This window comes from Aquarana catesbeiana, linkage group LG12, assembly GCF_042186555.1.
Source record: "Aquarana catesbeiana isolate 2022-GZ linkage group LG12, ASM4218655v1, whole genome shotgun sequence".
Classification (NCBI taxonomy): domain Eukaryota; kingdom Metazoa; phylum Chordata; class Amphibia; order Anura; family Ranidae; genus Aquarana; species Aquarana catesbeiana.
In genome coordinates this window covers 46455629-46686419 of record NC_133335.1, presented here as the reverse complement: position 1 = coordinate 46686419, position 230791 = coordinate 46455629, and the positions used below count along the sequence as shown (strand labels likewise).

General features: G+C 44.1%; 1 protein-coding gene across 1 annotated transcript; it reads left to right on the top strand.

Annotated features, from left to right (window-relative positions):
• Positions 1-79619: 79619 nt before the first annotated feature.
• On the top strand, positions 79620-229937 carry MYO1D (myosin ID). The gene is made up of 23 exons (XM_073607686.1): positions 79620-79836; positions 79962-80433; positions 152695-152903; positions 154859-154952; positions 159424-159589; positions 160079-160132; positions 163010-163105; positions 164586-164702; positions 170297-170500; positions 170627-170772; positions 172670-172784; positions 172930-173100; positions 177309-177379; positions 177539-177613; positions 187561-187693; positions 189273-189439; positions 192041-192248; positions 194574-194797; positions 194882-195026; positions 195110-195214; positions 196894-197007; positions 215827-215984; positions 229489-229937. Exons 2-23 carry the CDS (start codon positions 80339-80341, stop codon positions 229643-229645), a joined length of 3024 nt encoding a protein of 1007 aa, XP_073463787.1. The 5' UTR covers positions 79620-79836; positions 79962-80338; the 3' UTR covers positions 229646-229937.
• Positions 229938-230791: the final 854 nt, after the last annotated feature.

Below are 230791 nucleotides of genomic sequence, written 5' to 3'. Positions count from 1 at the left end.
GCTTAGCAATTATTTCACAAAACAAATGTATAATGCCTAGTTCTAATTGTAGAGATCATGCCTAATGCAGATCAGTTTACTAAAGCTAAACTTCAAGAAAACAGTTGAGCTGCATATATGGAAGGTGGTTTATCTATCAAAAAAAAAAAAAAAAAATCTGTCCATCCAGTCCTGAGACATATACAGCCCTGCCCTTTCTCTTCTCAAGTTAAGTAACTCAGCCTGGTCGCTTCCTCATCCTTAGCCTCCTACTGGACACTGAAGGAGAAGCAGCAGACTGATGAGCCAACACTCTCCTCCTGTTAGCATGTTCTGTGTGATCCCATGTACACTACAGCACAACGAATTGGTCCCCAGTGCCGCCTCTCCTTTTCCCAGTCTGAGTGTGCTGGAGGGTCTATTGATGCTGGCTGCTGGGGGATCTATTGTCACTGGCGAGGATCTCTTTTTCTGTGAGGGTCTATTGTTGCTGGTAGGGGGATCTATTGTTGCTGGTAGGGGGATCTATTGTTGCTGGTAGGGATGTACTATTGAGGGAGAGGTCTATGGTTGCTGGCTGCTGGAAGATCTGTTGTTGCTGCTGGGGGGTCTAATGTTGCTGGGGCGGGTCTTTTGTTGCTGGGGGTGATATTTTGTCCCGTTTTTCAGGGGTTGGGCTTGGCTCCTTAGTTCCAGTAAACAGAACCCTTAAAGGGGTTGTAAACCCCCCGTGTTTTTCACCTCAATGCATTAGGGTGAAAAAACTTCTGACACTGACCGGCAACCCTAGCCCCCCCCCCCCCGTTTTACTCACCTGAGCCAGTTCGCTCTCTCGGCGGAGACGCGCTCTAGCTCTCTGCCCGGGTTCTCGGCTCTTGATTGGATATATTGATAGCAGTGCAGCCATTGGCTCCCACTGCTCTCAATCAAATCCAATGACACGGGCACCAGGGGGCGGGGCCGAATCCGGCATTCTGTGTCTATGCATGCAAATGCTGGATTCAGGAGCGCGCCCACATGGTAACCCCCAGGGAAAGCGCTTCTCCCAGGGGCTTTACCGATGCGAGGAGGAACCGCGAGCACCGCGGGGGGACCCCAGAAGACGAGGATCGGGGCCACTCTGTGCACAACGCACTGCACAGTGGAGGTAAGTATGATATGTTTGTTATTTTAAAAAATAACAAAAACGAGGGTTTACAACCCCTTTAAGGTGTCAGCATACCAAGACATTTTGGACAATTTCATGCTCCCAACTTTGTGGGAACAGTTTGGGGATGGCCCCTTCCTGTTCCAACATGACTGCACACCAGTGCACAAAGCAAGGCCCATAAAGATATGGATGTGTGAGTTTGGGGGTGGAGGAACTTGACTGGCCTGCACAAAGTCCTGACCTCAACCCGACAGAATACCTTTGGGATGAATTAGAGTGGAGACTGCAAGCCAGCTGCTGGGGAGGGAGGGGGGGGGGCGTTTCTAATGTTGCTGGGGTGGGTCTTTTGTTGCTGGGGGTGGTAATTTTGTTGTGGCTGGTCCATTGTTGCTATGTGGGAGGAGATCTATTGTTGTGTGGGGGAACCATTGTTGCTTGGGGGGACCTATTGTTGTTGAGGTGGTGTTCATTGTTGCTGGGGGAGTCTATTGCTGAGGGATCTATTGTTGCTTGGGAGGATCTATTGTTACTGCCTTCAAGGGATCTTTGTTACTGCTTTTCTTGTTACTAGACAAGTCCATACAAATTATTTAGCACCACAAAATGATCCTTGGGGCAGTATTGGGAGATGGGTAGGGGGTGAAACCAAGGGACGGTGCTTGGAGGTGGGAAGGGTGCAGAGACAAGGGGGGACTCAGGAGAGGGGGGGGGTTCCTGTACCTATTATCGGAGAAAAAAACCCTGCTTGTACTAGTTGCATTTCCATTAATGATACCTTAAAATCCACTGCAGCTCATCAGTTTATAGTTAACCATGAAAATTGGGTGAAGAATTATTGCTCTTACTCCGGTGTGCACGTCGATATGTAACAGATGTAAAGCAATTGACGGCTTTATGCGTACTGCCCCTATCACATGTGTTTGCATTCATGTGTATGTCTCAGGGAAGGGTATGGGCCTAGGTGCTGGTATGCAACTTTGTTTCTTTAAACTTTTTTTTTTTCAACAAACAAAAATTCCCTATGTGACACTTTTTGTGACAGGTTCTCTTTAATGAGACCCCTGATGTTTCCCCTGCCCTCCACTGAAGCTAATGGAGTACAGATCATGCTCCATTAGCTTATTCCAGGGCCACAGTGGCCGGGAAAAGTGACAGTTGGCCTCGGAAGCGACCTGTCCTCTGGCCTCTGGGTACTATGTAGGCGGGGGGAGATCAGCGAATGGATGTTTGCTGGTCTCCCTCCCCTCTATCCTGTGGCACCTGCCATGCTGGTCTATTGATGGGATTGTGGAGCCTGGAAACATGGAAGAAGGGTTTAGAGCAAGTGTACTGGAGTGCTTGGAAGTGATCCATCGTACAGCCAACAGACAACTTGTCAGATGTGTGTAAAACACCTCGCTGCTGCCGACTTATGACATAAGTTGAAAAAAAAACTTTCTAGAAGGATCACAGGTAATGCAATGTAGCACCCTCTAGTTATTGAGGTGCTAGAGTGAGGTTTTCTCTGGCAGTATGGGTACATTTAGGCAGGCCAAGCTGGCTGCTAGGCCTATTTTCATTCTGCGCTGGGGGTGACCCTGGGCTAGGCTTGGGTGCATCCAGGAGGAGTGTCTAGATCCTGGAAGGAGATGCACATGAGAGAGCAAGTTGAGGACAGCGGGAGAGAACACTTCTAAGAGTCTCCATGGAGGACTACTGGTTGCAGCCAGGAGGGCTGGTGAGTGAGCATACCCGGGAGGACTGGGGGGGGGGGAGGGCACGCCTGAGAGAACTGGGAGATTGCAGTTTGAGAGATGGGTGCAGAGAGGACTGTGGGAAGGGCACATACTTACCAACTGTCCCGGATTTCCCAGGACATTCCCGGGATTTGGACTCTTTTCCCGATTTTATTGTTTCCCAGGAAATGTCCAGAGAAATCCGTTTTTTTCACAATCTTTCCCTGCCGCCGCTAGAGGTCCATGGCGGCCTCCATTTTTAAGAAAGCCAGGAACATGGCTAGGTGGCTAGACGAAGCTCCTGCGTCGCCGCCCACCCTCTGCCCCGCTCCACCTCGCCCCGCCTATCCCCCCGCCCTGCTGCAGGTCTGTTATGGAAAGGGGCGGGGGTTCTATTATAACCACGCGGCCGGAGACACTATTTTGTATACCCCCTCTGTCCTGCAATGGCGGCGGAGAACTACTAGGACACCTGAGGTAAGGGGGGTGCACCGCTAAGGACATCTGATGTAAGGGGGGGCTCCGCTGGGGACACCTGATGTACGGGGGGCTCCGCTGGGGACATCTGATGTAAGGGGGGGCTCCGCTGGGGACACCTGATGTAAGGGGGGGCTCCGCTGGGGACATCTGATGTAAGGGGGGCTCCGCTGGGGACATCTGATCTAAGGGGGGACTCCGCTGGGGACACCTTATGTAATGGGGGGTCTCCGCTGGGGACACTTGATGTAAGGGGAGGGCTTCGCTTGTGACACCTGATGTAAGGGGGGGTCCGCTGGGGACATCTGATGTAAGGGGGGGCTCCGCTGGTGACACCGGATGTAAGGGGGGGCTCCACTGGGGACATCTGATGTAAGGGGGGCTCCGCTGGGGACACCTGATGTAAGGGGGGGCTCCGCTGGGGACACCTGATGTAAGGGGGGCTCTGCTGGGGACACCTGATGTAAGGGGGGGCTCCGCTGGGGACATCTGATGTAAGGGGGGCTCCGCTGGGGACATCTGATCTAAGGGGGGACTCCGCTGGGGACACCTTATGTAATGGGGGGTCTCCGCTGGGGACACTTGATGTAAGGGGAGGGCTTCGCTTGTGACACCTGATGTAAGGGGGGGTCCGCTGGGGACATCTGATGTAAGGGGGGGCTCCGCTGGTGACACCGGATGTAAGGGGGGGCTCCACTGGGGACATCTGATGTAAGGGGGGCTCCGCTGGGGACACCTGATGTAAGGGGGGGCTCCGCTGGGGACACCTGATGTAAGGGGGGCTCTGCTGGGGACATGTGATGTAAGGGGGGGCTCTGCTGGTGACACCTGATGTAAGGGAGGCTCCGCTGGGGACATCTGATGTAAGGGGGGCTCCGCTGGGGACACCTGATGTAAGGGAGGGCTCCGCTGGGGACACCTGATGTAAGGGGGGCTTCGCTGGGGACATCTGATGTAAGGGGTGGCTCCGCTGGAGACACCTAATGTAAGGGGGGCACCGCTGGGGACATCTGATGTAAGGGGGGGCTCCGCTAGGGACATCTGATCTGATGTAAGAAGGGCACCGCTGGGGACATCTGATGTAAGGGGGGCACCGCTGGGGACATCTGATGTAAGGGGGGCTCCGCTGGGGACACCTGATGTAAGGGGGGCTCCACTGGCGACACCTGATGTAAGGGGGGGCTCTGCTGGGGACATCTGATGTATGGGGGGCTGCGCCGTGGACATCTGATATAAGGGGAGGGGCTCTGCTAGGGACACCTGATGCAAGGACGGACTCTGCTGGGACACCTGATGGAAGAACGGACTCTGCTAGGGGCACCTGATGCAAGGACGGACTCTGCTGGGACACCTGATGCAAGGACGGACGGCTGGTGGCAGGCAACGGGGCAGGTGACATGCTCAGGGATCCCACTGATTCGGCATTATGGGGAGTTGAATGATTTAATTTTATATTACAATGTAATAATAGAAATAATGCACTTCAATCATCCTGACACCATAACAACCATGGTGCCGGGATGATTGAAGTGCTAACACCAGGTGTTTGGAGTATCTTTTTCTGCTGATTGTTAAACTTTCTAGAATACACATATTTTCATTGTTGTGTAGGATCTGGGGCTGCTGTCCATCCATCCCTCTCCCCCCCTTTCCCTCTCCATCCCTCATTCATCTCAGACTCTAACCACACCCCCTTTGAGCCACGCCCACTTAAGACACGCCCACTATGTTGTGCAAACCACGCCCATTTTCCGCTGCAGTGCGCTTTTACTTTCCCTCTGTGCTACACCTACAAACGCATGCCCCCACCCCATAATAATAATAAGACTCCGCCTACAGCCAAAAAAGTGTTTTTCAATGTTGGCAACTATGAGGGCAGTGGAAATGGGTCTTTGCAGCCAGGCTGGCTGCCAGGGCCTGAAGAAAGCTATCTGGGAGTGGTAGCCACATAGAGGACAGCTACCTCCTGGGCTATTCTACACCACAGAGGCCCGAGGTCCCTGCCCTCAAAAGGCAGTTCCTGAGGCCTGGCTGAAGTAGTGTCAGGCCTCCCCATGCGGTGCTAGCTAGTCTGGAGGCGTGACAGTCTGCAGGAAGGGAAGTGTTGGTGGAGATACAGTCTGCAGCAAGGGAAGTGCTGGAGGAGAAACAGTAAGCAGCAAGTGTTTGTGCTGGAGAGAGAAGAGTGAAGTGTATATACAGGAGTGTATATAGGAGTCCTAAGCAACTTTGTACTAAATTTTCCTGGGTATCCCATAATTCCCAAATCCCCATCCAAGTTTAATCCCCTAAAATAAACAAAACAAAACAATGAAAAAAAATTGGTTTCTGTCTCTGAGTGTCTGGGATGGATGTCTGGCTGGACAGGGTGACGGGTGAACCACTACACACAGCAACCCCTAAGGGGGCATGGCTACACAATTATGATACAATAGGGGACAAAGGGGTAAAACAAGGAGGCCTGTTATAATGCTAGTAACAGACGGTAGCATATACAGTTTGTCTATGTTTTTTATTTTGCCCAGTGTTTTACTTTAAAAATACACCCAATAAGGTTGGTAATGAATTCATAACTAAATGGGGTTTATTAAATTGTACATCTGTCTGGAGTATTGACCACATGCATTATTTCTGCTGTTGACCACAACCATTATGTCCAGCGGTAACCACAAGTATCATGCCTGGCACTAACAACAAGCACTCTGTGTGGTGGTATCCCAAGCACATTGCCCAGCAATGAATATAATAATAATTTCCAAGCATATTCTTATGCATTGTGCCCAGTAGCCCGGTGACAAAGTTAAAAGTGGGACTCTGGGAGCTATGTTTCCTTGCATTCATTCTAAGAAACCAAGATATAACACCAATCCCTGTCATCTTTAAAAAAGTACTTATGCTAAATGAGCCTACTTAAACCAAACCCCAGCAAAACAGTTATTACACAGCTAAAATAAACAGTATATGTATATTTCAACTTTCTTGCCTGTCTAAAGATTTATTTTACTTGACCACTTCAGCTCCGGGAAGGTTTACTCTCCTTCATGACCCGGGCCATTTTTTGCGATACGGCACATACGGCGTTACTTTAGCTGACAATTGTGCACTCTTGCGACGTTGTACCCAAACAAAACATAAATGGGGACATTTATTAATTTATTAATTGTTGCCAAACAGGAGCAGAAAGACAGGTTGTGTGATAGATTTATTAACCACTTAAGAACTGGAAGGATTTGCCCCCTTAATGACCAGGCCATTTTTTGCAATATGGCACTGCGTCGCTTTAACTGACAATTGCACGCTCATGCGACGTTGTATCCAAACAAAATTGATGTCCTTCTTTTGCCCACAAATAGAGCTTTCATCTCTGTGGTTTTTATTTTTTGCCCTTGAAATAAATATTGAAATAAATATTACCCTGGTGGTTATGGATTCCCTCTATTTATTCCATATACGTATTAACTTGTCTATTCCTATAGTTAGCTAGTCTATTAAAACTCTGATAATGTTACTGTTGGTAGTACAATGATATAAGGTTAGCTATGAAATTAACCACACTGCTCAATACGTCTTATTTCCCAAGAAAATAGGAAATGCTAACATAAAAACACTAAAGGAAAATATTACAGAGCATATAAAATACAAAAACATCAATGATACATTACGTAAGGTTGTCCTCTAGATATTGTCTCGTCAGCTGGGCTCAAAATGGCAAGAGAGAGCGATGAAGCTAATAGAAGCAAGATAGCCAGAGAGGCACGAGAGCCAAGAGATCGATTTCCCTTTGATGAGCACTTTTAAACTCTGTCCAGACCCAACCCCATTGCCAGCCCATCTAGGTTTCTGACAAATCGAAATAGGCAGTCCTTCTTTTTGGCCTCTAGGGGCAGTATTCTTTAATGGATCATCACTATGAGACCTGGGTCATCTTCAGTGATAGCTAGCCCATTGAAGCCTGTCCGCAGATGTGGTAATTAAGGATTTCAATCTTATCACACCAGTTGGTCAGGAGTCAAGCTTTTGTTCCCATCCTTGCTAGGGGGCACGACTTCTTATTTCAGATGAAGGTTCTGATATGCTACAAAGCTTTGATGTGCTTGACCTTTGTCAAAGACATCTCTAAAATCGCAGTACTCTGCCAGCAGGGAGGAGAGTGAAGAGGTGCACAGGACCTTGGCTACCTTCTGGAAGCATGTCTCACTGCATTGTGGTTACCAGGAGAGAACCTCAGCATGGAGCCAATCAAAAGAAGGTTTGTGCCTCTGTAACCAAGGATAACCAATAACCAGTGGAAATTTAGGTGAGGAAATCACTTGGAATTGGATTATCTCATGGTGAAGAGCCCCTATGGCCATGGACAACGGAACCGTCTCATGAGTTACATGGGCAGGCTGTAGAGGTCTCCCGTCAAGAGCCTCAATGGCAAGTGGAGTGTCAGGCAGCTGCAGCGGAATCGAGTGCTTTGATACAAAGGCAGCATCAATGAATAGGCCTGCAGCCCCAGAGTCGATTAGAGCCTGTATCTCGACAGACGACTCAGCCCAAGAAAGGGGCTTGTCCTTCTGGATAACTGGGGATGAAACAACGCCACCTAAGGTCTGTCCATGACAGACCCTTTAAGGTTTGGGTGTTCCTTGGACGGGTAGGACAAGACTTCAAAAAGTGCCCTGCCTGGCCACAATAAAGGCACAATCTCTCCCTCCTCCTAAAGGTTCCATCATCCGCAGAGAGATGTGTGAAACTCAAGTGCATGGGTTCACCTCCACTGACAGACTCGGTACCAGGAGGCATGGGAGGTGAGGGAGGCATGGGTGGGACTGCAAAACTTGGAGACAAACATACAGGAGGCTTCCGCAAGTGCTCCTTAAAAGAGAGTCTGGAGTCAATGAGGATGGCAAACGTGATCAAACTCTCCAGCTCAGTGGGTATATCTCGGCTGCTATTTCATCCTTGATTGTATCCAAGAGACCATGAGAAAAAGCAGCCACGAGGGCCTCATTGTTCCACGCATCCTCTGCTGCCAGAGTACGGAATTCAATGGCGTAGTCGGCAACAGTTCTCGTACTGTGATCGATGGACATGAGGCACTTGGCAACAGAAGCGGAGCGTGCGGGAACATCAAATACCCTTTTAATCAAAGCCGCAAAGTGAGGAAAGCTCAAGACAACAGGATTTTGTGTCTCCCATAGACGGTTTGCCTAGGCCAAGGCTTTCTCAGAAAGCAAAGATATCACGAAACCTACTTTGCTTCTGTCTGTGGGAAACGCCTGGGGCAGAATCTCAAAGTATATCTCAACCTGGTTGAGAAACCCTCTGCATTGGACAGGATCGCCCCCAAATCGCTGGGTAAGTGGAGCAGAACCAGAACCAGTTTGTAACGCCATGGCAAACTGATCCATGCGGTGATCCAGGTCATTTAATCTGGAAAAAATATTACCAAGTGGATTGACTGCATCTTCTGAATTCATGGCCTTCGCCTACTGTCAGAAACCATTAAATCAGACTGAGACAGAACTACAGTTAAATCACACTTGTTTAATAATAAAAGTAAACAGAACAAACGTAGTCAAAACATAGCCAAAGTTCAGTAACCGGAGCGGATAGTCAGCCAAGCCAGAAGTCAGGGATCAATGTAGTGGAACATCAAGCAGGATCTGGAGCCAGAAGGGATGTCAGCAAAGGAAGTCTTTAAACAGGAACGCAGGAGATGTCTCTGTGATGTTGACCAAGGCGAAGGCAGAGATCCTCTGGACTGGACGGCTTAAGTAGGCAGGACTGACGAGCAGGAAATCATCAACAGCCGAGTAACTGCGGAGAGATAGGAGCTGGCAATTAGCCGACAGCTGAGCGGCCAGGTCGGAGAAGGAAGGGCTGAGCCCAGCCCTGACAGACTGAAGGCAGTGCTGGAAAATAAAGGTGGCCACACAAAATATTGACACTTTGGGCCCAATTTGGACATTTTCACTTAGGGGTGTACTCACTTTTGTTGCCAGTGGTTTAGAAATGAATGGCTGTGTGTTGAGTTATTTTGAGGGGACAGCAAATTGACACTGTTATACAAGCTGTACACTCACTACTTTACATTGTAGCAAAGTGTCATTTCTTCAGTGTTGTCACATGAAAAGAATATAATAAAATATTTACAAAAATGTGAGGGGTGTACTTACTTTTGTGAGATACTGTATGGTGGGGAGGGAGCTCAGATAATCTTTGGCAGGAGATCAGGTGAATTATAGCAGGGAAGGAGATCAGATGATCTATGTTGGAGAAGGAGGTCAGATATGGCAGGAGGTAATGCTGGCCATACACTATATGAAAAATCGTCCGAACCCATGTTCGAAAAACTAACATTCGGCCATGAGCGCAAACGATAGTGCCATCATGTAATGACCGATAAATCGTTCAGTGGACATAAATGAATGCATTTTTTGTTTGTTTTTTTTACACATACCTAGTGCAAACAGTTCGGATGGCAAACACGTTAACCTTTCAATGTATCGTTTGTTCAGCAGAAAATTTCCAAACTTGTCCTTCGTTTTTTTCGGTTCGAAAACGTCCCAACGATTATCGATTTTGTGCCCATTAACTGGCCGAAAAATGAACGAACTGTCTAAATGACTGAATTTTGGACGATTTTTCGTATAGTGTATGGCCAGCATAAGTCTATGGCGGGGACAGAGGTGGTGGGGGGGGGGGGTTGGATTCTTAAGGTCTCCTTATAAGTATAACTCACAAGTGGCTCACCTTCACTTCTTTCATCTTATGTGGCCAATAAACTAACAGATATGTTTAAAAAATTTGGTCTGCATGACCGAGTCTTGCTAAACATTTTGTATATTTCTGTATCTGTGACATATTGAAACTAGCAAAAGTAACCACTTCCCTCCACGTGTTGTGAAATGTAACTTCTATGTATTTTGAACGGCATTTTTTCACAAATCATTAACCTCTGTTTAGCCAGTTGTTTTTTTTAAATGGTGGCAGGCAGGGGCGTTGCTAGGGGGTGGCTATTGGGGCTATAGCCGCGGATCTGGGGTCCATAGCCCCGAGTCTCTTGCTGCAGGGTCCCTGCCTAACCAGCGGGTTTCGGGCTGGCTGCATGAGAGAGGCTGGAGGAGAAGAGAGAAGCGAGCGGGCAGACGAGCAGAGATGACATCTCTCTCTGCCTGCTCCACATCAGCGCTCTTCACAGCCGGGCCTCTTCAATTTGGGAGCGAGGTGCGGTGAGCAGCAGAGAGATGACATCATCTCTCACTGCCCATCACACATCAGCGCTCTTCCACCCTCACAGCACGGTGGAGTGGAGGTCACGTGCTTCCTGTCATCGTGGAGCTCCACTTTGCAGCCAGACCCCCTTGCTTCAATGTCGGAGGTGCAGCGGGGAGCAGCGAGATGACATCATCTCTCACTGCCCGCCCTGCATCACCGCTCTCCTGCTCTCACTAAATGGACCAGTGCTGTCAGCCTGCCACCAATGCAGCCTCAATGCACATTTGGTAGCACTGGCTGGCATGGCAAGTTACAATTCACATCAGGTGGCAAGTGACAATCTGCAAATGGTGGCAGGAGATGTGGCAATCTGCAAATTGAGCCAGGAGACATGGCAAGTGACAATCTGCAAATGGTGGCAGGTGACGTGGCAAGTGACAATCTGCAAATGGTGGCAGGAGACGTGGCAAATGACAATCTACAAATGGTGGTAGGAGACGTGGCAAGTGACAATCTGCAAATGGTGGCAGGAGATGTGGCAATCTGCAAATGGTGGTAGGAGATGTGGTAAGTGACACGCCCAGGGCTCCCACTGATTCTGCAGTATGGTGAGTTGAACCACTTCTTTATATATTAGAGTGTAACAATAGAAATAATGCACTTTAATCACCCTGACACCATATCAACCATGGTGCCATGATGATTGAAGCGCCAACACCAGCCATCACCCGTGAAAAATTACTTAGGTCTCCCCCCAAACCCCCCCCCCCCATGCAAAAAGGTTGGTGACCGCTGCTATGGGCTCTAGCCCCAGGTCTTTTGCAGATCTAGCAACGCCCCTGGTGGCAGGAACTACATGCATTCCACACATTGAACTTCAGGCAAATGAACCATTTACGCAGATAAAATACATATTTGTATCTGTAATTTAAGTGAAATTTTCTTCAGTCAGTCCTGAGATTAAGGCTGCATTCAAGCTTGAGCGTAGTGTCTTTGAATTTTTTTCTACAGTTTTTTTATGTTTTTATCCGCAATTTGTGCGTTTTTAAACAGTGTTTTTGAGCTTTATCGTTTTTTAATTAGTCAATAGAGAAAACTATCATCTGTTACATCATTTGTTGCTAGGGTTTTCAGCTTCTTTTCCATCAACTTTTAGTTTTTATTATTATTATTATTTTTTTAGGCTAAGGGGTTAGAGGTTAGGTTAGGATTAGGGTTTTTTTTTATTATTAATTATTACTACTACTGCTACTACTACTAATACTACTACTAATAATAATAACAGTAAATGATTAAATAAATGTAAACTAAATACACAAATAAAAATAATTATAAATACATACAATAAATGAATATTATGTAATAATAAATATATAAAGGAGCCCCTAACCCTTAAAAAATTAAAAATAATAATATTAAAATAATAATAGATAACTAAACACCCTAACCCCACCACAAAATAAATAAATATATTTATTATTATTATTATTATTATTATTATTATATTATTATTATAGGAATAAATACATTATTAGTTTCTCTCTCCCTCTGTCTTCCACCACCTTTCTCTCCAATCGCTTAACCAAACTTTCGCAACTTCAACTCCTCTCTCCTCTATTCTGCTACTGACCACCTCTATGACATAATCTCTCCCCTGTCCTGCCCCAACCAAGCCACGTCCATCTACAATAAATCCCTGTCCTCCACCCTGGACAAGCTCGCTCCCCTCACTACACGCAGAATCAGGCCTCGACCCCTACAACCATGGAAAACAGATGACACTAAAATTCTCAAAAAACGTAGTCGCACTCTTGAGCGTCTTTGGCACAAGACTAAGTCTCTCAAAGACTTCAACCAATACAAATCTGCCCTCCAAAAATACTATTCTTTCCTCCACACTGCCAAGCAGACCTATTTTACAACTCTTATTAACACCTTCTCATCCAGTCCCCGTCAACTCTTCTCTACCTTCAACTCGCTACTTCGTCCTCCACTGTCTCCACCCACTAACTCACTCACTGGCCAGGAGATTGCTAATCACTTCAAAAACAAGATTGATACAATCCGTGATGAAATCTCCACTCTACATTTATCTCCCCCAGTTAAGACCCCATGTCAACAGGTACTAACTCCATCAGTCTCCTCACGCATCACTAACTTACTAACAGACATATCTCTATGGATGTCACACCACTTCCTCAAACTAAACTTGTCCAAAACCGAGCTTATACTATTTCCTCCCCCACGTGCCTCTTCCCCTGACTTATCTATCAAGGGCAATGGCACAACCATCCACCCATCCCCACATGTCAGTAAGCTAGGTGTTATCCTGGACTCTGAACTCTCCTTTTGACCCCACATCCAATCACTTTCCAAAGCTTGCCGCCTCAACCTCCGCAACATCTCTAAACTACGTCCCTTTCTAACCAATGAAACCACAAAGCTCCTGATTCACTCCCTGGTTATCTCTCGCCTCGACTACTGCAACTCACTCCTCATTGGGTTACCTTTAAATAGACTATCCCCCCTTCAGTCCATCATGAATGTTGCTGCTAGACTCATCCACCTTACAAACCGCTCAGTGTCTGCTACACCTCTCTGCCAATCCCTCCATTGGCTGCCACTCGCCCACCAAATTAAATTCAAAATACTAACAATAAGTTACAAAGCCATCCGCAACTCTTCCCCCAGCTACACCACTAGCCTAACCTCAAAATACCAACCTAATCGCCCTCTTTGTTCCTCCCATGACCTCCTGCTCTCTAGCTCCTCATCACCTCCTCCAATATCCGCCTCGCCCATCCTCTGGAATTACCCCAATCTGTCAGACTGTCTCCAAATTTATCCACTTTTAGGCGATCCCTGAAAACTTTCCTCTTCAGAGAAGCCTATCCTGACTCCACCTAACAACTGCACTATTTTCTCCATTAGCTCATCCCCCACAGCTATTACCCTTTTGTATAACTTGACCCTCCCTTATAGATTGTAAGCTCAAACGAGCAGGGCCCTCTGATTCCTCCTGTATTGAATTGTATTGTAATTGTACTATCTGTCCTAATGTTGTAAAGCGCTGCGTAAACTGTCGGCGCTATATAAATCCTGTATAATAATAATAATAATAAAAATAATAATAATAATAATAATAATAATAATAATAAATACATGTCAAATAAATAAATAAATAAATACACAAATAAATAAATAAAAATAATCAGATAATAAATAAATACAATAAATGAATACTATGTAATATAAAATAAATAATTAACCCCTAACCCTTAAAAAAAGAAAAATAATACCAATAATAACTAAACAAAATAAATAATTATTATTTATAATCAATTATTATTATTAGTAGTATTAATAATAATAACATTTCCGTTGTTTAATATTTAATTATATTATTATTATTATTATTATTATTAATAAAAATAAAAAATAAAAAATAATAATTATTTATTACTTTTTTTTTAAGTTTAGGGGATAATTAGTATTTATTTATGTATTATTGCATATTATTTTTTTATTATTATTTATTAATGATGATTTTTAGCTATTTGTGTATTTATTTTACATTTATTTATTCATATATTGTTACTATATATTTTTTAAATTTTTTTCATTTTAGCAAAAAATTGCGCAAAAAACGCACAAAAGGCGCATTTTCATTAATTTCTATGGGAATAAAAATGTACCAGAAACACGCCAATCTGCCCAATTTGAGCTACAGGAAAAGCTCCAGAAATTTTTTTAAGGTTCAGGCATTTGGCTACAGGCGATATGGAGTAGAGATGTAAACCACCTCCATAGAGAATAATAGATTTTTTGTCCTCCAGCGTTTCTGAGTTTCAAGCTCCAAGCTACAAAACGCTGAGATGTGAATGGGGCCTTAGGTAGGCCTGCTATACAGCCAAGCTTGTGACCTTACTTTCCTCAATACAAGGAGCAGCAGCAGACACATGTGGTTATCTTTCTCCTCCTATCAGAATGTGCGCGCAGCAGAATGTAATATTCTCAGGGAATTGCTCCTGCCTTTCTTTGTCAAAATAATACTGTATATGGGATTTTTTTTTTTTTAACCTGCAATGGTGCGCAAAAAAAAACACCTAATGCCGCGTATACACGAGCGGACTTTCCGGCAAACTTTTCCGGCGTACCGGAGTCCGTCGGACAATTCGATCGTGTGTGGGCTCCAGCGGACTTTTTTTTCTCAAAAGTTTGCCGGACTTAGATTCGAAACATGTTTCAAATCTATCCGAAGGACTCGAGTCCGGTCGAAAAGTCAGTTCGTCTGTATGCTAGTTCGACGGACAAAAACCCACGCTAGGGCAGCTATTGGCTACTGGCTATGAACTTCCTTGTTTTAGTCCGGTCGTACGTCATCACGTACGAATTTGTCGGACTTTGGTTGATTGTGTGTAGGCAAATCCGTTCATTCAAAAAGTCCGTCGTAAAGTCCGTTGAAAAGTCCGCCGGGCAAAGTCTGCCGTAAAGTCCGACCGTGTGTACGCGGCATAAGTGTACAAACATACTGAAAAAAAAAAAAAATCAAAAAAAGGGATTGCCCATAGGACTTTTAGTGAGTGGTGCCAAATAAAATGGGCGGCACAGTGGTGTAGTGGTAGCACTCTCGCCTAGCAGTAAGAAGGGTCGCTGGTTCGAATCCCAACCACGACACTACCTGCCTGGAGTTTGCATGTTCTCCCTGTGCCTGCGTGGGTTTCCTCCGGGTACTCCGGTTTCCTCCCACACTCCAAAGACATGCTGGTAGGTTAATTGGATCCTGTCTAAATTGTCCCTAGTATGTATGAATGTGAGTTAGGGACCTTAGATTGTAACCTCCTTGAGGGTAGGGACTGATGTGAATGTAAAATGTATATGTAAAGCGCTGCGTAAATTGACGGCGCTATATAAGTACCTGAAATAAATAAATAAATAAATAAAATGATAAATCAAGTATAACAAAAATTACGAAATGTATTTTTTTTATATTTTACAAAAAAACATGTACATGTACAAAAATTTCATAATAAAAGATGGATCACCAGTATATATTAAAGATGTTGACATAATGGTTGAGACATTGAATCAAAATAAAGGTGTGCTTGATATTAAAAATACTGAAAAAAATGATAAATAAACAGTCCAGAAAAATCAGTCTCTCAAATGGACCATAATGGTCAACTAGCAAATTCCATTATTCAACTGTGGATAAGGTTATCCAATCCCTGCAGCAAGTGAACCCGCCACCATCACAATAGGTTGGACTCTTACCAGAGTGCCTGGATCCTTTATTACAAAGGGTCAAACAGGCGTGATGAATATGCCCCGGCAGTGGCATAGCTAGCACATCTGGCACCCGGGGCTAGACATTTTTCTGCACGTCCCCCAAGAAAAATGGTATGTGGCAATATAGCGGCGCCACGCCTAAACTGTGGGTGTGGTCAGATTGTGTCAACAGTGGGAGGGGCTTAAAGGGCCATATACTTTAATGATTGTGCCACAAGCGAGAATGTAGCAGACAGCACAATCCTCAGTACACTCATTTTAATAACATAAAAAAATGTTCTATTGCATATCCTTTACTACACGCAGCTAACCTTAAAGTGATATTAAAGTCTTGTTTTTTTTTTTTTCTAAATAATAATGTTATACTTACCTGCTCTGTGTGGTTTTGCACAGAGCAGCTTGGATCCTCCTCTTCTCGGGTCCCTCGCCGGCACACCTGGCCCCTCCCTCTTTCTGGATGCCCAATACAGCAAACAGCTTGCTATGGGAGCACCCAAGCCAGCGCACTCCCGAGCCATGGCTCTGTGTGTCCATGGCTTGACTCTGCTCCCTCCGTTTTCTGATTGGCTCACTGGCTGCGAATGATGGACAGCAGTGTGAGCCAATGCTGCTGGCAAAAACCAATCAGGAGTGCGAGACCCCGAACAGCCAAGGCTCTTGTGGACATCGCTGGATTGAGAGGGGGCTCAGGTAAGTATTAGATGGGGCTGGGGGGGGGGGCTGCTGCACACAGAAGGTTTTTCACCTTCATGCAAAGAATAAACTTGTGCCTTTACAACCACTTTAACAAAGAATGTGCTGTACTTAGAATGCAGTAGACAGGAGTAAGAAATGGAAAACACCATGAGGGGAATTGATCAAAACTGGAGCAGACAGAATCTGGAACAGCTGTGCATGGCAACCAATCAGATTCTATTTTCAGCTTATTCAGCTTTAAAAATGAAAGCTATGAGCTGATTGGTTGCCATGCACAGCTGTTCCAGATGCTGTCTGCTCTAGTTTTGATAAATTCCCCTAAGGGCTCATTCAGACAGGTGCTGAGACAGTGGGTGCACAGATCTGAATGCAATTGGATACATGCATCCCTTCCTGTCTGCGTATCAAATTTTGACATTCAACTATATCCATACAGCTGCTGCGTCCCAATTGACTTTGACTGGACTGCCTGCACAGGACATCATCCATCCCCACGTGATACACAACCATCACACTGGGCATGGACGCATATACTCCATGTGAATGAGGCCTAACTGTCATGTGGGCCAGATAGCAGGAAAGAGGAGGATGTCGAGTAATTAAAAGAGAGGTATGGGAATTTTATGAATCATACTTACCTAGGTAGATGCTGCATCTGTCCCCCACCAGCTCTAAGGCTGAGAACGGAGTAATCAAACAGCTGATCACTCAGTTCTCAGAGCTCCCTGAGCAGAGAGCTGGTGGCTGTCGGTCTCTGGCAGCCGCCGTCGTTATACGGCGGCAAGTCGGCTCTCCTGCACAAATCGCCGTAGCTGTAGGCGGCTCGCGCAGGAGAAGTTGTGGGTGGCGCCCTTTGCAGGAGCAGTTGCGTGCCCACAGGTTGTGGGGACTCGATGTCTGCTGGCGACCTGCGATGGCCTATTACAGAGACAGAAAGGGGATCTGCCTTTGTAAACAAGGCAGGTCCCCACTCTGACAGGGAACACGTCAGAGATATTCTGTTCCCATTGATTGGGAACAGTGATCTCTGTCATGCCCCTGGCAGCCCATCCCCCCTACAGTTAGAACAAACCTAGGGAACACAGTTAACACCTTGATGTTAACCCCTTCCCTACCAGTGTAATTTTTACATTGGTCAGTGCATTTTTATAGCACTGATCAATGTAATAATGTCACTAGACCCCAAAAAGTGTCATTTGGGGTCAGATTTGTCCACCGCAATGTCGCAGTCCTGCTAAAAATCACAGATAGCCACCGTTACCAGTAAAAAAAAAAAGTCCCTAAATTTATCCCATAGTTGTAAACGCGATAACTTTTGCGCAAACCAATTAATACATGCCTATTGCTATTTTTTTTTACCTAAACTGATGAATAAATATGTTTTTTTATATTTTTTTTGGATATTTATTATAGCAGAAAGTAAAAAAAAAAAAAAAAAAAAATTTTTTCAAAATTGTCGCTCTTTGTTTATAGTGCAAAAAATAAAAACTGCAGAGATGATCAAATACCATCAAAAGAAAGCTCCATTTGTGGGAAAAGGATGTACATTTTGTTTGGGTACAGCGTCGCATGAACAGTTAAAACGTTGCAGTGCCGTATCGCAAAAAAATGGCCTGGTCATTAAGGGGGCAAATCCTTCCAGTTTTCAAGTGGTTAATAAATGCATCAGTGCCCGCTGTATAGTTTACCAAATACTTGAGAATCAAATAGGAGGGAGACCACACAGGCACACTAGCGCTGAATCACTCCGTCCTATAGAAAAGCATTCCAGAGCAATGCTGCAGCTACTGTTGCTTAGCAACATAGCAACAGTAGCTGGAGCATCACTCTGGAATGCTTTTCTATAGGGTGGGCGGGAGCAGCAGAGTGATTAGTGCATCTGTGCAGTCTCCCTCCTATTTGATTTTCCGGTATTTGTCAAACTATGCAGTGGGCGCTGCCTCTGCATTACACTTAAATTGGGCGCCAGTGACACCCTTAGAGCAGCATTTCCCATTGTGGGTGGGGGTGGCATTAGGCCCCTGGGAACCCTCCACACCAAGGGAGTACTCCTGACCCACACCTTCTGTACCGCATGTTCATGCCTATCGGTAAGGCTCCTCAAGACTCCCATGGTACCAGTAGAGGTACTGTACAGCCACCAATGCCTACCAAAAGGCCAGAAAGACATTGTAGCACCCCAACTGGACACTGATAGGAACAGATACTATACTTGATCTTAGCCAAGAAGTGATAGGGGATTAGAAGAGGTGGGCACAGTGCACACAACATAGAAACTACAACAAGGCATCCTTTGTAGATCTGTTGAAATAACAAATCATTTACCTTGCAGTGAGAGCAGTTGATATGCAGCTCATTACCTGATACCCTATACAATTTAGTGGCTACTTATCTCTTTAAATCATGCATATTGACTGGACAACCCACACAGAACCAAATAGGTGCAGTGTCTAAAGTGCCGGTAGACCACCAGATCAGTGTAATCTAAAGCAAGTAGGGTAAGCTGGTGTGCTCCAGCAATATCTGGATGAAAACCCAAATACTTGATTAGGTATGCAGTGTTATCTGTATTCATCCCATGGGTGTAGCATAAGGGGTTGCAGGGGTCACAATCGCAACCCCTCCCCTAGCTCCAGGGGGCCCCTGCATCCTCCCTGTCATATTATCATATCCTCCACAAAATCCAGCTCCGATCTGCCCTAGGGCCCCACGGCCACGCTCCAGTCCTGTAATTACATAGTAGGCAAGGTTGAAAAAAGACACAAGTCCATCAAGTCCAACCTATGTGTGTGGTAATTCTACTTTGCCTTCCACAGTCCACACCCCTCTGTTCCCTTTGGCTGGGGAGAAGCTGTGAGCCATTTCCTGAATGGAGAGGAGCATGAGGTGAGAACAGCCCAGGGTGGGGAAGTGTCTGTGCTGTGTGATGGCAACATGGAATGGTAACCGAGCTCAGCGAGGCAAGAGGAGTGTGCCGTCCTGTAGCCACTATGGGACCAATGTCACTGGTCAGTGTCTCCTAGTCACTAGCTGAGATTCTCTGTACCCCCCCCCCACCCCACCCGGGGATGTCTACTTACCCCACTTCCCTGACAACTGGGGAAAAAAGACAGACACCTCCGGGAAGTGACCTTCCCCCAACATCTGCCAACACTGACCTTGAGCTTTCACTAAAATAATAACTGGTAATGCCACCGTGAAGGCTCTATGTTTAGGAATTTCATGTTAGAGGATGGCAATGCTGTGTCCCCGTCTCCCATGCAGCCCTCCCTAGAGCGCAAATAAAACAGGAAGTAACTATAAAGAGGCTACAGGAGTACTGAGATGTAATGAAGAATAAAAAGGTAAATATAGCATAAAAAAAAAAAAAAAAAAAAATGGCCATTTTTTATACACAATGCTTTAGTAAACTAAATGCAATTCAGTATACAATATTATAAGTTAAAGTAGATATAAACCCTAACACCTATAGCAGAATGATGGCGGGGCGGTGGCTTTCCCATCCCTACTGAATGTCATATGACGTCCTTTCAGAAAAGCGCCGCTCGCGTACCAACGCAGCCGCGTGATCTGTCGCCAGCTGTGTCTACAGGACACAACTGATGACAGATCAGTGTACCGGCTCGCTGCCGGTACCACTTGTTGACCAATCACAGCAGGTCACATGACAATTATACACAATAGATGGCTTCCTTTCATGCCATCCATTGTGTACAATTGTGTTGCTAGCTGTGATTGGTCAATTTGATCACATGGTACAGACAGGGCCAATTGGAGATGAATAAGAGCGTAGATCAGTAGCGGTCCGTTCATTAGGGGTGCCTGGACGCCGCCCCCTCTATCCACAGCCGCCACATCCTAATTAATGCTCTATGATCCCTGGCTGCTACCCCCTATTCATGCGTCCGGTCCCTTTCAGGACGCTGGGCACAGGAGCTACAGCAGCGGGGGTGTTTTTTTGAAGAGGCTCTAATAGGCTTCAAAATAGGCTCTGATAGACTTCAAAATAGGGTGGGCTCGTGGCACAGAGCATTGCGCCATGATCCCACCCAGGTGGTACAACAGCGAATGAATATTTGCTTTTGCAACACTGATCCTCCTCCCGGCCAATCGGGAAGTGGGTCTGATACCTGTCACCCGATTGGCTGAAAGGACAGGTGATCCTATTGGACGCATAGGAGAAGGGGAGGATACGCATGGCGGAAGCAAGGAGGAGAAGACATAGAAGCCGCTGCCCGATGCCTGCCGCACCCTGATGTCCACCGATGCCTGATCCCCGCCGCTGTCCGATGTGCTCGCTTACGATGGGGTAAGTGCCAGTGGACTGGCAGACAGAGAGGGGGGGTGGAGGTGTTGCTGGGGGGGGGGTGTTTGTTTGCCTCCCCCCCAAACAAAAAAAAACACCAGACGCCACTGCTTTCTCTGACCTCACTAATGTGCTTCTGGAAGAATGGTCAAACATTCCCATAGACACACTCCTAAACCTTGTGGACAGCCTTCCCAGAAGAGCTGAAGCTGTTTATAGCTGTAAAGGGTGGGCCAACTCAATATTGAACCCTACGGACTAAGACTGGGATGCCATTAAAGTTCATGTGTGTGCATACCTCCCCACTGTCCCTGATTTTGAATGACTTTTGAAAGTCCCTCTGTCCCTCTTTCCTCCTCATTTGTTCCACATTTTGGTCTGATTTATAGTTATAAGTAAAATGCACTAATTATCTATCAAAAAAGTGTTTTACAGTGCTAAACCTTTCATCCAGTTTCTAAATTGCTACATTTGTAAATTCCAAAAGCCAATATAAAGGCATACTAATGGATAAAAAGGGGGGGGGGCGAAACGCGTTGGAAGCGTGGGCTGGCTGGGGGTTTCACTTACACGCTCATCTTAGGGACAGCATCTATGTGCGGCTATAGGGAGTCCTTTCTTAACCTTCAGTGGTAAAAAATAACTTCAGAGTTTAACCAATTGTTTTTTTTTGTACAACTCTCCTTTTAAGAGGGTGTGTCCTATGCCTACATACTAGACATGTGCGCCATCAATAAATTTGTTTCCTTTCGTATTAGAATGAATTCGTAATGCGTGTCCGAAATTTCGTACGAAATACGAATTTTCGTTAGGTTCGTTGACTTTTCGTAACAATTACGAATGTTCGCTATGATGAATTTATCATTATGAGGGGCTCCCACCATCCCTGTGCTGTGCTGACTTCCTGGGTTTTTAACTTTTAGGTTCGTTAACTTTCGTAACAATTACGAACATTCGTTAGGAATTTGGATCCGAAATTCGTAAACGCAATTTCGTACAAAATTCGGAAGCATAGCAATTCGTATTTCAGATCCTCCCGAATGTAAGAATTTACGGAAATTCGTACAAATTTTCGATTCGTCCGAAACTAATCGCACATGTCTACTACATACTTTTGCTAATGGGTGTCCCTCATTCCCATTTCAGAAAGTTGGGGGATATGGTGTGTGTAAAGGCAGGTGTCCGAATACTTTCGGTAAAAAAAAAAGAGTAATTGGAATACAATGTGGAAATGATTACATGATTGACCAGAAGTATGTTGGAAGTATACAGTGTATTCGTCTGCCACTAGAATAAATGGGCATTTCACTCTTGTAATCCAGGCGGGGGGCACTATAAGGGTAGATTTTTATACCAATCCCAGAGTACCATTTTTTAAAATATTTGTCAATGAAATACCTTTGTAGGAATAGAAGTAGAAGTGTTTGCTTTTCATGTGGTGGTTGTATACCAGGGTTAATCCCCCAAACAGAGCCCCGTCTGTTATGGCTCCGCTCTATGCATTGCAGAACAATGAGTCAGCAAGCTACAACACTGGCTTAGATTACCCTGTACTTGAAAATAACTGCAGCTGCCAATTAAAATATAACCTTTGCCCACTTGCAGTGTGTGTGTAATGTATACATGAAGTATATCGTGTAGTCTGCAATTCCAAGAGCTTACGTCAGCTTTCTGATGTCTCTTTAGTGTGCCCCAGGCCCCCAAAAACACAGAGCACTCTAAGGAAGTCTGACTCATGGGGGGCACTGACTCCGGCCTGCCACCTGTGCCATAGTGATTGGACAGTAAGGGGCATAGGACGGGGTGGGCATAGGACGGGGTGGGCCAGAGCAGAGTAGTTTCAGGATCTAGGGCTACTTTGTTTTATTTTTATTTGTTTTGTTTTTTTTAATTGTATTTGTTTTGTTTTGTTTTTTGTCTTTTATTTGTTTTGATTATGTGTTTATTACATACAATGCATACTGACATAGATTCACTTTGAAGAACTCGTTTAAGAGACTTTCACTGACCCTACGTTCACACCTATGCGCTTTTTTTGTGTGCGTTTTCCAGAAACACACTACAGTCCATTTAACATGGTTTCCAATGGTTCACGTCCAAATTTATGCGTTTTTCAGCCAACGCGATTTTGGAAAAGGGTTGGGGACTTTTTTTCCCCAGCAGCAGATTGCGTTTTGCGTGTAATAGACTTTAGGGCCGGTTCACACTGCTGCGATGCGGGAACCCTGCGATTCCTCTGAGGGTTCCCGCATCGCATGTCTTCCGGCGGCAGGTCACACTGCCCTATGCGAACTGCTGGGAATGTCAGTTAAAAGGTAATGACACCCCCAAATCAGTTCACAGATCGCAGTGCAATCTGCAAACTTGGACAGGAATCGGATCACACCCATGCGATCCAATTCTGCTGCGGACCAAAAAAAAAAGGGGTCCTGGGCGAGTTTGATGTGAATTCAGCCTATACTATCTGTATGGCTGAAATCGCACAGAGATCGCATATGATTTGGACTGCAGTGCGAATCGCATCCGATCTCAGATATTGTACCAGTGGGAACCGGCCCTCAATGAAGTTTGCACCAGAAACGCAGGGGTTGCGTTTTTGATGCATTTTCCCGCTGACAGCTGAATGTAAAAAAAATATGAAATAGCGGCTAAAAAATGTGTGAAAAAAAACCAGCATGGGGTCCCCCCCAAAATCTATACTAGGCCCTTCGGGTCTGGTATGGATTTGAAGGGGAACCCCATGCCAATTTTTTTTTTTTTAAATGGCACGGGGCCCCCCCCAAAATCCATACCAAACTCTTATCTGAGCATGCAGGTCAGGAAAGGGAGGGGGCGAGCGAGCGCGCCCCCCCTCCTGAACCATACCAGGCCACATGCCCTCAACATGGGGGGGGGGTGTTTTGGGGCACCCCCAAAAGCACTGTCGCCATTTTGATGCGGACAAGAGCCTGTTCCCCTTAACTCTGGGCTGTTGTTGTCGGGGCCTGTGGGCAGGGAGCTTATCAGAATCTGGAAACCCCCTTTAACAAGATCTCCCCCTCCCCCCCCCCATGTGAATGAGTATCCTACCCATTCACCAAAAAAGTGTAAAACTAAATAAAGACAGCAAAAGAGTTTTTGACAACGCCTTTATTCAAAAAAAAAAAAAAAATCAATGTCCCCCGATGTAGATCCATCGTCAATCATGACGCCGCCGTCACCACCGGACCCCAAATAACTAGAAAAAAATGCTCAGCTCACCACGAAATGCCCCGCCATTTGACATTTCTTAAATAGATATGGGGCAGGCCCAGCCGGTGACGCCACTGCCCCCCCTCGTGACATCGGCGGCCGATCGGTCGATGATGTCAGGGAGAGGAACCCCTGCATGCTATCAGAGTAGGTGGCGATTTGGGTGTGTGGGGGGGCTGCTTGGTAGCATGTTACATCCTAATAATGGGTTCAACTTGTAGCATACCAAAAAAGAGTTGATGCGCGCATTAGACATATGCATTTCATTTGGTTCCGAATTATTCGAAATGACGAAAACCCGTTTAACTAATTTTTCCGAAAACGAAAATTTGAAAGAACGAAAATTTGAAAATCAGAAAATAAGAACGAAAATCCGAAAATGAGAACGAAAATCTGAAAATTCCAAAAATTCGAAAATAAGAATGAAAATCTGAAAATTCTAAAGAATGAACATCCGAAAATAATAACGAAAATCCAAAAATTCGAAAACCCTGAAAATTTGAAAATCTGAAATAATAACTAACTAATTAGTAATAGCTATTACGAACTATTAAATTATAGGTATTTGAATTTCTTTTCAAATTTGGCTGTTAGTGAACGTAATGAATATAAATTTATCCGAAGTTCAGAATTATCCAAAATAACGAATACCGCATCTAAACCAATGGAACATAACAAATGAATAATAATAAATAATAAAAACGTTTTATTATGATTATTATTAATTTGTTACGTTTAATTTGTTTAGATACGGCAATTGTTATTTCGGATAATTCGTGACTTCGGATTAATTCATATTCATTACGTTCACCAACAGCCAAATTTGAAAGGAAATTCCAAAACCTAGAATTTAATAGTTAGTTATTATTTCGGATTTTCTAATTTTCTAATTTTCTTTCTTGTTTTCAGATTTTAGTTCTTTCAAACTTTCGTTCTCATTTTCGGATTTTCGAATCTTCAGATTTTTACGAATTATCGAAATAATGAATACCGCATATAAACGAATGGAATTTAACTAATTGGAATTTTTCAGAAGTTACAAATTTGTTCGAAGTATCGGATATCAATCATAACGAATGACCCGAAATATGAAAAATGAAAGAAACAAAAACAAACAAATTTTTTCGGCAGTGCACACGTTTAGTGCACACCCTGCACAATAACTGGCGGGTACCGGAAAGCTCCCAGGGCATACTTGTAATCGGGAGCTTTCCAATCATGTGATCACTGCCAATTACAGCAGTCACATGGTCCGAACGCCCGCCTCTGCGTCCTGGCATTTAGAATCCCTTAAAGGGCCAGGAGGTGGCAGCAGGAAGGGGTTAAGAATAACTTGCAGTGCTGGGACAAGGTCTTTTATTATTTAAAGTGAAAAGGTAAAAATGCACCCCCACCTGCTATGAACTCATTTAGCAACATAAGCCCCAGTTATCATTGGAGCGACTTGGTGACAGGTCAAATCGCATGACAAGTTGCATCCTATGACCGGCAATTTCACTGTTCACTGTGGTGCCACATCGATTTTGAAAAAGTGGTACATGCACTACTTTTGCAGACTTCGGTTGCGATTTGAATAGACATCTGTGCATGAAGTCGCATAGATGTCTTCAAAGTCGCACCCAAAGTCCAACGGACACGTGGCTTTGAAATTGTGTGATTTCAGATCAAGTCGCACGATTTCAAAGCCACAGTCAGTGTGAATGGGGGCTTAGGGTGCATTCATACTTGCAAATGCACCCTGTCTGCAATCAGCTGCAAGAACCCCCTATAGCGACAGCCCAATGTGGTTGCCGCTTTTGCCCAGGGCCGTCTTTAATATTGATTGGACCCTGGGCAAACATTTTCTTGGGCCCTCCCAAATCCACTTGTCAACTATTTTCAGGCAGTGTAGGCTCAAGGGGCAGCTGCTTTGGGCCCCACAACAATGACTGGGCCCAGCGCAGCTGCCCCTTTTGCCCTGCCTTAAAAACGGCCCAGCCAGGGCCTAGCAGACGGCCCTGCTTCCGCCCACCGCTCAGTCCTGATGTCTTAAATAAAATAGAACACACAATATGACAATAAAATCAGGAAATAATAAGAACAATGACAGTCACTTGCGTTTTCGTTACGTCAAGCGAAATACCTGACATTTGGAAATTCAGCTCACATAATGGATGATTTTGCAGGTGAGTTTGTATCTCCGAGGCACAAGAAAGTTTTGTCTTTATACATTCACTTCCTTGTGGCGGCAACAAAAGACATTTTTACAGACAAAGATGATTCGTAGGTATGTGTTGTCTCATCTGTATGAAGAAAATGTCACCTACCCGGCCACTAATCGCCCTTAAGGCAGGGCATAGATGGTGCAATTTTCTTGCACGTGCGGGTTGCACAAGAGAAAAATTGCTTGATTCCCCCATCAAGACAGTCAGTGTTGATGGGGGGGGGGGATCCCTCCCGTGTTGTGTTCTCCTGGCGGAGGGGGCGTGGGGAGCTGTCCCTACCGGGAGAACACATCGATTATTGCTAGCGGCTATAGCTGCTGGTAATAATCGCATGCCAAAAATCGAACATGCTGGTTGTACCCAAGTCAGTCGCTAGATCAACTTGCCCATAGATGGGTACATTCAGCCTGCCCATAGATGGATTGAATCTCAGTGGTCCCTTCTAAACCGAATGCGATTCCAACCATCTATGGCCGGGTTATAACTGCTGCCATGTTTATGTTTGTTTGGCCATCTGTGTTCCATTGGAGAAATTTCCCTTCACTTCCTGTCCCATAGCCATAACAGGAAGTGAGAGGAAATCCCTCCAAAGAGAGGGAATTCATGGTTGTCACCAGAACTAGTGTCACCATTGGAAGATTTGCCCTCTATTCCTGTTCTGGCGACAACCCAAAGTTTGGGGTTTTCTTCCACTCAGATAGCTGAAGCGATCTAATCAGAAGTGGGAGCGGGTACCTGTCAAAACCAGGTAGCCCCTCCCAAAAAGTGGCAAAAAAAAAGGGGGGGTGCAAATAAGTGGAACATCCCTTTTTGGGCGAGACATATAAAGCACACAAATTAATGAAGCTCTGTATTCATTACTACTTTCTTAGATTACTTTTAATTGCTAGCAGTGTAAGTTTCTGATTTTGACTGTGTTAGCCATTTACAATTCTCTGTACAGCAGAGCTCAAACAGAGAAAGGGGGAAGTGGCACAAGAATTCATGTGCTAACAATTCTGTCTGTGTTCTGGGATAGAATGTGTTGAACATCCAGATTTTATCAGATATGCAAATGCACACTTCAAAAGGCAGAGAATTATAAATAGATAAAGTTTCTTTAACCACTTAAAGTGGAGGTCCACCCTGAAAACAAAAAATGCACCAAAAAAATACCTAAAAAAAATGGAGGAAAAGAAATAAAATTTTTTTTTTTTTAATTACGTTAAATGGCTGTCGCTAGGCAGTCTTCCTAATCTGCCTCTTCCTACACCGCGGTGATCTTCAGTCTTCTGCTCCCCGTGTTGTCTTCTGGGGAATGGGGCGCTGTGTGTTATGGGAACTGTGTGTGCCCCACAACACATCGCGTCCCATTCACAAAGCGCCGCGCCGCTTGCGCATGCGCAGTAGGAAACTGGCAGTGAAGCCGCAAGGCTCCACTGCCTGTTTCCCTTACCTAGGATGGCGGTGCCTGCACCCGAGAGCCGAGGGACGGGTCGGCCTCGGGTGGCCTACATTGCGGGCACCCAGGTAAGTACTTATTTAAAGTCAGCAGCTACAGTGTTTGTAGCTGCTGACTTTTTTTTATTTTTTTATTTTTTTTATTTTTTTAATGACGGAATCCTGCTTTAAGGACCGGAAGGATTTGCCCCCTTAACCACTAAAGGACCGAGCCTCTTTCTGAGATTTGGTGTTACAAGTTAAAAACAGGTTGTTTTTTTTGCTAGAAAATTACTTAGAACCCCCAAACATTATACATTTTTTTTCTAACACCCTAGAGAATAAAATGGCGGTCGTTGTAATACTTTCTGTCACACTGTATTTGCGCAGTGGTCTTACAAGCGCACTTTTTTTGGAAAAAATACACTTTTTTGAATTAAAAAAATAAGACAACAGTAAAGTTAGACCATTTTTTTTTTATATTGTGAAAGATAATGTTACGCCAAGTAAATTGATACCCAACACGTCACGCTTCAAAATTGCGCCCGCTCATGGACTGGCGACAAACTTTTACCCTTAAAAATTTCCATAGGCAACATTTTAAAAATTCTACAGGTTGCATGTTTTAAGTTACAGAGAAGGTCTAGGGTTAGAATTATTGCTCTCGCTCTACCGATCGCGCCGATACCTCACATGTGTGGTTTGAACACTGTTTTCATATGCGGGCGCTACTCACGTATGCATTCGCTTCTGCACGCGAGCTCGAGACGGGGCACGTTTAAAAAGGTTTTTTTTTTATTATTTATTTTACCTTTTATCTTTTATTTTTACACTGTTTAAAAAAATAATAGAAAAATAGAAATAATAGTAATAGAAAAAAGCATGACAGGTACTCTTAAATATGAGATCTGGGGTCAAAAAGACCTCAGATCTCATATTTAGACTAAAATGCAAAATAAATAAATAAATAAATACATTTCTAGTTTAAAAAACTTATTTTAAAAAAAATGTCCCTTTAAGAGCTGTGGGCGGAAGTGGCGTTCTGCCCAGCAATAGTATGGAGACGGGTGGGGGCCATCTTCCCCTCACTCGTCTCCATACCCAGCTACTGACAGGACGCGATCGCCTCCGCTGCTGCCGACGGCTCCGGTAAGCAGCGGAGGGCACCGGATCGCGGCCTCCCCTCCCGCCACTGATTAAAGTGATCTTGCGGCGTTTCCCTGCAGAGACCACTTTTATCTTGTAGCGGACCGCCCGCTGAAGACGGGAATACCAGGGTTTTCCAGCTAGCTGCTGCCATAACAACGATATCCTCCTTCAAACAGCCACCGTATAACAACGGCGGGCGGTCCGTAAGTGGTTAATGACCAGGCCATTTTTTGCAATACGGCACTGCGTTGCTTTGACTGACAACTGCGCAACGCTGTAACCAAATTAATTGGCATCCTCCTTTTTTTCCCACAAATAGAGATTTCTTTTGGTGGTATTTGATCACCTCTGCCGTTTTCCCTTTTTTTTTTGCGCTATAAACAAAAAATGAGTGACAATTTTGAAAAAAAACCCAAACAATATTTTTTACTCTTTGCTATAATACACATCCAAAATAAAATTTTAAAAAACACATTTTTTCATCAGTTTAGGCCGATATGTATTCTTCTACATATTTTTGGTATAAAAAAAATCTCAATAAGCGTATATTGACTGCTTTGCGCAAAAGTTATAGCGTCTACAAAATAGGGGATACATTTATGGCATTTTTATTATTCATTTTTATTTTGCTAGTAATGGCGGCGATCATCGATTTTTAGCAGGACTGTGACATTGCGGCGGACACATCGGACACTTTTGACACTCTTTTGGGACCATTGACATTTATACAGCGATCAGTGCTAAAAAATAGCCACTGATTACAGTATAAATGTCACAGGCAGGGAAGAGGTTAACACTATTGGGCGATCAAGGGGTTAAGTGCTCCCTAGGGAGGTGTTTCTAACTGTGGGGGGGATGGACTGCCTGGGAGTAGAGAGAGATCGCTGTTCCTGATCACTAGGAACAGCAGATCTCTCTCTACTCCCCTGACAGAATAGGGATCTGTTTGTTTACATTGACAGATCCCCTGTTCTGGCTCTCTGAGGAGCGATTGCGGGTGGCCAGTGGACATTGCGCATTGGCGTCGCGCCGCGGGCACCTCCTATTCTATTTAAAGCGGCCGACGTACAATGATGGCGATTCGCACAGGGGACACAACCTGCCGCAGTACAACTGCGGCGGCTGGTCCTTAAGTGGTTAAAAAGCAATAATGCCACTTTTATTTTTACAAAATATATATAAAAAAAAGAGAAATCTGGGCATAAGGGCCCTAGTTTTAAGCAAAAAACACATAAAACAATTATATAATGTCAGCAAGTGTACATTATACAACAGGATTCATATAAACAATACAGAATTGGTATGAAATGCATCCCAGGTACTGCCAGAGATATACTATGGTCAGTCCATATGAGTTGCTATGATGCATTCCAACACGTTTCGGAATTATATTCCTTCTTCAGATTTTCTGTACATGTGAACTTACATTTTAACCATAACAACGGCGTCAGGTCAGCACCTTCCCTCAAATCGCCGTAGGTGTACGTCGGCTCCCTCAAGGAGCCGTAGCAGGCTCGTGCGCGCCCGCTGTACGGCAGGCGACCAGATGCGCGTGGCCATCAGGCACGGCCACCCGCGATTGCGGGAACGAGAGCCAGAACAGGGATCTGTCGATGTAAACAGACAGATCCCCGTTCTGACAGGGAAGTAGAGAGAGATCTGCTGTTCCTAGTGATCAGGAACAGCGATCTCTCTCTACTCCCTGTCAGTCCCCTCCCCCCCACAGTTAGAAACACTCCCAGAGAACACTTAACCCCTTGATCGCCCCCTAGTGTTAACCCCTTCCCTGCCAGTGCCATTTATACAGTGATCAGTGGCTATTTTTAGCTCTGATCGTTGTATAAATATCACTGGTCCCAAAAAAAAAAAAAAAAAAAAGTGTCAAAAGTGGCTGATCTGTCCGCCGCAATGTCGCAGTCCCACTAAAAATGGCAGCTCACTGCTAATACTAGTAAAAAAAAAAAAATGTAAATCAAAATGCCATAAATATATCCCCTATTTTGTAGGCGCTATAACTTTTGCGCAAACCAATCAATATACGCTTATTGTAATTTTTTTTTACCCAAAATATGTAGAAGAATACATATCAGCCTAAACTGATGAAGAAATTCGTTTTTAGTTTTTTTGGGATATTTATTATAGCAAAAAGTAAAAAATATTGTGTTTTTTCAAAATTGTCGCTCTTTTTTTTGTTTATAGCAAAAAATAAAAACCGCAGAGGTGATCAAATACCACCAAAAGAAAGCTCTATTTGTGGGGAAAAAAGGATATCAATTTTGTTTGGGTACAACGTCGCACGACCGTGCAATTGTCAGTTAGAGCGACGCAGTGCCGTATCGCAAAAAATGACCTGGAAAATCTTTCGGTCTGTAAGTAACACTGTCAAAGAATATGAATACAGATGTGGTACCTACCTGGCCTGTACGGTGCATCCGGAAAGTATTCGCAGTGCTTCAGTTTTTCCACATTTTGTTATGTTACAGCCTTATTCCAGAATAGATTAAATTCGTTATTTTCTTCAAATCTCTACAAACAATACCCCATAATGACAGCGTGAAAAAATTATTAAAAATTAAAATCTTTGCAAATGTGTAAAAAAAAAAAAAATTAAAAAAAAAAAAAAAAAAAAAAGGTTCACATATACATACCCTGTTTCCCCGAAAATAAGACCTAGCGTGATTGTCGGTGATGGCTGCAATATAAGCCCAACCCCCCAAATAAGCCCTAGTTAAAGGTAGGTCTTATTTTCAGGGTAGGGCTTATTTTCGGGGAAACAAGGTAGGGCTTATTTGGGGGGTAGGGCTTATATTGCAGCCATCACCGACAATCACGCTAGGTCTTATTTTCGGGGAAACGGTAAGTATTCACAGCCTTTGCCATGACACTCAGAATTGAGCTCAGATGCATCCTGTTTCCACTGATCGTCCTTGAGATGTTCTACAACTTGATTGGAGCCCACCTGTGGTTAATTCAGTTGATTGGACATGATTTGGAAGGGCGCACACCTGTCTATGTCAAAGCACAAACCAAGCCATGAAGTCCAAGGAATTGTCTGTAGACCTCCGAGACAGGATTGTATTGAGTTACAGATCTGGGGAAGGGTACAGAAAAATTTCTACAGCATTGAAGGTCCCAGTGAGCACAGTGACCTCCATCACCTGTAAATTTAAGAAGTTTGGAACCAACAGGACTCTTCCTAGAGCAGGCCGCCCAGACAAACTGAGCGATCAGGGAGAAAGGCCTTAGTCAGGGTGGTGACCAAGAACCCGACTGTCACTCTGACAGAGCTCCAGTGTTTCTCTGTAGAGAACCTTCCAGAAGAACAACTCTGTGAATGTCCTTGAGTGGCCCACCCAGAGCCCAGACTTGAACCTGATTGAACATCCCTGGAGAGATCTGAAAATGGCTGTTCCCCGATGCTCCCCATCCAACCTGATGGATCTTGAGAGGTCCTGCAAAGAAGAATGAGAGAAACTGCCCAAAAATAGGTGTGCCAAGCTTGTAGCATCATACTCAAAGACTTGAGGCTGTAATTGGTGCCAAAGATGCTGAGCAAAGGCTGTGAATACTTATGTACATGGATTTTTTGTTTGTTTTTCATTTTTTCCTGGGTACAGGACACCTTGGATCGCCTATTGGCTTAGCAGGAAGGGTTGTCAGCAATAAATACATAACCATGCCCTCTGGGGGGTGCTGCTGAGTCTAACAATGATGTTATGAACTCACATGTGTCCTGTGGCACTGTCATTGTCCTGGAGGAAAACCCTGAGTGCTGACAGGATCACCGATATTTGTAAAAAATAAAATAAAAAGACTTGTAGGTGTAATTTTGCAGCGTTATGTACTAATTTTCTAAGAATACATGGGAGATTTTCCAAGTAAAGAGGTACTAAACCCAAAACCAAAATGTAATATAGTGCAGCTTACAAATCTTTAGATGTGGTGACTGCATTCGTTTTATTTTTTAGGCTTTTTCTCTCTGTTTTCACCCGGTAATCTGGCCAGTAACACACCTCCTGTATTAGAGTGCCTCCACTCTGGATGAAGGAGCACAGGGGGCACCTATGTACAGCAGTATTGTCAGAAGTGCTGGGACAAGGTCACCTAGAGCCCAGGGCAAACATACTAAATGCGCCTCCCCCATCCAAGATGTATGAGCAATAATGTGTCAGCAAAAATACCCCCCCCCCCAAAAAAAAAGATATCAAGCACTAATCTGAATTCCCCCTCCTCCCAGAACAAATCTTTGAAACCCCCCTCCAAGCTCAAATCCTCTCTCTCCCCAAATACTCCCAGCACAAATACCCCCCCCCCCAAAAAAAAATCACCCCTCCTAGCACAAATTCTTTGCCCTTCATATCTCCTCTGAGTACAAATCCCCCCCTCCCAGCACAAACTCCCCCCCCATACATTAAACCCCCCCCCCAGCACAAGTTCCACCCCTCTCTACCATATTGCCTCTGCTAGCACAAACCTCCAAAACCCCCCATCCTAGCACAAATCCTCTTCCTCCATCCCCCCTCCCAACATTAATTCCCCCCCCCCCCCCAAATCACCACTCCTAGAATACTCCCCAAATTTCCCTTCCTAGAACAATTTTTAGCCCCTGCCACCCCCAAATTCCCTATCCCAACACAAATCTTCCCCCTCCCCCAATCTCCTTGTGGTGCCCCCCAACCTCAGATGATACCACAGTACCCAGGGCAGCCACCCCTCCTGCCCACCCCTTGTCCCGGCCCTGATTGTCAGTCTGGGGGGAGGGGAACCTTAGATCGAGTAGCAGATTTAGACACACTAACCAATTAAAGCCAAGCTCCAGCTCACACTTTATAATCAGTTACAGTACAGCACACTTTTTTTTTTTCCTTTTGGTATAAAGGTTTTATAAACATAGATAAAAGCTGATCATTGTACACACCCCTATCAGTGGTAAATGGTTTGTCTCATCACTGGCATCTGCAAGAAAGCTTGTTCTTTTGAAAAACAGACTTGCTGGCTGGATCACCAGATGAAAATAGAAGAAAGAAAGCTTAAAAAAAATAAAATGAATGCAGCCATCACTTCAGGAGTTGGTAAACTGCAATATAATAAATGTTTTTCTTCTGGGTTTAATACTGCTTTGATTTTTTTGATTTGCCTGACTTTGAGCTGCAAGTCTTTGATGATGTTGGCTCCTTTATATGATGGTGGAAGGAAGCAGAGGGCAATATGAAACACATTAAATCTGGACTGTGATACTTTCTTTTGGCCTGATTGATGGAGTATTTCACAATTGATGCGGCCTCTTTAAGTAGTAAGTGATGACATAGTGCAATTTACAGACAAGGAAGTTTGGAGAAGGTCACCGTAGGCGATGTTTGTCCTGGAGAATGGTATGGAATGGGGAAGTAGACACTTAAGAAAATTCAACTTCGTCTTTATCATTCTCCTCCTATGTGCAAGATGAGTTCAGAGTTTGTAGAAGCTGATTGGCTCTCTAGTTATTCCCCAAAAATACAAAAAAAAAAAAAAAAATAACAAGAATGCAATATGCATGCTTTCCATCCCACAGCTCATACATTCATTGTTGCTGCATCAACAAATATTACGTTTGAAGGAAAAAACAGGAGCTTAAAGTGGCTTAGCTAGAACCTTCAGGGCCCCAGTGCAAGAAACCATGAAGGGGCCCTACACACTGATCCTGGGGCCCTTTACTACAATCCCGCAGCAGTTCACCTTCCTGCTGTCTTGTGATCCCCCCACAGTGGTGGAACGCCAGAGCCCAGTAGCAAATGTGAACTTTGCAACCCTGGTAGTTCCACCACTGGTGTTAGTAGTTTTTTTTCGTTTTCTTTTACCATTATAGTTTATTTTTACTTATTTTTTTTTTTTTGCAATTACATTTTTACATTTTTTTAAAACATTTTTTTGCACCCTTGTTGGGGGGGTTTGGTTAAATATCAGGGGTCTAAGCAGACCCCTGATGTCTCATTTTTGAGACAGAGAAAAGGACGGAGGACAGATTCATCAGTCCCTTTCTCTGCAGCCTCATTTGCACAGAATGAATGAACAAGAATAGGTCTGTATAAAGCTTCCTGTTCATTCATAAACTGAGGCATACTAAACAGTTTACTATGCCCCAGGTATGAAGAAATCGGTACCGATCACTGACTTATTCATTCGGACAAGGAAGGAGTCAGTAAATGACATGTATACCGGCCCCTTCCCTGCTCTCCATCCTGACAGATCCCCTGCAGCAGCCGGCGGTAGGTGGAAGGGGGAAACCCGGCAGCGCAGCAGGTGGGGGTGAGGAAGGACACAGCAGCCCAGAACAGGGATAGATAGGCAGCAGGAGCGGCATGTGGAGGAACCAATGCCCTCCATTTCTCTCCTGCAGCCACTGAATGTCTGCAGGAGGGAAAGGAGGAGAAGCTGGCATTCAGTGGCTACATGGAGGGATCGATTCCTCTGCATGGCGCCACCCTCCTATCTAGCCATACGGGGTGGGGGGGGGGGAGGGAATGGGCGCAATGGTTGAAAAAAAAAGACTAAGAATGCCTTCTGAAATCACATTAGCATGTTAACTGCTTGCGGACCGCCCACCGTACATATACTGCAGCAGGGTGGGCGTTCTGTGCTGGAACACGTGCACCGGGGTGGAGGGCGCACGCGCCCGCCTTCTCGGCTGTGCTGCAATTCGCCAATCAGCTCAGGTAATTACCAAAAAAGAGCCATGTGCTTGTAAACAAACGCAGAGCTCTTCTAACAGTAGCAATGTGCTGTTTTTTTTCTCCCTGCAAAGCACATTGCTTAGCGAAAATAGTACACACATGAACACATGTAAGGGTTCGTGGACACTGCAGCTCAAAGAAGCGGCTCCTACAGCCTTTTGAGCTCTCATTTTTTCTGCCTGGAAACTCCCCACCATGTTAGCCAATGTGTCCATGCTTTGCTTGGCGTCTTTTCTTCTCGAAAGCTCCTCTTAAAAACGTGAGTATAGTGGATTTTTTTTTTTTTTTTATGGCTTTTTCAGGAGTTTACAGGCATATGCTTTTACGGGCAGAAAAAATCCACTAAACTCACTTTTGAGAGGAGCTTTAGAGACGCCTAAGTGCCCAAAAGTGCACGAAAAAGAGCATGAAAAAGGATGAAAAACCTCAAAGAAGCTTGAAAAGACACAAAAAAAATATATAGTTTATGCTCAAAAAAGCTCAAAGAAGCTCAATAAAAATAAGCAAAAGAGACCAAAAACGTGCAAGCTTCTTCAAGCTGAAATAAAAGCTCAAATGCCTGTAAAAGCAGCTTTTTTTTTTTTTTTTTTTTTTTGAGCTGCAGTGTGCGTGAGCCCTTAGGCACACATTTAACCCCTTGATCACCCTTAGATGTTTAACCCCTTCCCAGCCAGTGTCATTAGTACAGTGACCGTGTATATTTTTAGCACTGATCACTGTGTTACTGTGTCACTAGTTCCCACAAAGTGTCAGAATGGCCGCAATATCTCAGTCTGGCTATAAGTCGCTGATCGCCGCCATTACTAGTAAAAAAAATAAATAATTCCAGTATATTTACCATAGATTGTAAAGGCTTCAACTTTTGCGCAAACCAATCATTATACACTTACTGGGATATTTTTTTTTTTTACCAAAAATATGTAGCAGAATACATATTGGCTTAAATTTATGAAGAAATTCGATTTTTACAGTTTTTTTTTTCATTGGATATGTTTTATAGCAGAAAGTAAAAAATATATGCATATTTTTTTCAAAATTGGTCTTTTTTTTGTTTATAGAGCAAAAAAAAAAAAAAAAAACAGAGGTGATCAAACAAAAGAAAGCTCTATTTGTGGGGGGAAAAGGACATCAATTTTATTTGGGTACAGTGTTGCACAACCGTGCAAAGTAGTGCAGTGCTGAATTGTAAAAAATGGCCTGGTCAATAAAGTGGTTAAAGCTTTTTTTTTTTTTTTTTTTTTACCTCTGTTAGATCTACTTTAACCTCCCTGATGGTTTTCCTGAGTGTGGCTCGGGGTTAAATTTCAGCACCATTAGCGGTTACCCCGAGCCACACTCGGTATTGCATTGCAGGATCCTGGTGCAGTATACTTACCTTGTCCCCAGGATCCTGCAATGTCCCCCCCCCGCTGTGTCTGCAGGCTGTGTCCTCTGCCCGATGCCTCTGTGTGCCGGGCTCCTTTCCCTGCGAGTGTCGCAACGCATGGGGGCGGAGCCCGGCGGCAAATTCAAAAAGTACAAAATTCATAACACATACAGTACAGTGTAATCTTACAGATTACATTACTGTATCAAATCATCTCACATCTCTTTTGTCCCCAGTGCTTTGTCCATTTAGATTATATACTGTATACTGTTCTTTCTGCCTGGGAACTTGAGATTGTCCATGGCAATCAAAAAGTGTCCCTTTACGTCAAAAGTGGTTTTAGACCAGCTAGAAAACAGCGATAGTAAATAAGAACATTTGCAGAATTATTATTATACAGGATTTATATAGAGCCAACAGTTTACGCAGCTTGAGGGTAGATAGTACAAATACAATGCACTTTAATACAGTAGGAATCAGAGGGCCCTGCTCCTTAGAGCTTGCAATCTAAGAATTGAGTGATAGTGAATCAAGGGGAAATTCATTTTATTATTATTATATTTTTTATAATTATTTAGTTATTTATTTTACAGTGGAACCTTGGTTAACGAGTAACGCGGTTAGCAAGCGATTTAAAAGACGAGCAACTTTTTTTTAAAAATCCTGGTTTTGTTTCGCAAAACGAGCAGAATTTAGGCTAATGTGGTATGCAGTACCGCATGTGGCCAGAGGTACGGGGGCGCTGGTGACACTGGAACGGTTCGGAGCCGTTCGGAAATACTCCGTTCCCGAGTAGAATATATACATGTACAGTTGGACAGTTTCCAGAAACAGAACATTACTCCCAGTCCCTAGTTATAGTAAAATTGTGAGGAGGGAGACATAGCTCTCTCAAGGCGATAATAGGATTTTAAAGGGAGATAATGTATCTATTTGAAGGTGAGCAACACCAAAAACAGTTAATATAAAGAATATAAGTTTTATTGAGGAAAACCGATAAAAGAAAATACAATCAAAATACAGTCAAAATACATATTATGACCTTAAATTACAGCTTGGTGTATGAAATCAATTTACGTAGGTATGCAGGAGCGGCCAACATGTTTCGCTTATCGCTTCGTCAGGGCAATACATGCATTACTGATTTCATCTAAGTTACATAGAATATGAAACATACCATTAGTATAGTGATACACATCCTATCATTAATTCAAAAACATCAACAAGATTATTCAGTTGAATTACATTTGTATAAATGATATTACAAATGCTCACCTAGGTCTAATAAAAGAAAGTGAACCACTAAACCGCACCACTGCACGGCCATTTACCCATTATAAGACCACCTGGGGCTGGTTTCCCGTGGATGTCAGGTCCATTCGGGTCATGCCGGTAGGGAAATTGGACCGTGTTTAATTTGCTGAGAGATGATGTTCTGACAGTTAAAAACAGATTTGTGTAAATAATGACTTCTAGAATAAAAGACTTCAGAGATAATTATCATAGTAGTATTGACATATATATGTAAACAACATGTATATCATTGGCATCTGTGTAAACAGCAACATATAATGCCTGATGCAACATGCCATAAAAGGATTCTAGTAAGAATTTTACAAATATATGTGCTCCTGCATGCCTTGATTTCGGAGATCCCACTTGTGATAGTGGGTGTTCTCCCCCCCAGCCGATATAGATGTGCTCCATGTGCTGATGCAGCAGGTTACACTTTACAATGTCGACAATGTTTTATTTACTGGTGACTTTAAAATGGCTCCTTCTCCAGGGATGGATAAGCTGCACGCTTCTGGTCCCCAGCAGCCGGGTCTGTCCTGCTGGGCCTCCACCTTCCACATGACAGACATTTGGCAGCATTTTCACCCCTCTGATAGGGAATATACGTGCCTTTCCACCACATACCGGACCTTGTCCCACATTGACTTGGCTTTTGCCTCTCCTGCTCTGCTGCGTAGAGTAGTTTCTGCAGAGATCCTCTCACGAGGAATTTCGGATCATGCTCCGGTATCTGTCACATTTAGGCTCTCTGATGTGGAGGGTGTAGGAGTATGGAGGCTGTCCAAATACTGGATTATGGACCGGATATACAGGAGGAGATGCCGGAGGAACTATGTGCCTTTTGGATTGATAATGCGGGCTCTGCTGGACCTCTGGTGGTGTCGGATGCCCTTAAGTCATGGCTCAGGGGTGCATATATGACTCGTATAGCTGTGAAGAAGAGGCAGTCTGCGCAGTCTCTGAGGCATTTGGAAGAACAGGCAAAGTTGAAAGAGGCTGAATATGTACGGTCTCCTATTCAGGGACACTATGTGACCTGGCAGGACACCTTGAGGGAGCTGTCCTTACTTAGAGTGGAGCTCACTAAGAAGTCTATGCTTGACAGTGCCCAGAGGGTGTTTGAATTCGGGGATAAAAACGAGAGGCTGCTGGCCTGGCTGGCCAGGGGACAACATACGACTCATATTGGTAGACTGAGGGATCTGGATGGCCTTCTGTTGACAGCTCCAGCGGATATTAGTGCAAGATTCCTTGATTTTTACCAGACCCTCTACTCCTCTAGGGCAACCTTTCACAATTCTGAACTACTTCACTATCTTAGCCAGATCCCGCTCCCCTCCTTGGAGGCGAGGAAGAGCGAAGAGTTGGATAGAGATATCTCCCTTGAGGAAGTGCAGGAAGCATTGGGATCTATGCAATCGGGCAAAGCCCCAGGACCCGATGGAATTCCCATTGAATTCTATTTGGTATACCAAGAATTTTTAGCCCCTAAATTTACTTCATTATTGCGACAATCCTCCGACCTAGACTCCTTACCAGAATCATGGTCTGAGTCGATAGTGGTTTTGGTGCCCAAGCCTGGTAAAGACCCTGAAGAGTGTGTCTCCTACCGGCCTATCTCCTTAATTAATGCCGATGCGAAGTTGCTAGCAAAACTTTGACCCGTAGGCTCAGTAGGGTAATAGAGGACCTCATTCATGTGGATCAGACCGGGTTCATGCCAGGTAAGGGCACGGATATCAATATCCATTGTCTATTTCTAAATTTAGCCACCTCCCATAGCAACGAGGGCACAAGAGTCATAGCCTCTGTGGACGCGGAGAAGGCTTTTGACTCCGTTGAATGGGAGTACTTGTGGACGGTGTTGCGAAAATTTGGAGTGGGACCTAAATTTCTACACTGGCTAGAGTTGTATAAAGCCCCTAAGGCAAGAATAAGGTTGAACAATACCCTCTCAGATTTTTTTCTCCTCCAGAGGGGGACCTGGTAGGGTTGCCCTCTATCCCCCAGCCTGTTTGCGCTGGCCTTGGAACCCTTAGCAGTTTTAGTCAGGGAATCTGACAGTATTATGGGACTCCGGGTTGGCCCTCTGGAGGAGAAAATATCGTTATATGCGAATGACATCCTGTTATATTTGCAAGACGCTGGTCCTTCTCGGCAGGCTGCTTTGGAGGTCTTTGATGAATTTGGAAGGTTCTCTGGAATTCGTATCAATTGGAGCAAATCTGTCTTGTTCCCTCTCGATGCGCAGACCAGACAATCTGTGGCTCAGACCGCGTTAAGATGGGTGGTTGAATTTATGTATTTGGGAAAAAGAGTTATGCGAGATCCCCAGTCCTTCCAATGCCTTAATCTCCAGCCCATAGTGACACGCCTCAAAGACCACTGCTCTCGGTAGGCTAATTTACCCCTTAACCTCCTAGGGCGAATTAATATCCTAAAGATGATCTATCTTCCTAAACTTATTTATCCCTTTCATGACTAAGCCTATTTTTGAAATTTGGTGTTTACAAGTTAAAATCCGTATTTTTTGCTAGAAAATTACTTAGAACCCCCAAACATTATATATATTTTTTTAGAAGAGAATCTAGAGAATAAAATGGCGATTGTTGCAATATTTTTTATCACACGGTATTTGTGCAGCGGTGTTTTAAACGCAACTTTTTGGAAAAGTGACACTTTCATGAATTTTAAAAAATCCAAACAGTAAAGTTACCCCAATTTTTTTGTATAATGTGAAAGATGATGTTACGCCGAGTAAATAGATACCAAACATGTCACCCTTTATAATTGCACGCACTCGTGGAATGGCGACGAACTACGGTACCTATGAATTTCCATAGGCGACGCTTTAAAATTTTTTTTACGGTTACCAGGTTTGAGCTACAGAGGAGGTCTAGGGCTAGAATTATTGCTCTCGCTCTGACGATCGCGGCGATACCTCACATGTGTGGTTTGAACACCGTTTACATATGTGGGCGCGACTTCCGTATGCGTTTTCTTCGCTGCGCAAGCTCGCGGGGACAGGGGCACTTTAAAAAATTTTTTTTTTTTTTTTATTTATTTTTGTACTTTTATAAATTGTGTTTAAAATTTTTTTTTTTTTTTTTACTTTTATTGCTGTCACAAGCAATGTAAACATCCCTTGTGACAGTAATAGGTGGTGACAGGTACTCTTTATGGAGGGATGGGGGGTCTAAAAGACCCCCCATCCCTCCTTTACACTTCAAAGTATTCAGATCACCGAAAACGGCTATTCTGAATACTGTGTACTTTTTTAAATTCGGCGCCATTGGCAGCCGAGTAAACGGGAAGTGACGTCATGACGTCACTTCCGCGTTTACAAAAAGAAGGCTGGAACGAAGCCGCTCACAGCTTCGTTCCAGCCCGCCCCCAGCCGCTGAAGATTCCCGATTGGACACCGGGCCTCCCGATCGTACGGGAGGCCCGGTAACAGCGGCGGGAGGCGGCGGGCGGGGGGGGGGGCTGTCCCCTTCCGCTCCTCCGGTATAACAGCCGAGCGGCTTTTAGCCGCATCAGTTGTTATACTCGGGTAGCCGATCGCCCGCTGGAAACAACGGTACCGGGATGATACCTGCAGCTGCGGGCATCATCCCGGTATAACCCCGGAAAGCCGAGTACGCATATGTGCGTACGGTCGGCGGGAAGGGGTTAAATTTTCAGGAACTGCCCTGTGTGGATACCCCAGTCTTTCTTCAGATATCTAGATAGTTGCATTGGAACCTTTCTGTGGCAGGGATTCCCCCCCCTCGGATGGCCAGATCGACCCCCCACCAGCTCCCTGTTGACTGTGGTGGGATGGCTTTGCCCAACCTGCTACTATACTATTGGGCGGCCATGTTGGTCACGGTTAGGTGGTGGTTGGAGCAGTCTAGAGCCAATGCTGCAGTCTGTCTTGAGGCGGCTATCGTGGGATCTCTCAGGGAGCTAGGTAACCTGATATATCAAGGAGCCTCAGCGTACCCTTCCTTGCCGATACTTACCAAAGTTACCCTTAGGGTGTGGAGCCTGGCTAGGAGGTGGTTTCTTTCCCCCAATCGGTGGTCCCCTTTTTGCCCATTGTGGGGAAACCAGTCGTTCCCACACTTTCGGACAATCCCTGACCCGCAAATTTGGGCCCGGTAAAATATTAAAATACTGAAGGATATTGTGGCGGCTGGATCTCTTCAATCCTTTCAGGAGCTGGCTGGTAGACATGATCTCCCTGCATGGATGCTATTCCGTTACCATCAGCTGCGACATGCATTCCGGGCACAGTTCCCAACACCGCCCAATCTTGAATCGGATGTGGTTGAGGATTTACTGGCCCAGGAATAATTAGCTAAACCTCTGTCCGCGTTATATCTAACCCTCATTAGAAAAGATTCTCCAAAGATGGAATTACTGTGAACCAAGTGGAGGGCTGAGATTCCGACCCTGGATAGGGAAACATGGGAGGAGTGTTTTGAGGACAGCTCTAGACTGGTGATATCCTCTAGGGATAAACTAATACAAGCAAAATTCTTACACAGAATATACCTCACGCCTCAGGGACTGCATAGAATATACCCGCAGAGGTCCCCGAATTGTCCGCGCTCTCAGTCTCCTGACAGCACCTACATTCACATGTTTTGGGCCTGTCCCAGACTTTCCCTATATTGGTCTGCCATAATGGAGATCATTAATGTCCGTCTGCAACTCGAAATACCCCTGACACCTCAATTAGCTCTGCTAGGCATACAAGACGATGACCAGAGGCCTAGATATACTAAGCTGCTCATTTCGCTTTTGCTCTTTTATGTAAAAAAAAGAGATCTTATTAAAATGGAATTCTCATAGGTCTCCCACAGTAGGGGCATGGAAGAACTTAGTCAATGCTTTCTTACCTATGTACAAATTGACTTATATAAGTAGAGGATGCCCCCAGAAGTACACGAGAGTGTGGCAACCTTGGACTGATCCCGTACGAGTTCTCACTCACTGTGACCTAGCACCTTTCTCTCTTCTGAGCGCTGTATTATATACTGTGATGGCTGAAGTGTATCCTACGGAGGTGGTTAGGCAGCGGTGTGGACGTTACCACAACGCTCTGACATCAAGATGCATCTGCCGGCAAAAAGCCGACACCGCCATCTTAAATATACATGGTCCCACAGGAAGTGAAGGGTCGAGTGCGACCCCTGACATCACTTCCGGTCCAGGCGTCCCTGCAGATGCGCACGCGTGCCGGTCCCAAATGGGATCGGTGCGCCAGCGCCATCAAACACACGCTGAAGTGCGGATGAGATGTGAGGGAGGAAGGGGAAGCTCCACCCTCCTATGCAGGGACAACCGAATCTCCCTACCAATGGCAGACAGTTCCAAGGTGGCCAGCGGGCGAACACTGCAATAGGGGGAATGGTGATACACTAAAATAGACCAAAGATATTATAGTAAAACAGAAATAATCTTTAGATATAAAAACACATACATAATTAGTGTAATTTACATATAACATCAATCTATACAAGATATTCAAGTAGCATAACAGCGCATATGAAGACTATAGTAGTTATGTTAAATGTGGGATATACCCCATAAATACAAACACTGAAGCCTACAGAGTACATATGCCTAAAATGCAATGCAAAGTAGAAAAAAAAACAAATCATCTTTAATACAATATTCAAAGAAATGGTTTGTATGATAATGCTGTATTGATGCCTGGTGGGTAAGTGACCTTCTAATTGAAAATCCACCTTGCCTCTTTTTGGAGAATTTTCTTATCAAAATCTCCTCCCCTTTCAGGCTCCAAAATGACTTCCAATGCAGTAAAAGAAATGTATGATGGGTCGTAACTGTGATTAGGACCCACATGTTTGCATATAGGGGTATAGAGTAGTCCTGCGTCTAAGAAAGATAAATGATCTTGGATACGTTTTGCGAAGGGGCGCTTAGTCTTACCGATGTAAAATGCACCACATTGACACATGGCAAGATAGACAATCCCCCTGGTGCGGCAATTAGCATACCCCTTCAGTTTATGGAACCCACCTCTGGATAAAGGACATCCCACACCTTCCCTAATCTATGGGCATTGATCGCATTGGCCACATTTGAAAGTACCACTTCCACCCGTATATATTAACCGTTTTTGGTGTTGCTCACCTTCAAATAGATACATTATCTCCCTTTAAAATCCCATTATCGCCTTGAGAGAGCTATGTCTCCCTCCTCACAATTTTTCCATTTCCGAGTGTTTCCAAGCCTTTCCTAGTTCAGCTGAGCGGTCCCTGAGTATTTCCAAGGCTCTCCAGCGCCCCCCCACCTCTGGCCACATGCGGTATTGCATGCAATAGAAGTCAATGAGGAACGAATTATCTTAGTTTCCATTGCCTTCTATGGGGAAATAGATATGCGAGTGCTTTGGATTACAAGCATTCTCCTGGAATGGATTATGCTCGTAATCCAAGGTTCCATTGCATTATAATTCATGATTTAGTGTTTTAAACTTTATCATACCCTGGATGTCTACTAGACTCTTGTTTGGACAGATTTAAGTGTGTTATTACTAAGAATTACAGGCCTACAATATAAAATGCCAAATTTCTATGCAAAACAATTGTACCGCTTTGAGTTGCAAAAATCTGACATAATCATACCACCAGGGTGGCTACTATAGGCTTGAGCATTCCTCAAATCCACCTACAGATTTAATAAAATCCCAACTTTGTAAAAATCAGTTGACTGTACATATTGCAAGGATTTCTAACTATCTTGTTGCAGAGCGCCAAGTGAGTGGTTCTGCATTTGCTAAAAATACACTCGCTTTCCCTGTGTCAGCACTTTGATTTTGGATCTTCTGTACAAAGGAAGAACGAATGATCCATAATGGAGTCTAGCCTGCCAAAACATAGGGATGATCTTTCTGTGTTCAGGATCATGCTATCCATTTCAGGCTTTGTGGTCTGAGAAAAAAAGTAGAATTACTGCAAGCACTAATAGGAGACTGGAGCTTTCTGAGTTTACATTTAAAGCAAAGGAGTGGCAAGTGTCTAGACTGGAGTCCCCCTTTAACTCCAGACTTCCTTAGCATACCCCAAAAAGTAGGCCTTAAACAGAGCGTCAATGGGAGGTTTCCCAACACTGCTTCTGTGGGTGACTCCGATTACTAGGATGTAATGGACAGCAAGTCTCCAAACTTTCTGAAATGGTATTGAGGGGCACCTATTAGCAAAAGTATGTAGGCATAGGACACACCCCCTTCCACACCCCCTTTAAAGGAGAATTGTAAAAAAAAAAAAAAAAAAAAGATTGGTTAAACTCCCAAGTGCTTTTTTACCACTGAAGATTAAGAAAGGATTCCCTGTAGCAGCACACAAATGCTGTCCCCAAGATGAGCGTGTAAGTGGCACCCTATACAAGCCTTTAGGGCTGCTTCACACCAGTTGTGGCGATATTGCGTTGGGCGGCTATTCCAGCGCAGTCCCACCACAAGACATGGCAAATGCCTAGTCTCCTATGTGGTTAGTTCACACCATCGTGTTGAAGGTTATGAGGAACGACTACAAGCACTAAACTTATTCTCCCTGGAGAAGAGATGATTGAGAGGAGATATAGCGATATACAAATATCTAAATGGTGATCCCAGCGTGGCCACACAATGAGATTGGAGGAGAAGCGGTTTAATCCTAAACTACGCAGGGGGTTTTTTACTGTCAGGACAGCAAGGATGTGGAACCCCCTTCCACAATTGGTGGTGTCAGCAGGAAGTACTGGTAGATTTAAAAGACCCTTGGACGTGCATCTTAGTGAACACAATATACAGGGATATGGGAAATGATTATCGACATGAATATACACACACACTGAGTACACAGGTTGAACTGGATGGACTAGTGTCTTTATTCAACCTTACCAACATTGTAACTATATGTATGTGCACTGAAATAAAATATGGCAGGCCTTACTTTTTTCCAGCGTAGTGCGAGGAAATCTACCGCCTCGCACCACATGGCTGCCAATAGAACTTCATGAAATGTTGCTGTGTGACATGTCAAAGTTTGTTAACCACTTGCTGACCACCCTATAGCAGTTTTACTGCTACAGGGGAGCCTCTGTGCGCAGGACCACGTATATATACACGATCCTGCACTTCAGGATAGGGGGCGCGAATGCGTGCCGCCGGCTCGCTCCTGCTGTGTATAATAGCTGTTTAGACTCTAGGTCAGCTGCTGATCGTTCGATAACCCACTTAAAAAAAAAAAACTAACACCTGCAAGACAAAAGGCATAATGAGCTAGTAAGCATAGCATACTAGCTCATTATGTAATACTCACCTGAGATCGAAGCCCTCACTGCGGTGCCCGTACACAGCACCGGGCGGCAACATCACTCCCGGGGGTTACTTCCGGGTATCGCGGCTCCGACGCGGCCATGACGTCACTCCCGCGCATGCGCGTGGTAACGGCACACATTAACTGAAGCAACGGCACATACTTGTCAATGCGCATGTGCCGATGACGTCGGCACATGCACATACAGGGGATATCTCCTAAACCATGCAAGTTCAGGAGATATCCTGGGTAGCTACAGGTAAGCCTTATTATAGACTTACCTGTAGCACAAAGTGGTCTGTAAGGGTTTACAACGACTTTAAGGCTCCATGCACATCTGAGTGACAGCTACAGCACCCCTTTTTTCGTTTTTAACTTAAAACGTTACCATTCATTTGAATGGGCCTCCCTCCACTGCAAGAACACTCAAAAAAAGAAGCTCACGTACCAAATAATGGCACAGAGCCCGTAGCGTTTGCGGTCGCAATTTTTGCAACAAATAATTTGTCACTCCAAAATCGTGCCAAAATCGCCCCGTGTTTGGGGTGCCATTAAGAAATAATGGCATTGCAAATGTGTTCCCCTGCGATACTAGAATCGAACACCTGATACTAGAATCGCAGGCAGAATTGCAGCAATTCCGCCAGAGATCTGGACCGCTCAGGTGTGAACGGAGCTCAAAGTGTATGTCTGGGTAAAAATGCATATGCAGTAGACATGTGCGATTAGTTTCGTACGAATTCGAAATACGAATTTCTATGCATACGAATTCTGTACGAAATACGAAATTTCGTATAAGAACTTCGGATCCAAATTCCGTTACAACAGAATCGGACAGAATGTTCCTTAACTACGAATATTCATTATGATGAAGTTAAAAACCCCAGGAAGTCAGCACAGCACAGGGATGGTGGGAGCCCCTCATAATGATAAATTCATCATAACGAACATTCATAATTGTTCCGAAAAGTTTACGAATCTAACGAAAATTCGTATTTTGTACGAATCCGAATTGAATTTCGGACACAAATTACGAAATACGAATTCATTTTAATACGAAACTGAATGAAACTAAACGAAATTTATTGACGGCGCACATGTCTAGTATGCAGTACATCTCTGCAATACATTCACATTTCTCCAATGTTATTTATTTCTTAAAAAATGTTCAAGTACAAATTAGTACCTATTGCTCCTGCCATAAATTGAGTGACCTCCTTACTTCCTGTAGTAAGCTGACAACACATCCTCTGCTACACTGAAGTTCCTAGCAGTGTTGTCAGCTCAGCTTTTGGAACAGGAGATGCAGATATGAAATTGAGAGGAAGGAGGAGAAACCGGGACTGAAGTCTGTAAAAGCTGGGACTGGAATTAGCTTCTTGCTTGGGAAAATTAATTTAGGCCTCATGCCCTCCGGGCGTTTGCCCAGCTCTCCTAAACGGCCTTTCTCCTGGCAGCAAAAACGCTTGACACGTGAATGCATGTAAACGACGCGCAATCGTGCTTTGGTGTTAATTCATTTCATTGACTAATAATTATATATTATTATTATTATTCAGAATAATAATTTTATTTTGACCATAGAAATTAATACTCAAGTGCTCGACAAAACTGAACTCTGGGATATGTCAATATTGTCTAAATACATTCGCCATATATATTCTTCCTTGAATCTCGGTGTTCTTTGTGAATTTCTTCCAGATCTGTGCAGTAATTAAGGGCTTGACTTTTCCTCTGTGCAGGAGCTTCCTGTAATAAAGACCGATCACCACTGCTCTCTCTCCTTGTGTAGGGCGACTGGTCTTGTCTCCGCCCCCCTCCAGTAGTTTTCTGCAGGCAGTCTGTAGTGGGTGGAGCCTGCTGGATCCATCCAGCTCAGGCTATGTACAGCACAGTGATGATGTCACTGCTGCTTTTATAAGGTAAAGTGGAATTCATATCCTTTTTTGGCCATTGAAGAATCCATTTATATTTAATTGAAAAAGTTTTTGTGCTCGGGGGTCAGCTTTAACCTCCTCAGCCCCGGAAGGATTTACCCCCTTCCTGATCAGAGCACTTTTTGCGATTCGGCACTGCGTCGCTTTAACTGACAATTGCGCGGTCGTGCGACGTTGCACCCAAACAAAATTGTCGTCCTCTTTTTCCCACAAATAGAGCTTTCTTTTGGTGGTATTTGATCACCTCTGCGGTTTTTATTTTTTGCACTATAAACAAAAAAATAGCGACAATTTTGAAAAAAAAAAAAACGCATCATTTTTTACTTTTTGCTATAATAAATATCCCCAAAAAATATGTAAAACATTTTTTTTTTCCCTCAGTTTAGGCCGATATGTATTCTTCTACATATTTTTGGTAAAAAAAAAAAAAAAATTTGCAATAAGCGTTTATTGATTGGTTTGCGCAAAAGTTATAGCGTTTACAAAATAGGGGATAGTTTTATGGCATTTTTTTTAATAATTTTTTTTCCCACAAATAGAGCTTTCTTTTGGTGGTATTTGATCGCCTCTGGGGTTTTTATTTTTTGCTCTATAAACAAAAAAAAAATGCGACAAATTTGAAAAAAAAGAAAAAAAAAAACGCAATATTTTTTACTTTTTGCTATAATAAATATCCTCCAAAAATATATAAAAAAAATATTTTTTTCCTTTTTTTCCTCAGTTTAGGCCGATATGTATTCTTCTACATTTTTTTTTTACCAAAAATATCGCAATAAGCGTATATTGATTGGTTTGTGCAAAAGTTATAGCGTCTCCAAAATAGGGGAAAGTTTTATGGCATTTTTATTTATTTATTTTTTACTAGTAATGGCGGTGATCTGCGATTTTTATCGGGACTGTGACATTATGGCGGACACGTCGGACAATTTTGACACATTTTTTGGGACCATTGGCATTTATACAGCGATCAGTGCTATGAAAATGCATTGATTACTGTAAAAATGTCTATGGCAGGGAAGGGGTTAACACTAGAGGGCGATCAAGGGGTTGACTGTGTTCCCTAGTGTGTGTTCTAACTGAAGGGGGGAGGGGACTGTGCAGGGGAGATTACAAATCGCTGTCCATACTCTGTATGAACAGACGATCTATCTGTTCTCCCCTCAGAGAACTGGAAACTGTGTGTTTACACACACAGATGACAGTTCTCGGTGTGCCCCAAGCGATCGCGGCAGTGATCGCGACCGCCGGGCACTCGCATTGGCTCCATGGGTGAGCAGGGGGCGCCTCCGGTGGCACGCACGCGCCCCCTAGTGGCCGAATATGTTACCGACATAACATGATGTCGATTCGCGCAGCCGAGCCATGTTGCCACAGTACAACTGCGGCGGCTGGTCGGCAAGCGATTAATAAAACTGTTCTATTTTACATTACCAGTACAGGTTTGCATTAACATGGAATAATAAAAAATATCGCTAATTCAGGGTTTGTTTACACCACAATCCCCACGTTCAGTGTGCAGTTCTGCATGCGTTTATTTTGCCATTTTCTCCATTTACATGCATTTGTGGTGCGTTCACATGCAAAACAATGCAGCATGCATGTAAAAGCACCACAATGGTGTAAATAAAGCTGAGTGAAAACCATTTATTTTTAATGCATATGCGTTCATACTGCGTTTAAAAATGCATCTGGTGTAAACGAGCCCTGAGTGTCCTTTGATTGGACGAAGGTCATTACTTGCTGTAAGTTTCCCATTGTATAATGAAGGTTGTTTAAACTTGATAGGAACGTTAAATATTTAAGCAATGTTTTTAGTGTTAGAGTGGGTGGAACAATACTTTGAAGATAGATTGCTGTGTATCATATGACACCATCCCATCCACCCACCCACACACACACACACAGGCTTGTCCCGGTTGCATTATTACTGCTAGTTAATAGAAATACTTAGAATGTTGTTTGCCTGGCTGACATTCCACAATGTATGACAGATTTACTTTCACTTCACCGTGGATGTGCCGGTGCTGCCATCGTGCTTCCTAGATGAATATAACTGCTTAATGCCTTAGTTATCATATACAGTGGGGAAAATAATTATTTGATCCCCTGCAGATTTTGTAAGTTTGCTCACTTATAAAGAAATGAAGGGTCTATCATTTTTATCATAAGAGTATTTTAAATGATAGAAACAGAATATCAACCAAAAATACAAAAAAACAAAAAAAACAAAAAACAAAAAAAAAAACAAAAAAAAAACACACGATACAAATGTTATAAATTGAGTTGCAGTTCAGTGAGTAAAATAAGTATTTAATCCCCAAGCAAAACTTGACTTAGTACTTGGTGGAGAAACCCTTGTTGGCAATCACAGAGGTCAGACGTTTCTTGTAGTTGGTGACCAGGTTTACACACCTCTTAGGAGGGATTTTGGTCCACTCTTCTTTACCCACTTCAATACAGGGCATTTTCATCCCCTTCCTGCCCAGGCCAATTTTCAGCTTTCAGCTTTGAATGACAGTTGCGCGGTCATGCAGCACTGTACCCAAATGACATTTTTATCATTTTTTACCCCACAAATAGAGCTTTCTTTTGGTGGTATTTGACCGTTTTTTATTATTTACTTTTTGCTTTAAAGAGGAAGTAAACCCTGATGGGTTTACTTCCTCTTTGTTTCCCTGCAAATGTAAAGCCTGACACAGGAGCCTGCGATGTCACCGCTGTCCCCTCCTCCACAAAGGGTCCATCTTCCTTCCTGGGTATCACGGCTCCGCAGCTGTGATTGGCTGGAGCCGCGATGACGTAACTCCCACGTGGGAGCCGCCACTAACGGCACGATCGCCGTTAGAAATGGCACGCTCAGTGCGCCTGCGTGCCGTTGTCTGCGGCGCATGCGCCGTAGACATCGGTGCCTGTCTTTTGCAAATAGCTCCTTTAATAACTATCCCAATTTTTTTTGTTTTTTTAAACAATAATTTTCTCAGTTTAGGCCGATATGTATTCTTCTACAATATAAAAAAAAATTAAAAAATTGCGTATATTTATTGGTTTGCGCAAAAGTTAAAGCGCCTACAAAATAGGTTATTGATTTGTGGCATTTATATTTTTTTTTTTACTAGTAATGGCGGTGAGCTGCGATTTTTTTATCGTATTGCGGCGGACAGATTGGACACTTTTGACACTATTTTGGGACCAGTGACATTTATACCGCGATTAGAGATATAAATATGCACTGATTACTATATAAAATGTCACTGTCAGGGAAGGAGTTAACACTAGGGGGCGATCAAGGGGTTACCTAGGGAGTGATTCTAACTGTAGGGGAATGGGACTGACTAGGGGAGGAGACCGATCAGTGTTCCTATATACTAGGAACACACGATCTGTCTCCTCTCCCCTGACAGGACGTGGATCTGTGCGTTTACACACACAGATCCGCATTCCTGCTCTGTCACGAGTGATGGCAGGAGCCTGGCGGTCATCGCGGCCGCCATGCACGTGCATCGTCTCCTCGGTGATGCGGCAGGCGTGCCCCCTATACCACCGGGAAGCCATGGACGTCATATGACGCCAGCCCAGGATGGGAGATCCCATCTGCGGATGTCATATTACTATGGGCGGGTACTGAAGTGGTTACAGATCTTCTCTAAATCCTTAACGTTTCTTGGCAACTCACTTCAGCTCCCTCCAAAAATTTTCTATATAATTAAGGTCTGAAGACTGGCTAGGCCACTCCATGACCATAATGTGCTTCTTCTTGAGCTACTCCTTTGTTGCCTTGGCGGTATGTTTTGGGTCATTGTCAGACCCATCTTCAGTGTTCTGGCTGAGGGAAGAAGGTTCTCATCCAAGATTTTACAATACATGGCCCCATCCATTGGCCCCTCAATGCGGCAAAGTCGGCCTGTACCATTAGCAGAGAAACAGCTCCAAAGCATAATGTTTCCATCTCGGTGCTCGGGTGTAGGGATGGTGTTCTTAGCATCATAGTCAGCATTTTTCTTCCAGAAAGTAGTACCCCTATTAGTAGGAGGAATAGTATCCCAGCATTGGTGTCAGTGGAACAAATAGTACCCCCTTGTTGGTGTCAATGGGAGGAATAGTGCCTCATATCAGTGGGAGCAACAGTGCTCCAGGGGCCGGATAAAGGGCTGCAGTTTGGAGACCCCTGATTTAGATGTTTATTGGCAAACTTCAGAAAGCCCTGTACATGTGCCTTCTTGAGGAGAGGGGCCTTGTGGGTGCTGCAGGATTTCAATCCATGGCAGCGTATTGGATTACCAATGGTTTGTTTGGTGACTGTGGTCCCAACTGCCTTGAGACCATTAGCAAGCCCCTCCCGTGTTGTTCTGGGCTGATCCCTCACTTTTCTCTTGATCATCCTTACCCCATGAGGCAAAATCTTGCATGGAGCTCCAGACCGAGGGAGATTGATGATTATTTTCCATCTATTAGTTGATGGTTATTTCTTCTATTTGCGAATAATCACTCCAACAGTAGTCTCCTTCTCACCAGGCTTCTTGTTGATGGTCTTGTAGCCCATTCCAGCCTTGTGCAGGTCTACAATTTTGTCCCTGAAGACAATTGACAGCTCTTCGGTCTTGCCCATGATAGTGGGTTTGAGCCCCCGTTCACATTGGGCCAATTTGATATTTTAAATTGCATGTCAAATCAGTGCCTATTGCCAGAAAACGAATCGGTGTGATGCTGACTTTGCAGCGCCACACCGATTCCCAAAAGTAGTTTCTGCTCTACTTTTGACAACTTCAGGGGCAATTACAATGGACTTTTGATATTCTGCCTCTATCATTAAAAATACACCTATCATAAAAATTATAGACCCTTCATTTATATGTAAGTGGGCAAATTTACAAAATAGTAGGCCGGGGATCAAATAATTATTTTCCCCACTGTAGTTGATAATACTTTTCTGTTGCAAGCTTCATTGCTGTTTGAATGTGTTTTTCTGCACCTCATTAGAGAAAAATCTCTGGATTAGAGCTCAACTTGTCTATAAAAAAAAAATAAAAAAAAAATTATAAAATATCTATCGCAAAAAAATCAACAGCCATATGTATACTTCCTTGAATCTGTGTGTGCTTTGTGTATTTCTTCCAGATCTGTGCAGTAATCAAGTGTGACATTTTGCCTTCCTGTAATAAAGACCGGTCACTGATGCTCTCTCTCCTTGTGTAGGAGAACTGGTCTTGTAATTTTCTCCAGGCAGCCTGTAGTGGGTGGAGCCTGTGCGGCCCCTCCCACAGCTCTTTTCCCTGTACAAGCTATGCACAGCAAACCTAAAGGTCATATGGTGGGATGGATAAGTATAATCTGGAATAGTAGGAGACAAACTCCTGCATGATACCCTCTCTATCTTTCACCAAAGTGTCTTCTGATGAGTGGATACATGGTACCACCTATATGTGCCCGAACGTCTGCCGTTAGGATGGCTAACAATTTCCCATTTTTGTCTTCTTTCCTAAACAATTCCTCAGCCCTATTCCTAAAAACACATTGAGTGAGGCCCTGGAAGTGAACCACTAGTGCCCCGTCTAGACATCTGTAACTCAGCCAGAGTGAAGGGAGAAGGCGAATCAGCATGGGTCTGTGCACATCGTAGTTCATGGGCCTGAAGCTCCTGACCCTGGCAGCTTTTATAACAGACACATACACCCCCCCTTGTCGACGCCTTAAAGGCATCCCACATGGCGGGTGAGCCCGCTGATCCCTCATTGAACTCCCAAAACTCCTTCAGGTGTGGCGATACCAAGGCCTCCACTGAGGACTCCTCCACCCACTCCAGGTGCAACCGCCAAACCCCCGTACACCTTGCCTGCAGAAGCCTAATCGTAAGCTGTAAGGGGGTGTGATCAGAGATCCCTCCAGCCAGTTAGCTGACCTCTGAAACCAGGGGGAGTGGAGCTGGGTTGGCGAAGGCCATATCAATACAGGGAGGAGTCGTCACTGACATGGGAAAGATAGGAAAAACCTTCCTCCCCAGGGTGTTTCCAACGCCAGAGCTCCTCCAGCACCGCTGAGTCTGCCCAGTGTCCAAGGTCAAGGTTTTGGACCCGGGTCAGATTAGAGGTATCCAGGGTGTAATCCAGGATGTTGTTGAAATCCTCAGCCACCAATAGCTTCAGTGGCGACTTTTTCCAGGACAGTATACTGCACCTCACTCTTGAAAGGGGGTGGGACATAGATGTTCGCTATAGCCAATAACTGGGATTCAATGTCAAGCACCACGATCACATAGCGCCACTGGGGGTCTATTGCCACATGTTCAATAGAGCACGCCAGCTTTTTATCAATATAGCAACCCCCCCTAGCATATGTAGTGTATGTAGATTGTATTGTTCTCTGCATCCACAAACATTCACAACCACTCCCGGTACTATCTTGGAAAGTGTCTGCATATACAGACACGTGGCCAGGCATGCCAGGCGACGAACCACATTCCTAGGCAATGGAATCCAACCAGTCAACTACATCCACAGGAAATTAACAAAAAAAAAAAAAACTTAGCAGAGCCATTGTGGATGACCTTCAGGCGGCTAGGGTACAGCATGTTGTAGGACAGGTCTATCTCGCACAGGCGTCTACGCACATCTGTGAAGGAGCGCCGTTTCTTTTTCAGGTCAGGAGAAAAATCTGGGTACAGGTGTATCACTGCATTTTCGTATTTCAATTTGGGGTGTTTGCGGGCCTCCGCCAGGATCAGATCTCTGTCCCTGAAATTGAGCAGACGGACTAGAAAAGCACGCGGCATCAAACCAGCAGGCCTTGGACCAGTGGGCACCCTGTGTGCACACTCCACTGTGTATACTGGGGAGAGGTGTTGTAGTCCCGGGAGTTGCTTGAAGAACGCTTCAACAGATACTACAGGGTTAGGCCCCTCCGCGAGCCCGACCACCCTTACATTATTGCGCCAAAGGCAGTTCTCTGCATCTTCTGATCGTGCCATGAGGATCTTGACCTTTTGCTGGAGATCTGCTATGGCCTGAACAGTGGAGGCAGTAGCGTCCTCCACTGCTGAGCCATGATACTCTGTCTCTGCAAGGTGGCCTCTAAAATTTGTCCATATCATGTCTGATCAACCCACATTCTATGGTCAGTGCATCTATTTTCCCTTCGCCAGATGACTTATGAAACGTACACACGGTCAGACTTTTCAACCGGACTGGTCCGGCGGACAATCCGATCACGTGTGGGCTTCATCGGACCTTCAGCGGACTTTTTCAGTCGAAAATCTGATGGACTTTAGATTTGGAACGTGCTTCAAATCTTTACATCGTAACTCCGCCAGACCCAGAAATCCACTCGTCTGTATGCTAGCCCGACGGACAAAAAACCGACGCTAGGGCAGCTATTGGCTACTGGCTATCAACTTCCTTATTTTAGTCTGGTGTACGTCATCATGTACGAATCCGTCGGACTTTGGTGTGATCGTGTGTAGGCAAGTCCGTTCATTCAAAAGTCCGTTGAAAGTCTGTCGGAAAGTCCGTCGGACCAGTCCGGTTGAAAAGTCCACCCGTGTGTACGCGACTTTACTGTATGCGATGTCTGCCAGTACTGCAGCGGTGGACTGGGCTCCATGCAGCTCTGAGTCAGCCTGAGGGATGGAAGCGGAGCTGTTCGGGTCTGGAGCCATAGCCGCCGCCATCCAGGAGTCAGTTTGCACCGCCACGGACGCTGGATGCAGACAGGTGACAGGCAAGATGGCCGCCACACGAGTCTTCGGCGGCTCGGTCCGGGAGCTGTGAGAGGCTGCCTTTTTGCTCGATTTGCGATTACCGGGCATGGGGAGAACCGGAGCAGCTCCCCAGACAGCAGGCAGGCGTTTGCTAAGCAGGATGGCTGTTTTAAATCCAGGATTTCGGCGGATTAGTTAGACGGATGGTGGGAGCTGAAGCGGGGCACGTCTCCTCTCCCTCGCATCCCAGCCATGCCCCCACTTATTGAAGTTTTAAAAATGTCCTCAGCTGAGGGTCCTGCTACTGCCTGCCAATACCATCCTCTGACAAAAATGTAATAACAGCTGGTCCCTTATATTTTAAAACACAGTATGGGCAAATTAAAAAAGGACATATACGATATAATGCTGTCTGTCTCTTATTATGAAGTTTTGGGGGGTTTTTTGTTATGTTTTTATACATTGACCATATCAATAAAAAAGAAAATAAATGCAAAAGTCACATTCCCTTTTAAGCCCAATGCCAGACTTTTATTTTAAAAGTTCCCTAGGTACTGGTAAAAAAAAAAAAAACAAAGATAAAAATAGAGTATGCGCCTAATGATAGGATGTGAACACTACTAAAAGTCCATGGTAAAACAGTCCAATATGGAGGGGGGGGGGGGGGGGGATAATCCACTAATGACTGCTGACCCTTATGAAGCAGGCTCTGTTTAAATGTGGAAAACAAGAAAGGAAGAGCGCCTCTAAGTGCAGTACCAAAAGGACATTTGATTAAAAACAGGCGAACACTAGCCACTCACATGATGCTGGAGGTAAAACGGCTCATCTAAAGGATTCCACCGGGCCGTGAGATCTCTCAAACTGTGATTAATAGCCGCCAGGAGCCATCCTGGGAATCCTTTATACGAGCCTTTTACCTCCAGCATCATGCGAGTGGCTAGTGTTAGCCTGTTTTTACATGTCCTTTTGATACTGCACTTAGGAGGCACCCTTTTCCATTGGTAAAAAAACAATTTGTATTCAGAGCTGTGAACCAGCACCTGCATGGATATCAAATTGGGAGCAGCGGCTGTTTTCATGCAGCGACTACGTCCCAATAGACAGCAATGGGACTACCGGAATAGGGATGCAAAGGTGTTAAAACACAGCCTTCCACGTGAACAAGATCTTACTTTCAATCCAGTACTGTATTCAGCAGTACCTACTTTTGGCAGCAAGATGTCCTCAGCAACTTTATTTTTCTGATTTCCCCCACTAACAGATTTGTTACCTGCTGGTCCATTGAACCAATGTATCTATTTTTTTCTAATTCCCTCATCAGGGTGACAACACTGTTCTAAATGGAAATGTAGATTTTAAATGGACTTAAAGAAAGCGACAAACACATTTAATCTCAACCCCAGTTAACACTTTTTTGTGCAGTTACACTTAAGCCACTTGCATACTGCTGCTTGAAAACACACAATTTTCAGGCATATATATATTTTTTTTTTTTACTGATCGAAAAATCCAACCCATTGTTTTCAATGAGCCTGTACACACAGACGAGTAAGCATGTGCTGCATATTGATCAATTAAAAAATAAATAAATAAAAAAATAAAGCAAAAACAGAAAATCTGAGTAGCCAGTCAGTATTTCGTGTTTATTCCCAAATGCCTCCTGCTTGTGTGTGCGCACTACAAAGAACAGAAGAACAGCGCCCTCTAAGTGCAGTAAGCAAATTGTTTTAACCACTTGCTTACTGGGCACTTAAACCCCCCTCCTATCCAGACCAACTTTCAGCTTTCAGCGCTGACGCACTTTGAATGACAATTGCGCGGACATACAACACTGTACCCAAATGAATTTTTTATCATTTTTTCCCACAAATAGAGCTTTCTTTTGGTGGTATTTGATCACCTTTGCTTTTTTTTTTTTTTTTGTTAAAATTTTTTTAAAAAGACCAAATTAAAAAAAAAAAAAAAAATTTTTTTTTTTAATATTTTTTTATAAAATTTTAAAAAGGGTAATTTTTCTCCTTCATTGATGTACGCTGATGATGCGGCACTGATGGGCACCGATAGGTGGCAGTGATGGGTGGCAATAATGGGCACTGATCGGTTACACTGATAGGCAGCACTGCTAGGTGGCACTGATTGGCACTACTGGTGGGCACTGATAGGTGGCACTTCTGGGCATTGATAGGTGGCACTGGTGGGCACTATCAGATGGCAATGGCAGGTGGCACTGGCAGGGGGTACTGGTAGCACATATGAGGCAGAATTGCCTCTTCCTCTTCAGGACCGATGCCCCTTACTAATAAGCCGGTGATCGGCTTTTTTTCTCTTCGCGTTGTCAGCTCGAGGAGAAAAAAAAAAACGATCACAGAGCTTTTGTTCTGATCATGTGATCAGCTGTCATTGGCTGACAGCTGATCACATGGTAAGGGGTCGGGACCGGCCCCTTACTCGGATCGGTGATCACCCGAGTCTCAGTGACTCGGCAATCACAGCGCGCGTGCACAGGGGAGGCCGTCATATGACGGCTTCCCGGAAATTCAGGTCCGCGCTGTAGCCGTCATTCGGCTATAGCGCGGATGTCAAGTGGTTAATATAAATAGTAAGGTTAAAATGCACTCACAAAAGTAAGGTATAAGTAGGCCTATAATGTCATCCGCTCCGACAACTGGGTGAAGAATGGGGGAGTCCGATATAGATGCAGACCCGACCCGGAAGTGACGTCCGTTCGTGTAAGCCGTGTATGCCCCTGATCGTAGTAATGCCCATCCAGAAGGCATTGTAAACCAGCAGTCTGACTGGACGTAGGACAACACAGCGGACACACAGCCACCATTCCATCTATATATTGGACTCCCCGATTCTTCACCCGGTTGTCGGAGCGGATGACATTATAGGCCTACTTATACCTTACTTTTGTGAGTTTGATTTTAACCTTACGATTTATATTAAAACAATTTGCTTACTGCACTTAGAGGGCGCTGTTCTTCTGTCCTTTGTATATTCCAGAGTTCCTTGTCTTCTGAACTTTGAACTGGCAGCCCTCCATGGACAGTTTCTATTGTATTTTATCATTATAATCTTTCTCCTAACATGGACTGATTAACTGAAAGAACTGATCTATTCTTCCCCTCAACCCACAACCTCCCCCTCTCTATGACATTGTTATATCCAGAGTGCGTCATATCCTCCCATTGTTTTGTGTGTGTGCACTGACAAATATGCCCAAATACTAAGCGATATACAGTCCATCCTCACATTTTTCTGCCAGGAATGTCTGATGCTCATGTATAAGTACAGTGTACAAGAGGCTTAACAGGTTTTTTTCTCTTTTAGAAAAAAAAATGGATTTAGGAGTACCGTTATAAAACGTTTGTTTCACCACTTCAGCCCCGGAAGGTTTTACCCCCTTCCTGACCAGAGAACTTTTTACAATTTGGCACTGCGTCACTTTAACTGGTGATTGCACTGTCATGCAATGCTGTACCCAAACAAAATTGACGTCCTTTTTTTCATACAAATAGAGCTTTCTTTTGGTGCTATTTGATCACCTCTGCAGTTTTTATTTTTTGCGCTATAAACAAAAAAACGAGCGACAATTTTGAAAAAACAACAAAAAAAATTTTTTTTACTTTTTGCCATAATAAATTTCCGTTTGGATCAATATCTATTCTTCTACATTTTTTTTTTTTTAACCAAAAATATCGCAATAAGCCTACAGTATATTGATTGGTTTGCGCAAAAGCTATTGTGTCTGCAAACTATGGGAAAGATTTATGGCATTTTTTTCTTTTTTTCTTTTTATTTTACTAATAATGATGGCGATCTGCGGTATTGCAACATTGTGACGGACAGATCGGAAACTTTTGACACATTTTTGGGACCATTGACATTTATACAGCGATCAGTGCTATAAAAATGCACTGGTTACTGTATAATTGACACTGACAGGGAAGGGGTTAACACTAGGGGGCGATCAAGGGGTTAAGTGTGTGTTCCCTCAGTGTGTTCTAACTGTATGGGTATGGGACATGGGGAGGAGACATTTCGCTGTTCCTACTTCCGTTATCCTGACTGGACATCATATGACGTCTTTCAGAATAACAGCCGGCGTGCGCCTGCGGCGATCGGTGGTGCGGTGCGCCAGTCTGACACACCGCAACACCAATCTCAATAAAGAGTCTCTGATGGAGCAGGTACAAAAAAAAAAACAGCGGTGGTGACGGAGCATGGGACGGAGGTCCTGAAGAACATAGGAGATAAAAAGGTATGAAATATCCAAAAACGAGGTGGGTGGGTTGTGCTTATGTTTTGTAAGGAGTTCAATTTTTGCCTGGAACCCTGCTTTAAGCCCTGGTTCACACTGTTGCAATTTGAAATGCGATTTGACATGTCCAGTCGCATCAATTGCTGGCAATGGCTCTGTCCTAATTGGTTAGATGTGGCACCACATTTGCAGTGCCGCACTGGTTTAAAAAAGTAGTTTCTGTACTATTTTTTGCGATTTCGGGGTGTGCGATTTCCATTGACATCTGTGCAGAAACCCACACAGATGTCGGTGAAAGCGCCGCCGAAATCGGGACTGACATGCGGGAGTGAAATCGTGCGAGTTGAGCTGAACGCACATTCATTGCCGCAGCTCAGTGTGAACCTGGGCTAAACTCCAAAGACATGCTGGTAGGTTAATTGGCTTCTGTCTAAATTGTCCCTAGTATATGAATGTGAGTTAGGGACTTTAGATTGTAAACTCCTTGGAGGGTAGGGACTCATGTGACTGTACAATGTATATGTAAAGCGCTGTGTAAATTGACAGTGTTATATAAGTACCCTAAATAAAATAAAATAATAACAATAATAATAATAATAATTGAAATAAATGTTAGGTTTATTGTAATAATGGTAATATAGCACACTCTAGTGGAGAAGAGCGGCAGTACACTTCAAGCTATACTCCAGACCAGGCGTGCTTGAAACTTTTTAATTCAAAGACCCAAATAATAAAACTATACGGTTACCCAAGAAGAGAAATATTACTAAAATCTCAGAAAAACTGAATGAAGACAGATAAAAAATGGCCATATAACACATTGCAGACACCCTTTACTATTTCTTAACTATGGTCTCTCTTTCACACAGGCGTTGAAAATAGGCGGTTGGGTCGCATTCTTAACGCTCCCTGAATGCCTATCGATGTCACTCCAAATTGTTACATTAGGGAGCAGATGGAGGTGTTCTCATTACAGCTTTAGCCTTGCCATGCATTGGGACGAGGCAAAAATAATGCTGCCTGCTGCGTTTGGCAGGTGTTGACGCTTTACAACGGCCTCCATTCACTTCTATTGAAACGCACCACAAACACATCGCAGATGCGCCTATGGTGTTTACAATGCGTTTAGCAGACTACAGTCCATATTCCCATTGCACGTTCCTGGAATGAGCTCTTAAGCTATTGGGTGCTGTAGCGACCGCCAGCTGGATACTGGAACCTGTGCGACATGCAGATATTTACCAGCACACCAAGGATCATCAATTTCCTCCAAATGGCTTTTATTCAGGAAAGATCACAGAATGGTGTAGTGCGAGGATTCGGAGCCACGCAGGACCCATTCGTCAGGCATGTGATGACACAATGCGTTTAAAGGTGCGGTTGCAAAGCATCAAAAGTGATCATATTCTATTTTAGCCTTGTACAAATAAAACAAAAACAAAAAAAACATATCACACAGGCGTTTAAGGAGTGTTGCCTGACGCAACATGAACGCCTGCACAACACATCCAAAATGCTCAATAACGCTATTGGTGCTTTAAAGCGGATCTTCACTACAGCTGAGCACCACAAACCAAAAAAAAAAAACACCATTTCATTTGTTTTTAATATTTAACCACTTCAGCCCCAGAAGAATTTACCCCCTCCCTGACCAGGCCATATTTTGCGATACGGCACTGCATCCCTTTAACTGACAATTGCGCGGTCGTGCGACGCTGTACCCAAACAAAATTGACGTCCTTTTTTTCTGCACAAATAGAGCTTTCTTCTGGTGGTATTTGATCACCTCTGCATTTTTTTTTTGTTGCAAAGAGCAACAATTTTGAAAAAAAAAAACCTAATTTTTTTAACTTTTTGCTATAATACATATCAAAAAAAAAAAAAATTATATATATATATTTTTGGATGTGTATTATAGCAAAAAGTTAAACAAAATGTTTTTTTTTTCAAAATTGTTGCTCTTTGTTTACAGCGCAAAAAAAAAAAAAAATTTTTCATCAGTTTAGGCCGATATATATTCTTCTACACTTTTTGGGTAAAAAAAAAAATTTAAAATTAAAAAAATAAAATCTCGTTAGGCATATATTGATTGGTTTGCGCAAAAGTTATAGTGTCTACAAAATAGGTGATAGATTTATGGCATTTTTATTTTTTTTATTTTTTTTTACTAGTAATGGCGGCGATCTGCGATTTTTAGCGGGACTACGACATTGTGGCGGACAGATCGGACACTTTTTTTGGGACCATTGACATTTATACAGCGATCAGTGCTATAAATGGCCACTGATCACTTTGTAAATAACACTGGCAGGGAAGGGGTTAACACTAGGGGGCAATCGAGGGGTTAATTGTGTTCCCTTGTGTGTTCTAACTGTAGGGTGGGGGTGGGTGTGGGCTGCCTGGGACATGACAGAGATCGCTGTTCCCGATCACTGGGGACAGTAGATCTCTGTCATGTCACCTGTCAGAATGGGGAAATCGCCTTGTTTAGAAAGGCAGTTTCCCGTTCAGCCTCTGTAACAGGTGATCGCGGGTCACTGGTGGACATAGAGTCTGCCTGAAGCGCGGGCACGCTCCCGCAATGTGCAGCTGGCACACAGGGCGCGCGCTGCCATACAGCTACAGCAATTTGCGCAGGAGAGCCGACCTGCCACCGTATAACGACGGCGGCTGGTCGGCAAGCGGTTAAAGCAAAACTCCCCCATCCATCCAGGTCTCTGTGCTTTATTTTGATGAGAAATCACATTGAAAAACACCTCCCAGCATTTCTTGCCATGGCCATATTGAGTAAGAGCAGATGATTTTTGTAGCATTTACTTACTGGAATCCATCTGCCCTTAGCTCAAGCCTGCATGAAGCAGAGTGTGCTTAGCTGAGAATACCCCTCTTCCTCTCCTACCCTCCTGAAGATTCCTGGGATGTAGGACATCATTTGCCTAGGCAAGAAACCAGGAAGGAACTGAAGAAATGTAGAAAATAAGTTTAAAACAAGTAGATATGATATACTGTATTTTCCCATCTATGTACTGCTAGCAGGATGAGGATAAAAAACAAACAATCAATGTTGATTTGGAGAGCGAAGTTCCATTTTAAGGCTGCTTAGACTTCAACACCTGTCTGCACAGAGCCCTACAGTGGTTTTAAACCTCAGACATGAAATACGAACAAAGCATATCCCTCTATGTCAGTGATGGCGAACCTTGGCACCCCAGATGTTTTGGAACTACATTTCCCATGATGCTCAACTACACTGCAGAGTGCATGAGCATCATGGGAAATGTAGTTCCAAAACATCTGGGGTGCCAAGGTTCACCATGACTGCTCTATAGTGTGTACTTGTCTCAATCCAGAGCACTAAATGTCATTTCTGTCTGCTGCTTCATTCCTCTGCTGTCAGTATGAATCACTTCTGACAAGTTTTCCTGACACCACGAGGTAAAAAGGTGACAGGGGCGGGACCTTCAGCAAACAGCTTGTGATTGACAGCCTCAGCTCTGTTCCTGTGTGCCTTATGTAGGAGGATTGGTTTTTAATCTCTGTATTGCCTGAGATTCTGTGTTATATATCATTTCTTTATGACATTTACAACTATGACTGGGGCTTGTTCACCTCGTAGCATTGTCTGTAATCTCCTCCACCCTCTTCCTGCATGTTTCCCAGTCCGCCATAGTCCTCCCCAGTCCGCCATAGTCCTCCCCAGTCCGCCATAGTCCTCCCCAGTCCGCCATAGTCCTCCCCAGTCCGCCATAGTCCTCCCCAGTCCGCCCCAGTCCTCCCCAGTCCGCCCCAGTCCTCCATAGTCCGCCCCAGTCCTCCATAGTCCTCCAAAGTCCGCCCCAGTCCTCCATAGTCCGCCATAGTCCTCCCCACTCCTCCATAGTCCTCCCCAGTCTGCCATAGTCCTCCCCAGTCCGCCATAGTCCTCCCCAGTCCGCCATAGTCCTCCCCAGTCCGCCATAGTCCTCCCCAGTCCGCCCCAGTCCTCCATAGTCCGCCCCAGTCCTCCATAGTCCGCCCCAGTCCTCCATAGTCCTCCAAAGTCCGCCCCAGTCCTCCATAGTCCGCCATAGTCCTCCCCAGTCCTCCATAATCCTCCCCAGTCTGCCATAGTCCTCCCCAGTCCGCCATAGTCCTCCCCAGTCCGCCATAGTCCTCCCCAGTCCGCCATAGTCCTCCCCAGTCCGCCCCAGTCCTCCATAGTCTGCCCCAGTCCTCCATAGTCCGCCCCAGTCCTCCATAGTCCTCCAAAGTCCGCCCCAGTCCTCCATAGTCCGCCATAGTCCTCCCCAGTCCTCCATAATCCTCCCCAGTCTGCCATAGTCCTCCCCAGTCCGCCATAGTCCTCCCCAGTCCGCCATAGTCCGCCCCAGTCCTCCATAGTCCTCCAAAGTCCGCCCCAGTCCTCCATAGTCCGCCATAGTCCTCCCCAGTCCTCCATAATCCTCCCCAGTCTGCCATAGTCCTCCCCAGTCCGCCATATTCCTCCCCAGTCCGCCATAGTCCTCCCCAGTCCGCCATAGTCCGCCCCAGTCCGCCATAGTCCTCCATAGTCCGCCCCAGTCCTCCATAGTCCTCCATAGTCCGCCCCAGTCCTCCATAGTCCTCCCCAGTCCTCCATAGTCTGCCCCAGTCCTCCATAGTCCGCCCCAGTCCTCCATAGTCCTCCAAAGTCCGCCCCAGTCCTCCATAGTCCGCCATAGTCCTCCCCAGTCCTCCATAATCCTCCCCAGTCTGCCATAGTCCTCCCCAGTCCGCCATAGTCCTCCCCAGTCCGCCATAGTCCGCCCCAGTCCTCCATAGTCCTCCAAAGTCCGCCCCAGTCCTCCATAGTCCGCCATAGTCCTCCCCAGTCCTCCATAATCCTCCCCAGTCTGCCATAGTCCTCCCCAGTCCGCCATATTCCTCCCCAGTCCGCCATAGTCCTCCCCAGTCCGCCATAGTCCGCCCCAGTCCGCCATAGTCCTCCATAGTCCGCCCCAGTCCTCCATAGTCCTCCATAGTCCGCCCCAGTCCTCCATAGTCCTCCCCAGTCCGCCCCAGTCCTCCCCAGTCCGCCCCAGTCCTCCATAGTCCACCATAGTCCTCCCCAGTCCTCCATAGTCCTCCCCAGTCCTCCATAGTCCTCCATAGTCCTCCCTAGTCCGCCATGGTCCTCCATAGGGGTCTGTGCTGTCAGTCATGTTAGATTCCTTGTTTTCCATTTTTGGAGAGGAGTGTTGGTGTTGTGGATGGGAAGATGTATCCAGTGACAGCGTTGTTATATCTGTAGGTCAGGTTGTGATAGTATATATAGTATATTACAGAATAAAGTGTTCTATTTAACTCACCATTTATTTATTGATCTGATAAACTACGGCTATGCTTACTATACAGTCATGTGTCACCCCATGATAAATGCGCTCACTATCCACTTTATTAGGTACACCTGTTCAACTGCTTGGTAGCATAAATTGCTAATCAGCCAATCACATGGCAGCAACTCATTGCTTATAGGTACGTGGTGAAGACGACTTGCTGAAGTTCAAACCAAGCATCAGAATGGGGAAGAAAAGGGATTTAAGGGGCTTTGAACGTGGCATGGCTGTTGGTGACAGACAGGCTGGTCTGAATATTTCAAAAACTGCTGATCTACTGGGATTTTCACGCACAACCATCTCTCGGGTTTACAGAGAATGGTCCGAAAAAGAGAAAATATCCAGTGAGCGGCAGTTGTGTGGAGGAAAATGCCTTGTTGATGTCAGAGGAGAATGGGCAGAAGAATTTACCCCCTTCCTGACCAGAGTGTTTTTTTTGCGATTCGGCACTGCATTGCTTTAACTCACAATTGCGCGGTTGTGCGACATTGTACCCAAACAAAATTGACGTCCTTTTTTTCTCACAAATAGAGCTTTCTTTTGGTGGTATTTGATCGCCCCTGCGGTTTTTATTTTTTGCGCTATAAACAAAAAAAAAAGCAACAATTTTGAAAAAAAAAAAAAAAAAACACTATTTTGTACTTTTTGCTATAATAAATATCTCCATTTCTTTTTTTTTAAAAAGCTAATTTTTTCTCAGTTTAGGCCGATATGTATTCTTCTACATATTTTTGGTAAAAAAAAAAAAAAAAAAAAAATATATAGCGTCTACAAAATAGGGGATAGATTTATAGTATTTTTTATTATTATCATTTTTTTTTTTTTTTTTTACTAGTAATGGCGGAGATCTGCGATTTTTTTTATCAGGACTGCGACGTTATGGCGGACACATCGGACAATTTTGACACATTTTTGTAACCATTGGAATTGATACAGCGATCAGTGCGATTAAAAATGCATTGATTACTGTAAAAATGTCAATGGCAGTGAAGGGGTTAACACTAGGGGGTGGTGAAGGGGTTACCTGTGTTCCCTGGGAAGTGATTCTAACTGAAGGGGGAGGGACCAACTAGAGGAAGTGACGGATCGTGATTCCTAGCTATTAGGAACACACGATCTGTCACTCCTATCAGAACGGAACAGGGAAGTTTACACACATTCGTCCCTGTTCTGTGTCTCCTGGTCACGATTGCTCGTGGCCGGCAGTCAACGCGACTGCCAACCCCCGTTGTGAGCGGGCGCGCGCCTGCTATCCGGACCCCGCGAGCCAACGTACAGCTACGTTTCGCGCAGGGGAGCCAACCGGCCGCAGTATAACTTGCGGCGGCTGGTCCGGAAGCAGTTAATCACCACGGCCTATTATTAGTATTGTTGCTGATCATGTCCATCCCTTTATGACTACAGTGTACTCATCTTCTGATGGCTCCTTCCAGCAGGATAATGCACCATGTCACAAAGATCAAATCATCTCACCACTGGTTTCTTGAACATGACAATGAGGTCCCTGTACTCCAATGGCCTCCACAGTCACCAGAGCTCAATCCAATAGAGCACCTTTGGGATGTGGTGGAACGGAAGTTTCACATCATGGATATGTGCAGCCGACAAATCTGCAACAACTGCGTGATGCTATTGTGTCCAGGCAGATCCCTGTAGGTTTGGGTATGGGACAGGCAGGTAAGTCCCCGCTGCCTCCTGCAATACGGTGTTTGGAGTAGCCAATCACCAGAGAATGATGGAGATCTTGCCCAAAGAGGCCAATCACAGTCCTGTTATTCCAATTAATCAATCGTCCAATGAGGTATTATGGGCAAGTTTTACAATTGCACTGAGAAATTGTGTTCTCTCCAGTTTATAGACACATACATGTAAATTGAAGGCCTCATAAAACAAACCTTTCACTACACAGAAATAAGAATTCACCCCGAATAGATCTTTGTTCTCTTTCAGAGATACAATCAATCACTTATATCAGAGATACAATCACTTATATCAGAGATACAATCACTTATATCAGAGATACAATCACTTATATCAGAGATACAATCACTTATATCAGAGATACAATCACTACGATCGCTTCCCATTGTACATCGTTTTTCAGCCCACTGGCCCCTTCATCACTATGGTCTCTTTTGGAGGGTGCTCGCTTCTTAGTTAGGGTTTTAAAAATGCCGATACCTGTGATTTTGTGTATTTATCCCCATGGGCATTGAATTGTTACTAAACCCACAACAGTAAAGTCATGCGTGTTATACTCACTGTGGAACCTAAGGGGTTAAAAAGACTGATCCTGTCTCTTCTGATCCTCACCTTTTACTGTCCCCAATCTATCTGATGATAGTACAGAGCCTTGGGGGCACTCTGCACATGCTCAGTTTGGTGTGTATTGCTAGAGGTTTTTTTTTTTAACCACTTCAATACCGGGCACTTTTGTCCCTTCCTGCCCAGGCCAATTTTTAGCTTTCAGCGCTGTCGCACTTTGAATGACAATTGCGCGGTCATGCTACACTGTACCCAAACCAATTTTTTATCATTTTGTTTCCACAAATAGAGCTTTCTTTTGGCAGTATTTGATCACTGCTGGCATTTTTATTTTTTTGCACAACAAATAAAAAAAAAAGACCAAAAATGTTTGAAAAAAATAAAAAGTTTTTCTTTGTTTCTTTTATAAAATTTTGAAAAAAAATACGTTTTCTCCTTCACTGATGGGCACTGATGAGGCTGCACTAATGGGCACTGATAAGGTGGCACTGATGGGCATTGGTAGGCGGCACTAATGGGTGGCACGGGTAGGCACTGATAGCTGGCACTGCTGGGCATCACTGATGGAGAGACATCTGGCAGGCACTGACTGGCACGATGTGTGGGCACTGATTGGCACTATTTTGGCATCCCTGGTCATCCATCTGTTGTGGGCATCCCTGGTGGTCAAGTTTGGGCATCCGCGGGGGGAGGGGGGGGGGCTGCGCTGATAAACAATCAGCACAGACCCCCCTTTAGGAGAGCCACCGATCGGCTCTCCTCTACTCGCGTCTGTCAGTCGGAAGTGAGGAAAAGCCAATAAACGGCTCTTCCTGTTTACATCGTGATCAGCCGTGATTGGACACGGCTGATCACGTGGTAAAGGGTCTCCGTCGGAGGCTCTTTACCAAGATCGGTGGTGCGGTGTGTCAGACTGACGCACCGCTCCACCGATCGTCGCGATGTACACCCCCATGGCGGCTGTTATCCTGCTGGATGTCATATGACGCCCATTCAGGATAACTGAACCACCGTCATTCTGCTATAGGCCGGGAAGTGGTTAAGGGAGGGTGCATGTGATCAGCACAGGGCCAATCAGCACTGTCCAGACAGAGGGTCAGGGGTCCTGCCACCTCATAGGACAGTCAGAGGAGAATGAAAACTCCTCCTACAAACTTTAGGCCCCTTTCGCACTTCTGCGACCTAAAAGTCACGTGACTTGAAGCAATGTCTGTGTAATCTTTTGGTCTTTGGACCTCAAGTTGCATCAGTTGGACCAAAGTAGTGCAGGGACTACCTTGAAGTCGCACAGATATGAACGGTACTCACTGGAAATCATGGGGTACAACTTGTCCTGCAACTTTGCAGTCCCAAGTCGCAGGACAAGTCGCACAAGTGTGAAGGGGCCTAAATCAAAACACTGATAGAAGTCACAAGACTGCTATTTAATGCTGCTGATGGGAAAAGGTATTTAGCAGTTTATATTTACTAAAATAATTGCATTTTCATGTACTGTGGGAGAACAGATATAACTAAAAGGCAAAATCATTTTTTTTTAAGGAGACGGATTAGAACGCCTGTCGTTTTTTTATTGCTGTCTGTGCCCCCAATAGGGAGATTCCCCCTCTCTTTTGTCCTGTTAATTATTATCATTGAAAGTGAAAAAAATCCCAAATTTTGGGTTGTCCCCAGGAAAGTAATAGAGGGGAAATCTTCCAATGGAGACGCTAGTTCTGGTGACCTGGGGGGCCAAGGAATTCCCTTCATTTGCAGAGATTTCCTCTCACTTCCTGTTTGGCTATGGGACAGGAAGTGGAGGAAAATCCACCCAATGGGACACAGATGGTGAAAACAAATCTGACGGGGGGGGGGGGGGGGGGGGGATAACCCTCCCTTACGCTATCCAAAATTAAGAAAAAAAAAAAAAACATAAAAATTGTTTCAATTACCGTAATTTTCATTTCCTGGTGCATATCCATGGCCACATACGCACTAGTATGCTGCCATGGATGCACCAAGAAATTTTTTTGCCTATAGTTCTACTGTAAAGCAAAACTATGTATTCTTAACCCAGAAATGTCTCGTATATTGCTCTCAAATTTCTTTTTTCTTTTTTTTTTGACTGCTGTGATCCAACTACCTGTTAGAGAGGGTGGCTACATTTCTTCTCCACCCTCTCTTGCTTGCTTTTGAGAGACTAGGAACTATGGATTATGGGATTTGTAGTGTGCACTCAGCAATGCAAAATGACTGCAACCAACCTGCAATGAACATGAGGTGAGAGGGAAAAGGAGAGGTTTGGGAGCTCAGAGGAATTTACAAGTAGGCAGAAAAACACTGTAAAAATGATTTAATGATAGATAATAGATTACAGGGATAGTGGTGTGCATGGATTCATTTTAGAGAATGATATTGTTTTTGTGCCACTAATGAAAAAAAGTGCAAAATAAAAAATATTAACTTATATTCAACTGCATGTATATACACTAGAATTTTGCAGCACACCTGTTGGGTATTGCTGAGCACCCCAAACAATCTTGGGTATCATAGCTTGTCACTAAAACTGGAGTGCTCAAAATCTGGTGCAGCTGTGCATGGCAGCCAATCAGCTTCTAAAGCCCTATACACACACACACTATCAGATTTTCTGCAGATTTTTGTCTTCAGATTTACCAAAACCATATAATTTGAGGTTAAACCTTAATGCCTCGTACACACGATCGGATTGTTGCCCAACAAATCTGTGGAATTTTGTCCGAAGGGCGTTGGCCCAAACTTGTCTTGCATACACACGGCACACAATTGTTGGCCAACAATTACGAACGTAGTGATGTACTACGTCATTTTTCAGCTCTTTAGCGCCACCCTTTGGGCTCCTTCTGCTAATTTCGTGTTAGTAGAAGTTTGGTGAGTGTTGATTCGCGCTTTTCTTTTCGCGTTTTTCATTTCGCGCTTTTCAGTTTGTTTCAGAACGGCTGTTCATCAACCAGACATGTTGTGGAATCGGAGGAGATAACGTGTTATTTATTATTGGCCTTGGAGTTATTGCTTTGACATTATTTTTTGGGTTGAATAATAATGATTTGATTTGGTATATTTTCTATATTTTTGGATGCATAGAATGCAATTTTTGGTTAAGTCTAATTTGTCTAATTGTATTTGTTTTTTTTTTTAATTTTTTTTTAATGCACAATAAAAAAATAGTGTAGAATAATACTTGGCTATGTGTTTTACTTCAAATGACAGTTGGGAGTAGGCAGTTACATTTAAAAAAATACAATGTATAATTAACAAGGGACACCAACATATGTTGTATCTTTGATCTTAAAAACTACGGTATAATGGTGTTGTGGTAACTTGCACAAAAAAAAATAAAATAAAGCATAATAATATTATTTTTGATATCACTAGAAAAAAAAGCCTTTGAAACTTTGTTTGCAATAACTCCATCAGTATCACCAGCAAAACAGCTTCATTATTATCCCATTAAAGAAGAAGAGAATTGCGCGCTGCATTTCGACATTTCATAATTTGCCGCGTCGTGAATGTTAATTCTCCATTACAAACGCTAGTTTACAAGACCGGCCGCTTCCGGCTCGTTCCTTGCTTCTGAGCATGCGTGTTTGTACTTTGGACTTTTGTCCGACGGACTTGTGTACACACGCTCAGACAATCTGGCAACACACATTTGTTGGCAGAAAATTTGAGAACCTGCTAGCCAACATTTGTTGGTGGAAAGTTCGACAACAATTGTCCGATGGAGCGTACACACGGTCGGACTTACCGCCAACAGCTCGACATGGAACATTTCCCGTCGGAAAGTCCGATTGTGTGTAGGGGCCTTATGAGTTTCAATTTGTATGCAGTCAGGCTGGCCCTTGCACTACATGGTTTTGGTAAATCTGAAGACAAAAATCTGCAGAAAATCTAATAGTGTGTATGGAGGCTTAACTTCAGCTGTTTCAATTAAGCTTTGACAATAAAACCTGGAAGCTGAAAAGTCTTTATTTGGGTCACATTATTTTATTGCTATCATTTGTTTGTGTATTATATTTATTTCTCAGTTGTGGAAGGCGAGTGATTGTTTATTTTAAACACTGTAGTTATTTGCATAAATAAATAAATAAAAAAGGTTTGTGTGTATTTTTTATACTGAAAATAGAGGTTTCCTAAACAGATGCACAAATATCATACAACAAAAAAAGTACAACTACCTTGATTTTATTCTCCATTTTCAGAAAACATGTACCAGTGTTAAGGTTCACACTACTGCGGGCATCACACCTGTTCCCACACCCAAAATACGCTGTTTAACCACTTCAATACCAGGTACTTCCTGCCCAGGCCAATATTCAGCGCTGTCGCAAATTGAATGACAATTGCGCGGTCATGCTACACTGTACCCAATCAAATTTTTTATCATTTTGTTCACACAAATAGAGCTTTATTTTGATGGTATTTGGTCACCTCTGCGATTTTTATTTTTTGCGCAACAAATAAAAAAAGACCGAAAATTTTGAAAAAAAAAAAAAAAAGTTTCTTTGTTTCTGTTAAAAATTTTTGTAAATAAGTAAGTTTTCTTCTTCAAGTACGGGCACTGATATGGCTGCACTGACGGGCACTGATAAGGCGGCACTGATGGGCACCAATGAGGTGGCACTGATGGGCACTCATAGGCGGCACTGATGGGTACGCACTGATGACACTGATGGTGGCATTGCTGGGCATCACTGATTTTATTTGTGCCATAGAGGTGCCAGTCAGTGCCCATTTGTGGGCACTGATTGGCATATGTTGGGCATGAATTTGCACATGTGGATGGCCATGGGGGATGTACCTGGCCATCCAGATGCTGGCGGCTTCCCTGGTGGTCCTGGGTGGGCATCCGAGGGGGGGGGCTGCGCTGATAAACAATCAGCACAGACCCCCCTCTGTCAGGGCGTCTGTCAGATGCGAGTGAGGGAAAAGCCGATCAACCGCTCTTCCTGTTTACATTGTGATCTGCCGTGATTGGACACGGCTGATCACGTGGTAAAGAGCCTCCGTCGGAGGCTCTTTACCGAGATCGGTGGTGCGGTGTGTCAGACTGACACACCGCACCACCGATCGCCGCGATGTGAGCCCCCACGGCTGTTATCCTGCAGGATGTCATATGACGCCCAGTCAGGATAACTGAACCACCGCCCAGCCGTCATTCTGCTATAGGCCCGGCGGGAAGTGGTTAAAAACGCACTGGGCTGTCATTCATTCTTAATGGCACCCCCACACACATCTAAAAAACAGAAGAAGTTTGCACATGCAGGAACTGCTGGGAAATCGCATGGTTCCCTGCCACCGCTTTTTAAAAATGTGCAGGAACCTTTTTACTGCATCAAATGCAGGCACAACCGCCTATTTAAATGAAGGGGCTGCTGTGCCCAGGCAAATGCGGCTCGCGGGGCTGCAATAGTGTGAACCAGGCCTGAGGACATTTTCTTGTAAAAAAATATTATGGGGTTGATTTGCTTAAACTAGAGAGCGCAAAATCTGGTGCAAATGTGCATGGTAGCCAATCAGCGACTACCTTTAGCTTCTAACTTTTTTTTTTTTTCTATTTTGGATAGAGCAAGGCCGGGTTCACACCTATGCGAATTGGATGTAGGTTTCTATGCATCCAATTCGCATAGCAGGAGAAGGTGACCGGCTCTCTATGGAGCCAGTTCACATGTCTGCAGAGCGGCTTGCACAGAAATGCTGTGCGTCTTTGGCTTCGTTTCAGGGCCAAATTCAGGCAAAGATTCGGCCCCGATTCCTCCCTGAAAAGGAGAACAGGGACGTACAGCGCTCCTGTCCGATCCGTGGCCGCTTCCTGTGTGAACCGAGCCTCAAGCCTCGTACACACGATTGAATTTTCGGCAGAAAAAGCACCAGACTTTTGTCCAAAGGGCGTGTGCCAGGAACTTGTCTTGCAAACAATCGGTACACAATTGTCGGCCAACAAACAAGAACGTGGTGACGTACTACGAGGAATTTCAGCTCTTGAGCGCCACCCTTTGGGCACCTTCTGCTAAAGTCTTGTTTGGTGAGTATTGATTCCGAGCATGCGTGTTTGTACTTTCGACTTTTGTGTGACAGACTTGTGTACAGACTATACAAAAATGTGACAACAGACCGTTGTCCGCCGAAAATTTACTAGCCTGCCATCCAACATTTGTCGGCGGAAAGTTGGACAACAATTGTCTGATGGAGCGTACTAATGGTCAGATTTTAGTCCAACAGTCTGCCATCACACAACTCTCACCAGGTGTACGAGGCTTTAGGCCCCTTTCACACGGGCTTTCCAATCGGGTCCACATGTCAGTTTTTCAGCTGGACCTGATCGGACGTTCCAATCACTCCTATGGATCGACGAATGTCAGCGGTGACACCCGCTGCTATCCGGTCCGTGAAATCCAGACAGGTGGTGACCCTATTTTGCATCTGTCTGGCGGATCGGATGTAAAATAGACAGGCGGTCCGCTTTCATCCGATCTCCCCATAGAGGAGAGCGGGGCTCTGACTGGTCCATCTCTGCACAGTGACCGGAGACAAACCTGTCATCTCCCTGCTCAGCAGAGATCAGCGGATCGATCTCCCACTGAGTAAAGTGGAGTCCACTGGGCGGACCACCTGTGTGAAAGGAGACTAAGGAAGGGTTATAACCCCTGTAAGGTTTATTTTTTGCCATCTGTGTCCCATTGGGGAGATTTACCTTCACTTCCTGTCCCATAGCCAAAACAGGACGTGGGGAAATCTTTGCAAATGAACTACTTCCTTACCGTGCTATAGCCAAAAGACAGCTACAGCGCAGCTCCGTTGTTCCGGGAGAGTTTCCATGGATGTTTTCCCAGAAACACGCCCCTTGTGCATCCTTCGGACACAGCTAATCACAGTAGGGTTGCCACATCATCCCTTTAATCCAGGACACATAATTACACAGGTTCTGTGGCTGATTTAAGTGGCAATTAAACTCACTTGGTGCCTTATCTGCATTAAATCAGCCTCAGAACCTGTGTAATTAATATGTGTCCTGGATTAAAGGGATGATGTGACAACCCTAGATCACAGATTGTGGTGAAATGTCCATCCCAGCTGATCAGTGTAAACAGACTTGCCGTTTATCGGCAGTACATTTCTCACGCGCTGTCACAGCATGAGGAGAGGAGGGCAACAGGCAATCCTGACAGGGCATATACACACAGATAAACAGGGCACTGATCATACGTTCCCCAATTATTAACCACTTCAGCCCCAGACCATTTGGCTGGCCAAAGACCAGAGCACTTTTTGCGATTCGGCACTGCGTCGCTTTAACTGACAATTGCGCGGTTGTGCGACGTGGCTCCCAAACAAAATTGGCGTCCTTTTTTCTCCCCAAATAGAGCTTTTTTATGGTGGTATTTGATCACCTCTGCGGTTTTTATTTTTTGCGCTATAAAGAAAAAAATTGCGACAATTTTGGAAAAAACACATTATTTTTTGCTATAATAAATATCCCCCAAAAAATATATAAAAAAACATTTTTTTCCTCAGTTTAGGCCGATACGTATTCTTCTACATATTTTTGGTAAAAAAAATTGCAATAAGCGTTTATTGATTGGTTTGCGCAAAAATTATAGCGTTTACAAAATAGGGGATAGTTTTATGGCATTTTTGGCGCGATTTTGGGACCATTCACATTTATACAGCGATCAGTGCAATTAAAAATGCATTGATTACTGTGTAAATGTGACTGGCAGTGAAGGGGTTAACCACTCGGTGGCGCTGTAGGGGTTAAGTGTGTCCTAGGGAGTGATTCTAACTGTAGGGGGGAGGGGCTGTGTGTGACACGACGCTGATCACCGCTCCCGATTACAGGGAATGGTGATCAGTGTCAGTGTCACTAGGCAGAACAGGGAAATGCTTGTTTACATCAGCATTTCCCCATTCTTCCTCTCCGTGAGATGATCGCGGGTATCCCCGCGGACGAGTCCGCAATCTCACTCACGGAGCTCCCGGCGCCACGCGCGTGCCCGCAAGCCGTCACTTAAAGGGCAACGTACAGGCAGGGGCAGACTGATAACTCATGGGGCCCCCGGGCAATAGGAGATTATGGGGCCCCCAGGCAATCAGAGATTATAGGGCCACACAGTACACACACACACAGTATACAATCACACAGTATACACATACATGTACACACAGTATACACAGACAGATATAAAAAAAAACACAGATTTATACATACTGTCCCTGGTTTTACTGAGGTTGGCAACCCTGATGGGGCCCCCTAGTGGCCCAGGGCCCTAGGGCAGTGCCCGAGTGGCTCAATGGTCAGTCCGCCCCTGCGTACAGGTATGTGATTCTGCCGTAGTATATCTGTGTGAGGCGATTAATGCAGCCCCATCAGTGAAGAAGAAAATTTACTTTTTTTGCTAATTTTTTTTTTTTTTTTTTAAACGTTTGGTCTTTTTTTTTGTTTGTTTAGCAAAAAATAAAAAAACCTAGATTAAATACCACCAAAAGGAATCTCTATCTTTCTAAAAAAAAAAAAAAAAAAAAGGATGATAAAAATTTTATTTGGGTACAGTGTTGCTTGACCGCACGATTGTAAAAGTGCGACAGTAGGCAAGTGCTAATGGGGATCTCTTGGGCCCCCCCCAGGTCACCAGAACTAGTATCCCCATTGAAAGATTTCCCCTCTATTACTTTTCTGGGAACAACCCAAAATTTGGGATCTACTTTTTCTTTCACTGATATTGTTAAACAGGAAAAATAGAGGATAAATCTCGCAAACGGGGGGCACAGTGAGCAATAAAAACTGACAGGCGTTCTAAGCCATCTCCCCTCTATCCAAAAGGTATTAAAAAAAAAAACGTTTTAGTTATACTTTAACTGCTTGCGGACCGCTCCACGCACATATACTGCAGCTGATCTGTACCTACTACGTGATCTGACACTTCCAGGTCTGGGGTGCACACTGCCGGCAACCCGCTCCCACTGTGATTGGACACAGCGGGACCCAATCAGTGGGTCCGGCAGACTCGATGTCTGCCGATCGTTCAGGAGACAGGCAGAACGGCGGTCTGTCTATGTAAACAAGGCAGATCGCTGTTCTGTGAGAGGGGAATGTACTGATCCTGTGTTTCAGCTAAGCAGGAACACGGATCTTTACATTCCCCCAGTGAAAGCACTCCCCCCCACAGTTAGCAAGCACTCCTTAGGAACACATTTAACCCTTTGATCACCCCTGATGTTATCCCCTTCCCTGCCAATAACATTAGTACAGTAACGGTGCATATTTTTTAGCACTGATCATTGCATTAGTGTCACTGGTCCCCAAAAAGTGTCAGTTAGGTGTCCAATTTGTCCACCGCAATATCGCAGTCCCACTATAAGTCGCTGATCGCCGCCATTACTAGTAGGAAAAAAAAAAAAAAAGAAAAACGTCCCATAGTTTGTAGACGCTATAACTTTTGCGCAAACCAATCAATATACGCTTATTGGGATTTTATTTGCAAAAAATATGTAGCAGAATAGATATTAGCCTAAAATAATGAAGAAATTTGATTTTTTTCAATTTTTTTTTTTATTGGATGTATTTTATAGCAGAAATTAAAATATAGGGTTTTTTTTTTGTTTTGTTTTTTTCAAAATTGTCGGTCTTTTTGTGTTTATAGCGTAAAAATAAAACAGCAGAGGTGATGAAATACCACCAAAAGAAAGCTCTATTTGTGGGGAAAAAAAGAAAAAAGGGGAAATACAATTTATTTTGGGTACAGCGTCGCGGGGTATACAACCGCTTTAACCACTTGCTGACCAGCCGCCGTCATTATACGGCAGCAGGTCGGCTCATTACCGCGAATCACCGTAACTGTGCGTTGGCTCCTTTAAGAGCCATAGCAGGCGCGCGCCTGCTGCACGACGGGGAACCCGATGCGCATTGCCGCGATGTCTGCTGGCCACCCGTGATCACGGGCACGAGAGCCAGAACGGGGGATTTGTGTATGTAAAACACACAAATCCCCATTCTGACAGGAGAGGAGGAGAAACAGATCGTCTGATTCTAGTAATCAGGAACAGGGATATGTCTCCTCCTCTAGTCAGTCCCATCTCCCCACAATTATAAACACACGTGAGGGAACACATTTAACCCCTTGATCGCCCCCTAGTGTTAACCCTCTTCCCTGCCAGTGACATTTATACAGTAATCAGTGGCTATTTTTAGATCTGATCGCTATATAATGTCAATGGTCCCAAAAATGTGTCAAAAGTGTTCGATCTGTCCGCAATGTCACAGTCCCGCAAAAAAAAAAAAAAAAAAAAAAAAAAAAATATCGCAGATTGCCGCCATTACTAGTAAAAAGTAAATAAATAAGCAGGGCCCTCCGATTCCCCCCTGTATTGAATTGTATTGTAATTGTACTGTCTGCCCTCATGTTGTAAAGCGCTGCGTAAACTGTCGGCGCTATATAAATCCTGAATAATAATAATAATAATAATAGATAAAAATGCCATAAATCTATCCTCCATTTTGTAGACGCTTTAAAAAAAATCAGTATACGCTTATTGCGATTTTCCATTTACCAAAAATATGTAGAATATATATCGGCCTAAACTGATGAATACATTTTTTTTTTTTTTTTGTGGGGGGTCTTATAGCAAAAAAGTACAAAAAAAAATGTATATATAATACATTTTTTTTAAAATTGTCGCTTTTTGTTTGTTTATAGCGCAAAAAATAAAAACCGCAAAAGGTGATCAAATACCACCAAAAGAAAGCTCCATTTGTGGCAAAAAAGGGCATCAATTTTGTTTGAGTACAACGTCGCACGACTACGCAATTGTCAGTTAAAACGACGCAGTGCCGTATCGCAAAAAATGGCCTGGTCATTAAGGGGGCTAAAGTGGTTAAGCAAAAAAAAATTAAAAAAAAAAAAGGAAAAAAAAAAAAAAAAACACACCACCACACACACAAAATCCTGGAAGCTGATTCCATTTTTCACTCTCCAGTTTTAGTAAAATCAACCCCAATGTGTACAAAATAAAGAAAGAAAAAAAAAAAGGGCTCAGGCAGCAAAAAGGAATTACAACACACATAATAATTCTGTAATTATATTATAATATTATATTATAAAATAAAATGTAATAAAATTATTTAATTTAATTAAAACTAAATAATAATTAGATAATATTTAACATTATATTCATATTATTATTTATTAATATTTAATAATATCATAATTATATATATATATCAAATTGCAAATAACACATGATGGGGTGTAAATGTCTGATTGGTGTGGCTCCTGTACAGGAGAGGTGCGTTCATTGCAAAGCATGCAAAAACAATAATAATTATAGCCCAGCATCAAAATAAAAGCACTGGTGAATGTGGATGGAGGTGTTACCACCATTCGCAGGTCTTGGCCAGCTTTGTGTGCTCATCACCTGTGCTCTCACCTCCTCTCCTTCCACCCACACTGCTGTCTGGGAGTTTTCTTCTTCTAATTGCTCATCTCTTCTCCTTCCCTGTGCACCGCCTTCCTCCTCTCCTCTCCCCTCCCTCATTTCCTCCTCTTACCTCCCCCTTGTATGTGAATAGCTTCTATTCTGGCAGCCCTCCCCAGTCTCCTCCCTTGTGCCTTACCTTTCCTCTTTTCCCCTGACTCTACAGAGCCTTCTCTCCTCTCCTCCTCCTTTCCTCACCTCTTCCTGATCACTCCCTCTATGGATAGATGGATGGGACTGGATCCCACACATAGCACAGAAGACTGATCCTACCTCCAGGACCTGTCCCTCTATGGAGGATCAAAGGACAGGAGGACTCACCTGCACTGTAAGACCTTTGTAACTTCATTCCTAGCATTGCTACAAAAAGTAAAGTCCTCCTCTTGCACCTAAACTGACCCCCATCCGTTGTGTCTGCTGCCCCTTCTTCTTTTTTTATGTGATATTTTATAGCATTCCTTTTTGGTGAAACATTCCATGGTGCCGGAAATCCAGGATCTGGGACACGAGAACGTAGGTTTGAGCAGACGTCTGAGAACCGTCCTCTTCTTAAAGGGTCCCACCTGCTAAGAGACTGCGGCATCCCGGAGGTATTGTAGTCCTAGAAGTCCCACACCTGGGGATGACCGGGGGAGAGTGGAATCCGAGAGGGAACCAAGTCCAGCCTGGGTGTGACCGTCACTGTTCCTGCAGGCAGGGTGCATCTGTGTGTCACATTGTCGCTGTGCTGGATTCTGCCTCATTGTGAGCGGACTGGAAGTGCAACTTTGTCATCTACATCTCCAGGAGAGTCGTGGTGTCGCTGACATAGCAGTGGTGTCACCAGGACCATGGCGGAGCAAGAGGGGCTGCAGTTTGGGAAAGCGGACTTTGTCCTCATGGACTCGGTCACGTTACCAGAATTTATGGCGAATTTAAAACTCAGGTAAGTGTCCGCTGCAAAATCCCAAGTGACAACTCCTAGCAAGAAAAGGTGCAGGGGTCTGTAGCAGCCAATCAGAACTCATCTTTCACCTGTCATGCTATAGCAGCTGACGTTTAATTGGTTGCTATAGGTGTCTGCACTTTGCTATTCGTGCTGTTTTAGAGAGAAGTGTTGTAATGTGTTCAGTGAGTTGTTAAAGAGGACCTGTCATATGTGAATAGAAACTTTAGAGCAGGGATATGCAATTAGCGGACCTCCAGCTGTTGCAGAACTACAAGTCCCATGAGGCATAGCAAGACTCTGACAGCCACAAGCATGACACCCAGAGTCGGAGGCATGATGGGATTTGTAGTTGTGGAACAGCTGGAGGTCCGCTAATTGCATATCCCTGCTTTAGAGTGTTGGTTTCTTTTGATGTGCAAAGAGATTTATTTATTACAGGTACTTATATAGCGCCGTCAATTTACGCAGCACTTTACATATATATTGTGCGTTCTCATCAGTCCCTGCCCTCAAGGAGCTTACAATCTAAGGTCCTTTAAAGTAGTTGTAAAGCCTCAAGGTTTTTCACCTTAATGCATTCTATGGATAAGTCTCAGCTCACACTGCTGCGTTTTCAGGAAACGCACAAGATTCGCTGCGTTTCCTCACATCACACTCTAAGCAGTCGCACGGCATCCATGGAATCTGCCTCGGGGGGTAAATGTTATCTTAACGACACCCTGAAGCAGATCGCAGAACGCAGTGCGATTGGGAGAATCGCATCACATTTGTGTAAACATTGGCTCCCGCTGCTGTCAATCAAATCCAGTGATGCGGGAGGCGGGGCCAAGTCCCGCTGTCTGTGTCAATGGACGCAGCAGGGCCGCAGGGAAAGCGGCTTTCCGTGGGGCACTCCATGAAGAGGATCAGGGCTGCTCTGTGCAAAACGATTGCACAGAGCAGGTAAGTATAGTATAGATATGTCTGGTGTTTTTATAAAAAAAAAAAAAATGTATACATACATACACATACTAGGGCCAATTTAGAACGCAGACAATTAAAGGATATGTAAATGTTTAGTTTATTTATTTTTTAAATATGTCATACCTGCCTCCTCTGTGCAGTTGGTTTTGCACATCTGATCCTCCTCTTCTGAGGTCCCTCAGCGGTGCTCCTGGCTCCTCCTCTTCTCGAGTGCCCCGTCGGAGAAGCGCTCTCCCTCGGGGCACCCGTGCGGGCGCGCTCCCGTGTCCTGCTGCTGCGTCCATTGACACAGACAGCAGGACTCGGCTCCGCCCCCCCGGCTCCCACGTCTTTGGATTTGATTGACAGCAGCGGGAGCCAATGGCTGCGCTGCTATCAATCTATCCAATCAGGACCCGAGACACCGGCTGGAGCGGGTGTACTCGTCCCCAGCGCAGGAACGTTCAGGCTCAGGTAAGTAAAAGGGGGGGTCTGGGGGGCTGGTGCATTACAAGAGGTTTTTCACCTCAATGCATTGAGGTGAAAAACCACTTTAAGTTCCCAGCATGTCTTTGGAGTGTGGGAGGAGACCGGAGTACCCAGAGGAAACCCACACAGGCACAGGGAGAACATGCAAACTGCTTTCAATGTAATAACAGGTTCACTTTGCAAAGACTGCAAGGGTCTCAAACTGGCAGCCCTCCAGCTGTTACAAAACTACAAGTCCCATCATACCTCTGCCTGTGGGAGTCATGCTATTAACTGTCAGCCTTGCAATGCCTCATGGGACTTGTAGTTTCGCAACAGCTGGCGGTCCACCAGTTTGAGACCCTTGGTTTTCAGTATACAGTGGAACCTCGGATTGCGAGTAACACGGTCAACAAGCGTTTCGCAATACGAGCACTGTATTTTTAAAAATCGTAGCACGATTCAGGCCAAAGCGTGTTTAATACCACGTTCGGCCTGAGGTGGGGGGGGCGCCGCAGCCAAGCATCGCCGACCGCCGCCGTTTGGAAATGCACAGAAAGGCCTGAGGACGGAGTCTTTCCAAGGTTTGCCGAGGTGTCCTCGGGCCTTTCTGGTCATTTCCGAGGCTCTCTGGCGCCCCCCCCCCCACCTCTGGCCGCATGCGGTATTGCATGCCATTGAAGTAAATGCGGAACAAATTATTTTAGTTTCCATTGACTTCAATGGGGAAACTCGCTTTTATATGCTCGTAATCCGAGGTTCCACTGTATTTGTTACACACCATGGAGTTCAGTTTCATTTTTCTAGTGGAGGAAACTGTAGACACAACTGTGTCAGGGTATGGTGAGAGCATTTCATAGACACGGCTGCATAGCAACTAGAAAAATAAAACTAAACATCTATGAAATGAATACTTCAAGAGCCACTATAGTGAACAAGGTAGATAGAAAACGTCATTTACGAAGTTGGTGATTTCACAAACCCCTCTTGTAATATCATATGACGTTTCTTATTATTGGTACAGTGACTCAAATGTCTTGTGAACTGTCAGTCCCTGTTGGATGTTGGAAGGTTTCAGTGGCAGGAGATCTGTGCTGGTGGTTTTTGTAACCCAATCAGATGCAGCTCCTGTACAGGTATTTGACAGCCAGTGGGGCCGGCTGTTTAAAATACAGTGACCACAGTAGGAGATTCATCAATCTGCGCTGTAGAGTGTGAATGGAGGAATTGGTTAGATTTCTTTTAAACTGGTTGTAAACCACAGACCTGAACAAAGCATATCCCTCTATACTTGTCTCAATCCAGAGCACTAAGTGTCATTTCAGTCTGCTGCTTCATTCCTCTGCTATCAGCATTAATCACTTCTGACAAGTTTTCCTGACACCAAGAGGTAAAAAGGTGACAGGGGAGGGAGCTCCTGCACACAGACTGTGATTGACGGCCTCAGCTCTGTTGCTGTGTGAAGGGGGGTGTGTCCCTCCCCTCCAATCAGCTCTCACTGTGCTCTGCAGAGTGTAGCTTCAGCTCCCCGCCCCCTGCTTTCTGGCTCAAGCAAGCTGTATAAAATCTGTACTTTGAACAGATGTAAAGAATAGAGGACTGATAATAAACAGGTACAACCTATGTAGGAGGATTTGTTTCATCTCTGTGGATCACCTGAGGCTATATGTCAGGGTTTACAACCACTTTTAAGGCTCCATTCACACTTGTATGACTCCAAAGTTACACTGACTTTGGAATGCAACTTTGACGCCACTTTGGATGGGTGCAACTTCTATACAACTTTGACCAATGATAATGGACAACTATTGCACAACTGTTGCATTGTATAACATTCAGGTACGACTTTCATGCAGCTTTTGAAGGTTAACATTGAAGTCTATGGCCCTCAAGTTGCATGAAAGTCAGACCATAGCAGTGCATGAACGACTTTGAAGTCGCTGTAACTTTAAGTCGCACATATATGAATAGTTATTATTGGAAAACATATAGTAAAACCAATTTCCTCAGAGAAATGGGACTTTGAATGGATCACAGACAGGAAATATGTAGAAAATAATTGGATTTTATTACATGAATAGACAAAACATGGTAAAAAACACAATACAAAGCACTGGATAAAACCAAAACATATACATGAGAACACAGAATTAAAAGACCAACTATGAACCAAAGCCCAGAAGCTGTCAAGCCTTCACAGCTTCTGGGCTTTGGTTCATAGTTGGTCGAGGGCTTTCACACTGAACAAACAGCGGAGGCTGTTTAGGGGCGGTTTGCAGGCGCTATTTTTAGCGCAATAACGCCTGCAAACCGCCCCAGTGTGAAAGGGGCCTTACCCTCCCTGTAACCCTAATTCCCTGTATACACGATAGGATTTTCGGACAAGAAAACCGTGGATTTTTTTCCGAAGGATGTTGGCTTAACCACTTGACAACTGGGCACTTAAACCCCCTTCCTAACCAGACCAATTTTCAGCTTTTGGTGCTCTCACATTTTGAATGACAATTACTCAGTCATGCAACACTGTATCTATATGAAATTTTTGTCCTTTTTTTCACACAAATAGAGCTTTCTTTTGGTGGTATTTAATCACCGCTGGGTTCTTTATTTTTTGCGCCGTAAAAGAAAAAAGACCGAAAAATCTGTAAAAAAAATACATTTTTCTTCATTTCTGTTATAATATTTTGCAAATTAGTAATTTTTCTTCATATATTTTGGCCAAAATTTATACCGCTACATATCTTTGGTAAAAATAACCCAAATCGGTGGATATTATTTGGTCTTTTTGAAAGTTATAGAGTCCAAAAGCTATGGTGCGAATATCTGAAAATTGATCACACCTGAAGTACTGACGGCCTATCTCATTTCTTGAGACCCTAACATGCCAGAAAAGTACAAATACCCCCCCAAATGACCCCTTTTTGGAAAGAAGACATTCCACGGTATTTAGAAAGATGCATGATGAGTTTTTTGAAGTTGTCATTTTTTCCCACAATTCTTTGCAAAATCAAGGTTTTTTTTTTACTTTTTTTTTTTCCACAAAATTGTCATATTAGCAGGGTATTTCTCACAGACCGCATATCCACAAATTACACCCCAAAACACATTCTGCTATTACTCCCGAGTATGGTGATACCACATGTGTGAGACTTTTACACAGCGTGGCCACATACAGAGGCCCAACATGCAGGGGAGCACCTTCAGGCGTTCTGGAGCACCCAGGCCAATTCTGACATTTCTCTCCTACATGTAAAAATCATCATTTATTAGCTAGAAAATTACATAGAACCCCAAAACATTATATATGTTTTTTTTAGCAAAGACCCTAGAGAATACAATGGCGGTCGTTGCAACTTTTTATCTCGCATGGTATTTGCGCAGCAATTTTTTTAACGCGTTTTTTTTGGAAAAAAAACTGTTTTGTGCTTTACAAAAACCAAAACAGTAAAGTTAGCCCAATGTTTTTGCATAATGTGAAAGATGAAGTTACACCGAGTAAATAGATACCCAACATGTCACCCTTCAAAATTGCATGCGCTTGTGGAATGGCGCCAAACTTTGCTACTCAAAAATCCCCATAGGCGACGCTTTAAAATTTTTTACTGGTTACATGTTTTGAGTTACAGAGGAGGTCTAGGGCCAAAATTATTGCTCTCGCTCTACCGATCGCAGCGATACCTCACATGTGTGGTTTGAACACCGTTTTCATATGTGGGCGGGACTTACGTATGCGTTCGCTTCTGCATGCGAGCACACAGGGACAGGGGCGCTTTAAAATTTTAAATTTTTTTTTATTGTTCATTTTACTTTATTTATTTTAGTTTGATGCTTTTTTCCAAAAAAAAAAAATTTTGACCACTTTTATTCCTATTACAAGGAATGTAAACATCCTTGTAATAGGAATATGGCATGACAGGTCCTCTTTACAGTGAGATATGGGGTCAATAAGACCCCACATCTCACCTCTAGGCTGGGAAGCCTGAAATAAAAAAAAAAAAAAAAAAAAAAGCGATCCTGGCTTCGATCGTAGCTGTGAGTCGGTAGAAGCGCGGGAGGGGGGGACATCCCCTCTCGTCTCCCGTAAGAATGATCAAGCAGTGGAACAGCCGCTATGATGGTTCTTATGGTGTAGGGAATCGCCGGCTGAAAAAGCTGATATCTGAATGATGCCTGTAGCTGCACCCATCATTCAGATATCTCCGCACAAAGTCAAGGACGTTGTATGACGGCCGGCGGCGGTAAGTGGTTAAAACGCATTTTTTTTTTTTAACACAAAGTTGTCCATTTATACAATATTTCTAACACATAGCATGTACATACCAAAAATGACACCCCAAAATAGATTCTCCTACTCCTCCTGAGTACAGCGATACCACATGTGTGAGACTTCCACAGCCTGGCCACATACAGAGGCCGAGTACAGCCGAGCATGGCTCAGCATGGCAGGGTATGGCGGGGTATGGCGGGGTATGGCAGGGCTGTGCAGAGTATTGTGGGGGTATTGCAGAGTATTGTGGGGGTATTGCAGAGTATTGTGGGGGTATTGCAGAGTATTGTGGGGGTATTGCAGAGTATTGTGGGGGTATTGCAGAGTATTGTGGGGGTATTGCAGAGTATTGTGGGGGTATTGCAGAGTATTGTGGGGGTATTGCAGAGTATTGTGGGGGTATTGCAGAGTATTGTGGGGGTATTGCAGAGTATTGTGGGGGTATTGCAGAGTATTGTGGGGGTATTGCAGAGTATTGTAGGGGTATTGCAGAGTATTGTAGGGGTATTGCAGAGTATTGTAGGGGTATTGCAGAGTAATGTGGGGGTATTGCAGAGTAATGTGGGCTTTGCAGAGTATTATGGGGGTATTGCAGAGTAATGTGGGCTTTGCAGAGTATTGCACAGCAGAAGGGATGGCTGAGCATGGATGGATGGATGGCTGGATGTCTCTGTGCAGCGCTGTGGGCACTACACATCCAGCCCACAGCGCTGCAGCCATCCATCCATCTCCCTCTCCTCCACAGTGTACCAATCGGTACACAGGAGGGGAGGAGAGGAACCGGCGTCAACAGATGACGCCTGTCAGTTTACATGTGATCGCGCCGTCATTTGGTCACGGATGTGCTTGGGTGCGCGCCCCAGGGGGGCGCGCGAGAGGGGAATTCCGGGAGGACGTCATAGTACGTCCTCCCAGAGTTAAGCAACCGCCCTGCAGCCGTCATTCGGCTATGGGCCGGTTGTTAAGTGGTTAAACTTGTCTTGCATACACACGGTCACACAAGTGTTGTCGGAAATTCCGAACGTCAAAAACGCGGTGACGTACAGCCGAGAAAAAATGAAGTTCAATAGCCAGTGTGGCTCTTCTGCTTGATTCCGAGCATGCGTGGACTTTTGTGCGTCGGACTTATGTACACACGATCGGAATTTCCGACAACAAGTTTTGTTGTCGGAAAATTTGAGAACCTACTCTCAAACATTTGTTGGCGGAAATTCCGCCAAGAAATGTTCTATGGAGCATACACGCGGTCGGACTTTCCGACAACAAGCTCACATCCAACATTTGTTGTTGGAAAACCCTATCGTGTGTACAGGGCAATACACTAACTAACATGCCTTGTAACCCTCAATCTAAGGCTCCTGCTAACCCTTCCAGTAGCCCTCCCATTAGAGCTGTCAATAGACTGATAACATTTTTGTACCTTCCAGATGAAAACTGGCCATACACATTGCAATCTGATTTTACAACATATGTACAACCCTCCTGGCTTTTTCAAAACTGTTGAAGGAGAAGCTCATTTGGCTGTACTCCTCTTGTGGATCACAGAAGTGCAGTTCATTCTGCACTCCTGTGACCCATTTTCCGCACACAGTGGGCTGAAGCCTGCTGTCGGCTGACATCACAGCTGGTCCAGGCTTGGGAATGATCGCGAAAATGAAGTCCGGGATCCGCCCACATACCTGGACCAGTACCCGGCTTAGCCTCTCTGCGAGCCGCTGAGAGCCTGAGCCGGCCACTCCAGCCCCCTCCACAGCCCAGCACTCCAGTGAGCGAGGAGAGAAGCAGAGAGCTGGTGACTGACAGAGAGCTGTGAGAGCCAAACAATCGGCAGTGTTTGATAGCTCCGTTCTCAGTGATTGAGTCAGTGGGGGACAGATGCACCACCTAAATAAGTATGATTCTTTAAAAAAAACAAAAAACTACTTCTCTTTTAAATGTGAGTGCTTACCTGAGCAATCTGTTAAAGCAGAAGTAAACTGGCAGCCAAGAAAATAAAAAATTGGGTCCACCTGCCGATTTATCCCATAATGCGCTAGTATGCACCACATACCAGCACATTATGACACACTTACCTGCACACGAGCACGTCACGGCTCCTTCTGCGCTTCCATCTTTACCTGGTCTATCTTCCGAGTTCATAGGCTCCGGCCGTTCGAGTGGCGGGGGGGGGGGCAATGACATCACTCCCACACATGCGAGCCACAGCAGGGTGCTCTGCGTTCAATGGCATGCTGTGTACCCTGAATGCAGAGTGCCACTTCGCGTGCGATTTGAATACGCGATGTACGATGATGCCGATGTGAATATCTCCTTAATGGTGCATGTTTAGGAGATCATTGTACCTACAGGTATGCCTGACTGTAAGCTTACCTGTAGGTACAAATTTAATATAGGGACTTTACTACCACTTTAAGTCTGTATAAAATCAGGGAGGCCCTTTTACTACATAGTTGTGGAGATTGTACATGCAGATTATGATGTGTGTGTGGTCAGATGATGCTCTGCCTGTTGACTAGGACAGGGGTCTTCAAACTACCTAATCAAATGGCCATTTTACTGTCCTTCAGACTTTTTTTGGGGGGGGGGGGGAGGACCGGACTGCGGTCAGTGTGAGTAGAAAATGCCCTGGCGTCAATGGGAGTAAATAATACCCCAAGGGAAGGAATAGTGCATCATGTAAAGGAACACTGCCCCATCATTGGTGTCAGTGGCAGGATTTATGGCTCATTGTTGGTGTCACTTGGAGGAATAGTGTCCAAAGGGCCAGATGAAGTAAAGGAACACTGCCCCATCATTGGTGTCAGTGGCAGGATTTATGGCTCATTGTTGGTGTCACTTGGAGGAATTGTGTTCAAAGGGCCAGATGAAGGCAAGCAAAGGGCCACATCCGGCCCCCAGGCCACAGTTTGGAGACCACAAGACTAGGACGCAAAGCAGTGTGCAGTATCCCGTGGAAACCACTTGCAAATCATAATTCATTGTTCAAACCTCACGGTAAATCTGATTGTTGTGTTGGTTTTTGCAGCAAGTTTATTAATCTGAATCTATAACAGTAATTAATTCAAATTTTGTATGTAAAGAAGAGCCAGGCCTGTTTTCTCTTTAGTGGTCCGATTTACATTGTCTTTTCAAACCCAAATACACTCTACAAGGATAAGGGGGACTGACGGGGGCCAACCTAATCACCGGACATTTCTTTTTCTATAATGCAGGGGTCTCCAAACATTCTAAAGAAAGGGCCAATTTACTGTCCTTCAGACTTTAGGGGGGCTGGACTGTGCCCAATGGGAGTAGACCATGCAGAATCTTTAGTTATTAGGGGGAGAAATGGTTGGTGTTGTTGGGAGGAATGGTACTCCATGTTTGTTCTCAGTGGAAGGTATTGTGCCTAATTGTTGGTGTCGTTGGCAGGAATTATGCCCCATTGTTGGGGTCAGTGGAAGTACAAATGCCTCAAGGGCCAGATAAAGGCAAGCAAAGGGTCTCCTCTGGCCCTAAGGCCACAGTTTGGAGACCATTGCTATAATGCAACAATGTGCATGGGGACACCAGGATGGCTTGAAATCCGCTCCACCTGTCAGGACCTTCGTCAGGCAGGTTGGAAAGTTCTTGTAAGCTAGCAAAATGTTGATGTGAAATTGGAACACGTGTGAGAAAAACATTATTTCCTTTTTTGCTTACCAGCAATAGGGATTGATCTAGAGTAGATGACGGCAAGTTAACCGCCTTCCTTAACCAATTATTTTTTTTATATATATAACCACAAAAGATGCAGGGCTGAAAATATGTGAAAAAATTGTGACTGAAGAAAACTAAGGCAGAGTCTCTCATAAGCATATCAGCATGTGATCAATGGTGAAAAATTCATATGAGGCATAGTTTAATGAACAATGATAAAAAGACATATATAAAACTTTACATGTAAAAAAATTAAAAAAAGAAAAAGTCCCATCAAAGTATTAGTTCATGAATAAACAAGGAAAAAACACCCATCTGTGAAGATGTAAGAAACCAGAAAAAAGGAAAAGGGAAACTTTCGTGTAGTTTCACACCCTAGGTGAGTATTATAATCCACTTACCAGATGGCGATGACTGCTGTTACGCCAGTCTCGCCCAGCTCAGGGAAATCGGTCTCCCCAAAACCAAAGGCACAATACCAGAACAGCAACTAGCGGCAGATAATTCTCGGAAATATGAAATAAAAAACTTCCATAATGTAATATCTACAAATAAGGTGAATTAGTATAGTTAAAAAGAATCGCACTTACAATGTTGCAGTCAATTAAGAGCAGTGGAGTAAGGCATAAGAACAAATAGCGGTGTCTCCGTTTGTTGAACTTCACTTCCTACGTTCGTTTGTTAGCCCATCCGAAAACGTAATGATGTCACTGTTGCAGGCTCCTCCCTACACGTTTCGTCACGATAGGCCGTCGTCTGGGGATTGGCCAGGATTATTTTTTTTACTCATTTGTATAACACTGATGCTGTGCTTTTTAGGGTATGTTATGGTAGAATTCCAATCAAAACTTTTATTTATCATTTAAGATGGAATAGGGAAGGGTTTGTGTCCAAACAGAAACGTAGGCAGCAAAAAATACCTGACAGATCTTCTAACCCTTACAAAAAGGTTATGTTCGAGTTTTACTATAAACCTACACCTGACTCTTCCATTGAAGAAGCTCTAATGGCCATGCTATAGCTGTAAACATACACAAAGACCAGTTTTGGATGGATGAGGAGCTACTTATGTTTTTTGATTGTGGGAGGAAATTACTGAGGACATAAAAATGCATTACAGATGTGCCTTTGATGGGATTAGATCAACATGGAGCACCATTCCTCCCAACGACACCAACTATTTCTCCCCCTAATACCTAAAGATTCTGCATGATTACTCCCTGGTGTTACAATCAAGGGTGTTGATCAATTCAATAATTGCTGCCCCTTATATGACCTTACATTGGAGCTCCACTCACTTGCTGTTGCAAGGTAATCTTACTTTCCTGATGGATATACTGCAGCAGGAAGATTCCGAATCTGTGGTGGGGAAAAAGAGTCAGAACGTCAGCCAAGATAATAAAACATGGGGGTGAAAAAGTTTACTAATGGTCACCTATATCTGAAATGTCAGTTTCAGATGAACTTGGGCTGATAAATAAGTTATAGGAGTATGAAGTGTGAGTTGTCTGTAGCAGCCAGTTGGATGCTTCTTTAATTTTCTGGCCTGCTCTACCAAATTGATATCTGTTATGGTGTCCAAACACATTGATGTGATCATTCGATCAATCATTTGATGTGACTTAAGGGGATAAGTGCAATTTAAAACAAGATGAACTTATTCTTTTTGCCCCCTTCCTCTGGCCTAACTTAACTTCACGGTTGAATACTTGCCTCCATCTTCAAGCTGCAGTTCCACTGATTGATCCAGCACCATAAGTCTTCACTGTCCTGGCCGCACCTGCGCATTACAGACCCAGACTTCTATGGGACCATCTCCCGCCTCGGGGCACAGCCCAATGGAAGTCTATGGGGCACCATTTGGATGTAAACAAACATGGAATTGAGGTAAGTATGCATCTTTGGAGGGGGAGGTTGGGTTAATTTGGGTCAGGGGAAGGGGCCAAAAGGATAGGTGTTTCCTCTTACTTCTCATTGTGTCTCTGGGACAGGAAGTGAAGGGAAATCTTCCCAAAGGGGCATTGACTGGGGTTCTAATCCTTCCTTGTTTTTTTATCCAAATTGTTTTTAAAAAAAGGATGGACTATACATACACTTTATTCAAATTGGTTGACATGGGCAAGAGGCCTTTTCTACTGTTCCAGCGTTTTTGTATAAGGCATTTCTGAAACAAGTTGTCTAGACCATTAGTCGCCAACCTTTCGGACCTCACGTACCACTAAACTCTAAATTTTTAATCCCCTGGACCAGTAACATGAATTTTACATGCCTTATACACACAATGCTCTGGCTTTCTGCCCCCCTCCCTCTGGATCAGTGGTTCTCAACCTCAGTCCTCAAGTACCCCCAACTTGCCATGTTTTCCTTTGCACAGCTGCTTTAAATCAATGACATGGTATTGATAAGCGCTATTTTATCTAAGGGAAGTTCCCAAAACCTGGCCTGTTGGGGGTACTTGAGGACTGAGGTTGAAACCACTGCCCTGGACCACACTTCTGCCTTATACACATGATGCTTCGGCTCTCTGACCACCAGAAATGTACTCAAGCTCTGTGCTCCCTCCCACAGTCTGTGATCAGCGCTGCCATTAGAAGTCCCCACTTTCCTCATCTCCCGCTCTCTGCACTACTCCCGGCACCTTCCTCTGAGTGCACAGGAGCTGGAAGAACAGAGGAGGCATCAGGTATCAATGTGCCCTGACAGTATTGACTGTCAGCACGCATTGAGAACAACACTGGAAACAGCATTGGGCGGTACACATCCACCAAAGTGTTGTTTTGCAGCAAAACACCAAAATTTTCTTGTGGACCATCAGTGGTCCACGGACCACTGGTTGGCAACCGCTGGTCTAGAATTCAGCCCAAGTTTTGACGTGGAAGAGGAACTTACCATTTCTTCAATGATGAATACTGCATCCTACACGCTGTGTTGGTGGCTCTCATTGAGCTGTTCCCAGCATCCCAACACCTTACAGCACCAAACCTGCCACTGGCCGCAGCTTGAGGTTTTTCTTGGGCTGTATACGGGAAATTGTCCTGAACCACCAATAAGCTTTTCTATATTTTATTCTTGTGAGTGCATTTTTCATTTTAGTCCAGATTGAAAGATATCACTACGTTATTGGTGCTGTCTGCCTTTATCGTTTGACCTTTATTGCAATATTCGAGAGCGCTGCGCTGTAGTGCCCTGAATAGTTTTTTTTTTTTTTTTTTTTTTTTGGAGCTGTATCTCCCACCCCTCCAAAAGATGATTTATTTCAAGGTTTGAATATATTATTGTGCTCTGCATATTTTTCCCTCTATTCGATATTTGACTGGAAAGTTTTTTCTTTTCTTCTTTTTACCTGTTTTGTAATTTTGCAGTCAGTACTTTATACGCCTATTTCCTCATTACGATTTTGAACCCCCCCAGAGTACGTATGGACCACGTTCAGAGAGACATTTCTGCAGCAAACCTTGGTGCTTGGTTTCTGTTTTTTAGTAATTATGCACAGGCCTCCCCCCTCCTCTTCTCCTCCGCCGTCAGCCCACCCCTTCCTCCCCCCTCTCCTATCCTGGCACCGAGTCCTAGGTGAACGCCAGTTGGCATTTTCTTGTGATTTAATGTCTGGGATCTCAGGAACCGGAAAGGAAATGACGACTCCTGAAAACAAACCTCATATTGTCGCTGTGAAACATTCATATTTTTTTTGTTTATTTTTGCAAGTTTAAAGGGTGAGCCGGTCCAAAGTGTACAGATGTCGGAGAACTATTTAAAGCTCCTGCATTTGCTTTGGTGAAACAGTCATCCCTTTTTTTCCTGTGTAACAAAGTTGACTAATGTCCGTGACATGTATGAGTGATCCTTCTTTCCAAAGTTCATTAATGGTAGCAACACATACATTCTATGGAATGGAAAGCTGGAACAAGGGAGACATTGTCAGGGCGACCACGCTTTTCTTTTTAGAAAAATCCTTTTCGTCATTTGAAAACCACATACATTCTACAGGGAAGAGGACGCTGACACCAAGCACAGGCCCACCTGATCTTCATGACATTGACACTCCTTCTTTGACTCTGAAGGCAAATATTTGCATGAACTGGCTTAAGCCTACATAAGTGATGTAATTGTTTAGGGATGATATCATTTGGTTCATTATTTCATGTTAGAAACATTCATATTCTTATGTACTTAAAATACAATTTAATTGATTGCAGTCATTCTGCCTTTGTTGACATAACCAAGATGTTAATGATCCCTTAACATGCTTTATGTATACCAGATATTGCACTCCTCCGTATTCACCCTTTGCAATTCTATTTTTGAGAAAAAATTTGTAGGATACTAACATGGAGTCACTTGACTGGGAAGGAATCATTTGGAGGTCGTATCATTAGTAAAAGTCCAACCGTTAACCTTCTGGTCCTTCCAGTCTTTAAAAGTGCATTTTCATTTGGCTGCATTAATCCCTATGAAGCCAAGAATGTTGGGTGTCGGGATGATGCACAGGAGCTGCATGATCAGTGGCAGCCCAATGGCTGAAGAAAGAAGACATGGCAGAAGACAAGAAGAGTGCAGAAGACAGATGGCATGATGAGGAGTGTGGATCTTGCATTGCTGGATGAGGCCAAACTAGGGGGGTAGGTCTGACATAATATGAAGATATGGGTTGCATAATTGCACATTCTGGGAAATGCCCCTGGACTCAGAGGCTTCAGATCCACTTCAAGCAGATTTGGAGTTAAAAACCTAACTCCAGGAGTTAGTCTATTCCCCTGCTTCCGGCACATCTTTCCCACCACTCACACCACTTGTGTGCAGGAAGAAATGGTGCTCAGCTCACCATCCTGATAACCATGCGTAGATCCCACTACATCACCTACATGCAGGGTGCTTCCCAGCTGTGGCCTGCATGTGGAGCTATCACATGCAGGCTGCAGATTTCCTTTTCTTGGCAGGCACAGCACGGCCCCATTTCCCACGCTCTGCAGTGCTCCTTCCTCGCCTTTTAGCGGCTTTCTAGATGTGGCCAGGGCAGAAGCAGGCAAAGCCTGTTGCAAGGGCAACTCAACACCAAGCTTCAGGTTGCCTGGCTGCATGATCACCTGGGTTTAAAAAAATGATAAAGAAATAGCAGCGCGGGATCCTCATTCGAATAATGCAGTAATTGAAAGTAACCACTAAGATGGTGCTTGACTAAGGTGGAAAATCTCTGAAACATGTTATCCAGCCCCCGCCAGCAGCACCCTTCACTTCTCATTGACACGATAGGGGTTGCCACGAGGCAGACTGTTTCCATGCAGAACACCAACTATTGGCGGGCATTTGACAGCTGTCATTATCTGATCTTTCCAGAGCTGGCCAGAGAGATAGGACTTTACATCCGCTGACAGCTTTACAGTCTATCCATCTATCCTACTGACAGCCCCATGGTGTTCTCATCTTCTACCTGCGCTGACTACCAAGAACTGCATATGTAGCACCCTCTACCTTAGGTAGGTGCTAAGTGTAAGGTTTTTTGTGTAAGCTGCCAGCGCAGATAAATTTAAGCAGGCCTATGCTGTGAGCTAGGCCTGTTTGTTTTGATCTGGGGGCAGAGGAGAGTTGTTTAGTATAGCAGTAGACTGACATGTACTTCAGCTCTTGGGCGCCTCCTCTGTTTCCAGGGAGAATGTCCTGGAAAAGGAGCAGGGCAGAGAGCTGGAGTGACATGGGGTACATGTGAGGAGCTCTGACAAATCCCCAACTAGGATTAGCAGGGGGTCGGGCCTCCTACATATACCCATGGTCGGCCTGCAGGGAGGGGAGTTGTCGGCTGGGTGAACTGGATGATGGAGTGTTAGACTGTCATGTCTGAGGGAACCCCCTTTCAGGAGGGGTACCTCGGATGTGGAGCTTGGGTCATGGAGAGGTGTCCTGGAACAGGAGCTGGAGGAGACAGTTGGTACGCACGTCCTGAGTAAAGTCATTCAGGAAGGATCCAGGACAGGTGTCAGTGAGTGGAAAGCACAGTGGAAAGCTCTGGAAGAGACATGCCAGGGGACCTAGATGTCGAGCCAGAGGGAGAAACTGTGGGAGTTTGTGTCAAGTCGCTGCAGCCAGGAGGGCGGGCAGGATTTGCAGACTTGCTGGGATCAGCAGTCCATCTACATTTATTCTTCTCAAGTAAATTGGTTCCTACCACAAAGGGGTACTGCAGGCCCCGGCCTACAAAGGGCCTTCAAGTAAAGACACTGGGACTTATTCAGAGTGAGGCCTAGTCATGTACTGATGGTGTGACAGGATTACTAAAATTGGACAGTGAAGTAGTGTGCTGGAAGAAGTGTTCTGAGGTAAAAGTCTGTCAAGTTTAGGGTCAGCCATCTTGTCCTGCTGAGAAGTGTGACGCAGTTACTTTTATTCTACAAAGTACAATTCATCCTATGGGCATCCCATGTCCCCTTTTCCCCAACCAAGTCCAATCCCCTAATAAAACAACAAAAACAAACAAGAGACTGTTCATTGACTGAGAAGTGTGTCTAATGGATGTCTGGCAGCAGGGTGAAATGTGTGACTGCTGTAACACGTAGCAGCCCCGCGGGGCCATCGCTACACATATGTACTATTTGTTTTTATAAAATACATGACTGCATTATTCTAATGAGGATCCCGTACTGCTATCTTTGTTGTTTGAGCTTCCCGGATTTCTCTTGGCAAGCTGCAGGACCCTTTAGAATATTTTTTTTGACCCAAGTCAATTTCGTGCGAATGCCAAAGACTGTCGACTGTTTGACTAGACCTTGTAGTGCACTTTACTGGTCTGTGTTTTCTCTATATCCCTTGGGTTTAAAAAAAATGGATCATCCTCCCTGCTCCCTTCTACAACATGACATGGCCTGTGTGGACATGGGCTGTGGCCAGGATCTTTTGGCCTTCTTCCATAAGCTGATTACTTGCCCTTTCATAGCATGTAGCTGCCTGTAAGGACCCCGAGAGCCTCCTCCAAGACCCTGTGATGTCCTGCTGGATGCTTCTTGCTGCTCTTTGAGCTGCTGACCTGTGAGCACCTTTCTACTATGTTCCCTTTCTGAGGTGGGATACCTGTGTGGACCTTGAGTTGGGGCCAGGCCACCTAAGAACCCTGTGGTCTGCCACCCTGTAAGTACCTTCCTTCTGCGTTCCCTTCCTGCGATGTGGTTCCGGCATAGACCCTGAGTTGAGGCCAGGCCACACAAGACCTCCCTGCTGTGTTCCCCTTTTGCGATGTGGTACTTGCGTGGATCTGACTTAACATGAACTTGTTGGCTTTATTTACATTTAAGAGCAGATATCACAAGAAGATGTCCACCCTTATTACCCTAAAAACTGAATGCCTGACTTCTAGGCCAAATCCTGCCCATCTGCCATTTTCAGGACAAGAGCACAACAGTTGGCAGGTCTTAAGCTGGCTACACATTGTACAGTAGGATTGTAGAAATATGTAGTGGAACAGCTTACCATTTATGACATAATTACCATAAAACCAAGCCCTCTTTTTTTTATTATGAAGTTCTTTTTGTAGAGTAATCTATTGTACAAAATATTGTTTAAAAGTCCATCAAGCACTGGATTATGTCCTTGACTATCCCAGCTCACAAACGCATGTGATTCAGTGGAAGTCATACAGTAAATGCACACATGGTACCTAACAGGCAACCAATCACAGGGCAGTACAACTTGGTCATTCGCCAGGTTCTATATACATTGGATGCTTAAGCTGACCATACATCAGTAGACTTTTTTTTTTAATGGAGGTTCGTATGAAAGTTCTCATTCCAGCCAATGACTTGACGAATTTCAATCAAAAGTGCTTCCAAATTTAATTTTCCTTTTAACATATTTGATTTTAGAATGAATGAAAAGAGAACTTTTTTTTTGTCCTGCTCCATTCTTGTCACTACGGTTGAAAACAAACTTCAGTTTGACTAACAATTAGGAATTGAACAAACGTTCTTTAAAATGAAAAATTTCAAATAAAAATTCTACTCTGACGACTGTCAAAACACCCGAACAGTGGGCGCATCTGATCACATGGAGGCTCTCATTGGCTGGCAATTTTCAATCCCTTTGTTTCAATCAATGGGTAGGGGGGAGAGGGAGATAGGACCACCTACTAAGGGAACTCCTAGCTGGTTCAGGAGCTGGAGGACATTCATACGGTGTATGATCAAATTGAACCGAACAGAAGGTTGAGGTATGGTTGTGCACTTTCCGGTACTGTTCCTTTTTTTTATAGCACTATAATCCTCTCTGTTACACATTGGCCTAGTTATATTGGATGGACTTGTGAAAGATTATTCCTAATAGAGTCAAAGGTTGTATTTATTGTGTGTTTTATGATTGGCAGGCATTACATATGCTGACTTAGAAGCATGGCATTTTTCCTAACTCTGAGAAGTTTTAGATAAGGAAAAGGTTTGATGGGGACTATAGGTGCTGTCCAAGATGTCTACAACAAGCAAAGGGTCAGCCCACCCAGAAACCCATATTTCCTTTATGGCTTTTTACATCTGTCTGGGTCTTCAGGAATAAGCTCTTCCCAGCCTTATCCAGCCCACAGAGTCTCTGTTCCATTGCTGCAAATGTGTCTCAGTGCCAGTGCTAAATTTGGAGCTGCAGCCTATATAGAGAGCGGGAGATATACGCTATATTGTCAAAAGTATTGGGACACCTGCTTTTACACACACGTGAACTTTAACCACCGCCCGCCATATACACTAATGATGGCGGAGGGCTGGCTCTCTTGTTCTGAGATGACGTTGCCCCAGTCTCATTGCACTTCCCTTCTCTGGGACACGACGCAGCCCCGATCTTGGTAAAGAGCCGATGATGAGGCTCTTTACCCATGTGATCAGCTGTGTCCAATCACAGCTGATCACATGTAAACAAGGAAATTCCAGTTATCTCCTCTCCTCTCCTCACACTGACAGCATGTGAGGAGAGGAGAGCCGATCAGCGGGATTTCCTCACAGGGGAGACCTGTACAGATAACCAGGGCACTGTTCATCAGTGCAGCCCCAACAGTGCAGTGATGCCAGTCAGTGCCCGTCAGTAATGCCAATCTGTGCCCATCAGTGATGCCTTTTAGCGCATATCAGTGCCGCCTATTAGTGCCCTTCAGTGCCGCCTCATCAGTGGCCATCAGGTCCTCCTTATCAGTGCCCATAAGTGTAGCCTATCAGTACAGCCTCATCAGTGCATATCATAACAAAAATTACAACATTTTCAGACAAACGTAAGAAATTTTTTTTCTAAAAAAAAAATTCGGTCTTTTTTAATTTTTAGCAAAAAATAAAAAACCTAGCCGTGATTAAATACCCTTAAAAGAAAGCTCTATTTGTGTGAAAAAAAATTTCATTTGGGTACAGCGTTGCATGACCGCTCAATTTGTCATTCAAAATGTGACGGCACTGGAAACTGACCTGGGCAGGAACGGGTGAAAGTGCCCAGTATTGAAGTTGTTAATGACATCCCAGTCTTAGACTGTAGGGTTCAATATTGAGTTGGCCCACCCTTTGGAGCTATATTTGCTTCAACTCTTCTGAGAAGGCTGTCCACAAGGTTTAGGAGTGTGTCTATGGGAATGTTTGACCATTCTTCCAGAAGCACATTTGTGAGGTCAGGCACTGATGTTGGACGAGAAGGCCTGGCTCGCAGTCTCCTCTGTAATTCATCCCAAAGGTGTTCTATCGGGTTGAGGTCAGGACTCCATAAAGACATGGATGAGTGAGTTTGGGGTGGAGGAACTTGACTGGCCTGACCTCAACCCGATAGAACACCTTTGACAATATAGTATGTATGCGTATACACAGTGGATAAAATAAGTATTGAACACATCCCCATTTATCTAGGTAAATATATTTCTAAATGTTTCACCACATGCCAGTAACAACCCATGCAATCCTTACATACAAAGAAACCAAAACAAATTCGTTCAGAAATTAAGTTATGTGTAATAAGATGGAATGACACAAGGAAAAAGTATTGAACACATTAAGAAAGGGAGGTGCAAAAAGGCATGGAAAGCTAAGACACCAGCTGAAATCTATCAGTAATTAGAAAACAATCCTGCCCCTTGTCAGTGCAAATTAATATCAGCTGGTTCAGTCTCAACTGATGGTCTATAAAAAGGTGTCTCATTACCAAGGTGTCACACAAGAAACCTCTCATGATGGCTAAAAGCAAAAGGCTATCTCAAGACTTTCACAACCTTATTGATGCAATACATACTGATGGCATTGGTTACAGAAGGATTTCTAAACTTCTGAATGTTCCAGTGAGCACTGTTGTGGTCATAATCCAGAAGTGGAAAGAACATCATTTCACCATAAACCGGCCACGACCAGGTGCTCCTCACAAGATTTCTGACAGAGGAGTAAAGAGAATAAACAGAAGAAACATTGTTTTTTTACGTTTGATTTCCGCTACCGCTTTTGCGCATTACACTTATAATTTTTTCTAAACTATTATTCTACAAACGATTAGAAAATCGCTTGAAAAAAATTCCAACATGTTTGTTCATTCATTATTGATCTTGAAATGGAAATTGACTGTCGCAGTAAGCACACTAAGAAATTGGTCTGTTGACTCAATTTTTTGTTTGCTTTTTCTATCTATCTATGGCCAGTTTGGCCTGTTGGCATCCACCCAAAACTAAAATATATAAACTCGGACCATCTGGGAGATTGTGCTTACAACTGTTTATTCTGTTTCTCCCTTTTTTTGTAATGGACATTTTCTTTCAATAAGCTGGAAGCACACAGTCAGCAATAACACACTAAATAAGGCGAGGGAGTATATGTTAAGAAGCAGTGGACATGACACTTTTATCAAATGTTTGTGCTCTGGTATCCTATTACTGTTTCATGTTTAGAATGGTTATGATAAGTTGCCATGACACCTTTTTTGCATATGAAAATTCCCTTATCTCAGTGTTTTTGTCCAAATAAAAATGGCATATTATTTTGTCACATTGGAAACAGCGGTGAGGTCATCCTGCAAAATCTTTCTACATATCTACAACTTATATTTAATAGGTTGTACACAGGGCTTTTTTTCTCAGACAATAGGAGTATGCTACGTACAGGGTGCAGGACTCGGGGGGTGTGCTTTGTACAGGGTGCAGGACTCTGGGGGGGGGGGTGCTTTGTACAGGGTGCAGGACTCTGGAGTGGGCTTTTTACAGGGTGCATGGCCCGGGAGTGTGCTTGGTACAGGGTGCAGGACCCAGGAGTATGCTATGTGCAGGACCCGGGAGTATGCTACGTACAGGGTGCAGGACCCGGGAGTAAGCAACGTGCAGGGTGCAGGACCGGGAGTATGCTAGTACAGGGTGCAGGACCCGGGGGTATGCTACATATAGGGTGCAGGGTGCATGACCCGTATAGGGTGCAGGGTGCAGGACCCAGGGGTATGCTACATGCATGACGCTCAGGAGTATGCTATTTGCAGGTTCCTGGACTTAGGAGTATGCTATGTACAAGGTGCAGGACCCAGGAGTATGCTACGTATAGGCAGCAGGACCCAGGTGTATGCTACGTATAGGGTGCAGGACCCAGGGGTATGCTACGTACAGGGTGCAGGACCCAGGGGTATGCTACATGCAGGATGCTCAGGAGTATGCTATTTGCAGGTTCCTGGACTTAGGAGTATGCTATGTACAAGGTGCAGGACCCAGGAGTATGCTACGTATAGGGTGCAGGACCCAGGGGTATGCTACGTATAGGGTGCAGGACCCAGGGGTATGCTACTTACAGGGTACAGGACCCAGGGGTATGCTACGTACAGGGTGCAGGACCCAGGGGTATGCTACATACAGGGTGCAGGACCCAGGAGTATGCTACGTACAGGGTGCAGGACCCAGGAGAATGCTACGTACAGGGTGCAGGACCCAGGAGTATGCTACGTACAGGGTGCAGGACCCAGGAGTATGCTACGTACAGGGTGCAGGACCCAGGAGTATGCTACGTACAGGGTGCAGGACTTAGAAGTATGCTACATAAGTCTACTTACTTGGAAGTCTACTCTGCACTGCGTATGTGACGTAGGTGTAAACAAAGAAAAAAAAATTGCCAGGGCAAAGGCAAAATAATTGTTTGTCAGAAGATGAATATTATGACTATTGTGCCAAAAATGTCTACTTTTATAGCAGTTGTTTTCCTCATCACATCCTCCGTTTTAGGAACTGTGGAGAAGTAGATGAGAACGAGAAGCACAAAACAGATGTTGCTTTTTGATGCTAGTTGATTGGCTCACATGTTATTGACCACACACTTTTGAAGTTGGCCAATCAAAATCTTTGTCTGCATAGATTTAAAGTGATACTAAACACACTTCCTCTTGTCAGATAAATTCTCAATACTAAACCGTATTAAATTATTCATCCAAAGCAGCGCTCTTGTCAAAAATTAAAATTGACTCTACCAAATGTCCAACAACATAGGTGTATTTAGGAGAGAACAACAGAGGTAGCAGGTGGTGATGAGAACAGAAAGTCCAAGGAACACACAGTTGAAAATCTTAGTGTTACCTGTAAAATGTGCACCTTCCACCAGATTCCTCTAACTCGTGTATCACACACCCCTCTGGGGTTTGAACTCACCAGACTTCTATAATAATCGAGCCTTAGCCGATATCCGGGGCTACCTCCACACCTTGTCCTCGATCAGAATCGCAAACGAAATCCTCAAGTGTCCAAAATATGAGAAGAAAACTCTACATGGTCTAGTCCCGTTTTCAAATTTTATTTGAATACTTCTTTCCCGGTTGATCTTATAACCAGTTGTCTTTTGTTATTGCCAAACCGTTTGCTGAGGGGACATACGATGGATTCAAAGTGTACTGAGCGTTCCACGCTGTCCCGCACCACTTCTGGTTTCCTCACTCAGTTGTTTGGAATGCAAGGCGTCACTATGTCATTTCCGGTCGCCGTAAGATCACGCCCTAGATCACACCCCTCCAGCCTGTGTCTTAGAATACGAGGAAGGTGAAGCCTCCATCAATCCACATGTATTATCCTGCCCCCATTGTGTTTATCTGGTTAATGGGCATGAAGGAGGAGGGAGGAAATTGGCTGTCATTTGCCACTGTGTATACACCCACATGTGTGATTCTATAGTCACATGGGCTGCTCAGATGTGATAGGAAGGCAATGCTCAGCATAGAAACTCACTCAAAACTGAGCATGTGCAGAGATGCCACCACAGCTCTGAAAAATCCCTAGCTAAATTTTTATTCCCTAATGGCAGGAGCATGGCTCCATTCAACGCAAACTATTCATTAATATGTAACTTTACACTAACCAGAATATCTGTACAACATTTCTCAGATAGTAAAAGCACTTTTGCAATATCGGATGTCCACACTGATTGTCACTAAGGTTTTCAGTGTTATAATGATCAAAATATCCTGATACCGTGGCATGACCTATGTCATGAAGCATAGAGTGAAAATGACTTTATTAAATTTCTGTTTATCCTGACAATTAGGCCTCATGCATATTGGACATTTTTACAGCAGCTGTTTTTGGCTTCAGACGTTTTTTTCTACAGTCAATAAACTCCCCATCATGTAACAAATAATTCTGCGCTGCCTAGAAAATAGCAGCTAACACGTCAAATAGATAAGTGCAATAAAAGTGGGTACCAAAAGTGTAGCGCTTAAATATGAAGAAAAATACAACAATGAAATGTAAAACAGATGGGAAATAAACTGCAATGGTCACTGATAAAAAAGCAAAAATACAAATGCAAATAAACCCAGTGACTGGTGATAAGTGTCCAAAAAAAGTCCAAGTGAACGAAGTATGAAAAAATGAATAATAAAACAGTATTATTAGGGACAAATATATTCTAAATTTAACATAAAAATGAGTCCAAAAACTATGTGTGGAAATCATAACAGTGAACACGATGTGAACTTGAAGTTGAGAGTGCCACCACCAAACTTAGGGAGGCTTACCAGAGTGTTTGGAAACACAAGAACGTATGTTCTGTGGGTCAAACAGGCTTGTATTGTATGTACAACCAATGGAACTCAACACTGGGATCCTCTGAAGGCTCCAACAGGAACTCACAGCTGTCCTCAAGATAGGTGGTAGTGATGGTATTTCTCATAGAGTTGGTACACAGGTGATCGTGAATATGACAGATGAATTCAATGTGGGGAGAACAAAGAAGGGCCATATAGCGTAATTCCGTAAAATAGTGCAATAAATTTAATGAAGTTAGGAAAATTTACATTTGGTAGATAAAAACAGCGCTGTTCATAAAACAAATGGCAATGGAGTCCTTCCCGATGCGTTTCGTCTCCATAGACCTCGTCCGGGGATGGGACCTCTCCCAATAAACTCCCCATCGTGTTATCCTATGTGTCCATTCACACATAGGCTGTTATCAGCAGTTTTTGGCTGGGGAGTCTTTTGGGTTTAAAAAAAACCAAAACTAGTGGGTTCTGAGAGGAGTTTTTCATCTGTAAAAACGCTCTAATGTCAAACGCTGATAAATGCTTACAAGCGTTTTTTGACTTTTTTGATCCAATGTAAAAAAAAAAAAAATTTTCAAAAAAAAAAACATTGAAAAACTCACTGCAACGCTACTGCCATTTTTATAGCGTTATTTTAACGTCCAGTGTGCATGAGGCCTGAGCGTGCATGAGGCCTGAGCGTGAAGTTTGAATGTCTGTAAGGTATGTTGGACGATTTTCACTTTTTTGTTAATGGCGCAAATACAGTAGAAGCCAGCAACACATCAACTCATGGGTGTTGGAAACCTAAACTTAAAATAAAGGAATTTTTATTTCTTTTTCATAAATATAAAATACAGGTATATTGTGCCACTTTTCACTGACTCACCTTGACCCCTGCCTCCAAAGAACAAATGTAGCTTTTCTTGCCCAAGGTTCTGTAGAGCGCTGCGGTTCCTCAAGCGGCTGCTCGGGGGTTCCCTGAGCTGTGGAGGTTTGTTTTCCTGCCTAAACTTACGTGCGTAGTCCTGTCACTTACATCTCTTGGCAGTAACAGTGGCATAGAGCCTCTCATCTCTCAGGTAGGAACAACTGAGGCCTGTGGTCTTTGTAAAAGTGTGTAAGAAGGACATTCTTTTCCATTGACCCCCAATGTAACAGGGAATTCATACCACTAGTCAACATTGTAAGGGGGCATCTCTCCCATCTACAAACACATAATTTATTGGCAACGTATACTGTATATGTGGACAGTCTTCCCTTGAGCACCAATGTAAGAGGGCACCTCACTTGTTGACCACCAATGTAAGGGGGCACCGCTCCCAATGAGCACCTGTGTAAGTGGGCATCTCTCCCATTGACCACAAATATGAGGAGGACACCTCTCCCATTGACCACCAATGTAAGGGGGACCTCTTCCAATGGCTAACAATATAAGGTGGCACTACTCCCATTGACCACCAATGTATGGAGGCACTTTTCCTATTGACAATGAATATACGTAGGCACTTTTCCCAGTGAGCACCAGTGTAAGTTAGAATTTTTCCCACTGTCCACTAATGTAAAGGGGCACTTTCTCACTGACCAACAGTGTTAGGGGGACCTTTCCCAATGGCCACCAATGTAAAGTGGTGTCACTTCTTCCATTGACCACCAATGTATGGAGGCACTTCTCCTATTGACAATGAATATAAGTCTGCACTTTCTCCCTTCGTCTTTCAGGACAGCACCTGGAGAGAGAGCGCAGCTCCACCCACTTTCCCAGGAAACACTGCAGTCAGTTTCTTTAAAGACCGGACACTTCCACCATGGCCTCAGTTGTAGTGTTTCCTCCGCCATGGTGGAAGCGCTGCAGGGAACCAGGGGTGTGCTGCGCTTTCTCCAGGTGGTGAAAGTTAGGGCATACCGGATCGTTTTTTCTTCTTTTCCAAGACAGCCCAGCATCCTCCCTGACGTGTGGGGGATTCTCCGGTGCCTCCTCCTCTTCATGCTCGGCGAGAGCCAGGCTGCGAGGGTCCCGCTCCTACAGACCGGTGGCAGGGCTGTGGAGTAGAGCGGCGTCTATTCCACGGGCCGCACGCCTTCCGGGTTCGGATGGCAAGCGTGTCATTTCCGACCGGGGGCGGGGCCTCGAGCGGCGCGACGCGGCTTCCGGTTCCGGCCGCTGGAACGCAGGAGGGGGGGGCGGTCTCCATGGCTGATTTCATTTCCGGCCCTCACAGCGGTGAGCGGCCCGGGAAAATCAAATAAAAGAGCACTAACGCCGCTGTGTGTCCTGGCAATAATGGAGGACGATCAGACGGCGGTGGCAGGAGCAGGAGCCACAACAATCAGCCAGGCTCAGGTAAGCAGGGATACTGGTCTCTGTCTTTACTCTATGGGCATTTATAATGTTTAGTTATTATCCCTTCCCTAAAAAAAAAAAAAAAAAAAAAAAAAAGTGGGGAGCCTGCAGATCACTTGGTCCTGAGTACTAAAGGAGGGATAAGTGATTAATTATGTTTTAAGGTGGATCTGTGGGGTGATTCACCGGCTGTGGAACAGATCATAGGTGTTAAAGGGTTAACTTCCTTGGTGGTGTTTTTTTCTGTGTTCCATATACAGCATGTAAACTGTTGTTTGTGAAATATGGTTCAGCTATTGTCTTTTTTCCCTTGGGATATTGCAGAAGGCTAAGGAAAAGACCAAGCATGTCTCCCCTATTGTTAAAAGGAAGTGTCCCTCTTGTAAGGGGTTACTGAGGGATTCCTGGCCCAAAGTATTATGCAAATCTTGCATTACGGACATAGTTAAGGAGGAGACAGCTCCTGCTAGTCCTGCAGCTCAACAAAGCGAGTTGCTAAGCTCTTTCAGGAAGGAACTGGCAGACACCTTTGAGTCCTTCAGGTCCTACCTAGATAGGCGTCCAACGGCGCATAGCAGTGTGGTGCCACATTCTCAATCCTCTGTTTCAGCATCCAGAGGGGGCAGCGACTCAGAGGAGGAGGAAAGTAACATTTTACTAAATTCGGAGGAGGAAGCAGAAGAAGTAAATGAAGCTTCTTCTCCTTCTTCTAGGTACAAGTTATCCCTTGAGGAGGTAGATGATTTACTAAGAACAATTCATACTACCCTTAACATCACAGAGGATAAGGCTCAGCTATCCCTACACGATAAGATGTTCCAAGGCCTCGGGGAGGAAAAACACAGGGTTTTTCCTGTACATAAATTCCTATCAGAGACCATTAAGAGGGAGTGGAAGGATCCAGAGAGAGCCCCCTTCTTTTCTAAATCCCTCAAGCGAAGGTTTCCGTTTGATGAGGATAGCTCGCATATTTGGAATAAAAAGCCAAGACTAGACGCAGCCTTTTCCCAGGTATCTAGGAATACTGACCTGGCCTTTGAGGACATGGGTATCCTTAAAGATACCATGGACAAAAAGGCAGACTCCCTATTAAGGAAGGCATGGGATTCTTCTTTAGCAAATTTGAAGCCTGCCATGGCCTCAACTGTGGTAGCCAGAAATCTGGAACACTGGCTGGAGCAGCTGAAGATCCACATTGAGGCAGGGACGCCTCGTAAGGATCTGCTAGATACGCTACCGGTGTTATCAAAGGCGGTAGGGTATATAGCAGATGCCTCAGCGGAGTCAATCAGGATGTCAGCCAGATCCACAGCTCTGATAAACTCAGCTCGCAGGGCGTTATGGGTCAAGACATGGACAGGGGATACTGCTTCAAAGACAAAATTATGCGGTTTACCCTTTGAAGGTGATCTAGTGTTTGGCCCTGGGCTGGAAGCTATTCTTGACAGAACAGCTGACAAAAAGAAGGCTTTCCCTATAAAGAAGAAGGTACTTCCGCAAGGCAACAGAAATTTTCGTGCTTTTCGAAAGACCCCAGATACCAAAGAGGCAGGCTACAAAAGGCCTTGGAAGTCTCAAAGAGGGAGGGGTAAGTCAGGAGTACTTTTTCGCCCCCCAACCACAAGCCCAAAAACCCAGTGACGGTCAGCCAACTGTGGGAGCAAGGTTACAGACCTTCTTTTTACAGTGGAAGACTATAACAAGCAGCCAGTTTATCCTCAGGACCATCTTGGAGGGTTACAGGCTGGAATTTTCTCAACCTCCTCCTGTGCGTTTTTACATAACCCAGGCTCCCCGAGACTCAGAAAAGTCACTAGCAATGACAGCTATCCTGAAGGACTTGATGCTACAAAAGGTGATAGTGAACGTACCCCCTGGGGAATTAGAACAGGGGTGCTATTCACACATATTTCTTGTGAAGAAACCGTCGGGAAAATTCAGGCTCATCCTGAACCTGAAGATTCTAAACAAGACTATCAGGTACAAGAAGTTCAGGATGGACACAATATTCTCAGTAAAGAATCTCCTGACCCCGGGATGTTTTATGGCTTCCATAGACCTGAGAGATGCATACTTGCATGTACCAGTAGCGTCAACATCTCAGAAACACCTAAGGTTTGCGATAAAACTGGGGGAATCTACCCTTCATCTCCAGTTCAGAGCTATCCCTTTCGGGCTGTCATCTTCTCCGAGGATTTTTACAAAAGTCCTGGCGGAGGCCTTGGCCCCACTCAGAGTAGAGGGGGTATCAGTCCTGCCCTATCTGGACGATCTACTAATTTTTGCCAAAACAAGGGACCTGTTAGTGAGAGATCTGGAAAAGACAATGAGACACTTGGTAGGTCTAGGATGGATAATCAACGAGGAGAAATCAAACTTGATTCCATCTCAGACCATACTATTCTTGGGTTACACGATAGATTCCATCCAGGAGAAAATTTTTCTCCCCGAAGGGAAGAGGGAGAAGCTTCAGGAGGCAGTGAAGAAGACGCAGACAAATATGCCAATCTCCATAAGAGCAGCTATGTCGGTCTTAGGGCTACTCACTGCGACTATTCCAGCGGTGCAGTGGGCACGTCTACATGGAAGGGAGCTCCAGCAGACAATTTTAACGAGTTGGTCCTATGGAGAGTCCCTAGAAAAATTAATAAGGATACCTGCGCGGGTTCAGAGGAAGCTTTGGTGGTGGAGAAATCACTCAAACCTGAACAGGGGTCTGCTCTGGAGTTTTCCTTTGCAGAAAAGATTAACAACAGACGCAAGTTCCTGGGGTTGGGGCGCCCACCTGGACGAGCAGATGGCTCAGGGGAGTTGGACAGACTGGGAAGCCAGAAAGTCCTCCAATTGGAGAGAGCTGAGGGCTATTCTCTTGGGTCTATGGGCCTTCGAAAGAACAGTCCGGGGCCATCATGTTCAGGTCCTATCGGACAATGCCACAGCGGTGGCCTATATATCAAGGCAGGGAGGAACAAGGAGCAGGGCTCTGCTATCCTTGGCACTCCAGATTCTAGCCTGGGCAGAAGACAGGCTAAACTCCATAACAGCGATACATCTGAAGGGAGATTTAAACCTTATGGCAGACTTTCTGAGCAGAGAAAGAGTACTGGAAGCAGAATGGAGTCTAAATGTAGAGACTTTTCAACAACTAACAGAAAGATGGGGAATGCCCCAAATAGATCTTTTCGCATCCCAAAAGAATGCAAAAGTAGAGGCCTTCTTCTCACTGAACAGGCAGGATCAGGCAGAGGGATTGGATGCATTAGCGCAGCCATGGAAATTCCAGTTGTGCTACGCCTTTCCCCCCTTTCAGATGATCCCCTTGGTCTTAAGAAAGCTACAGAAAGAGAACACGACTATGATTCTGGTGGCTCCTTTCTGGCCCAAACGGGCTTGGTTCGCAACAATACAGGGGATGGCGGTGGAACCTTATTGGGAGCTTCCGCTTCGGAAGGACCTCCTAATGCAGGGCCCCCTTCATCACCCAAATACCCAGCATCTCAGGTTGACAGGTTGGTTACTGAGGAGCAGATGTTAAAAAATAAGGGCCTTTCAGATAAACTGGTCTCTACCCTGCTGAACAGTCGTAAGGAGGTTACCAGGGCCATCTACTTCAAAACGTGGAAACGATTTAATAGCTGGTGTGCGATTAGGATACTTTCGCCACAGGAAATCGCTTCAGTGCTAGAGTTTCTCCATGAGGGAATGGAGATGGGGTTGGCAGCTAGCACCCTAAAAGTGCAGGTAGCTGCATTATCGGTTTTTCTTGAGAGGCAGTTATCAAGGGAGCCGCTTATTATTAGGTTTTTCAAGGCATTGGCCAGAGCTAGGCCAATACCTTTTAAGTTTTTTCCTAGATGGGACCTGTCTGTGGTTCTGCGGGGTCTAATCAAAGGGCCTTTTGAACCTCCAGAGGAAGCGTCAATCAGGCTATGGTCGTTAAAAATAGTCCTGTTAGTAGCAGTAACTTCAGCTAGGAGAGTAAGCGAGTTACAAGCTCTTTCCATAAGAGAACCCTTTTGTTATATTTTTCCAGACCGGGTAGTGCTAAAAACTGACCCGGGTTTCTTGCCAAAGGTGGCATCAGCATTTCATAGGGAACAAGAGATAATTCTCCCTACCTTTTGTCCTAACCCGTCCAGTGCTAAGGAGAGGTCTTTCCATTCCCTGGACGTGAGAAGGTGTTTATTACATTATATAGAGATAACGAAAGATTTTAGAAGATCAGATTCGCTCTTTGTTCTCTTCTCTGGTCCACGGAAGGGGTATAGAGCATCCAAAAGCACCATAGGTAGATGGCTCAGAATGGCCATCAGCGAAGCTTATAAAGCTTCAGGAGCAGAGCCCCCTAAGGGGGTAGTAGCCCATTCAACAAGGGCAGTAGCAACGTCCTGGGCAGAGAGGGCAGGGGCTTCCCCGGGTCGGATCTGTAAAGCGGCCACGTGGACAAGTTTCTCCACCTTCACCCGCCACTACAGGTTGGACTTGCTATCAGCAGCGGAACAGTCGTTTGGCAGAAAGGTCCTGCAGGCGGTGGTCCCACCCTAGAGTAAGTACTCTTTTATCATCTCCAGGTGCTGTCCTGAAAGACGAAGGGAGAAAACCCTAGTTAGACTTACCGGTAACGGTATTTCTACGAGTCTTTCAGGACAGCGCCGATGACCCGCCCTAGGTTTTGAGGTTGTAAGATGTGTTATTGCTGTGTTCTGCTTATCTAATTTCAGCATGGCTGGAGGTACTCTATGAACAACTGAGGCCATGGTGGAAGTGTCCGGTCTTTAAAGAAACTGACTGCAGTGTTTCCTGGGAAAGTGGGTGGAGCTGCGCTCTCTCTCCAGGTGCTGTCCTGAAAGACTCGTAGAAATACCGTTACCGGTAAGTCTAACTAGGGTTTTTCACGTTGAGCACCAGTGTAAGTTAGCATCTTTCACACTGACCACTAATGTAAAGGGGCACTTTCCCACTGACCATCAGTAAGGGGGACCTCTCCCATTGATAACCAGTGTAAGAGGCCACTTTTCTCATTGAGCACCAATGTAAGTGGGCACCTCTCCTATTGACTATAAATATAAGGGGGTCGCCTCTCCCATTGACCAACAGTGTAAGGGGGACCTCTTCCAATGGCCATCAACATAAAGTGACATGACTTCTTCCATTGACCACCAATGTATGGAAGCACTTCTGCTGACAATGAGTATAAGTGGGCACATTTCCTATTGAGCACCAATGTAAGTTAGCATCTTTCCCACTGACCAATAATGTATAGATGCACTTTCCCACTGACCATCAGTTGAAGGTGGCACCTCTTCTATTGACCACCAATGAGAAGAGAGTGAGACATTACAATTTTTACTGTCAGTTTATTTTCTGGCCTCTTTTATTTCATGGTTATTGCTGACCTTCTTATATAATTTTTTGTTTTTCCACTATTGTGCATGATAGCTCTCCATAGCCTGTGAACCACAACACCAGCTTGTATCAATAGGCACAAAAGGAACATGTCTTCTATGGTCACAGAAAGAACAATTCAAAATTATTCAGAATCTTGACTGTTATCGGTTGTGATTGTTGAATATTATTACAAAGATTCCAGAATGATCTGTATTGCTTAGCAGTCTTCTTTTCTTAGTTTTCTTAGAAGCTATTTGGAGAATACCTGGTCCTTCCTTCAAAGAGTAATGTAGACTGCATCTGTGCTTGGTGTCCAGATGTTCAGAACAAAGACCTGTTTTCCTGCTGACAATTCTCAATATGAGGTTCGTCCAGGAGAACATTTCCTGCTTTTATCTTTCTGTCCGATCAAACAGCATGCCTCATAATTGAAAAATGCTGGTGCCAGACTGTGAAAACTGCTGACACGTGGGCAGGATGGGCAAGCGAAAGGCTTCTCAGTTTCAGGTGTCTAGATTTGCAACAGATTTAGCCACTATTATCGACTGCTGAATCTTGCAGATGTATAGGTTTAAGCTAACCTGCCTTTACCATGCAGAGGGCTAGGATCGTAATTGGAGCAGAGGTGTGTGCGTGTGTGTGTGTACTGTACAATCATTCTAAGATGATGTTCTACTCTAGATGCTAAATATCAAATTGGAAATGTGGCCTGATAACTATAGCATAAAAAGAAAAAAATAATACAAGAAATAATTGTATCATTTTTTGGAAGATTCTTCATGGTAGGCATGGTGCAGAATTGCAAAAAGAGGGACACACCTTTGACTTCTGGACCTCTAGCCTTAGCAAAGCCTGTACACCTTCTACGTAGAGGTGCACTTAGGAGGCCGCTATCATTGAGATTGTCGGAGTGGGTCTCCATCTACACAAGTGAAAGTTGCCAGAATATCTTCTCAGCCCCATCACTGGCCCGTGGTGTATGAGCAAATCATGGACTGTTCATCTCTGGCCTGGTGTCATTTGTGCCATGTGGAAAAAAAATGTGAGTTGCTTCCTTGTTTTTACTTAAAGGTTTGCCATTGAACATGCGCACTATTCTTCATCTTTTTTTTTCCCCCCAAGTCTAGTCTATATAAGCCGAATTAGATGATTCAGGTTTATAGGGGTCTATGGATAGGTACAGACACCATCACCAGAGAGGTTTCAAGGACATAGTATACAAATAAGTTGTGTTTTATTCATTGAATAAGAATTGTTTTTTCTTGATGTGCTGTTTCATTGGGTCAAGTTGTATACTTTTTATATAAGCTGATGGAGGAGATTAACATCTGTTTTTAAACATTGGTCATTGTGATTAGATAATGGTCCAACTGGGCTTGAAAAGCAATTCCAGGTGGTAGATGGCATCAACATAAAACTTTCCAGAATCTCCTAAGACGTCTCATGGAGCATATGTCACCATGGCGCATATAAGAGGAAGAAAAGGATCATCACGCATGCTGTGGCTGGATCATATGGTGAGGATACATGGCGTGGTTTAGTTCATGCCTGTGAGTGATATTTCATCTTAATAAACCAAGTTGTTACTTATTTACGCTATGTGGCACAATTTTCTTCCCCTTATATGGTCCATGGTAATATATACTGTGTGGTGTTCTAGGAGTTTTCTGCCATCTACCACCACTTATAAATTCCAAATGTGCAATCAACCTTAGTATCTTAGGGGTTGTACTTTTTGGTAAAAGACTTTATTTTGTCACGGTGGTGGATTGGAGAATCGCTAGATATATTAAAGTGAACACTGGAGTTGACATTTTTCATTACTATAATCATTGATGGGACTTTTTTATTACTTCAGTTTGATCTCATAGATTGTAAGCTCTAACGAGCAGGGCCCTCTAATCCCTCCTGTATTGATTTGTATTGTAAGTGTACTGTCTGCCCTCATGTTGTAAAGGGCTGCGCAAACTGTTGGTGCTATATGAATCTTGAATAATAATAATAATTTAAGCAATTGAAGGGATGTTTGGATACCTTTGGAACTGGTTGTTTACTCCCTAAGTCCCGTGCTATATACCTTCTCTCGTTGCCTCCTGAATGACCAGGGACATTTGAATTTCCATGGCAGATTTGGAAATAATCAGCCCTTCCGTATCTGAAAAACTGCAAGAAACCAACAGTGAGTCTTTTGGGGAATAGCTCTCCTGCATCACAAGCAGAAGTTCCTAGAATCACCAGGGTGAACTGGTACACCACAACTATGCTTAGATAAGAAAAAGAAATACCGAGCAGATTGGTTGTGCTCCCTATAGGCATTTCAAGGTGTATTCTCAATGGAGTGCACCTTTGAGTTCTTGTCCAGAGTCTGTGTCTGCTATCAGCTTCAGGTAAAAATAGAGAGATACAGGAGAAATATTTTTAAGCTTTTTTTTTTTTTTCTTTCTACAGAGCTCAAAGTTTGCCTTTTAAAGCAATCGTTTGGTGCATGTACCTTGTCTGTGTTATGTGTTTTATGGTTGTTATAAAAGACTTTCAGCATTGCCCCTGTAAAATTAACCCTTCATCCAACTTGGGTTACAAGTAAGGTAGGGTACGTTGGGAAAAAAAAGTGTTAAAGTATTGTAAACCTTAACATTGAAGTCCTCATATTCTCTTGCTTTTGTGATTCATTTATATATATATATATATATATATATATATATACTAAAAAAGAATTGCTGAACGTTGAAGATAATTCAAAGCTCTGTGTAAACTTCCTGTGTTTCTATTAAGGAGTCAAATCAGTCCTCAGCTTTTATCTTGTACTACGAAATGGCTCTACTCTATGCTATGGAGATGAGGAGAGTTGGGAGGTTTTGTAGTTTAACAATGGACAACTGGGCAGGGCTGACACAATTTCCTTCAATTTTAGTCTAGAAAAGGCACAACAGAAAATTAAGAGCCAAATGCATTTATGGCAGACCAAGTCTTATGCTCTGTACACACGGTCGGACTTTGTTCGGACATTCCGACAACAAAATCCTAGAATTTTTTCCAATGGATGTTGGCTCAAACTTGTCTTGCATACACACGGTCACACAAAGTTGTCGGAAAATCCGATCATTCTGAACGCGGTGACATAAAACACGTACGTTGGGACTATAAACGGGGCAGTGGCCAATAGCTTTCATCTCTTTATTTATTCTGAGCATGCATGGCACTTTGTCCGTCGGATTTGTGTACACACGATCGGAATTTCCGACAACGGATTTTGTTGTCGGAAAATTTTATATCCTGCTCTCAAACTTTGTGTGTCGGAAAATCTGATGGTAAATGTGTGATGGAGCCCACACACAGTCGTAATTTCCGACAACAAGGTCCTATCACACATTTTCTGTTGGAAAATCCGACCGTGTGTACGGGGCATAAGTGTGCACGTGTTGCAGCGATGTAGTTATTAGATGTAATTCATATTGCTTTCACATTGGGCAGGCTTCTAGGCCTTCCAGAAAGTGATATGTAACATAATTTTAATCAAAATGAGCACAAGGACAGAACAAGAGAGTCAAAGGTTTTTGAATGCATAATTGAGCACCTAACTTACATTTTGCACCCAGGTGTTTAGCTTTTTGTTCCATCTTTGTATAATATGGTTCAATTGTCACAAATGTAAAGCTGTAAAGCAGGGCTGGACAATCCTGGCATGCTACAATCTTTCAGCTCTCTACAGGGTGAATTTAAGCTCCCTACTCAGAAATCCTACCAGTACCTCCATCTTTAACATGTTCTGGAAACCCAGGCCCACATCTCTCTTCTTCAGTACATATCAGGTACACTTATAAACTATATTGTTTTTGCTACTCAGAAAAAAGGTCTAATCTTGCACATTATCAACGTATCACCTTTTACTTTCTTGTAATTTAGGTCTAGCACCTTTTGTGGGTGACACACTGGGACATTGTCCAGTCCCTGTTCCCCTAGGTGTTCTCCTCATCCCAAAAACTTACCCAGTGATTCATAGTGCATAGAGTCTTTTTAGACTCTTGAGAGGTTTTATAAATGAGGTAGGAGAGACTCGCCTGAGTGTGGCACTGGTCCAGGGACACTCATTTACATGTTATGGACAGCGGTGACCCAAGCTGTTTCCATGGTGCTACGAGTACCCCTTGCCCTTGACCCAATAATTGTATATTGACAATTCTCCATGAAGTGTTTCCCCAAGACCACAAGTCCTGGTTCCAGCCAATTGGGTGCAAGAAAACTGCACAGCATTACCTATCCCCACACCTGCCTACCTTTTCTGCATGGAAGAATCGGGTTAATGTCACTCTGGCCAGGGGAAGTTGGTGGACCAATGTAGGGGTTGCCCCCAAAATTTCTTGAAACTGTAGGGTGGATGGCTGGTGGAGCTCACTTTATCCACATCTTTACTTTTACAATGTCCTACATTTTGTGTAACAAGTAGAATGACTGTTTATGGCTTCAGTTGGGGACTGTTGGGGAAGTTGGCATTTTATTGTGCTAAATGTGTACTCGCCATGTATACTATGACAATGGCTCTGGATACATGATACAATGGGATTAAGTGAGGCTTTTGTGATAGTTTGTACACTTGCTTCTATATTAGGAGAATGGCATGTTCTGTTTTTTTTTTCTCTTTAAAAGTAAAGGTATCTTGAAAATAAAAGTTAACCTTTCACATAAATATGGTAGAGTTTGTCATTTCATATCAGTTAGGTTAATCTTCAGCTTATTCGATCAATAAGAACTTACTGATGTCACTGAGAAAGCAAGCACTTTTGTACACTCTGCCTCAATGGTGTCTACAGTAAAGTGTGATGTGACTGGACAAATAATGGGATTACGGCACCCCTGTTAGATTTGCATAGTTTGGTTGAAAAAAAGATAAAAGTCCTTCTTGTTCAACCAGTAGGGGGAAAAAAAGACAACTAGAAAACTTCAATATACACTATCCTATACCTACATTTGATCCAGAGGAAGGCAAAAAACACAATAAAGCATGATACAGTTTTCTTCAGCAGGGGAAAATTCCTTCCTGACCCCCCCCCCCCCCCCCCAAAGGCGTCAGATATTCCCTGGATCAACTACCCCTGGTGTTAATACCTATAAATACTAGTATCCAGTTATATTGTGTGCATTTAGGAATGCATCCAATTCTTTCTTCTTTCTTCTTTTTTTTTTTTTTTTTTTTTTTTTATTAACAGTCTATTGAGCTGGCCAGAACTAGTTCTTGAGGTGGTCTCTTCCATATTTTCACATCTCTTACAGTGAAGAAGCCTTTCCAGATGTCGAGGTTAAATCTCTTTTCCTTCAAACGTAAAGAGTGCCCTCTTGTCCTTTTCAATGACCTGAAAGTGAATAACTTAACACCAAGTTCACTGTATGGATCACTTATGTTGATCATATCCCCCATTAATTGCCTTTCCTCAAGAGAGAATAAATTCAGTTCAGCTAATCTTTCCTCAAACCTCAGTTCCTCGTGGCCTCTCATCAGTTTGGTTGCACTTCTGTGCTTCTTATAGTTTCCATGTAATTGTTACCTGCCCTAATATGGGGCCTCATATTACAATTGCTAACTACAGTGGGGGAAACAAATTATTTGATCCCCTGCTGATTTTGAAAGTTTGTCCACTTACAAAGAAATGAAGGGTCTATAATTTTTGTCATAGGTGTATTTTAAATGATGGAGACAAAATATCAACCGAAAAAACACGATACAAGTGTTATAAATTGAGTTGTAGTTCAGTGAGTAAAAGAAGTATTTGATCCCCTACAAACCAACAATAATTCTGGCTTCCGCAGACTGGCTACAATATGTGCTCATGTGGTACACAGATTAGTCCTGTCAATTTAACCTCTTACCGACCAGCCGCCGCAGTTTTATACTGCGGCAGGTTGGCTCATCTGCGCCAATCGCTGTAGGTGTACGTCGGTTCGTGCACAAGGTTCTGTGGCTACCACGTGCACCGATTGGCCAGCGGGGGAGCCAATCATTGAGGTTTTTCACCTCAATACATTCTATGCATTGAGGTGAAAAACCTTCTGTGCTGCAGCTGCCCCCAGAGCCCCCCCCCCCCCCCTTTTTCTTACCTGAGCCGATCCGTTCCAGCGCCGTTCCCAAGCCCAGCGACTCCAGCCACTGTCTCCACCCTCATTGGATAGATTGATAGCAGCAGGAGCTGTCAATCAAATCCAGTGACATGGGGGCGGGGATGAGTCCTGCTGTCTGTGTCAGTGGACGCAGCAGCAAGACTCTGGAGCGTGCCCGCATGGGTGCCCCCTGGAAAGTGGCTCTCCATGGGGGCCCCTGATGAAGAGGAGGGGCCAGGAGTGCCGCCAGGGAACCCCAGAATTAGAGGATTGGGCCTGCTCTGTGCAAGAAACTTGCACAGAGCAGGTAAGTATAACATGTTTGTTATTAAAAAAATAAAATAAAACCTTCACAATCACTTTAAGGGTTTAGAAAAGATCTCTAAAGAGTGTGCCAAAATCCTTCGTGAGATTTGTGTAAACCTGGTAACCAACTACAAGAAACTTCTTACCTATGTGCTTGCCAACAAGGGTTTCTCCACCAAGTACTAAGTCAGTACTTGCTTGGGAGTCAAATACTTATTATACTCACTGAACTGTAACTTGATTTATAACATTTGTATTGTGTTTTGTCTGGATTTTTGATTGATATTCTGTCTTTATCATTTAAAATACACTTATGATAAAAATGATAGACCCTTCATTTCTTTGTAAGTGAGCAAACTTACAAAATCTGCAGGGGATCAAATAATTATTTTCCCCACTGTAACTGTTCATGCAGACCAATCATTCAGCCAAAAGAGCACTTGTGAGATCAGGTACTGATGTTGGATGAGAAGACATGACTTGCAGTTGCATTCCAATTTATCCCAAAGTTGTTAAGTAGAGTTGATGCTAGGGCTCTATTCAGGCCACTGGAGTTCCTCCACATCAGACTGCAAAAGGAGCTTCCCCAAACTGTTGCCACAAGGTTATAAAAATACAATTTGTCTATGGCCTTGTATACACTGGGTGTTTAGTCAATGTGCATGAGATTCCAGCATTAGTGGAACTAAACTCAAATTGAAGCTTGGCTATGTTATAGGAAGCATCTAGAAGAGTTAATTTTGCTTATGCAATAACCTGAAAAAGTATGTTTTATCCTAAGTTCCTCCCGAATAAAATTGTGCAATTACTGGAATATGAGGGTGCATAGATACTCCATTGTCTACAGCAGTGATGGTGAACCTTGGCACCCCAGATGTTTTGGAACTACAGTAGTTCCAAAACACCTGGGGTGCCAAGGTTCGCCATCACTGGTCTACAGCCTCATCGCTGTTTATATGCAGTGAAAAATGTAAGGCAACTCTGCCTCTGACTGCTAATCCCATGAGATTTGGATTGAGATTCAGTGATGTCCTTACTTCCTAAATAGGGATGAGCTCAGGTGTGTTCTAATCCTAGGGTGAACCCGCAGGGAAACTGTCACTGTACTCGCCCAATCGTAAGCACCCGAGGCATTCCCTGGTCTGCAGCCGCATGTCTACATGCCCCTTGTATACATGTGACTATGGGGCAGGGAATGCCTCGACCACAGACGAAAAGGTTAGTACAGGTAACGGCTTCCTAGTGGGCTCACTTAGGTGGGTTCAGTCTAGGATCCCTACTCCTGACCATAGGAGTCATACACTTTATCCACATGCATGTTGTGGCCTGGCAGTTATTGTATTTTCTATAAAATATTACATCTAAAATTATTAGCAGACATCAGTATATAACTCATCTTTCATATGGTTCTTTATGACTGAAGGTTGTGTTTTTTCTTTTTACATAGTCATGAAAGATCTTTCTAAACTCTAATATACCGTATATCCTCGAGTATAAGTCGAGATTTTCAGCCCTTTTTTTGGGGCTGAAAGTGCCCCCCTCGACTTATACTCGAGTCACCGCCGTCTGCCTACATGATCAGCGTGTCATGCAGGCAGACGGCAGCCAGCGTGTGCTATTACCATTTTTGGCGGCCATTCACTGTTCAAAAGCCGCGCCGCCTCCTCGTCTGTGATAGGCAGAACACTCCATTTCCCAGCAGTTAGTGTACAGCCTATCACGGACATTCTCTCATCCTCGTCCGTGGTATGAGGATGAGAGAATGTCCGTGATAGGCTGACCGCTGACTGCTGGGAAATGGAGTGTTCTGCCTATCACGGACAAAGGGAGGCGCGGCTTTTGAACAGTAGAATGGCCGAATTGTATTATGACACGCTGATCGGTGCAGAGCGGCACACGGAGGCATGCACAGGACACAGGTAGGATGCACACATACACAGGACACATGCACACATACACAGGAACACATGCACACGAACACATGCACAGGGACACATGCACAGAGATACATCCACAGGACACAGGCACAGGACACATGCACATATACACAGGACACATGCACATATACACAGGACACATGCACATATACACAGGACACAGGGAGGTATACAGCTGCAGATGGGCATTGTTGACCCTCTTTTTCCACTTACAGTAGCTGCTGCATTTCTCACCCTCGTCTTATACTCGGGTCAATAAGTTTTTCCCATTTTTTTTTGTGGTAAATTAGGGCCTCCACTTATACTCGGATCGACCTATACTTGAGTATATATGGTAATATGTGATTTCTATATATAATGTGTTACAAAATATTTTAATGTTGGCTTTTGCAACTGAAAATTAAGATCCTAGGCTCACAGGGATAATTTGTGTTTTTGGTCTTCTCTGGGCCTTGTCATCTAATGATGTGAAGTACATCTTGAAGTGATAGTTGTTTTGGATGGTATTTCCCACTTCAAAGTCAGCACCACCCCAGACTTCTCCCTTCTGGGCACTCGTTGTTTATGGCACACTGGCATTGTGACCGCACACTTAGCCTGCAATTAGCTGAGTCCCAAAATAGAGAAGGGATACTGAGCTTCAGGATGGGTGTGTCGGGATAACCATCCTTTCTCCAGAGCAAATTACAAGAACGTCAGATGTCCCAGAAATGACTGGCTGAAGGCAGTGAAATAAAAACAGTGAGCGCTATCATGAGAGAGACGGGAAGGAATCTATAGTAGTTTAGCAAAATACTTCCTGCATTAAAGACGAGAAAGAAAACTGGGTACACAGATGACCTGGTTGCTAAGGAATCAACGTCGGGTTCCATGCGGCAACAACTGGATAGAAATGCAAAACCCTAGTCAGGTAGTCTCCATGTTTGTGCACTTCACAGCTTTAATTCGAGTGTCCCAAAGGGACATGTCCAAGAGGTGAAAAAAAAAAACACCTCACAGCCTCTGGTTAGGTGGCTCACATACAAAACAGGGCTACCCTCCAATGGGTACCCAGGATTTCACTCAGAGTATGAAGGAGAGCCAGACCAAAATCGTAAAGGTGCCCAAACCGCTTTATGTGTTTTTTAGTGCGTTTTGCAGTTTGCAGAAACGCACTACAGTCCATTTTAACATGGTTTCCTATGGTACACATTCGCATCTATGCGTTTTGCAGCTGGTGCATTTTTGGAAAGGGTTAGGAACTTTTTCACACATTTTGCTTGTAATAGACTTCAATAGAATCGCACCACAAACGTAATGTTTGTGATGCGATTTTTGATGTGTTTTGTGGTTTTTATTTTTCTGTTTAAACACTGTATATAGCTGGTTGCTAAGGAGTGTCAAGGAGTCATCAGCTGTCTGCGTGGTTCCCCGCTGACAGCTGAATGAAAAAAAAAATGGCGTGGGGTCTCCACCCAGGTCCATACCAGGCCCTTTGGGTCTAGTATGGATTTGGAGGGGACCCCTCCCACGCCAAAATTAAAAACAAATGGCGTGGGGCCCCCCAAAATCCCCCAAATTCCCACGAGACCCTTATCCGAGCATGCAGCCCGACAGGCCAGGAAAGGGAGTGGATGAGCGAGCGCCCCCCCCCCCCCCCTCCTCCTGAACCATACCAGGACCATGCCCTCAACATAGGGGGACAAAGGCCCCCGGATCCCCACCCCCCCATGTGAATAAGTATGGGGTACATTGTACCCATTCACCCCAAAAAGCAGTGACCAAAAAAAAAACAAGAGGCAGGTTTTAACAAGTCCTTTATTAAAAATGAAAACTATCCCCGTCATAGCTCCAATGTGTCTTCTTTCTCCAGTACCGATGTCTCCTTCCTCCGGTGCAGTCTTCTCCCCCTGGTGCTATCTTTTCCTTGAGCTGTTTTCTCCTTGTGCAGTCTTCTTCCCTGCCGCCGCTAACCTGCTAAAAACGATCTAACGCTGTCTGCCTTTTCTTATATAGCCATGGGGCGTGGCCATCCGATGACGTCACCTGGAGAACCCACCCCTTGTGACGACACAAGAGCGGTTATCCAGGGGACATCATTGGATGCTTACTATTTGAAGGTTTAGAACCTATGGCTGGACTACAATGACCATCTACACCTAGATTGCTCCTTACTCTCGCTGTAATAGACCACGCAGTGGCAGGGCGGTACTGTTGCCAGTCAGGGCCTCTCGGCATCTCTTTTCGTGGTATTGTCATGTATGTCTCCCCTTCATCCTCCCGTATGTTTCCTTTCCCCACCCGCCTCCGCCCTTGTCTTGTTTTCTTTACTTCACTGCTACACCTACCTAAGAAGCGCCATTTACCCCCTTTACACCACTGGCCAGCCTAGTCAATGAGAAATCCTCATTGGTCTTTACGCTTTTCAATTATGCTTCTACAAAATCCTTTGTAAACCCTGAAGCTACAAGGCTTTATATGCCCCTTGGTTTTTATATAACGTGAGCTTCCTCTCCCCCATGTATCTCACAATCTCTTGTGTTACTTGTATCCTATGCCTCATAAAACTGCTCGCTGCATGTTACCTAAAAAAAAAAAAAAAAAAAAAAAAACAATAAATCCTTTGTAAAATAAAAATTAGAGTTTAATTCCCATTTAATAGTAGTTAATACTGGCTTACTCTGCCCGCGGCGCTTATTATCCTACGTTCAATCCACTAAGATACATATATAGTAAAGCTTACATTTGAGTCAATTTAAATTTATTTGTCTCGTAGACTTTCTTTTGCAGTATTGACTGTAACATACTTTTAAAATAAATGTAAACCTTTTAGTACAATTCATTCTCTGTCATCGCCAGGGTTGAATATACATTATCCATCTGTATATACCGTCTCTATAACACCATGGTACAAGTTTACACCAAACATCCACAGCTGTGGCTGGAAAGCAACTTCCTGCCGGCCTCATGTCCACTCCTGTCCGAGAAGCTGAGCAGCACACATAGATTGTTCATTTTCCAGTTCATTTTCATGATTCTATTTCCAGATTTCACCATAGACTCATTACAATGGAATTTTAGGAGATAAAACTTGAGATAAATTGGCATTGCGCAATGAAATTGGTCTCTTGAGGTTTAGATTACAGCAAGTTCCCTGAAATCTCCTGTAAATAAACTTCAAGTGCACCCGTCTCTACATCATGCTGCCAGTTTGTGGAGTTGGTGAAACAGAATCGCCACGGTTAAAGAGGCACGACAGAAAAAGATCATATTTTCAGACAGTTGTAATGGAGGCAGTTTACCTGTAAAATATTATTTTTGTATGTGTTCCTGTTTTTGAGTTTGTCCATGTTCTCCACATTGTGATTGTTTGTATTTTTTAGGAGACTTTCACACTCTGCATTTCCAATTATTTTTCTAGGGAGGCTAGATTCTGCCTTCTGTCACTTTTGCTTTACCTTTGCAAGCTGTTTATACAAGCGTTCCACCCACCATTATTGCATGTAATATGACATTTTGTTTGTCTTTTGTGCTTTTAATGTTATTCATTAACATGAAACTCCACTGAGAATTATTTCTTTTAGTTTTAGTTTTTTTAGTGCCTGGGGAAGGCATGGATCATATGTAAGATTTATTTCAAGCTTTATCTATTTTCATGTGATGGGAAAGCTCTCAAATTGCAACTAAAAGGCATTTATTTATTAGATTGGAAAAGTTTTAGAACCCCCTGCCAGTTTTTTTTTTTTTTTTTTTTCTTTGTTAAATGTGTCTTTGTGTCCTGGTGACACCTACTTACCTAGTCTCCTGAAATTTTCAAAGTATTAGAACTTGGGTAGAACCTGGGCAAGTGCATGAGCTCTGCATTCTCCTAATTCTGTGGATCACTTGCACTTGTGGAGCAAGGAGACGGATGGATAATAGAGGTGTTGAAAGCAGGGGCTAGGGCAACCTATAACATAACTGCACCTAATGCCGCGTACACACGAGCGGACTTTACGGCAGACTTTGCCCGGCGGACTGGATTTCGTCAGACAATTCGATCGTGTGTGGGCTCCAGCGGACTTTGTTTTCTCAAAAGTTGGACGGACTTAGATTTGAAACATGTTTTAAATCAATCCGTCTTATCGAGTCCGGTCGAAAAGTCCGCTTGTCTGTATGCTAGTTCGACGGACAAAAAGCCACGTTAGGGCAACTATTGGCTACTGGCTATGAACTTCCTTGTTTTAGTCCGGTCGTACGTCATCACGTACGAATTCGACGGACTTTGGTGGATTGTGTGTAGGCAAGTCCGTTCATTCAGAAAGTCTGTCGTAAAGTCCGTCGAAAAGTCCGCCGGGCAAAGTCTGCCGTAAAGTCCGCTCGTGTGTACGCGGCATTAGTTGCAGTAAAAATTTTGTAGGATGCAACTCTAAATGTGCTATCTAGATTTCTTTGAAATTTAGATTTCTTTGATTCCTTTTTGCATTGATATTCTAAATATAATATGGGTAAGATAGAGTTTAAACTGTCGAGAACTGGGATGGTGTTTCAGGGTGATGTTCCCAGTGATCTTTTGCCATTGGTAAATTTGTTGAGTTTGTCAGGGATATCATAGCGAATCTTCCTGGATGTCTATCCCAATCTGGAGGCATAGATAGTAATGGTGACGTTTCCTGGTGCATGACCTAGGCTCCTATGGTTCACTGAGAACACCAGTGCTCAGAAACATTCGCCCTGGGCAGGCCAAGCAGTTTTAATATAATTTTATCCACATTTAGGTTTCAGGTGTTTAAAGGAACCTCAAAATGTTGACTAGAGCACTCCAAAGTAGGATATGTATGTTGTGGGGTTTTTTTTTTTCTGCTTTGCATTCAGTTGCCTAACCTGCTTTTTAAAATAATTTATTAAAATGAATTATATTTAGAAAATTGCTGTAGAGCAAGGCAGCTTTTGAACAGTACAATAAAGGATATGCTTCTCCTTTACGAACTGTGAAGAAATGGGTACAGGATGTTCTTGAAAATCGTGCCACAGTGAATGGTGTCACATGGCTCAACAGTAACTAAAAACCAGTGTCTTTGCTTTGTTTATGGAAATGTTCCCCTCATGCGGTTTCCAGAAGTAGCCCTTCCGTTCCACATCCTCTGTGAACTGTTTCCCAGAGCAGAACAAGTTCATCCCTAGAGGCAGTTTAAAGCACACTAGACACCTACACTCGAATAGGTGGCAATATTGTGGACCTTCTAAAGGTTCTTGACAATGCTGCCCGTTAACTCATTAGAAAGTAATTGCATTGATGAAGCATGGGGTTGATTGATCATAACGTGACTTATTTCACTTAAGTATTAAGTATTCAGTATTTGCCTAGACAGGCTTGTTGGCTGGAATGATACTGGAATACCTCCCAACTCTAGTTTGGCAGTACAGCCTTGGCTTTGAGACCTCTGAAGTCCCAGACTTCAGGGAAATGGGTATGATTTGGCTGAAATACAAGCATGACTGGGATGGAGTTTGGATGATCTCAGGTGGTACACAACAGTGTCCTAATTTTTCATTTTTAAACTGTAAGAACATGTGATTTCTCGTACTGCTAGACCATATTTCTGTGGTAGCAACGTTACGTTAACCTGCTCTGGAGAATTAACCCTAAAATTTCTCCTGTGAAGGAGTTAAAATCTCACTGCCAAACCTCTGTGCAGGATTTCAAGTCTCTTATGTTTTTTCCCTGTGGAATAAGCCAACTACACCACAAAAATGTCCTCCTAACTCAAAACACATTGCTGGATCAGAGGGGCCGGGTGGAGCTGTGCACGTGGATTGACATAAATAGATTTTACACATGTATAAAGAAAAGGAGAATGTGTGCTTGTTATTTATTATTTAAACCTGTTCAGGTCCAGACGACTAAAACAATGGCTTACTAGATCAGCCAAGCAGATGCTGCCTATTACAGAGAGTTGCTTTAGGCTGTTCTTGCGTGGGGATCAGTATTATGATGAATCAGACAAGTTTTGGGCCTATTACATGTCATCCAAGAAGGGCAAAACAAAATGCCTACAGGCTTTGGCCGTGGGACTGAGCCTGAACCCTCTTCATAAGGAAGTGTATTTATAGTAGGGTTGCACCGATACCAAGCATTTGCACGAGTATCGGTACTCAAGCAAATGCTCCGATGCTTGATCCGATACCTCTTGTATCAGGCCAGGCTTTCTCAGCGTAGCGTGGGGGGAGGTACAAGCACCAATCTCCCCGTGTGGCTTTCAATAAAGCATCTGACAGCCGCTTCTCCTCCTCTCCCTTCCACGGCTGTCAAATGCTTTCTTGAAAGCCACACAGGTGCTTGTACCTCCCTCCCACCACCGCAACGATCATCCCCTGTGTTCTCCTCCTCTGGCTCTCCAGGTCCCCCTCCTGCTCCCCCATGTGCTCCTCGCTCTCTCCGTCTCCCCATTTGGTCCTCGCTCTCTCCGGGTCCAGCTCCCCCGTATGGTCCTCGCTCTCTCCGGTTCCCCCTCCAACTTCCCTGTATGGACCTTGCTCTCTGGCTCCCCTGTATGGTCCTCACACTCTCCGGGTCCTCCTCCGTACCCCCCCTGTCCCGGATTTGTCAGGATGGAGAGCCGAGGAAGGAGCTGGTAAATCTGTCATTTACCGGCTCCTTCCTTTTCCGAATCCACAGAGTCAGTGATCACAGACTGTCCATTCATACGGACAGTCTGATGCTTCAGTCTATGAATGAAGAGGAGCCTCTGTCTCCTGTTCATTCATATTCAATGCTGACAAAGGGACTGGGGAATCTGTGTCCTCAGTCCCTTTCTCTGTCTCAAAGGAGAGATGTCAGGATATCTCACCAAAGCCCTCTAACAGGGCTGATAAAACTTTGGTCTGACTTTCATGCAACTTGAGGGCCATAGACTTCAATAATACAATAGCTGTCCATTATTACTGGTCAAAGCCAAAGTCGTATCAAAGCTGCACCCATCCAAACGTTCGTCAAAGTTGCACTCCAAAGTCTGCGCAACTTTGGGGTCCTACAAGTGTGAATGGAGCCTAAAGCCCATATGAAGTCACAGAAATAGATTCACTGTCACATTTTTTACTAACAAATGCTATTCCCCTGGTGTTGCCTCCACTTTTCTGTGGGGGATTTCTAAAGTGATGTTCAGTAGGCACCAAAGTTAAATTCAATGAACTATGCGGTGTAACTGACCTGGTCAGAGATAACTCTTCCCCCTTCTCTGAATTCTTCTCTGTGAAGAACCTTGTGATTCAAGATATGGATGTTACTCAGCTTTGCTAGCACAGGGCAATGCAGTGTAGACTGGAAACATTAAAGCCCAACTCTGGGAAAAAAAATAAGTTTTTTTTCCCTTGCAGTGGGAGGGTTAAGTGCTTGTTTTGTCCAGGGGAAAGGAGAAAGCCTTATACTCAACCTGATAGAACACCTTTGGGATGAATTAGAGCGGAGACAGCGAGCCAGGCCTTATTGTCCACATCAGTGCCTGACCTAACAAATGCACTTCTGGAAGAATGGTCATACATTTCCATAAACACACTCCTAAACCTTGTGGACAGTCTTCCCAGATGAGTTGAAGCTGTTAAAACTGCAAAGGGGGCCAACTCGATATTGAACCCTACGGACTAAGACTCGGATGCCATTAAAGTTCATGTGCATGTAAAGGCAGACGCCCCAATACTTTTGGTAATATAGTGTAGCATGAATACCCATATCCATCTAACTTCCAGAGGATGTTGTCTTTACCCTCAGTGGATTATTTTCTTTTTGCAAATCATATAAATAATTGTGAAGCACTTCTTCAAGAGTGTGACACCTTCATTTGAAAAATCTAGCAACAGAAGGACCTCTTTAATATTCTGCACTCACTTGCATTTACTTACTTTCCCCATAGCACCATTCTCTTCAACCATCAGCAGGGTACCTTTTGGCTTTGGAAGACCAAGGAGATTGGCCTAGTGTAGGTCCTTTTGTCCTGTTGTAAGTTTTGACTGGAGTGGTGTGGAGCTTGCACATGGTAGACCTTCTCCAAGTGAAGTGAACATATGTGCTGATGACCCATTACCCTAATTGCTCCATTGTCCCAATCAATAACTAAAATAAGTTATATCCCTTATAGATAACTATTTACTTGCTAATTGACTCAAGCATTCAGCTTTATAACAAGTCACAGGAAACTAGAAGCAGTCTATGGGTTAACTGTGGATATTGTTGGGTGGGAAACTTTAAACTACTGAGAAGGTTTAAGGAGACAATTAGAAGAGTTACTACAGGGAAGTATAGCTTAGGAGTGGTTAGAATTTGCGGGAAGAGATATAGGATGTATTCACTTCAGAAACCAACCCTGTCCTGGTTGGGTGTAAATACATACATATAAATAGAAGAAAAACGAGAACCCTGATCTTATTTGTCAAAGGAGTTTCCTACTTTTGAGCTTTACAATTATAAATTACACAGTATGCAGAATCTGTTCTGGCTGTGTTTTGCACATCAAAATAGCTATATGCTTATAGAGATCCTGTTTGCCAAACCATTTATTTCTGTTTCAGTGTTTTTTATTGAGATTTCAAAGTACAAAATGAATTTGACTTTGCAGATGTAACTTACAAGGTGACGACATTTTCCAATAAAGCCATTATATTCATAAAAGCTGTTGAATTCACCATAGTGCGACTTATTCTGTGTGTCTCCATGGGGTTGGAGGAAGATGCACTTTATTGCACTTTATGGGTAGGATGCCCTACCCCTCCTGTGAATGAAGTAAAGAAACAGGGGTTGATTTACTAAAACTGGAGATTGCAAAATCTGGTGCAGCTGTGCATGATAGACAATCAGCTACTAACTTCAGCTTGTTCATTTAAAGAGGTGTACCACCACCCCTCCAAAAAATAAAGCGGTGTCCACACCCGAGCCGATTCTTGCCCTGGCCATCTTGGCTAAGGCAAACTGGCAGTGAACCGGAGGAGGGGAGGCGACCAAACTTCTGACTCACTTCGCCGTGGTGAACTAAGCCAGAAGTCGGCACGGGTACCTGTCAAAACAAACTACCCGCTGTGGCAGCGGAGGGGGAGAGGAGGCAGACGAGAAGAGCTTCCCCTTTAGGATGGAGCTCCACTTTAAGCTTTGAAAAGGAAAAACCTGGAAGCTGATTGGTTCTATGCAGAGCTGCATTAGATTTTGCATATTCCAGTTTTAGTAAATCAACCCCATGGAGTGCCACTTCAGTCATATTGAACAAGCATATTGAAAATTAGGAGAATACAATCCAGAGGCATAGAGATGGGGCTGGTGCTACCACTAGGCAGCTGCCTAGGGCACACTGCTGCCTAGGGCGCCCGGCCACTGGTGTTCCTACTCTCTTCTCGCTGCAGCAAGCAACTAAGTCTCAGCATCAGCAAGCAGCCTTCGCTCCATTCGCACATAGTGTCAGAAGCGCAGTGGTGGCGGAGGACTGTGTCTGTGTCTCGACTCTCGAATGAATGGAAGCAAGCAAACATTAATTGATAGGCACTGGTAGGCTGCTTTTCATGGGCGCTGGTGAGGCTGCATTGATGGGCGCTGGTGAGGCTGCATTTGATGGGCGCTGGTGAGGCTGCATTTGATGGGCACTGGTGAGGCTGCGTTTGATGGGCGCTGGTGAGGCTGCGTTTTGATGGGCGCTGGTGAGGCTGCATTTGATGGACGCTGGTGAGGTTGCATTTGATGGTGGCTGGTGAGGCTGCATTGATGAACGCTGGTGATGCTGCATTTGATGGGCGCTGGTGAGGCTGCATTTGATGGGCACTGGTGAGGCTGCATTTGATGGGCACTGGTGATGCTGCATTTGATGGGCGCTGGTGAGGCTGCATTTGATGGGCGCTGGTGAGGCTGCATTGATGGGCGCTGGTGAGGCTGCATTGATGGGCGCTGGTGAGGCTGCATTGATGGGCGCTGGTGAGGCTGCATTGATGGGCGCTGGTGAGACTGCATTTGATGGGCGCTGGTGAGACTGCATTTGATGGGCGCTGGTGAGACTGCCATTGATGGACGCTGGTGAGACTGCCATTGATGGACGCTGGTGAGACTGCCATTGATGGATGCTGGTGAGACTGCCATTGATGGACGCTGGTGAGACTGCCATTGATGGACGCTGGTGAGACTGCCATTGATGGACGCTGGTGAGACTGCCATTGATGGACGCTGGTGAGACTGCCATTGATGGACGCTGGTGAGACTGCCATTGATGGACGCTGGTGAGACTGCCATTGATGGACGCTGGTGAGACTGCCATTGATGGACGCTGGTGAGACTGCCATTGATGGACGCTGGTGAGACTGCCATTGATGGACGCTGGTGAGACTGCCATTGATGGACGCTGGTGAGACTGCCATTGATGGACGCTGGTGAGACTGCCATTGATGGACGCTGGTGAGACTGCGTTTGATGGGCGCTGGTGAGGCTGCATTTGATGGGCGCTGGTGAGGCTGCATTTGATGGGCGCTGGTGAGGCTGCATTTGATGGGCGCTGGTGAGGCTGCATTTGATGGGTGCTGGTGATGCTGCATTTGATGGGCGCTGGTGACCCTGCATTTGATGAGCGCTTCATTAAAAAAGTATACATGTGCAGGGCAAAGGGGGTGGAGCCAAGGGGGGCTGCAAAATGAGGTTTCGTCTAGGGTTTCAAAAATCCTTGCACCAGCCCTGCATAGAGATTATGTATTGTCAATAGCAACCTCTAGGGTGTTGCCTTCATGGAATCTTTCTGGAAAGATACACTTGGTAATTTGGTTAGAAAATGTGTGATGTTTGTCGGCTTGTAGTCAGGCAGAGGCTAATGATACTTGTGGTTTCAAGATAACAGAAGGCTTGCATTGCGTAGACAACCACGACTCTCCTTCTAGTATGGCCTCCACAAGGATTAATCTTGGGTAAACACGTTGATTACAGGTCTTGCCTGGTCTTGTCACAGTGGAAAAACGGCTTTTAATAAACAATAACAATGGTGTGTGATACCCATGAGCCATACCTTGTGTCTAAGATATCACTGGAGGCTATGATCGTATTATGAAGCATGGTGATGGAGTCTACCCACGATTTTCATGTTAACTATAAATCGCATATTATGGTTTACAAAAGTCTTTATGGCTCATTTAGAAAGAATGTGCAAAAAGCAGAGCAACTAATCAGCACTGTGACACCGTGTAAATTGCAACTTGGGCAACTCCTAGCCAACACAGCCTACTTCAGCTGAACGAAACAGGGTGGGAATGAAAGAAAGGGAAGTATAAGCTGTTGGGGTGGGATAAGATAGTGAACCTGTTGCTTTGACCTGCATGAGCAAAGCACACGTTCACTTTTAGACCTCTCTGCAGGATACACTGCAGTTGAGCAATACAGCCTGGTCTAAGACACTCCCCAGCATGTGATTGGACAATGTGGGAGCAGCATTTCACTAATTGGATCACCACTCAGCTGGCCATACAGGTATAAATTTTTTTTTTTTTTTCGGTTCAGTCTGCAGGCTCTTGCTTCGTCAAAATAAAACCTGACCTCTCTGATTTATATGGTGCTAACTTTCATCCTTTATTAGGGAAAATCAGAAATGACCTACACAATTGGCAATCACTCACTCACATTTTGGGAGGTGCCAAGCATCCAAAATGACAGACACTTCCTATACACATCCCCGAGCCCACTTTACTCATCTCTTTTGCTTTGATGCAATCTTGCACTTGGGATAAACGGTGCTCTCAGTTAAAGAGGAAGTAAACCTTGATGGGTTTTACTTCCTCTTTTGCTCCCCGCAAGGCCTGCAAATAAAAAGCATAATGGGCTAGTATGCATCGCATACTAGCCCATTATACGACACTTGCCTGCAAACGAAGCCCGCGCTGTCCCCTTAGCAGGCCGCATCCATCTTCGCCCCTCTTCCTTCCGGGGCCACGGACTCCGGCTCTGTGACTGGACGGAGTCACGTCACATCACTCCCGCGCATGCGTGCGGGAGCCGTCAGTCACGGCACATGCAGGGGGAAGAAACGGCGCGGTGGTCCGTTTCTTCACAGCTTATGCGCCAATGACGACACTGGTGCACTACAAGTGAAATGTCTCCTAAACGGTGCACGTTTAGGAGATATTTCCACTACCTATAGGTAAGCCTTATTCTAGGCTTACTTATAGGTAAATGTCAACAAAAAGCATTTACAACCACTTTAGGCTTAGTACACACAGGTGAATATCGGCCGTTCAATAGAAACCAGCAGACAAACGGCCTGTGTGTATGGCAGCCGATCTGACGGAAGCCGGTCCGGCAGCGACTCAGACCTGAGCTGTAGTGGTGTGTACTAGTCTTTAAACTTCTCTCTTTTGACCCTCCACAAATCTAATGGAGGTATTGATAAATACTACAAAGCCCTACACTTAACGTGGATACCTGGATAGCTGCATGGTGCACCTAACTGACACATAAATTGGGTACCCTAAAGAACAAGATTGCGCCTCTTTATCCCTTTCTACCCTCCCATGGCTTCTCCCCACTGCATAGTATGCCCTCAAATGTCACCCAACCATTGTAGCCACACTCTAGGTTGCACACAAGACCTTCTCCCCTGCCCCCTTCACCATTACCGATACTCCCAGTATTGGGTCACCCTGAGATCCCCACTGGCCTGGATAACAAACATCTATGATGCCTCGTGGATGCTGGCAAGATTAAAACTTCTTGGTGAACCAATCCTGGCCCAACTATGCAGAAATTCAGACCCTGCTCTCTTCCTCCTTTGTACCCCCTAGCTGCATTTCAAGTAGGGCACTTTCTTAGCTCTCTACCCTGACCACAACAATTTGCTAGGCGTATTACCCCCTTTGAATCGTTATGCCAACATGATAAATGTCCCTCATGTTCTCCATCTGCTATATAAGTTGCTTATTGCCCTATCTTATGATAATATCCCCCCCCTACATTTGAAAATGGGAATCTGAGCTTTGACTTTTCCTCTCCAGAACCTAAATATGTAGGCCATTTCATTGTCCCATAGAGCATCCATGTCTAAGAGATTCCAGGAACAGGGCTATAAACTTCTCACACCTGTACCTGTCCATAATCAGATTGCTCAGGTCCCTAGCATCTGCTGGCCATGCCAATATAGTCTGGGCACACTATCTCTCATCTTCTGGGACTGTCCCTTACTACAGCCTTTCTAGTCGGAGGTGTGTAAACTGACCTTCCTGGAAATTGACAACCCCTTGTGGATCCTCTGAATTGTCTCTATGTAACATATTCCCACACCTGGGGCCTATCCCCTGTTGAAACCTTCTAGACCCAGGTAGTGGACCCCTCCATGGAGGCACTGGTCTCCCCCCAGCCCCTTCCCGTTTTCCACTGTTCTTCTTGCTGTTCTATTCTTTATCCTACTTCCCCTCTCGTCCTTCCTTTCTAAACCTCTTAAACTGACGATTATGACTTTGATGGCTTCCCTAATTGCATATTTTTTTGCTGCGACCGTATACTTTTGAAAAGTTATTGTTGTCGGATATCCTCTGCTCATGTCAACTGCTCTCCGTCAGTATGTCTATAGATGTCGTTTATCACCGGGAATGAGAAATGTGAAATAACAATCTGCGCAATCTAAGAAAATAGCGCATTACCCTGCTGGAACCACCTGGTTTCACAAAACTCATTTGAAAAATTTAAGTTGCTGGGTAGAAAAGTTGTCGGATGCAGTCACTGTTCGTATATTCTTGCAGCCTGCTTTAATACAATAGCTGGCAGCGCAGATTCCTCCATCAACGTGACACTATATTACCAAAAGTATTGGGACGCCTGCCTTCACATGCACATAGTTCAGTATTGAGTTGGCCCATCCTTTTGCAGTAGAGCTGCATGATTAATCGTTAAAAAATCACAATCTCGATTCAACCCCCCCCTCTTGATTCTAATCCGTCATTTCCACGCTTCATGTAATAAGTGCAGAGCCGTTCTCTGCTCAGAGCTGTCAGACTTTGCTGACTGCTTTTTTTTTTTTTTTTTATCAGAACGTTGCTCAGCACTGAGATAAAACGAAACATTATATCATTTGATTCTTTTAGATCAAATTGATGAACTTCGGTCTGCAAATGAGAGTAGTTTAACCACTTAAAGACTAAAGCTCCGTACACACGATCGGACTTTCCGTCGGGAAATGTTGGATGTGAGCTTGTTGGTGGACAATCCGACTGTCTGTACGCTCCATCGGACAATTGTTGTCGGACTTTCCGCCAACAAATGTTGGATAGCAGGTTCTCAAATTTCAAATGTGTGTTGTCGGATTTTCCGATCGTGTGTACACAAGTCTGTCGGACAAAAGTCTAAAGTACAAACGCGCGTGCTCGGAAGCAGAAGCGGTCGGTCTTGTAAACTAGCGTTCGTAATGGAGAATTAACATTCGTGACGCGGCAAATTATGAAATCTCCAAATGCAGCGCACAATTCTCTTCTTCTTTAATGGGATAATAATGAAGCTGCTTTGCTGGTGATACTGATGGAGTTATTGCAAACGAATTTTCAAAGGCTTTTTTTTCTAGTGATCTAGTGAATGAATTTATGTTTTTTTTGTTTTTTGTTTTTTCTTATTTGTGCAAGTTACCACAACACCATTATCCCGTAGTTTTTAAGAACAAAGATACAACTATGTTGGTGTCCCTTTTACATTGTATTTTTTAAAATGTAACTGCCTATTCTCAAAATGTCATTTGAAGTAAAACACATAGCCAAGTATTATTCTCCACAATTGCTATCTGCCAATAGAACTTAACCAAAAAAGTGCATTCTATGCATCCAAAAATATAGAAAATATAACAAATCAAATCATTATTCAACCAAAAAATAATGTCAAAGCAATAACTCCAAGGCCAATAATAAATAACACGTTATCTCCTCCGATTCCAATGAATGGCCGTTCAGAAACGAACTGAAAAGCACAAATACTCACCAAACTTCTACTAACACAAAATTAGCAGAAGGAGCCCAAAGTGGTGCAAAAGACCTGAAAAACCACGTAGTACTTCACTACGTTGTAATTGTTGGCCAACATTTGTGTGCCGTGTGTATACAAGACAAGTTTGAGCCAACGCCCTTCATACAAAATTCCACGGTTTTGTTGGCGGAAAGTCCGATCGTGTGTACGAGGCATAAGCCTTTTTTCGGACTCTTGATGCTTACAAGTTAAAATCTGTATTTTTTACTAGAAAATTACTTAGAACCACCAAACATTATATATATTTTTTTAGCAGAGACCCTAGAGAATAAAATGACAGTCGTTGCAATATTTTATGTCACACTGTATTTGCGCAGCGGTCTTTCAAAAGCAATTTTTTGGGGAAAAAATAGACTTGAATGAATTAAAAAAAAACAAAAAAAACAGCAAAGTTAGCCCAATTTTTTATGTATAATGTGAAAGATGATGTTACGCCGAGAATCTTGATATTTATTCTAAGCAAAAAAAATTGTGATTCCCATTTTATCCAGAATCGTGCAGTTCTACTTTGCTGTTATAACAGCTTCAACTCTTCTGGGAAGGCCGTCCACAAGGTTTAGGAGTGTGTCTATGGGAATGTTTGCCCATTCTTCCAGAAGCGCATTTGTGAGGTCAGGCACTGATGTGGTCAAGAAGGCCTGGCTCACAGTCTCCTCTCGAATTCATCCCAAAGGTGTTCTTTTGGGTTGAGGTCAGGACTCTGTGCAGGCAAGTAAAGTTCCTCCACCCCAAACTCGCTCATCCATGTCTTTATGGACCTTGCTTTGTGCACTGGTGTGCGGTTATTTTGGAACAGGAAGGGGTCCCACAAAGCTAGGAGCATAAAACTATCCAAAATGTCTTGTATGCTGACGCCTTAAGATTTCCCTTCACTGGAACTAAGGGGCCAAGCCCCTTTAGCGGCACTATTCGGCAGCTAGCAGGGCATTTTTAACCCCCCGCTAGCGGCCGAAGAAAGGGTTAAATGCACCCGAAAAGCGCCGCGGCCGAAGTGCTTTGCAGGCGCCCACTCATTTCAATGGGCATCACTCCTCCACCACCCCAAAGATGCTGCTTGCAGGACTTTTTTTAATATCCTGCCAGCGCAGCGCCCCAGTATGAAAGCCTGAGGCATGGGAGACGATTTTTCCGGCGCTTTACAGGCGCTATTTTTAGCGCTGTATCGCCTGAAAAATGCCTTCAATGTGAAAGGGGTCTTAGAGAGCTGATATCAATCCACATACAGGCAGTCCCCAAGTTACGAATGGGTTAGGGACTGCCGGTTTGTTCTTAAGTCGGAAATGTTCGTAAGTCAGAAACGCATGCGCAGAACGTCAAAGACTTCGTTTTCCGATGTTCTGTCACGTAGCCGCGCATGCGCAGACGTCGTTTTCCAATGTTTTCCAAGGTGTCCGCCGTCAAAAAAGTGGCCGCACATGCGCAGAACGTCACGCCGCCTCCCGTTCGCAAGTCGGAGCTTCGTAACTTGGGAACTGCCTGTACAGGTACATTTACTAGATTTTTGTATACATTTAAAGCTGAACTTCAAGATGAGTCTCTAAATGCAAGAGCCATATGTATTCTTCCTTGAACCTTGGTGTGATTTGTGTATTTCTTCCTGCGCAGTATTCCAATGTGAAGATTTAACTCTGTGCAGGAGCTTCCTGTAATAAAGACCGGTCACTGCTGCTCTCTCTCCTTGTGCATCTGACTGGTCTTGTCTCCGCCCCCTCCTGTCATTTTCTGCAAGCAACATGAAGTGGGAGGAGCTTTGTGGGCCCCTCCCACAGCTCGCTGCACAGGCTATGTACAGCACAGTGATGATGTCACTGCTACTTTTATAATATAATATCTTGGTTTGCAAAGGCAAAGTGGATTTATATACTTTGTGACTATTGCAGAATATTTTTCAATGAAAGTTTTTGTGCTTTAAATTCAGCTTTTTTTTTTTTTTTTTTTAAATTAATCCATAACTGGATTGTAAGTTTTCATGTCTGCCGGGATTTTCAACTTTAACCACTTCCGGACCGCCGCACGCCAATATACGTCGGTATGTTGAAGAGGAATATTGTTGTATTGGCAGCAGCTAGCTGCCATAACCCCGGTATCCTCTTGTTCAGCGGGCGGTCCGGTTTCTGATAATAGTGGTCTCTGCGGCGGATTCGCTGTTAGATCACTGTTACCGGCGGCGGCCCCCCTCGCCACGCTTCGGTGCCCGGCTTCGGTGGCGATTGGATCTTCACCCTTGCTGGGCATGGAGATGAGTGAGGGGAAGATGGCCCCCACCCGTCTCCATATCATTGCAGGGCAGAAGCGACGTCAAAATGTCAATCCGCCCATTGCTCTTAAAGGGCCATTTTTTGGCAAAAAAAAATTTTTTAAATGACAATTATTTTTTTTATTGTACATATGAGATCTGAGGTCTTTTTGACCCCAGATCTCATATTTAAGAGGTCCTGTCATGCTTTTTTTCTATTACAAGGAATTAAAGTGACAGACTTTCTTTGTGTAAAAAAAAAAAAAAAAAAAAAGTTTAAAAAAGAAAAAAAGGTAAAATAATGAAGAAAAAAAAATTTTTTTTTTTTAAACGCGCCCCGTTCCGGCGAGCTTGCGTGCAGAAGCGAACGCATACGTGATCAGCGCCCGCATATGAAAACGGTGTTCAAACCAAACATGCGAGGTATCGCCGCGATCATTAGAGCGAGAGCAATAATTCTAGCCCTAGACCTCCTCTGTAACTCGAAACATGCAACCTGTAGAATTTTTTTAAACGTCGTCTATGGAGATTTTTAAGGGTAAAAGTTTGTCGCCATTCCACGAGCGGGCGCAATTTTGAAGCGTGACATGTTAGGTATCAGTTTACTCGGCGTAACATTATCTTTCACAATATAAAAACAAAAATTGGGCTAACTTCACTGTTGTCTTATTTTTTAATTCAAAAAAGTGTATTTTTTCAAAAAAAAAGTGCGCTTGTAAGACCGCTGTGCAAATACGGCCTGACGGAAAGTATTACAACGACCGCCATTTTATTCTCTAGGGTGTTAGAAAAAAAAATGTATAATGTTTGGGGGTTCCAAGTAATTTTCTAGCAAAAAAAAAAAATGTTTTTAACTTGTAAACAACACATCTAAAGAAGAGGCTCGGTCCTTAAGTTGTAGGTGTTTTTCACTTTGAATGGAAGAAAAAAATGTCCTAACTCCCTTCTCTTTTTTTTTCTGCAGTTTAGTTTAAAGTGGTGACCTCCTTTTAGCCCTTAATCTTCAATCAATCTTTGTTAGGATATTTAGAGAATGTTGCAGGTATGTGTATTACCGGAAGATGATGTAAATGCCCAGCGTATTAGATCAGATGCCCGCTCTGCACCCATCGCACAGACATTCTAGGGAGGGGCGGGGGGGGGGGGGTTCAGGTTCTGTTTTGAAATCTGGAAGGGTTGTCATCTTCCCCGGCCACACCCCACAACCGGATGGGATAGTCTGTGAGCTCAGCAGGAGATAGACATCATGTAGTGCTTACACAACCTTTGTAACCCTCTGTTGCCCATGTGACTGGTAAAGAGAATTGTTGAATAATAAAACACTGAGTAATAAGGATGAAGATCTCGTATATACTTGTTTTAGATATTTAAATGTCTTCTTCCAAAATAAGAAAAAATATTGCCCAATATTGACGTCTAAAAACAATTACACAATACATTGTGGATCTGCATTTATTAACGGAATACATGTTTTCACCTATTTTTCATTCTTTGTTACATCTCAGTGCTGCTGATCTTCTGTAGCCTCTTAGCAGCCACTTCCAGTCCACATACACTCACTGGACACTTTATTAGGTACACCTTGCTAGTACCAGATTGGACCCCCTTTTGTCTTCAGAACTGCCTTCATTCTTCATGGTATAGATTCAACAAGTGGAAAAAGTCTTGTGGGCTTCCACACTACCCTGAAATCAAAAAAACTAAAAGAAAAAAAAAAGTGAAAAATAATAGAAACATAAATTTAAAGTGAAAAATAATAGAAATAGAAATATAAAGTGAAAAATAATAGAAACATAAAGTGAAAAATAATATAAATATAAATATAAAGTGAAAAATAATAGGAACGTAAAGTGAAAAATAATAGAAACATAAAGTGAAAAATAATAGAAACATAAAGTGAAAAATAATAGAAACATAAAGTGAAAAATAATAGAAATAGAAAGTGAAAAATAATATAAATAGAAAGTGAAATAGAAATATAAATAGAAAGTGAAATAAAATATAAAGTGAAAAATAATAGAAATATAAAGTGAAAAATAATAGAAATATAAAGTGAAAAATAATAGAAATATAAAGTGAAAAATAATAGAAATATAAATAGAAAGTGAAAAATAATAAAAATAGAAAGTGAAAAATAATAGAAATAGAAAGTGAAAAATAATGATGACAATGTGACAATGCAAACAAATATTCCAACTGTGCGAGGCTAAAAAAAAAAATATCTATAACTGAATATAAATAAATAACTGTTAACCTAATAACTAATTACATATACCCTATAGTGTATCCTATAATATAAAGATATTAATATCACACATAAATATAATGAAAGTGCACGTGCGCCATGTGATGCACACAAATCCTCAATAATATAAACAATTCATTATCAGATTCAACAAGGTGTTGGATTCCTCAGAGATTTTGGTCCATAGTGACATGATAACATCACACAGTTGCTGCTGATTTGTCGGCTGCACATCCATGATGAGAATCTCCTATTCCACCACATCCCAAAGGTGCTCTATTGGATGAGATCTGGTGACTGTGGAGGCCATTGGAGTACAGGGACCTCATTGTCATGTTCAAGAAACCAGTGGTGAGATGATTGGAGTTTTGTGACATGGAGCATTATCCTGCTGGAAGGAGCCATCAGAAGATGGGTACACTGTAGTCATAAAGGGATGGACATGGTCAGCAACAATACTCAGGTAGACCGTGGTGTTTTAAACGATGTTCAATTGGTACTAAGGGGCCCAAACTGTGCCAAGAAAATATCCCCCACACCATTACACCACCAGCCTGAACCATTGATACAAGGTAGGATGGATCCATACTTTCATGTTGTCTACGCCAAATTCTGACCCGACCATCTGAAATCGAGACTCATCAGACCAGGCAATGTTTTTCCAATCTTCTATTGTCCAGTTTTGGTGATCCTGTGTGAATTGTAGCCTCAGTTTCCTATTCTTAGCTGACGGGAGTGGCACCCGGTGTGGTCTTCTGCTGTAGTCCATTTGCTTCATGGTTCAATGTGTTGTGCGTTCAGAGTTGGTATTCTTCATACTTTGGTTGTAACGGGTGATTATTTGAGTTACTGTTGCCTTTCTATCATCTCGAACCAGTCTGCCCATTCTCCTCTGACATCAATGAGGCATTTTTATCCACACAACTGCCGCTCACTGGATATTTTCTCTTTTTTGTACCATTCTATGTAAACCCAAGATATGGTTGTGCGTGAAAATCCCAGTAGATCAGCAGTTTTTGAAATACTCAGACCAGCCCGTCTGGCACCAACAACCATGCCACATTCAAAGTCGCTTAAATCCCCTTTCTTCCCCATTCTGATGCTCGGTTCGAACTTCAGCAAGTCATCTTCACCACATCTAGATGCCTAAATGCATTGAGTTGCTGCCATGTGAATTGGTAGATTAGCAATTCGTGTTACCAAGCAATTGAAAAGGTGTACCTAATAAAGTGGCGAGAGTGTATATGCTCAGCAGCAACATTGGCACAACATGTTCCATGCATGTTTTGAATGGCCTCTTGTAGTCCCTACTAGAAACTCATGTGCCAGGGTGACCATGCAGGAGCACAAGTGGAAAACGGGGACAGATTGTTGTCACCCCGTAACAGGAAGTGCCTAAAATAAAAAAGCACTTTCATGGTAAGATCACTAGTATTATAACTTCCGCCACCCTCCGGTGCTTCTACCGGCTCACCCGCGCAATCCACCGGCGCTGGAAATTGACCATATAGATTTTGGGGGCCCGAGCGCAACGTTATGACGTCACGTTCGGCCTGGCAGTTGTAAATACTGCCATATACTCAGCTGGAAAGCCGAGATTGTCCTGTGTGTTTGTTTGTTTTATCTCAGGCTTTCCAGCCTGGAGGAGAGATGTGGGTTCTTATTGACCCCGCATCTCTCCATAAAGAGGACCTGTCACAGACTATTCCTATTACAAGGGATGTTCACATTCCTTGTAATAGTAATAAAAGTGATCAAAAAATGTTTTTTTTTTTTTAAGGGAAAGTATAACATTTTTTTTTAAAGTGCCCCCATCCCTACAAGCTCGCACGCAGAAGTGAACGAATGTGTACGTCGCGCCCACATATGTAAACGGCATTCAAACCCCACATGTGAGGTATCGCCATGAACATTGGAATGAGAGCAATAATTATATACTAGGACCTGCTCTGTAACTCTAAACCGGCAATATGTAAAAAAAAAAAAAAGCGTTGCCTATGGAGATTTTTTAATACCAAAGTTTGGCGCCATTCCATGAGCGTGCGCAATTTTCAAGCGTAACATGTTAAGTATCTATGAACTCGGCGTAACATCATCTTTCACATTATACAAAAAAAATTGGCCTAACTTAAAGCGGAGTTCCTCCTGCAAAAAAACATTTTTTAAGTCAGCAGCTACAAATACTGCAGCTACTGACTTTTAAAATAAGGACACCCACCTGTCCAGGGCGCCTACGATGTTCTCACCCGAAGCCGACCCGTCCCTCAGCTCCCGGGTGGAGGCGCCAGCTAATAAGTAAGGGAATCAGGAAGTGAAGCTTTGCGGCTTCACAGCCTGTTTTCCTACTGCGCATGCACATTCGGAGTGATCCTTGCTGTCTTCCGGGACCTGTGTGTCTCCCGGAAGACAGCGGGGGGGGGGTGGAGGAGGGGCCGGACATGGTGTAGATCGCTGCGGTGATCTTTTGCTGGAAGTGGGAGCAAATACCTGGATTAGACGGGTATCTGCTCCCCCCTGAAAGGTGCCAAAATGTGACACCGGAGGGGGGAGGAAGTGAATCAGTGTTTTAAGTGGTTTTTTTTTTTTAATTCATGAAACTGTTTTTTTTTTTTAAACGTTTGAAAAATTGCTGCGCAAATACCGTGTGACATAAAAAGTTGCAACGACCGCCATTTTATTCCCTAGGGTCTCTGCTAAAAAAAACAAAAAAAAAAACATATATAATGTTTGGGGGTTCTGAGTAATTTTCTACCAAAAAAAAGATTTTTACATGTAGGAGCGAAGTGCCAGAATTGGCGCGGATGGGAAGTGGTTAAAGGAAACCTGTCCTAAAGCAGGAACACCTGTCTCCCAATTCTCAGGAAGTTCTGCTGAGGTCACTGACATTAAATACATGAACACCCTGGGGCTGGTATGTAGCTTATCAGTTAGAGAGCAACAGCTTCCACCAGAGGCTTCTAAAGTATTTAGCTAAGTGACCAATTTCCTTGACGGGCTCATTTACACGGGCTTATTGATTTACGCTGGATCTTGCTGGCAGCGAGTTGTCTGTACGCTGTGCAACATTTACATGTGTACACTGTAAGGCTTCATCCAGACTTGCAGTTGGGGGGGGGGGGGCAGCAAAAACGCACCGTTGAGCCGCATTTTTTGCCACCCACCAGCTGATAAGCAGCAGATGGGGAAGTTTACATGCCACAGCTATGATGCTTTGCTTCGCGTCTGCAGCAAAGTTGACCCGACATGTAGCGACCGGCAGGTGTCAGGCCTGCAGAACGCTACACATTCAAGTAAATGGGGAAGCGCTGCAAATGCCCCCGCAACTGTGTGCAATGCAAGATGGGATTAAAACAGATGGTGAGGAGGCGTCGCATCATTTCCTCGCTGTCTGTCGGTAACCTCTGGAGTGCCATCCGAGCGCGGATCAGGTTTCAGGGGCAAGAGATATTTAGTTGTATGTCTAAATCTACCCTATATGGAAGCTTTTGACTGCCATCACTGCTTAGGGCCTATGTGAAAAAACCAGACATATAAAGCCAGTGGACACCGCTTTATTTTATAAAAAAAAAATAATAATTTTTAATTTTTTTTTTTTATATGCTGCTAACTGTGGTCCATCCTTACGCTGCTGGGCACAGCTGTGTGAATGGGCCTATAGCCTTCTATAGTTATGCATATAAAATGACACTGTGCTGTGTTTTTTGGGGCTCATTACATGGACATCAGATTACAACATTTTACATTATCAGAGCACATCTATCTTCCTTCTTAGGTGCTGGGATTGCAGTTTGAGGTTAGCAGAGACCCAAGAAGTTGTCAGTGCCCAGAGTTAAGTCCTCCTGCTTCCTCCAACCCTCCCGCTGGCTCTGGGCCCCTCTCTGGATGTTCTCCTGCTGACTTTGAGGTATAAAGAGGCATTATATAAAATTGGGGAGAGGAAACATGACCTATATATAGTTCGTGCTTCAAGTCCATTTCCAGCTCTCTTCCGTGTAACCACCCAGCACTGTACAGACTTGTATATTTTTTTTTCCTGTGTCACCATTGCAAGCTTGTTAGGACAATTTTATAGTTGCGCAAATAAATTAGGCAACACAAATTAATTTCCTGATCATGCAGATGAACACGTCTGCTGTGGGTTTATCCAGGTCCTACCCTTCACCCCAAGCTGACTTGTAATATTATCTTCATTCTACATGGAATCCGAGGCTTGATCCTCGTGTAAAGATGTGTTTTTCTTGTGACTGTCAAACATAGACTGTGGAACAGTTTCCACACCTGGGGATGGCTTGAAAACTTCAGTAATGAACAAATTCTTCCAAATCCAAACGATGTTTGTAACTATTCTCAGATATTCTCAGATATTTGAGGCACAAGTGGATGGCGTATGGATGGTGTCAGTAGGGCAGAGGGCAATGTCAGTAGGGCATAGGACGGTGTCAGTAGAGCAGAGGGCGATGTCAGTAGGGCATAGGACGGTGTCAGTAGAGCAGAGGGCGATGTCAGTAGGGCATAGGACGGTGTCAGTAGGGCATAGGACGGTGTCAGTAGAGCAGAGGACGGTGTCAGTAGGGCATAGGACGGTGTCAGTAGGGCATAGGACGGTGTCAGTAGGGCATAAGACGGTGTCAGTAGAGCAGGGGACAGTGTCAGTAGGGCAGGGGACAGTGTCAGTAGGGCAGAGGACGGTGTCAGTAGGGCATAGGACGGTGTCAGTAGGGCATAGGACGGTGTCAGTAGGGCATAGGACGGTGTCAGTAGGGCATAAGACGGTGTCAGTAGAGCAGGGGACGGTGTCAGTAGGGCAGGGGACGGTGTCAGTAGGGCAGGGGACAGTGTCAGTAGGGCAGGGGACGGTGTCAATAAGGCATTGGTAGCACAGAGGTTGGTGTCAGTAGGGCAGATAATGGGGTCAATAGTGAATCAGTGGGGCAGAGGTTGGCGTCAATAGGGAATCGGTAGTGCAGAGGTTGGTGCCAGTATGGCAGATAATGTTGTCAATAGGGAATCAGTGGGGCAGAGGTTGGTATCAGTAGGGCATAGGTTGGTGTCTATAGGACACATAGCACTTTCCTTTCCCACTACTGACCACTATATGATTTGTGACACAACATAATAGACATCTTTAACGTTGATAATACAAAACTTTAATTTTCTGTTGACAATCACCCATTGTAAAGCGATCACAGCATCTTATATCATTGGGGGCCATTCAGTATAGCCGCTGTGACATATTTCTAGCGGTTTGGACGTAGTTGGAAGCTTTTTGTTATTAATATTGACACATGCAACAAATTCAGGTAGTTTTTTTAGAGGTTGTGGTGTGGTGGTCAAGCAAGGCCCAAAATGTGCGGTCTAAAATAACTGGCTAGCCATCTCTGTTAAGACCTCGAGTGTCCACTGGAAAAAGAAAGGGGAGGGAGACGGGAAAGCCCTTATGGCCCTTGTGCCCAACCTGCAGTCCAAGGGCCGCATGGGGCCCTTTGGTATATGATGTGCGGCCCTCGGACCTCAGCAGTCTGTACTGGGTACATTGATTAGGGTTAAAGCATTGTTCTCTACTAACCTTATGTAACATGTTCTCAGTTTGGTATTGTCTTCTGCACTGTATCCCCAGCCAAAAATGTCCACACACTCTGACCCTCTTTTCTTCTACCCTGTTTCCCCGAAAATAAGACCTAGCGTGAGTGTCGGTGATGGCTGCAATATAAGCCCTACCCCCCAAATAAGCCCTACCCTGTTTCCCCGAAAATAAGCCCTATCCTGAAAATAAGACCTACAAGGACTTTAACTAGGGCTTATTTGGGGGGCAGGGCTTATATTGCAGCCATCTCCGACAATCACGCTAGGTCTTATTTTCGGGGAAACAGGGTAGTAGGTCTGCAGTCTCTGACAGTCCTCTCAAGCATTGCATACAGTATATTGAACATTATCTGCATCAACTTAGGTGATGTCAGGGGCCTCATTTGAGGCCCCCTTTAGCTCCTAAGTTGACATCCGATGCCTTATAGTGTAGTAAATTGCATCAAAAGTGATATGATGTTTCACTAAAAAAAAGATTCCAAAATGAGAGGAGCAGAAAGGAGAAGGAAACAATTCAAAGCTGTTGAGGATGCAGTCACCCAAAAGGATGGGAAAATACGCACCCTTTAGAGTTTGCAGGTGGACTAAAACCCATCTTTACACAGGGAAGAGGTGGTGGCTCTCTTATGTCGTGTACACACGACCGGACTTTTCGACAGCAAAGGTCCGATGGAATGAATCCGCCGGACAATTCGATCGTGTGTGGGCTTCATCGGACCTTTGCTGTCGAAAAACCAGACGGACTTTAGAAATAGAACATGTTTCAAGTCCGGTCGAAAAATCTGGTCGTCTGTATGCTAGTCCGACGGACGAAAACCCTGCAGCTATTGGCTACTGGTTATGAACTTCCTTATTCTAGTCCGGTTGTACGTCATCACGTTGGAATCAGTCGGACTTTGGTGTGATCGTGTGTAGGCAAGTCCGTTTAGTCGGAACTCCGTCGACAGTCCATCAAAGTCCTTCGGAGTTCAGCCGTTGAAAAGTCCGCTCGTGTGCACACGGCATAAGCCTCGGGTGTTCCGATCCTTCTGTAGGATTCTAGGCGGGTGCAAGGAGTTTGTGAAAAAGAACCTGTCGGTAGTACAATCGGCCGGGACACCCGGAATAAGAAATGTAAAAATGGGTAGTCGTGAACTTTGCTGAACAAATCGTTTCTTTATGTCACCAAATATTTGTTCAGTAAAGTTCACCACTCCTACCCATTTTTTCATATCTTATTCCGGGCACCTCGGCTGATTAGACTAAGTATTAGACAGGTAGTTTTATTTGTAACGCTCTTCCTGTATGGCGATATTGTGACAGATTCATAAAGAAATACTACCATATTGGTGATCCGGAAAATGGAGGTAAATAAGACCTCTTCTACGTTTGGAATAAATTTGTTGATTTTGTCTCATTTGTAATTAATGTGTCACATCTTTGAGACAATTTTGCAACAAAATGTGCTATTTAATTGTCTCTAGAACTCATACTTGATATGTTTCCATTACTCTCCATATAGTTTCTCTACCTGCATTCATTTTAATGGACTGGCCTAGAAATGCGCGAAAAGAAGTCCCTGACCCTTTTGCAAAACCGCATCCAACCACATGGTGCTGCAGCAGGAAAATGCGCACGTTAGCAGATGCATGGGGGCGGCATTAGAAATGATTGGCACTGCCGTGCGTCTGCTAAAGGGCAGCACGTTTTTGTGTGTGTCAGGAAAGCATGTGATTTTACGCACATTCCAAACATGCACAAAAGTGGGAAGGTAGCCTAATACTCCGCCTCCTCACAGGAGAGATGCTTGTGTTGTGACCGATTCATATATACACCTTACTGACACATATATCAATCTGTTGCAAGGTTTGTCCTTTGTCACAACACTAAGAGACAGATTTCTAAAGTATGTAGGACGTTCTTTGTGTTTATTCACATGAGCAGCCAGGAGGCAATAAAAGCGGGTAGTCGAGGTGCGGTTTTACTGTGGCTCAGAACTGTAAACATGCCAAAATGAAACCATGTCGCATTCATCGGGCATTACCACTGCTGAACGCAACCGATTTAAGCGAATAGGCCTGTGCCGCAGCCACCCTCCAACCAATGCAAGCAGTTGTGATGCAGTTGCTTGGCCTTTTTAAAGTGAAAACAGATGGTAAGGAGGCAACATATTGCCTCCTAGCTACCCGTTGAATGCCCTCCGTGATCTTCAATGGATTGCTTTTCGGAGAGCGCCAAGGGCTGCGGAACATCTGAACGGGCCCTTTATGAATTCTAGTGTCAGAAACCATGAAATCAGGCAGAGACAGAAGTACAGTTAAATCACACTTGTTTAGTAATGAAATTAAAAAGGACAAACGTAGTCAAAACATAGCCAAAGTTCAGTAACCGGAACGGATAGTCAGCCAAGCCAGAAGTCAGGGATCAATGTAGTGGAACAGCAAGCAGGATCTGGAGCCAGAAGGGATGTAAGCAAAGCAAGTCTTGAACAAGATCGTAGGAGAATGTTTCTGTGATGTTGACCAAGACGAAGCAGAGCTCCTCTGGACTGGACGGCTTAAGTAGGCAGGACTGACGAGCAGGATATCATCAACAGGTAACTGTGGAGAGATGGGAGCTGGCAATTAGCTGACAGCTGAGCAGCCAGCTCGGAGAAGGAAGAGCTGAGCCCAGCCCTGACATTCAGGGACTGTCGGTTTCCTTGTTTTAATATTTTTTTATTGTAACAATAACCTTCATAGTATCTCTTGTACAATAGCACTTACAGTGTAATAAATTACAGCTACCTAGGCTGTATATAGGTAGTAATACAGACTACCTTTTGTAGGTCACATCATACCTCATTTACATAGCTTTCCATATTCAACCATCTCATTCTTTGTAATTGCATGTAAATAGAAAGAAGACTTTCCGTGCACCGAGGTAGGTTTTTATTGACATACAGTGCCTTGAAAAATTATTCATACCCCTTGAAAAATTGCACATTTTTTCATGTTACAACCAAAAACGTAAATGTATTTTCTTGGGATTTGATGTGATAGACCAACACAAAGTGGCACATAATTGTGAAAGGAATATGATAAATTGGTTTTCAACATTTTCTACAAACAAATATCTGAAAAGTGTGCCGTGCATTTGTATTCAGCCCCCTTTACTTTGATACCCCTATCTAATATCTAGTGTAACCAATTGCCTTCAGAAATCTCCTAATTTAGTAAATAGATTCCACCTGTGTGTAATTTAATCTCAGTATAAATACAGCTGTTCTGTGAAGCCCTCAGAGGTTTGTTAGAGAACCTTTAGTGAACAAACAGCATCATGAAGGCCAAGGGACACACCAGACAGGTCAGGGATAACGTTGTGGAGAAGTTTAAAGCAGGGTTAGGTTATCAAAAAAATATCCCAAGCTTTAAACATCTCACGGAGCACTGTTCAATACATCATCCAAAAATGGAAAGAGTATGGCACAACTGCAAACCTACCAAGACATGGCCGTCCACCTAAACTGACAGGCCTGGCTCGGAGAGCATTAACCAGAGAAGCAGCAAAGAGGCCCATGGTAACTCTGGAGGAGCTGCAGAGATCCACAGCTCAGGTGGGAGAATCTGTCCACAGGACAACTATTAGTGGTGTACTCCACACATCTGGGCTTTATGGAAGAGTGACAAGAAGAAAGCCATTGTTGAAAGAAAGCCATAAGAAGTCCTGTTTGCGAGAAGCCATGTGGGGGACACAGCAAACATGTAGAAGAAGGTGCTCTGGTCAGATGAGACCAAAATTTAACAATTTGGCCAAAAAGCAAAACACTATGTGTGGCAGAAAACTAGCACTGCACATCACCCTGAACATACCATCCCCACCGTGAAACATGGTGGTGGCAGCATCATGTTGTGGTGATACTTTTATTCAGCAGGGACAGAGAAGCTGGTCAGAGTTGATGGGAAGATAAATGAAGCCAAATACAGGGCAATCTTAGAATAAAACCTGTTAGAGTCTGCAAAAGACTTTAGACTGGGTCAGAGGTTCACCTTCCAGCAGGACAACAACCCTAAACATACAGCCAGAGCTACAATGGAATAGTTTAAAACAAAGCATATTCATGTGTTAGAATGGCCCAGTTAAAGTCCAGACCTAAATCCAATTGAGAATCTGTGACAAGACTTGAAAATTGCTGTTCACTCTCCATCCGATCTGACAGAGCTTGAGCTAAGAAGAACGGGCAAAAGGTTCACTCTCTATATGTACAAAGCTGGTAGAGACATCCCCAAAAAGACTTGCAGCTGTAATTGCAGTGAAAGGAGGTTCTACAAAGTATTGACTCGGGGGGGCTAAATACAAATACACGCCACACTTTTCACATTTGTTTGTTTGTAAAAAAAAAAATGTAAAACCATTTATAATTTTCCTTCCACTTTGTTTTCAATGGTTTTTATTCAGATTTTTAAAGTATACAAAGTCATCAATAGCTGTTATGACAATAAACAGTCGTTGGCTTTAAACCAGGGTATTAATCTTGGCAACAATTAGGAGTACATACTGTCATTAAGCATACTGCATCGCCATTTACATTGTGAACATATAATGCGTGATTCATAAAGAACAATATAAAGAAGATCGTCAATAAACGATATGTATACATAATGACTCTTGTCGCCTCCCTCCACTTCACAATTATGTACCACTTTGTGTTGGTCTATCACATAAAATCCCAATAAAATACATTTACGTTATTGATTGTAACATGACAAAATGTGGAAAATGTCAAGGGGTATGAATACTTTTTCAAGGCACTGTATGTGTCTCTGTAAGGGAAATTTCCCCTCGCCTTTCTCCTGGTGACCAATTAAAAGGTAATCTCCCCCAAAGGGAATGAAGATAATTACAACCTGACAGAGGATCTAACTCTTCCTCACTGTTTTTATTGCTGTGTGTGCCTTTATTAGAGATTTCCCTTTTTTCCTGTCTTGGTTAATGTTGCCACCGGGACAGGAAGAGAGTCAAAAACCTTCCCAACCAGTATAAAGATTGTAGTAAAAATAAAAAATAAATGTTTCCGCTTGTAAGTGGTTCCTTTTAAAGCAGGACATACAGCATAGTGCTTTGTGTGGAGGCATTTGCCCCTTTCTATGCTGTAAATTACCTGGTTGATCCTGCTTGTTCCTGTGTCCCCCTTAGTGTGCCGAGCAAGGTAATACCGTGGTCAGTTTATGTGCCTCTGTCATCCCGCAGCCTCTCCCTCTCCCCCCCTTCCTCCCTGCCTGTCAGCTCGGGTATTTGTGGGTCAGCCATCTCCTCCCTGCCCCTCCCCTCCCTCTGCTATGGCTGTAAAATCACTAATTCCAGATCCTGGAAGCCCCTCTGTTACAGAAATATACTGTGCAGTATTTGTGTGTTTAAAAATCTTGCAGCAAAATACCTTATTTCAGAGCACCGCTGTGCGCTCACGTGACCGCCCGCCGCTCTCCTCCTCTTCTCCCGGCTGACATCAATGGGGAAACTCAGCCCCTCCCACTGTAGTCCTCAGATCAGGGAAGCTGGGCGCCAGGTGGTCACGTGAGTGCACAGCAGCGCTCTGAAATAAAGTATTTCGTTGCAAAATTTAAGGAAAATACATACACTGCACAGTATATTTGTGTGTAACAGAGGCGATTCCTGGATTTGTGATCCGTGACCTCACAACCACTTCCAGATGTTCACATAATGCGGTATATTAAAACAGACCTTTTAGGTAAATGAAGCTCATAGGAGATGATCGATGAATTGCGCTGCAGGGATATGTGCGTTATTATCGTTATAAGTCATCCACTTGATCCCTTGGTAGCAAAATCATAAAAATATATATATATATATCACCTAGGGACTATTTACATCTGTTGTGTTATTGCATGCATTTTACCATGCTTTATGTCATATGTTACATGCATTGCATTAAGGCAACCCATTGAAATCAATGAGCTTCCTATACACAATACTGCATTTTTACTACTGCAATGCATGTGTGTTGCCTTAGTGCAGAGGTCTCAAACTGGCGGACCTCCAACTGTTGCAGAACTACAAGTCCCATGAGGCATTGCAAGGCTGACAGTTAAACGCATGACTCCCACAGGCAGAGGCATGATGGGACTTGTAGTTCCGCAACAGCTGGAGGGCCTCCTCCAGTTTGAGGCCCCTGCCTTAGTTTGTTGGGGTGCTATTAAAAATGTATGGCACTGCAGTGTGTCAATGCAAATATTGTGCATGGCCGCAAGGCAGAGATGTAAATAATCAATGAATTGGCTCTTACATGAAGTAGTTGTCTCACTATGTAAAGGCAAACTCTCCTATAGACATGCTAGATGGACATTTCCAAGTCCTTTTATTTGTACTGTAAATTGTCTCCCTCTTGTGACAGGTTTTGGTACTGTACACATAATCAGTAAGGCCGCTTGTACATGAATGCAATCATTTACTGATGTTTATATGCAGGATCTTGCTGGCAGAAAGTGTAAAAAAAAAAAAAAGTTCCTTAAGGAGCTCACATATACATGGGTACAGGCAGGTAAACATGTGTACATATATACATGTGTAAAAATCTTCATTCTCTACTAGCTGTTTCAATTAAAGCACATATGCTTGTATACACCTGTGTATTACTGCACTCAAATGTAAAGTTCTGTTTTTTTTTTGTTTTTTTTTTGTTTTTTTTTTTTCATACGGCTCTTAATATATCACTGCATTACAGATCTTTACATAGCGGTGTGAAATGTTCCATTGACAATAACACACCTATGTTTAGATCCTTTAAAAAAAAAAAAAATGGCTACAAACGCAATGTTTTTTTTCACCCATGTGCAAGAGGCCTAAATGTTATGATATTAGAGTTAAGCCAGCCATAGACTATGAGATTCGAACCATGTATGGGCAGGCTGATTGTAATCAAGATCAATCAACTTGGGTACGACTAGCCTGTTGGATTTTTCACGCGATTATTGCCAGCGGCTATAGCAGCTAGCAATATTCACTGTGCATTTTCCCGGCTAGGGTGGCTTCCCCCGCTGGGAGAACACAATAGCTCAGCAGGAGGTGTTCTCCAAGCGCTTTTTTTTTTCCCTGCAACCTGGGGAAAAAGTGCTTTGGGGAGGAGGTGCCCCAAAACACCTCCCCCCCATGTTGAGGGCATGTGCCCTGGTATGGTTCAGGAGGAGGGGGGGGGGGGGGTAACGCTCATCCCTTCCCTTTCCTGACCTGCTAGGCTACATGCTTCGATAAGGGTCTGGTATGGATTTTAGTGGGGAACCCACGCCATTTTAATTTTTTTTTTACATTTTGGTGTGGCTCTCCCTTTCAAATCCATAGCAGACCCGAAGAGCCTGGTGTGCATTTGGGGGAGGACCCCACAATGTTTTTTTTTTTTCTCTTTTTTTTATTTTTGTTATTTTTTTTACATTTTTGCTGGCAATTCTTTTTACATTCAGCTGTCAGTGGGGAATCCTGCTGACAGCTGATGACTTATTGGTTGTTAATGACACAGCGGTCCGCTTCCTGGCCCGCTTCTTAGCAACCAGCTATACAAAGTGTGTAATACAAAAAGAAAATGTAAAATGCAATAAAAGTACATGCAAAAATGCATCAAAAACGTGGGTTTAAAAAACGCACCGCAAAAATGCATCAAGTGCAGCCGCATAGATGTGAACCTAGACTTCCTGCGGATGCTGCTGCAGCTCAGGGGGTTCCGATCAGCCATATTACGATCTTATGTGAGATTGCTGATGTATCTGACTACAGTATGTCCAGTATTTTGTTGCTGCTTTTGTTTTATTGGTTTTGCAATATGTAGTCTGTATTGATGTTTGCTGTAAAAACTAAAGTGGGCCCATTGTTTGTTGTTTCAGGTTTGAAAAGGGAAGAATCTACACATTTATTGGGGAAGTGGTGGTCTCGGTGAACCCCTACAAGAACCTTCCAATCTATGGGAAAGATGTGATAGAACAATATAAAGGGAGGGAGCTGTATGAGAGGCCCCCGCACCTCTTCTCTATCGCCGATGCCGCATACAAGGCCATGAAAAGAAGATGTAAAGACACCTGTATAGTTATATCAGGTAATGTTTTGTGAATTCTCTGTTCTAGCATCATTCTTGGCTATCATATTATTTGTTCTTTCTATTGTTTACATCTGTATATTTTTTATACATTTAAAGTTATTTAAATTGGTTGTAAACCAGAGATATGAAATATGAACAAAGCCTATCCCTTTATAGTGTGTACTTGTCTCAATACAGAGCACTGTGTCTTTTCTGTCTGCTACCTCCTGCAGCATGAATCACTTCTGGCACATTTTCCTGACACCAAGAGGAAAAAGGTGACAGGGGAGGGAGCTCCAGCACACAGCCTGAGATTGACAGCCTCAGCTCTGTTCCTGTGTGAAGAGGGTGTGCGCCCTCCTATCAGCTCTCACTGAGCTCTGCAGAGTGTGATTTCAGCTCCCTACCCCTTTTTTCTAACAACTCAGACAAGTTTTATAAATTCTGTACTTGGAATGGCTACAGAGATGAGAAGACTGCAGATAGACAGGTACAACTTATGTTAACAAAGAAAAAGATACATTCCTACGCTCATGAGGATGTAGTTGGTATGGGTACGTAGTACTGTTATAATGGCTGGACTGGAGAGGATGATCAAGTGTGTCCCGCTGCCTGGACTGACCCGGGGGGGTCTGAAGAAGATAGTGTGGGAGGAAAGGGTGGAAGGCACGTGATCAAACACTAGCATCAAATTCTACAGTTTATTCATAAATGATAAAATGCATACATGTAAGAAATATAAACATACTACGTTTTGTAAAAAAGGGGTTACACGATAAATATATATCAATTTATATATATATATATATATATATATATATATATATATATACACACAGGCTTGTAGTGTTACAAGAGGAACATGCCCGAACAGGGGCACATACTAAAATATTTGCTGACGCGTTTCGAGGAAAAAAAAGGTTTTTCTTCCTCGAAACGCGTCAGCCAATATTTTAGTATGTGCCCCTGTTCGGGCATGTTCCTCTTGTAACACTACAAGCGTGTGTATGTATGTATATATGTATATATATATATATATATATATATATATATATATATATATATATATATATTGTGTAACCCCTTTTCTATACCCTTTGATGCCAAGGCAACCTTTGGTAACTCATATTGGAGGCTCATGGGTATGTGGGTCCTCAGGCTGAAGCAAAATGGTAAGGCAGAGAGAAGCATAAATGCAGAAAGGAATTAAAACATGGCACAATGCGCAAAAAACAGGACCAAGCATATGCAGGGCTAACCAAATTAGACAAATACCCATGGAGAGAAGAAACGTATATGTAAATATGATAGATAGATAGATGTATCCATATATATAAGCCAGACATTAGAGAAACCCAAGAGACAACTTCAAGGGACAAGGTTTGGAGGAATGGTCTAAAAGAATTAACCTCATTCAGGCCGGGTGGAATAGTGGCATTAAGTCTCTCGATCCAAAGGGTCTCGCGCTGCAAGAGCACCTTGTCACGGTCACCTCCCCCTGGAGTCAGGGGGCACCACCTCCAGGGCCAAGAATTTAACAGCTAAGGGATTAAACCTGTGGTAAAGGCCTATATGCCGTCCATCGGGGGTAAGTTTACCATTCGCTGAATAATAGAGATGATCTCCAATTCTCTGTCTTAATTCCCTGATAGTTTTCCCTACATAAAAGGCCTTGCAGTCGCAAAGCATTAGATAGACAACCCCAGTTGTGCCACACAGGGCTGAAGTATGGGGAGTGAAAAGTTCCCCATTGGGAAGTCTACAGTATCTCAAAAATCCAACTCTAGGATTTCAGAAAGAAAGTGGAGCACTTAGGGGGACGCTTCCTGCAGAGAAGGTATTGTGAGGTTTGGACCTAGAACATCATTGCTTCAGGGTATATAATTGGTAGCTAGTGTACCACCACTCTGCCCATATGTTTTTGTGTATCTTTTTCATGGTCCTATGTACTTATCCTTTGTTGTGTGTTGCAGGGGAGAGCGGCGCCGGTAAAACTGAAGCCAGTAAATACATTATGCAGTACATAGCTGCCATCACCAATCCTAGCCAGAGGGCAGAGGTTGAGAGGTAAGACATAAAAGGCCAGTTCCAACGAAATGATAAGACTTCATATACTGCGACTTCAAATAATAGCACAATTAACTTGGAAAAATATTAGTTTTGCCAGAGAAGGGTTGTGTCACAGCTACCTCCTATCTGTCTTTTATTGTATCTTATTATGTATCTGTCCGCTGTAAAAACTGTATGCACTGCATGCCCATGATGTCACTGCAAAATGTATGGAACCCACAGAGAACTGGTCACCTTCACTCTGCTGAATGTTTGTTGAGTGTTAGAATGGCTGCTATGTGTGCAAGTGAATTGCACCCTTGTATAAAAAGTAAGCATGTATACATGTTAGTGCATTTGTTCAGAAATGATTGAATGTACCCACATCCCCCTGTTACACCTGCATTCTTTCTATTCATGTAACCTTATTGGATAGTTGGATGCACCAGGATCTAGGAGTGGTACTAGATAGCTGCTTGCTAAATGTGAGCGTTGTAGAACATATATGGTACTATATCACAAATGAAATTTAAAAGTATAGTGATTTTCTACATCTTTTAAGTTTTTATTATAGTTAGGAATGAAAGTACAATTGAAAAAATGTTTTTACTTGGGTAAATACTACATTTTACATATAAATACAGTAGTACCTTGGATTACGATCATAATCCTTTCCAGAAGCATGCTTGTAATCCAAAGCACTCGTATATCAAAGCGAGTTTCCGCATAGGAATCAATGGAAACTCCAAAAATGTGTTTCAGTGTCACTACTAGTGTATGCAGTACCGCATGTGGCCAGAGGTGGGGGGTGCCGGAGACACTCAAACATTCGGAGAGGCTCGGAGACCACTCAGACACTCGGAGATGCTCGGGAATGAAGTGTTTCCAAGTGTCTGAGTCTCTCCGAGCGTCACCGGCACCCCTCTGGCCACATGTCATACTGCACACCCCAGAGGCTTGAATCCTGCTCGTCTTGCGAGACAAGCTCGCAAATCGAGTTAGGATTTTTTTTTAAAAACAGCTGATATTGTGTAACGCTCGTAAACCGCATTACTCGCAATCTGAGGTTTTACTGTGTTCTGTTTTTTCATATCAGGTGATGCACTAGGCTCCTTTCCACATGCTCCCTAGCTTCTCTGTTGAACAATGTCTATTTACAGAACTCAGTAGCTTAAGCTGAAAACCCATAATTTAAAGAATCCATAATAATTTTGGACTCCTGTTTAAATTAATTCTTGAAACAAAGAAACATATATACTGTGTATAGTCCCAAAGGCAGCCACAACATTGTTTGAGGTACATGCCTGGGTGCTCGCTCACACAGAAATCCATAGAAATCCAAAACAGGTATAGAAGCACTCGCTGATCTTGCAGAGGAGGTAGATCAAAACAGAAGAGTTTTTATGTCAATGTTTCAATGAAGCTCCGTCCATCAGTTTTCAAGACACTACAACATGGAAGTGAAACATGACTTTGGGTTTCTAGAGAGAGGAAGGAGGGAACCCCCAGTGCCGCACATCCACGTGGTTATGTGATGTGAAAGAGACAACCTCAGCCTGGGCTCACCAGGCCATGCCAGGACTCTTTCACCATCACACAACCCCATGGATGTGTGGCACTGGGGATTTCCTCCTTCCTCTCTATAGTGACTATAGGAGCTGGGACAAGCTCCACCCCCTCGCCAGCACTCCCGTAGCAGCGGATTCTGTGTTACTCCCTAGATTGTTCAAGCAAGCCTGAGCGGTCAGTCTACTGTGGGTTACAGTCCCGTGAGTGCCTCCTCACAAGTTTTGTGCATGTATGTATGTATGATGTATGTGTGTGTGTGTAATATAAATATATTTACATATGTCAGTTTCACACAGTTACACTATATCGGCTCAGTGTGAAACCTGCCAGTGCCAATCAGTGCCACCTGCCAGTGCCAACCAGTACCAATGCCAACCAGTGCCACCTGTCAGTGCCACCCGCCAGTGCCAATTTGTGCCACCTGCCAAAAAAAGAAAAAAGCAGCCTAAAATATCGGCTGCAAAAATTGGCATCATATATTGGCCATCGGCCACCCCGATTTCTAAATACTGTACTGGTGACCCCACAATAGGGAGAAAACTTTTTCGCTAAAGAGAGTTTAATAAGACTCGTGGCCACTCATTACAATTAGAAGAAAAGAGGTTTAACCTTAAACTACGTAGAGGGTTCTTTACTGTAAGAGCGGCAAGGATGTGGAATTCCCTTCCACAGGCGGTGGTCTCAGCGGGGAGCATTGATAGCTTCAAGAAACTATTAGATAATCACCTGAATGACCGCAACATACAGGGATATGTAATGTAATACTGACACATAATCACACACATAGGTTGGACTTGATGGACTTGTGTCTTTTTTCAACCTCACCTACTATGTAACTGAATGCAGAGAAAGACCAGCTGTCAAAATTCAGAGGTGATGTTGGGGGTGGGTGGGGCTCAAGGTGGGTGGGACCCAGCAGCTATCAAACACCAGCTAATGATTGGGCTGCTTAAGAAAGGGGATGGGGCCACATAAATGCAGCGGCCCGCCCAGATCCTATCCCATTGGCTTGTGTTTGATAGCTGCTGGGTCCCGCCCACTCCCAACATCAACGCTGAATTCTGACAGCTGGTCTCTCTCTGCATTAATTTACATATGTCAGCTTCACACACACTCAGCGGCTCTGGCAAGTGTCAAGCGCCCCTCTGCCAATGGAGTGTGGGGAAGGGAGGAGGAACACTTGTGGGTCGACGGAACACAGTGCGATTAAATCAGCCGAATATACATAATAATCAGCCGATGCAGATTTCATAAAAAAGACCAAATATCGGCCAATATATCGGTCGACCTCCAATACTGCATTCATCTTGCCATCAATTTTGACCAAATTTCCTGTGCCTTTTGTAGCTCACACATCCCCAAAACATCAATGATCCACCTCCGTCTTTCACAGTAGGAATGGTGTACCTTTCATCATAGGCCTTGTTGACTCCTCTCCAAATGTAGCGTTTATTATTGTGGCCAAAAAGCTACATTTTGGTCTCATCACTCCAAATGACTTTGTGCCAGAAGGTTTGAGACTTGTCTCTGTGCTGTTTGGCGTATTGTAAGCGGGACAGTTTGTGGCATTTGTGAAGTAATGGCTTTCTTCTGGCGACTCGACCATGCAGCCCATCTTTCTTCAAGTGCCTTCCTTATTGTGCATCTTGAAACAGCCACACCACATGTTTTCAGAGAGTCCTGTATTTCACCTGAAGTTATTTGTGGGGTTTTCTTTGCATCCCAAACTATTTTCCTGGCAGTTGTGGCTGAAATTTTAGTTGGTCTACCTGACCGTGGTTTGGTTTCAACTGAACCCCTCATTTTCCACTTCTTGATTAGAGATTGAACACTGCTGATTGGCATTCTCAGTTCCTTGAGTATCTTTTTATATCCCTTTCCTGTTTTATACAGTTCAACTATCTTTTCCCACAGATCCTTTGACTATTCATTTGCTTTCCCCATGACTCAGAATCCAGAAACGTCAGTGCAGCACTGGATGAAAGATGCAAGGGTCTGTCAGGAGTCCAGAAACTCATTGACCTTTTATACACACACACTAATTACAAGCAAACAAATCACAGATGTGGATAGTTACCTTTAATAGCCATTCAAATCCCTTTGTGTCAACTTGTGTGCATGTTATCAGGCCAAAATCACCAGGGTATGTATACTTTTGATCAGGGTACCACAAATACCACAAAAGACTTCAAGCTGTCATTGATGTTAAAAAGGGTAATACACGTTATTAAGGACTGGGGTATGTAAACTTTTGATCAGGGTCATTTGTTGTCATGATTTAAAAAGAGTAAACACACTTGATTGATAATAAATGGCTTCAGTTTTTGTGTTATCATTCATGTTCTCTGAATATGAATGATAACATACACACTCTGTGTGTGTGTGTGTGTGTGTATATATATATATATATATATATATATATATATATATATATATATATATATATATATATATATATATATACACACACACACACACACAATGTACTGTATGTGTATAAGTATATATATACATACAGAGCCTTTAAAAATAAATTAAAATAAGGAACCCAAGGCTGGGAATGTGTGTAGATCTGACTAAGCCGACTGTCCGCTGTGAGGTGGAAGTGACTGGGTGGATGTACAGCTTCCTCACACAACCACCAGCCCCTCAGAAATACACAATTCATGTGTTGAGGTTTTTGAGTAAAATTATTTTTTAAAAGTGGAAAAAAAACGCAAAGAAGGCTGCAAAAGGGGTAATACTATAACATAAGATTGGTTAAAAGAAGCAATGATGATTGACCGGGTTACACTGCTGCTTGGTAATAATATGACTGTTTGCTCTATAGATTTATACTTTCCCATATCTAACCTTATACCTTGTGTAGAGAGTCATTTCTGTAAAAAAAAAATGTTATGGTTTCATGTCGCTGCTTCAGGGTGAAGAACATGCTGCTCAAGTCCAACTGTGTCTTAGAAGCCTTTGGCAATGCCAAGACTAATAGAAATGACAACTCCAGCCGGTTTGGAAAGTACATGGACATTAACTTTGACTTCAAAGGTGATCCTATTGGTGGCCACATCAATAACTACTTATTGGAGAAGGTGAGATTAAATGGTAGCTGTATATTGTTTATCTCGTGCATTCATGGTAAAGTTACAGTGTCTATGAAACAACATGCGTTGATGAGCATGTAACCTCCTTGTACATGAAAATACTCTCACATGACAGGGGGGGGTGATGTCACTACTTTCTCTAGGTCAGGGATCTCCAAACTATGGCCCTCCAGCTGTTGTGGAACTACACGTCCCATGAGGCAAAGTAAAACTCAGAAATTCACAGACATAACTAGGCATGATGGGAATTGTAGTTTCTGAACAACTGGAGGGCCATAGTTTGAACACCCCTGCTCTAGGCTCTGACACTTCCTCTGACGCTCTGTAGGAACGGGAGGGGACTGTTCGAGGAATGAATATCAGTGGGTCAGAGGTGCATGGGCATTTTCAGACATTATCAGTTTGCCCTGAACATAATGATAATTACAGGATTTTTGCTACAAGATGATTATTTGAATTTGTTTTCATTCTCTTTAGTCCCGTGTCATCATCCAGCAGCTGGGGGAGAGAAACTTCCACTCCTTTTATCAGGTCAGTGTTGAATGGTGCAAGTTGTTTTTTTTTTTGGTGGCCTTCAAGGACTAAGGTTTCCTTTTTGAGGGAATAAGCTATATTCTCTAAATATGCTTTAACCTAATGCCCCGTACACACGGTCGGACATTGATCGGACATTCCGACAACAAAATCCCAGGATTTTTTCCGACGGATGTTGGCTCAAACTTGTCTTGCATACACACGGTCACACAAAGTTGTCGGAAAATCCAATCGTTCTATACGCGGTGACGTAAAACACGTACGTCGGGACTATAAACGGGGCAGTGGCCAATAGCTTTCATCTCTTTATTTATTCTGAGCATGCGTGGCACTTTGTCCGTCGGATTTGTGTACACACGATAGGAATTTCCGACAACGGATTTTGTTGTCGGAAAATTTTATCTCCTGCTCTCCAACTTTGTGTGTCGGAAAATCCGATGGAAAATGTCCGATGGAGCCCACACACGGTCGGAATTTCCGACAACACGCTCCGATCGGACATTTTCCATCGGAAAATCCGACCGTGTGTACGGGGCATTACAAAAAATGTTTTGTCTCTAACATTTTTTCAGCTACATGACCGTTAGGATGGTATAGATACTGGAAACCAGTATGCCCAGTCAATGTTGTCTCGCCCAAGATTAGCCAAGACACTGGAAATGTCCACTTGTGATCACACCATCTCTCTATATCACCATAACAGGAGCTCTTTCTTGGCCTAAGCATTGCTTTTTATGGCAGAAGCTCATGAGAATACAACTGAATTGTGCAAGTGTATCTTTGCTGTTCTTTGTCTTTTGGCTAGCATAAGTGACAGGACAGATCCTAGCATTCTTAAACTGATTGTAAAAGCAAAAAGGTTTTTTTACCCCATATCAAGTGCTTGCTGTGTGGACAGAGTGGCGGGCTCAATCCCGAGCTCGCACCCCATTGGATTTGATTGAAAGCAGCAGGAGCCAATGTGATTTGTAGTGAAGCAGCGCTAAATAACTCTACAACAATACTAAAGTATAAAGTGCTAATAATAAAGTGCTAATACTGTTCATGGATCCCTCTAAAATAATCCTGAGGTATAAAGTGCTAATCATAAAGTGCTGATAACAATCTCACTTCCCAATGCAAAATAGTGCAATAACAATGGCATCAGAAAATAAAAAATCAACAGGGATGGGTAATCCAAAATGTATCCGAAGTAACTACAGGTACTAAGCAATATACCTGTAGTATAATAGTATAGAAGTAAGTGCAGCAAAGAAAGAAAAACAGTCCAAATGCAGATAATATAATAGCTTGTAAATATCCTTCTCCAATCCACACCCTGTGTGTGCTAGCCTCTCACCTCAAGGGAAGACCCCAAATGGGCCTAGTCGTGCATCAACGGATGTATACCACCGATTTGTCCTTTTCCTCCTCCTTGGGTATATCCTAGACCTAGACAGATGGTCACTGTACTATCAAGGCTGTTTCTCCACTAACAACGAGTTCCACAACCAGCTCCTTTAAAACATTGTCTCCAGGGACATAGGGTAGAAGAGAAGAGCCTCCATAGTGTAGTAGTAAACATCTTGCATTCTATTTAAAAAAGATAGTAACGTAACAGTTTAAAATGGCAAAACGCCATCAGTGAAAAAACGTGCTAAAAACAGGAACTTCCGTTCATGGCCGTAACCGGAAGTGACGTCACCCGGCCCCTCCCTACATGTTACGTAACACCACACGTAACTTTTCCAATGGCTGTTGCCTCCATGTCCAGTGAGGAGGGAAAGCGAGAGCAGAGATGCTGCTCCCAGGCACAGCACTGGATTGAGAATGGGCTTTTAGGGGGGCTGGGGGGGGTGCTGATCTTGGAAGTTTTTTTTTTTGCCTTCATTCAGAAAACCTTTCAATACCAGTGCACCCAGCCCCCCTCCATAACACTTACCTGAGTCCTGTATTGATCCAGCACTGTGCCTAGCAGGGGTAGGGGCCATGCTGCACTGTGTGTCTATAGACGCACACAGCCAGGCTCAGGATTAAGCTCATACGAGTGCCCCCATAGCAAGCAGCTAGCAATGAGAACCCTCAGAAGGGAGGAGGAGTCGAGAGTGTTGGAGGTGGACCCTAGAAAAGGGGGTTCGTGGTCGCACTGTGCAAAACCATTGCGCAGAGCAGGTAAGTATAACATGTTTGTTATTTAAAAAAAAATATAATAATAACTTTAAAGAGGAAGTAAACCCTAATGGGTTTTACTTCCTCTTGGTTTCCCTGCAAAGGTAAAGCATAATGGGCTACTATGCATCGCATAGTAGCCCATTATGTGTCACTTATCTGACACAGGAGCCTGCGATGTCACTGCTGTCCCCTCTTCCACGAAGCGTCCATCTTCCTTCCGGGTATCGCGGCTCCGGCGCTGTAATTGGCTGGAGCCGCGATGACGTCACTCTCGTGCATGCGCAGGAGCCGCCACTAACGACACGATCGCCGTTAGAAACGGCATGCTCGGTGCGCCTGCGCCCCGTTGTCTACTGCGCGTGCGCCGTAGACATCGGTGCCTGTCTTTTGCAAATATCTCCTAAACCGTGTAGGTTTAGGAGATATTTCTTGCACCTACAGGTAAGCCTTAATCTAGGCTTACCTGTAGGTAAAAGTGGTCTGTAAGGGTTTACAACCACTTTAAAGGTGGTAATAGCAGACAATTAAATTATTTTACTTGTTTCCAGAGCACAGATTAAAAGCCTAAATATAACTGTTTAAGAGCAGGATCCCACATTTGCCATTCTTTTATTTTTAAGATACTGTATAAACTTTGTGTTCACTAGAGGCATGTTGTTTCTGATTATTGTTTTGGGCACACTAATATGTTAGGATTAATTGTATTCATATGTCTTTTCATAGTTACTCTTGGGAGCACCAGAGCAGACCCTACGTTCTCTTCATCTCCAGAAGGATATCTCTTCCTACACTTACACCCGCAGCTTGGCAGGAGTCAAGGTGAGTTCTGTTCTGTTTAAACTAAATATTACCCATTAATTATGAACAGCCGTAATTCTTTGTAGCAAGGTCCTGCAAATGTTCCTTAGGGGTTTGGCATACGCAGTCTCCCTTTTTCTTATTACAAACAAATAAAAGAGAGGGAGATCCCCCTGTAATGGCAGCAGCTGGAAACACAGTTGAAGTTTTGCTGCGGCCTCATGAAGACTTATCTAGTTTCACATCATCTTTTCAATTACGGAGTACTACATTCTAGATGGATGGATTCTTAAGGACCACTTAAAGGACCAGAAGGATTTGCCCCCTTAATGACCAGGCCATTATTTGCAATACGGCACTGTATCGCTTTAACTGACAATTGCGCAGTCTGGGGGCGCTGTACCCAAACAAAATTAACGTCCTTTTTGTGCTATAAACAAAAAAAGAGCGACAATTTTGGAAAAAAACTATTTTTTTTTACTTTTTGCTATAATAAATATCCAAAAAAATTAATAAAAAACGAATTTCTTCATCAGTTTTAGACCAATATATATTCTTCTACATATTTATGGTAAAAAAAAAATCGCAATAAGCGTATATTGATTGGTTTGCGCAAAAGTTATATCGTCTACAAAATAGGGGATAGATTTATGACATTTTTATTATAATTTTTTTTTTTTTTTTTTACTAGTAATGGCGGCAATCAGAGATTTTTAGTGGGACTGCAACATTGCGGCGGACAGATCGGGACCGCTGACATGTATACAGCGAACAGAGCTAAAGATAGCCACTGATTACTGTATAAATGTGACTGGCAGGGAAGGGGTTACCATAAAGGGGTTAAATGTGTTCCCTCATGTGTGTAGGGGGATTGGACTGCCTGGAGGAGGAGACCGATCGCTGTTCCTAATCTTTAGGAGCAGCAGATCTGTCTCTCCTCCCCTGACAGACCTGAGATCTGTCTGTTTACATTGACAGATCTACGTTCTGTCTCTGTCAGGAGTGATCGCGGGTGGCCAGCGGGCATTGCAATCGCCGGCCATGTGCATCGGCTCCGGCGTCGTGTACCATGGCGGCGATTCGCTCAGGGGAGCCATCCTGCTGCAGTATAACTGCAGCGGCTGGTCCTTAAGTGGTTAAAATGGAACTGAACTCTGAGATCATGTCACCTCCACAAAGCCCTATTCTGTAACATGCTGTAAAAAGTTTACAGATACCAACCAGTGCTTCTTGCATAGTCCAAATGTAGCTGCTGGAATGGGACCATGTCATGTGTCGGCTGTCACACATTCAATGACCCTGACTACGAACATTTTCAGCTTATGGACAAGCAATTCTGACACCTTCAGCTGTACTGAGTCTGGGGCAGTGGCAAGATATTATCTGTAAGCTTTTCACCGCACTGTACACGCCAGATTAGGTACTATTAGATTTTAGGTCCAAGTCAAGTCTCATATTTCTATTCTATTTTGATCTGGTTCTTTCTTTGTTTCTCATCCAGTCTAACATTAATGATGCAGCTGAGTTCAAAGAGGTTTCAGAGGCGATGAAAGTGATTGGATTTAAACCAGAGGAGCTCCAGACTGTCCATAAAATCCTGGCTACTATTCTACATCTGGTGAGTAGGTGTGAAACATGCGGCATGTCCATTGACCTGGTAAGAGGGGGGTCATAGCACAGACAATCTTGTGTTTTCCACTTTCACCAGCTGTTAGCAGTGGTATTTTAAGGCAGACTTTGCCCAAGAAGCTTGGCAGCCCTCACCCTCAGCTGTGTAAATAGCCATACCTAGTGCAGAAAAAAATATGATGTGCTGGTATTCTCTCTGGGCCAAAACATGTGTGCTGATTTGTTGTAAGGCGTAAAACATCAGACATTCTAGAGCTGTACGTCGGTCTGTCTGGCTCTCATATTATTCATCCAAACAGGTTAGAATTTCACAGAAGCTTGTCAAGTCTAGGCTGCCCTTTACCGTCATCCTTAACAAGAATTTTTTAGCAACTCTAAGCATAAAGGGGAACTGATTTCTGGAAATTGTGCCCACAAAAAGCACACAGAGGACAAAGGACTGGTTCAAAGTGTTGCCTTTGGTATCATAGTATCCCCGCTGCCGAGCCTTTCCCCAGTACTGACTTACCATGTCCAGTCCCTCAATGTGTCTGCGTGTGGAGGCAGCCATCTTACTCAAGATGGAGCTTTGCTTCCTCATCTAGAGCAACCCTCTGATGACTAGTGATCTGAAGACTGATTGACTAATAATCAACTACCAGCAGGAGAGGTTCAGAAAGCACAGATCTGCAAATTTCATGAAGCAAAAGCACGGAGATCCTTGCACTGCAGGTCCTCAGGTACAGCTTTCTCTCCAGCAAGGAGAACGATGAACAGTACAGTATAACATCCCCAAAAATTACTCACTCCAAATCTCCTGATACTAGCAATCAGAGACAGCAGTACCTTTGATGATCTCACACTAGAGATGTACAGCACATCTGTGAGGCTCAAGGTACAAAACTGGCTAGGCATAGAAAGTGCACTGGTATTTTTCAGAAGGAATCCAAGGCAAACGGTAAATTTTCTTTTTTTGTTTTGCAAATCTGTTTATTGAGTTTTAAAACATTTAACAGAAAAACAACATACACTGGTCATGACGAGTGTTCCATCAGGCCCAATATACATATTGCTATGGAGGGTTGGAGCGGTATGGTGGTGACCTGTGTTTTGACATTTAGTATCTCCTTCCAATAGTCGACAATGGCCGGGCAGGTCCAAAAAACATGAGTAAAGTCACCAGGTATTGTTCCACAACGCCAGCACCCTGGGGGGGAGGCGGGTTTTATTTTGTGTAATCTTTGTGGGGTAAAATATGCGCAATGGACCATCTTGAACTGGATTAGTCAGTCTCTCAAGGAGACCAGGAATCTGAAAGGGAAGCTCCATATGTCATCCCAATCATCATTAAAACTGTAAAGTTTCAGGGTACTTCTAACTCAATGTTTCCTATAAAGAAATCTTAAATTTTCAAGTTCAGGCCAATGTTAAACTCTAAGTATTAGTACAGGTTTTGCACAAAAATATATGTGCAGAGTTGGCGAGAAGTCTGACACAACCTGTTCATGTAAATTCTGTCAGTCCAAAAAAATGCAAAAAAAAAGTCCAATTTACTGCAGGGCCATCCCCCTGTCAGAACCAGGGGCGGATCCAGAGTCTAGTCTCGGGAGGGGCACTGCCAGAAAATATATTTTTTTGGGGTACATCTATCGGGGAAATGGCTGGTGTTGGCGCTTCAATCATCACGGCACCATGGTTGTTATGGTGTCAGGATGATTGAAGCGCATTATTACTATTATTACATTGTTATAAAAAATTAAATAGTTTAACTCACCATAATGCAGAATCAGTGGGAGCCCCGAGTGTGTCACTTGCCACGTCACCTGTCACCAGATGCAGATTGACACTTGCCACGTCACCTGCCACATGTTGCGGATTGTCTCTTGCCACGTCGCCTGTCACCAGATGAAGATTGTCACTTGCCACCTGCTAAGGTGGTCTCGTGTGTCCCAGAGACAGGCAGCAGAGAGATGTTGTAATCCCCATTAGTATAGAATCCCCCCTCAGTGCAGAGCCCCCCATTAGTATAGAATCCCCCCTCAGTGCAGAGCCCCCATTAGTATAGATCCCCCTCAGTGCAGAACCCCCATTAATATAGAATCCCCCTCAGTGCAGAGCCCCCCATTTGTATAGAATCCCCCTCAGTGCAGAGCCCCCTTTAGTATAGCTCCCCCTCAGTGCAGAGCCCCCCATTTGTATAGAATCCCCCTCAGTGCAGAGCCCCCTTTAGTATAGCTCCCCCTCAGTGCAGAGCCCCCCATTTGTATAGAATCCCCCTCAGTGCAGAGCCCCCATTAGTATAGATCCCCCTCAGTGCAGAACCCCCATTAATATAGAATCCCCCTCAGTGCAGAGCCCCCCATTTGTATAGAATCCCCCCTCAGTGCAGAGCCCCCATTAGTATAGATCCCCCTCAGTGCAGAACCCCCATTAATATAGAATCCCCCTCAGTGCAGAGCCCCCCATTTGTATAGAATCCCCCTCAGTGCAGAGCCCCCTTTAGTATAGCTCCCCCTCAGTGCAGAGCCCCCCATTTGTATAGAATCCCCCTCAGTGCAGAGCCCCCTTTAGTATAGCTCCCCCTCAGTGCAGAGCCCCCCATTTGTATAGAATCCCCCTCAGTGCAGAGCCCCCATTAGTATAGATCCCCCTCAGTGCAGAACCCCCATTAATATAGAATCCCCCTCAGTGCAGGGCCCCTATTTGTATAGAATCCCCCTCAGTGCAGAGCCCCCCATTGGTACAGAATCCCCCTCAGTGCAGAGCCCCCCATTGGTACAGAATCCCCCTCAGTGCAGAGCCCCCCATTGGTACAGAATCCCCCTCAGTGCAGAGCCCCCCATTGGTACAGAACCCCCCTCAGTGCAGAGCCCCCCATTGGTACAGAACCCCCCTCAGTGCAGAGCCCCCCATTGGTACAGAATCCCCCTCAGTGCAGAGCCCCCCATTGGTACAGAATCCCCCTCAGTGCAGAGCCCCCCATTAGTATAGAATCCCCCTTAGTGCAGACCCCCCCATTAGTACAGAATCCCCCTCAGTGCAGAGCCCCCCATTGGTACAGAATCCCCTTCAGTGCAGAGCCCCCCATTGGTACAGAATCCCCCTCAGTGCAGAGCCCCCATTAGTATAGAATCCCCCTCAGTGCAGAGCCCCCCACTGGTACAGAATCCCTCTCAGTGCAGAGCCCCCCATTGGTATAGAATCCCCCTCAGTGCAGAGCCCCTAATTGGTACAGAATCCCCCTCAGTGCAGAGCCCCCCATTGGTACAGAATCCCCCTCAGTGCAGAGCCCCCCATTAGTACAGAATCCCCCTTAGTGCAGAGCCCCCCATTGGTACAGAATCCCCCTCAGTGCAGAGCCCCCCATTGGTATAGAATCCCCCTCAGTGCAGAGCCCCCATTAGTATAGAATCCCCCTCAGTGCAGAGCCCCCCATTAGTATAGAATCCCCCTCAGTGCAGAGCCCCCATTAGTATAGAATCCCCCTCAGTGCAGAGCCCCCCATTGGTATAGAATCCCCCTCAGTGCAGAGCCCCCATTAGTATAGAATCCCCCTCAGTGCAGAGCCCCCCATTGGTATAGAATCCCCCTCAGTGCAGAGCCCCCCATTAATACAGACCTCAGAACAGCGCGGACCGGAAGATACACACAGCCGTGTGTGTCCCTCGGGCTCCTCCTCCTCCTGTGTGAATGTAAACAGAGAGGAGGGGGAGGCGGCTTCAGTCCGCTGCGCTGAGGGACACAGCGCAAGACCTGAGAAGCAGATCAGGTCAGCGGGCGGTGTTAGCGGTGCGTGCCGCTACCTACGGGTGTCACCCCTCTGGCGGGTGTCACCCGGGTGCGGACCGCACACCCCCGCACCCACCTAACAATGCCGCTGTCTGTCTCTACGGAGCCGCCCGGCGGCTCTTTCACCTATGGAGCCGCCGAGCCGCTCGGCGGCTCTCTCAATTACGGAGCCGCCCGCCGGCTCACTCACCCGCATTTCTCGGAGGGGGCAATTGCCCCGTTGCCCCCCCCCTGGATCCGCCCCTGGTCAGAACACAACAGCTCAGCGGGGGAGATGGCTATACAAACGCCGACTCAAGTGCAGCGGCTCCGTCCAGAGCTGACAGGTTTTTTTCGTTCAACCTTCTGGGTAGTGTGTACAAGGCTTCAGTTTCTTACATGTACTCCTGAAAGCGCTTTTCTCATATGACAGGTTTTTGAGTCAAGAGAGAAAGGCAGCCATGTGGCCTTTTCTGTTTCAATATGTTTATTAAAGTTTTGCAACCATGAAAAAAGAGTTAGTCATTCTTTAAGTAAAGAATATACTGTAAATAGTAGTCCCACAACGCAGACAGAAGATATTATCAAACTCAACATACAGAAAAGGCACAAATGGTAGATACAGATTTCCATCACTCAAATCAAGAAACAAGGCAATCATAAACATCAGAATAATATGGATGTTCTCCAAGCCTACGAGTAGGACACTCAGAAGGTAGATCGGGGTATGCCCCCCTTTTCAAAGCAAGTACCTAATATTGGCGAGATGATTATCATGAATTGCAAGCTATGTCATGTGAAAGGGTACTGTTTTGTCACCAAGTAGAGGAGAAAGCAGGAGAAGAACCAAGGCTCGTCCGAAGGCCATAACCAACCACCACTATTCAGTTATGAAGAAGAAATGTGTAGATAATGGATCCAATGGTCTCAAACTCTCTCAAACTTCGAGGAGGTATCTTGCAGGATTTTGACCATCTTTTCATTGATCATTATCCATGCCAATTTATTTTTCATCACCACCAGGTCTACCACTGGCCTTTTCCAAGGGGTCGCTATTGTGAGTTTAGCTGCTAAGGAACATCAATGTGGCCTTTTCAAGATATTGGCAAATGTCTGCGGGTAAAAAAAGTGTACCATGTAGCATGTGTCATGGTGCCTCTGATTCTCAGGCCTGGTGAATTTTGTTATAAAGAACATGGATTATTGTGGTCTTTCAGCACCAGCTTCCTTTGCAGTTCTTGGCAATTGGTCAAATGACCTCTCAGAGCCACAAATGAAAATCAGTGATTGAAGACTACCTTCTGCCAGGTGCTGTAATCGCAGGTGTGAATGTGTCCCCACCATGTGTTGCTGGCTGTTGGTCCCTCTCTGATCGATGTCTGATAGTTTCTCCATTCAGGAACACAAGCCCCAAATATTTTACTTGTACTGGCCCAAGGGGCAAATGCCCCCCCAGTCCTTCCCTGTCTTCAGTGTACAAAAAAAGTAAAGATTTACTAATTTAACAGTTTAAGCGTGCAGATTCCGATCATTAGAAATACTGGTAACTGTTTCTCTTTGCATGATGACATTTTACTTTAAAACAGTCTGCTGTTTGTACAGTATGCTGCTCATGTTAACTTGTTCTTGTGGTCTCCCAAGAACATCTTGTCAGACCCAAGATGTTTTGTACTGATCACTGTTAATGCTGTGATGCAATGAAAAAATGGACATTCCAGAAACCAACTGATGGTGCTTATTCATTAATAACACTGAAAAATACTTTAAAGACTGATATGAATTTTCCTCTGCCATTAATGACCCCTCTCTGTCTCTCTCTCCTTCTCCCTCTCCCAGGGTAATTTGAAGTTTACTGTGGATGGAGATACCCCCATCATTGAGAATGGTAAAGTTGTCTCCGTAGTGGCGGACCTACTGGGCTCAAAAGCTGATATGCTGGAGAAGGCTTTGCTCTTCAGGACAGTGGCCACCGGCAGAGATGTTATTGACAAGCAGCACACCGAGAAGGAGGCCAGTTATGGCCGAGATGCATTTGCTAAGGTGCCAAGTAGCTAACTCAATTATAAAGATGTATAGAATGAGTTGCTGATGTGGCTTTGAGATGAACAAAGAAGATTTGTTATTGGGATGATTGATGGCTGTAACTCCCTTTCTGTCATCTCACAGGCCATCTATGAACGCCTGTTCTGCTGGATTGTCAATCGTATCAACGACGTGATTGATGTGAAAAAACAAGACGCGGCTCTTCACGGAAAAAACACAGTGATTGGTGTGCTGGACATCTATGGATTTGAGATCTTTGACAATAACAGGTGAGGTGTCTTTCTGATGCAAAGCTTGTAGTTTAAGTGATACCATTTATTGGCTAACATACGGTGACACTGTCAGCACAGGGTCACTTGGAGGTAAAACATACAAAGCAATGACTACTTACAGTATACTTACCTTTCTGGCAACCCATTTCTTGAAAGCTGCCACTTTACTGCCCACTTTACTGCCCACTATTCTTTGCAAGTATTTGCCCACATGTGTGTGAATAATCTAACCCCCCCCCCCATTGCTCTTTGTGGTTTCTCCTGACAGCTTCTATGTCACTATAGGACTTATGAGCCGGTGGGAGAAACCATAATGAGCAGCAAGGAAAACGGTATTTGACCCATGCAACCAGTTAAATACTTGCAAAGAATGGTGATCAGTGAAGCAGCAGCTTTTCAAGAAAGTAGCTGCCAGAAAGGAAAGTATAAATTAAAATTAAACAATTTTGCACTTGGATTGATTGGTCAAGTGCAAAAAAATCGAAGTCGCTAGCACTAAAATTCCTGATACAGAATTCACACAAATATACAATCTAAAAAAGTGCAGCGCTAAAAGTGAAGGTAAACCATATATAAGATTACCTTAAAAATGCCTAAAAAGGCAAAATGTCCTCAACCGTGAATAAACACAACAATGTATTGCGCGCCTCTTAGCTTCCAGGGCTTGCCAGAAAATTCCATGTGAACTGGGAACAGAGAACACATGCTTCTTACCAGAGTTCCATGGCTCTCTAATGAGTAGCCATAAACACTGGTGGGATTAAATTCCCTAAATATCATAAGGCAAGACTGCTCCAACCTCCAGCCAGATTCCACTAAAAGAACAAGGAAAGAGAGAAGGAGACCAAGGCTTATAGTGTAGTAAGATATGTTAAAACACAAAACGCTCAATTTAAAAATAATTCTTGCACTTACAAAATAAATCCTTGGTACCATGCATTAAAATAGAGCTTCAGCATAAACAATCCCAATCATCCAGCCGGCAGCTGCTTTTTATGATGATGTCACATAAGGTGCTGCCCTACGCGGTTTGTCACTCAATGACGTCGTCAGGGGAATGGCCCGACGACGCCATGATGTGACGAAACGTGTGGGAAGGAATTTAATCCCACAAGCGCTTCTGGCTACTCATTAGAGTGCCATGGAATTCTGCTACGAAGCATGTGTTATCAGTTCTCTGTCCACATGCAATCTTTTGGCAAACCCTGAAAGCTGAGTGTTTTTTTTTTTTTGCACCTAGATTGATCACGGAAAGGTAAGTATATCTAATCATATTTTTGCCAGTTTATTTTCACATACAGGTCAAGGCCATTTTAAATGAATAAAGATGCAAGTGTTCAAAACCCAAAAGTCCTTTCATTAGTCTTTTTACAATTGTATAAAGTCTGAGGAAGGGACTGAGCGGGTCCCAAAAGCTTGAATATTTAATAACTTCCATTAGCTGATTAAGAGCAAGACTTTACTCCAAACTTTTTGCATGGTTGTAGGCTAACACACTAAAAGACTGTACTACTGTTGTGATGAAGAGCTTAAATAGAACCCACCAGGAATTTGCCTCTGTATTCATTTTAATCTTTTTTTTTTTTTAAACTGTTCTAATACTGCAACATTCAGTATCATTCAGAGTTAAAAACGAAGTCCTTAAATTTGACCTAACTTTAAAAAAAAAAGCACCTGTCAAATGATCTGTGTCTTGCTTGACCACAGCATTTTCTCATATTCTTTCACTTGCTGTCCTGCACTAAAAAAGTGACAGCTGATTGATTTCTGGGAGGAATTTCCCCCCTAGAAATGTCTTCCTGTTTCATAAGTAACCCGTACCAAAACAAGTTATTTGCAGTCTTCAATTGGAAATATCTCTTTCTGATTACAGTACTTTTCCTAACTCTTTCAGCTTTGAGCAGTTCTGCATTAATTACTGTAATGAAAAGCTACAGCAGTTGTTCATCCAGCTCGTTCTGACGCAGGAGCAGGAAGAATATAAAAGAGAAGGGATTCCCTGGAAACATGTGAGTATTGGGAGAATGTAGTCAGTGAAGCTGCTGTGATGTCATCTTTCATGTTCCATTGACTCACTTCATTCCACTGTGATGAAAGATTTGTGAAATAGCTTATCAGCATGATAACATTTAATTTTTCTGCACTCTATTACAGATAGATTATTTCAACAACCAGATCATTGTGGATCTGGTGGAGCAGCAACACCGTGGGATCATCTCCTTGTTGGATGACGCTTGTATGAACGTAGGGAAAGTGACAGATGCCATGTTTCTGGATGCACTGAATAAGCAACTGGGAAAGCATGCCCACTACACCAGCAGGAAGGTAAGGAAGCATGCACACTACTCCAGCAGGAAGGTAGGGAAGCATGCCCCCTACACCAGCAGGAAGGTAGGGAAGCATGCCCACTACTCCAGCAGGAAGGTAGGGAAGCATGCCCACTACTTCAGCAGGAAGGTAGGGAAGCATGTCCCCTACACCAGCAGGAAGGTAGGGAAGCCTGCCTGCTACACCAGCAGTAAGGTAAGGAAGCATGCCCACTACTCCAGCAGGAAGGTAGGGAAGCATGCCCACTACTCCAGCAGGAAGGTAGGGAAGCATGCCCACTACTCCAGCAGGAAGGTAGCGAAGCATGCCCGCTACTCCAGCAGGAAGGTGGGGAAGCATGCCCACTACACCAGCAGGAAGGTAGGGAAGCATGCCCACTACACCAGCAAGAAGGTAAGGAAGCATGCCTACTACACTAGTAGGAATGTGTGGGGGTGTTAGTTACTCTTCCAGGCATTTCTAATATCTGTTTTATCCAATGAAATATAGACCATGCTATTATCACACTCAGTACTCACATAGACATTGGGGTTGATTTACTAAAACTGAAGAGTGCAAAATCTGGTGCAGCCAATCAGCTTCTTATTTCATGTTGTTCAATTAAGCTTTGACAAAAAACCTGGAAGCTGATTGGTTTTTATATGCAGAGCTGCACCAGATTTTGCACTCTCCAGTTTTAGTAAATCAACCCCAAAGTGTGCATGCCAAGTATGATGAGCATACCCAAAGAAGAGAACAAGCTCTTTGTTGGACATGCCCATAGGTCTGCAATATGTAACGAAGGCTATGCTTCATTCAGTCACTCAGATAAACTATAAAAATCCTCAGTAAGTTATTCTCCTTAAAGGCATAGTACACCTTTTGAAAAAATAATCAATGCACCCACATTGATAAATGAAAAAAATGTGCGTTTATTCATTTTTGCATTAAGACCTGCAGAGCATTGCAACAGTGATCAGTGTGTCGCAGATACAATGCACAGGCTCCTACATTGTTTACATCCCCAGCTCTGTACAGAGTGAGGGATCTACTATTACAGGGCAGGAGGAAGTAAACAAGGGGGTCACCCCCGCATTTGTGCTCTATTGAGATCCATGAGTCCCTCTGCGGCGGTGAGAGTTGGGAATTGTAGACGTTCCATTCCCAAATATGCCCACTCAGCTATGCCAAAATCAGACACAAACAGAAAGCAACAGGGAGTAGCACCCCACAGTTCAGGTAAGTGGGCGGGCAGGGTGAGGTTGGGGGGGGTTAGAGAGCGTGACTTTTATGCTGCATCTTAACAATGGATGAAACATGAAATATGGTCCCTAAGGTGAACCAAGCCTATAAAAGAGACAGTTCAGGGTGAATTCAGAAGTCTCTTTGAAGCTCACCCCCTTTATATTTACCTTTCCAGTATTCCCCAGCTCCCTTGTTCCTCTGAATCTGGTGCTTCCGTGTATGTGGGAAATATGACCACCTCCCTAATGCAGCTTTGAGGCCTAGTGGCCAATCTCCATGCCTGAACACTGTCACATGATAGACAGTGACATCATCAACCCTGTGTAAGCTCTGATACCATCCAACACGACTTTACACAGGGTTAGGATTGCGGAGGAATGGAGCAGCTGGGAAGCGCAAAGAAAGTGAGCATAAGAGAATCAGAGGTGGGTTTTTATAGAGAATCTGTCACTTTGCCTGAATGGGCAACATTATGGAGTCTCCTTTAAAGCGGAAGTACACCCTCCTATCCTTTTACAGCCAAGGAAGCTGCCATCTTAGCCTCTGTTTGATCTGTTATGATCAGTTAAGACTGCAACCATTTAATGGCTTGACAGTTTGGTTGAGAACATAAGCAACTGTGACAGCTGCCGGCGGGAGAGGGGTGGAAACGGCAGCACTGCTGTGAAAGCCAGCAGGGAGGGCAGATACTAGAGCCGATCCCCCTGCAGCGCAGCTGTACAAGTCACGAGTGTCAGAAATAAGGCAGTACTGTCGGCCCTCCTGCTCGGCAGCTGCCCGGGCCCCTCTTTTGAACTGATGAGGCCTTAGCCCCCAGTACACGAGGACGGCTATACAGCCTCATCAACGGCCCTGGGTCAACCCATACCTATGGTGACCTTTACCTCTATGCCAATTGAATAACCTCTCTCCCGTGATATGGGCTCAAATTCTGCCTTTTCTCTTCTTTGTACTTGCATCTGAGGGCCTTTGCACACAGGTTTCGTGGTGCCTCTGGTGCTACCAGTAGTAACTTTAAAAATAACACTGATGAAAGGAAATCTCAAAAGTAGATTTTATAGCACTTTACAAACCCTAGTTGCATTTTGTGTTTTACTGCCTATTCACAAGGTATTTTTCTTATATATTTGTGTGGATACATTGCTTCACTGACACGTTGCATTGTCTGCTTGTGATATGGATTGTCCAGCAGAGGGAGCCAGGTTCCCTGTTGATCTCACCGGAGCTGTGTGCAGATCCAGCTTTCAATGATGATGTCATGTCTAGCCAATAGACATTGGACACTGCTGTCGCCTGATTGAGGAGGTCTGCAGCCCTATTGGTATTCAGGGGTTTGAAGCATTAGCCTTTAGTACCTAGCTGTGGAATGCTTGGGCCTTTTTTTTTCCTCCTAAATTTGTCAATGACAGAATAGTTATGTGCGGCTCATTATATTCCGTGACCTGGGCTTTGGCTATTAAGATTCTACACATAATGCCTTTTGACCACATTACTCAGTGGACACAAGGCCAGTCTTCAGCAACCTGCAGTTCAGAGCATTCTGGGAATTGGTTTTCAACATATACTGGAGGGCCATAAATTGCAAGGCTAAGCAGAAATAATACAAAGTGAAAACAGAATTGCTGACTTAATTTTTTACCAAGGGCAGTCTGCAGGCGAATAAAGCCCTAACCCTAACCCTAGGAATGCCCACTCCTGGCACCTTCCCATCAAGAATCTTTTTTATTTGCACAATCCCTCTCTGGGACGCCCGCCTTTACATTTATTTATTTCAAGTACTTGTATAGTGCCGTCAATTTACGCAACGCTATACATTCACATCAGTCCCTGTCCTCAAGGAGCTTACAATCTAAGGTCCCTAACTCACATTCATACATACACATACTAGGGCCGATTTAGACAGGAGCCAATTGACCTACCATCATGTCTTTTGAGTGTTGGAGGAAACCGGAATACCTGGAGAAAACCCATGCAGGCATAGGGAGAACATGCAAACTCCAGGCAGGTAGTGTCTTTACATACACGTGAACTTTAATGGAATCCCAGGTTTAGTCCATAGGGTTCAATATTGAGTTGGCCCATCCAGGCCAGTCAAGTTCCTCCACCACAAACTTGTTCATCCATGTCCATGCAAAGTTGGGAGCATGAAATTGTCCAAAATGTTTTGGTATGCCCAACCCCTGAAAAACAACCCTAAACCATAATCCCCCACCACCAAATGATTTGGACCAGTGTACAAAGCAAGGTCCATAAAGACATGGATGAGCGAGTTTGGGGTGGAGGAACTTGACTGTCTTGACCTCAACCCTATAGAATAGTGGTCATCAACCCTGTCCTCAGGGCCCACTAACAGGCGAGGTTTGCAAGATAACTGAAATACATCACAGGTGATATCATTTGCTGCTCAGTGATTGCAGTATTCTAGTCTGCATCTGCCCCAAGGTAATACATAAAACCTGTCCTGTTAGTGGGCCCTGAGGACAGGGTTGATGACCACTGCTATAGAAGACCTTTGGAGTGAATTAGAGCAGAGACTGTGAGCCAGGTCACAAATGTGCTTCTGGAAGAATGGTCAAACATTCCCATAGACACACTCCTAAACCTTGTGAACAGCCTTCCCAGAAGAGTTGAAGCTGTCATAGGTGCAAAGGGTGGGCCAACTCAATATTGAACCCCTACGGACTAAGACTGGGATGCCATTAAAGTTCATGTGTGTGTGTAAAAGCAGGTGTCCCAATACTTTTGGTAATATAGTGTATATACAGCACCCTGCTAGCCTCTCCCACCAGCCATGATCTGCCTGCATTGCATAGAGAAACCTAGCAATGGCAGCAATGATTAAAATATGGTATGTAATGAAAACGGAAAGGATTTATTTAAAAATGGCATTAGCATGTTGATAAGGAGGGGAAAGAAAAAGGCAAAATCTAAGCAGATTAAACTTCAGCTTTAAAGCATACTATTGATTCTGTTCCCTGCAGGTCACTCCAACAGACAAAGCTCTGGAATTTGACCGAGATTTCCGAATTCGTCACTACGCTGGGGATGTAGTGTGAGTATCTGGAGGACGCCCTAATCCTGCTGTCAGATTCTAATGTCTAATAACATGGCACAGTCCTATTCTCCAGAGTAGCCAGTTAAATCAACTTGGCATTTGATGGGTTCCACAGGTTCCTCGTTTTGGTTCTCACCATTTTCTTTTCCCTGACAGTTACTCGGTGGTGGGATTTATTGATAAGAACAAAGACACATTGTTCCAGGACTTCAAGAGACTCCTGTATAACAGGTGAGGCAAACCTATTATACATATGCTATATGTATTAATATGAATATTGGTTGATGACTCTTCTTTGCCAAATATTTTAGAGAGCGGAAGTGTAAAATGCTTCAATATCCTTCCATATCCCTGTCTTGCTTTATACTGATTTGCTGTCTTCTCCATGGATTACCCCCTTCTGTGGAGTAGCCTATTCCGTTTATTGGACTACTTGACACTGTTATGTCTGACCCGTTACAATCGAATGCATATTAAACCGTGGCATCCTGGTTTTTCCTGCGGTATTGTATATTTTGTCGCTGAAAATAAAGAATTAAAAAAAAAGTACTTCAATAGCCAAAATGCTAGAGAAGGATCCACCATAAAAGAAAAACCTTAGTCTTTTTGACCCCCACAACCATGCAAACCGTTTGTCTGAAAATTCTCATTAGTGCATTCGATGACTTGATTAATGACATTTGAAAGTACAGTAAAACCTTGGTTTGAGAGTAACTTGGTTTGAGAGTGTTTTGCAAGACAAGCAAAATGTTTCAATAAATTTTGACTTGATATACAAGTGATGTCTTGATATAAGTGAAAGAGTGCATGGAAAACACTGCGCTACCAAGTGCAAACCATGGGAAGCAGCTACATACAATCTGATAAAAACAATGAATATATAAAATAAAAAATGTAGCACATAATGTGTGTGTATGTGATCTAAAACAAACTATTTCTAATTTGTACTTCAAAAAAAGATTGGTGGAACTTCAGCCTGATGGCTTGTGATAAACATAAAGTCAATGAATAAATGTTTATAAGTGAGATATAATGTCCGGCAACACAGGAAGGTGAATATACTCCGAAGTGTGGTGGTATTCAAATGATTGTCCGAAATGGAACTTCACAGAAACTGGACCATAACAGTGAGATGAGGCAATACTGGAAGGAATGGTATGTAGAAAAACTCTTACCAGATCCCGTGGATTCCCATGTCAACGACAGGGAATCGCATTAGCAGTGTGCCACCCAGGGCGTGGAAAGGGACGTCCCGTCACTCGAATCCTCTAGGCTGGAAACTGCATGGATCTCCGGGGGCCGCCAGGCAGGTCCTCACAGCAAACAACCAGGATATGTATCAGGCGGGCAAAGACGTCACTTGTGGAGCTGAAGTAGGCACTTGACCTCATTAGGAGGGTATGTGAAAAGAAAAAATATGCCTCCAAATGGTGCAGATAAAAAAGGGGGGGATTTTTATTTCTAAAAAACGCCATTAACAATAAAAAAACGTGATCACAATGCATTAAAATGAATGGGCAACATGGAGGGTGGTATATGATTCTGACGCGTTTCGACCTACGGGTCTTCAACAGGGGCAAGTTGCCCATTCATTTTAATGCATTGTGATCACGTTTTTTATTGTTAATGGTGTTTTTTAGAAATAAAAATACCCCCCTTTTTTTATCTGCACCATGTGGAGGCATATTTTTTCTTTTCACATACCCTCCTAATGAGGTCAAGTGCCTACTTCAGCTCCACAAGTGATGTCTTTGCCCGCCTGATACGTATCCTGGTTGTTTGCTGTGAGGACCTGCCTGGCGGCCCCCGGAGATCCATGCCGTTTCCAGCCTAGAGGATTCGAATGACGGGACGTCCCTTTCCACGCCCTGGGTGGCACACTGCTCATGCGATTCCCTGTCGTTGACATGGGAATCCACGGGATCTGGTAAGAGTTTTTCTACATATCATTCCTTCCAGTATTGCCTCATCTCTCTGTTATGGTCCAGTTCCTGTGAAGTTCCATTTCGGACAATCATTTGAATACCACCACACTTCGGAGTATATTCACCTTCCTGTGTTGCGGGACATTATATCTCACTTATAAACATTTATTCATTGACTTTATGTTTATCACAGGCCATCAGGCTGAAGTTCCACCAATCTTTTTTTAAAGTACAAATTAGAAATAGTTTGTTTTTGATCACATACACACACATTATGTGCTACATTTTTTTATTTTATATGTCTTGATATAAGAGTAGTGTCATGTCACAACTGAGTATAAAAGAAAAGAGGGGCGCCTCAAAGTGTAGCAATATGGTTACATTTAATGAAGGTACAACATTTAGCAACTCACATGGTTGAGGAATAAAACAGGCACATGTAATTATGCAGGCATCCGGGGTAAAGCTGTCCACATAGACCATCCTCCACACCGCTATCGAAGTTGTCCCTTCCACACTGCACTCCACGAGCACTTCAAGCCTCTACTGCAGGGTAGTCTTCCCAGTCACAATTGCAGACTGACAGCGCTGAGAGCCGGCGGTGCGGAGGACGGTCTATGTGGACAGCTTTACCCCGGATGCCTGCATACTTAGATGTGCCTGTTTTAATCATCAACCATGTGAGTTTCTAAATGTTGCACCTTCATTAAATGTAATCTTATTGCTACACTTAGAGGCACCTCTCTTCTCTTTTATATCTCTGTAGCTCCTGCTGGATTTTGCTTCTAATCTCCTTGTGGAGGCTTCCATTTGTGGATGGACATTTTGTGGTTACACAACCTGGTCACATTGTTATAATTTTTTTATATGGACTATAAACTAAAGGACTTATGAATAAATGGTTGTGAAAGGAATCATCTGAGGTTCCATTATTTCTTATGGGGAAATTCGCTTTGATATACAAGTGCTTTGGATTACAAGCATGTTTCTGGAATGAATTATGCTCGCAATCCAAGGTTTTACTGTACTTCAAAAAAACTTTTGCTTTTAACATTTTGGATTTTGGAGTGAATGGACATTCCTGAAGGAAAACCACATTCAGTGTTACAGTGTGTTCATTGGAGAAACATTTCCATCCTGCTCCTATGAGTTTTGTCATCATGGTGGTTGAAAACAAACATCAGTTTGACCACAATAATGATTGAGCAAATGCTTTTAAAATTCTGCTAGTGTGTGGCCAGCTTTAGTCTATTAGACAAATGTATACATTCAATGGGGTGAGGTTTACAGGAGACAAGGGAGACAAGGGCAGATGGGATATTTTGGTTTAGACGCCCTCTTTAGAATGGTGGAAAGATCTAGTTCCAGATACAAATGGGAATTTAATATGCACCTGGGGGCAGCCATATTTGCTGGTTTCATAAGCAGGGTTTGTTTCCTGACGATCCTCTGATCTTACTAAAAAAGGCGTTTCTGGTTTAAACAATGGATTTGTAGTAGTAACATGCTGACAATGCACCTGGAAGGTAAGAGTCATGTCATCTTTGGCTTGGCTCTAAGTGACATAATAGAGCTCAGATCAGCATTTTTATTCCCTTTTACCCCAAAAATATACTGTTGGAATACCTAGAATAATGTGAGTTTTAGGCTGGGTTCACATACAGCGGCTCACAGCGGGAGTGAATTCGGACCTGACACGGACCAAAAGACGCAGAGGAGCCGATGCAGGGATATGTGAACCGGCTCTATAGAGAACAGGTCACAATCTTCTGCTATTGCGAATTGGATGCGGGGAACCCAGCACTAGTGTGAACCCAGCCTAAATGATAGGTCCGTTTTCACTAAAGCTGGCCATACACAGATCAAAATTCAGCCAGTCCTGCAAGAAGCAGCTGGATTTCAAACATTGTATGGGCAATTGGGCTCGTCAGATGTCAATTGTTCAGTTAACTTTAAAGTAAAACTAAGGGCAAACATTTTTTTTTTTTTCATTTTGGATAGAGTGAGGGAGGGTTATAACCCCTGTCAGATTTTTTTTTTCACCATCTGTGTCCCATTGTGGAGATTTCCCTTTACTTCCTGTCCCATAGCCAAACAGGAAGTGAAAGGAAATGCCTGCAAATTAAGGGAATTCCTTGGGGACCCCCCAGGTCACCAGAACTAGCGTCTCCATTGGAAGATTTCCCCTCTATTACTTTTCTGGGGACAACCCAAAATTTGGGATTTTCTTTAAGGCCCCTTTCACACGGTCGGACCGTTCAGGTCCGCCTGTCAGTTTTGACGGCGGACCTGAACGGGCGCTCCATGTTAGTCTATGGAGCGTCGGATGTCAGCTGAGACATGTCCGCTGACATCCGACCCGGTCCGATCCGCTAAAAGCAGACGGATGGCTCTTTGTCCAGGTCCGTCGCTGGCCGATCGGATCGGGTGAGATCTGATGAAAGCGGACATGCTGTCCGTTTTCATCCGATCCCTCCATAGGCGGCAGCGGCGCCTGACAAGCCCCTCCCCGCTCAGTGAGCAGAGAGGGACCTGTCATCCGCCGGCTCAGCGGAGATCAACAGACTGATCTCCCGCTGAGCCGGCGGACCGAGGCGGGCTCCGTAGAAACGGAGTCCGCCTCGTGTGAAAGGGGCCTTACTTTCACTTCCAATGATAATGGTAAACAGGACAAATAGGGTGAATCTCCTTAACAGGGGCACAGTCCGCAGTAAAACCTGGCAGGTGTTCTAATCCCTTTCCACTCTATCCAAACCTAAAAAAAAAAGTTTTGCCTTTAGTTATACTTTAAAGTGGTTGACTCCCAAAAAAATACAAAACAAAAAAAAAAAACAACCTCCAAGACAAAGGCATAATGAGCTAGTATGCGTCACATACTAGCTCATTATGAAATACTTACCTTAGATCGAAGCTGTTGCAGCGGTCCCCGTACACCAATGTGACCGGTGACATGTCTCCCGGAGTTATTCCCAGGTTCACGGGCTCTGGCGCTGTGATTGGCCGGATCTGCAATGACGTCACGCATGCGCACGGGAGCCGCCGGTCTTGGCACAGCTGCTGAGGAAACGGCACAAGCGAGCAGTTTCTTCAGTGCACATGTGCTGATGACGTCGGTACATGTGGATACAGTGAATATCTCCTAAACCGCGCAAGTTTAGGAGATATTCACGGTACATACAGGTAAACCTTATTAAAGGCTTACCTGTAGGTAAAAGCGGTAGTACAGGGTTTACAACCACTTTAAGCCCCAGTTTACACCAATGCGACTTGACAGTTCCATGACAATATGCACCCTGTTGCCGGCAATGGAACGGTTCATATCGCCGCAACTCATGTCGCAGCGATTATGAAAAAGGTTCCTGCACTACTTTTTGCAGACTCCCTTGCGACTTGCATAGACGTCTGTTAAATAAAGTCGCATGCTGCAATTAAATCGGCAGCACAAACTGCACTGATGTGCGGCTTTGAAATTGCGCTGAAGTAGCACAATTTCAAAGCCACACCAGTGTGAACGGGGGCTGAAGGGGCATGTTGGAAAATTTTACATCAATCAACAGCTGCGATCAATCAAGTGCAGCCACTGAACAGTGTACTCTGACAGCAATGGCTGCTGCTGTCAGAATATAATCCCCAGGATGGGAGGGGGAAAGATTCCTCCATCCACCTCAATTGTGTGGATGGAGGAATCTGTTTTTTTTTTATGTCCAGCTTAACTGGAAATAGCACTTTGTACAGTGTCAAGGTGACTGCTGTTACCAATTGGTAGTAATCACAACGATACCCAAGACAGATACACAAAACAGCGGTCGCATAATTAAACAGCATCCATCTGCATTGGCTGTTAGATCTGCTGGTGTTTTACAATAAAGGAAATAAAGGTAAATTTATAACTGAAGTGTTACTACACAAAACTGAAATTTTTGTTTGGACTTAGGGACTTAGGTGGGATAAGGTCAGTCGTACACATTAGGATTTATTTCATTCAGCCCTGTGAATGAAGTAGATTCCCCCATCCGTGATAAACCGCAGCTGCTGCGGCTGTCTTGATTACCCGAGCAGTGACTGCATCTGATTGGCTGCGGCAGTTACCAGGAATTTTCCACCCACCTCCTTAGATCTGTAGATCAAAGTTTGTCAAAGAGGATAGTGTCAGCCGGGTCATACATGGATTCAATTTTGCCTGATTCAACAGGAATCGGCTGAAATTTTAAACCATGTATGGCCAGAATAACTCCGCCCACTCAGATTTCTTAGGAACTGCAGTGATGAGATGTCAATGCCCAAGGTCCTGGCTCTGCAGCCTGCACCATACATATGGTCTTACTCCTCTTACTGCAGTAGGCGTCTTCCTATTTTTGTTGTATTTGTATTTGTTGTATTTACTAAAGTGTAAAAAGAGAGGAACGCATACTAGCAAGAGTAAAGCTGCCGACACATTATACAATTTTCTTGTTCAATTTCCTTTAGATTTACTCTTCAACTATGTAGTGCAAGGGCCTGCCTGATTGCTTACAAATTGAAAGTGTTTAGGTATGACCTCATATTATATGGTTTGGGTAAATCTAAAGGAAAATAGAATAATGGGTAGCCAGCTCAAGGACGGCCATAGATGGTTCGAATCTCAGGCGGTTCAGCAGGAACAGGCTGAGATTCGAACCGTGTGTGCAGGCTGAATGTACCAAGTTGATCGACCAATCACTGTCTTCTCCCAATGGGGGCGGCTCCCCCCAAGCCCCCCCCCCCCCCCGCCAGAAGCAGACAATTGCTTCGGTCTCCTAGATTCCCCTGTAAGCAATGTTTGAGTTCATGGGGGAATCGTGCAAATTACTTTCCTGCAACCCGTGGTTGTAGAAAAGAAATGTGCGCCATCTATGGCCCGCCTAAAATTCCCTGGCAGTGAATGTTGTATGTAGGTGGGGGCGGTACCCTGTTGCAGACACAGACAGAGGTGGGATATTCATTCCTTTGGAATTTAACCTGAACTGGGCAGAATTTCCCCTAATCATTATTTACATAGAAAACTAAAGTGAAATGGGCTCCATAATAGTTAAAATGGGAGTAAGCTCTGTAGATGAGCTCACATTCCACTATTAGATCCATTAAGCTGTCTAGGCAGCTGTGCCCTGCTCTTTGGAGAAGATGGAAGCTTGGAGTTTCATGAATATTCATGATGTCTTCTACACGCCTTCTCTTGATGTCAGTCGCTGTCAGTGTTCCGAGGAACAGGAAGGTACAGCCAAGTCTGTGTTTCCTGGAAACCCTTCCAGTGAGATGGAGGGAGGGGAGGGCAGGACAGACCCAATCCAGCTGACTCCTGATTCCATATCGGCTCCTCCTGGTTCTATAGAGTACAGAATCTTCTGATCCTACACAAATAAAGCGGTTATGTAATTGTGTTATGATAGAACAGATGGTGACGGGGCTTCATCAGGATTTATTATAGACGGCCAGTATTTATCGTATTATTGTCATGTACACCTTAGCCGCTTCTTGGGATATGAACGGTCATAAACTTTAACCGACTATACCATGTGGTCAGCAGGGTTGCGTTGCAGCAATGATGTCCTGGGTTAGGTTTCTACCAGGGCCACTTGTAGCATAAAAAAATCAAAGAAGTTTCACGCTAGGGCCTAGGAATTGTTACCAAGCAGCTGTCCCTGTACTCCGATACGAAGCACAACAAAATAAAGAACAAAAAATGCACCGCTAGAAAATTTAAGAATTGCAGCAATTAAAAATTGCAACAACCACCGAATTTGTGTAGTAGTAGAGTTTTCATCTATGTATGGCATGTATTGGTATCCAAGTACTGCAGTTTTCCCCCCACAAGCCAAAAAACATGCTAAGGACCAGTATCAACGGGTTTTAGTTTTTTCACAACTGCAATTAATTTTTAATGATCTCAGAAGCATCTTAAACTGATATCAAGATCACTCTGCATTTGCTCATCAAACCCTTGTAACGTACGCTATATTACCAAAAGTATTGGGACGCCTGCCTTTACACACACATGAACTTTAATGCCATCCCAGTCTAATGCCCCGTACACACGAGCGGATTTTCCGTCGGGAAAAACTTGGATGGTCTTTCCGACGGAATTCCACTCAAGCTTGCCTTGCATACACACGGTCACACAAAAGTTCTCCAAACTTTCGACCGTCAAGAACGCGGTGACGTACAACACTACGACGAGCCGAGAAAATGAAGTTCAATGCTTCCGCACATGCGTCGAATTGTTTCCGAGCATGCGTAGCAATTTTGCGCGTCGGAATTTGTACAGACGATCGCATTTTCGGATAGGAATTTTTGAAAAATTGAGTACCTGCTCTCAGTCTTTTTCTGGCGGGAATTCCGCTAGCAAAAGTCTGATGGAGCATACACACGGTCGCATTTTCCGACCAAAAGCTCTCATCGGTCTTTTTCTGGCCGAATTTCCAATTGTGTGTACGCGGCATTAGCCCGTAGGGTTCAATATTGAGTTGGCCCATCCTTTGCAGCTTATAACAGCTCCAACTCTTCTGGGAAGGCTGTCCACAAGGTTTAGGAGTGTGTCTATGGGAATGTTTGACCATTCTTCCAGAAGCGCGTTTGTTAGGTCAGGCACTGATGTGGACGAGAGAGCCTGGCTCGCAGTCTCCGCTCTAATTCATCCCAAAGGTATTCTATCGGGTTGAGGTCTGGACTCTGTGCAGGCCAGTCAAGTTCCTCCGCCCCAAACTCGCTCATCCATGTCTTTATGGACCTTGCTTTATGCACTGGTCCAAATCATTTGGTGGAGGGGGGATTATGGTGTGGGGTTGTTTTTCAGGGGTTGGGCTTGTCCCCTTAGTTCCAGTGAAGGGAAATCTTAAGGTGTCAGCATACCAAGACCTTTTGGACAATTTCATGCTCCCTACTTTGTGGGAACAGTTTAGGGATGGCCCCTTCCTGTTTCAACATGACTGCGCACCAGTGCATAAAGCAAGATCCCATAGACACACTCCTAAACCTTGTGGACAGCCTTCCCAGAAGAGTTGAAGCTGTTATAGCTGCAAAGGGTGGGCCAACTCAATATTGAACCCTACGGACTAAGACTGGGATGCCATTAAAGTTCATGTGCGTGTAAAGGCAGGCATCCCAATACTTTTGGTAATATATTGTAGGTCTTGATAGTTTAGCTGGTGTTTACTCAGATTGGCCATTGTAAGCATCTGTAGGACTGCTTTGGGGGCAGTGGCGTCGCTAGGGGGTGGCTTTTGGGGCTATAGGCCCGAATCTGGGGCCCATAGCCCCGAGTCTCTGCAGGGGTCCCCAAGGGGAGGGGAGGCTCTCTGGGGACCCTGATGTAAGTGGGGGGGGCTCTCTGGGGACCCTGATGCAAGGGGGAGGCTCTCTGAGGACCCTGATTGTAAGGGGGAAGCTGTCTGGGAACCCTAATGTAAGGGAGGCTCTCTGGGAACCCTGATGCAAGGGGGAGGCTCTCTGGGGACTCTGTTGTAAGGAGGAGGCTCTCTGGGGACCCTGATGTAAGTGGGAGGCTCTCTGGAGATATATACACACACACACACGTATATTATTGTATATACATATGTATGCCCGCCCAAGCTTATGACTTTCTTTACTACGCTGCTATGGGCTCTAGCCCCAGATCTTTTGTAGACTTAGCAACGCCCCTGTTTGGGGGCATTTCATCGTAAACTCTTTTGGGGAGAGAGACTTGTCTGGGAAGATAGCAGCTTTGCCCCCCCCCCCATCCTTTAAAAATGACATTGATAAGTCTTGCAGTGGGCAGAGAAAAGCCACTCCTTTTACTGTTTTTCTGTACTGACATGACATTTGAGATATGATGCCTACAATTACATCTCCCTATGTGAAATGACAGACAGCGCCCAGTTTTGGCCAGTTGTTCTACTTCTGTGGATAATGAAGATTGTAACTGGGAACCCTTGACATCCAAGGGCTTTTACCAAGGTTGTCTGGTGGATGACCCAGCTCTGATTTGATTGATATGTACCCTGCATAATGCTGATAAATATGTTGGAATTATATTTGCATGTAGTTATACTTTGTAATTCACACCAAAAAAACTGCTTTAACAAGTAAAGCCAATCAAGCATTACATATGTGTCAAACAATGGAGCAATTTGTCACTAGATGTTGCAGTCAATAGAAAGCAGCTTATTGGATTCACATTATTTTCTCATTGTGGCCTCTCGTTCCAAGTCCTTTGACCTCCATATATTATCTCTGTGACTTTTCCTGTCTCTTCAACAGCTCCAACCCTGTGTTGAAAACCATGTGGCCCGAGGGAAAACTGAGCATCACAGAGGTCACCAAACGTCCCCTGACAGCTGCCACCCTCTTCAAGAACTCCATGATCGCCCTGGTGGATAACCTGGCATCTAAGGTACCAGCTCTGATCACCCCATTGCATAACCCTGAGATGCCAGCAGCACTACTGCTCATCCATGGCGACCTCCAGCTGTCAAGATGTCACTGAAACAAAACCTGAATAATATTTTGTATTTTGTGCTGCAGCAAACGGACAAGGATCTTATTTATGACATCTGGTTGAATATTATTTTTAACACCTTTTTTTGGCCCATTACCAAAAGACTGATCTTGTGCTTTGTTTACCATTAGCAACGCACACCTAAATTGTACCTTTCTTTAATACGACAACCAATCGCCTTTCACTGCTCAAATTGCTCTAAACCAATAAAAAAATGACCTCTCTATGTTTGCTGTAGCAAACCACAATCCATGGGTCTTCAGACACTACCAGCGAGGCCTTCTATTTGTTGGCTTAGTGAGTAACACTGGATTCTTGGGGTTCAGTGCTGACCAGTTTAGGGAACCTAATTATTTGTGTGTTTCCACTAAAGTCATGAAGGGTTCCTTCGAATGCTGTGTGTTCCTCCCACAATCTAAACACATAAGGGTTGCAGGGCAGAAAATTGCTTGATTCCCCATGGAGCTATTGAGGTTTCCTCGCCATCAGAATACAATGATCAGCACTTGCTGCTATAGCCACCGGCAGTGATCACATTAAAAAAATCTGACAGGCTGGATGGATTGACTTCATTCCAACCAGCCTGCCCTTACATGGATCAAAATTCGGTCAGTTCCCTGGTGAACTGGCCAAATTTTGCTCCGTCTATATCCAGCTTAAAGTGATTCTAAAGGTACAAATAAAAAAAAAATACCAAACATGCCATACTTACCTGCTCTGTGCAGTTGTTTTGCACAGAGCAGCCCTGATCCTCCTCTTCTCTGGTCCCCTGCCGACACTCCTGGCTCCACCCCCCCTGCCAAGTGCTGCTAAAGCAATCCGCTTGCTATGTATGAGAAAGCTCTCCCTTTAGCAGCACATCTGAACAATCCTTCCGATCAACATGTTAGTGACAACTTCAGCCAGGACTCCAACCAGGCCATGCCCCCAACGCGTTTCGCTCCGCCCTCGAAGCATAATCACGGTGATCAATCTGCTTGCTATGGAGGCACTCATGCAGGCTCGCTCCTGAGTCAGCTCTGTGTGTGTGTGAGCCAATGGCCCCCACTGCTGCCTCTCTGTTCAATGAGGGGAGAGAGAGAGCCGGGAGAGCTGCTGCTCTCATGCACATCACTGGATCGAGATCGGCTCGGGTTAGTATAAGGGGGTGGGGGGGCTCAGGGGGCTGCTTGCAGAAGCTTTTTTACCTTAATGCATAGACCTTAAGAAAAAAATATAAAGCCCTTAAAGCTACCTTTTATAGCTTTAGATAAGTACATAAAGATGGCCAAAAATGTTTTTTTTCTATTTTTTTGTATAGGTGGTTGGGATTTTTATATATTCCGAATATGTCAGCCATAATTTTGTTTTAATAAGTTTTGCCTGATGAATCAATAATGCCTACAAAATCCCCCAAAACTGCAATTTACTTCATTTGCTTCATGGTATACTCAGTCCTAGTGGTGTTGACATAACCTATCTGATGACCTTTCAGGAGCCCTACTATGTTCGCTGCATAAAGCCAAATGACAAGAAGTCCCCATCTTTGTTTGATGAAGAGCGCTGCAAACACCAGGTGGGGTATCTGGGTTTACTTGAAAACGTTCGTGTCCGGCGAGCTGGTTTCGCATATCGGCAGGTGTATGAGCGATTTCTCCATAGGTACGGACAATCTTTTCTCTTAATGCACTGTCGATCTATTTGTCTTTGCTACATGTGTATATCTGTCCAAAAAAGTACTTTTTGGCCATATAAAATGGAATGTAGGAGAACCATGTGATATCAGCTTTCTGTAGTTAAAGTATTACTATCCCTTCTGCTTTGGTGATATGATTACTTACAGCAGAACTCTATCCAGATTTTTTAAAAAAAGAGATAAAAACATGATCAAGCTGTGATGTGTTTAATACGACTCTTCTTTACATTAAATTCCTATCATTCCCTGCACCTCACTATAAAATTCACTCCAGGTTGACATAGTTGTAATCAATCATATCTGCAGCTGCCCACATCATATCCTCGCCCATCATATTACTGGCACACAGTGTTCAGGCAGAATTCAGGTACGTCAGGAGGCAGAGTTGAGATGCCGAAGTAACTGCCTGTAGCCCCAAATTGGAATATCTCTGTTTAGCTATATTGCATTGGGAACCCTGACAGATATCTGAATGCACAGGGAAAGAAAAAATTAAGAAACCAATTTACCTGCTATAAAAATGTTTGATTGACTTACCTCTATTGAAAAAAAAAAGTCTAAAATTGAATGTCATTAAGATACCATTAAAGGTGAAGTGTGGGAAGTGAAAAAAACAAACATATACTTCTATATGGCTGCAGCATCGGTCCAGTGCTGCAGCTTTCCTCCCCCGGCCCAAGAACTGAGCGATCACGTGACCACCAATCACCCAGTTCTTCGGTCTTCCCGGAGCACAGAGCTCTGACTATAAGTGGCCGTTCTCTGCTCTACCCCTCCAGCGCTCATTGGAACACCAGTCTGGGGAGGGAGCAGCTTGCTCAGGGTCTCATCAGCGCGTTGAGAGGCTGAGCCAGCTGCTGGTCAGGCACCTGAGTGGATCCCAACACTATTGTCAGGATACATCCAGAAACTGGAGCAGTGACGATAGCTGACAGCAGACTTTAGACCACTGTCAGCTGATTCTGGGTCATAGGGGTGCAAAAGTAAGTGCACTTCTGTGACCCACATGAGAACTATGGCCAAAAAAAGCATTGGCCATACTACTCTTTTTTTTAAGAATGCTGTATTTTCCAAAAAGTGAGCACGGCAAATTCATTTTTGGGCATATGACTAGAAGCAGATGGTCTGATGTTTTGCTCAGGCATAGTCACTGCTTTTGGCATAAAATTAAAAGGAAATGAAGTGAGGTGCTCTATATAATAAAAAGTGGTACAATACTCAGGATAAACACATATATCAGAAAAACACAACACATACGGTATATCAAAGTGCAAAATGAAGTGTTGCTTAAATATAAGATCCAATAAAACAAAGTCCCATGCACAATCCAATGCAAATGTGAAACCGATCAAATAATGTTGTTTAAAGTGTCCACTCTGTACCCAAATTCCACATACCGATTCAATTCTAGTGTAATAGAGATCCAAATCTTCTTGGTAATCCAGTAAGCACCGCACTCTTCACCATAAAAGGACCACCAGTGTACCCACCACCAAAGGCCCCTATGGGTGTCTTCTTACCCGGTCCCCACTATAAAATGAATGTCAGAAGCGCTTCAGCTACATAATAGTGTCAGCCAGACTCCTGGTCCTTTAACTGTCTCCTCCACTCTTCATTAGGTATTCCCATGCAAAAGCACAAAGAGAGATACTAATAGTGTAGACCGCTGAAATATATTAATTTTAAATCTTACACAAATGCCACCTGCCAGAAAATATATTAAAATCACATGTAGAGAAAGTAAGTCATCCACAATACAAACTTCAGCAAGATGGTGTCCTCGCCCCGCCCAGCATGATGACGTCACCACCCGCTGATGGGTTGTGCCTATCCAGGCTATCCCGCCTTTCTCAAAGGCTCCACTTCTCCTCCTTTGTTACAGAACAGCCTCCAGCCAGCTTTCCTTCCAGCCTGTCATTGATCTTATATTTAAGCAACACTTAATTTTGCACTTTGATATGTGTTGTGTATTTTCAATATATATATTTATCTTGAGAATTGTATCACTTTTTACTATATAGAGTGCTTCACTTTATTTTTATTTATTTGTACACTTATGTGGTGAGTGCGCTGTTCAGTGGTAGCAGCTCTAACCTTTTTCATTATGCATATATGATCTAATACTTTGGTTTTTATAATTTATAATAGTGCAAGGATTATTTTCACACTTTTTGCCAAAAAGTTGTATTCTGAATTTGTTAGATTGCTGTACTGCCAAGAAGGCCGTCTATAAATATATTGAGGTATCGGGAAAGTATGGAATTTTGAAAAGAACAAACATCTATACTCACCTTTTATGTTGTAGCATCTGCGTGATGCTACAGCTGTCCCATGCTGACTCTAAAACCAAAACCGAGCAATCACATGACCTGTGATCACTCAGATCTCAGTCTGCTCCAAGTGGACCGTCAGTCACCACTTTCAGCTCTGCTCCTCCAGCGCTCGATGAAGCATCGGCTTGGGGAAAGCACATTATTATGCCTTTTGTATTGTTGGCTGGTTCTGTTCCATAAGTACCACCCTTGTTCATAGCCTACTTTCACCACTGTGTTTTTCTCCCGATCCAGGTACAAGATGATCTCCCAGCTAACCTGGCCTAACCATGACTTGCCTTCAGATAAAGTTGCTGTGCAGAAGCTCCTGGAGGAATGTGGGTATCACCACGATGCTGCATACGGCAAAACCAAAGTTTTTATTCGTACCCCACGTACCCTGTTCTCCCTGGAAGAGAAGCGGAGTGAGATGCTCATCAGGATCATTCTTTTCCTGCAGAAGGTAAACTGGTGATAAAAGTAAGGATGATTGTTTTACTTTCTGTGTGAAATTTAGGTGAGCATCCTACACCTTTCCTCGGTATGTTCTAAACTGTATGACAAAAATATGATGTATACCCAACCATAACACCTACTAAATTGCCAAAAGTATATGGACACCCCTTCAATTTAGTTCAGGTTTTTCAAGTGAAGAGTAAGTTTAATACTACAACATACAAAAACTTTTAGCAGAGATTGAACAAGAAGATCTGGATGCTGCACACCGGATTGAATTACCTCAATGCCTTTATTATAAAAACTGGATCACAAAATACATACAGGACAATCTGGCTGGATGTACAGGGCTCAGCTAACGCGTTTCGCCCTCATGGCTAGTGTTTACACATAGCTATGAGTAAGCACTAGCCATGAGGGCGAAACGCGTCAGCGGGCACCTGGGACTCTTTACCTCTGAAGGACCTATACTGATTGTTCACCTGGATTTAGACCTACCTGAGCGGTGGAATTCCTTTTGCTTTGATTGCACCTTTGGATATATAGAAAAATTTTTAGGCAATTCTAAACTTCAAACCTTGTGGATCCACGTTGATGACCATGGTTTTGAAATGTGATGTCCAACAAACACATATACGTGTGTTGGTCATGTGTTCAGAAATATTTGTCCATATGATGTATATTTGGACTAACCTAAATTCCTGAGAATGTCTGCCCGTTTCTCCAAAACCTTTTGCCTCTTCATAAATCTAAAAAGCAACAGGAAATAACAATCGAGATGGGCACAGAATTACACAAAGAAACCATGCATTTTATAAAGCTTGTGGAGAGGGCAGGATGTGCCCAATTCGCTATTACTTGAATGATCGCCATGAAACAATTCCATAAAACATAAATTAAAGTGTAGCTCTAGACCAGGGATCTCCAGACTTTCTAAACAAAGGCCCAGTTTTCTGTCCTTCACACTTGGGGGGGCGGACTGTGGCCAATGAGTAGAAATGGGAGTAAACAATGCCCCATTATTGACATTAGTAGGAGGAATAATGCCCCATTGTTGGTATTAGTGGGTGGAATAGTGCCCCGTCGTTGGTGTCGGTGTGAGTGAGAGGAATAGCGCCCCAAGGGCCAGATAAAGGTGAAGGAAAGCTAAATGCACGACATACATGCATACCAACTTCAGCTACTTTGTTACTTGTTTGTTGTGGTTTTGGGTTACAATGTTACATTGAATTCTCACAGAGATTGTCTATCTCTGAATGATCATTCAGTGAGGAAGACTTCAGACTAGCTACCAGTCATAGAATCTCGCAGGCTGTATACAGAAGCTGAGTAGAAGGAGATAAGAAAAGATAAGATAAGTGCAAGGAGTACAAGACACATCCTATGTACAGAGGAGGGGGTTTTATGGACGTTTGTAAGATGCCCAAGGTAGGCAACTGGCTACACTATATTACCAAAAGTATTGAGACATCTGCCTTTATACAAACATGAACTTTAATGGCTTCTTAGTCCATAGGGTTTAATATTGAGTTGGCCCACCCTTTGCAGGAAGGCTGTCCACAAGGTTTAGGAGTGTGTCTATGGGAATGTTTGACCATTTTTCCAGAAGCGTTTTTGTGAGGTCAGGCACTGATGTTGGATGAGAAGGCCTGGCTCACAGTCTCCGCTCTTATTCATCCCACAGGTGTTCTATTGGGTTGAGGTCAGGACTCTGTGCAGGCCAGTCAAGTTCCTCCACCTCAAACTCCCTCATCCATGTCTTTATGGACCTTGCTTTGTGCACTGGTCCAAATCATTTGGTGGAGGGGGATCATGGTGTTGGGTTGTCTTTCAGTGGTTGGGCTTGGCCCCTTATTTCCAGTGAGAGGAACTCCTAAGATGAGGATGAGCAGGTTTGGGGTGGAAGAACTTTACTGGCCTGCACAGAGTCCTGACCTCAACCCGAAATGACACTTTTGGGATGAATTAGAGCGGAGACTGTAAGCCAGGCATTCTCATCCAACATCAGTGCCTGAACTCACAAATGTGCTTCTGGAAGAATGGTCAAACATTCCCATAGACACACTCCTAAACCTTGTGGACAGCCTTCCCAGAAGAGTTGAAGCTGTTATAGCTGCAAAGGGTGGGCCAACTCAATATTGAACCCTACGGACTAAGACTGGGATGCCATTAAAGTTCATGTGTGTGTAAAAGCAGGTGTCCCAATACCTTTGGTAATATAGTGTATGTCTGCAGTTGAACACCATATGTTTCCAAGCACAATTTCCACTTTGTTTCCCTTTTCTCGACCCCCTTGAAAATTTTAACCGTTTTTGTTACTTTTATGGTTTAGATGTGGAGGGGAACATTGGCTCGCTGGCAGTATAAGAGAACCAAAGCGGCCATCAAAATAATGCGGTACTACAGACGCTACAAAGTGAAGTCCTACATCAAGGAGGTTGTTCGCAGGTTTAATGGTGTAGGGAACAGCAGAGATTATGGGAAGAATGTCAAATGGCCTACGCCTCCAAAGGTTCTTCGTTCCTTCCAAGAATTCCTGCAGAGAGCCTTCCTCAGGTATTCAGGCTCAACTAGATCAGAAATGAAGCAGAATTGTACTACGATTTCAATAGCAGCTAAACGTGCTTTCTTTGTTGACAGGTGGAGGGCGTACCACATCATAAAAGCCATACCTCCTGCTGACATACCAAAAATCAAGGCCAAAGTGGCTGCATTTGAGAACCTCAAAGGTCAGCGAGCTGACTTGGGGCTCCAGAGACGATGGGAAGGCAGTTACCTTGCTTTGGTAGGTCTTCAGTTGTATGAAAGCAGAAGGCATAAAAAAAGTAGATCTGCAGTTGTAATAATTCGCCTTATTACTTTTATCAGAAACAAGAGAACAGCCAAGACTCAGAGGTGTTCGTATCCCGGGCTAATGAGCTACAGAGGAAAGACAAGTTCATGCAGCCTCTCTTCTCCTGTCATGTACGCAAGGTATGCATCTATGGGACTGTGTAATGGATGGCCAGTGGTAAAGATAATACAAGGAGCTCATGCATATATTATGCTATGGTCTAGATTGCAGATTACAATTTCCACCATGACAACATTATGTTGTCATCCTGATTGTGCATAAGAGTAACAAATGACAAAGCACAGCAGTCAAATGGCGTCAAAACAACAGTTTATCTGAAGTCCTTTCTGCATTTTCAGCATGGGGTCAGACAGTTGACCGTGGCTTTCAGACTTTGGGGGGGCAACTCTGATTCTAGGCTCCAGCGTTGCCCCCAAATAAAGTAATTCTAGTTAAATACGGGGAGGGGAAATATAATGTTTTGTAAGTGAGCATATACAGTTCTATTAACCGCTTCAACCCCGGAAGATTTGGCTGCTGAGTGACCAAGCAATTTTTTGCTTCGCTTTAACTGACAATTGCGCGGTCATGTGACGTTGCACCCAAACTAAATTGACGTCCTTTTTTTCCCACAAATAGAGCTTTCTTTTGGTGCTATTTGATCATCTCTGAGGTTTTTATTTTTTGCGCTATAAACAAAAAAAGAGCAACAATTTTGAAAAAAACACAATATTTTTTACTTTTTGCTATAATAAATATCCCCACTTTTTTTTAAAAAAGCTAATTTTTTTTCAGTTTAGGCCGATATGTATTCCTCTACATATTTTTGGTAATAAAAATCGCAATAAGCGTATATTGATCGGTTTGCGCAAAAGTTATAGTGTCTACAAAATAGGTGATAGATTTATAGCATTTTTATTATTTATTTATTTTTTTTTTACTAGTAATGGCGGCGATCTGCGATTTTTATCAGGACTGTGACATTATGGCAGACACATAGGACACTTTTGACACTTTTTTGGGACCATTGGCATTTATACAGCGATCAGTGCTATAAAATTCACTGATTACTGTAAAAATGTCACTGACAGGGAAGGGGTTAACGGTCGGGGCGAAGATTGCACGTGATTGGATGATGGAAGTCAGCAGAGCTTCTGCTCATTTATTAAGCTCTGGAGCAACTGCACTTGCAAAAGTGCACAGCCTATTTGTCCTTAAAGAGGAGTTCCCATTTAAAAAAAAAAAAAAAAAAAATTAAAAGTCAGCAGCTACCAATACTGCAGCTGCTGACTTTTAATTGGACACTAACCTGTCCCAGGGTCCAGCGATGCGGGGGATCGAAGCCCCGCTCGTCTCCTCCTCCGTTCAGCGGCGCTGGCATTGCAAATGTGGGCGCCGGGCTGTGGCTTCACAGCCGGACACCCACTGCGCATGCGCGAGCGGCGCCGCGCGCCGTGATTGGCTGCTCAGTCATCTGGGACCTGTAATGGGTCCCAGATGATTGACAGGAGGGAGGGAGCAGAGTTGAGCCCTTCCTGTGCCGAGGGGAAGTGATGTCATCAGCCCAGGCACTAAAAGAGGCAGACTATGAGGGACCCCCTAGCAACAGGCATTTAGAGGTAAGTTAAAAAAAAAAAAAAAAATTCCCAAATGTTTTTTTTATTTTTTTTTTAGGCACATTCATGCATTTTTTTTTTAGGGTGGAACACCACTTTAATAATCAACCCCAGCATCTCCTTATATTCAGTTGACATATTTCTTTAACTTTTTATTCCTTCTTAGGAAAGCCTGATTGTACATTTTTTTTCTCACTGCTTAGGTGAACCGATTTAACAAGGTAGAAGATCGAGCCATATTTATAACAGACAGACATCTGTATAAAATGGATCCCAGCAAGCAGTATAAAGTTATGACTAGCACTCCACTTTATAATGTAAGTAAGATGACTTACAATGTTGACCTAAACCCAAGAGCAAAAATGTAATATATTGCAGATTATCAGTTCATAAATGTGATGGCTGCATTAGTTTTTTTCTTTCAGGCTTTATTTTTCTGGTAATCCTGCCAGCAGCACACTTCCTGTCCTAGGATGACAATGGGAACACACTTTGCTGTAACTAGCAAAAGATTTGCAAAGGGCATTAACACCATAAATGTACCCAGGCGCAAAAAAAGGGGGGGGGGGGGCACTGGTGCAACTGACAAAAAAAACGGGCAAGGAATGATAAACGAATGAAGTCCCTTAGTCCTTGAGAAAAGTCCATAAAAGTCACTGTGGCTTGAAGTTCACATTATGGCAGCGTTCACATTATGGCTCTCTTCTGCGCAGGATCCGGGGAGGCTCCAAACAGCAAACCATATATAAACAAAAAAAAAAAAGGAGAAAAAAGCGTCACTACCGAAGTGTTGCATTTATTAAAACATATTGGTAAAAAAAACAATAAATATGCACGTTAAAAGTAATTAAAAAGCGTATCAATAGGTCTCCAGCAGGTGCAAACCTTCCCAGTGGTCAATGGTGAGCTAGTCCCCCCCGGTGGATGTGATGTAAGTTGCTTGGAACCAGGAAGTTGGCCAGGGGAACACCAGGAAGCGCCAACAGGAGCAGCAGACTGAGTGCGTTCATCACCTGGATAAGAACCAATGTGGACAGCAGGGAAGTGTGGCAGGTGTTCAAAATGGCAGTGATATGCATTTCGGGGTGTGGCCCCCTTTGTCAAAAACTCATTTTGCTGTACCTATGGACAGTGGCGGCTGGTGCTCAAAATTTTTTGGGGACGCAAACAAACTGAAAAATTCTGAAAAAAAACCCTATCAATTGCAGCCTCACTGTACCATCAATCGCAGCCACTGTGCTATCAATTGCCGCCACTGTGCTATCAATTGCCGCCACTGTGCCCATCAATTGCCGCCACTGTGCCCATCAATTGCCGCCACTGTGCCCATCAATTGCCGCCACTGTGCCCATCAATTGCCGCCACTGTGCCCATCAATTGCAGCCACTGTGCCCATCAAATGCAGCCACTGTGCCCTCAGACGCAGCCACTGTGCCATCAAACGAAGCCACTGTGCCTCATAAAACGAAGCCACTGTGCCCCATAAAACGAAGCCACTCTGCCCATCAAACGCAGCCACTCTGCCCATCAAACCCAGCCACTCTGCCCATCAAACGCAGCCACTGTGCCCTTCAAACGCAGCCACTGTGCCCTTAAAACGCAGCCACTGTGCCCTTCAAACGCAGCCACTGTGCCCTTCAAACGCAGCCACCATGCCATCAAACGCAGCCACCGTGCCCCATAAAATGCAGCCACCGTGCCCCATAAAATGCAGCCACCGTGCCCCATAAAATGCAGCCACCTTGCCCCATCAATTGCAGCCACCGTGCCCCATCAATTGCCGCCACCGTGCCCATTAATTGCCGCCACCGTGCCCATCAATTGCCGCCACCGTGCCCATCAATTGCCGCCACCGTGCCCATCAATTGCCGCCACTGTGCCCATCACACGCAGCCACTGTGCCATCAAACGCAGCCACTGTGCCATATCATTTGCAACCACTCTGCCACATAAAATGCAACCACTGTGCCCATCAATTGCCGCCACTGTGCCCATCGATTGCTCCCACTGTGCCCCATCAAACGCAGCCACTGTGCCATATAAAATGCTGCCAGTGTGCCCCCTGCCATCTGCACTTACCTGTCTCGGTGGGACAGCCCCTCAATGTCTTCTCCCATCCTCTCTTCCCGTCCTCTGCTATGATTGGACGCCTGGCGTCCAATCACAGCGCCTGTTACAGCCAATTTACAGCAATGCATGAATCTATCTATCTATTGGTCATAAAGGGGGTGGCAGGAGAGAGGGGGCGGCGCCCGTGCACCCTTAATGCACGGGCCACCACTGCCTATAGAGGAACAGCATTGCCACACTAGGACAGATCTACAGAACACCTCCTTCTCTCCTCTTCTCCATAATATAGGAAAGAGGCATTTTGTAGTAAAATTGCAAACAATGCTAGGGCAAGCCATAGATTATGCAATTGTCTGTCCTTCAACCATAGATTGAAGGACAGAAAATCGCTCTATTCCCCTATCAACACTGACTGCTCCCGTCACCTGCGCTACTATAGTGAGAGGTTTTCCCTCGTTCAGAATACAATGATCTCTGCCAGCAGCTATAGCTGCTGGCAGTGATTGCACAAAAAAAGACGGGCTGGTTGTATTGAAGTTAATCAATAGATCGACTCCAGTACAACCAGCCTACCCATAAATGGATTGAAATTGTAAGCAATGATCAGAAGCTGTCTGTGGTAGCTTAGTCACCGTGCTTGAGAGAACGTTCTCAGCACAGAAAGCCGTCTCAGTCTTTATCAATCTTCACCCTAACCTCAAAAGGTTAGTCCACCCAAAACTGATATATCATTTTATGGTAGATGATGGAGGTTTAACCCTCCAATCCCAACTCCCTAAGATTTCACAGTACCCTTTTCAATGCCCAAAGTTTGTGTCAAATCACAGTCTCTGCATCAAGGTTTTAATGTGGTGATATCTCTCCGAAGATCGCAAACAATTTGACAAGGCTGCTTTAAAGTAAGAGTTCTTTTATAAAAAGTTGTGATATCAATCCTCCATGTGTAGTAGAGGGAGGTATATTTGTAGGATCTCTTCTGGGAAATCACATTAAGGCAGAGAGAACATTGACATGACAATTACCATGTCTGCTGGACCATGTGACTTATTTACAATGCTAGTTTATTGGTTATCGATCTCGGGCTTTATTGCTTCCCACTATATTAACACATCTTCACAAAATAGGCTTTAACAAAATCAACAGAGCTCTTATGGTTGCCCTCCCCCATACAGTATTACAGCTGCTGTGCAGGGTATTATAGGAGGCTAACATCGAGGAAGATGAACGGGCTTGTGTGCTTGTACGTAAAAATATCTTTTATCATTTTTTAACATATGGTATACTTAACTAAAGCAGAGGCTGTGTTCATGTGAAGAATCGAACATTAATACAGTCCCTGACTCCAAGATGAGCCAGTGTGCAGCAATAATGTATAGAGTTCCTCTGTGAGATGCTTCATCCCATGACACTACACGCTTGTAACTCAGGTATGGTTGCATTCGGAGAGTCTTTGCCCACTCCACCAGTCTGGCATACCCCAATTACCTCATTCCCAGTAATGGAATAAAATCCCACCAGACACATAGACGGTGGGTCTCATAGGTGTCTTAAGTTACCTCTCTCCTTCCCGTACCTAGTGATCAGGCCTTAGATCTCTGTAATGCTAGTCTGCTCCCGGTGACCGAAAGAGATGAACAGCTAGGGAGGGAGTCAGAGCACCAACCCTCTCGCTGCCAGAGGACCTGTCACCTAACCAGGTACCATGCAAATGACTGGTTGCTGCAGCTGTTGTACTCTTCGGTTACCCATGGCAACTACCTCCTCTTCTTTGCCTTAAGAGTAAACCTTTTGTAGTGGTGTTACCCATACCCCATATTGCTTTAACAGACCCAGGTTCTTTAGGAATACCCCAGGACCCAACATGCACCCCTTTTAAAGTGGCAGTAAACTCCCATCTCTGACTTTTAACTATAGGTAAGCCTATAATAAGGCTTACCAATAGGTACTGTAAATCTCTTCTAAACATGCACCGTTTAGGAGATATTTACTGTACATGCAGGCAGTGACATCACCGGCGCATGCGCTCTGAAAGAACTGCCACCCATGCTGTTCCTTCAGAGTCCTGTGCCGTAAACGGCAGCTCCTGCCCGCATGCACGGGAGTGACATCATCACGGCTCTGGCCAGTCACACAGCCGGGAGTCCGCAAACCCAGAAGAAAGACCGGGTGAAGATGGAAGCTCCTGCAGTGGTGACAGCGCAGCGCTGGAAGGCTTCGTTTTCAGGTAAGTTTAACATAGAGTACTAGTATGCCATTATGACATTACCTTTTCAGGTTACAAAAAAAAAAAAAAAAAAAAAACACCCAGCAGTTTAATTCCTCTTAATAACTTCAGACCAGGCTCAAAGCAGTTGGCACAACATGTATACTTGTAATAACATCCTCATCCTAGCTATACCTAACCGTGACTGCCCCAGGTTACCTGCACAGGTGAAATATCTTTGGGAAAAGTCCATATTTGGCAAGACTCGAATGGAGAAGTCCATGTCCCTGGGTGTCCCGGTGAATCGGCGCTCTGAAGTGGACCTCAGGTCCAGCAAGCCTCCCATCCTTTCTGAAGCTCCCAAGCCCGCTTGGATCTGGACCTCTGCCCTTTTACAATTCACAGGAGGGAGGCTGGGACCCCCAAAAAAGCCTGCAAACACTCTTAGGGAAAGCAGCGAAAATAACCCCTTCCCTTTGATCTGGGCAGTCAGTGCTAACTAAACATAGAGTAGACCACCTGCCTACAAGTAGAACCTCCAACCGCTAGTACTTACCTTCCCCATGCTCTCTCTGTTGCTCCATCGTAAATACCTGATCCTGCTGTATATGGGAGAACATGTGTCCTCCTCCCAAGACACAGTGCTCTGGCCTGAATGGCCAACCACCAAGACCTGTTTAAGCTCGGACACATCTGACAGAAAGCTTACGCAGGTTTCGGCGCTCTGACTGGGAAACAGGAACGATGAAGGGGACAGAGAGGATTTTTTACAAGAGAACCATTCAGGCCAAGATGACAGAGACTCTTTAAAAATGTTGCAGTCAAGAAAGTAAGCTTTTATTGTGAGCATTTAAAGTGGATTTCGTTATTTACAATACACCCTAATGAAGTCATGGTAGGCTTTCGGGAAGCAGGGTGCAGCTTTTATAACACATTTTAATTAGATCGACATTTTAATTAGGCTGCAACAAACTCTTACGCCGCACTTACTGTCTAATATTAAAAAACCGCATTGCGGGTACACAGCGTTATATAACAAGCCTTTGCAATAAAGCAGCAGTGTGTAGGGCTGGCAATAGTAGCCAGTGAGAGCCCACCATTTGTCCTCCAATCGCAGTCAGTCATTGCTGATTGGTTGCAGCAGGTTACACTTTGCACACCGCTTTTTGCTTCATTAAAAGCAGGCCTAAGTGTTTTCTCCTTCATATCCGCCACTTCTACTAATACCATGCATCCTATGAATTAATAATTTAAAAAGTAAAGCTGTATAGAGTGTATTTGATGTAAGTAATGTATTTGTTCCTTGAATATATAACCAGGTACTAAGCATAGTGCCTATCGATCACTGTGACCTATTTATGGGACTGACAAAATGGCTTTTTAGCATGTGTACAGTATATTACACGACTGTGATTATTGCAGAATCCGAGCTGCCAAAAAATGGAGTGTAATTAAGTATTTATTGTTAGAGACAACATCAAAAAATAATTCAGTATACCGGTATTTATTATTTTTTAATCGGGTACAGATTAAAGATTGTATATTAACATTCATGTTCTTCTACCCAGGCAGTAGGTGGATCTTTTAGGTTTTTTTTTTCTACATCTCTTACCCACTCTCAGCTCAACACACAAACCCAGATGCTTCCATCCGAGATTTTAAACTGGAAAAGCCAGCCTCAAGACAAGCAGCTTCTTTTGTGCTGTCTCTTAAGATTACCCATGGTGCTCTGGGAATTCATTATCATGTATCAACGTGCTTTAATAAAAAAATTACCCTGGAACCATATCATTTCCCTTTATATGCCTAGAGAGGTATTGGAGGTTTACTGGACCTCTCGTATTTGAAATTGTATAAGGTTTACAAATATCGCATAGTATAAAGTTATGTGTACTAGGACCTTTTGTTCTTTTTTCTGAGCTGTAGTAATACCTACAGTGATTGTAAGTAGGGATGCACAGATACCAGTTTTTTAAGACCGAGTACTGTCACTTTTTCTCAAGTATTCGCCTAAACCAATTACCGATACCTATTTTTAGTGTCAATTTGCATATATGTAAACCAGGTCTTAAGGTATCAGTATCGGAGCATTTGGACGAGTACAAGTACTCATGCAAATGCTTGGTATCGGTTCCGGTATCAGTGCAACGATAATTGTAAGTTAACATTTTTCAGAAAATAAGAGCACGGTTCTGTGTAAAGCATGTTTTCGGAAGGGAAGGGATCGTTGCTGGATGGAACTGCATGGTGTATCACAGGCATCACTAAATGGCGGACCACGCTGATCTGAACCGAGCCACTGTTTAATCTGGACCATTGGTCGCGCCATTTAGGAGTCGCTTCTATTCCCCAGCCTTGGCCCTGTCATTCTCTGCATGTCGGTAGTAAGGATGATAATAACCTGAGTGCAGGTAATAAGCTGAGTTCGGGAGGCACAGCTCTGCATTGGATGGGAAGGGGAGCTGCAGGCTGTTAATTTTTCATATTAACCAGCAAGTGATTGGTGGCTAGGACCGCCCTGCATCCTAGCCACCAATCACCTGCTGGTTTATCTAGAAAGTTAACAGGCCAGCAGCTGCAGCTCCCGCCCTCCATCTAATTCAGAGCTGTGTCTCCCGAACTCAGTTTTTTCTTTACCCATACTCAGCTTATTACCCAGCCCCCCAATGCAGAGCTGTGCCTGGATTATTACCATCCTGCCCTCCGCTCGGTCTAAGATAGCAGAGCATAGGGCAGAGGACACTACGGGAGGGGGGGGGGGTGATGTGAACAGGGGCAGTGCTGGAGGGAGGGAGGCTGGCTGGATATCCAGAGGGCAAAGCACACTACTGTGGGGGGTAAAGAGGGGGGGGGGTTCGTGCTTTGGGGGGATGTAAGGAAGACAGTGGGGTGCGGCTGTGAAGAGGCAGGGTTGTGATGTGAGAGGGCAGCTCACACTACTGGGGGACAGTGGATTTGTGATGTAAGAATGATGTAAAGGGGGGCAGTGCTGTGGGGGGGGGGGTGGTAATGTGAAGAGGTGGTGGGTGATGTTAAGAGGGCAGATCACACTACTGTGGGGAAGAGAGAGGATTGTAATGTGAGGGGGCAGTGCTGTGGGGGGAGTGATGTGAAAAGGGCAGTGCTGTGTGTGGGGGGGGGGGCATCATATGAAGGGGCCGAGAGGATTTTTTACAAGAGAACCATTCAGGCCAAGATGACAGAGAAACCCAGAAGAAAGACCGGGTGAAGATGGAAGCTCCTGCAGTGGTGACAGCGCAGCGCTGGAAGGCTTCGTTTTCAGGTAAGTTTAACATAGAGTACTAGTATGCCATTATGACATTACCTTTTCAGGTTACAAAAAAAAAAAAAAAAAAAAAACACCCAGCAGTTTAATTCCTCTTAATAACTTCAGACCAGGCTCAAAGCAGTTGGCACAACATGTATACTTGTAATAACATCCTCATCCTAGCTATACCTAACCGTGACTGCCCCAGGTTACCTGCACAGGTGAAATATCTTTGGGAAAAGTCCATATTTGGCAAGACTCGAATGGAGAAGTCCATGTCCCTGGGTGTCCCGGTGAATCGGCGCTCTGAAGTGGACCTCAGGTCCAGCAAGCCTCCCATCCTTTCTGAAGCTCCCAAGCCCGCTTGGATCTGGACCTCTGCCCTTTTACAATTCACAGGAGGGAGACTGGGACCCCCAAAAAAGCCTGCAAACACTCTTAGGGAAAGCAGCGAAAATAACCCCTTCCCTTTGATCTGGGCAGTCAGTGCTAACTAAACATAGAGTAGACCACCTGCCTACAAGTAGAACCTCCAACCGCTAGTACTTACCTTCCCCATGCTCTCTCTGTTGCTCCATCGTAAATACCTGATCCTGCTGTATATGGGAGAACATGTGTCCTCCTCCCAAGACACAGTGCTCTGGCCTGAATGGCCAACCACCAAGACCTGTTTAAGCTCGGACACATCTGACAGAAAGCTTACGCAGGTTTCGGCGCTCTGACTGGGAAACAGGAACGATGAAGGGGACAGAGAGGATTTTTTACAAGAGAACCATTCAGGCCAAGATGACAGAGACTCTTTAAAAATGTTGCAGTCAAGAAAGTAAGCTTTTATTGTGAGCATTTAAAGTGGATTTCGTTATTTACAATACACCCTAATGAAGTCATGGTAGGCTTTCGGGAAGCAGGGTGCAGCTTTTATAACACATTTTAATTAGATCGACATTTTAATTAGGCTGCAACAAACTCTTACGCCGCACTTACTGTCTAATATTAAAAAACCGCATTGCGGGTACACAGCGTTATATAACAAGCCTTTGCAATAAAGCAGCAGTGTGTAGGGCTGGCAATAGTAGCCAGTGAGAGCCCACCATTTGTCCTCCAATCGCAGTCAGTCATTGCTGATTGGTTGCAGCAGGTTACACTTTGCACACCGCTTTTTGCTTCATTAAAAGCAGGCCTAAGTGTTTTCTCCTTCATATCCGCCACTTCTACTAATACCATGCATCCTATGAATTAATAATTTAAAAAGTAAAGCTGTATAGAGTGTATTTGATGTAAGTAATGTATTTGTTCCTTGAATATATAACCAGGTACTAAGCATAGTGCCTATCGATCACTGTGACCTATTTATGGGACTGACAAAATGGCTTTTTAGCATGTGTACAGTATATTACACGACTGTGATTATTGCAGAATCCGAGCTGCCAAAAAATGGAGTGTAATTAAGTATTTATTGTTAGAGACAACATCAAAAAATAATTCAGTATACCGGTATTTATTATTTTTTAATCGGGTACAGATTAAAGATTGTATATTAACATTCATGTTCTTCTACCCAGGCAGTAGGTGGATCTTTTAGGTTTTTTTTTTCTACATCTCTTACCCACTCTCAGCTCAACACACAAACCCAGATGCTTCCATCCGAGATTTTAAACTGGAAAAGCCAGCCTCAAGACAAGCAGCTTCTTTTGTGCTGTCTCTTAAGATTACCCATGGTGCTCTGGGAATTCATTATCATGTATCAACGTGCTTTAATAAAAAAATTACCCTGGAACCATATCATTTCCCTTTATATGCCTAGAGAGGTATTGGAGGTTTACTGGACCTCTCGTATTTGAAATTGTATAAGGTTTACAAATATCGCATAGTATAAAGTTATGTGTACTAGGACCTTTTGTTCTTTTTTCTGAGCTGTAGTAATACCTACAGTGATTGTAAGTAGGGATGCACAGATACCAGTTTTTTAAGACCGAGTACTGTCACTTTTTCTCAAGTATTCGCCTAAACCAATTACCGATACCTATTTTTAGTGTCAATTTGCATATATGTAAACCAGGTCTTAAGGTATCAGTATCGGAGCATTTGGACGAGTACAAGTACTCATGCAAATGCTTGGTATCGGTTCCGGTATCAGTGCAACGATAATTGTAAGTTAACATTTTTCAGAAAATAAGAGCACGGTTCTGTGTAAAGCATGTTTTCGGAAGGGAAGGGATCGTTGCTGGATGGAACTGCATGGTGTATCACAGGCATCACTAAATGGCGGACCACGCTGATCTGAACCGAGCCACTGTTTAATCTGGACCATTGGTCGCGCCATTTAGGAGTCGCTTCTATTCCCCAGCCTTGGCCCTGTCATTCTCTGCATGTCGGTAGTAAGGATGATAATAACCTGAGTGCAGGTAATAAGCTGAGTTCGGGAGGCACAGCTCTGCATTGGATGGGAAGGGGAGCTGCAGGCTGTTAATTTTTCATATTAACCAGCAAGTGATTGGTGGCTAGGACCGCCCTGCATCCTAGCCACCAATCACCTGCTGGTTTATCTAGAAAGTTAACAGGCCAGCAGCTGCAGCTCCCGCCCTCCATCTAATTCAGAGCTGTGTCTCCCGAACTCAGTTTTTTCTTTACCCATACTCAGCTTATTACCCAGCCCCCCAATGCAGAGCTGTGCCTGGATTATTACCATCCTGCCCTCCGCTCGGTCTAAGATAGCAGAGCATAGGGCAGAGGACACTACGGGAGGGGGGGGGGGTGATGTGAACAGGGGCAGTGCTGGAGGGAGGGAGGCTGGCTGGATATCCAGAGGGCAAAGCACACTACTGTGGGGGGTAAAGAGGGGGGGGGGTTCGTGCTTTGGGGGGATGTAAGGAAGACAGTGGGGTGCGGCTGTGAAGAGGCAGGGTTGTGATGTGAGAGGGCAGCTCACACTACTGGGGGACAGTGGATTTGTGATGTAAGAATGATGTAAAGGGGGGCAGTGCTGTGGGGGGGGGGGTGGTAATGTGAAGAGGTGGTGGGTGATGTTAAGAGGGCAGATCACACTACTGTGGGGAAGAGAGAGGATTGTAATGTGAGGGGGCAGTGCTGTGGGGGGAGTGATGTGAAAAGGGCAGTGCTGTGTGTGGGGGGGGGGGCATCATATGAAGGGGCCGGTGATGTAAAAGAGAAACGGTGATGTGAGGATGGGCAGGGCTGGGAAGGTGCAGGTGATGTGAAGGGGGCAGTGCTGTGGGGGCGTGATGTGAGGGAGGGGGCAGTGCTGTGGGGGGCAGGTGATGTAAAGGGGGTAGTGCTGGGAAGGGGCAGGTGATGTGAAGGGGGCAGTGCTGTGGGGGTGTGATGTGAGGGAGAGGCAGTGCTGTGGGGGGCAGGTGTTGTGAAGAGGGTAGAGTACACTACCCTGAGGGGGGTTATTTGTGATGTGAGGGAGGGGAGTGATTGGGTGAAGTGAAAGGAGCAGTGGTGGGTGTGTGGGGGTGGTTGATATGAAGGGGGCAGTACTGTGGGGGGGGGGTGATTTGAAGGGGGGGGTGTGCACACTGTTGTGAATAAAGGGGGTGTGTTATGTAAAGGGGATTCAGTACACTGCTGTGAATGGGGTGGGGTGATGTGATGGGGGCCTGAGAACACTACTCTGAAGGGAAATCTGTGAAATGAAATGGGGGACTGTGATGTGGGGGCACTAAGGACATTGATGTAAGAATGGGATGTTAATATAAGGGGTGGCTGTGATGTAAAGGAGTCTGCACATAAACTTGCGATTTGGACCTCTGCTGGAAGAAAATGTTACTGATCGGACCTCTGTAAATTTAAATGTAATACCCCTGGTGTATAGGGATTAGTTGTCCTGAACTCACAGAAGCAGGACATTTTCATACACGGGTTCTGTTTCCTGCAACAGGCCCAAATCTTAAACTTCCGCTTATTTGCTCCCCCTCTTCCGGTGCCACATTTGGCACCTTTCGGGGGGGGGGACAGGTATCTGTTTTTGACAGATCCCTGTCCCCACTTCTGGGAGATGGTGCTGCTGCGCCATCCCCCAGAAGTTCGGCTCCTTCCACCGCCGCCGCGCCAATTAGAGAGCGCAGCGCGCAGTAGGGGACTGTCTGTGAAGCCAAAAAGCTTCTCAGATGGTTTCCCTTAGTGGAGATGCCAGAGGCAGCACCCAACAGCCAATCCCAAGATCGGCTGGGGTGCCGACATCGTGGGCTCCCTGGACAGGTAAGTATCCTAATATTAAAAGTCAGCAGCTACAGTATTTGTAGCTGCTGACTTTTAATTTTTTTTTTCGCCAGGCTGGAACACCTACCTCTTTAAGGAACATTGTTTTATTCTGCATCAAAAAAATAAAACAGAACAATGGCCATTTGTTTTCTTTGACACATGCAGTATTCATGCTATAGGGCCCTCTACCATGCTGTAGTCCTCTATGCCCCTTCTGTAGATATATTTGATGCCAGAAGGTGTTTATAAAATTGTATAGAATAGTCCACTGGGATTGGATCTGCCGGCATTTACTGAAAGACAATTGTCATGAATAGACGTGTGGGGGAGGCGGGAGAACACAATGGAACGAGGTGACCTGTATAACACAATAGAAAGAAAACAGTAGAGATGGTTGCAGTCAGTCACATTTGATCTTGCAGCTACTGGCATCTCCGCATCCAAAAGCATCCCATCACCGTGACAACCACCGGGGGATGGGGTTGCCATGGAAATCTCCATGGAGACAGGATCAGCCGATGTCTGGTCCAGCGCAAGCTTCATTCAGCTCTTCTACTCGGCCTGCTGAGATTATGTTGTTGTTGTCTCTGCTGTTCTACGCATCATTGTTTTTCTTTATACCTCCATTTTGTCTGTGTGTTCCACTGTATACCTTTATATTGTTATTATAGCAACATATAAGGAAACAGAATCCACTGCGGATTGTGGCCAGTAACATGCTATTTCTGAAAGATTCAAAATAGCATATTTTTTTCTATCCAAGCACCTGAAGATTGTGAAGGCAGCTATTTAGTTGAAGGAGTTCTATACATACTGGATATTAAAGAGTGAGTTCACCATTACAAAAAAACTGCCTATGATAAGAGGTGCCTGTAGATAAAAACTAACTGTGCCGCTTTAATCAAAATTAGAATGTCCTTGCTATATAGTTGACATTTACATACCTGATAACTTCCAAGATGTTGCTAGGACATAGCTAAGCGAGGCCTACCTATTACTGTTCATCTTCACTAACGCAGGAGTGATCTCTTTCTCAGATTCAGACCTTCTCACTTTCTCCCCCCTGAATGCATTAGCTCTGAGCTCAGCATTCTGTGATGGTGAAGATGAACAGTAATAGGTAGGCCTCACTTAGCAATGTCCTGGGAGTTTTCAGGTCAGGCTTCGTGGGGTACATAAATGGCCTACACCTATAGCAAGGCCATTATTTAACTTTAGTCAAACTGCACAGCTTGTTTTTATCTAGAGATGCCCTTTATGTGCATAGGCAGTTTTCTGGTAAAGGTAACCTAACCCTGGTAACACTACAACCCCTCCCGATCACTAAACCCCACTGCAACCTCTCCCAATCACTAAACCCCACTGCAACCCTTCCCAATCACTAACCCCACTGCAACCCTTCCCAATCACTGAACCCCACTGCAACCCCTCCCAATCACTATCCCCACTGCAACCCTTCCCAATCACTATCCCCACTGCAACCTCTCCCAATCACTATCCCCACTGCAACCCTTCCCAATCACTATCCCCACTGCAACCTCTCCCAATCACTATCCCCACTGCAACCCTTCCCAATCACTAACCCCACTGCAACCCTTCCCAATCACTGAACCCCACTGCAACCTCTCCCAATCACTATCCCCACTGCAACCCTTCCCAATCACTATCCCCACTGCAACCCTTCCCAATCACTATCCCCACTGCAAACCCTCCCAATCTACAACCCCACTGCAACCCCTCCCAATCACTAACCCCACTGCAACTTCTCCCCATCACTAACCCCACTGCAACTTCTCCCCATCACTAACCCCACTGCAACCCCTCCCAATCACTAACCCCACTGCAACTTCTCCCCATCACTAACCCCACTGCAACTTCTCCCCATCACTAACCCCACTGCAACCCCTCCCAATCACTAACCATACTGCAACCCCTCCCAATCACTGAACCCCACTGCAACCCCTCCCAATCACTGAACCCCACTGCAACCCCTCCCAATCACTAACCCCAATGCAACTCCTCCCAATCACTAACCCCAATGCAACCCCTCCCAATCACTAACCCCACTGCAACCCCTCCCAATCACTAACCCCACTGCAACCCCTCCCAATCACTGAACCCCACTGCAACCCCTCCCAATCACTAACCCCAATGCAACCCCTCCCAATCACTAACCCCACTGCAACCCCTCCCAATCACTAACCCCAATGCAACTCCTCCCAATCACTAACCCCAATGCAACCCCTCCCAATCACTAATTCCACTGCAACCCCTCCCAATCACTAACCCCACTGCAACCCTTCCCAGTAACTAACCCCACTGCAACCCCTCCCAATCACTAATTCCACTGCAACTCCTCCCGATCACTAACCCCACTGCAATCTTTCCCAAGCACTAATTCCACCTCAACCCCTCCCTATCACTAACCCCAATGCAACCCCTCCCAATCACTAAACCCCACTGCAACTTCTCCCAATCACTAAACCCACTGCACCCCCTCCCAATCACTAACCCCAATGCAACTTCTCCCAATCACTAACCCCCCTGCAACCCCTCCCAATTACTAAACCCCACTGCAACTCCTCCCAATCACTAACCCCACTGCAACCCCTCCCAATCACTATCCCCACTGCAACCCCTCCCAATCACTAACCCCACTGCAACCCTTCCCCTCCCAATCACTCACCCCAAATGCAACCCCTCCCAATCACTAAACCCCACTGCAACCCCTCCCAATCACTAAACCCCACTGCAACCCCTCCCAATCACTAACCCCACTGCAACCCTTCCCCTCCCAATCACTCACCCCATTGCAACCCCTCCCAATCACTAAACCCCACTGCAACCCCTCCCAATCACTAAACCCCACTGCAACCCCTCCCAATCACTAACCCCAATGCAACCCCTCCCAATCACTAACCCCAATGCAACCCCTCCCAATCACTAAACTCCACTGCACACTGCCCACACCTCCCAATCTCCAACTCCACTACCCACATGTCCCAATCTCCACCCCACTGCACACTGTCCACACCTCCCAATTTCCAATTCCACTGCACACTGCCCACCCTTCCCAATCACTACCCCCATTGCACACTGTCCACACCTCCCATTCTCCAATTAGATTACACACACTTCCCAAGCACCAATGCAAGTGAACACACTGATACCACTGTTTCCAACCAATGCTGCTCAACACTGCTCGGCCTCCAGCAAACTTCCCACTGCTGCTGCCAACTCTTCAACACATACACACATTTAAATGCACGTTTAACACATTTTGTGCAGATTTATAACACATTACCACAATTGTACATCAATGCACATTTAAAATGTGGTGAAAGATTAACAACATAGATTTTCAATAATAAATGTGTGTTAAAACAATAAAAATGACACATGCCTTATTCAGCATCATTTCTTGTTTCAATGAACCTGCTTAATGCAAATTAATGCCACACAGCATATTTTTTTATGGCACGCTGAGCTGTGGAACATACAGTAGTAATAAACTGGATTTGTACCCGAATTGCATTCTCATGCAGTAGAGCACAGATTTTTACTACAGGAAAATGGACAAGTGTGACTGTGGGTCATTAGGCACCAGTGGGCTTATCTTTTAAAGTGGTAAATAAGGCAATGCTGACTTATATAGTGCAGTAACTAATAATAAGATTACAATTTACTGTGCTCAGATCAGTGAAAGATGAACTGTCATTTGTTGGCTGTTGTATATATTATATGTTATACTGTATTTGTGTATGGCCTAATTGAATGAACTTTAATGTTCTTCATACAACTGAAGTTGCAAAATTATATAATGGGACCTATAGAGAAGATTAAGATAGGCCTAGTGTCCTATTCCTCCTGCCCCCTCATAAACGCATTCTTTAAGCTGGCCATAGATGGATCAAAATTTGCCTGGTTCAGCAGGGACTGGTGAATTCCAATCCCTGTGTGGTTGCTCCCACTTGACAGATGTCGATCTAATGATCAACTTTTGTCAAACGTGCTTGTTGGAAAAATTTTCTGCAGCTGCTGATCCATGTATTCTGACAGTGGAGGAGTCCTGTTGTCAGAATACAATAACACAACGAGGAGAATTCTTCCATCCACCTCGCTAATGTAGATGGGGGAATTTTTTTGTTTGATCGAAAAAAAAAAATCATCAATGGCTAGCCTTAGTGTCTATACAGTGCCTTGAAAATATATTCATACCCCTTCAACTTTTCCACATTTTGTCATGTTACAACCAAAAACTTAAATGTTTTTTATTAGGATTTTATGTGATAGACCAACACAAAGTGGCACATAATTGTGAAGTGGAATAAAAATAATTAATGGGTTTCAACATTTTTTACAAATTTGTGAAAAGTGTGGTGTGCATTTGTATTCAGCCCCTCTGTATCCATACTTTGTAGAACTACCTTTCGCTACAATTACAGCTGCAAGTCTTTTTTGGGGATGTCTCTACCAGCTTTGCACATCTAGAGAGTGAACCTTTTGCCCATTCTTCTTAGCTCAAGCTCTGTCAGATTGGATGGAGAGCTTCTGTGAACCGCAATTTTCAAGTCTTGCTGCAGATTCTCAATTGGATTTAGGTCTGGACTTTGACTGGGCCATTCTAACACATGAATATGCTTTGATCTAAACCATTCCATTGTAGTTCTGGCTGTATGTTTAGGGTCGTTGTCCTACTAGAAGGTGAACCTCCACCCCAGTCTCAAGTCTTTTGCAGACTCTAAGGCCACGTACACACGAGCGGACTTTTCGACCGGACTGGTCCGACAGACTTTCCAGCGGACTTTTGACGGACTTGCGATTTCTGGGTCTGGCGGAGTTACGACGTAAAGATTTGAAGCATGTTCCAAATCTAAAGTCCATCAGATTTGCGACTGGAAAAGTCCGCTGAAGGTCCGGTGAAGCCCACACACGATCGGATTGTCCGCTGGATTTGGTCCGTTGGCGTCCGTCGGACCAGTCCGGTCGAAAAGTCCGACCGTGTGTACGCTGCATAACAGGTTTTCTTCTAAGATTGCCCTGTATTTGGCTCCATCCATCTTCCCATCAACTCTGTCCAGCTTCCCTGTCCCTGCTGAAGAAAAGCATCAATGCAACATGCTGCTGCCACCACCATGTTTCACCGTGGGGATGGTGTGTTCAGGGTGATGTGCAGTGTTAGTTTTCCACCACACATAGCGTTTTGCTTTTAGGACAAAAAGTTCAGTTTTGGTCTCATCTGACCAGAGCACCTTCTTCCACATGTTTGCTGTGTCCCCCACATGGCTTCTCGCAAACTGCAAACGGGACTTCCTATGGCTTTTTTTCAACAATGGCTTTTTTCTTGCCACTCTTCCATAAAGGCCAGATTTGTGGAGTGCACGACTAATAGTTGTCCTGTGGACAGATTCTCCCACCTGAGCTGCGGATCTCTGCAGCTCCTCCAGAGTTACCATGGGCCTCTTGGCTGCTTCTCTGATGAGTGCTCTCCTTGCCCGGCCTGTCAGTTTAGGTGGACGGCTTTGTCTTGGTAGGTTTGCAGTTGTGCCATACTCTTTCCATTTTTAGATGATAGATTGAACAGTGCTCAGTGAGATGTTCAAAGCTTGGCATATTTTTTTATAACCTAACCCTGCTTTAAACTTCTCCACAACCTTAATCCTGACCTGTCCAGTTTGTTCCTTGGCCTTTATGATTCTGTTTGTTCACTAAGGTTCTCTAACAAACCTCTGAGGGCTTCACAGAACAGCTTTATTTATACTGATATTACATTACACAGAGGTGGACTCTATCTGCTAATTAGGTGACTTCTGAAGGCAATTGGTTCCACTAGATTCTAGTTAGGGGTATCAGAGTAAAGGAGCTAAATACAAATGCACGCCACACTTTTCAGATATTTGTAAAAAAAATGGAAAACCATTTATCATTTTCCTTCCACTTCACAATTATGTGCCACTCTGTGTTGGTCTATCACATAAAATCCAATAAAATACATTTTATGTTTTTGGTTGTAACATGACAAAATGTGGAAAAGTTCAAGGGGTGTGAATACTTTTTCAAGGCACTGTAGATACAATTAGCATTGAACTGATGGCTAACCAGTTCCTACTAAATGCAGTTCATCAACCTACATGGCTTCTTCTATATCTTGAAGGACAAGTATACCTTTAGGCCTTGTTCATATGGGCCTTATACAACGTACACTCATGCGAGGGCCATATTTTACCCACACGGGGATGCACCAGTGGTCCCTGTGCAGGCAGTCCCATTCTTGTCAGTTGGGATGCAGTGACTGCATGGACACACCCGCTGTTCTCAGTTTGACATCCGTACAGATGCACAGTCCCGAACACACACTGTCTATGTTCAGGGCCATGCATGTGCCCACTCAGATGAAAAATTGGAAGCAGAGGCTGTGTCTGTACAACCACTGCGTCCCAATTGACATTATTGGGACTTCCTGCATGGAGATGCACAAATTACCTGTGCATCCCTTTGCAGGTAAACATGGCCCTTAGGTCCCATACACAATATTAGATTTTCTGCTGATTTTTGTCTTCAGATATACCAAAACCATGTAGTGCAAGGGCCTGCCTAATTGCATACAAATTGAAACTCTTAAGGTTTGACCTCATATTAAATGGTTTTGATAAATCTGAAGACAAACATCTGCAGAAAATCTAATCGTGTGTATGGGGTCTAACACAGGTGTGCGCTGTAGTAAGCATGTGTGAACAAGGCCCTAAGCTTATTTGGTAAGCTAGCTGCAAATTGCAGTGCAAATGGCAAATAATCAGAATTCATAGTTTACTGGCCTGACCCCAGTAAATTATAATGTTACTGTTTGTTCTGGAATACTGTACAATTATAATGTTACTGTTTGCTCTGGAATACTGTACTTTATCTTGTTTAACAAGCCAGACAATGCTGTAAACTGCTATTTTTGTATATTATATTACTAAGCCAAGATTTGAAGATGATTATCCTTTGTATATAAAGATTTAAAGATAATTGTCCATTCTATCCTCTGCATGTATAACTGTTGAGTCATCAGAAGTAATTATACATAATGGGTTTTGTTCATACTTTTCATTTGCAGATTATTTAATAAGGCAGAGCTTTACAATAGTAGTCCGTGTATTCAATTATATGTACGTGTTCGGTTACATTCATCTAGTGCCGACCTGGTCATGGGACTGAAGTTTTAGCCACATAGAGTATATACTATATATAGATGATGGAAAATATATAGCATGCCAACGATATTTAGGTTTGGTCCAAAGAGACCAATGTAACAACTGTTGTCTGTATGTGGTGCGGAGGTAGAAGGGACTGTATTAAATGACTGTATTATCTTTCAACCACAAGGTGTCCGGCCTCAGTGTGACTAATGGGAAAGACCAGCTGGTCGTTTTTCATACCAAAGACCGAAAAGACCTCATCGTATGTATGAAGTTTGCTGGACAGTCAGCCCAGGAGAGTCATGTGGGGGAACTTGTTGGAGTCCTGGCCAATCACTTTAAGAGGTAAATGTGTCTTAGTAGACTGAGTTAACGCATTTGTCTTGTAGAAATTGTTTGCTGTAGCGGTAGCACTCACTTTGAGCTAGTTTTTTGAGACCAGGTCTTAACTGGTCAACATCTCCTCTTTCTGGATGGCGCCTGGGCTATAGCAAGCCATGCACCTGTAGTAGAATATCAAGTCCTCTGTACACTGTATGTGGTGGTCATTGTAAGCCTTCTCATATACAGGCTACATCTATGGTATGGCCCAGGAACATATGTACTGCACTGAATAAAACCCAGTGACATCCATATGCATTAGGAGTGTTTGAGGTACACTAGCAGACCTCATAAGGTTGTGATGTTCTGCTTAGAGTGGATTCCCAGGCTAAACCTAATTAATCCTAAAAATACTTCCCCAACCCTTCCCACCACCTATGTTGACTAACATGTAAAAAAGATGTATATACTTACCTATTTTAATGCAACTGTGGTCTGGTCACGTATTCTCAGCCAGTGGTGACTTCAGAGGAGAGGAGGGAGCACCAACAACGCATGGGCCATAAAAGCCTATGGGTGATATTACTGCTCCCAGGCATTCCAGCTGTTGTTGCTCACTCTCTCCTCTCCCATGCAGCTAACATATGGGAGATCATGTGACTGGACCAGAGCGGCTTGAAAATAGGTAAGTACATACATATTTCTTACACTGGTTAGTTAGTATGAGTGTTAGCAGGGGGAGGAGCAAATTTTAAGATTAGTTAGGATTTAGTCTGGAATTCCACTTTAACCACATCCCACCTGGCCTATATCAAAATGACGGTGGCTTTCCCATTTTGACTGGACATCATATCACGTTCTTCAGAACATGCCGCTCATGCACACCCCAGGAGGCATGCAGCGTGGCAGTCATTGGTGCGGTGTGTCGCTAGGACACACTGCATCTCCGATCATGGTAAAGAGCCTTTGACGTAGGCTCTTTACCATGTGATCAGCTGTATCCAATCACAGCTGATCACAGTGTAACTAGGAAGTGCCAGTTATCGACATTCCTCTACTCATAGAGAAAAAGGGATCGCTGCCCACAGGTGATGCAATCGGTAACACTCCAATGTTGCTTCTGTGAGGTGGGGTGCACGCCCTGCCACTACAGCAGAAAACTTGGAACAGGGTATCTTTGGATCGGCAGCACACCCACACAGAAAATAAAGTATAAAATCTTTATGTTGTGAAACACGTCAGCTTACCTGCATTTCCCCTGCCTGTACCCATCCAGCGCTTTTAATAGTTATGCTTCAATAAAGACTTTATACTTTATTTTCTGTGTGGGTGTATTGCCGATCCGAAGATTTCTCTGTTCCATTCCTCTACTCATGCTGACAGGGCATGAATAGAGTAGTGCTGATAAGCGTCTTGCCTTACGGGGGATCTAATAGTCGGTGGTATGATTATGAGTGCAGCCCCATCAACGATGTCACCGGTGCCCATCTGTGCCGCCTATCATTACCACCTTTCAGTGCCCATAAAGGCTGTCCATCAGTACTGCATGTCAGTGCCGCCTATCAATTCCCATCAGTGCTGCATATTAGTGCCACCTCATCAGCGCACATCAGTGAAGGAGATAAATTACTTATTTACCAAATGTTATAATAGAAACGAAAAAAAATTACTTTTCTTTTTCAAAATGTTCGTTTTTTTTTTTTTTTCAGTGGTGATTAAATACCACCAAAAGAAAGCTCTATCTGTCTCAAAACATCAAAACAATGATACAAATTCTGTTTGGGTACAGCATTGCATGACAGCACAATTGTCATTCCAAATGTGACAGTACTGAATGCTGAAAATTGGCCTGGGCAGAAAGGGCGTGAAAGTGCCCTGTATTGAAGTGGTTACGCTTAGTGCTGCTGATGAACCCAGAAATCAATGGATAATTCTGCAGTAAGGGTGCTTGATGTCAGTCCATGTGCCATCTAGCAGCAGGCTGGTAAACAAGGTGGGGGGGGGGGGGGGTTAAGGGGGCATAAGGCTATTATGTACATCCATGCCTGGTATCTTGGGGTACTGGTTTTATGTGGTGATGGTGGTGCTTGATTTGCTCAGACAATCAAAGGATTCATACTGAGTTCCTAAACCTAGAAATGTTCCACAGGGTTCTGTGGGCAATGTTATGGGGTCCAACCCAACTATTTGTGTTGTGTTCTAAGGGGCATGTCTAAATATCATACTCCATCACCAGAGGAAGTACATTATCACTCTTTGTGTTATAATCAACATATATAGTAATCTCTAAAGGGGTTGAGATCACTTTAATTTGCCTAACAGAGTAATTGACTAGTAGAGCCATGTAAACTGTCAATGTAAAATGCTTGTAGGCCAGGCTAGTATTGCTATACAGTTGTGTCCTATTCAGTCGGATTGAGCCAGTGCAAAGAAAGTAAGATAAAATGAACATGGATTTCATCGCTGGTTTTGATTTTAAAACAATCCCTGTCTTTTCCTGTACACTGGAAATTTCCCTTGAGATTTTATGGTAAAGGACATGGTGCTTGTTACAGAGCTGGGAACATTTCCAGGCAGTATTATATTTGTTTGTTTCCGTTTGTTTTCCTCCATTCACTGATCCTTAGTCCTCAGGAATGATGGGTTAGAGCTGGGAGTTCATTGATTTCCATGGAAACAGGCTCAGCATCTGAATAGTTGAGTGATGAGGATGAAGGGTTTAATGAGCTCTGAAAAAACAGGGTTAGCATTAGGCAGCCATCCAAGTTCTTTTTAGCTGTCAGTCCCCCCCCTCTTCTGTATCTGTCCTTCTCCCCCCCCCCTCCTCTCTTCCTTTATTTCTCTCCTTTCTCCTCTCTTGTTCACTTCCTTTCCCACTATCACCCTCCGTCTCTCCTTTTTATCTTTCCCTGCCTTTGTTTTTGTTTCTCTCTCTCTCTTCCTTTCCTCCACCTACTCTCCTCCTCTATTCCCCTTTTCTCTCTCTTTCATTCTCTGCCTTTGTCTTTCTTTCTTTCATTCTCTCCATTTTTTTCTTCTCTTTTTTTCTATCTTCATCTCTTCCTCCCTTCTACTTTACTATCCCCCTCTCTCTTCCTGTCTTATGCCCCATACACACGGTCGGACATTGATCGGACATTCCGACAACAAAATCCTAGGATTTTTTCCGATGGATGTTGGCTCAAACTTGTCTTGCATACACACGGTCACACAAAGTTGTCGGAAAATCCGATTGTTCTGAACGTGGTGACGTAAAACACTTACGTCGGGACTATAAACAGGGCAGTAGCCAATAGCTTTCATCTCTTTATTTATTCTGAGCATGCGTGGCACTTTGTGCGTCCGATTGGTGTACACACGATCGGAATTTCCGACAACAGATTTTGTTGTCGGAAAATTTTATAGCCTGCTCTCAAACTTTGTGTGTCGGAAAATCCGATGGAAAATGTGTGATGGAGCCTACACACGGTCAGAATTTCCAACAAGGTCCTATCACGCATTTTCCGTCGGAAAATCCGACCGTGTGTACAGGGCATTAGTCTCTTATTCTCTCTCTCTCTCTCTCTCTCTCTCTCTCTCTCTCTCTCTCTCTCTCTCTCTCTCTCTTTCTCATTCCTCTAATTTTCTCCATCTCTCGTTCCTCGCCTCGTTTTCTATCTCTCCTCATTTTCTCTCCATCTCTCCTCAATTTCTCTCCATCTCTTGTTCCTCACCTCATTTTCTCTCTCTCACTCACTCTCTCGTTTCTCACCTAATTCTCTCTCTCGTTCCTCATCTCATTTTCTCTCTCTCTCTCCTCACCTCATTCTCTCTCTCTCTCTCTCTCTCTCTCGTGCCTCACCTCATTTTCTCTCTATCTCTCCTCATTTTCTCTCCATCGCTCGTTCCTCTCATTCTCTGTCTCATTCCTCTCATTCTCTCTGTCTCATTCCTCTCATTCTCTCTGTCTCATTCCTCTCATTCTCTCTCTCTCGTTCCTCTCATTCTCTCTCTCTCTCTCTCGTTCCTCTCATTCTCTCTCTCTCTCTCTCTCTCTCTCTCTCTCTCTCTCTCTCTCTCTCTCTCTCTCTCGTTCCTCTCTATCTTTCCTCATTCTCTCTCTATCATTCCTCTAATTTTCTCTATCTCTCATTCCTCACCTCATTTTCTCTCTATTGCTCCTCATTTTCTCTCCATCTCTCCTCAATTTCTCTCCATCTCTTGTTCTTCACCTCATTTTCTATCTCTCTCTCTCGTTTCTCACCTCATTTTCTCTCTTGTTCCTCACCTCCTCTCTCTCTCGTTTCTCACCTCATTTTCTCTCTCTCTCTCGTGCCTCACCTCATTTTCTCTCCATCTCTCCTCATTTTCTCTCCATCTCTCCTCAATTTCTCTCCATCTCTTTTTCCTCACCTCATTTTCTCTCTCTCACTCACTCTCTCATTTCTCACCTAATTCTCTCTCTCTCTCTCCTCACCTCATTCTCTCTCTCTCGCGCGCGCGCGCTCCTCACCTCATTCTCTCTACCTCACCTCATTTCCTCTCTCTCATACCTCACCTCATTTCCTCTCTCTCATACCTCACCTCATTTTCTCTCTCTCATACCTCACCTCATTTTCTCTCTATCTCTCCTCATTTTTTCTCTCTCTCTCTCGTTCCTCACCTCATTTTCTCTCTCTCTCGTTCCTCACCTCATTTTCTCTCTCTCTCGTTCCTCACCTCATTTTCTCTCTCTCTCGTTCCTCACCTCATTTTCTCTCTCTCTCGTTCCTCACCTCATTTTCTCTCTCTCTCTCTCTCTCTCTCTCTATCTCTCCTCATTTTCTCTCTCTCGTTCCTCTCCTCATTCTCTCTCTCTCTCTCGTTCCTCTCCTCATTCTCTCTCGTTTCTCTCCTCATTCTCTCTCTCTCTCTCGTTCCTCTCCTCATTCTCTCTCTCTCGTTTCTCTCCTCATTCTCTCTGTCTCTCGTTCCTCTCCTCATTCTCTCTGTCTCTCGTTCCTCTCCTCATTCTCTCTGTCTCTCGTTCCTCTCCTCATTCTCTCTGTCTCTCGTTCCTCTCCTCATTCTCTTTATCTCTCGTTCCTCTCCTCATTCTCTCTGTCTCGTTCCTCTAATTTCCTCTCTCTCTCTCATTCCTCTCCTCATTTTCTCTCCATCTCTCCTCAATTTCTCTCCATCTCTCGTTCCTCACCTCATTTTCTCTATCTTTCTCCTTCCTCTCCTCATTTTCTTTCTCTCTCTCGTTCCTCTCCTCATTTTCTCACCTCACCTCATTTTCTCTCTCTCACCTCACCTCATTTTCTCTCTATCTCTCCTCATTTTCTCTCTCTTGTTCCTCACCTTATTTTCTATCTCTCCGCATTTTCTCTCCATCTCTCGTTCCTCTCCTCATTCTCTCCTATGTCTCGTTTCTCTCTCTCTCTCTCTCTCTCTCTCATTCTCACTTGTCCCTTTTATTCTCTTTCGTTCCTCTCATTCTCACTTGTTCCTCTTATTCTCTCTCTGTCTCGTTCCCCTCTTTCTTTCTCTGTCTCATTCTCAGCTGTCCTCTTATTCTCTCTCTTGTTCCTCTTGTTCTCCCTCGTTCCTCTAATTTTCTCTCTCTCTCTCTCGTTCCTCTCGTTCTCCCTCATTCCTCTAATTTTCTCTCTCTCTCTCGTTCCTCTCCTCTCTCTGTCTTGTTCCTCATATTCTCTCTGTCTCGTTCTTCTTATTCTCACTTGTTCCTCTTACTCCCTCTCATTCTCTCACTCTCGTTCCTCTCATTCTCTCACTCTCGTTCCTCTCATTCTCTCGTCCTTTGTCTTTATACCCTGACAATGAGAGGGAATTCCCAGAATGCTTTCCTCTTTTCCACAGAACAGGTTCTCATTTACATAGATTAATTACCTTACACAGAACGCTGGCAGTCTTATTAGAGCGTCCATATTTTAAGTCTGTGTTCACAAGATGACGTGTGACTTGGACCTCAGCAATGTCAAATTGTTCAGGTTCCAGTCTTTCCTGGATGCTGAACTAGACTGCTGTACTGCCAGTCTTGTAATGGGTGAGAGGGTTTTGCAGCTGGGGAATTGTCCTATCACATTTAATGCATTCAATGCTGGTAGGAACACACCTGTCTGTTTTTATGTAGGTGGGTGTCAAATGATGTCCCTGCCTGCCTCTGAGGAGAAATCTGCTCAATGTCCCTCCATCTCCTCGTAACAAATTCCTCCAGCTGGCATCACCCCCTCATCTCCCCCTTCTGCTGGACTCTCCCAGTCTGCCTGACATTTGACAGCTGTCAGACATGTGCTGCACAAGTCCGGATCTCCAATCAGGCATAGCGCTTTGAAAAAAAACACAGGATACCTTTTGAAAAGGAAAAACACTGCTTTGAATGGTAGAATGTGTATGTATATACTGTATACCTGTTCAATCATACTTGACCCGTGCCAATTCTATGAGACCGCGCCCTTAGCACCATGTCTGATGCATTTGAAAGCCATTTTCACACATGGAGAACATGCAAACTCCATGTAGTATCCTGGGCCAAGAGATTCAAACCAACGATCCCATTGCTGCAAGGCATAAGTGCTAACCACTTAGATGGTACTTGTTTGAATCCAAACAAGGGCAAACAAACATTACAAAACTGTATTCATGCAATAGTGCCTTCATATTATTGGCGCTCCTCCATCTTCAGTCAACTATAAAATTACATATCTAATGACAGTGCAGCTTATCGCTCCTGTGAAAGTGTCTTGCTGCAAAGACTCCAGTGCAAAGCGAAGAAACTTCAATAATAGTGCTTTCCACTGGACCACTCCACACTCCCCAAGTGCTAAACACTAACCAAATATTGCGACCCTAATTTAATAATAAGGTTTTAATGTGCTTTATTCTGAGTCTCCAATTCCTCACCTCCTCCTAGGGGTGTCCAGATTCAGATAAATCACCTCCTGTACCCCCACAATCACCAGGCCAGGGTTGTAGGGGAAGAGACCCTTGTCCTCATCAACATGGGGACAAAGTGCTTTGGGGGAGCTCCTCCCATGTTGAGGGCCTGTAGCCTGGTATGGTTCAGGGAACTGCTTGCTTGTCCATCCCCTTTCCTGGCCTGCTGAGCTGCATGCTCGGATAAGGATCTGGTATGGATTTGGGGGGGGGGGGCTCATGCCAATTTTTTATTTTTTTTTTGTGGCGTGAGATTCCTTCCATAATCTATTCCAGACCCGAAGGGCCTAGTATATATTGGCAGGACCCCACACTCATTTATTTTTTATTTTTATGCTGGCTTTTTCTTTTGTTTTGGTTGTTCTTGACGCAGCGAGTGCCGGTTCCTTAAAAACCAGCTGAAAGTTCATACATTCTTTAAAAAAAATACCTGGACCACTACCTATTTAATGCATTTATTTATAATTCATGCATTTATTTATTTCCTTTAGTGAATTGACTTTAAAGGGTAAGTTCACTTTTTATAAAAGCGGGTGGAACATGTAACATGTTCCCAAGGGTGAACTTATCCTGTAATGTTGTTTTATGCAGAATGGACCAAGCGCTTTTGATTTTTGAGGTAATCACCGCCTAAAGGAATAGTGTACTGACATTTTCAGTATCACATATGATTTAGAGCAAAATGTGTCACGTGACCCAAATACCGGATGCGATAGCCTTTTGTGAATTGAGCCCACTGTTTTGTAATGTTTTTGCACCAATATTTATGATTTGATTATAGCACATCTTGGATAATGTAAGGTCTTAAAGGCACAGCGCTGTACTTTTGTGTATTTTGTGTCTGTGGCCTTTTTTTAAGTGTTACTAAACCCACAACCGTAAAATCTGTCTGTATGTGCAGAATGGCATGTTTGTTATACTGTGGAACTTAAGGGGTTAATCCTCTGTATTGTGTAAAAAGGCTCTTTGATCTTGTATGGACAGATCCTCCCCCTCCTGCAGGATCTCCCTTGGCAAGGTCAGAAAAGACACAGTGAGGGTAGTACTGCTGCACATGCTCAGTTTGGTCTCTATTGCTGGAGAGAACATTTCCTTGTTGATCAGAGCTAGCCAGGTCACATGATATTGACATCACACATGTGGGCGTGTATACAGATCCTAAATGACAGCCCAGTCCCTCCCTCCCTCCTCCTCCATGTCCAGTAACTAAAAAAGAACACAGTGGGTGGGATGTCACATCTTGATTGATGGATGATCTGCCTCCCATAACAGCATGAGGAGATAAGCTATAGTGGAAATCCTCTCCTACCTGAGCACTCAGGCAAACCCTGCAGTTTATCACCTGACCATGGTATACAGATCAGCCAGAAACATAGATAGTGGCAGTATTTTATTGTAAAAAGAAGGTGATTTATAAACTGTGGGCACGGTGGGGGGCAGATGAACTATTTTCATTTTTTTTTTTTTTAGCAAATTCGTTGTTGGGCAGATTAACCCCTTCATGCCTAAGCTTTTTTCTGACATTTGTTGCTTACAAGTTAAAATCTGTATTTTTTTTGCTAGAAAATTACTTGGAACCCTAAAACTATATTTTATATATATATATATATATATATATATATATATATATAAAAATATTCTTTTAGCAGAGACCCTAGAGAATAAAATGGCGATTGCAATATTTTATGTCACACTGTATTTACGCAGTGGTCTTTCAAATGCAATTTTTTTTGGAAGAAATACATTTTCATGAATGAAAAAAATAAAACCAGATAAGTTAGCCCAATTTTTTTTTGTATAACGGAACAATGATGTTATGCCGAGTAAATAGATGCCTAACATTTCATGCTTTAAAATTGCGCACACTCGTGGAATGGCGACAAACTAGTGTACTTAAAAATCTCCATAGGCAACGCTTTAAAAATTTTTACTGGTTACCCATTTAGAGTTACAGAGGAGGTCTTACGTGAGCATAATTGCTTTCGCTCTAATGGTCACGGCGATACCTCACATGTGTGGTTTTGATCACGGTTTACATTTGCAGGTGTGGCTTGCGTATGCGTTTGCTTCTGCGCGCGAGCACGCAGGGATGGGGCTTTAAATTTATTTTATTTTTTTCTTATTTGTTTGTTTTTTTTTACACTGTCCCTTTTTAAATTTTCTATTTTTGATCACTTTTATTGCTGTCACAAGGGGGATGTAAACATCGCTTGTGGCAGTAACAGGCAGTGACAGGTACTCTTTATGGAGAGATCGGGGGTCTAAAAGACCCCAAATCACTCCTTTAGCCCTCATTCACACGAGGCGGACTCCGTTTCCACGGAGCCCGCCTCGGTCCGCCGGCTCAGCGGGAGATCAGTCTGTTGATCTCCGCTGAGACGGCGGATGACAGGTCCCTCTCTGCTCACTGAGCGGGGAGGGGCTTGTCAGGCACCGCTGCCACCTATGGAGGGATCGGATTAAAACGGACAGCATGTCCGTTTTCATCAGATCTCACCCAATCCGATCTGCCAGCGACGGATCTGGACGTAGGACCATCCGTCTGCTTTTACCGGATCGGACGCGGTCGGATGTCAGCGGACATGTCTCCACTGACATCTGTCGCCCCATAGGCTAAAATGGAGCGCCCGTTCAGGTCCGCCGTCAAAACTGACAGGCGGACCTGAACGGTCCGATCGTGTGAAAGGGGCCTTACACTTAAAAGCATTCAAAACATCAAGTTTGGCTGTTTTGAATGCTGTAATTTTTTTTAATCTGGCGCCTTTTTTTGGCGTGCCGGCTGGTCGCTCGGGTCTCCCATTGTGATGGGGGAACACCGGAGGGGAAGGGGGATGTCCCCTCCCGCTACTTGTAATGACAGCCGCGCCCTATTGGCTGTCACAAGGAAGCCGATAGTCACCTGTCAAAAAAAAAAAAAACGGTACCGGGGTGATGTGTGCAGCTGCAAGTATCACCCTCGTACAACCCCTTGAAGGCTTAAAAACCGCAACGCGCCATAAAAACGCATCACATGCTTTTCTGCAGCTTCTCCAGTGAAGTCTATTGAACCAAAAATGCAAACAAAAAAATCAGCGTTTTGCGTTTCAAAAAGTTCCGGACCCTTTCCAATAATGCAGAGACACAAAAATACATTGATGTGAACGTGTTCCATTGGAACCCATGGTAAAATTAATGTCCTGCGTTTCTGCAAAAAGCATGAAAAAACGCATTGGTGTGAATGGAGCCTGATGACCATACTGTGGTATTCAGCTGTTTGAGTTGCATAAGATTTTAACTATAAGAGGAGAGTATTCAGTATTTATTACATTTTACTTTTATTGTTTACCATCTTGAAAAAGGGACTTTCACAGTTGAGTCCACGGCTCCCTTGTAATGAATTTCCTTGGGATTTGCTTTATGGGAATTTCCCTTGAAATACTGGAAAGGAATATAATGAAAGTGTTTGTTTATTCTCTGCATTTCCTCTGACCTTCAAGAACGATCATCATTTCCCTTTAAATCTGTTTGCTAATTACAGGGGGTCATGCAATGCTTTTTACCGCAACAGGATATTGTACATACGGTGTGTCAACACTGGCTCAGTATTCTCACTGATGTAGATGTGTGTCATCTGTCATTATGGAGAGGACGAGTAAGCGCACCGTATTTAGGTCACAGCATGTAGAGCAGGCCAGGCACAGTTGATTAATAAGCATTTTCTACAGATGACAGAAGCATTGCACAACCAACTTTTTCCTAATTACAAAGTTCCTAGCAGCACATGGCATAGTCCCCATGTCTCATAAATTGATCTAACTGCACATCTGTGATTGGGTAGTGAACATAATGCTGTAATGGAGGATGGTAAAATGATGTGCGTGGATTTTTTTTTTTTAGTGATGGTTGAAAACGTATCTAAAGTCACAATGGTTTGTTTTGGGAAAAAGTGCAATGGGGAGTTACCCTGTTTCCCCGAAAATAAGACCTAGCGTGATTGTCAGTGATGGCTGCAATATAAGCCCTACCCTGAAAATAAGACCTACAAGGACTTTAACTAGGGCTTATTTGGGGGGTAGGGCTTATATTGCAGCCATCACCGACTATCACGCTAGGTCTTATTTTCGGGGAAACAGGGTAGAACCTCTACAAAGTTAGTGCTGGAGCTGTCTGTGTCCCCACTAGGGAGAGTCACCCCTTCTGAGATGCAGAATTTTAAGATCTCGCTAAAGGAAATGACCAAAAAGTGTCCTCATTTAAATATTTTTCCCTCTATTCTGGGGAGATTTTCTCTCACTTCCTGTTGTCTCAGACAGTAAGTGCTAGCACATTTCCTCAGTAGGATACAGAAAAAAAAAAAAAAAAAAAAAAAAAAAAAAAAAAAGGTGTTAACCATTCCCTCTGCTATCCAAAGTTCTGGCTTTAGGTATAAACAATATTGCCAAAAGTATTAGGGTGCCTGCCTTTACACATATATGAATTTAATGGCATCCCAGTCTTAGTCCGTAGGGTTCAATATTGAGTTGGCCCACCCTTTGCAGCTATAACAGCATCAACTCTTTTGGGAAGGCTGTCCACAAGGTTTAGGAGTGTGTCTATGGGAATGTTTGACCATTCTTCCAGAAGAGCATTTGTGAGATCCGGCACTGATGTTGGCGAGAAGGCCTGGCTCACAATCACTTTTTTCATCCCAAAAGTGTTCTATAGGATTTCTATAGGCCAGTCAAGTTCCTCCACCCCAAACGCGCTCAGTAGGGTTGCCACCTCATCCCTTCTAAACCCGAACACGTATTTATTACGGATTTTCTGTGATTAAAGTAGTAATTAAACTCACTTGGTGCCTTATTTGCATTAAATTAGCCTCAGAACCTGTGTAATTCATAAGGCACCAAGTGAGTTTAATTACCACTTTTAATCAGCCACAGGACCTTCGTAATTAATATGTGTTTTGTTTTAAAGGAATGAGGTGGCAGTCATAGCCTTGCAGCTTGCACCTTTTAAATACAAGCTGAAATCAGGCTGACAGCCCCAGAGCCTGCACCATTACATACAAGACCTACTCCAGGCCTGTGTAGCTCCATATTGTTTGTATGTGACTTGATAGAACATCAAGAATAGACTAAGTGAGAGTCCGGCAAGAAATTGGTCTGGATGGTACTTTCTAGGCATTCCACTTATTACCCCCAATAAAAAATCCAAATATATATACTGTATCTTAAATAAAATATTTTAACAAAAAAAAAATATTATCAAGCAGTATATATGTTTAGTGATCAAGATATAATGGGTGCAATTCTCATTTATCCCAACGCATTTCAAAATTGCTTTCTTCCTCAGGCGAAAAGAGAATTTGTAGAGAAAACCCAAATGATCATCAAAAACACTGCTGTATTGGTGGGTCGCAAAATCGACTTCCCTTATAAGCGAACCAAGGATTAACTCCCTCAGCTAAAAAGAACTGGGCCCATAGCTTCTTATTATAAATATAGAATCATCACCTCAGAGGAAGAAAGCAATGTCAAAGCACATTGGGATAAAAGAGAATTGCACACATATAGATATCTATCTCTCTCTCTCTCATTTATATATATATATATATATATATATATATATATATATATATATATATATATATATATATATATATATATATATATAATCTCTCTAGATTATGACCTGTATATGCCACTTGATATATGGTTAATATATTTTTTTTAAATGTCTTTAAAAAAAAAAAAAAAAAAAAAAAATTTTTACAGATTCAGCAAATTCTGCATCAATCCAGTGCTAAGGCATTGATTGTCTCAGCTGAAGTGGAAGGGGGCTCTGGTAACAGGACTTGTTATGCCTAAACAGAGGTCCTAAAGGATCTTCTCATTCTGGGGGTCTAGGCAGTAGAGAGATGCAGAATATCCCTTTGCTGAAGGGTGACTTTTTTTCCCTTTATCTAAACTCTACCTGAAGCCACCCTCCTACCTTCCCACTTCACTGGTTACTTACCTCCATTCCAGTACTAGTATGCCCGGTGTTCCCCTTCTAACGGAAATCTGTGCAGTGCTGGGTTTGTCTTAAAAGGTTTGAATGAAGCTACCGGTATATACTGAATCTTATTCAAGCCTATAGGGGTATACACATAGAGCACAAGCATGGCCAGCGATACACAGATTTTCATCAGAAAGGATGTAGATCAGGGATATGCAATTAGCGGACCTCCAGCTGTTGCAGAACCACAAGTCCCATGAAGCATAGCAAGACTCTGACAAGCATGACATCCAGAGGCATGATGGGACTTGTAGTTTTGCAACAGCTGGAGGTCCGCTAATTGCATATCCCTGGTGTAGGCCACGGCACTGGGCTGCTGCTAAGTATGCAGTTGCTAGGGAAGGGAAAAAGCATCATTAACATAAAAGGTATTTCATGTTCAACTGGATGGACTGGTATCTCTGTTCATCCTTACTATGTAACTTATGACTTAAAGAAATATCATTATTATAAATGGTTTTCGTTTACATAGCTTTTGAACTTTGAGAGTGAATATTTAAATAAAGTTTTTATTTCAAGCTAAAATGTAACTGTTTACTGTTAAATAAAATAAGCCATTTTGTATATTGAGTATCTTTCTTATATCTTACAGTGAGAAGAGGCCCCTCCAGGTGCTCGTTGGGCATCCAGTCCAGTGTAGCCAACATGGCAAATCCTGCTCCATCACTGTGGAAACCAAAATCAACCAATCGCAGCCTCACTTCAACAAAGGCCGTTCCGGTTTTACCTTGAGTGTGCCAGCCAACTAATGTGCGCGTGCCTGAAACCATACCACGATACTGAGTATCTGTGTACCAATGCCTTATACAGCCAACGATACCTTGGGTTCATATTGCGGGGACCGGTTCCCCCAGAACATTTTGTCAGTCCTTGAAGGGATTACATGTACACCATACAACATTACTACTCAATTTTAACCCAGGCTCTCCAGCCTTTAACTGCCTATCTTTTAGATTCCTTCATATAATTTGTCTTATTTACAATTCCACAGGATTTAGTTCTCAAAAAATAATTAAAAATTAATCTAGATTCATACATAAATGTGTTTTGCTATGAAAATGGCATGCTTGTTGGTGACAGCGTATGGTGCTGTATGTTTGGGGTTTGTTTTGTGTGTACCAGACTGAAAATGTAGTGGAGCTATTCGCACTTGAGCATTGTGGCAGGATGTGCTAAAGGGCACTCATTAATGCACATTTCCACAATGCATGGCAACACACCTGCTCTATGTGCACTGTTGGGAGCCATTCACGCTGTGCGTTAGGCCGGGTTCACATATGTGTGAATTGGATGTGGGTTTCCCCGCATCAAAATTCACATGACATGCAAATGTGTCTAGCTTGCAATGGAGCCGGTTCACACAGGTACGGGGTGGCCACGGTCCGCATTCCAAAAGGGTCTTGTGCGCCTTTGGGTCTGGTTCAGGTGCGAATTCAGGCAAAAATTTGGACCAGAATCACACCTAAACGGGTGAACAGACACGCATCGGACCCCATGCTGTGAACCCGGCCCTGTATGGTAACGCACCATTTACGGGCGGCACAGTGGTGTAGTGATAGCACTCTCACCTAGCAGTAAGAAGGGTCGCTGGTTCGAATCTCAACCACGACACTAACTGCCTGGAGTTTGCATGTTCTCCCTGTGCCTGCGTGGGTTTCCTCCGGGCACTCCGAAGACATGCTGGTAGGTTAATCGGCTTCTGTCCAAAATTGGCCCTAGTATATGAATGGGAACCTTGGATTGAGGGTAGGGACTGATGTGAGTGTGCGATGTACAGGGTTAGGGACAATTGTAGACACGCACCCCCACTCACTTGGGTTGAACTGGATGGACTGGTGTCTTTATTCAATCTTACTAACTATGTATGTAACCATAACAATTACCTTGTGCTATTC

Bases quoted from the DNA above. Each gene is read 5' to 3' on its own strand.
- MYO1D (XM_073607686.1), top strand. From the start codon at position 80,339: ATGGCGGAGCAAGAGGGGCTGCAGTTTGGGAAAGCGGACTTTGTCCTC. The intron at 154,953-159,423 runs GTAAGACATAAA...TCGCTGCTTCAG, and splicing joins CAGAGGGCAGAGGTTGAGAG to GGTGAAGAACATGCTGCTCA. The intron at 172,785-172,929 runs GTGAGTATTGGG...ACTCTATTACAG, and splicing joins AAGGGATTCCCTGGAAACAT to ATAGATTATTTCAACAACCA.